The sequence below is a fragment of the Tripterygium wilfordii genome, chromosome 10 (assembly GCF_013401445.1).
Source record: "Tripterygium wilfordii isolate XIE 37 chromosome 10, ASM1340144v1, whole genome shotgun sequence".
Lineage (NCBI taxonomy): Eukaryota > Viridiplantae > Streptophyta > Magnoliopsida > Celastrales > Celastraceae > Tripterygium > Tripterygium wilfordii.
In genome coordinates, this window is record NC_052241.1 from 7902695 (window position 1) to 8148708 (window position 246014).

The following is a 246014-nucleotide window of genomic DNA, read 5'->3' on the forward strand; positions in this document are numbered from 1 at the left end:
AATTGCCCAATAGCCTCTGTCATTAGCTTGAAACTGTCACTTTGAATGGCATTCAAAGAAATACCATTCTCATTGGCCCACCATGCTATGTATCATTGCGTATCGATCACCTTCTTCTTGTCCATCAAGGCAACCAAACTAGCTTGCTTTGTAAACTTTGTAGAATCAGTGTTTGCTTGTGGATTAGTCTCCACAAATCCACCCATAGGCCCGTGAACAATTCTTCTCCTCCTTGATCCCATGACTTCCATATCCTTATCCATCTCTGTAGCACCACCAGATATCGAAACTTCATTTCTAAGTTCAGACTCTTCAATTTGCCTCTCTGTCTTTTTCTTCTTCTTATCATCTAGTGCCTCAACACATGCCTTTTCGCCTCTTTACTGGCCTTATGAGACAAGCCCTCACATTGCCTGACCTACTGACTACATGACATTTGAGCCAGTAGATGCCTCCGAACATAACTTGCATTTGATTCTATCTAATGCACTAGCATCAACAAGTTCGCCAAACTCCCAACCAGTATCATCGGATGCACGTTTCAATGCATTTTGAATGTTCACATCACTTGTGGCTTCACCAGCATTGGAATTAGAAGCGGCAGATGAACTAGCCATATCCCTAAAAATATACAACCAGAATAGCAGAATTTCAACTACCCGCAGGTCTCAACAAAAAAATGCACTATAACAGTCTAACATGAATTTCATAGTACAATTAAATGAATTAATAAGTAAAAACTCGTTTTGTTTTGCTAATCTCATAACACACACTATTACCAATACCATTTACCAATACAGTAATAGTAATATGTAGACAGACAGCAGCGAAGGGGTTAAGAAACAGCAGTTGTTAAGCCAAGAGGCTATAGTGAATGATCAAAATTTGAATGGAACAATGGTTGAAAATTGTGATTCTCACTCGGAGGATCTGCTTTTTCTGACCTCAGTGGAAATTGTAGAGGAAGGCCACAATATAGAAGCTAGAATGAGTAATTTGGATAAACCTTTTAATTTGTCATTAAAGAGGGATCTTGACTTACCTATGGTGGAAGGATGCAGTAAGGGTATTCAGTCGAGCATTCCTGTTTAGGCTAGATGTGGTCTTGTTGAAAGACTCAGAATTGATGATCAATCTGAGCCTTTCAAGTAATAGTTGGGGCTGGCCTCTTAAAGAATGTCAGGTTGTAGATTTTTTTAAAAAAAATCCATCCAAAATGATGTCTTTTTGGATGGAACTCTATAAAAAAACGACTAGGCCGACTAGTTGAGATTTAATCGGGTCATCGATTAAGTGACCCAATTACCCTCTAGTCGAAGCAGCAAGCCTCGACTAGCGACTAGTCGGCCAACTAGTCACTGGCTAGAGGGATTTTTTGCAACATTGACCCAACCTGTAAACAGATCACACAACAAAGAAACAACATATAACACTATCAAAAGTCAACCAACTCTCAATGTAACACCTACCCCTGGATTTCCATACTTTGCTAATTGAATCATAATTTATAAATGTAAAAGTACATTACAAATACCTTATAAATATCCTATTGGCTTCATGTGGACGGCTTGGCAAGTGGTGCTCCTTGAATTCCAGAAGTGTGGAATACTCTCAATCTACTAACCTATCTGGAAATATATTTTAAAACATAAAAGCGTGAGCTTGCTAGCCCGGTGAGAGACAATTTAAAAACAGATCTGAAATCTGAGATAAATATAAGTATAGCATATGAAATTTGTTATAGTGCTGCCACGTTGATTTTCAAACATAGAAACCTTTCATAGGCAACACGAAGTGAAAACTAATGAAACTGCATATTCCAATAAAAACCATGATATTGAATGTTCCATGAAAATCCATGAGATCAAATATCTCATATTTACCATATAAAGAATTGTCTGCAATCTCAAGTATTCCAACATACACTATACTTCAAAATACCATCTCTTGGCCATGGACAACTCATATTAATCTCTCGCATCTGGGTTAACGGATCAGAAACCAGAGCGATAACATTTCCATAAATCTCGTCATACACGCGTAGACAACATGAACGCTCACTAAACGCCCCAAAAGCTATATGTACAGTAAATGTGGTCCCAAAGACCTCTGTAACCCACTCTCCATCATAAAATGTCATACTTGAATACAAGTATCACATAGGCCAAAACATTTCATATTAAACCATTTCATAAAATGCTCAAATACCAAGTATAAACCAGCACGTAAAATATCAGTGTTTAAACTCTTCCAAACCATGTATTCAAGCAAATTTTTCCCATATAAGAAAGTATTCTTTAAATACTAGTAATAGCAATAAACTTCCATTGGAAACATTCATTCAGTGAAAAATAATAGTTTAGGTATCACTCACATTAAGCCAAATTGTGTCCAGCACCCCTAAATCTTGTCCGAGCTTGCTCACTATTCGTGCTCTTCATCTGAAATCCAAGTTCAGGAATACCTCAATGAAACCCCTCATGATCTATAAATCACGTACAGAGCATATACTTGAAAACTATTAAACTAACTTCCATAATTGTTAACCCAAATAAGGTTGTGTATACTTCACAATTTTATAACCGAATAAACCAAGAATACTCTTCAACTAAGATTCAATTTTTGAGACCAAAGATTTAAGAAAAACCTTGAAGGCACAAGCCATACTAGGCCTCCAAACTAGAGAGTAAAATCAAGTGAATACCTGTTGAGATAAGCTTAGACTTCCAACTATGCCGAATTCCCAAACCCTACCACTTTGTCGCACTTCTTCACCTCCCTTTTCCGTTTTCGTTTAACACCAAAAGCAAGAAGATTAAATCTTCTTCCTGCTTCTAATAAACTACCAAAGAGGCGGTGCTATTAAAATTATATACTTACCCTTACTTACTTTCTTCAATTACACATGTTATGTCTTAATAAAACATAAACTAAAATATGGGTGTTACATTCAGGGTCCACAGTCAAGCATAAATCCCATCACTGTCATCAAACACATAATAGTCATGGGACATCACTCTCAACCAACCAAACAAAACCATACATCAATCATAGTCATAACCCTAGTACATCAATGTACTCAAACAACTAAAATATGCAACCATCATGCCATACATAAATAACCATACACATGTGCCAAATAAACCCAAAAGAATAAACAAAAGTCCAATTCGCCACCGTCACGTGCCCTCCTGCTGATCTGCAGCTTGTGCACTAGATCCTGTCTCACCTATGGGGAGAAAAATAAATAGGGTGAGCAGAAGGCTCAGTAGGGACAAAACAGAATAGCACAAGTAAAGAATAATAAGGCTGAAGGAGAAACAATGTGTAATCGATGCAACAAAATGCAATACAATATAACAAATGTACCCGATCAACCCAACCGAACCTTCATATTCGCCTCCAATGACACCCAAGCAGGCGGATCAGATTCCCGCCCTACGACGATAAACCAACGAGAATCCACCCACGCTACCTCTCTCTCTAACATCCAACCAATACCAAGAAACAAACACTAGTCATCCATCAACATCAATCTCAAACCGCTAGAGAGAATGTTGGCACGTATGTGGTCGCAACCACTCACTGCTGGCCCCACAGTGACATTTCAACCTGCCACGCCTGGCCTAGCGTCGGATAACTAGCTAGTGTGCAATAATAAATACCGCTATGGGAATCCTATGAACTAGGACCATCACAAGACTCCTATCCATCATCCACGCACGTGCCCATATAACATCCAACACCTAATATAAGCCCCAAATCCATACTTGGAACCTACCATGCATCTATTATGCAATCTTTAAAAGAAACATGCCATAAGTGCAATAAATAAATAAATAAATATATATATATATATATATATACACACACACACACATACACAATCATCAAGATGCATGAAGAGTCATACAAGGCTCAGTTTTGACCAAGATTTTCAAGGATATTTGTACAATAGAATCACAACATGAACAATAATAGAAGAAGAGATAATGGTAAACTATCAAGGTTTGTTTCCCCTCAGAATAAATCAAGGCGGAAACCAAAGTTTACCATTCTAGCAATTCGGTGGCTTGAAAGTGTTTCGAAATAAAAATGATAAGAAATCTCTACCTCAAAGTGAACTCACAAGTCTCACCAAGAAAGCAACGTACACTCCACACCAATTCACTAACCTATTCAATGAAGAGTGTTTTTGGATTGAGGGATTTAGAGGGAAGGGAAGAGAAGGGAAATGAAGTTTCCTTCCAATTCCCTTGTTTGGATAGTTTATAAAAAAATAAAGGGAGGAATTTGAAAGGAATTCAAAAGGAAGATTTCATTAAATTTTTATCAAAATTCTTCCTCCCAAAATGGAGTCATTTGGAGGGAATGAGTAACTAATTAAGTTATTCATATGTCAAAAATCTATTTTACTCTTGTAACATAAAACTTTAACATAAAAATAATGATAAATTAGTAAATTAAACTAATTTTCTTTCCTTACTTTTTTTATCTATCCAAACATGGGGAGGGAAAAATATTATTTCTTCCATTCTCTTCCCTTCTCTCCCCTTCTCTTCTTTTCCTTTCCCTTCCTCCCAAATCCCTCAATCCAAACACACTCTAAGTTTCCATATTCACCAACCCATTCAAGTCTCACATTCCATACTCCACAATCTAACCTATTTCCTAGATATTCACATTCTACCTTAATTTTTCAAGGTTAAAAAATTAAAATTCTATCACAATATTATTTTCATCCCAACCGAACCTTAATTAGAACAATTTGAGTCAAGAAACCTTACCTTGAAACTTGTTAGTTCCACCAAATCAAGAAAACAAAGTCTCATCTTGAATTGGTTCAAGAACCACACTTGAACCTAGTAATATAAGAAGATTAAAACCTAATTTTGAGTTTTTGAACAAAGAAAACTTTCATTGAATCTAAATCCCCAAAACTCATTTAACCCACAAACCCTAGGTTCAAAAATTTACCTTAATCCTTCTCTTTTCTTGTAGGAAATTAAAGCATGTGTGTAGACTCCCTAAGAAGAAACCTTGTTGACCGGATGTTTGCTAGAAACTCGTCGGAATAGTGACTGCCGTGTGTGTGGTTTGAGGATAAAGCAAAGCCAATTTTTTTTCCTTTTTAAACGAACATGCTGTTCAGGTGAAGGCATTTGCGGCTTCACCCATTTTATTTTATTTTTAACTAAATCCCCATTTTCTTTTAATCTTTAACTTCTTTGTTTTTCTTTTTCTACTTTGACCCCAAAATTATTTCAAGTTTCCTTTTTAAGCCCTTATGACATTTCAATTTCATCCCACACCTTTTATTCTTTGCATAACTAAGTCTCATTAATTTATTTTTTTTATTTTTTTATTATTCTATATTTTTCTTTCCTTTTTAATAGGATGGGGTATTACACTATGAACTCTAGACAGGTACTTTATTGCCAATTTATATAGAAGAGTTGCCGCCAAATGCAGCTCTATTTTTTTATTCACACAAAACCAAACATCTACCACTATTCCAATTCTTATGATTTCCTATTTAATACCCTATACATTGAACACATGTTCATCTATTTCACATACTTATCTATTCATATAAAACTTCCTCAACTTTCAACCATTTAAATGTCTCAATCTCGTGACACTTATCATTCTTCTTCAAGTTTATCTAACTACTTATAACATTCTTGGCATATTCAATCATGAAATCAAGTCTTTTATAATTAACTGTGTAAATACACACCAATGACCTCTTTAGGTACATACAGAGATTGTAATTAAATCTTAACATGTTTCTAATATTTTTCAACCTACACAAAACATATTGCACTCATTATGCACCAATTTAGTGTACAATCGTTTATCTGGTAACCTGATTTTGTTAATTTAAGTTCATGCACACTTAGTTTAGCTCCGATACCACTTGTTAGTATCCTAGTTTAGATATAGATCATGTGGAAGTATGGTTGAATCTTTTATAGCATAGACATAAATTCAAAAACTAAACATAAATGCCATGCAACATAAACCTCAGAGAATCGGGTAAAAATAATTTCATCAAATTATTTTCTATTGAGGTCCAAGCATGAACATCTTAATCTATCCTTGAGCTCTTCATGAACATCTCTTCTACTTCCCAAAATACTTTCTTTGTATCCTCTAAGCTTCATTTCACGAGCAAAGAAAATATCTCCAACATTTGGTGAGACTAGATCACACGACCACAACCTAACTTCCAAAATCAGTGTTTTAGCTTTTGTTGATTTTTGGTTAATCTCTCTCTCTCCCCCCTTTGGCTACAAAATTCACAAAATAATGTCTCAAAAGACTCCGCCAAAACTAGAAGGGAATGAGTTATTTATAATAAAAAACAAAGTCTCATAGAAGGAGTAGAAGTACTATTCTTAAATCAAGTTGAACTCCTAACTTGATTCAAGCCCCCACTCCAATTCAGATTAGAACTCCCACTTCAATTAGGATGAGAACTCTTACTCTAATTCGGATTAGACATTTACTCTAATTTGGATGAGAACTCCTACTCCAATTCAACCAGAAATCATCTCCAATTCAGATTAGAATGCCCACTCCAATTAGGATTATGACTCCTACTTGGATTCAAGTTGCTAGGACCGATGTCCATCTTTCCCTCTTGTGATTACCAGTCTTTTTCTATTTTGGCCATAACAGTTCAGTCAAACTTGGACACCTAGAGTCGGCCCTAGGGTTTCCCTTCCAAACCCTAGGGACCAACAATCCCCTTTAGGGACAAGGGAGGCCCACAGCCAATAACAGACTTAGCATTTTGGGCTCTTTTTAGGGTTTTGGCCATAGGTTCATTCTTTCCTTCAAATTTAATTATGTAAAATTTTATTCTAAAAATCTAAATTGAAATACCGATTAACATAACAATAGGTTTCTATATGTCATTAACAATAAAAATATTTGTTATTGTCAAATTTATGAAAAGCGGGAGCCTAATGATATCACTTGTAGAATGATATCACGGTCTTGACTATCCAAAATGTTGAAATTATTTTTATGTGTGTATATTAGAACAATTTTAAATTTTTAGAGTTTCAACGTTGAAACGTTTGAAAATTTAGTTATTAAGTTGGAACTAGTCAACTATTTTAGTGACGTGAAGTTCCATTACCCAAAAAAACGAAGAAACCACACGACAAACACAATTTTATTTGACTTTCCTAACTGTAAAATTATTTGATTATGAGCATATAAAACAAGATATTTTATACAATAAGAAATAAATCCTTAGGGTATGAAGCATTGAAAATTTGAAACAGTAGAGGAAAGTGACTTATTTAATTAAAAAAAAAATTCTACTTACTATCTTTTTGGGTCAATTTTTTTGGATTTCTTCCTATTTATTTTATAAAGGGTTTAAACCTCAACACTTCATTCCATAGTAGCGAACATTGCATCTAACGCCACGTTAGCGGCCTAGGAATTTACAAACACTGACAAAGAAATTATAAAATCGAAGAACAAACATTAAACTAACACTGGGCAACACCGAGATGTACATGAATAGTATTGTCCCGAGCTAAACTCAGACAGACTAAACAAAAATAAAAAGCAAAGCAACACACATGGATTGGATCAACACTCTTGACTTCTCATCAAGAAAGACCATCTCCACCAAATCTAAGAGCCCTATCACTATGCACCAAATATGTGTCGCTGGAACACACCAGCGGAATCAGTGTTGTGAATAATCCACGACAGATGGATAAGAAGAATCAAATTTCATCTCCATAGGAGATGGTGTGGTGAAGAATCCTTGCGTATTCCTTATTGAACAGAACATAGATTATAGACTAGATTTACAAACCAACAACAAATCAGCAAAATTGAAAGGACATACTATAAAATGTTTATGGAGGAGTAGAAGGAGACCCAATTTGTACTACGAGAGAAATTTTGGTTGAAGGAAAATTTGACAGAGAAGAGGCGGCTAGGAAGAATGTGTTGATTAATAGGTTAACCTTAATAATATAATACCATATGATTTAGCAATGATTTCTTTCCTAATTGAAACCTTAATCAAAACTATGTAAATATGGGAAAGAATCATTCTTAATACAATAAAAAATTAATTAATTAATAATTAGGAAGGCCTTGATTGTATGACTTTACCTTGTTATGCTTTCCATGTTTCACTTACCTAATTTTACTAAAAATTCAAAAAAAGAAAAAAAAAAAGACTTGGAATTTTTTGTCAATTGTTCGTCATCAAAATTTACTTTCTTTAATGAAATAGTTAATTAAAACACCAATAAAAGGAAGCACAAAATACATCATTTGTTTTTTTTTTTTTAAATTTATCTGAAAAATTGTAAATTATGGAACAAAAAGACAAAAAGAAGAAAGGAAAAACATGATAATAGTAATACGACCGGAAGATTATCATTGTCCAGGCGAGACAGGCGGAAGCTGTCGGTAGTGTAATAAGTCAGAAAAACAAATAAAAAATAATAATATTAAGACCAAACAATCACCGGCCTCAGAGAGATACTGAGAGAGAGATTTCTGTCTTTGTAAACGTACACTCTGGCTAAGATTTCTACTTCACTGCAAAACCCATCAGAGTTTAAAGAGGAAAGAATGGGTGTGGATTTGAGGCAAGTGGTTGCAGGTGTCTTGACACTGACAATGTTTATCATGCTTGGCCAAATGATCAGGAGAGAACACTTTGACTCTGCTACCCAAGTACATTTTCTGTACATTTTTTGTTTTCTCAAGTTTATGTCTTCAGTTAATTTGTTGTTATATATTGTGGATCGGATCTTCGAAGTTCTTTCTACTCTTCCCTTCAATTTCAGGTTCATGTTTGATTTTGATCTGGGTTTTTTGGATATATTAGTATTGCTGAGGTTCTTAACTCTATGTGCTTCATCATGTTGATATGTTTATTTGGGTGTTTTTTTTGTGCTTTGCTTTAATTATGCTTAGTACTGATTTAATTGAAAGGTTATTTACTGTCTTGTTTGAGATTTGTAGTTAATAATAGAAGATATTATCGCTCCTACACTTAGTTGATTGCAAGAAAAATGATATCTCGCTGTGACGGCAACAATCTAGTAGAGCTTCTGGAGGTTTCCCATAAATTTAGTTCTTTCAACTTTATGGAAACAATCTTCTTGTGTATTGTCAGTTTACACAGCCGTATCCTTTAAAATGGGTTATGGATTATGTAATTAATTTTTACTGCTTTTTTCTTTCGTAGGAAAAGTTTCCAGAAGGAACTGGGGATGTTGAAAATGCCAAGGTAATGGAACAAAGCCTTGTGACACTTGCTAAGAAGAGTAATGGGCCATGGATGGCAGTTCACCAAGCTCTGAAACCATGTTGGGATGAATCCATTACTGGTAAGTTGACAAAATTACTTGAAATTTCGCCAAGGATTTGGTATATATTATGCTACAATGTACTTTTTTTTCTACTTCTTTCTGATTGCTAGTTGTTTAACAGATAAGTCGCAGGAGACTGAGGGTGAGGGATTCATCACTTTCTCATTGACAAATGGTCCTGAATACCATGTCTCGCAGGTACCTTTCCAATTTCAGTTTTGTTTATGCTATATTGCTATTACTTATCTCCCTGCTCTTGCCTAATAAGCTCGACCATCTCATTAGAATGGTTGGAAGTGCCTGCTGATATACTTTGCAAGTTTGTCCATCATGGCCACCAACCATGGTAGTTTACGGTTATCTATAGAGCTTGTAAGCAAAGAGAAGTTTATGTGAAGCCATCTTGTATGGGCAGAGTTTGAGAATTTTATTTTTGTCACTCTTAATATGGATTGCCAAAGAATGTCAAACAAGGATACTATGGAAATTTGGCTCATGGTGTTTCATGTCTTTTGTCTAAATATAAAACATATTTTGTTTGCTGGGTTTTCAAATGCACTATGTTGATTTTGATTAAAAAATTTGTTTTGTTTCTGAAATCTATATAACCAAATAGGTATAACAGTATTGAATGTTAATGTCTTTGATCAACAATTTGGGTCATGCTACCATCTTTGATCAACCGTCGATTTAAATTTAAAACTAAGAGCCCCTTACATGTGATTTGATCTTTTGTTCCAAACTCGAAATCAACCTAGTACCCTACCAAAACTCTCTTTTTTAATGCAAAAGAGAATTTTATTAGCACTGAGTGAGCGCAACCCAAAGAAGAAGAGTACATAGGGAAGTCAAAAGCTCAATTAAGTGAGTGTAACAAAAGTTCTGTTTATGTTGAATAGAAGCTCGACTTTTTTTTTGAGATTCATTCTAGTACAGCTAGATGCCTGCTGCTGTTCGGATATCTTTCAGGATAAGGGCTCAACATTTTCTTCTTAGTTTCTCTGTGATTCTTGGACGCTATTGTGATTTAAATTGTTTCTGTTTTGTATCTTTCTTGATTGCTTAATACGTTTTATCACCACACACAAAGATATCCTAGGGCTTGTTCCTTGTAAGTCAAATTCCTGCAAGCTTTTTCCCTTATTTTGTTTACTCTAAAGATTCTGCTCTCTGTATCCTTTTTTTTATCCCTCCTCTAAGTTGGCATACTACATGGTTTCGCACTTCTTAGGTTGCTGATGCAGTGGTTGTGGCTAAATATCTTCGAGCTACTCTTGTACTCCCAACCATCAGAGGAAGCAAACCAGGAGATGAGATGTTAGTGTTCATGTTACTCTCTAATACTGTTTTCATTAAAAAAATTTGTAATACCTTAAAGTTGAAACCATTTTCATGGTTAGTTGACCCAAAATTCTTTTGAAACAAACCTTTGATAAAGTATATATGTTTCATTTATGTTCTTATTTTACTCCCCTCTACTTGAATTGCTTTCCCCATGATCAGTTGGGTACCACTTGGGAGGGATTGGGAGGGTTTTAGTTGAACCACTTCACCTGTTGTGTTAACATGATATCTAGGTTATGATCGATTTCTCACATGTTCTCCCAGTGTTAATAGAATTTTTTTTTGGACAAAGGACCACAAGGGCAATAATCCATCACCCCACCCATCTAGGGGAATTGAACCCAGGACCTCATGGTCCTGGGTGGGTTATCCCACCACTTGGCTAACCCTTGATTCCACACAGTGTTGATAGATTAATCTCATCTCATGTGTGCTTACTCTTTCTGTGTGCTAGCATTTTATCTTAACAAGTTTAAATCTTAATTTGGTTGTTTCTCTGCAAATTAATTGATTCTTGGCATATCAGACCAATGTAAGATTTTGCTGAAAATCTTGTGCCTGTTTCTCTCTTTTCTGAAGAATGATTTTGTTGATTGTGTCTCCATCAATTTTAAAGGAACATGTTAAAGATTCGAACAAAAATATATTCCTTCCCTATTATATTTTCATGCTGCAATAGAATAGTGATCGACAGATTTTGACATTATAATTCTTTGGTGTGCAATGCAGAGCATTTAAACTTCATAATATCTAGCTCAGTTATAGAAGCTGTATTTTCTCTCCAAAATATTAATTCTTGGGGGCTTTACACTATGGTTAAGTCCAGCACAGATACACAAATCTGAAGTTGGCTTTTTCTGACTGCTGACCGTTTTTAATTTTTCCAGGATTTTTGATGATATATATGATGTTGATAAATTTATGAAAAGCCTTGGTGGAGTGGTCAAAGTAGCTAAAGATCTGCCTAATGATGTATCCATCAGAAATCTTGCTGTTGTTAAGGTCCCTAATCGAGTTACAGAAGATCAGATCGCAGAAGAAATAGAACCAATCTTTAGAAAAAAGGGCAATGTAAAGCTGGCTACTTATTTCCCGTTAGTGAACATGAGAAAAAATGAGCCAAAAAGCAACAGTGATTCAGTTGCATGTCTGGCTATGTTTGGAACTTTAGAGTTGCAGCCAGATGTAAATGAAGTTGTTGACTCAATGGTTGACCGGTTGAGAGCTTTGAGTCGTAAGTCTGATGGCAGGTTCATTGCAGTAGACTTGAGAGTAGAAATTCTGGATAAGGCGGCTTGCCGTGAAAGTGATGCTAATGGGCAGAAGAGTTGTTACAGTCCTCGTGAGATTGCCGTATTCTTGAGAAAGACTGGATTTGACAAGGATACCACTATTTATCTCACTCAGCCAAGATGGGACAGTAGCCTTAACATCTTGAAGGATATCTTCCCCAAGACTTATACAAAGGTTAGGCATTAAAATATTTACTGTTGTCCTCTTCCTTTTTTCGAAATTTTCGGTTACTCACTTACTTGCAGATGTTACTTTACCACCACGTAGATTTATCTTTTGAATCTTGACAATGTTGTCATTCTAACATCCTTTTTGGTTTAAAACCATTTGCAGGAAAGCATAATGGCTGCAGATAAGAAAAGCAAGTTCCTTGAATCTGAAGATTCAGAATTCGAAAAGGTTATTGACTTCAACATCTGTTCTCAGAGTGATGTCTTTGTGCCGGCCACCTCTGGCCTATTCTATGCTAACGTAGCTGGTAAAATAATAGCATCTGGTAAGAATCAGATAATTGTTCCAGCCAAGATTCCAGGTTCCTCTGCCCTTGTCACCGATTTTATTTCCCCGTATGTGTCAAAGAGAGAACATTTGGCATATTCATGTTTTTGCTAGTTCTGAATGTGAAGAATTGTGCTCATGACATGAGAAATATTTATTCAAGCCTTGAATAATAGTCTTGTTTTTTTGTTTGCCTTAAACAAGCTCCAACGTTAAGCAGCCGCACAAGTCAAACGACTCGTATCCATACCAAGTTTCTGGTTAAGGTGATTTTTTTCATTTCAAGGCATTTCGTCAAGCGGACAAAAAAAACACTCTCGGGCTTTAATGCCAGGCTATGTTCCTTCTTCTCTATAGGACAGTTTTTCTGTTCCAAAATGTTTGCAATGTTGATTGATGTTTTGTAAAACTTATAGGACATGTTCATTGTAAAAACTCTTTGGCAATGGTAAAGGCTTCCGTAATTTGTTGAAAAGTGGATTATCTCATCTCCATTCTAGGGCAGATTATTCTCCTCCTTTTATGTTTCTGTTATTGGATTTTCCCCTCGATTTCGGTGTGGAGTGTCATTTCTTTTGGAAGAATTTGTTGGTAATATGCAAATATACCACCTCTACCGATTAAAGAGAAGGTATATGGCCTAACATTTAAGAGAGATCTGCCAATAGGTCCCTCACTATGAAACTTTATACCATTCAATCCAAGGGCCCGTTTGGTAAAACAGTTATATTGATTTTCAATGCTAACAAAAAAATTGTGGGAAAAAACCTGAGCTTAAAGCTCTATTAAATGTTGTCAAGTGCTCGTTTGGTAAAGCAGTTATATTGATTTTCAATGCTAGCAGAAAAATTGTGGGAAAAAACCTGAGCTTAAAGCTCTGTTAAATATTATGGGGTGTTTGGAGAACTAAAAAACTGACGCTAGCAAAAAAACTATGGAATAAATTAATATTTTAGATTTTATAATATTATGAATTAAAATTTTATAATAATTTGTTTAAAAAAATTAGTCTGATAAGTATATAATAAAATAAATCTATTTAATATGAATAATATGTATAATATAAATATGCATTTATTAAATATATAAATATATTTAAATGACATCATTTGGCGTGGGTCCCACGCAAAAAGGCAGGCGACCCACAACAAAAATTTTAAAAAAATAAAAAAGTAACTCTTGACGTGGGTCCCATGCCTTTTGAATGGGACCCATGCCTTTTTGACAATCCGCCCCAGAATAAGCTCCCTTTCCTCCCCGTTTTACGGACTAAATCGCCCAGTGAATTGTGTTGTTTGGTGAAGCGGATCCGCTTCACCAAATGGGTTCACAATGTTAAAAAAATATACCAATAAGTCCTTTATAAATTTTTGGACACAATTACCCTTCTACACCTAATAAGATAATATTCATCAACTAAAAGATCAAAAATGTTAGGAATATCAATTATCCCAGTAGTGGATCTTATCCTTTTATTGATGTAAGTGTAGGGGCTCACAAAACTTGTGATTGAACCAAAGAGTGACACATCCACTACTAGGGGCTCACAAAAAAATATCAACAAGTTGTTTCTTTCTCCTCTCTCTCCCTCTTTCTTTGTGACTTTCGCTCCCTCTCTCATCTCGTTCTCTCTCTCTCATCTCGTTCTCATTTCGTTTCTTCAGATCTTATTGCCTACCAAGGTTTTCGGATTATGAGTCTCAAGTAGTGAGCACGAGAGGCAGCAGCAATAGAGATGATTTATGGTTCAAGGACAAAAGAAATGAGCATCTCGACTTCAAATCTAAACAGCGAAATGCGAGTGTAAGCAGAATCAATAGGGATTTGAATAACACTCGGAATGGCGATGGTGATGACACGGAGGAGAATTTGTTAGCTATGGTTAGAGTTGGTAAGGGAAGGAGTGTGTCTAGGAGAGAGAGACAAGTTACCAAGAGGTCGAGTCTGATCACGAAGCAAGTGATTTCGGTTCGATCTGCTATTATACATATTTTTGAGAATTTACTGAGATTTTTCAGTATAATTTAAGAATTATACTATAATTTAAGAAATATACTGAAATATTTTAGTATATTTGTCAAAATTATACTACTGTGATTTTTCGTATCTCCAAGAAAGGTAGTCATGCCACATACATTTTTTGGCCCTTTCGTGTTTAAACTTCTGGCCCTCTACACCTGTAACAGCAGCGAATATGAATTTGACCGGAACTGTCTTTTCTGAGCCACAAAAATGAAGAAGCACCGGAGAAGTAGTAGGAGGGGAAATGTAGTTGAAATCAAAATCAAATACGATTCCTACGAGGACCTCACATGTCCACCGAAGCTTTAGTGATTACAATTCTTAGAAGTAAGGATAAAAGTATCTTTAAATTTTAATTTTAAGTTGGTTTGAATTTAATGGTATACTAATATTTTAGTGAGGGACTTATTGAGCTATAACATTTAAGTGTGTCCTTAATGGACTACAAGATGGTTTTGATGGACCTATCAAGCATTAATCCAACATTTTAATTAATTTCATGGCGGATCAGCTTGGTTTGACCTAATACAAATGTTAATTAACAATTAGGATACATGTGGAATAATAAACAATAATCGAACACCACAATGTTTACGAGGAAACCTAAAAAGGAGAAAACCTCGAGTTTGTAAATCAATCAATCTAGAAACAATCCACTACGTATGAAAAAGGTTACAAAGAACAAAACTTGACTTCACTCACTCTATTTCTTTGAATCACAACCCACCTTTTATCTAGTGTATGTTTCACACAGCTAAAATCAACCTTAGCTTTAATGTACCTCATAATCCATCAAGGATTTACAATGAGACGATCTTGCTGGGAATCTACCGAGCTCAAACCAACCTTGGAGTCCACCAAAGGTCCTCGGGTGACTGCCTATGAATCTAAAATCCACCAGAAAATTTTCACAAAGGTTTTGGTGTTTTTTTCTCTCACACAAAAATGCTCTCTTAATCATCCATACATTTGATCTATTGCTCAATTTGATGAGAGAATAAACATAAAACATACACTCAAAGCTGAAACAACATCTCAGATTTTCTTCAATTGCTTCGATGCAGATCTTGGAGAATGACGCCATGCTTTATACACAACATGTCTCATAGATAAGATGAATATACAATGATACGATAATACTTAAATCCATCTAATCAATTAGTTTGTTAAATCTCTACAAGGATAAATGATTTTCAATTTCATAGTGATAATCATGTTTATCTAAGGTAGGTGAGTTTTATCCCTAGTTAACAAGTATTACAATTTATCCAAAGAAATTAGTAAACTCTATCTATCTTGTTCACATATGATAATTTTAAACAGCATGCATATGATAAAAATAGTTCAATTTCATTGTCTAAACAATCAGCAATGATTGTAGTGAACAAAAACTGATCACCACATTGGTTGAACACTCATTAGTGCTGCTAGGGGTTATTCGACTGACTGCTCCTCCGTGATCCAACTGCCCTTATCCTAAAAACAAAAGTTTTCAGTGAACTCAATGGCTATTGGATGACCGAGGGCACTCTGATGCTTAAGTTAGTCTCCAAGATAATCACCAGCCAAAGTAATCACAAATTAGAGCTTAAACTTTACCTTGGAGATTTCCCTTCTTTTTATAGTGGAGGAATTTCAATGCTTGTACAACTCGTTAGAATAATTTTAGGGATTCCTCTCAATCAATTACTTGATTCAATAGTAAATTAATCCCAAAAATTACGGACCACTATTAATGATTTGGTTAACCTATTGGAATGACCAATAGACTTATGCCACATGTCCTTCTTGGAATATTCTCCCACATTTCCTCCCAAAGGCCCGTTTGGAGATGTACGAACTAGGCTTTGTTGAGAGATCTCTGTTTGGCCTAGGTTGATTTCAATCCGTGTTTGTGTACTTGACTTCCTCTTTGAGTACTTAGTCAAGCCTTGCTTCTTTGACTATATATATTCTTGTCTTTCTCGTGTGGTGCACCTCTTCACAACTATTTCAACTAAAATCTTTGAGAGTGGAAGAGAAAAAGAAAAGGCTACTACTACAGTTGGTGCGTGCTTGCCTGGATGACAAGCTGGTGGCACCATGATTGTTCGCGATCGCCTCGCATGGATTGGCCCACCATACAAGTTGGCAGACAACCAAGACTGGCCTAACCCAGATCAGTTGTTCCTAGTTTGGCTCGTACCAACGTCTCAGGTTGGCCTCGCAGTAGCACTTCCAGATCGACCATACCAACACCTTAGATCGACCATGTCAATTCTCCTACTTAGTTCATCCGAACCTTTCCGTAACTACTCCAATCGAACGATACCAAGTCTGGCCTAAAACCCATATCGACCTGATTCCAAGGTTCGGCCGCCATACGCCAATACCCAAGTGGACCGCCATGACAGTTCGCATTCGCGTATGTCATCTTCCATTCAAACCACCTCCACGGATTCAGTCTACATCCTTGCTTCGGCTCGGTCCAAATTTCGCGTTGGACTCCTTCAAGAGGTTTGGTTTGCCTTTGCATCTTGTGGAACTATTTGGCATTTGTTAGAGCTCTTGGTTGCTGAATTTTCTCTTGGATCAAGCCTTTGCTGTAAGTTTCTTGTTCCTTACTCTCTTTGGTTGGTTTTGGGCTCTGCTCCCCATGGGGAAATATTCTAGTTTTGTTGGAGATTTAGTGAAGCTCCGTAGATGGGAAAATAGTTATGGCTTTCCTACTGACTGTGAATTTGGAATTGACCAAGAGGGTGATCCTCCTCCGGGATGGGTCAAGTTTCCCATAGTCGCCATAGTTGAGGGCGGCCTTCGATTTCCTCTTTCGAAATTCTTCAACTCCTATCATCATGAGATCCAGCCCAATCCGCATCAATAAATGCTTCAATCTTGAGTTGCTTATCTTTGATGGTATATACTTCAATTTTGAGGTGCTCATTTCTGGCAAACAATAGACCTTTTCTAGGATTTGATTTCAAATACCTCAAAATTCTATAAACAGCTTCCGTGTGAGGAGTTCTAGGAACAAGCATAAATAGACTTACTATACTAATAACATAAGTATCATTGGGTCTATTGTGAGTCAAGTAAATTAGTCTCCTGACAAGTCTTTGATATCTTTCTTTGTCAACCTTTTCTCCAACATTATTCTTCAGTTGATGATTGGTTAAAATGGGTATATCAGTAGGTTTACATCCTAGCATCCCTGTTTCTTTCAAGAGATCCAGGATATATTTTCTTTAGGATTTATGTTCTGTGGGATTTATGTTCTTTGGGATATAAGAATACCACTAGGTGACCAAGGTACCTCAATACCAAGGAAATATTTTAATTTTCCAAGGTCTTTGATTTCAAACTCCTTGGCTAAATATTTCTTCAGTCTGGATGCCTCATCAAGATCATTTCCTGTAAGAACAATGTCATCAATGTAAACTAGCAAAACAGTGAGTTTAGAATTGTGATGCCTGATGAACAATGTATGATCCCCATTGCTCTGATGATAACTTGTTGCCACCATAGCCTTTTTGAACCTATCAAACCATGCTCGAGATGACTGTTTGAGACCATAAAGAGCTTTCTTTAGCTTGCATACCTAACCTTCAGTAGTTTTACAAGCAAATTTTGGAAGGACTCCATCCATGTAGACTTCTTCCTCAAGATCTCCATGGAGAAAAACATTTTTTACATCCAACTACTCCAAATTCCAGTCTAGATTAGCAAATTCCAAGTTTCTTAGATGTAGGCCGATGGTCATGAACAAAAACAAACACATCCAAGAACCTTCGGAGTTATAAGAAAGGAGGAGGTACCTTGCTCTAAGGGAGTTTGAAAAACTAATTTCACAGTGGCATACGGTTAATAAGGTAGGTAACTGTTAAAACAGCATCACCCCACTGGGACTTCAGAGCATGCATACTAAACATAAGTGCCCGTGTGAAATTGAGTACGAACCATCAGGTGAAATTTTAAGAAAATAGTGAAAACCTCACTTTTGGAATACATCAAATATACCTAGGTGGTCTGACTATAGCAGTCAATGAAAGTGACAAACCATCGGTAGCCACGCAAAGAAAGTAGCAACACAATTCAAGGCTTTAGTTAGAGCATTAACATAAATCAAATTATTTGGAAAGGAAGGAGCATGAAAAACAGATTTCAGGTTTAGAGAGTTAGTACACTGAATGGAACTTTTTCCCACAATGGGGGGAAATGAACCAACAGCAATTCTAACTTTATCTTTACCCGAACTAGGAATATATGAAGAAAACGATAAAGAGCATCCAGTCATATGATCATAAGCTCCTAAATCAATGATCCAAGGATTTGATGAAGAGGAACTTAGACCATAGGGATACGAAACAATACCTAATTTTGCAAAATTAAAAGACGCAATAGATTTACCCCTAGTGGAAGTGGAATGATTCAGTCAGGCCATTTGGAACTCAAGATCCTACAGTTCCTTCTTTGCCCCCTCAGTCTTACTAGTCAAACTTCTCTCAGGACCTTCAATAGTTTCATATAAGTAAGATTGTGGTCTAGAACTACCACCTCTCTTACCACCACGTCCTCCAGGAGGGCGTCCATGTAGTTTCCAGCACTTCTCACGAGTATGGAAAGGATGACCATAATATTCACAGTAGATGGTCTCCTTTTCATTTGAAGATTGTCCACTCCCTTTACTGGTGGAAGAGTGCAGCCCTAGAGTCATAATCAAAGCTAAATTTTCATGAATAACAGTTTTCAACATCGTATGTCTACGACTCTCATCTTTTTGGACAACATTATAGGTGTGCTGGAAAGATGGGAAAGGATCCTTGCCAAGGATATGAACCCGAATTTGATCATATTCTGGAGGAAGACCAACAAAAAGCTCATACACATGCTCTATATCCATCATCTTCTTGAATTTCATTGCATCCTAGGGGCAAATAGCTTGAAAGTCTTGATAAAAATCAAGTTCATTCCATAAACATCAAATATACCTAAGTGGTCTGACTATAGCAGTCAATGAAAGTGACAAGCCATCAATAGCTATGTAGAGAAACAACAGGGCTAGGACCCCATAAATCAGAGTGAATAGTAGCAAAAGGTCTAGAACTTTTATTATTAGTAGACGAATAAGAGACACATTTGTGCTTGACATACTCACAAGCATCACATACCAAATCCTCAAAAACATATTGGTAAAATAACCTAGGATAAAGTTTTTTCAAAATAACAAAAGAGGGATGACCTAGTTGTCTATGTAGCTAATTATCTTAGTTGTAACAGAGACAGAACTAGTAGTAGCAATAGCAGGAGTGTTTGGAGTGAGATTTTGAGATTGATCTTCAACTAGATATCCAAATGGTACAAGTCTTCATGTTCCCTACCGTAGAAAATCGCTTTCCCCATGTCCAGTTCCTGAAAGACACAGTGAAATGGAAAGAAAGTAGCAACACAATTCAAGGCTTTAGTTAGAGCACTAACATAAATCAAATTATTTGGAAAGGAAGGAGCATGAAGAACATATTTCTGGTTTAGAGAGTTAGTACACTAAATGGAACCTTTTCCAGCAATGGGGGAAAGGAACCAGCAACAATTCTAACTTTATCTTTAACTGAACTAGGAATATATGAAGAAAATGATAAAGAGCGTTCAATCATATGATTAGAGGCTCCCAAATCAAGATACGAAAACCTAATTTGCAAAGTTGGAAGACGCAATAGATTTACCCCCAATGGAAGTGAAATGATTCATTCTGACCATTTGGAACTCAAGATCCTACAATTTCTTCTTTGCCCTCTCAAGATTATCAGCCAAACTTCTCTTAGGACCTTCAACAGTTTCAGATAAGTAAGATTGTGGCCTAGAACTACCACCTCTCTTACCACCAAGTCCTCTAGGAGGGAGCCATGTAGTTTCCAGCACTTCTCACTAGTATGGAAAGGATGGCCATAATATTCAAAGTGGGTGGTCTCCTTTTCATTTGAAGATTGTCCACTCCCTTTACTGGTAGAAGAATGCACCTCTGGAGTCACAATCAAAGCTAAATTTTCATGAACAACAGTTTTCAACTTCGTATGTCTATGACTCTCCTCTTGTTGGACAACATTATAGGCATGCAGACGGGAAAGGATCCTTGTCAAGGATCTAAACCCGAATTTGATCATATTATGGAGGAAGATCAACAAGAAGCTCATACACATGCTCTCTATCCGTCATCTTCTTGAATTTCATTGCATCCTACGGGCAGACAAGTTGAAAGTCTTGATAAGCATATGTCACAACCGGAATCGCGATGCAGGCGGACTTACAAAAAGCAATGAAGTCGCTACCAATTGTTTTGGAGGTGCAATTGGTCATCTCTTTAAATACTGATATGCTATTTTGAGAATTGGGTCTTGGGGTCTATTGAGCATAGGGAAGGTGTTAGCACCCTGCAACACTCGCTTGCGAGGTTACCAACACTTGAACAAGGGCCAATGAAAGTATTTTTGTGAATTTCATAAAAAAAATTTTTTGTAAGAGCTCCGTCTACACAAGGACAAGATCCCTCGAAGGAGTACACAAGCTTGCGATAAGAGATTTTTATTTTTGAAAGTGAGAGATTTTTTGAAAAAAACCCCTTCTGCACGGAGACAAAATCCCTCGAAGAAGGAGTACGCGAGATTAAGTAATTTTATTAAAAAAAGGGATTATCGTTTAGGAGAGGATAAAAAAATATTTACAAAGGAAAGAATTAATTTTAATAAATGAATTAAATGTCCCACTTTTGAATTTAACGATAACCATTTTTAGGATTAAAATCGTTTTTCACGAGTGAGTGGTAAAACCATTTTTGTTCAGTTGGCAACTATTATGATTTAAAGCAATTAAAAAAAATATATTTAATTGGTTCAAAGAAAAAAAAAAGGCTCAAAAACATTATTGATCTAACAAGGAACAAATCCAAAACAAAACCGACTCATAATAAAAAAATAGATCCAAAATAGTCTTAACCCACAAGAGTCCAAGATCTAAGGACACTTGCAATGGTTCAAGTGCTAAACACTTATTATAGCCACATCAGCAAACCACATCTTTCAATACAACCACATCAGCAAAACACAAATTTCTATACACTTTCTCTTTCCACCCAACATGGAGGCCAACAACATTTCATTCCTCCATATTATCCACAACAAAACTACACCAAAACACAAAATACCAATACATCCACATCAACAAAACACTTCTCCCAATACAGCCACATAAGCAAAACACGTTTCACAATACAGCCACATCAGCAAAAGACAACATATTTGTTGACCCAATACCACTTTACCATTGCAAGTGTCCTAAGCCCATATTAGATCCAACTTTTCTAAAGCAAAGGGACTCAAAAGCAATCGGTCCAATGAGAACTTAACATTCATAGTTTATCATGGATTTTCAGCCATATACAGTATCAAATTTAAATCAAATCCAACCATATCTTTTGGCTCTTTTTTTTGTTTGCAAAACCTTGCCATACACGCATGACTATATCTTGACAAATTTTATTTTTACTCATAACACAATGTTTCGTTTTTTTTTTTTCACCAAGAACTCTGAAGAATATCAAATGTCGAGCATGAAAAGAGAACGAAAAATGCCAAACAGAGAAAAGGGAAAGGGAAACTTCAAAGAAAATCCAATCAAAAATCCAAATCTATACCTTTTCTTAATCTCTCCTTTTGCTCTTTCTTGCTATGACTTTCCTACTCCCTCTACTCTCACTTTTCTTCTCTTTTTTTTTGTTCCCTGTAGTTGCTCCTCTTTTCTTTGTTTTCTACCGTAGCCAATTTCTCTCCCTTGTTTATTCTCACACCTTTTCTCTCTGTACCTTGTAGTTGTCGCCCCTCCCCTCTTTCTTCTACTGTAGCTGTCCAAAAGTACCCGGCCTCCCTTTTATTCTTTAACCTAAAGCCATTATAGGGTTTTCTTTGCTTTGAGATTATAGGCCCATAGGCTTGGGGGTTTTTATTTTGGATTTTTATGAGATGTCAAAATTTGGGCCCCTAACATTGGTTGGGTTGGGTTGGGTTGGGTTAAATTGGATTGGGTATTTTGTTTGGGAATTGAGCTTTGTTTAAGGATTGAGCTTTTAACATAGATTGGGTTGGGTTAAATTAAATTGAATTGGGTATTTTGCTTAGGAATTAGACTTTTATTTGGACTTTGAATTTTTTGATAGGTTTTTTTGAGAATTTGGTTGACCTAAAATTTAAATGGGCCTAGACTCTTCTTCCCTTTGTTTTTTTCGGTTGATTTTGAAATTTAATTAAAAGAAGTTTAAATGTACAAACTGAGGGTCCGTTTGGTGCATCATATATTGTACAATAACCATATATGGTTTTAGACAATCAAACAACAATTTTGTTGAATAAATTTTGAGATCATTTCAACATAATATATTGTGCATTCTCAAATGGTCCATAAATGGACAATTTTGAGACAATTTGATAACAAGATTATTGAAATACCCTCAAAAAGTCTTTCTTCTGTTTCACCCTCTCTCTTATTCTCTCTTCCTTCTTGACACATAATCGGCAACAACAACTTCAACCCATCTTCACAAAGACGTTGTCTCAAACCTTGATCACGAGTATCCTCACCATACATGATCTCGATCCTCAACTTCCAACCGTCGTCGCTCTTCCCTACTACCACCGGACTTTATTTTTTATTTCTGGTTTTATTTTCCCGATCAGATCTTGATTAGTTGAGCTTGGGGTTTGATTATGATCAACGATCGAGATGCTGTCAAGCATGATCCGAAAAGCGATTGGAGCCGTTAAGGACCATACCAGCATTGGCATAGCCAAAGTCGCAAGCAACATGGCACCGGATGCAGAGGAAAGAGGATGTGAGACGGTAGAAGATAAAGAGAATGCTAGGGATAATGAGATTTCTATTTTTATTGAAAATGAAAATTAATAATGAATTATGAAAATTAATAATAATTATTAAATTCAATAATGAATTATGAGATATTTTTTAGTTTGAATTGAATAATAAAGTGAACGAAATTTTCAAAAATTAAAAATCTTAAAATTAATTTCATATATTTTTATTAATATTAGATAAATTACAACTTAAATGCATGATACCCCTACATGTAATTTACACAACAATTTTAACACAATATATGCTACCAACAGAATCAACATCAAACACCTATCAACATTTCAGGAACCATATATGTCACCATTTATTGCCACCAAGGGCGGAACCAGGAATTTATGTTAGGGGGGGACTGTTAAAAGTTGGCGGGGGTGTTGCCCCCGTAAATTTTTTGTAGGCTATTTACATTACACCTATTTAATTGGCAGTATAAGTTACTGAAATTAGTTGATTAGGCATTTAGGCTTATTGTTAGTTGAGATTCTTAAGACGAACTTATGAAGAAACACGGTTACACACTTGCACCAACGAAGGAGAGTAGGTACAAAGTGTGTTTTTATTTAGGTGGCTAAGTGTATATTTAGGTATGAACATGTATATAATTGTATTTTTATTTATTTATGTAGTCCCCCCCTAAATCCGCCCTTGATTGCCACCATTTATTATCTACAATATATGCTACAATATATGTTACTGTCATAATTGTCTACCAAACACACCCTGAATCATATAAAATCAAATGGTAAGAAATTTTTTTTATTGAAAAGTTGATCTAGATAAAATTTAGGTATTACAGCATCAAGTTCATTCCATAAACTACTCATTTCAGTAAAAATATTGAGTGATTGTCAACTCGTAAAGTTTGAACCCATGAATCTTCCTCTTTATCTCATAAATTTGTGCATCACTACCCACACGTGTATAAGTCTAGGCAATCGCATTCCAAACATCCCAAGTTGTATCAAACATCACATATGGTTTAGCAATTCGACGTTCCATAGAGTTGTTCAACCAAGATAACATAAGAGAATTTGTGGCATCCCATTTTTCATACTAAGATCTTACTCATCCGGTTGATTCCTTGTCCTTGTGATGTAGTGGGACAACTGTCTGGCCTTGAGGAACAACATACAAGAGCGTGACCATGTCATATAATTCGTACCATCCAACTTATCTGGGCAGAGTTGTAGAAATGGGTTATCAAACAGAGTTGAGGTTTTGTCTACAGCTGTTTGTTTTTCCTCCACCAACAGTAGTATCCTCAATATCTGTAGTTTTTTACATTATAATAATCTCTACAAATTGACTTCAGAAGAAAAAAATAGATCATACAGTAGAGTATATACTTCATTTAGCACAAATCAGAGAACAACAAAGGGGAAACCTATAACAATAAATAATGAGACAGAGAATTCCGATAGGGACTATAAGTGCCGATGAGACTCGTCGATGCCAACCCCACGCACGTGGAAGAAAAACAGAGTTTGTAAGTGTCTACAACATAAAACGCCGAAACCCAGAAACATTGAAGTTGAGCACGGACTCAAGAAACGGTGACAACCTAGAGAAAAAAGGTCGAAACCCAGAAACGTCACGAAAGACACACACCAACAAAGATGACTGGTATGGCTGATAGGAAAACCAGCAGAATTGAAACCACCAAACTCATCGAAATCTCCAATAACAAGGTTGGAGCCAACAACCAGTACCACCATCGAATACAAGACAAAGTCGACAAACAGACTGTCATCATTGAAGGAGTGTCACTGCTCCGATGCCATGATGAGAACCATGGGGTGATATTTGTGCGGCTTAAACCCAAATGACAGTTGCCAGGAGTTTATATATCAACTTAATTCAACAAGGATAAATTTACAGTAATATCCCTCTACAATATAGACTATTTACAATAATTTCAATAAGAAATCAAATAATTGGGTTTGAATCCTAATCAGATACTCAGATCTCACATTACAGATGCGATCAACTATCAATATGTCTATGCAATTTGGGAGCCCATCCCAAAATAATTAGACAATGACCAGCGGCGCCATTCTATCAAACAACTTGATTAAATCAACGGTATTGTTGGCAAAAAAAAACAAACAACCTCAATAAAGGAAGTAGGTGAATTCTCCTATAAATACACAAAATAAGGACCTAAAATAAATATACATGTTTTCACCATTGATGTAAATATGTGGGACCCAACACAATGACCCCATTAGTCATTTCACTTAAATCAATGGTAAAAAAAAAATGTACTTATTTTAGGTTTTTATTTTGTGTAGTTATAGGAGAATTCCTATCCTAAGATATTACCATCATCCTTAATAACGAGATAATTCTCCATTAACACAACATCATTACATGGCATGCTGCCATTGGTCTGGATGACACAAAACTATAATCTGCATAAACGCATCGTGATATCCCACTACTACTAAAATATTTAAAATTGACTTTCAGGAGTTCAAGTTGTGCTCCAAACACAAACGAAGAAGAAACGACAACGCGTATGTCATTCAAACCTGCAAACAATCAAAGGATTAGCTTTTGTTGCAGGTAATGTTTCTAATATCGGGAAATCTATCGCTCGTTATCTCTCGCGGACATCCAAATATGGCATTGCGTTTTTCTTTTGTTTGAATTTTAATTTTCCAGAAATAAATTTCGGATCTTCTGAATTTTTGGGATTTATGGGCGTGCTGGGCTTTGTTGATTCGGTTGCGTGTTAAATCCAGACTTTTTCGGTTGGATCTTAGGGTTTTAAGCTTGGGGGATGGAATCATGTCATTTTTCGAGTTCTATTCCTTTTTGGCTTATTTTTTTTGTTTGGTTGCCGAGAAAATAAGGCGCAGAAGATTTGGGATTTTTTTTCTTGAATTTCAGCATTTCTGTAATCTGGTAGAATTTGAGATTAATTTGGCGAGTCTCTCTCTTCATTTATTTTTTTCTTCTTGGTTGACCGGTATTCTGTAGCGAGTTTTGAATTCACTGTCTATTTTCTTGATGTTTTTGTAGTTTTCCTTGGTTGTTACTTTAAGATGACTTATGGCAACAATGTATTGCTGTGGACTCTTAAACTTACTTATTTAATTGCTTGCTTGTGTCAGGAGCGATTGTTCTTTGTATTGAAGAACTACCAATAGGGAAACATTTGTTGCAACTTTTGATTTATTGAGAGGGAAAACGAGAACAGTTGTTGAAATTAGAAGACTCCGGCATATTATTAAGTAACCTTAATGAAGTAAAACTGCTGTCTTCTGCTGCATTAATCGGGGAGTTCAAAATTCAGCGACCAGTTTCAGGGGGTGACTTGCCCTGTAGGGTGAACTCCTCCAGCACCATGATGATGGGTGATGATATGGAGAGCGGCAATTTGGGGCCCTACCAAGATAGGCCAAGGACTTTCCCAAATCTGGGTAGTAAGCCTTATACACCATTGGTATGAAGCTAATGTTCCTCATCTGGTTTAGCTTATTTTTTGGCGTGGAAAAATGATTATATCACAGCGAAATGTGTCTATTTTACTTTCTTTCTCAGCAATTTGCTTCTATTTTTGTCTCATCAATGTAATTAATCTTTCTATGGCAATTTTAACGATTTAAACATCACCCCATTACATGAAATTACTATCCAAGCGTATATTTTAACTTCTCTTAAATTCTACATATCAGGCATTTGGAAGTTCGATTATGAGATAGTCATTTTTATTTATCTGACAGTAGCTAGAACCTATTCATTTACCAGGAATACATATTTTATTTGGACTTCTATTTTGTGATATGCATATTGGAGAGTTGAACAGGGAAGATTTTTTATGAAATCATTGAAGAGTTTATATTTTGAATATAATTAACATTCAGATTGTTTCTAGTTTAAACTTTTGTGATGATCTGTCTCTTATTCCCTTTCGGGAGTGTGAATTAAAGTTACTTTCAGTAGTTCGGAACTTCTCTGAATCATCACCTGGTATTTATATTCGGGTGTTGTGGCATAACCATTTGAATCGCCAGCTGGCATTATATGCACTTTGTTAATCTGTGGTCTGTTTCTATTAAGCATTTGCTGAAGGCAAATGAATAATGTTGAAAGTCCAACTCCAAATTACAGTGTGGATACTATTGAATGGGAAACATTTATTTGTTCAACAACAGTGGAGCTGCAAGCTTCATCTGTTTATATATATATATTTGTATCTTAATTAAATCTTCTTTCCCATAGTCTTACTTGCACTTGAATAATTTTCCCTCCCCTTTTCATGAATCGGATTTGTTATTTTGTGCAGATTTTTCGAGTTCTTATGCGGATAAACGGTCGTGCTCTTCTTGTTTTATTGCTATTGGGTTTTGGAACAATCTTTTACATTGGAGCCAGGACTTCTCCTGTCATTGTGTTTGTCTTCACAATTTGTATCTTCATCCTTTTTTTTTCAATGTATCTTACCAAGTGGGTACTTGCAAAGGATGAGGGGCCTCCTGAGATGGTTGAGGTATTTTCCACTTCTCTACCTCATAATGCTGATTCTGTTTTATATTTACATCTATAATATGCATATATACATATAGAAATGACTTAATTTTGTAATTGAAAGTAAAAATTCATATTTGGACAAGCTTAAATGCACTAAACAAAACTTAGATGCTCAAATATGCTTCAAATTCTCTCACAGCCAAATGGACTACAAATTAAACTAAGAATCTTGATTGCTAATTGCTACATTTTAGGAGTTGAACATCCATACAAACTACACCATTGAACTAGCAAAAACAATACAAACATATATGATAAATCTACTAAACAATGACGAGTTAATTTATCACTTGAGAGTGAGTTAATAACTATCAGGAAAATTGGTTTTTCTCGATCTAACTGCTATTGGATTGCCAAATAGTTCCCGAGATCGTTTATAGAACTCCAGCTCATCCATAATTTTACCCTCCTATTTCATTCATATTCTAAAGTTGCATAATTCTCTTTTATGTAATTTATCACAACATTTTGGACAACATAAATGCTAGAATTTTAAACGGCATTCTAAAACCAGCATATATGTTAAATCTCAAATTGTTTCCCAAACGAAGCCTAAGTGTATAAACCCCATACTTCCAAAAATAAGCTAGAAACACCACTTCAACAGCTCTTTGCCTTTGCATTCTTGGCCCATTTACTTTGCGCCCATTTACTTTGTCATGTTCAACTAGCTGTGGGCACGGTAATTGTCTTACCTAGAGTGGCAGATGTCGCTGGCTTTTGTTTGACTGCCAAGAAAATATGTTTTTTAGCTTACAAAAGAGTGTTTTCAATTAATGGAAATATTTTAGTTTTTTTCTCATCTTTTTTATCTTTTCAAAATAAACTGTATAAAGCTAAGAAACTGATTATTATAATGCTATAATGTCCTTTTCAATTTTGTTTTGAGCTCGCCATTTACTTTCTAGATATCAGATGCAATACGTGATGGAGCTGAAGGATACTTCAGGACTCAGTATGGCACCATCTCTAAGATGGCATTGCTGTTGGCATTGCTAATCCTTAGCATATATCTGTTTCGCAGAACAACTCCTCAACAAGAATCTTCTGGACTGGGCAGGTAATAATGTATTTCTCACATATGAAGAATTTCTCCCATCTCTTAATTTTTTTCTTACATATTCTATTTATTTTTACAATCATGCTTACAAAAATTCTATGTTGAACTTTCTGACGCAGGACAACTTCGGCATGTATCACTGTTGCTGCTTTCCTCTTGGGGGCTCTGTGTTCAGGAATTGCTGGTTATGTTGGAATGTGGGTTTCAGTTCGCGCAAATGTTAGAGTTTCCAGTGCTGCAAGACGGTCAGCAAGAGAAGCGTTGCAGGTTGTCTCTTTGATAATTTATTTTGTTTTTAACAGATGCAGATCTTATTTTAATTGGAAATATTTTATGCAGATTGCTGTTCGCGCTGGTGGCTTCTCTGCTCTAGTGGTTGTTGGTATGGCTGTAATGGGTATAGCCATCCTTTACGCCACATTTTATGTTTGGCTGGGTGTTGACTCACCAGGTTCTATGAAGGTTACTGATTGTATGTAACAGTCTCCCTTCTTCTCCAGTTACTTTTTCATTAATCCAAGTAGGGAAAATCGACTTGGTTTATGCTTTCTTCTTTCTGGAATTTGTTGCCTGTAGAAAGTAGACTTTGCTTCCGTGTCTTGACTTGTCAAGTTGAGAGTGCTGCAGAATGCAGACTCGATTATACCATGGTGTAGGATGGGGCATGTTATGTGGTTCTTATGTCAGAGAATTTCAAAGTTTGGCAGTGGTTTATATGTTATTTACATGTGCCTCTAAGTTTTTAATATTTTAATTTCGGTGATCTTGGTTGATAACTTTTAACTCATCTTTGTTTGCATACTATTGAAACTATTACTTGTACAAATGAAATTGTTACTACCTGGTATATCGTAATGTGGGAGTATGCCATGGATCTGTTCGTATATTATTGAAAGTCATTGAGAGGCAAATGAGACAACAATTGAAATTTTATGTGAACCATGATTGATGCAAAAAGAAACTCGAGTGAGGGTAGGTGATGATTTTGGTGGTAATGTTCTTTGAAAAAAGGTGCATCGAGTCTTTCACTGAACTTTTATTCTTATTGGTCAAGTTACTGCAACTCCTTGAGTTCTGCGAATGTACATTATCATATTTATATTACTGGATGTGTTAGTAACATGGTACATATTAAGTTATCCTTTATAATTATCGTGCGTAAAATTATTCTGATTTATTATCTTCTTGGAGCTTTTATAAATTTCTTTTCTATACAAAAGAAAAAAAAATAAACGAAGATAAAACTATTGTTTTGGCACTGACACTTCTTCCACTTGAGACAATTCATAAGGGCAAACCTTGGGTGCAATGACAAAGTTTCTTCATTGCAACCTAGACTTCGTACTTTCAAATGACAGTAACAGCTTATCCATGATATGGGGCTTAAGATTGCATGCATCTTTGCTTGCGGACCTCACCAGTCAATGCCACTGGAACCTTACACACTTGGTGTTTCCATTTTTTCATGTTTCTTTTTTGTTGGAAGCTAAATTACCTATTGTGCTTTGAGACTGAAGTAATTATATATTGTGGTCAATTAATAGTCTATCCCTTTTATGCTTAAGTGCGAGCATTCCTGCATCATGCATGTAGTTTTGAAGATTGCACTGCATTAATGGGTAAGATTTTGCTAGTAGCTGTTTAAATGTGTTCATACACTCTTTTCCTACCCATCTTTTCTTTTGGTTAAAAGTTGATGATGAACTAGCCAATGAATTTACTTCTATGGTGTGAGTCTTATCTTTGTAGTTATTTTTGATCTTTGGTTGACCTTATGTTCTCTTGCAGTGCCCCTTCTTCTGGTGGGCTATGGCTTTGGAGCTTCCTTCGTGGCCTTGTTTGCTCAGTTGGGTGGTGGCATATACACAAAAGCTGCTGATGTTGGTGCAGACCTGGTTGGAAAAGTAGAGCAGGGAATACCTGAAGACGATCCTCGTAACCCTGCTGTGATTGCGGATTTGGTATTCAACTTCTCATACTGTGGACTTTTATTGGAGTGTCATAATGTGGTTTTGGCTCACTTATTTGCAACCCTATGCATTAGCTGTGCACGAAGAGGTGTAACAGCATTTGAAGGAAATGCCTACACATAAATTAACGTTATACTTCTATCTAGACTTGTCAATAATGAAACTTTTCAGGACCTATGATGTTTGCTACATCTCAAAATTTATGGTCTCTGCCGGAGACAGGAAAGCAATGACTTTTCATGCCACAATCTAGAACTAACATGAATTATGATGTGGATATTATTGACCCACTTTATTAGTTGATCTAATTTGTTGTCACATTGAAGGTTGGAGACAATGTGGGTGATTGTGCTGCAAGAGGTGCAGATCTTTTTGAGAGTATATCGGCTGAAATAATTAGTGCTATGATTCTTGGTGGAACAATGGCTCAACAATGCAAAATTGAAGGTGACTACTGGTCCCTGCTACTTTTAGGGCAGTTTGAATTTTTTCTTTTTTCTTATTTATTGTTTTGGTCTGTAATCATCATTCTTGTTCAGGGGTAGCATTTGCATTGTTATGGAAATCTTAATTGCAGTGGCTTTTACAACTATAACATTAAGCCTATTGGCTGATGGTCTCAATATATTAAGTCATCATTTAATTTAATTAATGTCATAGTAACTGCTTGTAATGACTAATCAGTTATGTGACATGCACTCACCTTAAATTTATTAGTGATTTAGTGTATGGAGGAATCTTTAAGTCAACTCCCTCTACATCTCTCTGTCATGCAGATCCATCTGGCTTCATATTGTTTCCACTTGTAGTTCATTCTTTCGATCTGGTGGTATCATCGATAGGAATGCTTTCAATTAGGGGCACACGTGACGCTAGTGTGAAGTCGCCTATGGAGGATCCGATGGCTGTTCTTCAGAAAGGTTACACTGTTGCAATATTTTTTGCTGTTCTGGCATTTGGTGTGGTAATATTTCTTTCTCTAGAGTGAAACAGCATTAGAAATCTATTTATACTGTTTCACGTTTCTTTCCTATTCATCGTAAGACATTATCAATTCTTGCATGTCTAGTTTAGCATTGAAAAAGTGAAAGCCTGGACTATTTTCTTGTGGTTTATTTGGGTCTACCAATGATTTTGCTTTTCGATTATTTATTTATTTTACAGTCTACTCGCTGGATGCTTCATACAGAACAAGCACCTTCCGCATGGTTCAACTTTGCCCTATGCGGGTTGGTTGGTATCATCACAGCTTATCTTTTTGTCTGGATCACCCAGTACTACACTGACTACAAGCATGAGCCTGTACGCACATTAGCTCTTGCTAGCTCTACGGGTCATGGAACTAATATTATTGCTGGAGTTAGTTTAGGCCTGGAATCAACAGCTCTTCCAGTTATTGTGATCAGCATATCTATTATTTCGGCATACTGGTTGGGTCATACCTCAGGTCTAGTGGATGAAGGTGGAAACCCAACTGGTGGGTTATTTGGCACAGCTGTAGCAACAATGGGAATGCTTAGCACTGCTGCGTATGTTCTTACTATGGATATGTTTGGTCCCATAGCAGATAATGCTGGTGGAATTGTCGAGATGAGTCAACAGGTGACATTTGGATTGTTAGTTTTTGAAAATTTTGGTCAATGTATATAGCTAATTTGTGGGTTTTTCATCTGTCGATTAATAAGTGTAGTAATTTTTCTTGTACAGCCAGAAAGTGTTCGAGAGATCACTGATGTTCTTGATGCTGTGGGTAACACTACAAAAGCTACCACAAAAGGATTTGCCGTCGGGTCTGCAGCTCTTGCATCTTTCCTTCTATTCAGCGCTTATATGGATGAGGTAGCTGCATTCTCACGTGAAAATTTTAAACAGGTAGGTGCAACTGCTCTTCTGCTTTATTTATTTGGTCATCTTTCTAATTCTTTTATGCCCATTGTCATACATCTTTTGTTTCTGACTTTAAGGTTGACATTGCCATTCCGGAAGTTTTCATTGGTGGATTGTTGGGCTCAATGCTTATATTTTTATTTAGTGCATGGGCCTGCTCTGCTGTTGGCCGAACTGCTCAGGAGGTGGTTAATGAAGTCAGAAGACAATTTATTGAAAGGCCAGGCATTATGGTGAGTACATTTCTTTAATGTTTACTCTGCTGAATTTAAATTATGGAGTGAGAGATGCTTGCCCATGTTTTTCTCCGTGTTAACTTTTTTACCACAGGAGTACAAGGAGAAGCCAGATTATGGTCGCTGTGTTGCCATAGTAGCTTCTGCATCATTGAGGGAGATGATAAAACCTGGTGCTTTGGCTATTGTTTCGCCTATGGTGGTTGGTAGGTTAAGCATCTTTGGTTTCCTTACCTTTTGATCCAATTCTTAGATGTATTCTTGATGCCATTTTTCAGTGTTAACTGATGTGATGATAGATCTATCTGTTCCGACCTAGATAATATTTGTGCCATTTCTACCCTTTCTATTTCTTTGGTGGCAATAACTTGTTTTATCTCCCTTCTCTGTTTCATCTGTTATCTAACCATGATGTTGTTATTAAGGGTTTATTAAGTTTAGTTCTGTTGCTTGCAGGACTTGTGTTCCGGATTTTGGGATACTATACTGGACATCCTTTACTTGGGGCTAAAGTTGTCGCTGCCTTCCTGATGTTTGCAACGGTTTCAGGCATTCTGATGGCTCTTTTCCTGAACACAGCAGGTGGTGCATGGGATAATGCGAAGAAGTATATAGAGACGGGGGCTCTAGGAGGTAAAGGGAGTGATTCTCATAAAGCAGCAGTTACTGGAGACACGTAAGTCTTATTGTTCTTTGAAAACAAAAGTTGTTCTCATTGTTTTATGATACAAGTTATAGTATGTGTTAGTAATAACTTAGAACTAATCTAAAATTATTAATTTCATATCTGAGCCCCACTAGGTGAAGAGACATCAATAGCTTATGTCTTCTTTTATTTAGGACCTTATGCATTTGTTCTTATGCCTAGTTTTGAGTTTTAGCTGCGTCTAGAGAGACAAAAGGATAGAAAACAATATACAGTTTAATGCACTTGCAGTACTAGGATGTACTGCTGGTGCAATCCCATGCTAATTGGTTTTGTATCTTGTTCTACGTGAAGTTGTTCAGTACTAGTTGCTTTGATATATGCACCTCGTTTTTGAAGACTTTTAAGCCTCTACTTTCACATAATATGATGAGGGTAGGGGAATATAGTTTCCTCTACTTAAATATCTTTAAACTGACTCGGAACTTAGCTTTATGAGATATTATATAATTTGAAAATTACAAAGGCGTATGAAGGGCAAATGTTGAATTTGTTTATGCATATAGTTAAATCACAAATAAGTGCAAAGAATAAATATACGAGTGGATTAAGGTTGGATTACAATGTAATAGAATCACAAGTGATTTGAAACTGCTATGTCAATTCTCTGGATCCTAGCTTAGAGGAGTGAATTATTAGGTTATGGGCTTATGTGTTTACATATGCAAAACGATACCAAACATTCCGAGGGTTCTCAAATCTCGAGATTGTAAGCTAAACCAACCATTACCTTTGGTGATATAAATTTATTGTTACCAAGTACGGCTTGATTTTCTGTCTCACATCCCTTATTGGCAGTTTACTCTTTCCACTTGTTTTCTAATCTTGAAAGATGAACAAGTTTTTCGTTTGCTTCAATGTTTCTTAACAGATGTTTTAAATGGGCTTGTGTTATTTTCTGTGCAGTGTAGGAGATCCATTCAAAGATACAGCTGGACCTTCTCTGCACGTCCTCATAAAATTGCTTGCCACCATTACGCTCGTGATGGCTCCAGTGTTCCTGTGAGAGTTGTATATATCTGCTATGGCGAAAATAGAATATACAGCACCCATTACCGTCGAGTCATTAGATATTTTGCAGAGATAGAGATAGGGTATTTTGGTGTATGTATATCAAGGAGTGTTTCATCATTAGTCCTTACTGATTACATTCCTTTTTTTCCCCTTAATATGAATAAGAGATGTTAATAGTTTTTCGCTCATTTTAATGTCGGAGAAACTAACTACTTGACCCGATGCTGTCTGTATCTGGAATGTTGAGTTACTAACACTTATTAACGAGTGTTTTTAGGCCTTGAAATAAGCAGATGTTCGATGTCCCTTCCTCGGTGCTTGGCTAGACCGAGAGGCAATGAAAAGAACTTGAGGCCGACATGGTCTGGTTTGCAACTTTGCATCTCTTCAGAAGCGGGGGAACTGTTGCGTAAATTCGCAAGGTGGTTTGCAACTTTGCATCTCTTTACAAGTAGGGGAATTTGTGTAAATTCGCAAGCTTATGAATTGCACAATAGTAATAATGAAAAGCAAGATTGTTTTCCATGGGGATTTATTAAGTATCAATCGTATGACTCTAAATTCTATTTGAATGATTGAAAGTTGATGGTGTAATTAAACTATATTAATAAGTGAGAAAGCAAAACGTAAACAAGCAAATACCCTAAATTCTATTTGAATAATTGGATGGTGTAATTAAACTAAATTAATAAGCTAGAAAGCAAAACTTAAATAAGCAAATACGATAACTTAAATCAAGAGAAAATCACTAGGGTGTCTAATTTCACCATCACCAATCCAACTCTATTCATTTAGCATGTTAATTTTAATTATCATCCATGTTGACAGTCGATTTTTCTAACCTATTCAATACTGATAGTATAATAGAATATATGCTGTAAATAACTGTTAATATATGAGAGGTTATAGTTATTAGTAGCAAGCAATGATGGATAGAGATTGGAGCTGTTACTAGCATACAATAATGGTGATATATGGCATAAACGTTTGGGTCATCCCAATTCTCTTGTTCTGTCTGTCTCATGTATCAAACAGAGCCTAAGTTGGGTCAAAGCCTAACATGTGATCAAAAAATATTACTCCTGTGAAAAATTAAATATTCTTCCTTAAACGCTAAACTCTAGACTTTCTTGTAACTTGTTAAACTATAAATCTCTAAACCCGATACTTTTTTGGGGTAAGTTTCTAAATTCTAAATCCTAAACCCTAAATGTTGTAGAATATTGGTCCCATAATTTACAAAACAATAAGATTTAATTTGGATATATACTCAAAATGCTAAAATATATAAAATGGAAAGAATACGTGATTTGGATTGAAGATGCATAACAAGACGGCATTTGCAGCAGGGTAATCATGAAGTATCCCCCAAAAAGCAATAAAAACCCCTCATGATCAACAACATTCTTATGAGAGTTTATCTGCATTTTTTCTTCAAGGCTTGATAATTGATAATTGATAATTGATCACTTTGCAAAATCTCAAAAGTATAAGGGTCAAAACTCACTTAACTTTGATTCTTTAAAACTATAAGGTCAAAGCTTAACTCACTTTGTTCTCCTTGCAAAGTCTACAAAATCCAAAGGCTCAAACCCATTTTAACAACTTTGAGTTGTGATGGAGTGACGGTTGTGGTGGTGTAGTGCATTCGAATGATAATTTTCAGCTATGATTTTCTAAAAAGAACTATTATTTGACTGAGAGATTGATTAGATTAATCGTAACCCTTCATTTTTTCATGACGATTACAGAACAAGCATTTTTAGCTATGATTTTCTATAGTCATAAAAAAATTTCGGGGGCACCCCCACAAATATGCTTGCCCCCCTTTGTCTAAAATCTTGGCTCCGCCCCTGATTGTGATGGCATGTATGGCGCTTCACAATTTTATCCCGCTACATGTTGCTATTGACGTTGATTTTAATGAGATTGGCTCAACGTCTATGGTTGAAGATGAGTTCATGCTCGACTCCATTGCTCAAAATGCGGAAAATGAAGATGATGAATACTTGGTCATTGATGATGTCAATATGACTTAGTTTTGGGATATGTTTGCTGATCAACTATGGAGCACATGATGAACTATTATATATATATATATATATATTATTTTTTTTATAATATGTTAAAGAAAGTATGAATATAGTTGTATAATATTTTATCTTAAGCTTCATATTTCAAAAAATATCTAACTTTAATTTTTAGTTTATTAATTTAATTAAAATGTTTTTATTAATATTAAATATTTGTTTAGTATTTCTTTCAATTCGTTACAAGTTAAAAGCATAGGGCCCCTAGATATAATTTGCCATAGCATTTCAATAGCATAAATGCTACCAACAAAAGTATAATCAAACACTATCAACATTTCAATCACCATATCTACAATCATTTTTTACCAACATATAAACTATCAAAATTAATGCTAACATTAATGCTACTATCAAAATTGTTCATCAAATTGACCTATATTCAAGGGCGGAGCTAGGAAATGATATTGGGGTTGGTTAATAATAAAATAATACTCCCGCCGTCCCAATTTTTTTGTCATCCTTTGGAAAATCAAACTTTTTAAGGAGACATGATTTAATGCAATTCAAGTACACAAAATAACCATGTTATTCCAAATTTACCCTTATTTATGGTGGTACTTTTTTTTCCCTTGAACAAGGGTCATTAAAGTTACAAGGATAATTTTGAAATACAACAACAAAATTGTTAATTAATGAAAAAAAGTGACACTAGTTTTGATGTCCTTTTTATGTTCAATTGTAATATTGTTACACTTAAATGTCAAAACCCCAATTCATTTTCTTCAACTTAATTTGTTCCTTTAAAGAATTTCCATTTCTATTTATATATTTTGGAAAAAAACATATGAAAAGGAAATATGAAAAATATTGTTGTGTCTGATAATCTTTTTAAAGGATGGTTTGGTCAAATAAAGTTCACAAAAATTTTTCTAAGCAAAGTAGATATAACATGACATTGATGCTATGAGGCTCTCCTCAATACTTGGGAAGTCTTTAAAGAAAGAGCAATTACCAAGAAGTCCACAATTAGGAAGACTTGTTCTAATAAGTCACACATATTCTTTAGGAAAAATTCTAGGCAGGTAACCCTAAGAAGATTTTTAAATATCTAGATCCACTCAAAAAACACATGGACACATAAGTACCCATGAAAAAGTCTCAAATCTAGAAGATTTTGGCAATGGATCGCTACACCACCACCGTCATTGGACTCCCCTCACTTAGATGCACAATGCACATCCATATTCTGTCTAAAACGGCCACCAAAAAGGAAGACCCGAAGTTGACTTGTTTTGTTCGCGTAATGTTACAGTTTGAGACACTAAAAAGTCACTACCCTCGTTATATACCACTTCATGAAAGAAAAAGTCCTAAATTCAGACAATTTCGATGACGGTTCGCCACACTACCATCACCATTTGACTCCCATCATTGAGATGCACAATTCCCAGCTAGATTCCATCCAAAAAGACAATCGGAAAGGAAGATATGAAGTTGACACGTTTTGTTCGCGTAATGTTACTGTTTCAAACTGTAACATAGACATTAAAAAGTCCATCTACGTCATATAATGCTAATTTTTTGATTGTATATTTTTACAGTTTCAAAACATATATGATTAAGAAAATAAGTCAAATGATTTGATTGTATAATGTTATATTTTCAAAACAGTAACATTGTAACTGTACAATCTCATATTTGTACGATTTCATATCTGAACTCAGTACATCTCAAATTATGATCTTACATCTCATATTACATCTTAGATCTAAGAATATGAAGAAGAAGAAGAAGAATAATAAGAAAACAAAGAAGATGATGGTGGAGGAGCAACGGTGGAGATGGACAATGGCAGTGGTGGAGGCAGACGGTGACAGTGGTGGAGGTGGAGGTGGAGGTGGCAGTGGTGAAAATGGAGGGGAGATTTTACGTCTATGTTTATTGAAGAAGAAGGGACAAATATAAGAATATGAAATTATTAATTTTATAAAAGAGGCACCTATGTGAAAAATAAATTTTCAAGTGGACCTATGTGTTCATAAGTTGTCAAATTGGTACTTATATGACATTTGCCATATTATTTATAGGTAAATCATGCATGTTCTTTATTAAGCCGGATTTAAAAAGATACTCAAGTTTGAGTCGCTTATTAAAAGGGCACAGTTCTAGCCAAACACTCAAGGAAGTGTACCTTGAGCAGCTCAAGCCTCAAGAGCTGTCGAGTTCTCAGCTTTCAGATTATTATATGTATTGCTCAAGTAAACAACAACAGGAGATGAAAAATTACTCATCTGCTCATTCCCCTATTCAAAGCCAACTTGTACATTATCCCTCTTTCTCACCAATTTTTGTATAAGAATTCAAAATAATATATCTATATAGGGAACAGAAAGAAAGACAGAAACCTTTGAAGCACCAGAAAATGAAAATATTTTTTACCTGGAAAAAAAGGAAGAAGAAGAGTAGTAGCGTGAGTGACAGAAGTTTAGGATTTATTTCATGGAGTGTGAGAGATCTGCAGCATTGTTTATCTTTCCAAAAAGAAAAATAAAAAATAAAAATAAGTGGAGAAGGAAGTTTCTACGAAAATTTCCCGTCATGGCCGTGCAACAAACTTTCTTCTGCATGGATGGGGATATGATGAAAAAAGGCATTCGTCCTCTTGGTGGACCCCATATATATTCCAATTAATGTCAAACGTGTTATCAGTGGATACCCACTTCAACGTTTCCTTCACTCTTATCATTTAAAGTTGTTTTCATTTTTGTACCAAAGACACTGTCATTTGGTAATTCCGTAATTTGACTATAAAAGTAACCCTAAATAAATTAATCGGGGGATGATACCAAAATAACCTACCCTCAAAACCTGTCACGTGTCTTAACACCTAACACAAAACAAGCACATTCAAAGGCGAGCACCCAAGAAGGATGAGGAGGAGATTGTCCTTCTCGGTATACTATCGAGCACGGGTTCAATTATTATGTTATCAAGAAAATGTCCTTCAAATGCATATCCTGACAAACTGTGAGACTATTTCGAGTGTAGAAATTACTCAAAAATACTATCATACTAAGATGCTATAACGACCCTTCCCAGATGGGGGTCTACGGAATTACTAAAAAACCTCGACCACTAAAATTTTTACCAAATTTCTAAAAGTGCATTTATTAGTAAAATAAATATAAGAATAGTACAAAACAAACCAAACAAAGTCAAATATGCGAAAACTAAAACCAAAACCAAAACCAAAACAACCTAGCAAACACTATACATAACCTTCCAGAACCTAGTATCCATGTCACCACAATCACACTATTGAAAATTGGTCGCCCACAATTGACTCACAAGTGGGGAAACAAAGAAAGGGTGAGCTATCAAGCCCAGTAGGGGTAAGTACCCGACAAGAACCTAGATACATATGTGGTAGGTATCTAAATGGGCAAAATCAAACAAACGAAATGAACATCGAATGAATATCGAAACATCAAACAAGATATAGAATATAGATTAGATCTACATGAGCAGAGAGCAAATAAGAGAAACAACCACAATAAATATGACAGACGATAATGCATATGATCGTGCCACAATCAATACCAACAATGCACTATGTATGAGCATGCAATGCATTCATAAACATCTCAACCCCTCCAACACACAATAATCCATCCAACACAACTAGGGTTGTAACACCCCTCTTTTAAGGTGGTACATGGCACGGTAAATTGTCCAAAAGTCAATCTCGTGACCTTTGACCCAACCACCGTAAGCCTTATCGAGCATTAAATAAATAAATACAACCTTAATTATTAAACATATGTTTTATTCTTACCATATCCCAAATTTACACAAACTTAATAATAATAATATTCTAAAGTCACAATCATTGAGGCCACGTCCTCCTTATTCTTCTCTGAAAGTCTCGAATTATTTTTCTACACGATTAAAACGTGAAGGAGAGGTGAGCCCGGCTATATTATCAATTAAAAATATTAAAGATGAAATTTCTAAAATACACTTTAATTCAAGAAAATAAATATTCAAAACATCTGAAAACTTACTGTTCATGATCGTAGAGAATTCTTGTACACAGAGTAAAGGTTAGTCATAGACTAATCCTTTATTAGGCTTAGTTGTAACTAGCCTCCAATCACATTTCTGAGTATGGTTTAATCATAAACTAAATCCATACTAGGTCTAATCGAAACTAGCCTCGAATTCAATCAATCGCCTGAGTCGGTATAAAACCATCCATTTGGTGAAATCAATCCCACAACCGGGCCAGGGTTGACGGTAGCTATGTGCACATGCTAACTTCATAAATTTCACAAATCACTTCCCCAGATTCTCAACATAGAACAATAGGTACATGAATAGTTTTAAAAACATCAATATTCAGAAACAACTTTACCCTTTTTAAAATCAAAGGCCAACACTTTCCATACTTCAAACTCAACATCATTTCCCAATGCATGTTTCACTAAAAATTCAGCAATCATTTCCACTCTTGCGAGTAACGAAATCTCTTATAATACCACAAATCAACCATCAAGAATAATCTAAAATTTATATACATAACCCACAAAACGATTTTCTTGTTTTTCGTAAACATCTCGTATGTCATATCAAATTCACAAATAAAGATTCATAAAATGTTTCCACATACTTTTATAAAACATTTTATAAGAACTCATAAAATAATTTGTATGTTATAGCATAAGGGCGCCTAACCTTTTTCGTGTTTACTAAATTTTTAGGCGGGTAACTTTCCTTTACGTTTATCGAACACCAAATCGGGACATTCGTCCTCTTGTCCTATATAACCAAAACATAATACAAATATCACAAACAATCTTAAATCACTAATCAACACTAAACATATCCCATACCAATTGTACTAATCACCAAGAACCCATCTTACCAACCCATGCTCCTATCTGATATTCCACCTTGATCATAGTTAAACTTTTCCATCTTAAACCATCATCGAATAATCCGAAACAATAAAAATCATATAACATGTGTAATCCACCTCACCAGAACAAATCCCACACCCTATCACGTTACACCAAACCAAGAAATCAACACAGACTTACCACTTCTTCTTTTTCTATATATATATATATATATATATATATATATATATATATATATATATATATATATATAAGTAATATTATTACGTGCTATATCCACAAGTGAGCCAATCAAAAGCTATACACACACTACTTTTTGAACTACACACACAATACTATAACCCAGTTGATTAATATGAACTAGTACACTCAATTTGAATTAGAATGAACATCACGTACACACGACCAACACAGAACTATCTTTAAATACAAATCAATTCCCCGGTCAATCATCAAAATAGTCTAGAAAAGCTTACCAGAAATCAGTCCTCACACAAAAGCTTGATCCGAGTCGACTAGTACCTCAATACCGAACAAGTCTATACCAACAAGCTCTTAGACTCAGCCCTTGCGAAACAAATCCAAGTTCTTGACAGCAGCTACATACCAAACCAATTAGAGAATTCGTCGAATCTGAATACTATGCTAATCCACACAAAAACAAGTCTTCAAGAACCGTACCTTACCTCCTTAACCAAGTTACAAAGACCATGAAAACAAACAGGGAGGCTTTACCCCTCTATATTTATAGGCCAACCATTCATCACAGCTATTAACCTCTTGAAATGCCTGAACGTCTCTCATCCTCAAAACCACTACCATACCTATTAACTTTGTTCATAATCTCTCCAAAATAGCTTTGAATAGACCTCTTTAATTTGCAATCCAAAAGCCTAACAACCTTTGGTATTCCCTCATCCCATCACTCCTCAACCAAAACCACCAAAACCCCATAAGAATTTCGAATAATCTTAAACCCGTAATACTCCCATACTAAATTTTGATTAAATTCTCTCAAGTATCACATGTTCAGGATCCCACTTAAACTAATCAAACTCAATAACTTATATATATATATATATATATCCTCACATAAGGGTCTAAAGTAAGGGTGTAAAATAAGGGTTTATGTTTACATCATTGATTTGAAACATGTGGGACCCAAAACAATGGGCCCCACTTGTCATCTCACTCATCCACACCATTAAACATGAGCTCTTATTTTATACCATTACTTTTGACCCTTATGTGAGAATTCCTCTCTCTCTCTCTCTCTCTCTCTATATATATATATATATATATATATATATATATATCTTACCATAATAATTTATTTAAATTATTATTTTTATTATTAATATTTAGTCATAGTGTAGTACATGTGGGACCTCCTATTTACACGTGGTACTAGACCACTGGTCACCAAATTGTTGGAATGTTACAAGGGTTGTCCAAATTAACAGCTCAGACCGAATCGACCAATTGATCAGTTATTATCAAAGATATGTTAGTGAAGACCGACCGAAACTTTGAAAAAAACTGATCAAACCGCTAATAACCAATCGATTGGTTGATTATTTTATGTAAAAAAAACCGGGAAAAAAACCGATCGTTGGACACCCCTAAACACAGCAATTCAACTCAAAGGCAATACATGGCAAACCAAAACCACCATCGGAGGTCGTGACGCTCAAACCATACACAACTATCAAAGGAAGCACTCGATAGTCCGGAACAACCATTGAAGGTCGTGGCGCTCAAAACCATTCACAAATATCAAAGGCAGCACACGACAATTCAAAATAACCATAGGAGGCCGTGATGCTCAAAACCACCCACAACTATCAAAGGCAGCACACGACAGTGTTTTATCATTTTAGCTTCCATAGTAAAATTTTTGTAGATACGTATTTTGGGTTACTTATTGATTACTAGTTGACTTGATGTAGTTTTAGGGTTGAAATAGTTGAGGTTAGTTTAGTAATTTCACAGACCCCCTCGGGGATGGATCATTACAGATAAAAACCTTAGAAGGTTCAAAAGCCACAACTAGACTTTTTTTCTTCTTGTACTAAAATGTCCGAGCCTCATAACACTTATGATGGCATTTTAGAAAAAAAAAAAAAAAGGTTCAAAATGCTACACAATGATTTTAAATTTAAAAATAAATATTTTTGAAATAAAAAGTAAGAATAATACATCGGTCTTTTGAGCATGAATAACTTAGATCAAATGAGCTTCACATAAACCTCTATATAATTAACAAATTATGCATCTTTATTCTGCATAAGGAAAACAAGCGATCCAGATTGTGATACATTGAATGTTCACGTTTAGACCCTCTCCATCCCACTTAATGTGACTTCAACTCTGTTCACAATATATGCTTCAACGCCAAGGGGCAGTCCAATAGCCTCTGTATCAGCTATGTCTATATCGGACCACTTATGGTGTTTTATGGGTTTCGCATAGGATTGGAGTATCTCTTAACTTTGATGATTTGTTGCGGTTTCATTTGTTCTATGTTTAGCATCTTGTTGTGTTTGAATCTATTAATTAGGTTTATATGCCCCTTCTACGGGTGGCACGAGTGCCTTTGGCCTCAGTTTCTTCTACCTTTTGATATATGAAATCTATAAGGTCTTATGACCTTTCTGTCAAAAGAAATTTAAAACAAGCGATCATTATCAACCCTTCGTAAGCATGATATACATCCTGTATGGAAATTTATGGTAAGCTTATTCTTCTTCCCTTTTCCTAAACATTAAATGCGTGAGTGTGTTAACATATATAATTAATTGCAATTCCTAACCATCAACAATGCATTTTCTTAGAGGACAACATCCCATTAAAACTCTACAGTTAAACGTGTTTCTACGAGAGCAATATTGGGATAGGTAACCTCTTGGGAGGGCAAAGCCGTGCGGGCCCGTGTATCCTTCAGGAACCGAACAATATTATTCATATATATGGGTTGAAAATTATAATATGGTATCGAAGCTACCTCCACCCGTTTGGCTTTCAGATGTCCTTATGGAAAGACCATCCACAGGTGAGGGGTGCTTAATAGGCCTTTCTGATGTCCATTGGACGGACCACCTACAAGTGATCTTAACCCCTATACTCCACTTGTTGGGTCTGGCATAACCCAGCCCACAAGTGCGGGGAAGTGTCAAAACTACCATATCGGTAGTTGTTGGATTATAAATCCAACATATAAGGTGGGTCAATCACCTTAACACATACAACCGGTTTTCCAAGTGAACCTTGGAGGTCGGTTGGGCCGAACCTCCCTGACCTAACCTAAGGGGGACAAATCCGTGAGAGCCCAATTTTAATGGGTTCAGAGCGAACAAACTATTGTGTGTGGGTGAGGGTTGAAAATTATAATATTGTACAGGAGCCAACTCCGCCTGTTTCTGGACACTCGTTGAGCCTTCGGATGTTCTCATGGACAGACCACCCACAGGTGAGAGGTGCTTGTTGGGCCTTTCAGATGTCCAATGGATGGACCACCCACAAGTAACCCTAACCCGTACAATCCACTTGTTGGGTCAGGTATAACCTAGCCCACAAGTGCGGGGGAGTGTTAACATATATAATTAATTTCAGTTTCTAACCATCAACAACACATTTTCCTCGAGGACAACATCCCATAAAAACTCTGTAGTTAAACATGCTTCCATGAGAGCACTATTGGGATGGGTAACCTCCTGGGAAGACAAAGTCGTGCAGACCCGATGTATCCTTCGAGAATCAGACAACCCAAAGTGGACAATATTGTTGATGTGTATGAGCTGAAAATTATAATGGAGTGTGGTGTGATTTTGGTTAAATTCATTATATAATCAAATGGTTTATGTAGAGTTGTGATGCAGTGCATACATTGGATCTGGAATCATCACAATGAAAATTATGTGGTAGGTTGGGTTTAGTGTGCCTGCATATTTGAATTTGGTTTTTTTATTTATAAGTGCACATTTTTTGACATAGAGGAATTTTCTTAGGAGATCCTAAATTTTAGGGTTCAAAATATTTTTTAAAAATTTTGAAAAAAATGTATTCGTGTTTTGATCAATTTTATGAACTGAACAATATATTTTGGTGGGCGCTATTTGCACTCCACGTTTTCTCATTCACAGCCCAACAATACTTTTTTTTGTTTTATATTTAACGATCCAGAATTATCATGCAATTTTCATGTTAAATTTGATTTTTGTTTCGAACAAAAAAATATCGTTGAGTTAGTAAGACCGATCAAAATACACATATTTTTTCTAATTTTTGTTAAAAAAAAAGTTTTGAACCCTAAAAGTTAAGATCTCATTTTATGATCTCATAAGAGAATTTCTCTTTTGACATTTTAAGTAAACAATATGTCAATTAGTTTAAGCCGTGCAAGCCAAGATCAAGGGATTGATAAGAGCCGAGCTTCAAAGAGGTGCTATGGGTCAATTTTAATCCAGATATTATTGTTATCTTAATTACAATTAGTTTGCTTATGTTTATCAATAATTTATGGCATGATTAATTTTGTTAAAACCGCCATTTATCATAGATGATTAGCCTATTTATTAAGCCCTTTTGTAATGTTTGAGTAGTGCTAGACGTCTCAGCAATTGGGATCTCAATGGCTGAGATGTATGTACAGCATTTAAAATGCATGTGGAATCCATCACATGCACTTTAATTTAAGGTATCAAATTATTATCACAAAACACGAGATTCCTATATCAACTATGAGTTATTCTTATAGGCTTGTGTTTGTTAGATAACTAGAAATTCATCATTATCCTACAACAATACTCAAAATGAGAATATTATAACATCGAATAGTAGACCACCAAATACTTGTAACAAGATGTGATGTGTTACAATTGAATATGAATATTATTACAAAATAATGACATTCACAATTGCTTGTAAGTCAAAACAATCTAGTCCATTCTCAAGGATTGAAATTAATTTGCCCTCCTTTATGTTGCTATCTAAGATGTTTGATTTCTTAATCAAGACAATTTTTTAATACCATTCGTAGAATATAAGTAATACTAAGTTGTACTACTCTTTCAACTAGTTAATTTCTTTTTTCTATATGAATTTGTTCTTTAATTTTAAGTTAATATATGTATATACATTTTTGTATAATGAGCGGAACCATTCACGATTGTCCCATTTAACCTAATACTTGAATCACTTTATTCTTAGGATTCTAATGTGGAGAGTTCAACTTAGGTCGTTTGGTTAGAAAGATATTAATCTCCAACCATTTTGGTCACCACGAGTAATTTAATTAAATTTTTATTTAATTTCTTCATTTATGAGAGCCTTTCTAAAAAATTTAAATAAATATTTAACATGTTAAAATAAATTTCAGTTTCGGTAATTTTATGTTCTTTTATTCCATATTTTTTAATGTGAACTTCCTTTAATATTTACATAACTCAAGCTAAATTTTTTTGTACTGTTCGTATAATACTAAGTTGGACTACTCTTTCAACAAATTTTTTTTCTATATGGGTTTGTTCTTTAGTTTTAATTAATATTTTATTTTTTTAAGAATGAGTGAATCATTTCCTGTCGATCCATTTAACCCTGATACTTGAATAGCGTATTGCATAGTGTTAATGTGGAGATTTGAACTATGGTCGTGAAATTAGAAAGATTTGTTTGTTTATGAGTCGTTTTTAAAAATATTTGAATAAATATTAAAAATGCATTCTTATGTAAACAATTCTCGAACACAATTCTCGAACACAAATCTCCCACAATGTGAATTAGAAATTGAAAGCACGCCCCTAAGCCAGAAAGCAGTCAGTAGTCACTCTCCTTTAGCTTCACTCATAGGTATGAAGAGACGAAAAGCCTGCGAGCGGAGTTTTGAAGCCTAGCCACTATTGGATTCTATAAGACTAGCTGGCAGCAGTCAAGGGGAAGAGCCTGTTCCTGCGTTTTGCCTTTTCAATTGTTGTACCGATGGCTTTCTTTCCTGAGAGTGCTAACATGAAAGCTCGCTGGCTAAGAGTGGAGTCATCGCCCAGCTTAGGGTACGGGACTCAAAAAGAAATATAACAATTGATCGATCAGGAAAGCATCGGATAAGCAAGCTAAATCAGGATACCTAGGCACCCAGAGATGAAGAAGGGCGTAGTAAACGATGAAATGCTTCGGGGAATTGAAAATACACGTAGATCTGGATTTTTCACCTTTTTTCTTGGGTCAAAATAATAATGTCTATTAGTCAAAAGATTCTTACTCTTGATTTAGACTTTTTTCGGGTGTATTGAAACCCCTTTTTTCTATTTATTACGTATAATCTAAGTGGTGTCCAAAAAAAATAAGGAAGGGAAAATCGATTGATCAACTAGAACGTCTTCAAGGAAGTCATAGAAAATAACAAGCTAATTAATTATCTTCATTGTAATTAACTTAATCGAGCCGATTACATTACATGTCGTAAAATGAAGCTAATTTAAAATAGAGACTAAATAAGGAAAATATTATAAAAATAAAATATTTTTTCAAAAATAATTTTGTCCTGATTCGCCTTTTCAAAGTATATATATATATATATTCCAGCTAAACAAAACAAATCACGCGTCGATTTTGGTAGGTCCTTTTGTTTTTGATTGTGAATTTTGCCTTTTCTCACTGCGACTTTTACAGATCCTCTTCTTCACTTCACACTCTCTGGTTCTTGCACTGTTTTGCGACGACGTGACACAGCAACTCTAACCTAAATCCAGAATATGTAGCAATCTCGGTCCACTCAAAGTCACTCATTACAACACAGGTATGCGCTGTCATTTCTTTTCTATTTTGGGGGATTGTTTTTTCAGATCTGTCAACACTCAACAGTTTATTAGAAACACCGAAAATGGCATATCGGTGAAGTAGTTCGAATCTGAGATCCTGCAATTTATGCGTGATTGTACATTGTTTAATCTTGTTTTCCATCGTATGGATTTTTCTTGCGGTTGTGATTCATAATTTTTTTTTTTGTTATTGAATGTTAAATGTCTGAAAGATGAGAGGGAGATTTTTTATAAGATGCTATGATGGTACTTGCTGAGAGAACCCTTATCTTTGATATAAGTAATCTACTTACACTTCTGAATACCAGTACTGTTTCTTTCTTTTTTTCGTGTTTAAATGGTTTCGAAACTATCTTTTTTAAGTGTTCTTACTGCAATTTATGCTAAGTACGGTGTAAAAGACTTTTAATCTGACCATTTCATGTGGATCTAGGGGTTTTCAGCTGTTCAACATGTTTAAGTGTCCTGTTAAACACACATTATAATACACTTCAGAACTTATACAGATTTAGGTAATAATAGACTTAGAGGAAAATTCTTCACAGAAATTCGAATTTGTGCATGACATTGACATCCTTCTAATATAACATGAATTAAACTGTAAACATTTGCTTTTGTCTGAAAATTTACTAATTGAAGTTTGCTTGCTGGTACTGTTTGGAGAAAGCCAAATTTCAATATGACCTGGCGTGAAACAGTTATTTGATATTGACATATCGACTATGATCTTGACGTATTGCAAAGAAGCAGGAGATGTTTGATGATCTTGGAATCTTGTTTACAAAGGAAACATATATTTACCAATTGCCAACCTCTTTTATTCAAGTCGCCAATGGTGAGAATCTTTCCATAACCGTTTCCCGACCCAAGCAAAGAAGGCCACTGTTGCCTTCCACACAATGTTCCATGGGAACGCCTTTTTTTTACTAAAACTACCATTCACTTGAGCAATTTCTTTATAGAAGATTTTCGCCATGAACCCACCATCCTTGGGTACCCTCCAAATAAGAAAATCCTCTCTAATATCGTTGATTGAGATTCCATAAATAGCCTCCATAAACTTGCTGAAACTTACAAATTCCCAATTCTGGGCATTTGTACTTATCACAATGTTCCAAGATTGGTCACCACCACTAATAAAATGGCACATTCCTTAACTGCCGATGCCAAGCCATGGCATTTGTGGCTATTCCCAAAAAGATCTTAAAATTGTGGTTGAAGCTACTAAAGCTAATTATACTCCATTCCCTTTTGGAATCAACTCACTTCTGTTAGTTTTTGATCTTTTGGTCTGTAACAGCTTCGGAACAAAGGAATAGCAAAATAAGTCAATGCACTTGTTCCGTTTTTCGTTACTTCTTACTTGAGTGTTTTTTATTTTGCATTATGAGGATTAAACAGTGAAAAGGACTTGCAAAATGTGATAATGTGAATGTTTTCTTCTTTGTAACAACCGACTACTGCTAAAAGGAATTAATAATTTTAAACACTAATATGCTTTGTATGTCAAATGGTTTCAACTTATGGTGTCCACATTGTGAGAAAGCAAGAATAGCTTAAAAGCGAAATATTTAGAAAGTTCAGTTTTTAATATATTTTTTGTTTCAATTTTGATATGTGAGATTTGCTTCATTTTTTTTGTCCAACCTTCTTGGTGTGAGTGTGTGACACACGAAAGCACGGTCACTCTGTATTGTTGACCTTTCCCTTATTTAATGCACTGAAAAGAAAGAACCTGAAACCTGAATGTTAATTGGAGGTAGTTTGGAAATCAATGTGCTTGATGTCCTACCACTAATGTGACTGCAGCAACTATGTTTACATAAATGGTTTTTCGGTGTTGACTTTTCCACATGATCATACAAATTGGGACACAGGCATTAAATGAATTTTTCAATCATTTGTTTCTTAAACTATGTTTGAATAATTGGAATTGCAGGCTTGCAGCTGGTTTCTAAGGTTTTGATGTAATATAAGCAAAATCAACTTCCCCAACCCCCACAATTCTTTTCTTTAAAAAAAAAATTTTTCTGCTGAATTTGTACTCATATGAAAATATACTCTCTTAACCTATGTACTATTAGCAACCAGGTAGCAAGTTTGCTGCAAGTGAAGATGTTAAATTTCTTTTGGTGGTCAAATCATTGAGTTTGTGATTGCTTTGTTCTATTATTCCAACTATTTCTTGCTTCTGAATATCTTTTGTCGGGCGTCACCCTTGAATTATCCTTTTCTTTTTTTGGGTGCTTTGTGGTGGGGTTCCAAGTTATGTTCCTTGTGGGAAACACAAATTCTTGTGACTTCACCAGGAAAATTTGGCACATAATATGGAACTGGATAGCTATGAGCTGTGTCATGAGTGAGAATTTGTACTCAGAGCTGATTGCTTGGACCGCACTTTTGAAAAATAGGAGTAAAAGAGGAAGCTCTACAAAGTGTCCCCTAGTGACTTGCTGGTTAGCTTGGGTGGAAAGAAAAAAAGAAATAACTTATGCTTTTCTGCAAAGGAAACTAAGTTGAACCAGTTTGTAGAGAGTGCAACGACTTCTCTTGAAATCTCGTTTCTTGATATAACTTCAGCCTATCTCTGTTGTTTGATTTCTTGTACTATACTTTATCTTCTTTGTACTCTGTTCGAGGTTAACACTTTCTTAGTGCCATTTAATAAAATCTTTCTTTTGCAATTAAAAAAGAACAAAGATAAGATAGGCACACATTCTTAATTTTTGTGTTTGATTTCTTCAATTGCAATATCTTGAAAATCTCAAATTCCAAATGATAAATTTTATGAGTATTAGGCGTTTGAGAAAGTGTATATCCCTACTAAACCTGGTGTTACAGTGTGTGCTATTTTGAAAGGATAATTATTTCTTCTCAAGTTCTCATTCATGTTCTCCCGTCCCCCATTCCGTGTTGGGTGATTCTAATATTGTGTTTTAATATTTTAGTTTCCTTTATTATTTTTGTGGTTGGTTTACTCTTTTTTGTGGTCTGTGGGCAAGGCTTAAAAAGATGAAGTCGTAATGACCTTTGGTCCTGCTTTTTGAGTTAGAAGCATTTGTGATATCTGTCTTCTCTTTTCTGAATCCGCACTGTTTTATAGAAGAATATGCCTGGAATATGGAGACAACCTCTATCTTAGTCAGTTGTTGCTGGTTCTTTGTTGGTTGTTTCTTTTACTTTTGATTTCTGTTTAGCTGTTCGAAAGTTGGTTCCACTTGTATGTAATTCTGTTGGTGCCTGCTTTATTTATGTCCACATCTGCCATCGATTAATGATAAGCTTATTTTTGGTATGTTATAAGTTTTTCAAGTTGATTTGTCATCATTTTGAATGATCCTGTTTTGCACTTAATCTGTTTGCTTGTATTTTTGAAACAGTGGAGCTTTGTTAATCTCTTCCACCTACTGTGAGTGGTTGTTACTTGTTGGTTGTCGTGCCTCTTGTTTTTCTTAAAGAAATCTGATGGGTTCAAGATACCCATCCCATCAGCTCAGTAATGGCCTTTTTGTATCGGGCCGCCCTGAGCAGCCAAAAGAAAGGACTCCAACAATGAGCTCAACTGCTATGCCTTACACTGGTGGGGATATTAAGAAGTCTGGAGAACTGGGAAAAATGTTCGATATTCCCACTGATGGTTCTAAGTCTAGGAAATCTGGTCCTCTTACTGGTGCACCTTCAAGAAGTGGATCTTTTGGTGGCACTGGTTCACAGTCAGGGTCAATGATGCCTAATGCTGCTCCTCGTGCTGGCTATACGTCTGGTCCTTTATCATCTGGAGGCTTGTCAACTGCGTCATTGAAGAAGTCAAATTCTGGGCCGCTGAATAAACATGGGGAGCCCATAAAGAAGACATCTGGCCCTCAATCTGGTGGAGTGAGTCAGCAAAACTCTGGCAATATGCTTCGTGTTTTAGCTGGAACTGGTCTCATTACATCTGGGCCTGTTTCGTCAGGGCCTCTGAATTCATCTGGGGCCCCTCGAAAGATATCTGGTCCTTTAGATTCAACCACGTCGTTCAAAAATAAGGGGTCATCTATTGCTCAAAACGCAGCTGTGACTACTATTAGTCAAGACGATGACTATTCTTTCTGGAGAAACTTCCCAAAGCGAATATTGTGGTTTGTAATTCTGATATTTCTGATGGGGTTTGTTGCCAGTGTTTTTATTATTGGAGCTCTCCACAATGCTATTCTCCTCATTGTTGTTGTGGTTCTTTTCAGCACAGTTGCTTCAATATTCATGTGGAATGCATGTCGAGGGGAAAGGGCTAGAATAAATTCTATTGCTCGTTATTCTGATGTTGATCTCAGAACAACAAAAACTGGACAATTTGTGAAGGTCTCTGGGGTATGTGGAAAAAATAGTTCACCAGTATCTTTTGCTTGTACTTAAGTTACTTATGTTGAAAGGGTTCATTTTTATGTTTTTCTGTAACTGTTGAAGGTGGTCACGTGTGGTAACGTTCCCCTTGAATCATCCTTCCAAAGAGTTCCTAGATGCGTCTATACGTCTACAAGGTTGTTCGAGTATCGAGGATTGGGTTCAAAACCTGCCAATCCTTCACATGGTCATTTTACATGGGGGTTGAGATCATCAGAGGTAACTGAAATGATGGCTGCATTTTTCTGTTCGACAGTTTATTGTATCTACTTGGAGAAATTTTTTGTTCTCTTACAACCGGTGTTTCTCTAACTGCCCTATTTCTCTGGCCGTTTTTTTCATTTCAATTGTCCAGACCAGTAGTTGGAGGATTCACATGGGTACCAAATTAGCTTGTGCATCCCTTGGGAATGTGCAATACAATTCTCACTAGTCATTTTATTTATTTTATTTATTTCTTATTTTAAGGGTAAGCTAAATTTTTTTTTGTTTGTTTTGAGACTTGCAATTTCAAAAATCTGACTGCAATTTCCTACTTATTTGTTTGGCAGAGGCATGTCGCCGACTTCTACATTTCGGATTTCCAATCTGGATTGAGAGCATTGGTCAAGACTGGCAATGGGGCAACAGTTACTCCTTTTGTAGATGACTCCTTTGTTGTTGATCTCAACCCAGCGAACAAAGAATTGTCTCCTGAATTCATGAGGTGGTTGGGTGAGAAAAATCTTTCAAGTGATGATCGTGTAATGCGTTTAAAAGAAGGGTAAGAGACCAGCTCTTGCTTAGGGTTTCCCCTGCCATGTATGTACGTAGCCTTTGTGTGTATTATGAGTATATCAAATTGACAGCATTGCGTGAAATGGTTAATGCATTATAAATCATGGTTCTTCTGAAGTTATAGCACGATGAATTTTATGACAAGTTGGATCGGTAATATTGAACTGTGAATGCTGCCTTTCCAGGTACATTAAGGAAGGAAGTACAGTTAGTGTGATGGGAGTTATTCAGAGAAATGAAAATGTGCTAATGATTGTACCTCCACCTGAGCCGTTTGCGACTGGATGCCAATGGACCAAATGTATCCTTCCGACTAGGCTTGATGGAATTGTTTTGAGATGTGAAGATACATCAAATGAAGACGTCATACCTGTGTAGTAAGTGACAGGAAAATTGAGTACTGCTAATGGTGATAGAGGCTATGGCGGTGGTTTCTGTTAATTTTTTTTTATTTTTTTTATATTACGCTCTTTGTCTTAACTCAATTTGGTGTATAGTTTTCAAGAATGCTTAAGCATTATTATAAAAGCTTTTATAATGGGGTTGGTCTATACATGTATTGTAACTGAAGAATATTGATATTTGTGCAGTTTGAGGTTATGGAAGCAGAAAGTTTTCTTTACTTGGCCTTCGAAGCTTGATCGTTTATGCAACTTCAAATTCAACATAGAATGCTTCAATCAAGAATAGGTTATGCATTCAATCATAACCTATTAATTATATTGCCACTGCTACGAGATCGCCCGGTAAAGACATAAAATCCACCCCTGAATGGTGTCGAAATGGCGATTGAGGCGCCGGAAATAGCCAATGCGCTCTATGATTCCTCCCTCTTCCTTCTTCGCATTGGTTCCAAATTCAGGGAATATATTGCGAAATATATTAAAGTATAATTCTTAAAATATACTGAAAAATCACAGTATAATTCTCAAAATATACTAAAAAATCATAATATACTGCTTTGGTAAGATTTGCTATGTCAAGTGCATCATCCATTGATCGGTCTGCAAACAAACTTCAAGCACAACTCCATAGATATGTAAAGAGAGGTATGGAGTTGTGATAGTCGCGCGAGGAAGTGGTGTTGGTATATTGGATGGATTGAGCGATTGTCCCTCCCCCAACTCTGCAACACTTTTCCCCTCCAGAAATCAGTTTCATTATTTTTGTTAAAACGTCTACCAACTTTAATTTATGCAATAAACAATATATTATTGAATTTGGGTGTATGTACAGCTTGTTCTTTGACAAATTTCGATTGTAGGACTTGAGTGTTAGTGCATTTCTCAATCATTCACAATCACGAATCAGCTACTACAGCTACAGCTGGTGGATATGGGTGGACATCTTCTAGTTGGTGAATATTATTTTATTAGGTTTAGAAGGGTAATTTTGTTCAAAAATTTATAAAAGACTTATTGGTATATTTGTAAATTATTATTACTTTTTTAGTATTTTATTTTGCTCATTATTTATTTATTATTAAGTTTTGTGTACCATGTTTAATTATATATATATATATATATATATATATATATATATATATATATATATATATGAGGAATTCTCCAAGATCCTAAAATAAACTCTTAAAATGAGATCCGAAGGTTCAAAATGTTTTTAAAAAAATTTAGAAAAAATATATTTTGCATCTTGATTGGTCTTATGAACCCAACGATATATTTTTATTCAAAATAAAATAAAAAATACATTACGAAAAAGGAGTTGCAAGTTGAAAGTTCCTATGCTTGGAGGGTTGTTGCAAGTAATTTATAAATTCTTCTTATCTTGAATAAAAAGGAGTTCAGATTTTGAGTTACACAAAAATTTGAGTGAAGAAAACCTTCTTCTCTTATTTTGTATCTCTTGGGTGGATTTCCTAGAGGAGAGGAAATATCTTATCTTTATCCATACCGGCATCATCTAGTATTTTTTTTAGGGGACTTTTGGGAGTCTCTAACATTGTCCTTTTGTTTTTCGTTGGGTGTATGTGGGTTTGGTACAAATAATATATACAATGAGGGAAAAAAAAGAGATTACCGTTGGGACTTCTCCTCCCGACTACAAGTCAACCTACAAATGGTCGGTTGAAATTCATCAAATGATAACTCAAACTCATCATAAGTTCACCAAACACCATAAATTCACCAAACATAAGTTGTACTCATTTTACACCATATGTAAATATTCACTCACCCAAGCCCATTCATCCTCTTTAGCAAACCATCAAAGCAATTAAAACCAAAGTCAATTTTGCCTCTTCAGCTCTCTTTCAAACCCGAAAACACCAAAGTCTTTTCTTCCTCTTTAGCACTATTCTTTGTTTACGTCTAATAAATCCCCCTACAACATATCCTCTCGCAAGCTGGCAACGGAAGCTTCAAGATTATTGTTCCGCAAGCAGACAACAACGTTGTTCAAAGAAGGTCTCATGGAACAGCTAGGGCTTCTATTTTTATGGGTAATGAGCTACTATTAATTCGGTTGGGGTAAGAGTAATTGATAATTTGATACGGTTATCATGGGCTTAGCCCAAAAAAATATAGCACTCCATTCTAGCACATTGGGTTAGAATCAAAACATTATGTTACCAATTTATTAGGACTTCGTCATCAACTCTTCTAAGGTTTGATGAAACATTTAAATTTGTAATGGCTCTCCAAATAATGAATTATTTTCTAGAAAAAATTGCACCAATCAAGGAATCCCATTTTGCATGTTATGTTACCAATCTTGAATCACTCAACGTGTAACAGAGTATAAATATTTTGTGTCAACAGGCTTTGGGGATCTACAAACCAACATGATAAGTTATGCAGCAAAAATACCGGCAAAAGAAGGAAAATGCGAGTTAATTCGTGTGATAGGATACAACTCCGTTCATGTCATCTAGCCGGCTGTTCCCCCTTCATGACGGCAAGAACAAGCATTATTCATTTTGAAAACTTCTATTTTCATTTCTGCAAATTGTGTACTTGACCTTTTTTTATTAGTTTCCATAGAGCAACCTTTGCCTCATCTAGTGTTTCAGCAGCGTTACCTTCCTCAAATGACAACCTCTGTATATTGAACTGCAAACAAAAGAAGAAACCATACATCCACCAGCCCCTTTTTGAAAAAAAATAATAATTTGAGGGCATCTATTAGAATGATGGCTGCCTAAAAAGTACCTGGGCGCCTTGACGAACTCGAGCATCAGTTCCCTTGCTGTCTATTGATATGAGAGCGGCATCATCCACCACGGTTTCCGTGGACAAGAGCTCTTTAAGAGGCTTTGAGAATGTCACGTTGAGTTCCTGCCATAAAAAAAAAATCCCCTACAGTCGAAGGCTAAAAATTGACCATGAAGAACACAACAATTAGTGGGAAAGTAAAAGGATTACTAAAATCATTTTTTACGAATTGATATACTGAAGTGAGCCCTGAACCTCATATTCTCTGTGCATGGAGATAATTTCGTTGCATGATTTATAGGGGGAAGACAGACTCATGAAAAAGAAAACAACAATTTTCTTTGAGTAATGCAGAAAGATCAAAGTTCAGGAAGTTAGTTGCATTTGCTCTGGATAGCCAAAATCCACTATCAAGCGATTGAAACTTCCTGTGTATCTCCATTGCATATATCCCTTAATGAACAATAAATAAGAATAGAAAACTTCCACACATAAATCATATCGTGAAAATAAAGATAGTTCAAAGTTTTACCTTCAAATTTTGCTCTCCTCCATCAACCGCAATCTTATCAGGCTGAAGGGCTTCATACTCTTTCACATCAACCCAAGCAACAGTGCCAAAGCCTCCAATGAAATGCACGTCTCTGGAAACAAATTAAAAAAGATATCCACTTACATTTTCAGAAATCCTCACAGAATTTTCATAAAATATGTTTGACCAAAATATATAAATATTAAAGTGAATCAAACCAACACTTGTAAAACAGCCAAAGAACCAATATTCCAACCCAATGCACAAACACCTATTATGTAATTGTTTGGAAGATGGCTTCTAATTTTTTTTCCTTTTTTGATGGTAGGCAGAGAAAACAGATTTTCAATAAAGGAGCCAGGTAGGACTCGAGAAAAAAAATAAGGGACCAGGCCTTAAACTAAGGGTCTGCTCGGTACTGTAGAATTATGAAATAAAAGCATTTCATGATATATAAAAATACCCCAAAAGCTGTTTGTCAAATTTAAAGGCTAAACATGAAGCAAGGTTCATTGCTCATTGACCCAAAACACAATGGCCTCTTGTGTTCTCGAGTTCGGCAAAGACACCCCTTAAAAGTCGAGGAAAGGTTCCAATACACTTCTTCCGTGCATCCTCTACTAGAGATATAAGCTTTTCAAACCTATGCGCAATGGAGATCACAAAAAAAGTTCCAAGAGTCTCGAGGCCCCATCGCAATCAACCAACCCTAGCTACTAAAGAACATTATGCAATCCTTTGTTATCAAGTTCCCTCGGATAATATAACTCTTTTCTTTTGGCAGAAGGCTGAAGAAGGCTAGAGCGACTCAATTTGCAACGCCCAACCAAAAACATCTTTGAATATATTAACTCATTAATAGAGGATGGAGGAAAGGGGTCTGCTGGACCCTTTCCCAGACCATGGGGGTTTCTATGGTTTCTCCTTTCGAAAACTACAAACCTAGAGGTCTTTGTAATTTAGGGTCAAAGCACAGGGGGATCCGGCAGAAATTTAACCAAATATAAAATGCTCTTTAATAATAATATATAATAACACAGAAACTCTTGCACTGTAAGTTATAATATTCCTAGTTTTTGGAGGAAAAGAAAGATCACAACTATTATTTTTCAAGTTATTAACCAAAATATCTTCACAATATTTTCTAGGGAGCTATTCCTTCATGCCGCTTTCAACATTGATGTGTAAATAAGATATGACAGAATAAACAATTAATGAAACTTGAAAAAAAAAACAAAAAGCTCTACAAAAATAGTCTAGCCAAGCACAACTAATATGTTTATAAGATCTCCTCTTGCTAAAGTTTCTCTCCTAAGATGCTGCACTCAAAGTCACCCCTTGAAAAAAAATAACTATATTTAGCAAAAGTCAGCTCTAAGAATATTTTGTAACTGAATCTCTGCAGAAAAAATACAGATACAATAATACCAAAGCCCATAGGGTGGATAGCTCAAAAGCAAATACCAACTTTGTTCAAATGTAAAGAGAGGGAAGAAGAGGTTTTTGAATATCAACCTACATATTCATGGCCTCAGACTCACAGTTACTTGAATAAATATAATATTATCTTTCCAAACACAAACCCAAAGGCAATCAGGCTACAATTAACTGAATAAATATGATACTACCTAACCAAATACAAACCTAAAAACAAAATAGAAGGATATTTAAAAAAGAGTAGTCATTGATTGGACAACAGTAAATACAGTAGAGGTGCTCATGATCCATTACACACAATTTAAAGTGTATGAAGGTCGACAACTGGGAAAAGTCAAGATTACACTCTTAGGAAACCCAAATAAAAACGGGAGCTTTTCTTGTATTTGGCATTTCTATAGCAATTTATAGGGCATATAATGTCCGATTTCAATTATTTAAATATATAACACCATGCCGTTGTTTAGAACAACGGCACCCATTTGTCTTTAGCAAAGCCGCTGTTAAGAAAAGCGGCAACATTTTGTGTTTAGCGACAACTTTAATAATTTTCACATATGCCACTGTTAGTAACAGCGGTATATTAGATCGTAACAACGGCACAGTAGATCGTAATAGCGGCAACCTTTGTCTTTAGTTATGCCGCTTTTCATACCTGCGGTATTGCAATATCCAATGCAATGCCGCTATTCACAAAGAAAAACAAATTCTGACTTCATTAGTTTAATTGGTATATGAAAATTGTTTAAATTTGTTAATATTGAGTTGATTAGTTTAATTGGTATACGAAAATTGTTTAATATTGACATGTTTAGTTTAATATGTATATGAACATTATTTAAATTTTTTAATTAGGTGAACAAAATGATTAATTATTTCATTTTATTATTATAATACGAAAAAGATAATGACAACACGAAGAAATCAAGATTTTTCCTATGAATATGAGAACGATTATAATCAATCGGCTCCTTGGGCATACTCCTGGAAGTTCTTCTCAGCATCAACTAGCAAATGTTAATGTAACGTTGATCCCAGGAGTGTGCTAGAGAAGACGTCAACCATTTTGAGCAGGCGGTTGAGAATAACAATGTTGAGGTTGAAGATGATGAACATTACATAGATTCTAATGATAGTGAGTTTGAGGTTGATTCTGATGTTGATGTCAACATTGAACAAAACGTTGGTCTCCAACCTCTCGTGGTGCCACCAATATCGGAATTTGGAGATGTTAATTGAGCAGATAATGCAGTATGTATGGATTGGGGTCAGGTTAATCAGGGGACAGAAGGTGACTTAGCAATGAATTAGTTCTCCCTTATTCTCAAAGCACTGCTTCACTGCTAAGTTTCCTTCTATCCCCTAATTACCTTGACCCAATCCATACATACTGCATCATCCGCTAAACTAACATCTCCAAATTCTGATACTAGTGACACCACGAGAGTCTGAAGACCAATGTTTTGTTCAGTGTTGATATCAACATCAACCTCAAACTCACTATCATCATAATCTATGTAACGTTCATCATCTTCAACCTCAACATTGTTGTTCGCAACGCTTGCTCAAAATAGTCGTCGTCTTCTCTACCACACACTTCTGGAATCAACGTTAACATCTGCTAGTTGATGCTGAGAAGAATAACTTCCAAAAGAGTTGTTTGGGTATAATCTATCCAAGGAGATGATTGACTATAATCGTACTCATATTCATAGGAAAAATCTTGATTTCTTCGTGTCGTCATTATCACCTTCGTATTATAATAATAAAACGAAATAATTAATTTCTTCACCTAATTAAAAAATTTAAACCATGTCTATGTACATATTAAACTAATCAAGTCAATATTAAAAAATTTAAACAATTTTCGTATACCAATTAAATTAATCAAGTCAATATTAACAAATTTAAACAACTTTCGTATATAAACTAATCAAGTCAATAATCAAAGAAATAATATAATATTTAGAATCAGATATGAACATTATACAGGGGAAGTCACAAACCCAAACAACGAATGCAAGTAGAATTGGCAAGAAACTGGCAGAATTTGGTTTCTCAACGATGATACGAGCAACGTTTCACTCAAGATCTCTCAAACTCACTCTAATGTTTTTCTCTCTAACTCACTATGTTTTTCTCTATGCAGAAGAGGGCGATGTTCATTGGAAGAGGGTGATGTTCGCTGGTTTATAATACAATGAAGCTGCGTTTCACACGTGCAACATTGCATTGTCGATGCTCGCTGGTTTATAATACAATGAAGTCACGTTTCACACATGCGACATTGCGGAATCCAATGCATTTGTGAATAGCGGCATTGCAAGATCCAATGCAATGTCGTAGGTATGAAAAGCGGTATAACTAAAGACAAAGGTTGCAGCTGTTACGATCTATCATGCCGCTTACGATCTAATATGCCACTATTACTAACAGTGGCATATGTAAAAATTATCAACAGCGGCTTCGCTAGAGACAAAATGTTCCAGCTATTCATAACAACGGCTTAGTTAAAGACAAATGGGTGTCGTTGTTCAGAACAGTGACACGGTGCTATATATCTAAATAATTGAAATTGAAATTGAAACTGGGCGTTATATACCCAATAAATTGCTACAGAAATGCTAAATACAAAAAAAGAAAGAAAAAAAAAAGCTTTCTTTGAGGTCTAAGGCATTTAACCAAAATTCTGGATCCCTTAAAGCCTGATAGACCTGCTGTTATTAAAAAGTATGAAAAGAAGAAGCGTGGCAATAACTGAATGGTCCAGTTGTAGTAACTCTATTGGTCTGATGTCCTATTTTGTTTTGGCTGTGTCGCTTTTAGGTAGTGGCTACAGAGGAGAAAGGCGCGCTGGTATTTTGTGGGTTTTCTCTGGAAAGAGATTGGGAGGTCCTAGCCCTCGAAGCTAGGGTTTATCTTGTTTCCTTCTTATTTTTCTTAATCTGAGTTGTAATAGACAGATCTGAAAGCTAGTAATATAACTACGATCATTTAAATACACTTTGTTCATCTTAGTTCTTGTCAAATACATTGCCAGTCTATCAATTGGTATAAGAGGAACTGTTTCTGCCAATGGTCAAATCTAGAATGGAGGGACGAATCAAAGATTTAGAGAAGGATGTTGGAGCTTTGAAGGGTTCTGTAGGTGATTTGAAGGCAGATATGGAGACTATGAAGTTGTACATGACAGAGATGAGAGATATGTATCGTGGAGGAGCTATAGCAAACAAGGGGCAGGAGAAAGAGAACCTGGAAGGTGCTTCATCTCATGCCCAAGATGATGCCATTCCACCGGAAAGAAGGTCTTCTACTGATGGTGATATTTATAGAAGGCGATTGGAGATGCCAATTTTTTCTGGGGATGATCCTTTTGGGTGGTTGTTTCTTATGGAGCGCTATTTTGCCTTGAATCAGGTATCAGATACAGAGAAGGTTGCGGCGGCAATTGTATGCTTGGAAGGGAAGGCTCTAGGTTGGTATCAGTGGATGGAAGTCCGATCACCTGTCTCAACTTGGCCAGCTTTTCGTTCAACCCTCTTACGTTGATTTCGCAACTCACAAGTTGGAAGTGACCATGAACACCTTGTATCTCTGAAGCAAACGGGCAGTGTGGTTGAACTCAGTGAAATTTTTGAACAAGTTTCATCACCTCTCCATGATGTCAGTGAGGAGATGTTGCCGGCCACCTTCATGAATGCCCTCAAAGAGGACATTACGGCTGAAATCAAGTTGAGCCCACCTCTTACCCTATCAGGCTTAATGGAATTAGCCCAACGTGTAGAAGACATGAATGAGGCCTTGTACCAGGTCAAAAGCCCACCATCATCCACCCAAAACCTGCGTTCTTTCTCTTCAGTTTCACGTGGCACTCCCACCATTAGCACTCTGAATCTAGGACGACCACCGGACCATGGTCGTTCCCAATCTGAGTTTAAATCCTTCCATCATGACCCCAAAATAACTGCATCGACTCCGTTAGGTGTGAAGCGAGATTCTTTTAGGTGAATATCTGAGAAGGAAGCACTACAGAGACGTGAAAAGGACCTCTGTTTCCACTATGATGATAAATTCCACCCAGGTCATGTTTGTAAAAACAAGGTTTTGCAGGTTCTCATAGTGGCTGATGACTCTGATGTAACCGAAGATCATGGAACTCACGAACAGGGGGGCGATATCACAGCAGCGGTGGACACAGGAGAGCAGGTGGAAATTTCTATGAACTTTATAATAGGAATATCCACTACCAATAGTACCCTCAAGGTTAGAGGAGTTTTGGCGGAGCGTGAGGTGATTGTTTTGATTGATAGCGGAGCTTCGCACAATTTCATATCATCCGAGGTAGCCCAGTTATTACAACTTCGAGTGTATACCAGCCGTAGATTTACAGTTCAGGTGGGCGATGGAGTAAGTGTTAATGGAGTTGGCTTGTGTCATGATGTTTCACTAGTTATTCAAGGTGTAAGGCTTCAGGATTCCTTCCATGTAATCGATTTGGGGAGTGCAGATGTAGTGCTGGGAATAGCGTGGCTGCAAACATTGGGTGATATATCTACTAATTTTCAAACATTAATTATGGCATTTAGTTTGGCTGGTCAAAGAGTTGTGTGGCTGGGAGATCCCACTCTTTCTAAAAGAGTAGTTTCTCTTAAGACAATGTTGAAATTGTTGCGTCATGAGGAGATGGGTTACTTGGTGGAGTTCTGGAATTTTCAGCTTCAACAAACTGAGGTAATCACAGAACAATTATCAGCCGATTCTGTCCTGGAATTGCAGCAACTACTATCTGATTATGGTACTATCTTTTCACCTACTGTCGGTCTACCACCCCAGAGAGAACAAGACCATGCTGTATGTTTGGTCGAAGGAGTTGACCCCCCAAATATTCAGCCCTATCGCTACCCACACTACCAGAAAAATGAAATTGAGAAGTTAGTCAAGGAAATGTTAGTTGCGGGGATCATCAAACCAAGTATAAGTCCCTATTCCAGTCCCGTTCTTTTGGTGAAAAAGAAGGATGGAGGGTGGAGAATGTGTGTTGATTATAGAGCTTTGAACAAGCTCACAATACCTGATAAGTTCCCAATCCCCATTATAGATGAGCTATTGGATGAGTTGAATGGGGCTGCAAGTTTTTCCAAGCTCGATTTAAAATCGGGGTACCATCATATTCGGGTTTGTGAAAGACACAGCGAAAACTGCATTTCGCACGCACGAAGGCCATTATGAGTTCTTTGTAATGCCTTTTGGGTTGATGAATGCCCCATCAACTTTTCAGGCGTTGACAAACAACATATTCAAGCCATTTCTTCGTAAGTTTCTACTTTTTTTTTTATGATATTTTGATTTTCAGCAAAGATTGGGACTCACATTTGCAGCACCTGCGAAGCATTTTTCATGTACTCCAGCAACACTCACTGGTTCTTAACAGGAAGAAATGTGTTTTTACTCAAACGCGTATTGAATATTTGGGCCATATTATATCGGCTGCTTGAGGCGGATCCTTCTAAAGTCAAGAGCATGGTATCTGGGCCTATTCCTACTTCACTGAAATCGTTGCGAGGTTTTCTTGGTTTGACAGGTACTACCGTCGATTTGTCCGCAATAATGGTAAGATTGTAGCTCCAATAACTTCTTTGTTAAAGAAAGGTGCATTTCAATGGAATGAGTCTGCTACAGCAGCCTTTGAAGAACTCAAGCAAGCCATGGTGACAGTACCTGTGTTAGCGTTGCCTGATTTTTCAAAAAAAATTTGTTTTAGAGACAGATGCCTCTGGGACTGGTATAGGTGCTGTACTCATGCAAGATGGCCATCCTGTAGCTTATTTTAGCAAAACACTGTCACCCAGGTCACAAGCCAAGTCTATCTATGAAGGGAGCTCATGGCAATTGTTTTAGCTACCTTGAAATGGAGGCATTATCTTTTGGGGCGACGATTCTTGGTTCGCACGGATCAACGTAGCCTCAAATTTCTCTTAGAGCAAAGGTTGGTGCATGAGGGACAGCAGCATTGGATCACCAAGCTCTTGGGATTTGATTTCGAAGTTCAATATCGCCCTGGCCATAGCAACCTGGTTGCAGATGCTTTATCGCGTCGGGAAGAGACTTTACAATTTTCTTCCAATAACACTTCAGGTCAAGTTTCTTGTATATAGGACACTCCTTCATTATCAGCTCTCTCTGTGACCACTTGTTCAGTTCTTAATGACTTGCAAGAAGAGGTGATGCGCGACCAGACTTTAAAGGAAATTATCCAAGCCTTACTTGTGTCTCCAGCAAGCAAATACCCTTATACCTGGCAGGGTGGTTGTCTCTTGTACCATGGACGATTAGTGTTGCCCCGAAATTCACCTCGCATGCAAACTTTACTTCCAGAGTTCCATTCTACACCTCAGGGTGGTCACTCTGGCTATTTGAGAACTCTCAAAAGAGTCTCTCATGTATTGTATTGGGCTGGTATGAGAGAAGATATCAAGAACTTTGTGGCCAAGTGTGAAGTCTGCCAGAGACATAAATATTCAACACTCAGCCCCCAAGGACTTTTGCAGCCTTTACCCATTCCTAACACTTCTTGGGAGGCTATTTCCATGGATTTTGTGGGTGGACTTCTGCGGGCTCAAGGATTCGACACAGTGCTGGTTGTGGTTGATAGCCTCACCAAATATGCTCACTTTTTATTATTAGGACATCCATATTCAGCAAAAGAAGTTGCGGCAGTGTTTCTGAAGGAGGTGGTTCGACTTCATGGCTTTCCCTCTTCCATTGTTTCAGACCAGGATCGTATCTTTGTGAGTCACTTTTGGACTGCTTTGTTTAAAATGGCAAGAACCACTTTGAAAATGAGTACTGCATATCATCCGGAGACGGATGGGCAAACCGAAGTGGTAAATAGGTGTATGGAGGAGTATTTGCGATGTTTCGTTAGTGGCCATCCTAAACAATGGACTAAATGGATTCCATGGGTAGAATATTGGTATAACACTATGTTTCATCGTTCAGCCGGGATGACCCCTTTTCATGCTCTATATGGACATCCTGTTCCTTCCCTTTTGAAGTACTCTGGAGACCCTACTCTAGTGGAGGAAATACATGTTTTATTGAAAGATCGTGATGCCATTTTGGAGCAGCTGCATCTTAATCTGTCTAAGGCTCATCATCCTTACCCGAAACTCAATCCTCGTTTTTATGGGCCATTTACGATTGAGGAGAAAATTGGTGTTGTTACTTATGGATTGGCGTTACCAGCTCATTCATCTATACATCCAGTCTTTCATGTCTCTCAATTGAAGCAAGTCATGCCGAAGGTGTTACTAGTCACCCCCTCCCTCGCTCTCTCTCAGAGGACTTGGAATTGACTTATTTACCTGACTGTGTCAAGCAAGTTCGCACTTTGCTTAATGGTCATAAGGAAGTTATCATTAAGTGGGCAGGGGCTCCAGATTGTGACAGTACTTGGGAACAATTTGATGCTATTAAATCTCAATTTCCTTCTTTCAACCTTGAGGACAAGGTTGCTGCATTAGGGGGGAGTGATGATAGACCTACTGTTATTAAAAAGTATGAAAAGAAGAAGCGTGGTGATAACTGAATGGTCCAGTTGTAGTAACTCTATTGGTCTGATGTCCTATTTTGTTTTGGCTATGTTGCTTTTAGGTAGTGGCTGCAGAGGAGAAAGGCAAGCTGGTATTTTGTGGGTTTTCTCTGGAAAGAGATTGGGAGGTCCTAGCCCTCGAAGCTAGGGTTTATCTTGTTTCCTTCTCATTTTTTTTAATCTGAGTTATAATAGACAGATCTGGAAGTCAGTAATATAACTACGATCATTTAAATACACTTTGTTCATCATAGTTCTTGTCAAATACATTGCTAGTCTATCAAAGCCAAAAGGGCATATGACAACTATCTTAACTATAAGCATAACTTCTTCCCATATATAATGAATAAAGAGCCACAAGAAACTGGTGCAATCGATTAATACAGCATACGAAAGTGCTCACTAGCCCCACCTTCAAATACCAAATTCCTTAAGAGCAACTTAAAATTATTCCCTCTTCCAACAGCCATTTGATGTGAATGTAAAACTATCCATAGTTTTATGGTGTATTATCTTTGCTATCTATAACATAAACCTATCACTTGTTTTCTAAACCAAACCTCTTCGCTATAAGTTTTGCTACAATTAAATTTCTAGAATGATCAGAGTTCAAAAAATGTCAAAAAAATATATATAGTGAAGACATTGCTATCAATATATGGTAAAATTCAAATATCAATCCACCATACGAAGGCAACCATGACGAATGGTTCTGGAATAGGATCTACCCCACATTACGGCAAGCCACATGCACCTTATTATTCAGTTGAAGAGGAATGCACTAAGAACTTGTGAGTTGCTCAACAAGTTATTAGAGAGACAGAGAATCAAATGGTAGCATTTATTAGGCATATGATCTAACAACCATATATAAAGTCTCTTCTTTGGAAGCCAGAGTTGGAGTCATAAGCACTAAGGAACCTCTATAAGCACAATTTCCAAGCTAATTTGTTCGAGTCTTTAGTTCGTAAAAGGTTCCGATTTTGGCAAAAAAAGCTCAACTCCTGGGAGATTCCAATAAAGAGGAAGAGATGAGAAGGAATTGAAGATGTTAAAGCATATAGATAAACAACTCTCATGCATAAAGCTCTCACAGAGGGCGGGGGGACAGTCAGAATATATGCAAACCTTACCCCCTACATAATATGTGAAGAGACTGTTTTCAAGAATTGAACACGTGACCTCTAAATTGCACATGTAAATCAAAATATGTAGCAAGCCAACTAGCACTGAAAATTGACATTTGCATAATATGATTGTGATGTGTGTAGAATTCCATGCAGGTAACGTACAATTATATACCTAAGGTTCATTAAAATCACAAGGACCTCTTATTTTTTGAGACCACCACCATATTCATCATCAATGCCAAATTTTAAATGTTTAACAACTACACTTAGGCTATTCGTAAAACCTCACATGACAAAAGGCTAGGAAAAAATAGTAATACTAATGTAGTAGAGGGTTTCACTAAAGTTTTCGAAAAATATGGCAAGTAACCACAACTTACCCGAGCTTTAGAGCATGAAGAAATAATTAAGATTGAAACAGCAAGTTGCTTTTAATGTATTCAAACTACATAATTAAATATTGTTTCACAAACATATGTTTTCTTGAATAAAATGGAAAACAAATTCAGCTTTTGAATTCCAATGTCTCTAACATAAATTGTAGTCTCTTTATTCCAACCAATCAGAAAGTTACTCAAAGATGCAAGGCACCATCAAGGTACTGGACCCCCCCTAATTGCCCGAGGCAATAGGCACTACAAAGGTGTAAGAAACACGGGAAGCAAGCACTAAGCAGTGAGCACCTTTCACTAGATAGCGAGAAAGTAATGTTTCTTCTCGGCAAAGCCTATATGATTTGAATTTTGAATATGAGAGCAGTACAACACAAGAGGAGGAGGAGGAGGAGGAGGAGGAGGAGGATGAAAACCATAATGTTATTGACATAGCAAGCTTTGGCTCTTGGTGAACATTGGAAATCAAAGATATATTTAAAATTCATTATCACAAAAAAAAAATGATTCAAAGAAAGTGTTGGTGACACCAATGAAGGATAAGTTGAGCAAAGGGCCTTTGACATGGTTCAATCATGTGAAAAATTGGTGCATTCATGCACTTTAAATCAATAGTGAGATTGGATTTAAGTAGAAGGGATGGAAAGATAAAAGCATAGAATGGACATGGGTTGAAGGGTAAAAAGGGATAGGGCATAAAAATTTAAACAGTATACAGAGAATAGTTTAACAAAGCCTTAAACATAGGAAACATACTGTGCAGTGTGGACTTCATGCTACTCAGTGAAATGAATTTTGACAAGAAATATTTTAATTTCATTTTTTTCGCAAGAAACTATGATTTAGTAAACAAACATGTAAAAATAATTTACGATATCTTTTTCTCGTTCTTCTCTTAAACTGGAAGTCAATATGTGATCATAATTGTACTGTGAAGTGTCATGGAATGCAGATTTCATGTACAGTTCCAACTAATATTCACTAAAATTTATGCAATTAATGTGAATCATAATCATAGGTAATTCATTCATTTGCCAGTTAACAAAAACAAAAAAGGACGAAAAATCAACACAAAGGGCTTGTCTGAATGGATAGTAATCTTGAGTAGCACTTTCACCTCAGTAACTTAAACAAACCTTATGTTCTGCATTCGAAAATAGTAGAAATTTCCCCACTGCTGGGAAGGTCCTTGTTGATGTTTTGCTATATACTGCTTGTGAGCCCATTCCTGGAAACATGACAATACATTATAATAAACTGAAAACAAAAAAAGGGTGTATATTAACTGTATCTCCAAATATTTACTGAAAGACCACTGTGAGTTTTCTTAGGTCCCTAACAAGAATTCTATGCAAAAGCAGCTGGACCTACAAGACAACTGAATCTGCAACTAAATGTAAAAAATGGAGAATCTCTAATGTTTATTTAGAAAACAAACTGAAAAAATACAGAATGCCAAAAAAAGAAAAGAAAAAAAGTGAGTGTTGTTTTTGGACAATAGCGGAAAGATCTTGAACAAGCACCAATCAAAATATATAATTCACATAATTCAAAAATGGGACCTACATGTGTAGCCATCAGCAGGACTAAAAAAGTGAGGGGAATTGTTCAATTTTTTAAGCAAATAACAAAGTTTCATTCACCACAAAAGAATAAAGTGAGATAACCACCTGTTCATGTTCCGGAAGTGGATAGACATCGCCAAAAATGGTCACCCTTGCATTTGATAAGCCACTCCATCCAGGTATCTACCAAAGATAATGGTCAATAAATACATAAACCAAGAAGTCAAGAACAATTCGATATTCCAACAGAGTAACAGGTCCAGTAACTAACCTGCACAACAAGGGTGCACCTGGGATCAGCTAACAGATTCCGTGTGTGGATAGCCAATGGTGAAAACGAAAATATTGGATCTGTAAATCCAAAATTAGCAACTACGACATCATATTACACATGGAGACAAACATATTAACCAAAGATTTGATATTCAAGGACTTACGCCCCATCAAATCAGGCACAAAATCTACCAAAGAACCAAATGGATACCCTTCTCTTCTGTGGTGCATCCGAGACATAACAGTGCACAGGTGAGCAAATCTGGCCTTAAGTTAGATTGCAATAGAGATTTAGAACTTGTACAAACAACTACATGTACGTAAACGAACATCAGCACCTAGAGAAGATAGCAATCAAATAGCAGCCTTTACCTGCTCCATCAAATTGCGGACTGCTAAGGCTGGTCGAGGCAAGTCATGAGCTGAGGTTGCACTCTGCACTCCACCAGAAATTGGTGTTCTAAAAAGCCCAGCTCTTGTACCCCCACCAGATCCACTTCCATGAGAAACCATATGTGGTGTCTCATTGGCCAATATCTTGTCAGTTTCCATTTTGCTACTTTCACACTGATTTAGATTAGCCTGCAGAAAACCAGAATTGTAACCAATAATATATCAAAACAGCAATTCAACAAACATTAATTGAATATTAAAACAAAAGGATATTCCCCAAGTATCATATCAGTGTGGTGTACATACTAGATATATATAAGCCCTTTGAATAAAGTAGAACCCCACACCCTGAACAAATCTATTGGCTTCTACATATATATTTTTTCAAATACCAATATTTGCAGTTCCCCAATCATCTCGAGTTTCCGTGTACTTGTCCCAACTTTTGGAATTTGACTGATTAGCAGAGAAGGCAAACAACAACACAAAAAAAAAAATGTAGTTGCTTGACTTAAGCATAGATTCGTGTCCCATGGGCCAATAGTTTGAAGAGCTCCCTTGTATAAGATGATTGTACATGCCCAAGTGATATGGGGATTGTGAAAGGAGGCACTTGAAACACAATATGCTATGCAGAGGATGAATCAAATCATGCACACATTAGCATGCAACACGCCCAACAGAACAAGGGCCTCTAATAAGTACTCATAGCGTTCCAATTCGTCAAAGTTTCAAACAAAGAAAACTGAGCTGAACTAGTTCATGGAAAATTGGCTATCGACATTAGCTTCTGCCTAGCTAGAAATTGTTATAATATCTTTGAGTGCATCTGTTTAAAATCATGTCAAGTGCTCATCCTTTGGCCTTGCTATCTATTTGCTGCGTTCCTGTTCGGTTGATTCTGGTACTCTTTTCTCTTTCCATAGTGCCCATTAAAAAAGTCTGTTTCTGCAATCAAAAAAATAAAAAGAGAAGATGCACGAACTCAAAGACATCTAGGATTCTTGAAATAATTTGCACCTGAGTACTGTTAAGGGGGGAAGAAAGCTATGAAGTTCGTCTACAATGGTCCTATATTTTGAAAGTGAAAAACATTGCAGGAATAACCGAACATCTTTGGACACCCGATGAAACCTTGCTAGACCATAGACTAACTAAATCAATATCCTTGTAATTAGCATAGATGATTAATATAACTCTGGACATGAGAACTTCCTAATATTAATATTTTTTTAGCAGTACATTTTGACTTTAACCGATACAAGATAGGACATATGTTTTGTAATCTTTTGTGAATAATATCAACAATTGAATACCCTTCACAATTACTACGTCCATTTCCTTATGAATTCAAAATATCCAGGGAAAAGTGGCAAAAAAGGTTATAGCAAAAAAGAGAGAAGGATTCCCATTTTTTTTTATGAATAAAACACTTTCCTTGCATTGTCTAATATTCTGAGCAACTTCAAGGTTCCATATCCAAAGCAGCCGCAGGTAATGTTCACAATCACCATCACAATCTTAACATACAATCCAAGACTTTCCCTGCCCCCTATTCCCAATTACATATATCTCTCCCAATATATCATACAAACCCCTTTTCCCCAGCATGATGTAAAAAATAATCATAATTTCAAATCATAATTACCAAAACACACATGAACGACATCCATACATACATAATCGTATTGTTATAAGCAATAACCTGCGGCAGAAAGAGGGCCTGATTCTGATCAGGAACGAAGCCAAAGCCACTGTTAAGAGGCCTCTCTTCTTCAGCTTCACCAGGAACATGGTCAGGCGTCAAGGAGCGGACTCGGAGGCTAGCGTAATGAGGAGATTCGGCGAATTTGAGGGACGTGACTCTCTTATTAAGCGACTTTATTGAGTAAGATGAAAAAGAAGAGGAAGAAGAAGGGCTATTGAGAACTGGGAGAGTCTCTGAGAGGTTAGAGAAAAACACAGAACTCGAAAGAGACTCCATTGATACTTGATAGAATTAACAAAGCGCTAGAGAAGGTTTGTTTCAAGGGTTTATAGAAGGTTTTTTGGTCTCTAAGCGTCTGTGTTCTGAAAGGACACTTTCCGAAAGGATTTACATTTGTTATTTGCATGCTCATATTAATAATAATTATTAATTAATTTTATATTTTAAAAAATAATAATATCAATATGCTCTTGGTTAACTAGCCTAGTGTGGTTGATTGATGCTTATGTATTTAGCTGTGTGTGTAAGTTATCAAAAAAACTAAAAACAATAGTTTAAGTTGTGGTGTGTGTGTGGGTCATCTTGCTTGTCTTCGGTTGAGAACTAATACATTCTCCCACATCGCTTGTTTGTGTGTCTAGCATATAAGTAAAAACTAGGCCCATTTAAGTATAAAACCCATCGGATATCTTTGAAACAGTGGATTATAAAATCTTTGGCCCATTGGGCCATTAGGGACTGCAAAAAACGATGGATTATAAAATCTTAGGCCCATTGGGCAATTCGGGACTTCAAAAAAAATGAATCGCCGTTGCCGGGGATCGAACCCGGGTCACCCGCGTGACAGGCGGGAATACTCACCACTATACTACAACGACTTGATGGCCGCCAGGGTGTAGGGTTTAAATTAAATATAATACACAACGTGCTCGGTCACCGTTTCATTACAGTTGTCACTTGTGCATGATGATGCCCAATCACTTCTCTCAGTTCTCACACCGCGTAAGGCACAGACGCTCTTGAAGATGCTTGACCCAAAGCTGCGTTTTATTCTCTGGATTCTCACGTCTTTGATGCTATTTGAGCTCGGGTCTGTTTCTTTATATATTTTCTTATTTATATATGTATTCTTTTTGATAGTTCATCATTGTAAAATTGTAAATTATTTTTACGTGATGATCAGTCATCATGTCAATTTTTTACTTTTTACCCTAAACAAGTTTAAGCAATGCTGTTTTCTTAAGATTAAAGTTTTAATTTTTTTTTCTTCTTTTTTGGCTGCTAACTATCAACGTTCTTCTTTTTTTTTCTTTTTTTTTTCCCCTCTTCTCAATCTGTTGAACTTAACAGTGTGTTTGGATTAAGAGATTTAGGAGAACGAAAGGGAAGAGAAGGGAAAATATAATTTCCTTCTATTTGTCTTGTTTGGATAGTTTAGAAAAAAATGAAAGGAAGGGATTTGAAGAGAATTAGAGAAAGATTTCATTAAATTTTTGTCAAAATACTTTGTAGGGAATTAATCACTAATTAAATTATTTATAAGTTTAAAATATATTTTATCCTAGTACATAAAACTTTTAATATAAAAATAAGAATAAATTAATAAATTAAATCAAAAATTTTTCTCTATCCATGATAGAGGAAAAGTATTATACATTTTCTTCTTTTTCATTCTCTTCGCCCTTCTCTTTTGTTCCCCCAAATCTCTCATTCTAAACACATTTTAATTGTCCGCCCACAACGAGAGAACGCCTTGTTTACATGTTCAACTTAATTGTGTGATTTTATCCCAAATCACCCTCATGCAATACTAATGATAGAAAATGGATTTTGTATAGAGTGCCTGAAACCACTCTGAAAATCAACTCTACATCATTCTCCATAAGCTGAACATTATTCTTTCCTAGTACGAAAGATCACTTCTTGTCATCATATGTACTCATTATTGCACAGACTATTTTCTCCTGTTTCTTTGGCACAATGTCAAACTCATCCCCCTTGATGATTTTATTGTACACAATCTATGTTTCTTCTTCAAATGGATAGCCCTCAGTGGTGATCTTATCCCTAATAAGTTTGACTTGTACTGCAAAGCACTAGGCTTAGGCTTCTCAATTGATTTATCAACTTGTTTATGTTTTTTTGCTCTAACTTTTGCTATCCTGAAATGAAGATGTGAATATCAATGTAAACCACAATGTATTTGAACCATTTTGAACAGTGAAATGTAATTAGTTTTCTTAATTACATTGTCAATGTAATTAACCAAAATTGTAACCAGTTGATGATTGGAATTGTAACCAATACATAATTAAATTGACAATTTAATTAGTCAAAAAGTGAAACCAGTGGATGATAGAAATTGTAACCAGTGCCTAATTACATTGTTTACTAATTTATACTACATTTCTATTCAAAAAAAAATGATGACACAGAGTCTACCCACACTACAATGCTATCCACCCGCATCCAAATCAAATAAATTATTATCTTTGACAGAACAAAAAATAAAGTTATAAATCAAGATCACACAAATTTTTTCACCCCAACCCAAATCCTTAATACATTGTGCACTCTTATGGAAAAATCGAATAAAATGTGTTTTGAGTACGAATCTACTTACAACGTCAATGTTTTTGAAAATTGAAGGATTTTTTCATCTCTGAAGTGCTCTATTACTAGAACCCAAATCCTTTATCCAGAACTCAAATCCTTATTACATTGTGCAATCTTATGAAAAGATTCAAAGAAAATTGATGTTTTGAGTAGGAATCTACTTACAATGTCAGTGTTCTTAAAAATCGAAGATTTTGTTCATCTATGAGGTGCTCTTATCAGGCAAGCTCATACGAATGTCTCCTCCGCCTGGTATCACCAAGTTCCGCAGGCACTCTATGAGCCCCGACGATCTTCTCTCATGTTCGCCAATCTTCTAACAGTTTAGTCGTCGAAGATCTGAAAGGAGGTCTCTCACAAATATGAGAAATTAGGTTTTGCGTCTCTTTCCTCTTTTTCACTTGTTTGGGAGCCGCAAGTGCTTTTGCTCAAATATTAGGGTTTTGCTTTATTTAAATATGCCTAGTTGGACTCTCCTAGATGGCATGCCAACTAGTTATGGATCATTATGGGTGTATAACTTATGGATATGTAGTGCTTCTGAAAAATTAAGGCAACGAATGATGGGTGTATTGTTGATGTCTATATAAAGGAAAGTAGGAAATTGACTATTGTTAAAAATTGGTAATTTGGTATCAAAGTTTCCTCTTCTTCTTTTTTTCTCTCTTAATATATCGCAAATCCTCTTCATCCAAATCATTATTATTATGTCATCTACTAATGTCTAGTGTGCTATACTTTTCTGCTTTTCTCTCCAACAAAAACTGGTAATCACTATAAACCAACCATGTGTATGCAATATAGCCCACGTCGCCCACGGACCACGCATAAAAAAAGCTCACGTATAGGTCTTAATCCTGATAGGAGAGCATTACGAGCACACACCTAATTAATCAACCAGACCACCTTTTAGCATTTGACAATAATTAATGAGAAAATGATGGTCAGTAGTAGAATCTCCAAAATGAAAGAGTGACATCATGGTAAGCCCACCAGTAACTTGTAAGTAGTTGAGAAGCAGAAAAAGTTAAATTCAGCTTAAACATTGAAATTTTCTTTTTTTTTTTTATACACCCAACCGTGAAGAAAACTTTGCACCTTCACCCATCCCAGAGGATTTGATCTAGGCCCTTACGGGGCATTTGGTTTATAATTAAACTAGTTGCATGCCCGCGCTTCGCGCGTTACATATTTTGATTGGAAAATAGAGATGTATGAGAATTTTTCAATACTTTGTTAACGTGAAGAGCAGTAGAGTAGAGTTTTAATTGTAGAAAATAGAGATGATTGTGAGATGAAGATAAAATATGTACAATACCTTTTTTTTAGTTTGCTAAGAAAAAAAATTTCTAATAGGGTGTAAGAAATTTGATTCATAAGAAATAAGTATGTTAAGAGTTTATCAATTCTTATTTGCGTCGTTAGTATCTACAAAATGTTATAGGTCACCAAAACATGTTTATGAGACAATATTATATGGTTAGTACAACATTCTCTACAAAGTGACATTCAATATCGAGAAGTACAATGTAGCAAAAGTAATATTTTTGAAATTATATTTTTAGAATAAGATTTTTGAATTTATATTTTTAAAATGTTATGTATAATTGGTAGATTTATGTCTATAATCATTTTGACCTTCAACAACTCATTGAATTCTACCATGTTTTCCTGTCACCACTTACATGTTCCAATACTAAATGGACTGAATTTACTTACACATTAGAACAATATACTGATATAGCGTGAGAAAAACCTATCATGTTGTGTATGTTGCAATCCAAACAGACTACTAAACCTGACCAAACTCTAAACATGCACAATACATCAATTAAATACTATAAAAACACACAAAATACATCAAAAACACACAAAATGATAAAAACACACAAAAATAATGATTAAAACACACAAAAATTCCCACAAAATGATGATAATTAATGCCAAAAACATACAAAATGTTTTCAAACTAAATAATACAAAGGAATTTCATTAATTGAGTAATATCAAAAGACTCTCATAATTAACAATACATGACCTTAGTAAAACTGAAACAACATCAAACCACTTCCATGAAACATTAAATCCCCATTATGGGTCTTAAAGTTTTTCAATATATTTTAATTTTTTCTTTTGTCCGTTACATTTTGTTTTTTTAAATTAATTCTCATCACTCAAGTTGTCAATCATTCCTTTTTATCAAGCTTAATTAGAATGTGTAAGCTTTGTTGTGGAGGCGTCCACGTGGCACCAAGAATTAAGGAGAAGCCTTGTGGATCCTCAGTTATATATAAATTGATGAGTGTGAGGTGAGTTTGTTGTCATGTGCATGTAAAGTAGTTGTAGAAAATAAAACACGATGCAAAGAAACAATTTAATTTATTAAATACTATAGATCAATTACAAATGAAGATAATAATAAATATAATGTAAACAGATCCTATAGGTAATAACTCCTACCTATTATGGTGCTCAATAGATTTCGTGAGCTTTATCTCCCAAGATATAACACCTTTCAACCTAATCGGCATAGCACTACATGGATACAAGTATTTGTAGAACGGACTTGAAACGGCAGCACTCAAGAACTCAAAAAAAACATATAAGAAACGAATTTTGGAAGTGAGAGAGCTTTTCAGTGATGGGAAGAAGTCGATCTCATATGAGTTATATAGATATAGCATAACTCATAGTCATAAACGAGTTAGAATTCTTTTCTAACCCTAGTTTGACACGATTTTGAATTCCAACTCTTAATAAGATCAGAATTTAAACTGAGAAGACATTTTATCTCTCAATAAGAGATAAGATACTAAAATATAATAATATTTTTTATTTTAGGCCCGGCCCGCCTGACCAACCAGGCAGTGGCAGCAAGTGATAGATTCCAATGGCCCATGGTTTGAAGAGCCTCTACAGCACAAAAGTTTTGGTGCGGCCCAAATGCATAGTCCATCACTCCTCTTTATACACTAGCAATCATGTTGCTAACTATGCAAAAGGCTTTTGTAACACACATCACACACTAGTCTAATATGTGTCTTTTGAGCCATTCACACTTAATGGTTCCAACAATTGTGACAATTAGTATGGGTGAGTATGACCATATTTGGTATGAAATAAAAAGTAAGTACGAGTGTGACAATTATAATTTTTTTATTTTTTAAAATTAAAAATAATATTAAAATAAGGGTAAAATAGTCTTTTGCATATTATTCTTTGTGGAGAATAGTAATTATTACCATTTTAATGAATTTGACTATTCTCCATATTTGAGAATAGAGATGAGTAGAATGAGTTCGAAATTTCACGCGCTCAAAATCAATCAAACAAGGCATTAGGTGATTCTCACACATTCCACCCTCTAAATACTAACCAAATACCCCTAGTACCTCGTTTGAATTTTCAAATTCAAATATCATCCATATAATTTTCCCGTAGATTTTGAATGATTTGTTATTTATTACATTCGTAAGCTGTGATGATTTTTTTTAAAATTTAAATTATAAACTAACTATTTTCATTTCTAATCACACAAATTGGTATTACACTATTGGTCATAATACATGAGATCAAGGGAGGACCAATTCAATATGCACAGGTTTGCACCAACTTTTTTTTAACAATTTTGCAAAATCATAAAGGTAGTATTTAACATAACGAATCCAACAAGACTTTTTTTTTTATAAAATCATAAAGATGTGATGATCTGTTTAAATTGAATCTATCCAAGCCCATTACAAGTGCTAGAAGTTAATTTTGGATTTGATGCAAGATTAGTATTGTGGTTTAGTTGAAACTTGGGTCTAGCCTATTTAGAGGCCTTGCAATAGAGTATTGATCGAATCACATGCATGCCAAAGAAAGTACACAATCTCCATCAGCTTACTTCAACACTCTTGAAAGTCTTGTACTGTTGTAAAGACTACAGAGTATTGAGTAAACTATTACAACAACATTATTCAATTAATGAATGAGAGAAGTACCAGAAGTTGCCGGTTGGTTCGAAAGTTGAATCAAGTGAAAGATGGCTGCCATTCAAGCATTTCCCCAGCAAGCATTGGAATGATATCCCCAAATTGAAATGAGAAAGACTCTGGCACTCTCCATGGAGCTTTGCTCAATTTAATCTTTGATGTGTTTCTCGGGAGGCCATAGAAGTCCGATCCGTTAAAGCTTGTAAATGCCTCCAGCTTGTCAAGCGCACCAGCCTTAAATCCCATATTAAACAAACCCTTAATATAAAAAGTAAAAACTACCACAAACTACCATGAGACAATCTGAACTTGATAATGAAAACAGCCAAGGAAAAGGGTACCTCTTCAAAAACTTTAGCATAGAGAGATAATGCAACAGGAGCACTGTAAATTCCCGCACATCCACAAGAACATTCTTTTCTCCGTCTCTCGTGAGGAGCACTATCAGTTCCAAGGAAAAATCTTTTACTTCCACTAGTCACAGCAGAAACAATAGCCTGTCCTACATGAGAAAAACCCGTGGACAACGTCAGCCATGTCAAGTACGTCAAATGTCAACTACAGTATGTGGTTTCAATAAGCAAAAATATTTTGCAGACAGAGAAAGATATACACAAGAAGCGTCATGATGCTTGCTTGAACGATCCAAAAAATGATACTTATGAGACAGATGTCTCTCCAAACTACGAAGCTTTGTGGAAGATCTAGAAACAGAACATACTGTTAAGGCTGTAATTGTGCGGCTGTAAGCCTCCTTGAAAGAGAGAATTTCTGTTAAGAAGAAGATGTTGCGGAGTAACAGTTGCTGCCACAAAACCTGAGAGAAAATGAATCTGGAGTCGGTGTAGATATCTATATCTAAATGCAAACACTAAGATGATTAATCAAACAAAACATTTTACACTGCAAAAAAATTCAGGCACTAAGGTGAAAGCAGGTCTAGGACATAGGAGGAAAGCAAACCTTCTTTGCAAGATTCAACAAACCTAACAGCATCCATTGTAGTGATATGCTCCATCACAACCTTGAGCAGTGGAAGCCTTTCAATCAAAGGTCGTAACACAGTATCAATGAAGACCTTCTCACGATCAAAAACATCTACTTTAGTATCTGTAACTTCCCCATGAACCTGAAAACAAAGGAACAGATGCACATGAAATTTAATCCAAAAGCATATATTCCTCGGATGAACATTAGGCAACAATAAAGACGAAAATATTTTGTTAGGTCATATTGTCATAATAATCTACAGTTGCATTGAAAATGAAAAAGGCAAATGTCACAGACACCCCATGTGGTATAGGTCATTTCTATATGCACCACCTCATTTTGAATTTTCAAGATTCACACCCCCTGTGCTTTCTTTTTGTGTCATGACTGGTCCTTCCTTCTAGTTGACCGTTATTGACTAACGGTGAATAGAAAACGACACAGTTTTTAACTTAATAAAATTGAAAGAAAAAACCCAAATAAAACATTTTTTACGCAAAGCTCCCAAAATTACAACTTCTTCTCCCCTCTCACTTCAATTTCTCTTAAGCACTAACCGAACCTGAAGAGAGAGATATAGAGAGAGGGGGAAGTAATGTGAATTCCAGAACATGAAGTTATACCCGAGGAAACATATTAAAGGGTGATGTATTAGGAGCTCGAGAAACCAACGAAGTAGGGGTTGCACCTGTTTCGGTCACCTGACTAACAGCAATCTGCGAGCAAGATTAAGAAAAGCCTTCTCCAATCACCACCTAATTTCCAGATAACTTCATAAACTTGCCTTGAAAGCACAATGACCACACAACCTTTTGAATTCGCAGTCCAATAATCAATTGAAAGCTTAATCGTCCACAAACACAATGCTCTTGAATTGTGGTAAAATTGATAAAAACGGAACCACTTAACAAAGAAGAAGTGAAAATACAATTGAGTTCTTAAAGCTCTGGAGTTACCAAGAAAGTAAGAAAAGGCCCTTTTCTAGTAGACCATTTTGAGATTGACGCATCAATGGTAAATTCAGTCGCTGATTTCCTCTTTCCCCTTTTCAATAAAAAATAAATAATTAAAGCTAAAAAGTTACAAGAATCCTACAAGGCCAGATCTATGTAGAAGGATCTGCTGCAGACAAAATAACATTTTTTCAACGAGGATGCTTCAATGGTTGGGTAAATAGTATTTTCTAGTTTCACTATTGATTGAAGCACTAGCAGAGAAAATGAAGTGACGGAAAGAGGATGTAATTTTGGGAGATATGAGTAAATAGTGTTTTTTTTTTTCAATTTTATTAAGTTAAAACTATGTCGTTTTGTACTTCACTGTTAGCCAATGACAGTCAACTGGATGGAAGGACCAGCCATGACACAAACAGAAAGCACAGGGAGTGTGAATCTTGCAAACTCAAAACGAGGGGAGCCTGTAGAAATGACCATACCACATGGGATGTCCGTAACATTTGGCCAAAGAAATACAAAGTAGGAAGTATATATAATGAGCAACTAAACAATTCGCTTAATCGTGACTCACCAGTAAAGGCATATTCTGTTGAACCATCTCCTCAAGAGCAGGAAAACATTTTCCAAAAAGATCTGTAACACCATCTTGAGAATTTGTTGTAGCACCAGCTGGGTACAACTTGGCTGCAAAAATCGCTCCACTTTTTCCTGTAAATGCAACTAATGTCATCTCTTGAACTATAAATGCTATTTAACACTAATATGCACAATTTTCAAAAGTTAAAAAAAAAGTGCAAAAGGAAATCTGAATGTCTTTCTTTGCTAGAAGATTGAAGAACTATAATACAAAGCCTCGCCTTCCGAGAAAGAAAACACTATCCCACAAGCTTCATTCTCAAAACTAACAAAATGAATTGTCCATGGTTTAATTTGAAGGCAAGTCAAATATTTGATTCTAAGAATCTCATCAGCCAATTTGCAACAGATATACAACCATTTATCTATGTAGCATGGATATGGACACGGGACATGACACAACACGGACAAGCGAATACGTGATTTTTCAAAAAAGTAGGACAAGGATACGTTGTATAATTTTTATATTATATTATATATATACATATATATATTTCATTTCAATCAATAAAGTCCAAAACAATACATTAGAACCTAACATATTTGATATTTGTGGAATCCATTGCATAAAATCAAGCCTGCCATGTAACAATAAGCGTAAAATATCGAGAAAAAAAATATAGTAGGTCCAAGACTCTGAAATTACAATAATGAAGGGTCTAAGACTATGAAATTGTCAGCAAAGAGTGAAAGAGACAAAGAAAAGCCTGCCATATAACAATAAATGAAAGGTCTATTACTTGTTTCTCTATGTTTCAACTCTTATTAAAGGATAGGGAAAAGTATATTACTTGTTTCTCTCTGTTTGAACGCTGTTTGGACTCTTATTAGGTTTTTTTTTTTAAAGAGTCAAAATAGAGTGTCAAAACGTGTCCATAAAGTGTCAAGTACGTGTCCCTTAATTAAAAAAAAAATAAAAATCGGATACCCTAAATCACGTGTCCCAAACGTATTTCACACGTGTCGGAGTGTGTCCGTGTCCGACATGATACTCAGCCCAAAAAAAAGTGTCCGTGCTACTTAGCCATTTATAATAGGCTAATTTTGATTGCATATTTTTTAGATTGCTGTAAAGATATATATATATTATCATCTCTAATTTCCTTTCTCTTACGAAACTAAGAACAGAGCATCATAGCCATAGTGTTGAGATAGGAAGCAAATATAGAGGGAAAGAATAATGGAGAGAGGGGACAGGAGGAGGCAGACAATATCAAATTAGTTTAAACTGAGCAGGCTCGAAACATTTTGTGAAGAAAAGGTCTACATATCTTCTCAGCAACAAAATGACCAATAGGTTACCGATATTGCATATTGGGCACTCAACATAGGTCATCTTATCAATAATGCATTTATCATTCAACAAAAATAAAGGAATCAGACTTACTGGCAAGTTTGATTTCATCTGCACTAGTTGTATCTGTCAAACAAAGAGTCATAAGGGGATTGAATTTACTGTTGGAGGGCAAAGCCTTCAAGATCAATTCTCGATAATTTAAAGCAGCAACAGTTGTGGTAACTGGAGGTTTCAGGTTTGGCATAATAATTGCTCTCCCAAAATGAGTTGCACTGCAGCAAGAATAAATAGTAAAATGATGTCCATAAAAATTAAATATAATTCAGAATAAACACCGAGTACAAAAAAGGAAATATTGACAATTTGCAATCATACATCAAAATTCATTACGGACCCAATTATTCAACAACAAAGAAATTCTACTGTTGTAATAAAATAACCTGTGAGGGACAACAGCTTGAAGAAGGTCACCATCACGGAGATGAAGATGCCAATCGTCAGGCAGCGTTAGAGTAAAATTCATCTCGGATGCGCTGCACTTTTATCTGATTAGGCCAGTCAACCTTCAAAGCAATTCAGCAAGGTTACTGCCACAAACGTAGCAAATCAAATAACAATGGATTCAAGTATTCCAATAGCATAGTTCACAAATTCATCAGGTGCTGCCACCTGAGCGCCTGATGACCGACCGGCCAGTTTGTTTAAATTGATTAAAATTTTTGATAATTCATAAATAAATTTAAAAAATCACATTGTTACCCCACCCCTACCAGGCTAACAGCATCAAATTAGGCTTAACCGCTTTGTTATTTCAGTCTAATTAGCAGCAAAGTAACAATTTAATAACACTATAAATAATTACTAATTCGTGTTGCAGTATTGCTTACTAGATTCACACCGTGAGAATCAGCGCCTACTGGCCTATTGAGTGAGTCATTATCGGAGTTCAGAGCATCAGCATCACTGCCGTAGCTCACTATTCAAAATTGAGCGAGAGAGATCAGGTGGAGATCGTTGCGAGGCGATGGCGTGCTGCAGCAGAGTAGTGCTGGGCTGTCGCAGTGAGGAAAACCCTAATAGCCGAGTGAGGATTGAGGAAAACCACTGGGTTAGCGGGTTGTCGTTGTGCCAGTAAGGCGTGCGTGAGTGAGGGAGAATTGAGAAACATTTTTTAGGTTTCGTTGTTTGATTTTTTTTTTTTTACTTTTTACCTTTCTAATTTTTTAAGTTTTTAGTTAGGTTAAGTGACGAGTGTTACTGATGTAACATACGTGTTAAGTTTATATGATGAAAACCTTCAACTTTGCAAAAATAAGAACAAGGTTGGGTTGTGAGAAAAATCTTAATTTTGAGAATAAGTCTTGATTTTTATTTAATTTTTTTGATTGATGAAAATAAATATAACTCTATCGATTTATATAGCCAAAACAAACAACCCAAAATTTTCTCAAACTAGAAGATCAAAACTATATAGAAAATTATTTTATATTTTAAAGGAAAATCAACTACTAAGTTAGACTAATTAAAAACAAATATTAACAAGAATATAAATACTAAACAAATACTAATAATAGTTTCGTCTTTTCTTGGTTCTCATCATTCCACTGCATCAGTCTTCCATTGTTGGAGAAAACTCGACCTCGAATTTAAAGAGTAGTAATAAAAACCCTATCGATAATAGCATCATTGACCAATACTTCATTGAATCCTTAACTTCAATTATCAAAGAGACCGAAAGATTCTTGACCTTGCTAAACTAGTTGGGAATGACAAGATTGACATATTCAACCGACACCATAATATGGTTAAGATCTGCTTCTTGAATAATGTGGGATTTCTCCTCCATTATTTCTTCTTTGATCTCCTCTTTCAGCAATAGATCTTTTTCATCCGAATAGTCATCGAATATTGGGACTGTTAGTTCATCTATCTCCAAATCAATAGAAATTAAGTTCAAATCTTCCTCTTTTTCTTTATCGAAAAGAGATGTTGATAATTTATTCTGAGCATCTTTGCTCTTGACGAGTAAGTCGTCAAGCTTATCTAGCTATTGCCGAATTAGGGCAAACTACTGTTGAATCTCCATGCGAAACGCTTGAAGGTTGGCTTTGATACAATTCTTGTTAGAACCCATGACGAGTTCTCTCAATAAAAGCATCAATGATGAAAATCTTGATCTTAGCAAAAATAAGAATAAGGTTGGGTTGAGAGAAAACTCTTGATTTTGAGAACAAGTCTCGATTTTTATTTAATTTCTTTGATTGATGAAAATAAGTACAATTCTCGGCTTATATAGCCAAAGCAAACAACCCAAAACCTTCTCAAACTTGAAGACCAATACTATATAGAAAACTATTTTATACCTTAACAGAAACTCAACTCCTAAGTTTGACTAATTAAAAGCAAATACCAACAAGAATATAAATACTAAACAAGTACTAATTTGAAATAAATACTAATAATAGTTTTGTCTTTTCTTGGTTCTCATTATTATAAGTTAACAGTCATTAACAATTAAATTAAGCATTAACATTTAACATATTCATTTGTAACAATTGTACCGGACAACCAGTATTTAGGTCAGTTTACCGTCGACAAAATCGGTATTTAATCAAAATGAAAAATCAGTGGTATTTAATTGAATCAGATTGGTGGATTCTTCAATTTCTGATTCAACTGGTTCGACTGATTGGCACAATCAATTTTTTAAAATATTGGAAAAAGCGTTTGAAGAAATTCAAGAGATCCTAGAATGATCGGAAGACCTCTGTCAAGGAAATTGACTATTCAAGAGACCCTAAAAAGGGAAAATTATTGTAAATTATCTCTAAATTGTCCAATATTGGACCATTTGGAAATGGACAATATATTATCCAGAAAGTGTCTCTATTTTTGAGACGAAAAATTAATAGAGTCAATTTGAGACATAGTTAAAGCAAATTCACACCATGAGAGAGTAAGAGAGATAAAAAAATGTTTGTAAAAGGACACATGATCCTTTTTGTAGACAATTTTGACAATAGCATATATATACAGGTAAAAAATTGTAGCAAATATGGTTTTTGAAATGTTGATAGATGTTTGGTTATACTTTTACTAGTAGCATATATAATGTTAAAATTGTTGTGTAAATTAATATTTTAAAAACCGGATTTCGAATCGTGCAAGCAAGCCCCTAAACCCAGTTCAACCAATCAAACCGGTTGGCTGGTTCAATTTAATTAATTCAAAAATTCATAAAAAATTATAAAAATACAGGTAAATTATTAGAAAAATAAAAAAAACTACAAATTAAAATTCATCCAAATAAATTAATAAACACAAGTTTATCAATCTCAAATTAACAAACATCTTAATAAGAAAGTCCAACATAACCATTTAAATTTTAAAATCCAAGTCCAACATAATCACAAATTAACAAAAATCTCGCAATCCAAGTTCAACATAACCATTTCCAAATTAACAAACTAAAGTCCATAGAATTCAAACAAACTAACAAGTAACAATAATATAGTCATAAACACTTCACAAATTACAATTGATATTCTAAGTTAGTGAAATCAAGGTCATCTTCTCGACGTACTCGCATATCATCATCGTCATCACTACCAACACCAACACCGTTACCATGACCTCTACTACTGTCGTTACCACCACCATCGCTAGCAACTACAATTGCTCCTTCATCTATGTAAAAAAATATTATCAAAAGACTCGTAACTCAAGAGACATAATACAAAATGAAAATAATTAAATTCTTTAACTTACTCCCATGTGCTTGAGACGAGTTTGGTTCCGGCCGAGCAATTATTTTCTCTAAATCTTCCATGTTAAGCTTAGGTAAATCTTCTTCAGATATGACCCAACAATCTATTTTTTCAATATTTTCATAATCCAAGGGATCAAATAGCTTATTCTTGTTGTAAACCCTATAAAAAAAGGAAAAGCTACTCAGTCATTATTTATTTAGAAGAAGAAAATTAAATAAGAAAGATGAATAAATATTTCAATAAATCATCCCTCTTCTACAAACGAATATTGTAATGAACAAAGACAAGATCACTTAGTCTTTCATGGGCTAACCTGTTCCTCTTCTTTGTATGTACCCTCTCAAACACACTTCAATTCCTCTTATAACCAGAAGATGAGGCAATTTGGCTAGGAAGATGTACAACCAACTTTTGAAGATTTGAAACATCATATTCAAATGTTCTCCAACATTTATCTAATAATGAACATTAGAAAATAATTATATTAACAAAATTTCTATGAAACTACGTAATTATAAATAGAATATATATTAATTAATTACCAGATCGAGTAGTTTTGCTTATGTTAAAGGCAAGTCAAGAACTAAACCCCATTTACTGATTTCTAAATATACTATTCTCATTGACCATCTAATTTTGAGGATTCACACATTTGTGCTCAATGACCTTCATTAGCCCACACATAACTTTTGGGTTAGTGTAGAAATTCTTTTGATCATACTGCAAAGCATGGTTCAACCAATATGCAACAACGTGGATATCTTTACGCAATTGTTTATTCAATCTATTCTTAATGACACTAGTATAGGACTTATAGAGTGATTTCTTATTTTTGAATGTATCATTAATTCCCTTACAAGCCCTATACTTGCTCTCATAAACATATCCCAAAATTGGCTTGTCATCAAATCAACAATCCTCAACAAACGTAACAATGACTCCACAATCTTGCACACTACCAAGCAATCATTCCAGAACTTGCTATCAAGCACTACACCTTACATTTGTTTGGCTTTCACTGTCATAGACCCACTCTAATCACTGTACTCGTTAGCTGCCATCATATTTTACAAATCTAGTTTGTGTTCACTTATACTCTTCAAGGCAATAAAATGGTTACAAAATGAGTCTCACCGGGCCACCCATATCTCCTTCTCAACTAACCCACAATCCATTTGTGATTGTAAACAAATACAGTAACAGAGGATGCACGTTGTGCCAAAGTTTACATATTTCAGAATTTGACAATGTCTTTAAGAATTAAATTGAGACAATGAGCTGCACAAGGCGACCTACTAATGGTAGGATATTTCTCACAAAGCAAATCACTTGTAACTTTGTAATATCCACATAGAGACAGAGCTAAAAACATGAGAATGTAAGAAAATTTTTGACTTTGCAATTAAGATGTGGCAAGACAATAACTCAATATGTAAGAGAATTTATCAGTAGTTTTGACAAGCATAGCGTAATATAGACAAAAGTCAAGACAAATCAAACAAACACTCAAACAGATGGACAAAACAGAATCAACAGATATACAGAGCAGAATCAGCAGATACACAACAATCAAAAGTTCAAAACCTCAATGAATACAAGCAAAATTGGGCCTCAAATAGTAAGAGAGACTACATAATCTTCACTTTGACAAATATAATTGTAAACCATAAACAGAAAGTTGAAATAAAAGTATAAAAGCAAACATTTTATTCAATAAATCTGAAATACTAAGAAATCGGGAGAGACCTGAGTAAGCCAAGGTGGGAATAGAGATCATCGTGTCTGGAGTATGGGTCGGGCGACACGTCGGCATCGCTGCTGCGGCAGAGAGAGTGAGTCTCCCAGAGAAGATGGGTGGCATTGAGGGTTGTGACAGAGTCGGGGAAAAAGGTAGAGAGAACAAACAAAAGTCTAGGTTCGACTCTATACATATTTCTTTTGTTTTTGTTTTTTTTTAATCTTCAATAGTTCAATTTTCGTTTTCGATTTTGATTTTTGAGTCTTTAATCTTTATCACTTTATGTCTTTGAATTTTGTTATTTTTTAAATTTGTTTTTGTTTTATAGTTTTATTTTTTTATTTCAAATTTCATTATTTTCATATTTTGAGTATTTATTTTTAGATTTTGATTTTTGGGTTTAAATGAACTGGACACCCGGTAAGAAAATCGATATACCGCCGGTCAAACTGGTATTTGATAAGTATTTAATTGGTATTTGATCATATCATACCAGAGGGGAACCGGTATTTTAAAACATTGACTTGAACACTGAATACTTTTTGAAAACAAACGATATCCTAATGGTGTACGAGGATTAATGAAGATTTTTTTCAATGCAAACATTATGTAACCAAGGTGCATATTCACACCTAAATACCAATAACATCCCGTCAATATGCATATAGAATCACAACAACTAATCTTATTTTATTTTTTAAATAATATTTATTTTAATGTTATGTTTTTGTAGGTCTCTTCTATAACTGAGTAGAAGATCAACCTCTTTTGGCGTGTTGGGATAGAAGTGATGGATGGAATGAGTCTATAGGTTCGAGCATACCAAGACTTGTTGTCAGTCCAAAGAATTGATAGGAAGTTATGCACAAATCTAACTTAATACCAAACGAACTGTGTGCAATTTGAGAATACAAAGAAAGCTACGGGCGATCCAAAGAAAAATGAAAGCTATGGCCGGCTAAAACCCAATGGTTTAAATCAGAGTTTTTAAACCCGGATCGGCCCACCGGTCGGACCGCAAAACCCGTGAACCGGCGGCCTACCCGGTTTTTTACTGGAAAAAGACCGTTTACGCATCAACCCGTGTCAAACCGTGGGTTAACCCTTAAAACCGCGCAACCCGTGACCCGTTGAGTTAACTAAAAAACCGCATGTTTGTAAAATGACTTAAAAAACAAAGAATATTTTTTTTTGTTAATGAATTTTAAGGCCAAATATGTCATTTACCTTCAATGTGACAAAATTGCCCTAATCTCTCTCTCTGATTCACTCCCGTTCAGCTTCTTCTTTGTTTGCGAGTTGGCTTGCGAGCTTGTACCTCACCCTCACGTTGTGCCTCACTGAACTTGCGATGCGAGTTGCGCCGAGCCTCACTGAGTGACTACCGTCGTCTACCACGGCACCACCAGGCATCAACGCCGTGAGCCCATCTCCCTCAGGTACTCTTCCCTCTTGATTATTGCTTGATGCCTCGATCTATCCATTCTCCCGTAGCTATTAAATTGAAGGTTACCTCATGTAAATAAAGAAGTTTTACATATATTGGTTGGTTTTTCTTTTTGTTCGCTGCAATGAATTCAATTGGGCACTTCAATGGTATCTTGTAGTTTTAGGTTATTAGTTTTATGTATTTACGGTTTTTCTTTTTGCTGCTTAGAAAAAACGAAGTTTATACTTTATAGTTTATACTAGTGAAGAAGTTGAATTTTTCAATTGAGAAAACGAAAAAAAAAAAGTCAAAAAAATTGGATTTATGCAGTAAGAAGGGAAGGGATCAAAACTCTTTATGTGTTAGAATTGATACAAGGTTGTCTTGTATGTATTCATGTTGCATTGAAACCATCTTTTATTGTTACTTTCTTTTGTAAAGATTGATTATAATTACTTCCATAAATTTTTTGGAAGCAAGAATCTTGTTTGCTCTGGAGGTTTTATCATCAGGGCTTGACTTTTTCCTATTCTCTACTGTTTTACTTCCTTTCTGGAGGTTATTTTGTGCTTCATAGAGTTTTGGAACTGCTTAATGACTTGAAGTGGGGAAATAGAAGCGAGGACCTGATTTTGTCTAACTATTTATTTTGTTTTTCTTCTACAACTTTCTTTAGCCATTATATACATAGTTGTGGTCAATTTGTTGCATTAGTAGAATTCTTGAAATAAATTCTTAAACTCTATCTTTTTACTCTGTCTATGTACTCTGTCTTTATTCTCTTACACATGTCATATACTCTGTCCTTCTGTCTTATGCCCTGTCTATATCTTATACATTCTTGCAGGAAGGTCTGAAATAATATGGCATCTAATTCCAATCCTGAAGGTTCATCCCAAACCCCAAGTGCTAGTGACAGTAGCAAAAATGTAAGGGGGAAAAGTGATCCAGCATGGAGGTATTGTAAGCATGTGCAGGAAACCAATTCTGTTGGAAGACCAAAGAATACAATTATATGTATGTACTGCCTCAAAGAGATTAAAGGTGGTGGAATCAACCGTTTCAAAATTCATTTATCTGGAGTTAGTGGTCAAGGAGTTGAGAGATGCAAGAAGGTTCCTGCTGAGGTTCAAAATGAAATGTTGCAAAATGTTACATCTTACGAGAATAAAAAAAGGCTATCCCAAGATCGTTATGAGGATCAATATGGAGATGGTCCTGCAGTTGAAGATGATGAAGTTGAAGAAGTGATGTGCAAGAGAACTAAGTCAACTAACACTGTAAAAAAAGAGAAGAAGAAAAGTGTTGATAATCCAATAAATTCTTACTTCATGTCCAGGACGACTCCTGGATCTCAACCAACTATCAAAAGTGTCTTGCAATCTCAAGAGGCAAAAGAAAAGGTGGACCTTGCCATTGCCAAGTGGATGATAGATGCATCAATTCCATTCAACGCTACTAACTCAAAACTTTATCAACCGATGATTGATGCAATAGCAAGTATAGGACCAGGTTATAAAGGTCCTAGTATTCATGCTGTTCGAGGTAAATTGTTGGGTAAAAGTGTGGAAGAGGTGAAGATGTTTGTGAAAAATTTTCACAGCATTTGGAAAGTTACTGGCTGCACAATCATGTCTGACGGTTGGACAGATCAAAATAGCAGAACCTTAATCAATTTCTTAGTGTATTGTCCCAAGGGAACAATCTTTTTGAAGTCCGTTGATGCCTCAGAAGCTTCTAAGACCGGTCAGTTGTTGTTCAAATTGTTCAGGGAAGTTGTGCTAGATGTGGGGGTGGAAAATGTGGTGCAGGTGGTCACGGATAATGCCTCAAATTATGTCATGGCTGGTAGGTTATTAGAAGGTGAGTTTCCGACATTATCTTGGTCTCCTTGTGCCGCACATTGCCTTAATTTGATGTTTCAGGATATTGGAAAGCTTGAAGATGTGAGTAGTGCTGTGAAACATGCTGCTGGGATTACTAAGTACATTTACAATCATTGTTTTGTTTTGAATTTGATGAGGCAGCACACAGGTGGTAGAGAAATTATTCGTCCAGCTCCAACTAGGTTTGCTACAAATTTTGTTGCATTACAAAGTATATTGGCTCAAAAAGATGCATTGCGAGCTATGGTGACATGTAAGGAGTGGATACAATCATCATATTCAAAGGATGTGAATGGAAGAAGATTTGCTAATAATGTCTTGGATTCAAAGTTTTGGAGTGAATGTGGTATTATTGTGCAACTAACTGAACCACTTATGTGTGTGCTTCGTTTGGTTGATGGTGATGATAGGCCAGCTATGGGTTATCTGTATAAGAGCATCCATGTAGCAAAGGATGAGATGATCAGGAGGTTTCAGAGAAAGAAGAGAAGGGTCCAACCATTATTGTCAATTGTAGATTCTCGGTGGGATAGTCAATTGTACAAGAATCTCCATGCTGCTGGTTTCTGGTTGAATCCTAGTAACCAATACAACATTGAAGAGATGACAAAGCATAGAGACACAGGATCTGGTATCTTGGATGTGATTGAGAAATTCTCTTATGGAGATATGGATTTGAGTGGTAAGTTGACTTCTGAGATGAGGATTTTCGTAGATGCTGAAGGAGATTTTGGGAGAAAGACTGCCATAAATGACCGAGAAAAAATGCTTCCTGGTAAAGTTTATTAATCTATTACTATTTTGAAGTACTTATATTTTTGATAATTTTATTAACTTTGTTCACAAATGTGCAGCTGAGTGGTGGAGATACTATGGAAACTCTGCTCCTAATCTTCAAAAGTTGGCTATGCGTGTGTTGAGCCAAACTTGTAGTTCCTCAGGGTGCGAGAGGAATTGGAGTATTTTTGAGCACATCCACTCAAAAAAAAGGAACAGGTTGGAGCATCAGCGGCTAAATGATTTGGTTTATGTTCACTATAATTTGAGGCTACAACAGAGGTAATCGGTTAATTTGTAATCTTTATAGATTAATAATTCAACTATCTAATTTATATTTTTGTATCTAATTTACATGTGTGGTAGGAATTATTGGAAAGGTCGGAACTATGATCCAATTAATTTTGAAGATTTCACCTCCTATGGTTCATGGATCTTAGAAGAGGAACCTCCTCTCTTGACCATTGATGAAGTTCAAGCATTTAGAGAATTGGATGCATCTTCAAGCATCCAAGGTAATTGTTCTAAACTTTTAAAATACATATTATAAGTTTGTAAGATTATCTTGTAGTGATGAATTTATAATGATTTTCTAGATAACAATGTGGAGATAAATTTGGATGAGGCTTTCATTGAGGATGAGGAGGAAGATGATGATGATGATGATGTGTCACCACAACAAAACCGATTGAATGTTGAGATGAATATCCCATTTTTCACTGAGAATATTGGTGGAGAAACTCAAGTCAATGAACAAAATAATTAGTCCTTGGAGTTTATTTGGAACTTTGTATTTGGAATTTCAGATTTAGACTTTAGAACTTTGAGTTTGAACTTTTAAGTTTGGATTTGAACTTTGTGTATGGACTTTGGTATTCTTGATTGTTTATTTGCAACTTTGTGTTTGGAACTTTTAAGTTTGAATTTGAACTTTGTGTATGTACTTTGATCATTGTTGATTGTTTATTTGTAACTTTGTGTTTGGAATTTGGATTTTATGTTTGAAATTAGTATATAGTTATATAGTATATAACTATTAAATTATAATTATTTATTATTTTAATATTTATTAAAAACCCGCGGTTCAACCTCCCTCATAACGGTTGAACCTTGAAACCCTTGACCCTTCAGCCTTGACGGTTCGATGCGCGGGTCGGGTTTAAAAACTATGGTTTAAATGCCTAAATGGTGGAAACGGCCACGCGTAAATGGAAATTAGAGTTGTGGGAAACGTCACCGTTTTTAACAAGTAAGACGATTGGTGGCGTCAAATTCAATGCCGGAGTTGAGATCTATGAATGCGCTTGACCTTAACATTGACTCGTACCAGGTTACACAATCAACCACGAAACAGTGCTTGCTTTGAATTCCCTTTGAATCTAATATTCTTCGTCTTCTTCCTCTTCTCGTTTCACCCGAAACGCCTTCTCTTCTTACAAAACGGGGCTTTGTGTAAGATCGTCTCTTTGTCCTCGAATTTCTGTTTTCTTGCTTCAAATTTCGAAACCACAGAAAATGGATAGGTGAATTGTGTTGTAGTTCTTTGGTGTTTTTTTTTTGTTGGGATCGTTTGGAGATCGGATTAATTATGGCGAGGAGTAGATCTTCTTCATCGGCGAGCAAATTGAGGTTCTGTAACCCATCGTATTATCTCAAGAGACCGAAACGGTTGGCTTTGCTCTTCATTGCGTTTGTTTGTGCTAGTTTGTTTGTGTGGGATCGCCAGACTACTGTTAGAGAACACGAGGTACTTCCATCTTTTTGGCATGTGGTTTACTCATTTGTTTGTGTTTATGCATCTGTTCTGTGTTTGGGAGATTGGAAATTGTAGGAAAGAAGTTTTTTACTTCCTAGTTCATTCAAATATGCTATTGAGCTTATTATGAGATGTCAAATATGCAAAACCTGTGTGCATTTTTTGATGATTACTTCAATTAAGCAATCAAGCTGAATTTGAATTCACCATTGCTGTCTTTGGGTTTGCTTGGCTGAGGAAATGATTTTCTTTGTTCTCTGCTTGAATTTTTGCATAATCATGTTGTGCGTCAAGAATTATATGATTCCAATTGTTATATTGAGTTAATCAATTTGGTTATTTTATCATGAAGAAAGAGAATAGGATGTTAGGGATGTTGAGAACAATACGCAAGAATTGTAAATTGATGATCCAGGACTTGACGCCAAATTGTCAATACGGAAGAGGATAGACTACCAGTTTGAATGATTAGGAGTTTTTGCAACAAATAATGACAGACGTCACTGTAATGAGCTCTGAGAGATATAGTAGGAGACCTATTAAGATTCTGTTAGAATATATATAAATCGTGTCAAACGCTCCAACCCAACAAGTTAACTTATTGGGTTAAATGACAAAATAACTAATCTTAACATGGTATTAGAGCGAGAGCTCTTGTGTTCAAACCTTAGCCTTCACAATTTAAACCCCCATTTGTTGTTGCCCAAAGTGTGTGTGAGTAGCCTAGTGTTGGGCCTCGTTTGTTGTGCATGTGTTGAAACATCGTAGTTGCCTAGCTCACACGTGGGGGGGGGCTTAAAGTTGGAGGAAAGTCATCACATGTACCACAACCATACATTATAAGTTTTAATCTGGAGACAGTCCAAGTACTAATATATTAATATATATGAAGGGTGATAAAAGTAGGAAGAAACTTTGATCCTTTCTGAATATCAGTTAAAACTAGTAAGAGCAGAAAATATGGGTGGAGGGAGATGAGATCAAAACTGTAACTTGTAATTATTTTAGTACGTTGAAAATTACGCTTTTAATGCTCAAAATTCATCAATTAAGTTGCCAAGTATTTTACTCTGAGTTTCTTATTCATGGAAGTATAAAAAGGACATTTATCACCTCATTTGAGAATGTCCACTTTGAGGTAGGTAATCGTGCACAAGAGCTGATTTATCATGCGTTTATGTTTTGTATGTGAAGTTCTTTGGTTCCAATAGTGAATGGACGTAACAAATATATTACTTGCAGCTGGAAGTTTCCAAGTTAAATGAAGAGCTGAACAGATTACAAAATATGGTAAGAATTCCCTCATCTGTGCTCAAATGTTAATCATTCAAGATTTTTTTTTTTACTGTCATCTTAAACATTTTGATTCTGCTGCTTCACCAAGGGGTAGGTTTCAGGGGCTAGGTACTGGTTAATACTTAATAGTAGTTGATTATTTACATTTCTTCTCTGATGTCGTCTGGACGTTGAAGAACCTAGAAATGCTTTCCATGTAGAACAGTCAAGATTTATTAAAAAGTCAATGCCACTAGTCTTTATTGAATTTTTGTGAAATAGTAATCTTCCCCAAAACTTACCCAAAAAAAAGTAATCTTCCCCAAATTTACTGCTAACAACAATCCCCCAAAATTGTTTTCAGTCTCGTTTGGTAATCTATGATTGTCCTTTCCAAATGTGAACCATGGTTCTTTTATGTGCATATTGTAGCCGGTTTTCTAGGAGTTAATTGTGTCCGGAGTAACTTCTTGTTTTGGCTCTTACAGTTGGAAGAGTTCAAGACTGTTCATGGGGATGAAGTTGGAAGGGTCAACATAGGTGAACAATCTGGTAAGCTTTCCAAGAAGGTTGTTCCAGAAGATCCTATTGATGTTCAGCGCAGAGAAAAAGTAAAAGAGGCCATGATTCATGCTTGGAGTTCTTATGAGAAGTATGCGTGGGGCCAAGATGAACTTCAGGTACGAAAAATATTTCCTTTATAGAGTTATATATTGCAGTATCAGTGGTCCTATCTAGTTTTTCTGTCTTGCTGATGAGACAGGATGCAGTTTGTCATGGACATCTATACCTCGTACACGATGACTTCTTATGCCAACTTATGCATTGTGCTTAATTTGAGAATGCCCGTAGCAAATGTTTGACTACTTGGGAATTATGGTTTGTGGAAGTTTGAAATTGAAGTGTTGAATTGTGAAAGTTTAAAATCAAAGCGTCATTTGTAAAAAAAACTTGTAAACAACTTCTGTGCATAAGGATCCCACAGTGGGCGGGGTTGGGGACAGACAGGATGTACATTTCAAGCCCGTGATCTCTAGGTTGCGTCTCTTCAACTCTATCATTAGGTCACATGCTCGCCTGTATAATAATTGTTTACAAAATAAATTCAACAAACTTATTAAACCTTATAAACGCAACCTTAAGGTTGTCTCAAACACACTGGCATCATAGTCCTTGTTAAAATCCAATGAATTTGCAACCCTTGAACCCAAACACAGAGATGACAAAAATCAGTTAAACCCAGTCTCTAGCTCTTTGGAACTGCTCCTCGAGACCCATCATATATAATGTATCAAGAGCGTCTACAAGAGTTGCTCCAAGCCCACCAAAGCTATTCACGCCACTCCTTGACCGTGGCTGACGTTCATCTTGGCCCCTTGCATACTTCTCATAAGAACTCCAAGCATGAAGCATGGCCTCGTTTTACTTTTCCTCTTTGCTGAACATCAATGGGATCATCTGGAACAACCTTCTTGCGTTGGAAGGCGTACCAGATTGGTCCACCTATGTTGACCCTTCCAACTTCATCCCCAGGAATAGTCTTCTCTCTTCCAACATGTTTTGTTATCTGTTAGTTTTTATTGTTTACTCTTCATTTAACTTGAAAACTTCCAGCTTGTGTTCTCTAACAAAATCATTGGAAGCTTAAAAATTATCAGAAGCTTTTCTCTGATTTGAAGAGCACTATGATTGAATTTACATCTTGAAGATTAGCATTCAATTTTGTGGATCTAAGTTCAACATCTTGAAGTTATCAATTTCTCAAAGGTTCAGAGTAATGATGCTTTACTTATTTGCGTTCATGTGCTTGATGGATGCTCCCATGAATTTCAGTTACCTTATTTTTAATCACCAAAAGATGGACGTGGTTTTATAATCTTGACATTGTGTTCATGCATGGTTTCATGATCTTGACATCGTGTTCATGCATGGTTTCATGATCTTGACATTGTGTTCATGCATGGTTTCCCATTCCTTTGCATGGGGTAAATAACTAAATATGCTCTCAAGATTATTCTAGCTTGCTGGATTGTGTGACAATGCTGAAAAGTGCTTTCCTCATTCTCGTTCAATTAATTATATTTCACTACTTAAAGAAAAGAAGCATGCTCATGCAGTCAAAAAGCTAGGAGCAGGACTGGGTGATAGGCACAGCCAAGATGAAAACGGGTTGAGTCATATTTTAGTTACTCATTTATAGCCACTTAATTTGGATAAACCTGTAGCATCCTCTATTTATGAAATATTACTTCAAAACTTTCTCCCATTATCTCTTCTTTTCTTCCAATTATTTTAAGCAACAAATTATGTCTTTTCTTTAATAATAATATACTAATCTCTTTGGGGGACTTTTACATGAACGTGAGTGTAAGTCAATTGATTGATGTTAGAGGTAGTGTGAGAAGTGGATTATGCACTTCAGTATCATTCTTTGAAATATGTTTCTTAATATTCTGGAATCTGGACTAGATAATTATGAGCAGTTTCTAGAGCCATGTTATTCGGCTCTATTTGTGTACAAATTATTTATATATTTTTCCTCCTCTCTCTGCATGGTATACAGTGAGTCAATATGCTAATATATTTTCTTTTTGGTTTCCAGCCACAATCAAGGAGTGGTGTGAATAGCTTTGGTGGTCTTGGAGCAACTCTCGTAGACGCTCTTGATACATTATATATAATGGGTCTCAAGGAGCAGTTTCAAAGAGCTAGAGAGTGAGTTTAACGGATTTTTTTCGTCTCTGTATTTGTGTTCCTGAGTTCTCTCTTTGTTTGTTTTTGTAAATGGGCCTCTCGTTTTTCATGCTGCATCCATCTCTTGATTCTGTTCATCAGTAGCCCATTCAAAAGTTGTGAGAGTAGACTTATGTTATGGTTCAAGGATGAAATAGCTGCCGAATTCATTTGAATATGGTAAAATACCAGGAAAAGAACTGATTGGTATTGCCATAATTTTATTGTTCCCATGGCAACCCTTTCTCCATTGAACATCTAGCTTATACCACTTCTATTCTGAATCCACATCATTATTGAGAAGTCTCTAGTGTCCGCTCTTTTTGGTTCTTTATGTTAACCACTAATATCCTTCAAGTGTTCTAATCTTTATTTCCATTTGTCCACTTTGCTTTCTCCCTAAGTTATCAAATATAGTATTAGGTTTGAAATGTTTCTTTACTCCATATTTATGATTGTATTCTGTGTGATATTGCTATGCTATTCTTTTGCAGGTGGGTTGCAAATTCATTGGATTTTAACAAGGACTATGATGCTAGTGTTTTTGAGACAACCATAAGGTTGCGTTATAAGGTTTAATATGTTTGTTGAATTTATTTTGTATACAAGTATTATGGAGTCTACAGGCGAGCATGTGACCTAGTGGTAGAGTTGCATTGGTGCAAACTAGAGGTCGCATGTTCAATTATTGGAAACAGCCTCTCCACATATTATGTGGGGGTAAGGTCTGTATAATCAAACCCCGACCACTATGGGAGGTTTGTGCACGGAAGTTGTTTACAAGTATTATGGACGGACTCTGACTTGTTGGAAGTTTCATGGATTAATATAGGGTGAGAAATAGAAGAGTTTCTTTTACTGATATTTCCTGCCCTTTTTAATGACTTCCAGAGTTGTAGGTGGACTTCTCAGTACATATGACCTTTCAGGCGACAAAGTGTTTCTTGAAAAGGCTAGAGACATTGCTGATAGATTGTTGCCTGCATGGGATACTCCAACAGGAATTCCTTTTAATGTTATTAACTTGGCACATGGAAATGCACGTAATCCTAGCTGGACTGGGGTAGGTTGTTGACTTTCAGTTTTTGTTTTCACTATCTTGCATACATGAAGTAATGATATACTGAGTTTGTTTGATATCATTGCAATTTCTTGGTTATTTAACAAATTACATTATAATCTAGGGAAGTTTTTTACTCAAACTCTGCTCCTTACCCTGATAAACCATCTTTTTCTGGCACAATTAAAGGCATTTAAACTACGAGCATTGAAGGTTTTCTGGAGGTAAGGACAAGGAACCTCTTTTAAGGGTTCTATATATACCCAATCTGTCTGGAATGCAATTGAAAGGTTGTTATCATCAAGAACTATATTATTACAAATAAGAATTCCATTGCTTGAGGATTTAGGGTCTTCAATAGTTTCTCTTGAATAGGCTCTGAGAAAAAAATCAAGGATGAAGGCCTATCTGGTGGCATATGTTTTGGTGTTACTGTGTTAGTAATATGTCAATGTCCACTTGTTTAAAAATACATTCTGCTTCCTTATGTGAATGGTTTACTTTTCTATTACCGTTTGCTTGCTTCTTGAATTCCCTTTCCCCTCGATAATCAGGGTGTCCAAATGACTAAAAACATGAGTTGAAGATTGTTACACTGAGATGATGTTGAGAAGGAAGAATTGCAGAATGATTGTTGCATCTATTACTGCAAAAGGAATATGAAACACATTTATGCTTGACATATTCTTGAGCTACACAAAAAATAATGTCACGGCTTTATTGACTTGCTAAGCTAGGAGGTTGTTTCAGTTTCTCTAGTGCACTAACACTAGGGAGACCTAACAGACGATGGCTTATATGAAGCTCATTGAGGTCATATTTATTTCAAGCCTGAATGTCTCTCCAGCTCATAACTTCTTATTAGGGAGATCAATTGATATTGAAAAGCATTTACTATCTTTTTTTTGGATTCTTCATCAATGTATTGTTTTCCTATCCTTCAAATTCTTGAAAACATGATGGTAGGGAAGATAATCACAGGATAACTCATAGAAACAGTGCTACGACCAATTCGTATATTAGCGGAGTATTTTGGCTACTGTTCTCCTCTTCCACTAAATTCTGGAGAAAACTTGAGGGGTAGGGTAGAAAATAGGAGAATCCCTAGATTCGGTGATACGAGCAATGAATAGTATATTAATGGAAAATTTTGTAAAATGCAAAACGAAAGTCAGCAATAAAGACAATAAACTAGAAAATATAACTTTTTCTTTCACCATATAGATGATAATGTACCTACTGCTACTCAAAATTGATCTTTCCCTGACTTTGAATTATAAACATATTTATGTTTGAGGTTCCTGTCATGTGATCATTAGCTTCCTAGTCAATGCGGCCAGGACAGTAATCTAGGAAGCGTGAAAAGCATTTGTATTTGCTAGAGAAAAGTTGGAAGTAAATTTGAATGAGATATTGTTGCTAGAAGAAATTAAATCTAGCCATGAGACATTTGAAATTTTACTTCTAAATAATTAACTTAAACTAGTCCAAGTCACTCAACATATTAATAAAACACATTCATGTTTTTGGTAGTCCAAACCATTTCTTTTTGAACCCTATCAACATCATATATAAGAGTAGCTTATGCTGCTGGTACAGCAATATATCAATTTTTAGCATGGTCTATTGTTTGGCCTCATTGTCGAATTGTCACATGAAAAGTCAATGAAATTGATTTTTTTGGTTTCCATATTTTCCTTGGTCCCAGGGTGACAGTATTCTCGCAGACTCTGGTACAGAGCAGCTAGAGTTTATTGCTCTTTCTCAACGGACAGGAGACCCACGGTACCAGCAAAAGGTATGTTTGTATCATTCTTATATGTGTGTATATCATGGAATAGGAGTTGCATTACATGTGTGAGGAAGAACCAATTAACCTCCTTTGTTTCATATGATAATAAATTGAATAACAATCACCTTTTACATGTGGAAAGTTTAATAACTTATTCTTTGGCATAACAGAATACAGAATACTTTGTCATTTTATCTTCCATCAGTTCATTGATTGGCTTACAAACTGATATCCCAGGTGGAGAAGGTTATATTGGAGCTTAATAAAACCTTCCCTGCTGATGGTTTGCTTCCCATCTATATTAGTCCTTATAGAGGATCTGGATCGTACTCAACCATAACCTTTGGTGCCATGGGTGACAGGTATATACATCTAAAAGGTTGTATAATATGTTGGATTTTCATTATAGTAGTAACCTTTCGCTTGGTCTTGATTCACTGCCCATAAATTTTGTTGCTGTTGATGCCATTGTTTGACTGCAGCTTTTATGAATATTTGCTTAAAGTTTGGATACAAGGGAACCAAACTTCAGCCGTAAAACTTTATAGGTGAGTGTTATATGATAATACTTATCCTTTCTCTCTCTATCTTGTGCGTGTGCATGTATGCACTAGATAACCTCCATACATTACCTTTTTAGATATTTTTTTGGCTAATTATTCATCGCCTCCCCATATGTTGTGTTAACCGTACATTACTGTGATTTTTGAAATATGAAAATTCAATTTTAAAATGCTTGAAGCAGAGAAATGTGGGAGACTTCGATGAAAGGTCTTTTAAGCTTGGTTAGGAGAACAACACCATCATCTTTTACATACCTTTGTGAGAGAAACGGGGATGTGTTGACTGACAAGGTTAGATATATAGCACTAATGCTACTTTTCCAAGGATGATGTGATACTCGAAGCACTTGTCTCATTTCTTCTTTACATGCAGATGGATGAATTGGCATGCTTTGCTCCAGGAATGCTGGCTTTAGGATCATCTGGCTACGGGCCTGCTGACTCTAAGAAGTTCATTTCTCTTGCTGAAGAGGTAATCTATCTTATCACAAAACTGTCTCGAATTTAATTTGTGCTTTTGGATTCGTTACATTGTGAAGTCCAGATTTCAGGCACAGGCATGGTTTAAATACAGAGATTTTTCTAGAATTAATGTCTGAGTTGCTCAAAGTGTAAATGTTGGAGATAGAATTCTCTAGCCTATACTTGGGTGTGGTGTGCATGTACATTTGTGTTTTGGTTTTTTTCAGGCATGCACATGGTTCTTTAGTGGATCTAGGTTCATGAAAAAGAAAAACTACAATTGTCTGCCTTTTTCTCTGACTTGATACTTTAGTGAATCTGGATGGATGCTTGCACCATTGATTTTATCTTCTACATCTGACCCCTCTAACTACCAGCAATTCTGGGAATCACAATTAATCTCTTGTTCTGGTGCTGCGTTCAAAATGCGCCTGACTTCTTCCGTGTGCTTCCTTTTCCATAATGACTTTCAAGTTTCAAGTAGAATATAATATTTTAAGCCGCATGGAATATTTTTTTGTTGGAAGTGCTTTCTGGTGGAGTTTTGCAGCTCGTGTGATATGGAAGCAGTTATGTATTTATTTTTATCTTGAATGCGAAAAATATTTTATTAGCTACGGGCACCAAGGGGGTGCCACCACATTACGTCAAGTAGTTGTGATGCCAGTAAGGACTTCTAAAGGGTAGAGCATCAAAATGTCGACCTTTCTGTTTTCAGCGAAAAAAGACTAATATTATTACCCACAAAAATTGAAATAATTTTATTTTCAAATGAGTTAGTGTCATCGAAAGCTCTTTTGTTTCTTTTCTTCCAAATTTTCAAACTAGTTGGCAAGGGATGGATGCAAGAACTTTCCTTATCTCCTTATGGGTGTAGAGGAAATGAAAGTTCTGCACTAAAGTTTCTTCTGTTAAACAGGAAACCTTCAGGAATTTGAACACAACTTCCCGTATTGCACTAGTCCACTTACAAGGAGTAAAATGTGGTTTACCGCTTCTTCCATTTCCTCACAAATAAAGTTATGATTGAACAAATTTCGTCCTTTTATTATTTGTTGCTTGGGAGAATTCATTTGAGTTACTTCCCAGGTGGAAAAAAAACCAATCTGTTATGAAATATATATGGATTTTAATGTTTGTTAATTTAGCGTGTGGGAGGATTCGAACTTTCAACCTATTCGAAATCCTAAAGAGTGGCTACTACTAGGCCAAGAACTTGAAAAAAGCCACTCTTGAAGAGTGACTTGTCTTTCACATGCTCTTCTAAGGGAAGTCTTCCTTTCCACTACAGATGGTGTCTTTCAAAAGCTCACTATAAGAATATCTAACTTCAAATCCTTTGTTGCTTCCCTTCTGAAAAATGCAGTCTTTCTAGAAGGGTTTATATTAAAACCATAGGTGGTCTACCAAAAGATCAAGCATAGGTGAATCTCCCAATCAAATGCATTTCTAGTGATATTAAGATGCCTATTGCCTAGCACACCTTCTGCTACCTATATCTACTCAATCTTTGGCCTTTGTGCCTCCCTATTGCAAGCAATCCTGTAAAGTTGTAAATTTCATTGCCAATCAGATGCTTCATCTAGAAGATTGATGCTTTCCCTACTACAACTTTGAAAGAAGCATTCAACAACAAAATATCCCAGGTTTTCATGATGGATCTCCAAACCGTAGGGTTCTTATTAATTTTGAGTCTTTGACGTCCAACTCCCCATTGATGCATATCTAGCCACCACCTGGGGCCTCCAGATATGTTTCATCTCTAGAAAATCTTCAATGCCATTTTCCTGGTGTAGTAGTGTTATAGAGAGAGAGATTTGATTCTTAAATTCGATCCTCCTTTTTGTCTTGGTAGCTTCATCAGTTTCCTTTGCCCAAAAAAAAAAAAAACTTCACCATTTTCCAATCCCATTTTTTCCCTTCCCACCCAAAGCTATTTTGTATGCTTTCGTTTGGGAACTCTAGCTACCCCAGGTCTTGTGTTTGGAGACTAAAAGATCTTCCCATGGTGGCTTTCTTTTGCTAGGAAGTGGTCTGGGGCAAAATACTCACTTTAGATAACTTGCAGACGGGTTTATTATATCTTCAATAGGATTCTCTTCATGGCTAATTCTAAATTTATTGATCATCTGCTTCAGCATTGTCCTTGGTCCAGCAAGATATGGAGGATCTTCTGCAATTTTGTTTGTCAGTTTGGTTCCTCATTGCACTGTTGAAGCTCAATTAATGGCTTGGTGTAATCTGATCAACAACAAAACAAAAAGGAAGAATCTACGGCTTGGTCCCTATGGCCATTCTTCAGTGCTTATTGAAACGGAGGAATAGGAGAATCTTTGACGAGAAGGAATCTTCTATAGATGTTCCTGCTGATAATATTTGTTCTACATAAAAGCTTCACTGTTCTAGTAGCAACTTCTTGCCTTTTGTGCAACTCCTTGGTGCGTTATGACTGAAATTCTTTTCCATTAGAAAAATATTAATTTTTCCTTTCCTCTGAAAGGCTTCTCCTTTCTACCCAGCTAGTCCTTTTTTTGAACCTCTCAATGATGGAATTCCTCTATCATTGTATCCTTATGCTTACTTCTAAGGGAAGACTAAAATATTGAATAGGAATGATGTTATTCTGCAACCCCAAGATCTCTTCCATTAATTACATTGAAACCTTAACCAATAGGGGATCAGATTGCTTTTTGCAAGATTCACCTTAAGCCCTGTAACCACCACAAGGCAGAGAATTAAACACCTCAAATTAAAGATTTATTCCAGTTCTGCGACACATAAAATAAAGGTGTCAATGTCATCAGTAAAAGATGATAAATCATTAGTCCTTCTGCATTGAACCCTTCAATTAAACACCTAAATTAAAGGTTTGTTCCAGTTCTGCAACACATAATCAATTTGTCATGAGTAAAAGATGATAAATCATTATTCATTGATAGGATTATCCCACATCGAAAGATATGGGAGCTAAGGTGTTGTTTATAGGGGGGAGGTATGGGCCTCCCTTAGTACCCAAGGTTTTCTAGTATGGGCTAGGAGGCCTTGGGTACAGCCGGCCCATATGGGTGGGTGTCGGTTGGGCCTTGGGTGCTGAGCGTGTATGGGCGCGACTCTATCATTCATTAGTCCTTCTACATTGAAAACCCTTTGATAAAACCTCCTTCAAGCTGTCATCACCAAGCCTCTAGATGAATCCTTTTGTCCATCTTACCAAATGATTTGATCTTTTGCTCATACTAGTACTACACTATAATTATGTAATAAATGCTTTCAATGTCCTGATTTGTTTACAGTATCTTTGTTGTTTATGCCTTAATTGAGGGGAGTATTGCTAAAAATGATGTGTTCTGAGTTTGCTTATTGCCTTCGAGTTGATGTCAAGGTACCCAGTCTCAAGGTATTGCAATTTAAATCACATATGTTTACTAATGATGGGATATTTGCTAGCATTGATGCTTTCATTTGTGACATATTTTTGTATAATTCTGTTGAGATTATGTTTATTTTGATATTTCATATGCATCCTTTTTTAATTACTCATAGCAAGTACAGCGAACTATACTTAAAAGTGTTTCTGTCATTTGCTTGATTGTTGTCAAGTTGTAGGAATTGCTACTTTTATTTTTAGCAATTTCTCGGTATTTTTTATTTTATAACGTTGACAGGCTCCTTTCCCCTACATTTGCAGCTTGCTTGGACTTGTTACAACTTCTACCAGTCAACACCAACAAAATTGGCTGGAGAGAATTATTTTTTTCATGCTGGGCAGGTCAGGTATCCCCAATTGTAGTGATTTTCCATGCATGTCTGGTTGCCTGAGTCTGGTTTTACACAACTTTTCCAGGACATGAATGTGGGTACATCATGGAACATATTGAGACCAGAGACGGTTGAATCACTCTTTTACCTGTGGCGTTTCACTGGCAACAAGACGTATCAAGAGTGGGGTTGGAATATATTCCAAGCATTTGAAAAGAACTCCCGTATAGAGTCGGGATATGTTGGACTGAAAGACGTAAGCACTTCTTAAACCCTCACAAGACCATCATCACTTTTTTTTCATGTTAACAATAGGAATTTCTTGCATTCCTGTTGGCTTACCTCATATTGTTGGATTATCTTGTGTGTCATTCTGAGATGTGAATGTTGAAAGCAAAGAAAATGTAATGGTTATTGAAATTTTATCTTGGATATCATTTTTGTCGCTTCTACTTTGTTAGTTGGGAATGACACATTTGGGTTTATGCATTCTGATCGTCATCCTTCCATCTAACCCAACCGACTCTGTTTTGAATTTTTCTGTGTTAATTTCTCTGAAAGAAGGTAGCAACTTTTACTTCCCGTGTGATATTGTCTTTAAATTGTTCTGAATGTTGCTTTTGCCAAGTGCTGACTATTGGTTTTCCTTTCAGGTTAATAGTGGTGTCAAAGACAATATGATGCAGAGTTTCTTTCTTGCTGAGACTTTAAAATATCTCTATCTTCTATTCTCACCGCCTTCAGTCATTTCCTTGGATGAGTGGGTTTTCAACACAGAGGCCCACCCTCTAAGAATTGTGGCTCGACATGATGGAGAAAGTTTGGAAAGATCTGATGGGCAACATAAAGAAACGATTAAGACACGTGGCAGGAAGGAAGGTCGGTCTGGTGACCATTAAGATTTTTACTTGGCTTCTGACTTGATCACTTCTATGATTCCAGGCTCTAGTCGGCAAATAGAGGAACCTGCTGTTCTGTTATAGAACAATGCAGCTCTAGAAATTTTCTTCCTTCTGGGTTAGGGTAAATTGTTTTACAACATAGGAAACTTATGCGCTAGACGTTTTTTGTATGTAACATAAAACATAGTTCATCTTCTATACTTATTTGTCTTATAGGAAAGAAACTCTCTCCAATTAGTTCATGGCCCTCTTATGAGATTGACCATACGTACATTTTTGGATGGATATGTATTGTTCAATTGATTTCTCTGCTTTCTAGAATTCTCACTGTGAGTATGTGTGGTATCAGAAAGTATTTTAATTCTATGCTTCAGGGTTGTTAAATTCATACTTTTATGATAAGTTGGGAGTTCTGCAGTTTGTTGAATCCTTGGTTCTGGAAATACGTAGGGCACTTTGGTTGTATTGTTTCATGTGATTTTCTCTCTTTCTTTTTTACTAATTTGATTTCGTGCAAAGTAGTATATAATGTAAATTGTGTATTTTTTTTTGAGAAAATAGTTTCAAAATCGTACGGCTCGGTTTTCCCCAGTTTATTGCGTCCAAAGACTTTGTATAGAGTGAAGGATATCAAATCAAATGGATTGTAGAGGGAATGATATCATCTTGAGCATATGCAAGGGACTTGGATAAGTGTAGCAGTGGGAGTGCCCACCGCTCGTATAGAGAAGCAAATTTTACGGCTCATAATCTTGCTCCTTGGGCTTATAAGCCCAAATGGTCTGGTTATCTTCCTTTGGATGAAGTGGTTTCTTGGTTTGAAGGCATCTATGAAACTGTAGTGCTAAATTGACAAATACCCACAACAATACCATCAAATGATTGACTAAATCAATATCCAAAAGCTAAACATACAGATAATCAAAGCAAATAGTAAAGAGAGACGACAACATTTACGTGGTTCAACGTAAAACCTACGGTACGCGCACGTCCGCGGACGGTAGATGAGCGATTCACTATGTTGGTTTATTGGTTTGAAGGCAGCTATGAACTGTTGTGTTATCTTCCTTTGGATTACATGGGCGGTAGAGGAGCGATTCACTATGTTGGAGAAGGAATGCAAAGTGGAGAATCTACCAAATACAACAAGATCAAGCCCTTGATAGCTTTCACTCACTCACAAATGTGTATTCTCTCACAAAGTGTGGCTCCCACAAATTATAACAAAGTTAGGGAAAAACCCTTGCAAAATCTATTTATACAAAGCCGGGCGGCTCACAGATCTGCGATAAGTGTTCAGACGACTTGGGGAGCTGTCCAGACACTTCCTCCTTCATACTCTCCTGTGTAACTGAATTTGTCTGGACATCACATGGGCCTGTCTGGACAAAAATGCCTTTGTCAAGAAATGGTCCAAATTGTTTGAACGGCTCTTGGGCTAGTCTGAACAGTACCAGTAGATAGACAACAGATGCAGATAGAAAAGTGCATAACGAGCTAAACCTTGAATTAGGGTTTATTCTCTTTCCTATGTCTAAAATCACGTAACTAACCTTACAAAAACGTTCCCCATTAGTTACATTTTAGAAATATTCAAAAACCCAACTTAAAAATCTGTTCTCGGAATGTAGATATCAGACAACTGTTTGGGCGGCTCCAGATGTTGTTTGGACAGACGTGCTTCAAGAGTGGTTTCTGCACAAATTGTCCAGACGACTACAACAAGTGTTCAGACAGTTAGTGAATTCTTCAGGTTTTACTGTGCAACTTCATGATCTTTGACCATTTTGCCCCTCCAATTAATTGTCCAAACATCCCATGAAGGTGTTCGGACAGATGTTCATTTGTGAACATTTTTCTTCAGCTCCAAAAGTTTCCAACTAAGCCCAATTAATCTTGTTTTTTGCAAAACCAATGAGAAATGCCTATAAGGGTAAAACTAACTAAGATAAGCATAATACATCAACTAAGTGTTAGAACATCCTAATTAAAGGACATTGGGACCTCAATTTAGATGTCCAATTAGTGAACTATTGTTGAGCATTTCGTATGTTCTTATGGATAGAACACCCTTACACCCACAAGATAACGAGTACCACATAGACTCCAACTCGAATAGTTCACTTGTTGGACCTTGCATAATCAAGCCTACAAGTGTGAGGAAAAGTTAGAAATACAAAATGTCCCACATCGGCTATATGAGAGCCAACCATGTGGTTTATAAATTTGAGCCCAACTACTCTCACTTGTAGAGAGACTGTTCTAAGTCCCACCCCCATCATGTCCCACACCCTTTATTACCATCGATTTCAACACTGATCATTGGATGTTAACACATAAATAACCTTGTACTACATAAGAGAAGAGGGGAGGAGGGATCCTATCCCATCTTTTTGGGGTGGGATTTGGAAATTTTCCAATTGTAAATGGCCTCATTCTGATATGAAGGCCCACAATAGACAATTCCTATACAAGTGGATTAGGCCAAATCTTCCCATCATATCCTCTATTTCTTCTCATCCCCTCTCAATTTATTCAAATTATAACAGGAGCTCCTCTAGCGGTCTCTTCATGAGGTGATTTTTTGAACCTCCTATGGAAGTGGATCTTGGGTGGTTGGGGTAGCGGCCCAGCGATGGTCTTCGGATCCAATCACGTTTAAGTTGCTGAAGTCATGATGTTTTTGGATATAATTACAATCCTTTTGTTTGGATTGCTCTCTTGTGCTATTTTATCATCTGATATATGATTTTGGACTTTATTGTGTTTTTCATGTCTCAATCACAGAGTTCCACCTAATGGGTTGAAACTTAATTTTAGGACCTAGATCTAAGCCAGATCGGCCGTGCTACGTTTTCAATGTGCGTGTGTTGAATTGGATTTTAGATCTAAATTGGTATGTTCTATTTGCCAAAGCTTATAAGCTGAGGCAATTCTACCAAACACTTCAGATAAACTAATTTATAAGCTCTAATTTATTTTAGAATTTTTTTTTGTTTCTTCTTTTTTATTAAGATAATAATATTATGGACCTTTTTATTTTATCTTTCAAACTTAACTGTAATATATTTTTTCAGAACCTATAAACTAGTGTCAGTCATAAGTTTTGCCAAACACATAGCTTATAAACTATCTTATTTTGTCATAGCTTATAAGCTTGTTTATTTTGACAACAAATAAGTTATGTCAAACAATTTATTATTTTGTTGTGTATCTAATTTGATAAGATTAATTAAGTTTACCAACAAGAGTTGGCTCGGCTCGTAATCCACTGGGTTTGTTATATGTGTGTTCAATATTCGATTCCAACAGTAAATGTAATTCTCTATGGTATTTCAAAAAAAAAAAAGATTGATTAATTTTGTTTACAACTAAAATTATCATATTGATTCTTCTAAAAAAAAAATATCATATTGATAAAATTTGATAAAAACTTAAAAAAAAAAACTTATATACATAAAAATTATAAATAAAACTCAAATAAAGAGATTAGATATTAAAAAAAAGTCACTGTTAAAAGGATAATAAGCGTTTTTAAAAAATATGAATATTTTTTCACAATTATAACAAGCATTTTAGTCATTTAGTATAACATTTCAATTAAATAGGTTACTTATAGATTTCAAAATGAAATATACCCATTTACGTCATTTTGCTGTTATGAATAGTGTAATTGTATTCCTTTCAGTCTCTTTTTTTCTTCTTCTTGTTCTTAGTAGTGATTGTCCTTGGTGATAGTTGACACGGTAATTTTCTATTGTTGTTGGATGCTGTATTGAGTACATATATTGAAGCGATGATTGCGAACTGATTGTTCCTTATTGCTTTTTTTTTTATACCTTGATTTCGTGGTCTGTTCGCTTGTTTGCAGGAGGAGCGCCCACCAAATGTTCGACAAAAGTCCCCAACCATAAGTTTGCACCATTCTTGTGTCCAAAGGCTACTATTTCACAAGATCTTATTTTATTGAATCATTTATTCATAGTTTTTTGCATTGCCAGAACAAATTACGCGAAAAAAGCTCCATGGAATTAGAAAGTCGTTTCCCCACAAGCCTGAATTGATGCTGCAGCCATTTGGTCCACACTCACACCAGCATTACACATATTTGCAAAAGCTCTCGTATACCTCAACCCATATGTTGATAATGGTCCACAATGTTTCTTGAAAGTTTTCACCTGCATAATCATACAAGCATCATATTCAGTTTCTCAATAATTGTATTGTTTGGTGTGTTTGTGTGTGTGTGTGTGTGTGTGTGTGTATATATGTGCATAGATATACTTACCAGCATCTTTAAGCAATCCCAATCATCCACCAGAGTTTGTCCTGCAGCTCTAACTAACTTCACCATCTCCATGCCATTTTCATTCCCAAATACAGACATTACAATTTGGTTTATACTTTGATCAACATGTCTTCTATGTGAAATGTGTTCATCTAGCTTCTTTTGTGCTTCAATCTTCTTTGCAGACCCTTCAGGGGATCTTAGAAACTGTAGATATACATACCCACATGAAGATTAAATATCATAATCATGTTCTAGTACAGATAAACAATGGAATGGATCAACAATGACCTTGTGCCAGAAATGAAGCAAATCCGCGTCGCGTTGATTAGGAGCAGCATTTGTACTGACTGATGTTGCCTCTGGAGCATAATAATTGTTATTGAAAGTGAAGTTTTCGTTCACCGGGTTCGTTCCGATGTATTTGAAGAGTGAGTCCTTCTGTATCTTCTTACTTCCATATTGCATAACATGAGAGCGATAATCCAAACTATCTGTAGCTGTTCTTCTTTTCACCTGTAATATAATTAACACCTCAAATAATTCTTAAATAGATCAAAAGCATGTATATTTAAGAATTTAGTTACTTCTGAATGCAGAATTTGAAAGCAACTGGATTAATTTACCACTTGATATTGCTTCCCCAGAGTTTCTTTGCGCATGTCATGTATGTCACTGCTTGCATATATTAATATAATTAAAGTATATTATCATGAAATAAAGAGAAATTTTGGATATAATTTCTGAAAGCTATACATACAATATTATATATATATATAAGAATGAACCTGTCCTCGAGCCAAGAAATGCTGAACAAATCACCCAAACAAGTGCCATAATTGTAAGGAGGATTAGGGAAATCTCCAGGACAATAGACTGCATAACTGCTTTCTTCGGCATTGGAAGCAGTCATTGCGTATATATTCATGTTCTCCGGAAGTAATCCTTCAAACATGCTCCCTGATTCACATGCCTCCATATAGAATACCTACATATTCACAAAATAAATAAATAAATTATAGTCTTGACCCGGCCCAGCTATCTCTTTTTTTTGGTAACTGAGAATTCTCTAGCTCAACATATCCACTAGAAATCCGAGTCAACTCTAAACTCGGGCTGCCAACCTAGTCTTCTTCACGTTGGAAACAAGGTAAGACTGAGCTGGAGTACGTTTCGAAAAAAGAGGCCGAAACCCACAAAGGAGAGTTAGCTTCACAAAAGCCTCCCATGACCCGGCCATCTCTCTCTTAAGAAAAATGAATTAATATGTGTAATTACCATGGTTTTGTATGTATTAGCAGCATGTTTCCTCTTCAATACATCTATCAAGTCTTTCGCATATAGATCCTCACCTTGTGGCATTTCTACCAAAACAAGTAATTAATTACATGTTATTTTCCTGGAAATTGAATGAATCAAAAATTTGATCTAAATTATGAAAGTATTCTTGGATTGAATTAATTAATTAATTAATTAAAAAAAAAAAAAAAAACTCACCAATGATTCCAGGACCACCATGGTCACTATAAAAAACGAAGATGTGGTCATGAGGTCCACTATTTACGACTTTGCCACTACCTCCATTGAGTGCACTTTTGTTCCCCAAAATGACTGCAAATAGGTTCTCAATAGTGGCATGCTTACCTGTATAGTCCTACACAAATTAAGCAAAAAATCATATTAATTTTAGTTAGAGACCAACGTCTTAGGGCTAACATGAGGTCTGCTCAAGGACCTATAGGTTTAGGTACTATCTAATACGTTCTCCGGCTAGATAAGTTATTTTTGGAGGTGAAACCATGCGTTTCTGAGATTTGCGTGCTCCTTGGTTAGAACCTCTAAAGGGGTCCCAATGGTTTGGACGAGTGGGCTCAAAAAAGACTGGTTGACAAGAACCACATTCTGCGTTATAAAGAAAAATTAAGAAATTAAAAAACTAAGTACCTTGGGAACCCCAGCGTAAACATCTTCTCCATGTGGATGGTTAACAATGATGCCAGGCCTGGGATTATCATGATTGAAAGCAATATCATCATACATGAACACTATTATGTTTTCATCTTTAACTCCTCCCTTCTTCAACACTTGATAGGCATGACATACATCTGCCTGCATTGATATATATATATATATATAACAGCAAAAAACATCAGACAATTGATATATAAAACGAAACTAGCTAATTAATTAATATCATTAGAAGATAGAATGCACCTGGTGTCTGTAATTCCAATAGCCACTTGATCCAGCAACCAAAACTGCCCATCTTCTTCCTTTGATTTTCCCATCTTTATGATCGATTTCCGACTGCGAAGAATCCGATTTAATGCTCCTCGCATTGCCAAAACCATTGACAACAAAAGAGCTCAACAATAATGTTGTGAGTAAGACAAGTACCACTGCATAATTCCTCGTCATTTTTGTAATCTGGGTACAAAAAAGATTAGGAAATTAGGTTTAGATACTATCAATATGCACTTATCTATATATATATATATAAGGAGAAGGAAAAGGAGAAACAAAGACAATGATGATGGAACTAAGAATGCTCACTAGCTTGTTGATTTGCTTGTTAATCTTGCTCTTCTGGGTGTCATGCATCTTCTGCCTTGACATAATGTGTATGTATATATAGACATATATACTTAACCTACTCAATTAAGTCCAAAAATGCATTGATTAGGTTGTAACTAAAACTAAAATGGACGGTTGAGATTGAATGATGTTTATTCCATTTTGAGACAACATAAACATTGAGAAATCCGTCATTTTGAACTCTTGTCAGATGAATGAAGAGGAGGTGTGGGGATGTGCTTTCTCATGTGATTGATTTTAATTTCTTCTGCCACAAGTAACAACTTATATACCAGGTGGTGAAAACTCTTGTTTTGACCTAATTAATTAATGATAATGTAAGATTTTGGATTCCATATGTAACTCCCATAAAAGCTCAAAGTACGTAGTAGTAGGGCTGTTATTGGTATGGTAAATTATCCATTGGTATACCATTACCGATCAATTGGTTACCGAAAATAACAGAAGATTGGTATACCGTTACCAATTGTTCGGTACGGTAAATTTACCGATGATTTCGGTAACGGTAACGGTAAGCAAAGTTCAAAACCGGTAAATTTCCCGATTACCGACATATATATTAAATATATATTAATATTATTTTTAGTTTTAGTTTTATTTAATTATGACCATTAGATTGATCTAATTTAATCTAGACCATTTATTATTTTTAGGGTTATCATTTATATATCACTCGTAGCAATTTCATTAACTTTAAAGCAGCGTTTGCTACATAACAAAATGCTTTGTTGGTATTGATTACATGCTTTTCTTCTCCATTTCCATTATGGTCTTTTATCTTTATTTATCTTGTTTCTTCTAGCTTTCATGCTATGGAGTTTAAAACACTTCGGATACTAAAAATATTAGAAATTAATGAAATGAAAGATTTTCCGTTATAGATTGTTGGAATAATGTTATGTGAATTCTCCTTTCTTTTTTTCTCCGATTGATAGGTATTTTCTCTTATTCACATGTAGCACAATGATCCTTCTCATTAATCTATTACTTTTATTATTGGTATTGTAGGCAAGATGAAAGTGTTGTACTTTCATACAATGACTATTAAACACAATACTACTTGATGTATTTTTTTTTCTTTCTCTTTTTTAAATAAGTTTAAGAATTGGTAAATTTACCAATTACCGACTTACCATTACCGATCGATCGGTATACCGACCATCGGTATACCGACTCTTCCGGTAACGGTAACGGTAACATTTTTTGAGTTACCGAAAGAATTGGTATGGTAACGGTATTCTGTGTTTGGTAACGGTAACCGTACCAATAACAGCCCTACGTAGTAGTCAGTTAGAAAAATTAAACGTAACTGAAAGTCAAAGTTACACTACTTTTCAACCATAAAAGAAATAATATACTTTTACTCATCATGTCATTATCATGATCCCATCACGATCTTTAAGGGGATATTATAATTAGTAAAGAGCGTACCAAAGATTGTGTCAGCATTGAGAATGGTTTGAACCGTGGCTATACAAGCATGCTGGTATTCCTTGAAAGGAACATCCAGAAGAGCAAGGCGAGAAGTGACTGGCAGACCCCTATAATACAAAAATTTGTTGTAAATCCGCATCCCCATACATGTCAATGAGTAAGTATATTATTTCTTGAGGGTATATTACGGAAGCCACGTAGGCTTAAAGGTAGAGATAAATAACCATTTTTAGGATTTAGGTGATGTTTGGTTCTCGAAATCTAGTTTTCCAACCCTAAAAAAAGTAATATACTTTTTCATTGTCATTGTCATCCCATCACCTTGTAATGCATCGACCAAAAGTTTCCAAGTGTTTGGATCTTCTCACTCTCTCAAAATTTAAGTTATATCCATCCAACTTGAGTCATTCTGGTAAAAGAATTTATCTACAATCAATTTGACTCGCATTCGCCTTTGGATGGTCGAGTTGAACATATCATGCCATTGATTTATGACTGCATAATTGTTGTTCAGTCAATGTGATCCTCCAAAACACCATATGCTAACACATATAGATAAATCCTCCTTTTTTTTTTTTTTTTTGCGTAATTAGAGAAATACAGTTTCTTACCATCAACAATGTTGTAAATTCACACTCTATACACACCAATAATATTTTCCGTTTTAGATTGTCCGATTCCGGACTTTGCCTTCCCAATTTTTTGACATGAATTTTTTTTAATTAAACTGATCGATAACCAAAATAATCATCAATAACCGACCGATCAATCGATTAAATTCATGTCAGTAAATTGATTAAAAAATGATCGTAACTGACCGTTTCACCCATACTTTGGGTCATGGAAAGATTGATTTTTCAACAACCGAGTCACCGGAGGGGAAAAAATTTACCACTTGGTCACTTATGGTGTAAAACCTGCTGTCAATTTTGTAATTTGGTTAGCTTAAACGATAATTTTGACATATTTTCATATATTTTGTAGCTTTTCTTTTTTGGTAACTGACCAAAAATGTTATTTATCCTTTATTTTGCAGTTTAGACTTCAGAGCATGTCGATTGTCGAGTGTAACAAGCCCAAATAGTACATCTGATGAAAGAAGCCCAAGACAAAAGCCCACATAACGGCCCACCATTTTCCGTTCAAATTCGTTGCCGTTGATAACCGTTCCTCATTTCCTCTCTGGCCTCTCTGGAACGAATATGGAGTACTGCTTTCTGTTCGCTTCACTTGTGTGATGATGGTCAGATCTCAGGTTGTGGTTTGTTTTTCTTTGATTTATTTTCTATCATCTTTAGACTCCGTAGTGTTTTTCTTTCAAGAACGAAAAGAAAAAAAAAATGCCACAAATCTCTGTTGGGGTGTCAATGGCGATTAATAGTCATTTTTTTACACAAGAAATTCAATGTGTTTGTGTATGCATATATGGAGGCTTGTATACCAGAAATAATCAGGCACGGTGATATGAATCGCAATTTTTTTTTTTTTGGTTTAAGAGGGATCAGAGCGAACAAAATTATGTCTAACCATGAATACGAAGAGAGCATGCTCTAAGGGTTTAATTTTGCAAGTTCATTTCCATAAATTAATTTCAAAACTCTCAATTATTAATATCTTTTTTAACCTTTTGTGTTTCCTCGTGTCAGTGCGAGCACGATGGAGAGTAGGAATTTGTGAGGGAATCGATGTAAGGACAGTGTTGAAGCAGTAGACTTGGGTTTGTGTATCAATGGGGACTGTAATCAGTAAAGCTGCTAATGGAATTGGAGGTGTTCTTGGAAATGCTTTTGTCGCTCCTTTCAAGACTATTTTCGGTGGATCATGCGAGTAAGAATTTCTGGTTTCTTTAATTGTGCAAATAGATTAGAATGTTGGGTGTTCAATAAATGTATGACATAGTAAAAGCAGTCTTTCATTCACTAGATTAATGTTTTTCTTAAGTCAATGAGCTTTCCTCGTCTCATACTCTAGACTTAGTGCAATTTTGCAATTTGTTCAACATTTAAGCTGAGATGATAATTAAATGAGCAATTTGAAGGAGGTGAATCAGGAGAAGGCAGAGTTTCCTTGAAGTGCCTTTTAAGATTTCATTAAATAATGTTTTTATAAGCTTGGACCAAAATATTTTTTCGTTAAACTTGGCTGGTATATATGTGTACTATTTATATATAATTTTATGAAAAATTGGTGGGCGAATAGAAATTTTTTATGAATTATCAGAAGTAACCACAATAAGTCAACAAGGGTGCCGTGCTATGTCCTTATGGTTATGGGATCTTCAACTAAAAATTTTGAATGTTTTTGGTTTCATCCAGAAATTATTGATATGATACTTCCATTCAAAATTCCTGCCAATAAGTTGGGCTCTGATATTTTCATACTAGTTAACTCTATTTATAACTCGGAATTCACCGAGGATTGTACTCGTTTTTTAGATTTTGGAGCGGAAGTTTGGATTTGCTGTGATTAGTTTGACTCCAAACCCCATGCCTAAGATATGTTATTTGGAGTTTGATCTAACATATGCACCGTTCAACATTATCACTGAGGCAGTATATCTGAAAAGTAAATACTCTAGCTTTGCAGTGGACTCGCCTGTTCCTTTGTAGACAGTAGAATAACTTGTATGCTGTCAAATTTTGCTTAAGTACAATATAATGACCTTTCAACATTGAGGAGGTCAACATTTGCGGGTGATCTCATAAAGCTTAATTTCTTAAGTACCATTGGGTGGTCATGCCACTCTTATGGACTCGGAGGAGTAAATGAAAATTAATATTCAGATAATTAGTTTATAGTTATTGTTTGTACGTATAATCACCCCAAACATTATGTGATTTATATGATGGGGAGGTTCTTCTCTTTTCCGACAGCATTGTTGGCGTGTTTTTCGTGCGTAGAAATGTTGTTTTCATGTCTTTGTTTTGGATTCTTTTATTCTTTCATTCCAGTTTCTGGACAGTACAATCCTGATGTTCTTGATTCTGCAGGGGCGTTTGTGCAGGACCATGGGACGTGATCTGTTTCATTGAGCATTTATGCGTCTCCAATCTGGTTAAACTGTTGATGATATTAGTCCTTTGCTACTTAAGTAAGTTTTAATTATTACCTGGTGGTGCTCTCATTTAAGGTCTGCCTGGTAGCAATGTTCGGAGGTGTTCACCAACTACTATGAACGCAGGGAACTGTGCTATTTTTTATAAACTGTGATTATAGTTCACTTTTCAACTGCATCATTTCTTTCCCCCATATGTTCACTTTGAAATTGCTATACTTTGTGAACAATGAAATGTTTTTTTGCATATTAACTTCTATATTGTTTCGGCGAAAAGAAAAACCTATGATGCAAAGCAACTATGTTTCAATAAAGGCCATTTTTTTTGGATTATTTTTAAAGCAGCACTTTCTCCATTATATTTGAATTTCTCTCCCTTCAAATTAGAAGTATCATTGGCATTTCTGAGGGTAGCTTTCGCTATAAAGGGATCAAAAGAACTATGGAGCACGTCTTTTAGATTCTGTAATGCATCGTACATACATTTGAGCTTCTGTAAACATGCCTGTTGAATCTCATTCTTTTGTCTGATTTTACGGAATGTGATGACGAGGCCTTTCTGGATTTGAACATGATAAGCAGATCAATATACATGAAATCAACATAAACATACTAGTTACTTGTTGTATTTGTCTATATGTGTGTATTTTTGTGAAGATAGACATTGATCAACTTCTCCATTATTTTGCGTTTTCAGCGTTGTTGTTCTTCTACTTATTATTCAAGGTGGGGATTTGCCAATGCATAGTAAGAAGCCTATGTAGGATGTGTTGGGCAGCTTGTGAGACATATTGGTTTGCATTAGAAGATATGACCTGCTTCTTGTGGCACAAGTTAATGAACACTAAGCGTGTCAACCGCCGGCGGCGGCGCCGTTTTCAAGACATCGAAAGAGGGTATAACAGTTCAAGCTCTGAAAGTGACTTTTCAGATAAATATCACCAGTTAAGTATCAGTAGAAAGCGAAAGTCAGTGAGGGGTCTTGACAATAATCGTCGACTCCACAACCACCACCACCACCACCATGTAAGGTTGAAAACCAGAGAAGTGTCTGTTCATGTTAAGGGCGGATCTCGAAGACGAAGAAATTCCAAACGACTTCAAATAATCAAAGCAAGAAATCCTCGAAGGGACGTTGGACTTGTCAAGAGGAGGCGGCTTAGGTGATTTTTGTGCAAGAACTTTCTGAATAGGTTTGTGTGGATATAGTCTGACAATTTGTCGATGGAGATGTTGATTGAAGTAATAGTGTAATTTGGGTAGATTTTCTGGTGTAAATAGTGCAAAACTAGAGGCATGTCAGTCCTAAATGGAAACTCCCCAGATTTTTTTATTCGAAACTCCCCAACACACAAGCTCTCCATTGATCAAAAAACTCACTCACAGAGTTTGGAATCACCCGAGATACACTCCAGTACTTTGCACCAGAGGCCCCATGCTCCTTTGCAATGCAGTAATAGATGGTTAACTGACTCATCATGACCATCACAGAGAGAGGGCATACATGTTCTGCTGGTTGGATCACCTTCCAACTCTTTTACTATTATTTTTTTTTAGTAATCGATAATTCTCCAGCCCAACATGACGATCGAATAGCTGGGCCGGCTCTAAACTTGGACCGACAACCCATCTTGCTCTACGCTAACGATAGGCAAGATCGGGAAATAACACCGAAACTACTTGGTGTGGGGGTTTAAACTTACGACGTCCCGCATTTGTAATGGGTTATCATAGTCAACTTCACAATCCCAACAAAAACTTCTTTATTTATCACTTTTCAACTCAGCAGCACCTCACACGTATTAATTCTACCACAAATAATTCGCAATCCACCATCTTATTTTATAGCTGCCATCTCCATACACGTAGAACCTAAATCATGTAAAGAAGCTGTAAAAGATAATAATTTGTGCAATGCTATGAATCTAGACCTCCAAGCACTAGTTCAAAATAACACTTGGACATTAACAACACTTTCTCAAGGAAGGAAAGTCATAGGATGTAAATGGATTTACAAAATTAAATACAACTTTGATGGTACTTTAGAAAGACATAGAGCAAGATTAGTAGCACAAGGTTTCAATCAAAGTGAAGGCTTTGATTATAAAGAAACCTTTGTACCAATGGTTAAAATAACTATTGTAAGACTATTTCTTGCTCTAGCTAGTTCACAAAAATGGCATATGCATCACTTAGATGTTCATAGGGCTTTCTTAAATGGTGACCTAAAAGAAGAAGTAAACATGAAAATAGTCCCTGGTTACAAGAATATGGTTTGAAAATAGTCCCTGGTTACAATGTAAAAAACAAGAATATGGTTTGTAAATTAAACAAATCAATATATGGTTTGAAACAAGCTTCAAGACAACGGAATATGGTTTGTTTACTTCTTTTTATATTAATTTCTTTGTAGTCTTTTCAGCCTGTAGGCCCTGTACTGACTGTTGGTATAGTGATTGTCTTGTATTCAAATAGGCCTGATGCCACTGTAATTCCTCAAGTAATTCAAGGGCTAGTTTGGTAGAGCATTTGTAAAGTAGCAGATATGCTAGCAAAAATGGTGGTAGCAGAAATGCTGGACAATTTTAGTAGCAGAAATGCTAGCTGAATGCTGAGTAGGTGTTTGGTTGTCCTTTTGTTGTTAACATTTGAGTTGTGTAGCATTTTCTGATAAATTACGTGTAGGGGTATAATGTATATTAGTTGTATATGCTGTTCCGAACAAACAATATAATTATTAAAAATAATATAATGACTTTTAAATTAATTAAAGATAATAATAACATATAAATTACTTAATTATCAATTTGTTAGCATTTAATTTATTTATTATTTTAATTATTTAATGAGAATGATTTTAATATCCTGTTCGTGCATCCTATCCCAATAAATCAAGGGTAATGGTGGAATAACATGAACTTACCAGGGACAAAAATGAGAACAAATTACAAATGCTCCAAAAAAGCTCCTCTAAAGTAGCATGTGAAAGTTCAACGAAAATGCTGGTTAAAAATCTCTCTTTTTTGTGTTTTTCAATTGTTGTTTGGTTGAAACTAGTTTTTCTACTCAAAAGTAGTAGAAATGCTCCTCCAAATTGTGTACCAAACAGGGCCTCAATACCATTAGATGCTTCTTTTTAACCTCAAGTTCTCTTCTCTCTCTAATATTCTGCAACTAAGCAAACTCAATTGTCACTACATTGAAATTATATCAAGTCATGCTCCCTAATTATCATTACTCCAAATCGTTATTATATATATATATATGTGTTGTCATTTTCCCCCTTAAAAACAGTACTTGAAACTTCACATTTCTCACATTTGCCTCTCCAGCTTAAATGATTCGCTAAAAGCAATTCATAAATGATTTAACAACCAAAAGTCATCAATTATTCATGACAATATGATAGATGTTGTATCGGCTGATATTATATAAATGTCCTCACTATCTCAATTATTGCCCATAACAATATGATATATGTTTTATTATATACTCTTCTAACCCTTTAAGATATTGGAGAAAATTAAATAGTAAATTCATATGTTTTCTTTTTCTCACTTCAAAATATATACGATCGATTGTACCAAAATTTAATACTATTTTCTTCGTACTCTTTTATCAATTAGTTTCTTCATATTCATTTATCAACTCTTTTGCACATTTTTCAATACCTAATTACTAGATATTTCATGACATTACAGCGAAAAATTTATTTTCTGTTATATACCGGCCTTTGAAGATCACTCAGTCGTTACTTAATTTAATGATAATGAATGTGATTTTATCATGAAATTTTTAGTTGAATTTTTTGATTCCTACTCTCATATTCCTAACTAGTTTTTGTTATATAATTCTCAACGGTTTGTTGATCTTTGATGCAAGAACAGAGTAATGAAAGAGAGTTTTATTAATTTTACATATCATATGCTATCGGCCGGTTGTAGAAAATAGTGTAGATATTTAATTATTCTATAATAATGACTTAATTAAAACCAATAAGGGTTCAAGATGTTAGAATTGTAATTGAAAAACGAATCAAAGCATATAGACCAGTCTATTTTTGGCTAATATTATTCAACTAATGTACTGAACCGAGCTTGAGTATGTGAATTTCATCCACAACCAACTCAATTACACCTCTTGATCTTTGTACAAACAAGACCACCTTTTTTTAACCACGGTTAAGTTCGAATGAATGAACTTGAGGTGTCAAACCTAAATCCTTTTTTCATACTTTTGTTTTATTATTCTTTTGCCGATTATGATAAACTGTCGATTTATTAATAACATAATTAGGGAATTACTTCATATATATATGCACTCCTAATATTTTTGTGATTTTGGGCAAATACCATGAAGGTTGTAGGATTAGAACCTAATCAAGCCTAATGAATTATTACCTTAAATGATTTAATTACCACAATTCATAGATGATTTAACAATCACAAGTCATAAGTTCTTAGTGATTTTTTTTTCTTTTTTAACAGATGATTATGTTGTTTGATTTTTGTTATGAATTAACGAACAAAACTCAAATATAGAAAGTATGCGGAAATTATAAATGAAAGAAAGAAGACACAAAGATTTAAAGAGGTTTGGCGCAACTTGTCTACTTCATCGGACGAAAAACAACGAATAATTCCACTAATATGAAGAATATTACAAAAGATATGAACTTTGTGTTGGACCAAATGTCCTACATTTTAATTTTGATGATCCAATATCATTGTGCTATTTGATTACATGTTTGATTGATAAATTTATATGCAACATAATGAATTTGACTTGCACATTTCTAAATGATTTAAATAAATTTTTTATTGAATTTACATTGACTAACCTACGTTCAAAGCATGAACCTTACAAGTATATTGTGGTGTAGTACATCATTTATATTTTTCAAGTTAAGTCAAAGGAATGTCAAAGTTGCCTAAAATATATGATAACTCAAGAATGACTTAGGAAGGTCTAGGGCTAGCTAAAAATCCCGGTGGCACCTGTGTGAATCAAGTATGAGAAAGTTGAGCTAAATTTGGAAATTGCCTATATGGCAACTGGGGTGGACATTTGTGTGACATGTGAAGCTGATGTGGCATCTCAATATGGCTGGAACTTAGTTAGGAGTCGTTTTGGAAAGCGAAGAAACAAGATCTTAAATACTTTTCTTGGTACAAGACTAGAAGAAAATCAAAGGCAAAATCATGTGAAGATTATGGAGTTGACTTGTGAGAAGATTATGGAGATAATTTTTTGAGGAACTAGTGGACGTAGAAAGACTTGGGGAAGTATCCAAACCACTCTAAACATTTTTTACATCTCTCCTTCACTCTTTAATTTATAGCTTCACATATTTGCTTTAATTCAAAGTTTGCTGCTGTCATATTTGGAAATCAATCTTTACTAAGCTTATGACAAATTCATTTATTTTTCAAAATCACAATTCGAATTTTCACTCTCTTAAGGTTCCATCGTTGTACTTGTGATTGAGATTGATCTTTGTTTTTATACATATATCATTGCCTTGCTCTATATTATATCCGATTAATATATTCCTGTTTTTTGTCCATCTATATATTGTTCATATGCCATATTGATTATAAGCTTTCTTGATAAAAAACTGGTTTATATATATTTTCATTGTACAAATTTGATCTTGTACATTTTGTGATCTTATATGGTTATCTCCACTTGATTTGTGTGAGCGTAATTGAAACAAACTTGAAATAGTATTTACTTGAAATTGAATTGGACACATGGTTGGAGACCGAATATTGTTTGTATTGTGTTGTGTGTGATGATTTTGTTAAAGATTATTCCTAATAGGAATTTGGGCGCACAATTCACCTTCTCCGCCCTAAGTTATTCACTTTGAACTCAAAAACTAATCCACAAACCCCTTTCTTTGGACTCTCGCATCTCAAATCCCTCTCTAGGACTCCCTGCACACTAGGACTTCCTAGGACACCTTAGAAAGTTGCACAAACCTGAACTTTTATAGGCTACCCAAAACACAAGAGAAAGAAACCCAAATTTTAACTCAAAACCTAATAGAATTTTTATTTTACAAATTTAAAAAAAAAAAAAAAAAGTCAGGCCCATGGCTTCCTCGAGGAAGGGCAAGGTGGTCTAAAAGAAAAATTCAACTTTTAGCCAACTTCACAAATCTCCACTTGGATTCAAGTTTAGTGTCACAAACGACAGAAAACAAAGTACTCCATCCAAAAATCTTCATTCTTTCTTGTGAACATCATTCCTCATGTTACATTTTCTAACAAAATCTCAAACTTTAGAGATTAAATCCAAACAAGTTCAAACGCTCTTTGAACTTATCTGTCGATTCCGCAACATCTACTGATACACTAGAAATCTATCGACCAGTCTCACTTGATTTGACAACTCTGGAACATGGAACCTCCATATTATTTGTCTTAGTAAGTGCTTCCGAAACTAGCTTCTCATCCGAGATGACCAACCTATATTTTATAAGAATACTTTGCCACAAATTGAATCGGAGTACCAACTTGTAGTCCACCTAATTGTCCCATTCGAAGCTTCACCTGCTTCTGAGATCTTGAATCCATCTTGAAGGCATACAATCATTGCTTCAAATAAAACCGGTTCGTGAGAGATTCATCATATACAAGCTTTCTAGCTTGTCCTATAGCCCCTTGACTCTTTCTTCGTCAACGACCTCTATGGGCATCGCATTCGCAAGAAATAATTGAATCACAGTATGCGCCTTCTCGTTCATCTCTGCTGCCATCTCTTTGGATAATTTGGTGCCTCTTCTACAACCAAAATCTTCGCCAAACCTTACTGTTGCAAAAGTGTGCATATTTTGACACACCACAAACTAAAACTATTCTCTCCATCAAACTTTTTTATCTCGAATTTTGCAAGAGTCATTAAAGCTCCAATACCAGTTTGTTGTCAATTAATGAACAAAACTCGAATATAGAAAGTATGTGGGAACAAAATATAAAAATAAGAGATTCGGCATAACTTGCCAATATCCTCAGGCAAAAAACAACGAAGAATTCCACTAATATGAAGAAGATTAAAAAAGAGATGAGCTCTTGAACTCAAGAACTAATACACAAATCCCTTTGGATTCTCACGCCTCAAATCCCTCTCTAGGATTCTTTGGACACCAAGACTTCCTGGGACCCCTTACAAAGTCGCACAAACTTGAACTTTTATAGGCTATCCAAAATACAAGAGAAGGAAACACTAATCCTAGTTAAAATCTAATAGAATTCTGATTTTACAACTAGAAAAACATCAGGCTTGTGGCTTTCTCAAAGAAGGGCAGTCGGGTATGCACGAAAAATTCAATTTTGAGCCAAATTTCACAATTTATTTCTTCTTTTTCTTTATATATTTTCATTGTCCTTTTGCCCTCCTGTATATAAAATATATTGTATATATATCTTTGATATTATTCAAATGCTCTACGATATTATTCAATTGAGTAATCACTTTGGTCTCTATCTTTATCTAGAAAATCTCACAATAGTTTTTCTTCTTCACAACTGTGTGTTTGTTTTTAGTGAAAAATAGTTAGTTTATCAATATATATTTTATAAAAATTTCAAAGAGATACGATAACCATTACCATTTTAGGTGTTAAAACAAATTTTCCTAAACTTGGAATTTTTTATTAATACAAACGGAATATTAATTACTTGTAGATGAGCACTATATGCACTCCATTTTTTACTATGTACACCTCATTAACCCTTTAAAAATACACTAGAGTGGGGTGTACTTAGTAAAAAAAGGGGTGCATATAGTGCTCATCTAGTTTTATAGTAGGTTTTTTGAGGTGAAAGGAATTGTATGATATCAAAAAATGATAGAATCCTCTGTTTTCTTCTTTTATTTGTTATTTTATATTCTTTTTATATTTTATATTTTACCTTTTCCCAGATATCAATGGCTATTCATAACTATTACCTTAACACCAAAGAAGAGTTCAACCCAATACTTTATTTTTGTCCTAGTCGACCCTGATTCGACGTTAGAAGTGTATTGATTTTTCCCCAATAACCAAATACTTTTGTCTATAAATACTGCATATTTGTTTCCATCCACAAATCTCTTTCTTCCCTATGAATTCTAGTTTGAATAAAAATGCTAGTTCTTACTATTCATATTTTATAATATGAATATTTTATATGAGTTGGTTATCCTTCTATTCACTCTATGAATAATGGAGTCAAATTAATTCAAATACTCATTGTGTCAAAGCTAAACGAGTGTCAAAGCTAAACGAAACTAAAAGTCTTTTTACTTATTTATTCTTTTGATGCCCAAATATGATCACCCTGGTGATGAGGATTCAAATTCCCCTCCCCCATTTTTAAAAAAAAATAAAAATTTGTTATGATTTTGGCAAAGATAATGAAGTTCTTAGGAATATTACCAAAACTAGTGTTGTTTTCTTGTGTAATATATATTTGTCACAAAGTCCATGCAATAAAAGATATGGTAATCTCTTAGATGTGATATATCATATTGAAAGATTATAATGGGGTTTCTCTATTAACCATCTTTAGTTAGACATCATGACGTGCATACCTAACTCTTTCATTTGGATTATGCCACAATAATTATGAAATCAAATCGATATTGAGAATTAATGTAAATAAGACAAGCTAATTATTTATGCATCAATTAGGAATTTGACCTCATTAAGCAAGTTCAGTTTGTCGATGAATTCCCTCTATAGAAGGAGTCAAGTTAATTATACAGCTCAAATGAACTGTCTAGGGTTGTGAAGTGCATGGAGAGTTCTGGACAATATAGCAAATATTCTATGTAACAATCGGAAGATTCTTGAGTTCAATTCTCACTGAGAACAATATCATTGTAACCATGAGTTGGAATTTGGGCAAATTTACCATGTCGTCATGTGAGACATTTCTACATGTGGGCCTAACGGTCGAAGTTTAGGTACATATCAAATGTATAAAGAGCAAATTTGTATGGGGTCATTAATGATTATAAAAAATAAAATAAATAATGTATCAAATGTAAGCCATCACTATTTTCTTATTTTGTTCCTATTCAGGAGAGAAATGAATTTCCTTAAATGGTTGCAAACAAATAAAAAAAAAGTAGTTTATATTTAATTATTTCTTTTAGCGTAATATCAATTTTTCTACTCTTGGCACATAAAAAAGACAAATAAGTCTCTATTTCTATTTTTTTTTGGGTAAACATTAGGTGATGAGTTCTTCCTTATACATATACTACAATTAGGACACTTTTATTTCATTACACAACTTTTAGGAAAACACCAAATCAATTATATAAAATTGTTGCTCAAAAATCACAGAAGGGAATGAGGGAGGGGGTGGTATGCTGTAATCATAAATTGTTTGAAACCTAAAGAGGTATCATATCCAAAACGAGAATTGCATTCTCATTTTTCTTTATGAAGTATAATAAATGTATTAAGATAAAAGTAGACATGAATTATCATGAGGTTTATGCAGTTTAATGATTAAATTTATATAATTATCTGTAACCATCATTAAATATGTCCTGATTAAAAAAAACATCTTTGGTTGGACTATATATATGCATAATGACTGCATTATATCTTAACTCTTTCATTTGAGAACCACGAGTAGTTTAGATGACACAAATGTGTGTGATATTTTATAGAGATCCCGAGTTTAAACCTCCTCATCCCCTTTCCCTGTATTCAAAAAAAAAAAAGAAGCTCTTTCATTTGGAGTTTGTCATTAAAAATGAGCAGTTATTTGGAGGATGTCCTAAAACCTAAATCTTAAACCAATAAATCCTACGTTAATGTTAATCTCAGTCATTTAATCGGATTGAGAGCATAAAAATAGAGGTACTTATGTAAACTCCAATAAGGACGTCTTTACTGAATATATATATATATATATATATATAAACACATGTACGGCTACATATACTGGGCAAAAGCGTACATACGTATACTGTATAAATAATTGAAATTTAAATGTTAGATCATTTAGAATTTATTCATTTCTACGTAGGGGAACTTTTGGAAAACAGTCTACAATGCATGGTAATTTAGTTTTGCTAACCAAACCTACTAATAGAATTACCTTCTAATGAAATTACTGGTAATTCGACTATGGGATCCACATTACCATTGCAACACAATGAACCAAAAGTGGCCTAAAATTATCTCGAAATGGAATAAATATTACTCAATCTCAACCGTCCATTTTAGTTTTAATAAACGCATATTGGGACTTGATGGTAATTGTCTATTTACACAGCATAATTGAGTAGCCTAAGTATCTCTATATAAACATCGCCAAAGCAGAACATGAATGGCACCCAGAAAAAAGAAAAGACTGACAAGGAAATCAACAAGTCAGGCATTCTTAGTTCCATCAAATTTCTCTTAGTTTCTCTCCATATAATTCTTTTTTTTTATTTTCTTTGAAAATATTTTTGTCAATATATGTGATAGTATATATCTAGAATTAAACCCCTACTTTTTTTTGTACAGGTCACAAAAATGAGTAGGATTTCTGTACTTCTTCTCTTGCTCACAACATTGTTGAGCACTTTCTTTGTCAATGGTTTTGGCAATGTGACAAGCCTCGAATCAGGGTCGTCGCGGCCGAAAATCGATCATGAAAATGGAAAAACCAAAGGGAAAAGATGGGCAGTTTTGGTTGCCGGATCAACTGAATATTGGAATTACAGACACCAGGTGCATTTTTATCTTCTTATAATATTAATTAATTAGCCAGTTTTATTTACATATCAATAATTTGATTTTTTTTCTCGCTGTTATATATATTATGTCAATGCAGGCAGATATATGCCACGCATATCAAGTGTTGAAGAAGGGAGGAATTGAAGATGAAAACATAATAGTGTTCATGTATGATGATATTGCTTTTGATCCTGAAAATCCCAGGCCTGGCATTATTGTTAACCATCCATATGGGGAGGATGTTTATGCTGGAGTTCCCAAGGTACTTTTTTTTTTTTTAAATTTCTTAATTTTTCTTAATATAATTAATCTTTAATTAATTAATTAATCTGAATGTTGGTTTAATTTGTGTAGGATTATACAGGTAAGCATGCCACAGCTGAGAACCTATTTGCTGTCATTTTGGGAAACAAAAGTGCACTCACAGGAGGCAGTGGCAAAGTTGTAGATAGTGGACCTCATGACCACATCTTCATATACTATGCTGACCATGGTGGTCCTGGAATCGTTGGTGAGGTTTTTTTTTTTCTATTTTTGAGAAAAAATCTAATTAATTAATTCAATTTAACATGTAATTACTTCTTTTTTTTTTTGATAGAAATGCCATACGGTGATCTCCTATATGCAAAAGACCTGATAGATGTGTTGATAAGGAAATATGCAGCCGGAACATACAAAACCATGGTAATTAATTAAGTCACTAATTTTCATGATTAAGAGAGAAATGGTCGGGCCGGCCGAGACTATAATTAATTAATTTATTTATTTTGTGAATATGAAGGTGTTCTATCTGGAGGCATGTGAATCAGGGAGTATGTTTGAAGGATTACTTCCAGAGAACATGAATATATATGCAATGACTGCTTCCAATGCTGAAGAAAGCAGTTTTGCATTTTATTGCCCTGGAGATTTTCCTGATCCACCTTACAATTATGATACTTGTTTGGGTGATTTGTTCAGCATTTCTTGGTTGGAGGATAGGTTTGTACATATCATTATATATATATCCTAATTCTCACCTACGGACGCCTGTAATACGGGTGTCCGGTTTGTACACCTAGTCAGGACATTGGAATTTGTGTCTTGCTGTGTGCCCCACTGGTTTGGTCCCACACCAAGACACAAAAAGCATGCCAACTTTGTAAGTTACTGGCGTGCATATACGAGCATCACACACACTCTCTCTATTATATATATATATATATATTATATATATAATTTCTCTTAATTTCATGATGATACAATTCAATTATATATGCAAGCAGTGACATTCATGACATGCGCAAGGAAACTGTGGGGAAGCAATATCAAGTGGTAAATTCATTTGCTTCAATTATATAACCCTAATTGAATCTTAAGTTACTGTTTTGATATGTTTATATGAAACTTGAAGTGTTAATCACAGGTGAAAAGAAGAACTGCTATAGACAGTTTGGAATACAGTTCTCATGTTATGCAATATGGAACTAAAAAGCTACAAAGGGACTCACTCTTCAAATACATCGGAACCAATCCGGTGAACGACAACTTCACTTTCATTGATTATAATTATCCTTCAGCAGCAAGATCAGGCAAAACTAGTGTTGCTCCTAATCAGCGCGATGCGGACTTGCTTCACTTCTGGCACAAGGTTATGATCGATCCATTGTTTATTTGTACTAGCTAAAACATGATTATGATAACTAATCTTATGTGGGTGTATGTACATTTACAGTTCCAGAGAGCCCCTGAAGGTTCTGCAAAGAAGATTGAAGCACAAAAGAAGCTACATGAACAAATTTCACATAGAAGACATGTTGATGAGAGTATAAACCAAATTGCAATGTCTGTATTTGGGAATGAAAATGGTAGGGAGATGGTGAAGTTAGTGAGACCTGCAGGACAAGCTCTGGTGGATGATTGGGATTGCTTAAAGATGCTGGTAAGTATATCTATATATGTGTGTGTGTGTGTGTGTGTATACAGTCAAAAAATAATTATTGAGATGTTGAATGTGATGCTTGTATGATTATATTTGCAGGTGAAAACTTACAAGAAATACTGTGGAGCATTATCAACTTATGGATTGAAGTATACAAGAGCTCTTGCTAATATGTGTAATGCTGGTGTGAGTGTTGAACAAATGGCTGCAGCATCAATTCAAGCTTGTGGGGAAAAGACTGTCTAATTCCATGGGAGGGAGCTTCTTTCACATAATTTGTACTGGAATGGAAAAGCTTTTGAATAATTGATTGAATAAATAAGATGTTATGTGTTTATAAGAACTTTGTGGTTGTTTTGAGTATTGAGTTTGATTGAGCGTTTTTGAATGGATCAACAACGTACCTTTGAATCCAGGCAAATTTTTGTCTTCAAAATGCAAAGAAACTTGTGCTTTCAAAATTTCAATGTCATTCCACAGTTCCATGTATGAACTTGGAGATGGAAGAAAGAAATTAACACCCTTCATAGAATGAAAGTGAAAGATCCGAAGGAAAAAAAAGTGTCGGGAGAAAAATATCAATTCAAATATATCAAGCAGTAAGCGGAATAAATTATTCTTTCTTAGTGTGAATCTGTGAGAAACTAACTCAATGTGCAACAATATATCCTAGAAAAATAGGATAATAACATTGATTTTTAACATGGAAAACTTTCCTAGTGTAAAATAGAAAAACCACGGGATCATAGTCCACCCTTTAAGGGTCCACTATAATCAAATAATGGGTGTTGAAAATCCCAAGTCTCCCACTCACATCATAGATATTGTCTATTTTGGGTTTCCCCATCACAACAGCTTGCTACTGGGGCTTCAAGCGTTGCACTACTGCTCGGGCCTGGCGCACCCCTCCAAGTATCGGTCTTAACGTTGAACTTTTAATGGGCCATCGGAAGACCGGCTTGATTTCGTACAATGGGCTTGGGTTTTCTTATTGCAGTGTTAGGTTTCCTTCCCTTGGAGCCCGGAGCGATGTTGGGCCTAGGGTGTAACCCAAAGATTGGGAAACAAAAGTTGCAAAATTGGGAACGATTCCACCCAACCAAACATGTGGTAAAAGAAATTGGATGTTAAACAGGAAAAAGGCATTAATTAGATAGATCACAAACCACATATATTATATTAATAGAGCAGAACGATTACACTTGCACACTGTCATATGGAATGAAAATTCCAAGTGATTATTCCAAGTCACACAAATATAAGACTTAACATATATAAACAGTAAGAAACACCAGCCTTGATAGATATATTTACAACAGTTATGCATCAAGGTTTTATTCAGAAAAACGATGCGCGCGCACACATACACACATATTCACATAAATAGACGATGACATATCCATGATCGGGAAATGGCAACACCACCGTATATACGCAGCAACTACTCCATCCATCGATCTTACAAATTTTCAAATAAAGTAAAAAGAAGTGCATGTTAATTATATTGTCCGCTTTGAGATATGGAGAGGAAACGAAAAATACTATGAAATTTGTCTAAAAGAAGAGCATTCCAATTTTCAAATAGACCATAATATTGTGTCAGAATTGCCGTATAATTAACTCCGAAGTATGGTTGTTGCTTACCAAACAGCCCTAAAACAAATCCATATTTGCTACTGATTTCCCATCGGGACATGATGAAAATGGAAAAGTGCTGTCAAATTGAGTGAACGCCAGCTCACTCAACACTCGTTTAAATAAGGCAATAATCCCATTTTTCTCTTTTCATAAAAGTAAAAACAGCCCGAGCCTAAAGAGCTGGGCTAAGCCCAAAAGACACATATGGGTAGTTATAACCATTATCCAAGTATCCAACCAGCAGTGAACTCACGAGGCTAGATGCAGCCCATTTCGCCAACAATTTTTGGGTCTTGTTTATCTTGCTGCAAATCCAGCCCGCATAGCCTGGAGTCCCAATTTTTGCCAACCAACACCTATGTCTAACAATAAAAGATCCCTGAGTTTTACGGGAAATTCCAAGTGCACATCCAACACTCCACATTAATTGAGGGTCTCGAGCATTTTCCAACAAATAAATTGAGAGAATTTTTTTCTTCATAAATAAAAAGATTTGATCAACTGTTAACTGTGTTCCGGCAAAATAAGTTTTGTTACTTTAGGGAAGTTAAGATATAAACCCTTAATGGACCCACGTAATTGCATCAGCCCTACTTTTCCTATTGGACTCCTTAATGGGCCCATGTAATTGCGCCCACCCTACTTTTCCTATTGGGCTAAACCTAAATTTCAGTTGGATCATATGTGAATATTGAATAATAGAAGTCTAAAACGATAACTGATGCAACGGTGCCGTTCTGAAAGTGTCTCACATGGTGCGAGACTGCGAGCGAGCATGACGTGATAGTGGCAAAATGGACTCGCCACAAACAGACAGGTCCCCAACAAAACGATTCGCTGCGCCCGCAATAGAAGAACACCAGATGATCTTCGAAAGGATGTGAAATTCCGACAATTAACGCAAAATTGATCATTTCCCCTTTACTCTGTTTTGTTCTATTTTATTTTTCAATCTGAAAAAGTGTCGGCAGAAAATACCAATTCTAATATATCAAGCAATAAGTGGAATAAATTATTCTTTCTTAGTGTGAATCTATGATGAATTAACTTAATGTGCAACAATATATCCTAGAAAAATAGGATAATAACATTGATTTTTAACGTGGAAAACTTTCCTAGTGTAAAATAGAAAAACCACGGGATCATAGTCCACCCTAAAAGGGTCCACTATAATCAAATAATGAGTGTTGAAAATCCCAAACCTCCCATTCACATCGTAGATACCCATTCACATGATCACATCATAGATATTATCTATTTTGGGTTATCCGGTTCTCATGAATGGATACATCGAGTCAACACGATTTTATTTTTCCCAAGCTAGAAAGTGGGCCAAAGCCCAACCCATTTCCCTAGCTAGCAAGTGGGCCAAAGTCCAACTCACTTAACTAGGAAAAATGGCTCTTATATGTGATAGGGACTTGGCAAGCTTATATACCACATGATTGAATATCACTCAACCAATGTGGTATTCTAACACTCCCCGCACTTGTGGGTTGGGTTATGTCATACCCAACAAGTGAAAAAGTAGAGTTTAGACCCGTTTTAACTGGACCAAGACATACTCCGATACCATGTTGAAAATCCTAAGCCCCCACTCACATCATAGATATTATCCGTTTTAACGGTACAACCAGTTCTCTCTAGCTATTACTAGAGACATACATCAATATAAATCATGAACAACTTTATCATTGGCAATCAACAACAAATCAAAGAAAGAAGTTAATTAGGAAAGATCCCACAACTAGCAGTGACGTTTCAGCAAAGACTGACAATGATCAACAACTCCAAATGCCAATCGCACTGTTCAGATAGAAAACTCACTTTTTACCAATGCACTGCCAAAATCTCAAGTTGATCGGACGACTGAACAATTCATGATCATCGTTTAAAGAATGTTGCGTCTGTAGCAAAACCCTAAAGTTTTGACAACTCCTCATGTTTTCACCGAGTTCTATTCCACCAATACACTTCCATGTATATACTTGAGATATGGGTTGAACTACTAAATAAAGATTGGACCAAAAATAATTTAAATAACCCCCAGCATAGAAGGGACAACCCAACAGAAAGAGATGAGTGAAGAATACGAACAACATTTAATAAGATAATTGAAGTTTTGATTCCTAAAAGAGTTTCAACATCAGAACTACACTGCTATTTTTTTCTCAAAAAAGATAAAAAATAAAAAAAAAATAAAAAAGGAGAGGACTTCAATGGTGAATATATATTGTTGGACCTAATGACCTATGGTCCTACATGCCTAATTTTGATGGTATTAAATCATTTGTAAATGATATTGAAACATTAAAGTAATATTTGATTTATGTGAATTGAATTTAAATGAATACATCTTATTGATTAACTTACATGATCACATGCTCTAAGTGAGGCTTTTGCCTAATACTATGTGAATTTGACATGTAGACATGCTTGAATATATACTGGAAATTCAGTTTTGCAAAAATGAAGTAACTTTGAACATCAATTCTTCAATTATCATATTTTAATCCACTTAGATCCAAATGATTTGAAACTTGAATCACATGCACGTGAGGATCTAATATATGTTCTAGGACTATAATCATGAGAAATTAAGTGCATCACATATATATTTGGTTGTGTGTCTAAATTCCGCCAAAACTAGGAACATATATGACTAAGAAATTTCAAGAGAAAATGTCATTTATAGTGAGTTTGCAAAATGGTATTGAGTTTAGACTTAGAATATATAGGTTTTCACTATTAATGACCTATTTTTTTGGTTGAGTGACCAAAATTTTTTTTATTATTATGAAATTTTATATGGACATTCTAATATTATAAAATAATTTATCATGCAGTAATTTGAATTTTCTAGGTTTTTTTGAAATATAATTAACCTATGCGCTCTATATAAAGCTCTTTGAACTTACATGTAATTGGGAAGTTTTATCTCCTATTTCTTTGTAGGTTAATCATCATGAGGATGTTATATCACTCAGAATTCAGTTTTTCTCAAGTCAATTGAAGTATGGTTTTCAAGAATGAGCTCGGAACTCTAGGAAACCAAAAAAATCTAAGTTCATCAACCTTCAACTAAGGTACATTGAGAGGTGATTGGAACAAGCCTTGGGACTATATTTTTTGAAAATAATGCTTGAGACCCCCAAAAAGTGACCCCCAAAAGACCCCCATTGAATGTGGAGTGTTGGATGTGAAGTGGACCCTACATGTGTGTTTTTAATCAATGATTATTTTAATGTCACATAGATTTGGGGACTTTCAGGGATGATATTTTGAGGGTCTCTAGCATTGTCCATTTTCTGGAGCTATGGAGCTGCATATTTAGTCTATAATGTGAAGAAATCAGTTCATGCTTGCTGGGATGTCATATGGATCCGATTGTGCTAAGTGTTCAACATTGGTGTATTATTATTATGCGCATGATTTATGTGGACCAAGTACGGAGTATATAATCAGCTGTAATTTAATTGTCAATACTTCTAGAAGACTTCTCAAAGTCATGGAGAGATGTCTACGGGTCCATTTGGTAAAGCAAAAATATTGATTTTTAATGATAGGGGAAAAACTGAGTTTAAAACTATCTAATATGCTATGAGGTGTTTGTTAAACTAAAAGCTGACATTAACGAAAGCCGTTGAATTAAAGTATTATAATATTATATTTTATTATTTTTATATTGAAATTAATATTAAATTAATCTAATAAATATAATTTTTATTAAAATTATTTTTGTAAGTATAAATTATTAAATTTTTTATATCAAAATTAAAATAATAATCTTAAAATATTAATAAAAGTTATCTATTTATAAAACATTAATAAATTTTAAGAAAATATTAATGATTTATTAATAAAATGACTTATTTTGTTGTTAAGTATAATAATAATAATATATTAGTTTTGAATTATATATTATAATGCTTATATTAGTAAAGAAAATATTAATTAGTTAAAGAATTAAAAAAATTACAATGAAAGAAATTAAATCTGAAAATAATTCTGTGGGTGGTCCCACATTTTGAAAAACAATAAAAAACAAATCTCATCATTAATTCAATGGACCCCACAGAATTAATGAAAAAAAAAAGGGCAGCAATGCTGTTGTCGCTGCAAAAGAAACTCATTTTTGGTCAGTGGAGCCGCTGCAACACCGTTTATGGTGTCGCTCCACCAAACACACGGTGCAAGTTTGGCTTAAAGATGAAAATAAGAGAGGGAAAAAGCTTGTTGGAGGATGAGTCAACAAGGCTTTCTCTTCAAAACAGAAACTTGTGGGGCCTACTTTGTTCTTTGTTTGACTTTCTTAGTTAAGACTTGAGCTTCATTTAAGATCTATTTGATGCAACCAAACAAGACCCTAAACAAGACCCTTGTTTGGGGTTTGCTTTTGAAGTCTTGGAATCAAAATGGAAGGACAAGATTGGATAGTACTTTTGTATCATATGGCTGAGAATTAAAGTTTAAATGGTCCAAATTTGGAGATTTTTGATCTAATGGTTGTCATGAAGAGTTGCTAAGTTTGCACATTTTCTCACATGCTTCCAACGACAATATTATGGATGGGTAGGATTTGTTTATTCAAAAGTATCAAATGTCAAGATTGAGTATTGGGAGATTGAATATTGATTCAATGGTGGAGAATGTGTAGAGACAAATGAAATTAGGGTTCTCTTACATTTGGAAAACTTAGAGAAGCAAATTGAAAACTATCTTTGAGAGAAATTCTTACTATCAAGTTCATCAATTATCAAGCTTTCCAAATACATATATATACACACATACATATATATACACTCTAATATATATATATATATAGAGAGAGAGAGGATTTCTCACATAATGGTGTGAATGAATGAGATGACAAGTGAGGTCCACTGCTTTGGGTCCCACATATTTCAAATCAATTGTGTAAACATAAACCCTTATTTTACCCCCTTACATTAAACTCTTATGTGATAATTCTTCTATATATATATAGACACCTGCAATCATCATACAAATATATATATATATACACACACACAAACCCTTATTTTACACCCTTACATTAAACCCTTATGTGATAATTCCTCTATATATACATATATAGACACATGCAATCATCATACAAATATATAAATATATATATATATTTGCGTCTCTTGGAGGAAGGCTGAATTTTCTGTTGTTTTAGTTGAAAAGTCCTTCCTAGTGGTGGTGTAGCCTTTTTTCCCCTCCAGATCACCACTAGTAGTATATTGTTAGGGATTGAGTAGTATATGAGTAGTTTTTTTCTGCTATTTTAGTCAGAAAGTCCTAGTGATGGTGTAGCATTTTTTCTCCTCTAGACCACCACCAGTAGTATATTATTGTTATGGGCTGAGTAGTATATATATTGTCAGGTAGCCGAGTTAGTATATTGTCAAGGGTATTACATTTAAGAGACAATTTAAGGTAAATGAATTTATTTGGTAGTGTGGATGCGTATTTTAGCACTTAGGTGTTATCCACTATGAGGTACGATGTGGGTTTTCTTACCCTCCTCTCACAGTTTTATCTAGAAAATATTCTCATTTTCTCGTCTGTCTCAAAGTTAGAACTCATAACCTCTTAGTTATTGAAAATCAACACCAATCTTACCAAGGTCGGCCTCCCGCTCCATGGTCGGCCAATAGCTCCAAGGTTAGTCTCACTCCATGCGTTAGAGCATCCCGCTCCATATGCTAGACCATGACCACTACATGCATAATCCTAAGGGAGTAGATAGCTAGACTCAACTGAAAGAGGTTGTTGAAAACTCTTCCCTTGGTTAACAAATTTTACTTAGAGTTTTTTAGATCTAGGAACACTTCATATAACCTTATTCACTAGTTTTCTTTACTTCTTCTACATAGCAATTATTCTACATAGTCACTCATAAGGTATGATATCTTTCTCTTCTCGTTGATTTTGATAGGTCCTCCGTGATACTCTCATATTTCCTTATCAGTCTAACTATTCTCATTCTTAGATTTATTGTATCAATCTAAATATATATTCTCATTCTCACATGTTTGCTGCCGCTGCCTTAAGAATGGTTAAGGTTAAGCCAGAGTCAGGTTCAGGGGATTCCATGTCCGTGTTCGTATCCCTTACACCTCCCCAACCCCTCCCCCTCCCCTCCACCTCCACTCTGATGGGAAGGATACGTGTATTGGAGAAATCTCATTCCAAGATTATTGATGAATTTTTCCGATTGAATTTCAAGATTAGTGATCAATATCCCAAATTGTCGGGAAGAATCAGCATGTTAGAAAATTCTATTGAGAATTTGAAAAAGATGGTGGCTAACAACGAAACTGATGAAGAAGTTGATAAGGAAATTGATAAGATCATGACGTGGATTAATTTCATTAGATACCTATGGAAAAACCACCGGGAGGATATACTTGGGTATTTTATAGTAATCTAGGGTATGGGGGTTGTGTTGTAGTATTTGTTAAAGGGAAGGTTGGAGAAAATTCAAGACTGTGAAAATAGAAGAAAATCATATCATGTTGTTGAAGTTTTTGAACGATATTCAGGTTTGGTGCTTTACGTTGATTTTATTTGTTTTAATTTTGTTATGGCATAATTATCTTTCTTTGTTTTTTTAGGTTTCATATGAAGGTATTTGACATTTTGCGTCTCCAAGGTCGGCCATCTGCTCTAGAAGGTCAACCACCCAATCCAAGGTTAGTCCCGCTCCATGTGTTAGACCATCTCATTCTATATGTTAGACCATGCCCGCTACATGCATAATCTTGATGGAGTAGATACCTAGACTCAATCGAATGAGGAAACACTTCATAGAATAGTTTTTAAACCCGACTCGTGTATCAAACCGTCAAGACTGAAGGTTCGAGGTTCAACCGTTATGATAGAGGTTGAACCGCATGTTTTTAATAAATAATAAAATAATATATATTTAAATATATAATATATTTATATATTATATATCCAAATGAATATAAATTATTTATTCATATAGTATACATACAAAATGAATATAAATATATGGTATAAATATATAGTATGAAAATATGAAATAGAATACTATAAATATAATATACTAGTATATGTACAAAATGAATATAAATATAAACGTGCTTTGTGGTTTTTTTTTTTATTATTTTCAAAAACCTCATTTATATTTATATTAATTTTATTCATGTTAAAAAAAAGGTACATTGTGATTGTAACACTGTAAAATAAATGCTAAAGTTAATTTATATTTGCATTTGTTAAGCACATCTATGCTTTCTAAAGAAAGGAAAACACAAAGTAAAGGTTGGGGTAGGTATTTGTGGATAAATAAAATAGCTCAAGCCAAGTCAACATGGCAGGTGGGGTCATACCATGTCAGCCTGACACATAACTAGACTCATCCGAGGTATGCTCTCACGACCGAGACATTTCATTTCCACTTTGATTCTCTGAATAAGATTACAAACTTGAGCGTCGGAGTGTCCCCGGCCACAAAAGGCCACCCTCTCCTTTGTTCTTGCAAGATTCATGGAGGCTTGCCGCTGCGTCAGCCTTCTCAATAGTTGACGTGTGGATCATCTAGATTTTTGTATCCACATGTAGTAAAGCATGCATATATATATATATAAGCTCAAAATTTTGAGATGACGTTGCATTTAATTCTTACAAAACCATACAATCATGTCATCTCCGGTAATAGACACAAATACAAGCTTAAAAGCCCGTGAATCCATATGTACAGAAATTGATAATTAACATTAGACCCACATCTTTCTTTATCTACATAAGCACCCACTTTCGGCTACTAAAATTTGGGTCTAATTTTTATTATAACATAATTTATTCACAATTTACTTCAAAGGTAAGGTAAGGATTAAAGAACATATAATTTTAATTACGAAGACTAAAATAAATTATATGATAAAGAAAGAAAAAAATAGATCCCGAATGAAGGATGTAATCTTATCCATCCAAGCATTATAGGTTAATCATTACCAGCAAGGAATTACAATGCACCCGAATGAAGGATGTAATCTTATCCATCCAAGCATTATAAATAGATCATTACCAGCAAGCAATAACAATGCAGGCCCATGATATAAGAAAAATATAGCATAGATAAGTAGATATTTATGTTAATCCATCCAAGCATTATAAATAGATCATTACCAGCAAGCAATAACAATGCAGGCCCATGATATAAGAAAAATATAGCATAGATAAGTAGATATTTATGTTAATCGGTAGAATTTTTAGAACAAAGGTCATTATATGATTCTCAATTTTAAGTTTGCCACCACCCATTTGTAGGAGCTATTTGGATTTAGAGTTAGAATGGTTTGTCAATGGTAAATAACACAATGGCCATTAACGATTATGGGGCTTATGACATGAGATGAAAGCGTGGTATAATCAGAGAGAAATCTACCTTTGAATCCACAACCCTCTACACAAGAAAAATATTTTCTAATAATATCATAAATCTTGTCCTTTTTTCCCATGATAGATCCAAAGAAAAATGCATAGACCATCCATTATCCATATACTTGGTAAAATAGCAAATCCAACAGACAGAAGATCTAAGTTAGTTGCCATTGGAATCCAAACACCTACACTGAACCCTCCCATAATTACATTCAACGACATGGAATGAGATAATTACATTCAAAGTTGATTAGGAGATAATATAAAGCAGTTTGCTTCACTTTCCAGCTGCAACCCCCTAGAAGTAGCGTCCAACTAAAAGCATGACAATGGCACCAACTGCCACACAGCTACGGGTTACATTACGGCGTTCATAAAGGACTTGATATCTTAATTTTTTCTGTAGACAAATCAGAAAATGCGACATCAGACCTGTTTAGTCAACATTTAGTCAAACAGTCGAATCACTTAGCACTTACCGAATAAGCATCCTCAATCAATTTGGCTGCCACAACACGGAATTCCTCTACCAGAGGTTCCAACTCCTGCACTTGTGCATTTGCTTTCTTAATTTCCTCCATGCTAAGGTCCAACTTTGCCAAAAAATCCTTTTGCATGATACACAATACAATAAGTAAAACTATAATTCATGTTAATATTAAGAATTTGTTGTCCAAAGTCATCATCAAACACACATGCGTTAATAGCCAGCCCTCTAAATACAACCAAAAAAAAAAAGTTCAAATGAAATTGTTAAGGGTAGGCATAAAAGAAAGAATACCAAATGGAACCTGAAATAGATACACACTTTTCCAAATATATTATTTTCTTCCTGCTCTCTCTATTTTACAATCTGTTATGCAGTAGCCTTCAGCTATGATCCACAATAAGCACCCCAAAACAATATTTTCAATCCCCTAATCCTTCTCAAGCCTAGAAGTGAAAAAAAAACCCTCAAAAATAGGCCCCAAAACACTGTTTATGGTAACATTTACAGACCATGTATTTCAACTTCTAAACACAACAGTCAAACCCAGTTCACAAAGCTACCACTGCTAACTCTGGGAGAGCAGGCATATGCATACACCTTAAAAGTTAAAACAGAAGAAACTACTTATAAGGATTGAACATGGGCAGCAATGAAACGACTTTACTCTGTTTCCAGATTCACTTTCCATATCAAAATCTAATGTTCCCAAATAAACTACAAAACCATAATGTCTTTTTTGACGACTTGTTATTTTTCCGAAGGCAAAGATAACTTTAATCAGGACCACCAAGAAGGTGAAACCCTAGGGGGAAAAAAAAAGAAATAACGAGAAATACACAAAAACAGGAAATGAAGACAAAAACACACTACAGAGCATGTGGGAAAACAAAATTAGGAGCCAACAAGGCTGATAGATATCCCGAAATTGTTACAATATCTAGAAAATAAGAACTTCAGATTACTATGTGAATTGTCTATGAAATGGTCTAAGTCTGTTTCCTTGTCCAAGAAGACCATGTTATTTCTCTCTCACCAAATTAATCAGTACGTAGCTAGACGAACACATTGTAGAATTTTGGACTGTCTTTGCAAATACAGATAAAAGTTATCAACTCGAAAGTTGGGTTTTGATTCACCGCCAAACTGAAAACAACCAAGTTCCAAATCACAGACCGAATTTTCCTAGTCCAATTACAGTGGCTGATTGATTCTTCTTCAGTATTGCACAGAGAGTACCTGTTGGTCAGACTAAAACCTCTCTTTTGAATTTTGAAGGTTATCTACAATAAGAATTATATTCCAAACTGAAGACTGAAGAAGTGTACTTTACTTTAATAAGGATTTTCGCTTTTCAAATCCTAAGCCGAAGACAATTGGGTTGTTCCTTATTATCTTACGGATTTAGTCGAAAAATATAACCCGATAACCCTAACTATGAACTATCAAATACCAAATGCACCAGGAAAGGGGAAAAGTATGCAAAGTGGAAAGAAAAGGGTTATGTTCAAGGAAACATAATAACTCTGAACATAAAGAAATTACCATGACAAACCATTGAAATTGGTCAAAACTAAATTCGAAAAAAATATCTAACATCATAAATCATAATAAAAGAGAAGAAAAGAATCACCTCCAATTCCTTTTTCTCTGTTGCGTTGGGTACAGATTTGACTTGTGAGTGTGGTGGCCGTGTCAGCGGGGATGAGCGGTTGCAGAGAAAGTCTTGAGATCCGTAGTGCTGCAGTAGGAATGGCTGAGACCTAGAAACCCTTTTAGCTACCGAAACAATCCTAGCTGCCATCCTCTTCCCAACCTTGCCTTTCTTCCGCGATCGATATAGAGTGTTCACTAGTATATATGGGGGTTTACTGGTTTAGGACCCATTGGATTTTAAAAATATTAAAAACCCACAAACCTTCGCACCCCAAGACTATGGCCCATATGATGGATACTCCCTTTCCGAGCCCAATGAACGGAAAATAAGACCTGGCTCAATTAAGATGACATGTGCCGCTGATATAAAGATCTGCAAGGATGAACTGATGAGATGCAAGGATGAACTGATGAGAGAGCGTATATATGGTTTTTTTGGCAGGCTTGGATCTGATCTGCAAGGATGAACTGATGTTTTTTTGACAAAATTGGTAGCGATTTCTTGTGGACTAAACCTCTTCCTGGACTAGAGGAAGCTTTTGCTTATGTTCGTCGAGAAGCTCAATGTCAGACTATTAAGCTTGGTTCTGTGCCAACATGGGGGCATGCAAAAGTCCATGCCCCCATGTTGTTTCCAAGAAAATGGGGCCATTAAAATGGTCTTGTCATAACCTAAAATTCATCAATGACCTAACAAAAACATGTCCATGCCCAAGCAAAATTACACCATTGTGAGTGCTCGTGGTAATTTAATGGTGTGCAAATAAAATTTCTCTATTATTATGTTTAAGTGAGGTTTGTTTAGTTTGGGGTATAAGAGCATTCACACTGATTACTCTAAAAGTGGATTTGTCTATAAAATATGTGATGATCATAAAAATCTATGTTACAGTGGTATCTGTTAACTATCGATATAATCCAAATATACGGTCTTGGTATAATAACTCTAGCGATAGCCAAATGCAATATGAACTTTAAAAACAAATTTAATATTGCTTTTCTATATGCAACCACTTTTCGGCTACTTTTTGTTATTGTTTTTCTTTTATGGTGATATCGTCTACCTTTTGTTATTGTGTTTGGACTACTTTGTAATACGAAAATATCAAATAAAATATTCAACCTCTATTACAAATATTATTTAAATTATTAAAACTTAGAAACTCCATATTAAAAGATATTACTAAGTATTGCTATGAATATTCCACAAGACATCTAATATAGACTTAATAAAGCCACGATCGATGTACAATCGTGGAGCACGTGATGCTAAGATCTTCATCCTCTCTAACCTCCGCTACTCTACTTTGAATATGAGCATCTCTTCTAACTCTTCATTGGATGAAGAGTCGAAAACATATTCTTGAAATCATTTTTTAAAAATGAACCTATTTGATTGTGAGAATGATGATAGCCAATGCAATAGAGTTGACATTAAAGAGTAAACAATTGTTGTAAGGAACAAAATGAGATTGCTTCTATTTATAAATTTTGGAAATATAACTGTTATAAATCTTTATTTTTCAAATATAACCGTTGGAAATATTTGTTTTTCAAACATAGCCATTGAGAGTATTTACTTTTCAAATATAACCGTCAAAAATCTTTACTTTTAAAATATAACCGTTGGAAATATTTGTTTTTAATTTATTATAAATTAATAAATATTTAAAATTTATTATTAATTATTAATGTATTATTTTTTATTAATATTAATTATTTTATCTAAAATTAATATATAAACTGAAAATATTATTTCATAAACATTTTAATTCTTACTTAAAATAAGAAGAAACTGTCAAAAAAATGATATCAATGAATAAAGAATTTATAAACTGTCAAAAAATTATATTTTGTAGATAAAATAGATAATATATTAAGAGATATCAATGTGTGAATGCAAGAAGGAAAAAAAAGGTCAAAATAGTGTTCAATGTATGTAATACGTATTTTATAATCTGGTCCATCTGGACTGGGGTAACACCCGTCTGTCGATCAGGGGAGGAGAAGATTGATCGGACGGTGGAGGAAGCAACGTGGTGCTTGGACTAGACCTCATCTCTTATCAACGTTGAAACGAAAATTCCAGAGCGAGTGCTCCAATCCTGCTAAGTTGAACTGAATTTCAAAAGCTTGTGCAATTCGACTACTGAAGAACAAGCGCAGATTCATTCATAACATTACCTATCCTTCATCGTAGGCATGTCAATCACAGCAATAGCAACAGTAAAGGCGCCGGCAATAGATAGAGATGTGATTTTCATGTTCCGAGGAGTACGATGCTCTGATTCTCAGCCGAGAAAACGAGGTTTCGGTTCCAAAAATGACAAGGTATACTTATGCATGAAAATGTGCCTTGTGTTATGATATGCGATGTTTTGAATTGCAACATTTTGTTTGTTCCTAACATTACTTGGTTGTATTTCTTGAAATGTTGGGGTTGTCGAACTGCAGTTCGGTAATTTTGAAAGAACTGAACGATATTTGGTGTTTCAGTTAAGAATTTTGAAGAATATGATCTATGAAACAATTTGTTTAATAATTGTGTGTGAACCTTGGCGAACTGGTAAAACTTGTTTTACTACAATACCAGATTTAACAGTTACAAACCACAAAATAGCTTGTGGGTAAAGCATACATCAGTTCTTCTGAGGCTTTCCCATCACTGCGGGTGGGTGCCCCTACTTGCGCATGATAATTGAGTGGTTTATTGTCTGTTCTTTGAAAACTTAAATTGTTTTAGTGAATTCCTGTCAAATATTTTGAACAGCGAGTGCTTCCTGGTCCCTCGCATTTTTTTTGTCCAAAACACATTCTTCATGGGCATTTGATTTCTAGGTGGACTTCTTGATTCATGATAAGCTTGCAATCTGAGGCTGCAAATTTGATTGTTGGGTTCATAATTAAAAGTCCGAATGTTTAAAGCTGAAATTTTTTATTGCTTTGCAAATTTTTTAAAAGGTGACAATTTTGCTAACTGGTTAGATTCTATACTTTTTAATATACAAAAGTGGTTAACTTTCATTCTTATACAAAGCATTAAGCTTAGGTGAACTTATGGACCGCATTTTCCTTTGTTTTTGTTGAGGAAAACAATCATTGTCAAATTACCGTTAGTATCGTTTATGCCAATGCTAATCCATGTTCGGCCTGCAGGGTCTGATTAGATGCCAATGCATTGATTTGAATCTTAAGAATCCTAGAGGTTGTATTGTCATTGAGTGTTAAAGTGGCCCTGAGTAAAATGGGTTTAGCCTTAAAAATACTTTGCTTCATCATTTGTGGGCAGAGATGGTTTTGATATGTGACGTAAGGCTTGCCAAGAAGTTTTTTTATGGTCTAATATGGAACCTTAACAAATGATCTTTAGAAAGTGGTGTAAGTGTTTGATGTGTGGCTTTTAAGTTTTTAGGGGACTGATGTTTCTCATTAAACCAACACGGCAGTTCCTAATTTCTAATGTCTTCATCTTTGTATTGTACTTCTGCTTTTCGTCAAACAAGCATGGTATTTTTGTTGTTCTGTTCAATTGCAAGATAAAATATTCGTCTTGTTCAAAATCAAGTCTGCATCATAGTTAGTCAATGCCAAAAGCTTTACTATCTTACCATCCAAGCAACAATGTTGTTTTACCATCCAAGCAACGATGCTGCTATCAGATTAGCATGAAATTTTCGATCTCATATGTCACTTTCATTGCTACTTTTTACTCACTCAGACAAACAAAGTTAACACGTCAAGGGAGCAGAAGGGTATGGTCTCACAACAAAGGTATCCTTAGGCAATTTAAGGGCATTTTCCTTAGGATTTTAACTTTGGACATCAATAATTGTCAGCTTGGATAATATTGTTGAAGTTTCTTTGCCTTATGGCCTTTTTCTTTGTTTTTGTAATGGCTTGATTTTGCTGCTTCATGCCATCTTGAGTTCGCTCCCATTCCATGTTGTTGGCTAATTGATTCTTTATTGAATGTTTGAACATATGTAGCCATCATGATTAAACTAGGATGAATCATGTGGAAAAGTGCATCTATGGGTCTGTGTGCGTAGAGGATACCTTCGTTCTATAAGCAATAATATGATGCATGCTAAAAATGTCAGCCTTTAAGACAGAACATGCCCAAAGAATAAATGCACTAGAAAGAGACTATGCGCTAGATGTGTGACAATGCAAATAGAAAATTGGATATGGCATGTCAAACTAGACATTTGATCGAAATTAGGGGAGTGTCGATAGAAGATGTTTTGAAAATCATTTAAGGTGGTTTGGGTAATTTGGCTTGTATAACATAGAGATATTAGTGCATTAGTTCGAAAAAACTAGAAAATCCAAGGAGGTACGAAACAGAGAGTGAGACCAAAAACAATATGGGTATAATTGATAAGCAAGAACGTGGAATCTATAGGAATAAGGGAGAGCATAGCTTTAGAGGAGAAAGAATGGGGGCTGAGAATTCATTCTGTGGACTCCAATTATATTCCCTACTGGACTCGTGGCTCAAGACTTCAATTTTTTTTAAAGGCTTTGACAATAATGATGATGCTGCACGCTCTGCAAGTTGGCAAGAACAAATGTTTTAATGAATAGTTATTTGTAGATATGGAAGGAATATATTCTAATGAGTTTAGTTTACCCTTTTGAATAAGTCTTTCACCTCCAAATTGGCTGTTCGAAAATTCTTTTCCAGTCACATCATACAAGACCTTAATAGCATAACCATTGTTATTGTCTGACGCAGGAAATCAACAATTCAACAATCTGGCCCTATGCCTGTCCGTAAGTTTATCATACTATTTTTGAGAATATGTATTTTCTTGTTTAATATATTCATATTTTCATCTTTGCTATATTAATTACTTGTTTGTTTGAATCATTTCCACCTTTGCTACAGTTATTAGTAGATTGTACTTCTGTAAGGCTTGCTTTGCATCTGTTAGTGGGATGACTTGTAATTGGCTAAATGCTGATACAGTATTTTTTATTATGTTAGTTGATGGCGTAGGTGGAGGGTGATATAGCCTGTGTGTGATAGACAACAAAACCAAAATGGAAAACACTACCCTCTTACCAACTCTTCTGTAAATGATATTGGAATTCACATATAAGGCCTTTTTACAGTTGTAAGTAATGAGCATAATAAATGACAGAAATGAGGCCTGCTGTTTCTTTTTTGTTTGTGTCAACTAAAATGAATTTTTTTCCTTGCAGGTGCCCCTGGTTTAAGTTCTCAATTTAATTCAAGTTCAAAAAATATGCCCATGGACACTGAATTTGAGGGAAAGCTGGAAGCAGTTAGAAGGTTTTATACTTTTTCAGTTACCTACTGTGCATGCATCCTCTTCTTGCCTCCAGACCCTACACAAAAAATGCACCTCCCATTAAACTTTTTTCCCGTGGCAGGGTGGTCGAATATGTCATTATTTTATGCCACTATGGCATTCTTAGCTGTAAAGCATCCTTTTATAAAATTGTTGGTAATTTGTTTCAAGCAATCTGCCAATCTTAACTTAAAAGTTAAAACTGTTATGTCAAGGTGCTGATATCTGTTAATTTTTTCCTTCCGTGAATGTTTATTAGGTGAAACTGTATAAAGAACCACTGGTTGATGAATAGAAGAGAAGAGAGAGACTTTTTTCTTTTGTGCTTTGAGTATTTGTGTTAACTTTTATTCATGGAATATTGTCGTGTAAAGATCTGTTACCATAGTGGTGACAAGTACCTTGCGCTGGGTTTTACCACTTTCCCGGATATTGTGGCATGGATGTCATGAGCCAATTTGAGTTTATGGTAGTATTTTGTTGTCAACTACATGTTATATCTAATAATTGGAATTCTGTGTTCTTGGCAAACTTTTGACAATTTTGAATGACCAGCACCTTGATAATGGCTTTTGCTGCGTTGACATGAGCACTACGTAAAGGGTCTAGATAACTGAGGACATATCAATAAGTTGTTATAACCATGCTAATACTTGTAATTTTCCAATCTGATGTAATTTGGTTTCTAGGAGTGTTCTATCTTCAGTGGAGTGGCTGCTGTGCAGTCTTTTTTCTTTGGGTTCTTATTTAGTGTGATCTCAAAGCCTGATCTACATTTTTGTTTATATCCATCGGGATTTGTTTGAATTTATCTAATGCATTACAAGTCAGGTTCTGATAGATGGAGGTTCTATGTTGTTTGACCATAAAGTTTCAATTGTTCCCTAGTATTTAGCAACGTTGTCGGAAATATTTGTTTTAAATTCTATTTGTGTCTTAACAGTTGATTTGATGAGTTCTACCTATTTATAATACATAGGATTCCTTTTCCCTGGAGATTATTCCTTCTCTTTACTCTGCAGGTCAGCTCTTGAGCAGAAAAAGGAAGAAGAAAAGCAAACATTTGGAGCAATAGACTATGATGCACCAGTTGAGTCAGAGGAGAAGGCAGTCAGTCTTGGTGCTAAGGTTGAACATCTCTAGTTATTTTGAGGGTCTATTTTTGGAAATTTATTATCTTCAAGGACCATGGATCTGTAATTTGGAACTTTTGGTATTGAATAGATTGGAGTAGGAGTAGCTGTTGTGGTCTTTGGTTTGGTTTTTGCCCTTGGAGACTTTCTCCCCTCTGGAAGGTATGCGTTCTACGTTAATAATTCTCTCTTCTTTTATCTTTTCTTGAAAGTTGAAACTACTTGATTTAGCAATTGCAACTCTTTGTTTTGATGTTAAAAGAAAAGGTGCACATTTAGTTTTCTCTCCGTCTCTTCCTTTCATAAGTGACATATGAAAATTACTGGCCTTTGGTTCCACAGTAAGCATATGTTTTATACACTTTTTGCTAACTAAATGTATAAAACATGAGAAGCAGCAAAATAAAGAAGAGTTATGGGGAAAGGTGATGGATGTGGTACCCATTTTTGTTTGCATTTGGTCATATTTTGGTTCGAAAGTAGATATCTGTTTAGGAAATCTTTTTGCTAACCAAATGCGTGAAACATGAGCAACAAAATAAAGAAGAGTTTTGGGGCTGGTGATTGTCTGATCATTTACATGTTCACAAGAAGTATGTTTTAATAGGTTACAAAGTTTAACATTTCATCTACAAAACCAATATGTCTGAAGTACTTATATATTTTGTTACCACGTTGTTAGAATCTTTATATGAGTATGGCCAACTTCTATCAAGTTTTGAAAAATGCTTGTAGTTGGAGTTTTTTAATGATAAAAACATGAAGTCCACGCTTTCTAAGCAGGCTGTCTTATCATGGGAGCTGAAGTAATTGACTTTTCAGTAGTAGTTTCTTTTATTTGTTCTCCAATATAAATTATTTGTTGCATTCCCGGACGAAAAGTCAGATATTCATTTGCTCCTTTATTGTCCAGTGATAGTCCCACTGAAGAAACTGCAGAGGTCAATAAAAAATTGTCCAAAGAAGAGAAAGATACTCTTCAGGTGATTTAACTTTCTTTCTTTTTTTAATGTTTATAGATGCACTGACTAGCATGGTCACTAAGCTTGTAATATGCAATGAAGCTGGGTGGTTCCTAGAACATTCATTTTTCTGTTTTCTACCTCTTAACAAAAATTATTGTTTCAGATCTTATTTATATGAAAATTATGAGACTGGTAGCAAATATTATAGGTGAATTTCTTCTTTGATTTTTCTTTGTTTTCAGAAAAAAAAGTTTGGGGGGGGGGGGTGGCGTATACTAGATAGAACGACATGGGTTTCTTCTGAGAGTTCGTGTGGGTGCTAACAGTTGGCAAACATTTGAACAGAGCAGACCTTCAGGGTTTGGACGTCGTGAATTAGTTTTCAAAATTTATACCAATTTGCCTGTGCCACCAGACTGCCAAGTTACACATCTGGTCCCAAGCTAAAGGAGGAGGGTTGCGGAATGTTGCCTAGTCAAATCTCATGACATGAATGTCAACATGCCTGAAATGAATTTTGTAGAAATGATAATGTTCTGTTGGATGTGTGGCAACACAAGGAATGTTGGAAGGACCAAAACCAGTAAATATTGCAACCTCAGGGACTATATCTGCTCTATCAAGAAATCAAAGAGACCAAAAATTATTTATGTCAAACCACAGGGACCATTTTTGTATGGAAGCCTTAAATCAATGGAGGTTGATTGAAGCTTAAAGAGCCAAAATTGTACTTAGTCTGAAATTTTATTGCTTCATTTGGTATTACCGATGTTGATCATAGTGTCATACTCTTCTTTTCACTCTACACAACGAAGGGACAATATTCAGTTCTCACCTTTGTATGTTTCTACTTATTTTCATTTGGGTTGTTATCTGTTTCCATACAAGGGGTTAATCGAAAGAATTTTGAGTGCTTCCCTTAATTTGTACTTGGCAAGGAAATGACTTATTGTTCCCATCTAAATTATGTTTTAAAATTCTTTTCATTGTAAGTTCTTTTCAGTATGATCAATAACATACTCATTACTGCGTACTAGGTGTTTTCAGGAATCATACTAAGATTCTAACTACTTTCCTCTCTAATTTGTTGCAGATAAGGCTGACACAATATGAACAAATGCTTACTGCTTCTCCAAAGGATGCAACGGCCTTGGAGGTTAGTAAGGAGCGCTGAACATGATACAGCCAAAGACGCACGAATAAGAACTGACAAACTTATAAATATGTGCTTTTGCTGCTAAATATAGGTAGAGTTGTAGGAGTGCAAACTAGGGGTCACATGTTCAATTCCTGGAAACAGCCTCTCCACATATTATGTGGGGTTAAGGTCTGCTTACATCCTGTCTATCCTCGACCCCGCCCACTGTGGGAGCCTTGTGCATGGGAGTTGTTTACTTTTTTCTATTGAGGTTTGGATTAGATCTTTTAGCTATATTTTATGTGCCTTGGATTTGGATGTTAAATCTAATGGGGTCAATAACAAGAACCAATCATACGAAGGAATATAGTTTATTGTAGTACTTGTTTTGTTCAATTTCTATGGTTGATACTTGTACTAATGAAGGATGCTCTCTGAATAAGCGTGTGAGTTAAGCTACCCCTTTTTATCTTTGAATCTTGATCAAATCACTGAGCCTGCAAGGTTTAGAAACTTTTAATCCTGCAAAGTAAACCACTCCCGTGCACAGGGCTCCCCCAGTGGGCGGGGTCGGGGACAAGTTGGATGTACACAGCCCTTACCCCACATAATATGTGGAGTTCTTTCTAGAAATTGAACATGTGATCCCTAGGTTGCACTACTACAACTCTACCACTTGAATTCTTGAGAAACAAACTGAATCTTGTGTTTGTAGTTCTTGTAGATTTGAATTGCGTAAAACCCCATCAATAGATTACTAAACTGGGAGTAGTTAGAAATTTCGTTACTTGTGTTTTTCTTTGTGGGATTTTGACTCAATGACATATCTTAACCCCCAAAAGACCTTTGCTGCTTGAGCCAAAGTCAGAGACATGAGCCAAACATTTTGGTTTGGTTGGTAGACTTGATTATGTCATCGTCTGCTTGAGTCTATAGATGTAGTTCTATAGAATGTGCAAAAGAAATAGGATAAGGTTGACAAACAACAGCTGCTGAGGGCTTTATTTATTATTTTATTTATTTGGTTTTTAATATCTAAGATTGTTTGGGCATGTAGAATATGGAGATAATGGTGTTGTGTGGTATCAATTGTCTAAAGTTCATCCACGGTTGATGTTTCTGTTGAGCCTCTGATATATGATGTATCTTTCACTATCTGAAGATGCCATTGTTTTTGTTAATATCAAAATGGATTTTGTCTTTGCAACCAAGACAAAGGCCTTATTTTTAACCTTAGAATATCCCAGCAATCGGAATTCGTTCAATTTGGTCTTGCAGGGAGCTGCAGTAACATTGGCCGAACTAGGAGAGTATTCTCGGGCTGCCTCTCTGCTTCAGGACTTGACAAAGGTTGGTTCTTTTGGTTTCAATGACAAATATACTTTGAATGTGATGCCCTTTTGGCCTTTATTGTTCTATTGACTTATTGAGAGATGATCTGGTTTTTTTCCAGGAGAAACCAAGCGACCCTAACGTTTTCCGTTTGCTTGGAGAAGTTAAATATGAACTCAAGGATTATGAAGGAAGTGCTGCTGCTTTTAGGAGTTCTTCTATGGTCAGTTTCCCAAGATGTAAGACATTTATATACTAATGGTGGTTTATTAGATTATTGTCCTGACTAGTTTTTGTTGACTTTAGCTTGAATGTTTATACATAAGAGTTGAATTTGACAAATGGAAGGTGTATGGTTTGAAATAGATAGGTGATGCAGGAGGACCATTAATATAGTTTTTTATACGTTAGTCTATTATCGGGTCTATTTTAACTAAGTTTCTTTTAGTTTTCACAGTAAGGGTATTGTCGGAATTTCCAAGTGTGCTGGAATTTCGAATTTAGTATTAGTTATTTGTTTTGAGAGTCTTTTATTAGGTTATTTTGTTAAGTCAAGTTCTACTTATAATTGGAGTCATATTAGTTTACTTTTAGGAATCCTAGTTTTATTTGAAGGAAGTTTCTTATGTAATTAGGATTACTAGGAGTCTATATATATGGATGCAAGTCAAGAATAAATAAGAATGAGAATTTTTATACAAAATTTGTTATAGGAGAGATTCCTTAGACACGCTCGGTGAGAGGCTGAGAGGGGAAGGTGAGTTTATCCGACCCTACCTAAGAGATTCAGGATTCCAACTTAGAAGTTCAAGTTTCTTTTCTTCTTGTTTGCTGAAAGTCTGTTTCAATTTCAAGAAATCAAGGAATTGGGAATTTTTGTTCTAGGGTTCTTATATTTTGGGTTTAAATTTTGGGTTAGGGTTTTGGTTGCTCAATCCTAAACAAATTCTACATCGGTAGTCCAAAAACTACATCAATAGGTATGGAAGAAGAGAAGAGAAGAGGAGAAGAGAATTATCTTGGCTTTAGTGTATTATTTTTCATACTACCATAGAAAAATATGTTATTTAAATTATTCATATTATAATTGCCGAAGGAATGAGGATATGAGGTGTTAATTCGTAGTGCATAGAGCTGAGAAGGAAAATCTAGCAGAGATGCTAAAAAGAGGAGAGGGGGACTCAAAATGACATGGACTCATAATGCAGTGCATTTTCATTAACTTCTTGTATGAACTCATGTAACGAACCCTAACTTTGTTTGGGATAAAAGCATTGATCCTGATTATGATGATGACTGTTTTTCAATACTTGCAGCGATGTCGTTGGTCTAGAATATTATGTACACCAAGATGCTTACAATAGGATAGAAACTTTATTCTTAAGGGCATTATTGAATATATCACCCTACTGATTGGCAAATTCATGAAAGCTATGTAGACCACACCTTGACAGTGTCTATAATATCACTTTCCTTCTTTTCATCATGTTTAACTGTTTTATGGGCAATGTTAGCTTCACTTTCGAAAGGGAGCTGCATTGATATTTAATAGAACAAGAAGTGGGGTGAAGAGAAGGTGTGGATGCAGTGTGTTATCTCTGTTATTACCCCTTTATGATATATTACACCCATTATAACAAGGCCCATGGTCTATGTAATACCTTAATTCTTAAAGTCAAACAGTCCGTCCAAATCCACTTAATGAAATTCAGGTAGAAAATTAGGAAGTGTAGATCTATTTAATTCACTGTAAATGGAGCCCAGTATGTGTTTCTACTCTCTGAGCAGGCGTGTGATGCATACAAGAGAGTATCAGTACAAAATCTCACATGCATGCAGATATGCATTCTAACTTCTAGGGTTTTCCGTACACACACACATGTGTAACGTGTATTTGGTTCCTTTGTGGCATATGTAGTTGATTTAGTTTACAAGTTCATTCTTGATGTTATAGGAAAGCAAATTAAACCAAGTACATTTGATTTCTAAGTTGAAATCAACTCTGGACCATCGGGCAAATCAAACAAATTTTTTTTGTTTGGTTCATTAGATCAAGTTAATTTGCAATACTTAACAGTCCTATCTTATCCCACTCTTCTAATTTTCTTCTTTCTCTACTTAGAGTTTGTTTTCGTGCAATTAAGATATGGTAAGTTGCAACTTATTGAATGGGTGAAGATGCATCATAGATGACCATAACTCGTGCATTGCTCAATAGACAATAAGGGCAATATGTATGAGTAACTTAAGATTCATTTAATCTTGTAGTTAGTTCATTATCTAATGGATTTTTCCGTTCTACTACTCTATCCGAGATCAGTATTTATCAAATCTGTTCCTATCTAACGGAACGCTATTGGATCAAATGACAAAGACAATGTTGAGAAAAAGATGGTTTTTCCCGGATGAAATGAAAATTGGATTCATGTAACAGGGGAAAGGTTTCCTATTCCTTAGGCAGAAAGATATGTGGCCATGAAATAGGGATTAAGTGGAGCATAATTGACTGGGTGGTAGAGTCGTGTAAACACCTGTTTTTTTTTCCATATTTTGGACCTTAGCTACATGGAACAATAGGCTACTGCTGAAACATGGAAGAATTGAAATCTTAGATCAAAACACCATGTATGAATGGTATGAACTGCCTAAAAGAATTCTTGAACGGCGAACAACCAGAGCTATTACTTACTACATCAAAAAATTTCGATTAATGAAAGATGTAGATCCATTGGAAAATAAAAAATACGCATGTTGGATGAAAGTTGTTACATATATGAGACGTAGAAATCACACCGGTCACTGAAGAACAATACCAATCCAAATAGTGTTTTGTTGGCCCTGATTTCTAGCAATACCCATTCTTATTCCTATATCAAAGGATTTATTTTCTGACTTGGACAGAGATGCATAAACTTCTAAATAAGGAATACTTTTTCTTCTGATACTTCATAAATAATATCTGCTTTTGAGTTAGTACTATTTCCATTTTTAATTTGGATGATTTGTATGAACAAGTCACCCAAAATTTTGTGATGCGTTTGATGTAAACTTCATAGATTTTAGTTTGAGTTGATAGAATGCATTTCTATGTGATTAATCTTTACCTTATTATTACTGGACATGGATGTCATTTTGTTGCTTCTAGGTATCTGAAAACATCAATTTTGAAGTTTTGCGTGGCCTTACAAATGCTTTACTTGCTGCTAAGAAACCAGATGAGGTATGTATTTAGTCAGTGGTTTGAGATACACGTTATATGCTACATTATTTCGTTGTCTTAAAATTGTATCATGTTATTGATTTCCTTCAATATATTTTGAGTTATTTTTCTTTTGCTATATTATCTTCCATGGAATTTGTTGTTTCTTCCAGCACTTGGATGGAGTCTCAGATATGTTATTTAAGATGTGGATTCCTGATCTTGTTTCCACGGTTACTCTTTATCATGAGCAGCTCCTTATAGAAACTGATCACATGTTTTTTTTTGTAGCATGCACTTTTTCTTTTCTGTTTTTCCCCCATGCATACCTCATGCTATCCCCTATCTCCAAATCATCTCGACAGTGTTCTTGGTGCTTTAAAAAGTCTCCATATGGAAGCTTTTGTATTGCTTATTGGAGGAAACCTATAATTTTTAAAATTTTTAAACGATTGAAGAAATCCTACAGTAGATGGAATGGATAAATGAACATTTTCCTGGGAAGTTAGGTGAGTGGAACAGCCTTCTGATGACTAGAAATGAGGTTACCCAGATGCCCTTCTCCTCTTGTTATATTTTATCTTGGGGAAAGGTTTATTATTGCCTATTAGACTGAAAAAAAATAGGATTTGTGCCTTCATTTCTCGTTCTTCTTGTTCTTTTGTTTTCTCCTAAACTCCTCGTCATGCAGGCTGTTCAAGTTCTCCTTGCAACTCGTGAAAGTCTGAGAACAGAAATGTCTAATGGGGACAAAGAGGCGGACAGTGAGAGAGAAAAAACTGTATCACAGGTGGACCCAATCCAAGTGAGTGGACTTCCATGTCATGGAATAGAAATTTGGACATCACCAAAATGGCAATTTGTAGTGATTAATGTTTGTAGGTTACAGGATTCTAGAGTTTTATGTGCCACTGCATTGCTATGAACAAATAGAGATGGTCAGAACAAAAGCATAGAAGTACTTTTAGGCTATGGTTTACTGTGTATTATACCCAATGCTTTGTTTTTTTTGTCCATTCTTTTTGTTTCTTCCTTTATCAATCGCTCTTTGTTTTCTTTGTTAGACATGTGGCCCTTTTTGAAAATAAGCAGGAGTCCTCAAATGTACCTAGGAAGATTTGGGTATTTAAAAGTCAAAACAAAAACTCTTTGAACTGCTTTAAGGGCTTCCTACCGCTATATGGAATCTTAATGCTTCGATATATGGTATCTGTTTGTATTTTAATTTCAGTTTTGTATACTATTTTTTAGCTCAGTTTTCTTTCATTATCTTATTTCTTTCATGAGCCTTTTCAGGTTGAATACTATATATTACTTTTAATTCTTTTTCTGGGCTGCATACAGGTTGAATTACTTCTTGGAAAAGCCTATTCTGACTGGGGCCATGTCAGCGATGCGGTGTCTGTCTATGATGGTTTAATATCAAGTCACCCTGAAGACTTCCGGGGTTATTTAGCAAAGGTTTGTTGGTTCCCTTCTTTGATTCCCTGAATTGCATGATGATGGTGTATATATAATAGATGATTCCCTAAGCTATGATAGTTGACAAACAAGTACATTCAATAACTCTCTTTGGAACTTCCGCGAATTTTCTTTTAATGATGCATACTCTGTTTAGCAGTAAATTAATTTTGATCTGATTTTTAAATGAATAGGTAGCCCACTAGGGATCATAGGGAAGCTAGGGTGTCAAGCCGTCTTCTCATAAATAAAGCTTTATGTGCAAAAATAGTAGACCACAGATAGAGTTTCGTGGATATTATCATGGGAATCCAACACATACTTTGCTTCCACAGTGAATGCTTGTCTAACTTTTCTGCAAACCAAATACATGACTTTATTGGTATCACTTCCCTTTTCTGGACTTCAACTTGTTTATTAAATTCTAGGAGTCATTTAATTAGGATGCAACTGTGACACCTGTATTGTAGCGTAGGTTTCTTTCAATGTGATACTGCAAGAGGCAGCAAACTTTATTTCCTGTACTATTTTCTTAAGACCTTTTGGATGCCAATTAAATTGCATACATTACATGATAGGAACATTTTTTTCAGTTCTGAATGTTATGCTTCATGATTTGGTCGTCAGACAGGATCGTCCACAGTACTAGCAGACACCATGGAGGCAGTTGCACCCCAACTTATATGATGACTAGTAAACCTATAAGATTGTAGATTTGAGTTGACTATAATTAAGCGAAGGAACTCATTCTAGGATAGGGGCAAGATGGATTTCCATACTGCCATTTGTAAAAACTGTATAGTTGTTTTTATGAAGTTTCTCCTGGTTACCCCCCTTATCACGTGTCTGCACTAATTCATTGTGTTGTTATAGATCCTTTTTGTGATGTATTTACTACCTTCAAGAGGGCATAAATATGAATTGAAATAATTTAATATTTTGCAGGGGATCATTTTGAAAGAAAATGGTAAAGTTGGAGATGCCGAGAGAATGTTTATTCAAGTGAGTATAAAAATGCTGTGCTGATCAGGCACATGCAAATGCATGCATGTGCTAAGATTTACAATTGTGCATCTATTTTCTTTTAAATGTACATACTTATAGCCGGCAGTTTACTCAATTCCGACATACCCTCTGCATTTGAGCATTATGAATGATATACTGGCAAGTTTTCTCTGCATTCACTGTTATAAGACATTTAATGTCACAGACCACAGTGTCCATCATGCCAACACGTTGAAGAGCTGAATAAGAAGCATGCATTCTCTGTTATACCAGATATGATTTCCATTGACAGTGAGAAATTTGAAATCCTGTTACACCTGTTATAACTTTGCATCATGCTGAGTATGTAAACAGCTATTATATACACTTCCTCCATCTTCCATATATACTTCTCCTCCTTGTCCTTACTCCTTTTATGTGCCATCATGACAAACCACTCTCAATATTTAAAATCTCTCTCGAGGCGATGAGTTTCATCTAGCACCTGTTATACAGCGACTGTCAAAATTGACTAGGGCAATGTATCTTCAACAACTTCCTTCCCGTTCAGAGGAGGGGAGGTTAATTTTAGACCAGAATAATTGAGAAGAAATTCAGTTGTAAGCATCACTAACTTGCGAATCGATTGATCTGGATCACCCTAACTATGAGCCTAATTACTACTTTTATAAATGTGATTGCAATATTTTTTTTGTTGTAGTTGGTAATGTTACTCTCTTTGCTACGAGTTGAAGATGTTTGCTGAGTTTGGCCTAAGCTTGTCATGGTTTTATGCAGGCACGGTTTTTTGCACCAGAAAAGGCCAAGGCACTTGTCGACCGTTATTCAAAACGTTGACCATTGATTTTACTGCTGGTGTGTTTGCCAACATGTGACATATTCAAGTCATCTGAAATTATTTCACTTTCCAATTTCATAAATGCTGTTGAAGCCTAGAAAGATGTAAAGAACTCCTTGGCCACCTGACTGATATCCAGATATAATTTCAGCAGCATCAGGAGAAAGGAGGCAAACTTCCCGGGTCCAAGAAAAAGTTGGTACCTCAGTCGGGATGGATATGGGGGCTTGTAATGACTTCTACACTATACTAAATGTTGTATGCACGCTCTTCTTAGACCCACCTTTACTGCAGAAGCTTTGCATATCAGGTGCTGTTTTCTTGTTTGTATGCATATATAGAGTGAATAGTGAACGCTTTAAGTTAGGGATCCGTGTACCAAGCTTTTACATTGAAATTCTAGCTGAAACTCCAACAGTTCTATGATACCTGAACTCTTCAACATACCCTGCCATACCTGTGTCGACACTATATGATTATGGGTAACGTATCCGTGTTGGGTTCTCTAAAAATTTTTTGGGTACTTAATTGTTTTTTTTTTTTTTTTTGCCTTTATGAAGACTCAATCAGTGAGACAATTTTATGCCTTTATCTCAATTGTTTCATAGATAGCATTTAGTTTATACTCATATAAGAAAACTATGTTGATAAGATTACTGAACTTCATTTGATAAAAAAATGTATCAAAAATAATAAATATTATTACAAAATTACATTGAACGGAACATAACATTAATATTTCTATATAATGTTAATATTTCTATATAATAATCCTGATACATATTAAGATGACATACCCATGTACCTACTCGTATTCTAGTTTTGGATGATGTCCACATATTTGTATCCTAGTTTTTGGACGGTGTTCATGTACTCATCAATTCACATTCCCATACCTGAGTCTAGGTATTTCATAGACTATAATTCATTTTCTTGTCTTGATTAATCGATGACTCTTACACTCCTTCAGGCGTATACTCTCAAGTAAAAAATATATATAATGCATGGTTTGAATTTTATACCTTGTGTTTGCTACATTGTTAGCTCTTTTATTATTTTAACCCATTATCATCCATCATTATGACAAGTAGTATTTAAGACAAATCATTGTCTTCTCTGGGCCTCAAACAATGGTGTATGCCAAATATAAAAGTTTCATATACTTTGTATACACATCATTTTCCAGCTCAGGAACCTCTCACCAGGAGAAGCTAGAACACCAAATTGAATCAATCTTGTAAAATCCATCCATGTTATCTCCATTTATAAATTGATGATTTGTTTCTCTCCAGTGCCCTAAATGGGTTTTACCAATAGCAAGAAGTGCTTCTCATTCATCCCTCTCAATTTCATGACCAGAATGATGAAGATTATTTCATGGCCGTCGCTTTTGTTAGCTCGATCAGATCCCCTCCGGTTACCTCACGGTCTATGTCGAATTGAACCGGGACTGATTCTTGATTCCTACTAGGTTTCTAAGTCTACCTATCTTCATTGCCTTACTTGAAGTGGCAGAAGAGGAATATGGATTCAAGTTCAATGGAGGTATTGTTTTGCCATGTGAAGTTGGCTTCTTTAAACAATTGTTGCACTTTCTTTAGCAGAATGAGAACAAGTGTGGTAGTAGATCAGAGATGAATGAGTACATGAAGTTGATTTACAATGTGGGTTTTTGATTCATGTTCATGCAACTTGCAAGGAAAGGAAGGATAATTGTTGTTATGGCTTCATGCCTTGAGCACACAAAGCAAGGCCTACCTAGATTCTTCGGGTTAGGTTGTGTGTTGTGTTATTTGATTTTTAGGGTCTAATATAATCTGGGGCGGAGTCAGGAATTGGTCATGGGGTGGGCTGACACATTTTGGTTTGTTCAGAAAATTTTTGCGGGGGTTCGGGGGCAGAACTCCAGAAATTTTTTTTAAGGGTATTTTACAACAATACAACTTATTAAAATGATATTATAGATAAAAATTCATCTCAATATTTGGTATCATAAAGTAACCCAATAGTTTAACATAAATAGATACCAAATATTGATGAAAATTAATTAAAGACCATGTAAGATACAACTAGAACACGTAAGTATTGTTATGTATTATTGTTTAATATAAATAATAATAGAATGAAAGTTACTATTGTTATGTATCATTCATTACTACTAGGTAATAAAGCATCATATTCTAAAGATACAACCATATATATATATATATATATATAGGTAATAAAACATCATAGTCTAAAGATACAAACATATATATATATATATAGTGTATATATAAGTATATATGTAGTATATATATGTATATATATGTTGTAGGAATTAGGATATATATATATATATATATATATATATATGTGTGTGTATATATATATGCTGTATATATATGTTGTAGGATATATATATATATAGTATATATATGTGTACATATGTATGATGTATATATATATATGGTATTGGGGTGTGGGGGTTGGAGGGGACGACAGCCTAGTGTAGTCCCCCCTCCCTTTGCCCCTGAATATAATGAATCGGTCAAATTAGCTTCCTTCCTAACCTAAAGTGGGGAACTACGGCTACCAGACCAACAATGGTGGTGGAAATTCATACTGAGATTTATTCCAATAAAATAACTATGATTTCTTTGAGTTATCTTTGTCAAAGACTTATAAAAATCCCGTATCATTTGGGTTAAAGCAATGTGGTTTATAAATAAAGTATCACTCGGTGGGGATTATTTGCACTTCATGTTTTCCTATTCATACCCCATTTTTCAAAACCACCAAACACACCCTTACCCCATTTGTCCCCTCACTGGCATCTTCTTGTTCACCATCAATCATTTTGCGTACAGAAAAGCATGGAGCTCCAGACTCCAACCAACCAAACCTCAACCCAAGACCTTGGAAACTCTAAAAATGGCAGAACCCACTCCGTCCCTGAACAATACATTGACAGTACTTGCTCCACTCCTTATGTCAGTGCTCCATCAAGCCCTGGTCATGTTCATGGACCTGGGTCTGGACCTTTCAGTGGTGGTGTTCTACAATGCACCGACTAGTCCAATGCACGAGACCCCATCGATCGATCATTTCGTAAAGTGCAAGCGGAGGCGTGAGTGTGTGAGGCTTCGACGTCCGATCTCAAACTGTGAGCTATCGATAAAGGTTACAGACTTTGAAATTGGGCTCAGAGACGTGAGTATACTGCCATTAACGGGGAAGCGATGTTGCCATTAACCGAGAAGCGTTTTGAGAGTGGTGGTGCAAGGGTGCGTTTGCACTTTGGGGGAAATGGGGTGTGAATGAGAAAATGTGGAGTGCAAATAGTCCCTATCGTATCACTCTCTCTCCATTAACAAGGTCTTTTCTTTGGGCAAAAATATAAATTTGGTCCCTCAACTATACTCTTGATTTTAATTTTGTCCTTAAACTTTTTTTGCTCTTAAAATCATCCCTCAACTATTCAAATGTACCTCATTTGTTTCTCAAATGATTCTAACATCAGAAAAATCATACATGACATCCCAATTGACTAAATTTTTACGCCTGTCACCCCACTTGACTTAAATTTTACACCTGTCATCTCACAAAATCCCTAAAATACTCAACTCTTCAAAATCTCTAAAATACCTAACTCTTCAAAATCCCCAGACTATTTTATTGTATAGTTTAAGCACTAAAAATGTCAGACATTAATAGTTTAGAGATAATATCATTCACGTTTGTCAAAGTTTGTCAACTAGGATTACTCCGATATGTCAAATAGATGTCACGCTGGATTTTTTCGGCTACTCTTTCATTTGAATGACGAAATGGATACATTTCAATAGTTGAAGGACGAAATTAAGAGCAAAAAAGTTTAAGGCCGAAAGTGAAACTAGGGGAATAGTTGAGCGAGCAAATGCTATATTTTGTCTTTTTCCTTAGGCCTAAGTATCAAAGAGTGATGTCCCATGAAGAACAAAGTTGTGCGCCTGATATCTTATTGAATGGGTCTCTATCTGACCACATATTGGTTGATCAACCCAAAGCGAATAATATGAGGGAAAAGATTGTTTTAGCATGTACTACACAAAAAAAGTGAAAATAAAATTGATTGAAAGTTTAACTAGTCAATGGCACATAGACCCGCTTTGACCCTCAACAAATTTTCCAATAATAGAGCACCATCTTCCAATTATATAGTAGATTGGATATATATAGATTCATCAATTGATCACCAGAAATACAAATTATTGCTAAATATTCCTTGAATCCCTGGTCTATATATACCTAAAACCACACAATTTGATCTTCCTTTGCATAGAAAGACTTATCCTTTTCCATGCAAGGAAAAAAAAAAGGATTTCCTTCTAGCCCACTAGCTAACTTTGCATTGTATACAAATTTTCTTTTATGCTCAAAATCAAAACTTGAATTCCATATTCAAATGTCTTTAGGCATTCCCATTGAACTCTAGAATATTGTTTTTAACATGCACACAATACAACAAGTATGCCACGTCATCCCGCCGCCGAGAAAGATTATCCAGCAATGTTTGTCGTGGGCTCCATATCAACAAAAATTGAAGATCCAAAAGAATGGTGGTCATCAAAAATTTCTCGAATCCAATGAGAATAACTCGAGGGAATCTTTGGTTGTTGGAGAGTTTTCAGATGGGAGATGGGCCCCGCAGGTTCCGAAAGGATTTTTAGTTGTGTATGTCGGATCGGAGATGAAGCGATTTGTGATTCCAATGAGCTATTTGTCGATGCCGGAATTTAGGGTTTTGATGGATGAAGTGGAAGAAGAATTTGGGTTTGAGCAAGAAGGTGCACTTCAATTCCCATGTGATGAACAAGATTTCGAGGAAATATTAGTTAAAATGCGCAAGATGATGTCTAAGAAAAAGAAAAATAGAAATAAGAAGAATTGAAGGTATCAAATTAATTATATGAACATATATATATATATATATAATAAGTATATGAATAGAGTGGAATTGGTAAAAGAACTCTCTCAACTTCTCCAAACTTCTCCAAACTCTCTAAATTAAATTGGCAGGTATGATTGAAGGGGGTGGAGATCCTTTTTCTCCATCTCCTCCCCCTTTGTTTTCTTTATTTCTCGTGGGGCAGCTTTAGTATGCTTGCAGAATAATTTGAGTTCTCTGCATGTTCTACCTGTGAGTTTGGCGATTGACAACATTAGTGCGACAATGAAGAAGATGATGATGACGATGGCCGATCTCTTTCGATCTACACCTGAATCTGCTTTGATGCTGCCTCAAATTGCTAGATTTGTCTTGGATGCGGTTTCAAATTGATAGATCTGATTCTACAGATAAAGATTGTTGTTTCAATCCTATCTCAGTATGAAGGTAATAGTTCTCTGTTTGTTTTGTATTGTGTTTTCATTTTTTTCCCAGTGTCGGGTTTTCTACCTGGTGTAGTACCTTCGGTGTCCGTTGTACCAATAGGATTTAGTTTGTTTCGTTTGTTGATAGGTCTTGTTTTTATGAGTTTCGTCTATCATTGGGTAGAGAAAATTATGACATGATGTGATACTCTGTATTGGTTCTTGACTAATGTAATTAGGTCTTTTGACTTTTCCTTCAAAAAAAAGAGTAGAATCGATTAGACGGTTTCTTCCTCATAAATGTATATATACACATATACACAAACACATATTTATACATATATATATATACGTATGTATATATAGAGGAATTATCCTATAAAGTCCTAAAATGAGGTCCTAACTTTTAGTGTTCAAATATTTTTTTTAAAAAATATGTTTGTATTTTGATTGGTTTTGTGAACCCAACGATATAATTTTTGTTCGAAACAAAAATCAAATGCAAGCTGAAAAGTGTATGAAATGTCTTTTGTTCTATATTCAACAATTCAGAATTATCATGCACCTTTCATTTTGAATTTAATTTTTGTTTCGAAGAAAAAATATATTGTTGGGTTCATAAGACGATCAAGATACAAATATATTTATTCTAAATTTTTAAAAAAATATTTTGAACCCTAAAAGTTAGAACCCTATTTTAGGATCTCTTTTTAGAACCTCATAGGAGAATTCCTATGTGTGTGTGTGTGTATATATATATATATTGGAAGATAAATAGATTATTATCCATACATACATCTAGCAAATAAAGGGGAAAAATAATGAAATTTTCTTGTAATTTATGTTTTATTTGAATATGTGTGTGTATTGTTGAAGAAAGAAAATGACAATAGTAGTCGGAAATCAATAGTGAAATTTAGAAGGAATAAACAAATATTTAGCCATAAGATTAGAGATTTTTAAATAATTATCAGAAAAAAATAGTGATTCTTGAATTTAGAAGGTTCTAAACAAATTGAAAACACCAAGTTAATTATCGAATTAATTACAACTAAGATGTTTTTAAGAAATTCCGTTCTTATGTACCTCACTTAAACTGGAATGTTATAGAAACATCTACATGTACATATATAAACATGTATAAATTATAATTGTTAAAATATTATGTATTATAGTTACAACAAATTTTGTATAGTTGGTTGATCTATATACTTAACGTATACATAATTTGTATATTCTTTTTACCAAACGTGATGGATCAATTGATTTAGTAGTTTGGGGTTTGCGTACTTAATTCTCCTCTTCTCAAAGGCCAACGACACCTCAACCGAGATGGTTAAGGCATATATTCGAGTTGAGTGGTATCCAAGTTCGAGCTCTCACTATCATTTAGCTACCCAAAAACGTAAGGGGATTCCTAATTGTACGCCTTGATGGAGCTTCTATTGGTGTTTTAAAATGCTCACAGAGATTCTATCAGCTTCTCTAGCTAATTATACGCCTTGATCGAGCTATGGTGATAGATATGCCCTTAAACATAGTTATGACTCAAACTAAATATTTCGTAGTGGATAAGTACTTTACAATGTAAACACTTGAAAAACTCATTTCTTCCATTATTCAAATTTCAAATATAATGACATATACGACATCCACATCCTTAAATGTGAGATTGAAACAATTGGAGGGGTTACATATAAAAGTAGTGTGGCAGTGACAACAAATATAAATATATATCATTATCTAGTGACTAAAAATCACATATAATAGATCCACAATTAAGAAGATTTGTTCTAATCAGGACAGTTAAAAAAAAATTATAAGGATATAGTTGATTAAATGGTATAGATATCCCTTTTCTTTTAATAAAATTACCTAACTCTATGCATGCACCATGCACGCCTTTCTCTCCCACATTTTCTCTACACGCATAACATCATCAATTTTGCCTTTTTTTTAAACAAAACTTTAAAACGATTTCTCTCTCAAAATACATGACCAAAATTGAAAAAAATTACATATTCTCAATCAGCATAAAAAACTCTTCCAAACAAGATCACTCATCGATATATTCTGAGATGAAAAAATATTGCATGTAAATTTAATTTATCTGCATTGAAATAAATTTATCTGCACACCGCATATGAATTTATCTGCACTACAGCTTATTTATCTACACTACATGTATATTTATTAGCAATGCATGTTTTTTATTTGCTATGCATGTTTATTTATCTGCATTACATATATGCACTGCATATTTAAAATTCTACAAATTAGAGACAAACAAAACTAAATTATTCCTAGATGAGAAAAAAACACAACAAAGAAGAAAATATTAACAAAGATTTATCTTTAGTGTAAATTTTGATCCTTGATTTGACCTATAAAATGTTCGAATCTCCAAATATGTATTACACAAATATGTGGGCATTTGAGTTTTCGTTTGAACACCATAACAATCATCTCAACCAGAGTTCAAACAAGTGAGTTATGACTGTCCAAATACACTAATGTCGAACACACTAATGTCAGAAAATATAACGCCGATTAAACTTTGAACCTATATTTGCCCCCTAAATGTTCGAATCTCTAAATTAATATTCGACACAAATCTGTGAGTTTTCGAGTCTTCTTTCGAATGCCACAAAAGTTGTCTCAATCGAAGTTCAAACGAGTGAGTTATGCTTGTCCGAACACACTAATGTTAGAAATATAGCTCCAATTCGTAAACTTTGAGCCTAGATTTGACCCGTAAAATATTTGAATCTCCAAATGAATATTAGACACAAACATGTGACTTTTCGAGTCTTCTTTTGAATGCCACAAAAATATTCTCAATCGAAACTCAAACGAGCGAGTTATGACTATTCGACCACATTGATGTTGAACACACTAATTTCACAAACATAGTTTCAATGTACAAACTTTGAGTCTCAATTTGACCTTTAAAATGTGCAAATTTAGACAAATATTTTAGATACAAATATATGGATATTCGAGTATTCTTTCCATCACAAAAAAATTGTCTCAATCAGAGTTCAAACGAGTGAGTTATGGCTATTCAAACACACTAATATCAAATAAATATTTGATTGTTGAAATTTAGAAGTAAAACAATAGTTGAGGGTAGTATGATCAATAAGAAATAAATTTTAAATATTTTGTCCTTAGTGAAATAAATCTTATTCACTTATGGACCTTATGGGTTGAGAAAAAATTAGAATGGACCTATTTGAATAAAAGTTTGATTTGAGGGACATATTGCTAATTAACTCTATTATAAACACACAAACAAATGACATTTTTTTTATTAGATTAACTTAAAACTACTTAAAAGTTACACTTATCTAATAAGATAGTTAAAATAAAATACCAATAGTACAAACTACGATTCACTATAAATATTCCACAAATGCTCGATAAGATCACTTTGGAGTTGAGAATGTACTTCTCCATCTCTGATTTGAAAATGTTAATCTATGAAATCTTGAAGTTCATATGCATGGTCATCTCACACTTCTATTGGTGGAGGACTTTCATCGATTTGATCATATATGAGGGACATATTTGATTGAAGGTGTAGATGTCGCTCATCTTCAACGATCATGCTGTGCAATATGACACATGCAAGCATAATCTATTTAAGTGTTTCAGTCTCAAAATAACAAGTATGTCCACGAACAATTGGGAATTGTGATCGTAGAACTCCAAATGCGCATTCCACATCTTTTCTTGCACCTTCTTTACACCTTGCAAAATGTTTGGTCTTCATAGTTATACAAGATATTTAGTATTTGTTATTTAATATTTTATGATATTATTTTATTTAAAAATGATTTTTTCAAAAATATATTCATTTGTCTAAAATATAGTCAGTAAAAATTAAAGCAGAAAAGATATTAAAAGTGATTGGAGAAATGAATATTTTAAGTTATAGATGATGGTTTAGAGAAATTGTTGTGTAATATTGTTGAATTGTGATTCTGTAAAATATTAAAATGACTCATTTTATTGTATTTTAGAAAATATGTTTGAAGTAGCTGTTGGAGTTGCTTAAGTTTTTTTGATACACATGGAACTTTGTCTTATAGTCTCTCAAGTTCTTTTGTTTTCTCTCTTGTTTTTTTTAATTTTTTCTCATATTTTTTACTTTTAATATGTTGAAAAATATTAAAATATTAAATTTGATGTTAAAATAAGGATTTGGCTAGATTGGCGTTAGAATAGAAATTTTCAAAAATAAGAATTTTTTTATTAAAATAGGAGAAAACATATATTCTATTTTGGGCAGATGGTTGGTAATGCTCTAATATATAAAACGACGTCCCAAAAAGGCCAAAACCCCCAAATTTTCGAGCTCCACGACTTCATTTCACCGCTAGCCTGCCGTTCTAGTGTGGGTCTCCATTTTTGGGAGGAATCATGGCGAAGGGTCCCGGTCTCTACTCCGACATCGGCAAGAAAGCCAGGGGTTTGTCGCGCTCTCTCTTTCTAAATTCGTAGATGTAGACGAGATTGAGTGGTTATACACTTATGCTGATATTTGGACTGTTTTTGTGTTATTATTGGTCGTTTTTTGTCTGCGTGTGATAGATCTTCTCTACAAAGACTACCAGACCGACCAGAAGCTCACTATCACCACCTACTCTTCCACTGGAGTTGTAAGTTTTTCTACTTTCGGATTCGTTCTTGCTAGATCTTCCTCCTCCTTTTATGCTAGCGTTTATCAGGATTTCTATCTGTATTTATGTGTTTTTATTTATTGCTTGGACACTGGTAATGGAATTGCGCTTGCAAGGAATGTCTCTAACTATTGCAGTCTTCTAAGCGAGAGTCTAGTGTTTTCTTTTTCATTTGATGTAAATTTCTTTTGAATTATGCGAGTTTATTTAAATTCATGGTTGCGGTTGTTTACTATACTTGAATAGAATTAATGATGAAATTAATTTTTCTATATGACGAGTTTCTAGAAGTTTGTGCATTTTTTAATTGATTGAATCTTGCAAGTGCAACTTATTAATTCAAGCCTTTTTTTTTCGTGAATCCAATTTATTACTTTTTTTCTATTCCTTTTTCCTTAATGGCAATTTCACTGATTTGGTGGGATGGTTATGCAAATAAGAAATGTTGAACCACCTGTGTCACAATACCCTTGGCCTTTCTGACTTTTCATGGGATACTCAGTTATTTTAAAATGATTTCACAATGGCATCTCATGAAATCTCAATTGGATTGCCTAAATTGCACTTTGTAGTAAATTCGGGTAGGAATAAGATTTACGACCGTTGGCACTTGATACTTGGGGTTAATGCCAGTTCTTAGATTTTGGGTCGTTACTTGTTAGTCTTATGATATTGTCTGCATGCTCATATCCTTACATGTCTGGGTTAATTCTAATTCTAATTCTAAGTTTTTTTGCAAGCTCATCACTCATTGGGATTTGGGACATTTTTTAGAATTGTTGATACTAGTGTGTTAATACCAAAAGGTTTTTGGCTGCTAGTCTTATGATATTGTTTGCATTCTCACTGCGACATTTTTTGGATGAACATTTCATTTGATATTTGACTACTATTACCACAATGTTTGCAGCCACAGACTAAGCCTGGTTTGTCTTTGGGAAGTTATGATTAGAGTTTAATCATATTGGTTTGAGCCAAATTAAGCTTTTTGATCGACGGGTTGACCAACCCCTACCCAAAAAACCAGAAGAAAAAGAAGAACACAACCCCTGAAAATCACTAAATGAAAACCCGACATGGACTCTGTTTTTCATTACTGCAGGCTATAACTTCATCAGGAGTAAAGAAAGGAGAGCTGTTTGTTGCTGACGTCAATACCCAGCTGAAGAACAAGAATGTAACCACTGATATTAAAGTGGACACAAGCTCCAATGTGAGTGCCTTGTATATTCCTGCTTGTTTGCATGATATTTTTTACCTCTTGATCTATATTCTTTATGTAGATATGTTAATACATAAAACTTGTTAGTGGTTGATTCATGTAGTCATTTATTAATATTTATTTTTCCTCTTACACCACACAACTTAATATTCTGTCATAAAGATGTCGATCACCATTATGTTATTTAATGGAACTTGATAATTGTTTGTTGGCACATTTTTAGTACAGTGGTTTTGCAACATAATAGCCATAGATTCAAACAATATAAACCTCTCTGACATGCGGGGGGATAAAAATACACATGTTAATATTTCCTAAACCTTGCATTCATTGCTTTCAATGGCTCAATGATAGCTGCTCCATTGCTTCCCCAGGCATGTCAGTTTTAGACCACAAAATTATGACTTTAAATGTTGGGTAATGCTACGAACATCTACCTTTATATAAACCACACCTATGCAGCAGTTGGTGTCACTTTTTACTCACTCATTTATTTTCTTTTATGAGGATCAGTTTGGTGTTGGAGCGCACTTATGAAGTGTAGGTGGTTGCCTGAACAATCTACACTGCATTTTTATTATACACATTCAAGATAGCATTTTTATGGATCATGGATGCTTGTGTTCCCATAAATGCATTACCAGCATCACGATACTATATGTACTGAGTTTTTCTTGGATTCATGTGTACAAGGAATTGTAGTGATTAAAAAGACATTTCAAGCTTAGTACCGATACTGAATTCCTTGTCACGTTGTCGCAGAGGTTTACTCGTCATTTGATATGAATGTGTTACTTGATTTGGTTTCATTTTAACATGTCTCCACTTTTCATTCCATTGTTAGGAACTGTAACTGTTTCAATCTTGAGTGTGGATTATCTTTAAGTGATGCCCATGAATGTGTCTTTTCTAGTTTGTTTTTTCATTTGTTTCTTTGCCTCTAAATGAGAGCTTCAACAGTGTTCTTTGCGTCATTTTTTGTCCTTTAATATTATTTTCTGACTTTGATCGATATATTCTGTATCCGCGTGGTTGTCAGCTGCTTACAACCATCACAGTTGATGAACCTGCTCCTGGGCTGAAGACAATTTTTTCCTTCAGAGTTCCTGATCAAAGGTCAGGAAAGGTAAGCAATGTTACAATTGCTTTTCTATGAGATTGAGATAAGGATGATCTTCCTCTTTTGCTTGAAAATTTAAATTTGCTCCCAAAAAGGCAAGTGTGAAGGTTGTCTGATTGTCCATGATTTTGTGACAGGTGGAACTTCAATATCGGCATGACTATGTGGGGATAAGCTCAAGCATTGGGTTGACAGCAAACCCTGTAGTTAACTTCTCTGGTGTTATTGGTACTAATGTTGTTGGACTTGGTACTGATCTCTCATTTGACACCAAAACTGGCAATTTCACCAAATGCAATACTGGTTTGAGCTTTTCAAATGAAGATCTGATTGCTTCGTTGACTCTGTGAGTGATTACTTTTATTCTTTTGATGATCCTGGAATCTTTGTTCAGTTGATACATATGTGTTTGTGGGGTGGGGCCAAGGTTGTCAAAATCGGGATCTTACATAAGATCAGTGGAAGGCATGCAAAATCGGATCGTAAAATCGAATTGTGAAATCGTAAGATTTTATAAAATTTAAAAAATAAATGTAAAATAATATAGTTACTTATTTCTAAATAAATAATTAACATGATATACTATACTATAGTTTATAGGTAATAAAAAATTCAAAAATGTGATTATTATTTATTTATAGACATGTTAATATTTCACAAAATTGTAATTTTTTAAGACCTCCAAAGAACTATGAAAAGCAAGCACAATAATTGTGTAAGATTATATCATGTTAATAGATTAGAACCAATTTTCCAACAAAAACTAGGATTAGAAACATAAGCACATGATTAGTAGACCACAACCCATAAGCCCATGACTCCATAAGTCTATTAAGGTTAAGATCGTAAAATCGGTAAGATCGATAGATCTTATCAATTTTGGGATTTTACGTCCATTCGAATCGTTTTGGTTACCTAAGATCGTAAGATCGTATGATCAAAATTGGGATTTTGACAACCATGGGTGGGGCTGCTCTGAAGTTCATGTCAACCTCTTTTTTATTGAACAGGGATATATTTTCTTCTTGATGGAGTCTACTCCTTTGCATCTGCTTTTGTTTCATATGTTTGACATGTCATCATCATCATTATTAATTTTTTTCGAATTTCTGCGTCTCTACTCTTCTGTGAGTAGTATTGCAGTATGTGGTTCATTTATGCATTCTTGTTTTAAATTTCCTTCTGGTGATGGGGAGGTATATTTCACGGTTTTCACCCCTTATCCACAATGACTTTGATTGGCATCTTCCTTCTTTATTTTCTAATTCTAGAAAGTTGAATGGGTTTAAAATAACATAGCTTGTGTATAGTAACTAAAAATCCTTGCTCATTGAATTGAAGCTTTAGACTCGTATCTTTCTTTACTGAATTCTCTTCATCTCTTGTTTATGGAGTGCCCCCGCGCGCCTTGTGACAACACTGTTCTCTTGTTTATGGAGTGTGCATTGCCATGCTGAGTTCAATACGATTTTCGGTTTAAATGATGAATGTTTCTTGTTGGAACATTGTATTGATGAGTATATATTGGTACAGAAATTTTGACTGGAATCTCTATGGTAGAAGCTTGAACGTCAAGTTTAGCTCTATACTGGCTTTAGTGCTCCTCTTCTGGACTGTATTGGTGTATCATATTATGCCTATGCCTTGATTTATAATTGATGACTGGAAGTTCTGCATAGAATATTTGCTGGCTTGACTGCTGTTTGTTCTGGATAAAATGATGGAAGTTTCCCCGGCTTATCTAATGATTTGCATATGTGATACAGGAATGACAAGGGCGACTCAATTAATGCCTCCTACTACCATATTGTGAGCCCATTGACTAGCACGGCTGTTGGTGCTGAGATTTCCCATAGCTTCTAAACCAACGAGAATACTATCACTCTTGGCACTCAACATGCTTTGGATCCATTGACCACTGTGAAGGCACGTGTTAACAATTTTGGGAAGGCAAGTGCTCTCATCCAGCATGAATGGAAACCAAAATCATTCTTCACTTTGTCTGGAGAGGTAGACACAAAGGCTATCGAGAAGAGTGCCAAGGTTGGATTGGCCCTGGCTCTTAAGCCATGAGTATTTACTAATATTGGTGGAGAGCTGTATGGGATGGCTTGGGAGCGCAATATATTTTTCCATTCAACTTTCTTATCTTAATGGTTGGTAGTTACCTTTTGGACGGGTAGCTATGAAATATTTCTATTTTAGCTATTTTTGTGCTGTAGAACAGTAGAAATAAAGTTTTCTGGGGATACATTTGGTTACTTTTTTGGCTCCCCACAATCTCTAGTCACCACTTCTTAAACTGAAGTTGAATATGGTATTTTGAGAGGCTCAACTTGAGGATTTTGTTCGAGTTTCTTATGGCATTTTTGTCAGTTCCATTTTGTTATTGCCATTATTATGTTTCTGGCAGGTTTTGTGGTCATGTTGATGCCTAACTGATTTTGATGTGCTTTACTTGTTTGTCACAAGTCTCGTATGGAAGTGGAAGCTGGTTTGTCTAATGGTAATGCTTGGGGATGTAGTTCATCCTGTGGGAGTTAGAGTACAAGCATCAGATACTGTAGCACTATCCATTTAGAGTTTTAGGTTGAGTTTTGGGTAAAATGGGTCATATTTAGTGTTGGTCCCAGTCATTTTGGTACCCGAAGTGGCATGATATATTAGTGCCTTATTGCCAAAAAAAATTTCACAAAATGAGATGGTACTCCTACATTCATCTACATTTTCGGTCACAAAATTCAAAAACAATCTCATTCAAACATCAAGTATCTAATACTATTAGTTGGGCTATTGGACTAATGTTGGGAGAAAAAAATTTAAAACTATGGTATACTTTTGGCTCTGAAGGACAATCAATTAAGTTTTGTTTCCTAAAATTTATTAAGTTTAAAATAATATTATAAAAGACAAAAAGTTAGAATAGCTTATTTTATTATCTAAAATATCATCATCTTTCCCAAACAAAACTAACATAAAGAGAGAATGAGATCTGAGTTATACCTCTACAGTGAGGTACTCAAGAACGACGACGACATAGATCGGTGGCATCGTTTTAAAGATTGAAAATGGAGTCAGCTATGATGAAAGGAGTGGGTGGTAGGCGAGGAGGAGAAAGGAAGAAAGCGGTGTTAAAAAAGATGAAAGTGTGAACTGTTTTTGACAATGAAAGGACATTTTGATAAGTTTGTAACTTTTGTCCTTAACTCTAAATTTTTTTTTGAGTTGTCCTTATTGGAACAAACCATTCATATTTTTTCATTTCAGTGTAAATTGCCCTATTAAATATTAAATATAAATGTATAAATATTACATTACACAAAATAAAAAATATAAATCTTGAATATTGAATAAAATACTTATTATAATAATTAATCTGATATATTTAGGTTTAAGAAAATATTAATGTCAATTTATATATTATTAATATGGTGGTATTTTATGTTCTGATAGTTGTAAAATGAATTGAGTTTAAATGAATAAATAATGGTTTATACTATTTGGTTAGTGATAGTACTGTTAAGCAAACTGTAAATTTGTAGAAAGTGAACTTTTACTGTAAATATAGATAATATGTTAAGAAGAGTTAATGCAGATGGTCTTCGAACATAGAGAGACCGAGCGCCAAAATGTAATGTTATGAATAAGATGAGCGATGATTTCTCGCCTTTGTCCAAGTAATGAATTTATGAATATAGATCATAAACACAAAAATATATTAATAATAGTTAAAATTAATAATAAAATACATTATAATTTATTCTCTACGAGTTTTAATATTTTGAAAACGCGATATTACAAAATTATTAGTAATAGTTCTAAGCAACTTTTTACTATATGACATACAAGACAATCATTAAAAAATTGATTACTTATTTGGTTGCGCAAATCTATCTTGACAATATTCATTCCAGAAAATAATCTTTCAACACTTGATGTTGCTTTAGACAAAAGTAATGCTAATTTCATAAGTCGATGCACCAAAGGATACGAAAGATGCTTCCTTGTATACACTAGTGGTCTAGAAAGATCACCAAGCCCTTTTAACTAGCCAAATATTTTATTTGTTCGTAAATCTACAATGTGTATCTCTAATTGATGCTCAAGAGTCATGCAATCAATGAGAGAGAAGTCATCGGGATAAAATTAAGTCAACCTTATCAATTTTGTTGAATCAAAATTATGAAATGAATTACTAGAGTTGGGTGAAGGGGCTATGATATAGGAGAGTTGGGTCAAAGTTACTTAGTGAGCTAAAGTACACTTTAGTGGACTGGAAACCTTTTTTGGATGGGGGTCTATGCATCAAGTTGTCAAGGACACATTATATTTAGTGAAAATTTTTGTGGGTCACTAGGGGCCATGCCCCCAGGGGCCTAGGTTTACGTCGGCTCTACATGTATGTGTGTCTATACATATAAAAGCATTTGCATCTGTATCTATAAACTCATCCAAGTAGTTAAAATGGAGATCCAAAAAAATCAAATTTTGAGACATAATGCTCTGCATCAAAATCTGTTACGGATTTGAAAAATAGAGATTTTCTACTTCTAGATATTCACTATTTCAATCTTTAAACATAAAATATAATATAATATTATAATATACTCTCTCATCTTCCCTATCTCTCTCCTTTCTTCAAACGATAGGGTTGGACATGGGTTAGTTTACCCGACAACCGACAAGGGTAGATCTAGGATTTTTTCGAGGGGGGCGAAAAGTTGGCGGGGGTTTGGGGGCAGCGCCTTCGAAATTTTTTTTAGAGCTGTTTACTGAAAAATTAATTAATTTCTCATTGATTATATAACAAAAACATCACGGAATATATAAAATAACAATCTTTAGACGAATAAATTGAATAAGTAACAACTTTGTTAGTTTCTTAGTATATTCAATGAAATACCTTGAATACGGAACCCCTTTGTCAATTTTTTATTGGATGATACATAAATGAAGACAAGCAAAATTGAAAAAAAAAATTAGGTTATGGGGCCAATATAGTATATATATGGGAAAATCTTATTTTTTCATATACCTATTCTACTAGAATTCCCAGGCCCAATGGGGGCATGCACCCCCCACTGAGCCCATGGTAGATCCGTCCATGACAATTGACCCATTATCAATTCATTTTTCATGACTGATATTCAACCATCAACTAACTCATGGTGTCCGGTCGATAATTACAATCGAATCATGTAGAGATGGAGACACGACATGAGATGGATCATTAATGTTGTTAAAATATTCAAAAATCGGTTGGCCGGTAATTACCCGACCAACCGACTTTTAAAAAGGTAGGGCCATAAGCCTAAATCCACAGTCCACCCTCCTCTCTTTCTCAATCTCACTCTCTCTGTCTCTCAGACGGGAAATGAGTATATACCAGTTTACGACGCAAATCATAGAAGGCTAGAACTCTCTCAGTCTCAGTCACCATCATAGTCTCACTCTGAGTGCTTTTATCAGGTCTCTGCACGCTCCGACGGCGCTATTGCTCTCCATTTTCTTCGTTTTGGGTCAGGTATCCTCAAATTAGGTGGTGTTAGTCTGTTAGTCACTTAGACCTAGGGATTTGGGATTTCGCTTCTGCTTGGTGTTGGTAGTGATGGGTCCTTTCGATTGTGTTTGTGGGTGTCTGGGTTGGGGTAATTGGTTCCTACTCAAACGGTCACTACTAATTTTCGTGAAAGGGGCTTGAGAATTTTACTTCTTTCAGAAAATTTTCTTGTATAGTTATCTTCTTTCAGCTGTTTTTGGCTGAAATGTGCTGTCTTTTTTGTATAAAATCATTAGCTTTTTTTTTTTTGTTGGTATTATGTTAATTTTAGTTCCTGCCTTCCTAGTTAGCCTTATCCTGTGGAAATTAGGAGTCCCCTTGCACCTGGGTCTTGCTCCTCCACCATCTATTGACAGCTCCTCAGAATCTCAGGTATGGATTCATATACCTCATGTACATGAAACATCAAACAGGGACCAGGTGTTTGAACTCTCTGTTTTCCCATTATCTATAATTCTATGTCTGAGACAGAAGACAAAAACTAGTTGCTTTAATGTTATTATGTTAGTTCTATGATATCTCTATGTGTTTTGTAACTTATGTGTTAATACTTTGTACTCTCTACTTGTATCATATCTCTATGTGTTTTATAATTTAATTCTATGATCTATCTCTATCTGAAACACTAATTTGTTTTTTTTTTTTAAAAGGCTAATTTAGAGCCTCGATGCTTCATGCTTTCACTTCAAAAAAAAAAAAATTCTCTAGACTTTATTTTATTAGTGTTTGTTGTTTGGGTTATTTATGGGCAGCATAGAATCATAGATAGTTCCTGCAAATGGCGTATGTTATGAAATAGAGTAAAGTCTACCTATCATATAGAGAAAAACATAAAAGCAAAGACATATTAACTTCTCAATACATACAGATTTTTATCCTTTTAGCACTTTCCTAGTTTCCTTTACTTTTATTTGCAAAACCAAGCTTTTCTATGACATCTCTTTTTCTTTTTCTTTTTCTTTTTACATTCATGAAAATTTGAAAGTGTGTATTAATTTATACACTACTATTGCCAATTTTGCATATTTGTTTTCTGGAATGTTTTTTTACAGTAATGATGTTGTAGTTCTCTGGAATGCTTATTATTAGTTCTACTCTACAAACTTAGTTCAAGCCAACTACGATCCCCCATTTTGACCATAAACAGTAATGATGTTCATTTTTTTTTTCTGAATTATAGAATGACGAAGCGACGATCTACTTCTGTCTCAAGGTCCTCATCCTTACAACCTCAACCTCAAGGTCCTCAGCAGTCTCAAGTTAATGTGACTTAACCAACACAACAAACAAGTTTTAAGCCAGGAAAGAATAAGTCTAAAGTGTTGAATCACTTTCATTACAAGATGAATGAAGATGGCACATATTTCTTGTCCATGATGGCAGTTTCCAATTATTGCAAGAAGGAGTTTCCCTGTGGGTCAAAGAGTTATGGCACAACTAATATGAGATATCACGTGTTCAATGCTTGCTTGGAATCTCCGGTTAAGAAGGACAAGGGTGATCCCAAGCAACCCTTGTTGACAAATAACCCCAAAGGTGAACTTGTTCCTTTGCACTATGACAAAGACTATGCTAGGAGGAAGTTGATAGAGATGATAACTATAGATGAACTCTCATTCAATGTGACAAAGTTAAGAGTATTTTGTGTGGTGGTACAAGTGTCTCTCACCACAAACACTTGGACCTCCATTCAAAATATTAGTTACATAGTGCTCACTGCCCACTTTATGGATGATGATTGGAATTTGCATAGACGAATCCTCTCCTTTTGTCAAATAGTCAACCTAAGAGTGACACCATATCCAAAGTTTTGGAGAAGTGTTTGTTCAGAGATTGGGGGATTGAGAAGGTTTTTACAATTGTCGTGGATGATGCCTCGGCCAATGACAAGGCCATTGAAATTTTCAAGGGAAGGCTTGCTAGAAGTAAGGGGCTTGTGTTAGCTGAAGCTCATTTGTACGTGAGGTGTTGCTGTCATGTGCTAAATTTGATTGTACAAGATGGGATGGAAGCTTTAACTGAATCAATTGAAGGAATTAGGTTAGGGGTTAAGTCGCTAAGGTCATCATCACAAAGGTTAGAGAAATTTAGGGAATTTGCTCATAATGAAGGTATAGGAGAGATGTCGATTGTATGCTGATGTGCCAAATATATACATACATTTGCATATTGTAGGTATCAAGGCAAGAAAGGAAGGAAAAGAGTGCAAAATGAAGATTTTTACTCCAGAACCGATTTCCGATCGATCGGAGACATTACCGATCGATCGGACCTGCCAAAACAGCATTGAATTCATGGAGACAGATTGTATTTCCGATCGATCGGAACAGTGTTCCGATCGATCGAAGGTACTATTCACAGCGCGCGCAGTTTCGCGAAAAAAGTTCTGAATTCACTTGTTTTTAAGCCAAAACGACCCCAACTTGTTTTGAAAACGACATAAGAGTTTGGGGAAGTATAAAAGGGCAAAAAAATAGGGTTTTGGGGGGTTCTTGGAGGGTTTTTCATTCTACCACCATTGGAGAGCTTGGAGCCACCATTGGAGCTTGGAGAAGAAGAGGGTCTACAAGGGGGTTTTCTCTCTCCTTTTCTATCCTAGTTTCTATGGTTGATTTCCTTTGTTTAATGATGTATTTTGCTTTCATGAGTGGCTAGATTTCTTACTAGGGACTTAATGTAACCAAACCTTGAAGATTCAATAAACTTGGTTTCCTTATTTCTTGATTTCTCTCTCTCTCTTGATTGTCTATGGGTGTGATTAACGCTTTTGAATGTTTGGCCATCATTCAATTGATTTGTTGCCTAGATTGAGACCGGAAGGAGATATCTAGGGTTTGCCTCAAGCCATAGATGACATAGGGTGCATGAACCATAGGAATATAGGTTTGTGACTTATGCAATTGCTAAATGATTTCCATAGTTCTTAATGGGTTTTTGATATATTAATCCGATTGTTAGGAATAACAGGGATTTATGTTGAAAATATGTTTGATGTATCTAGGAATAGAACATTGAATAGGTTGGGAAATCGATTGTCATTATAGAGAGAGAAATTAGGGATTAAGGGACCAAGGGAATTGAATTGGATAGGTGAGGTGACGTTAAGTACCTCAGTGCTTTACATCATTGATTTCATACTTGTGTTTGATTTGTCTTTGTTCTTTTGCTTTAGTTTAGTTTAAAAACAAAATCAATCTCGAATCCGTTTCCCCAATTTGCATAGTTGTTACTAGTTTGACATTGATCTTGATTGCCAACACATCCCTAGTGGAAACGATAATTTACTCATCTCTTTATTACTTGTGCGATTTGTGCGCTTGCAATTAAATCCATATCAAGTTTTTGGCGCCGTTGCCGGGGATTGAGGCAATTGTTTTTTGTGTCAAATTAGGTTTTCAATTGTGTTAATTGGTTTTTATTTGTCTGCAGAAATTCTTTCTCTTGTATGAGCTTGGGAAGACGTTCTATTAATCCGGAATTAATTGCTATTGATTTGGAGATTGAAAGGACTTTTCACAATCTTAGACGGGAGCTTATTAATAATCAAATGGAAGGCATGGGAGACAATCAAGGAAGGGGGAATGTTGGTGATCTTGGTGGAGCTTTAAATGTGAATGATGGTAATGGTAATGGTGAAGGTGCTAATGGAAGAAATGGTGGTGAAGCGGTTGAAAACCGTCCTAGGCAATTTGATCCTCGCTCTCTTGAGGATTGTGCTAAGCCTACTTGCGATACAAATCCTTCAAGCATCTGCTATCCTCCTATCAATGCTACTAATTTTGAGATCAAGCCGGCTATCATCAACATTATCTCTAATTCGGTGGTTTTCTATGGTCTTCCTAATGAACAGCCCAATGTACATCTTCGCTCTTTCTTGCATGTGTGCACTACTTTTGGGATTAACGGAGCTTCTAAGGATGCTATATTGTTGAGGCTATTCCCATTTTCTTTGAGGGACAAGGCTAAGGGATGGTTGATGTCCTTGCCTCCCAATTCTATCACCACTTGGGATGAGATGGCGGAACAATTCTTGACGAAATTCTTTCCTCCGGGCAAAGCGGTGCAAATTAGGGTGGATATCATGTCCTTTGCCCAAAAGGATTTTGAATCATTTTATGAGGCTTGGGAGCGTTTTAAAGGCATTATTCGAAGTTGCCCAAATCATGGTCTTCCGGAATGGGTGGTGTACCAAGCTTTCTATAATGGGTTGTGCATGCATACTAAAGAGACTATTGATGCGGCTGCGGGAGGTTCTTTTATGACCAAAAATCAAGAGGAGGCTCGGGAATTACTTGATAAAGTGGCCAAGACCACTAACTCTTGGTCCTCGGTGAAGGGGAATCCAAAGCAAGGAGGAAGTTGTAGAGATGATGAAGTTATGTCTACCTTGGCTATTATGGCAAAGAAGATTGAGGCATTGACGCTAAATCAAGCTCAAGGGGTACATGCTATGCAAAACACACATTCTCATATGTCTTGTGCTTATTGTTGTGGACGCCATCCTACGGGGGAGTGTCTCATTGCTTCTTCCTCTAATTCTAGTGAGCAAGTGAATGCCATTGGTGGAGGTAATTTCAATCAACCTCGCAATGATCTTTATTCCAACTTCTACAATCCGGGATTTAGGAATCACCCCAACTTCTCTTGGAGCAATACTCAAAATGTGCAAAATCCTCAACATCTAGTGCAGCCCCAAGAGAAGAAGAGGGATATTGATGAGATGTTTTCAAAGCTAGCCGGAGGCCTAGATACACTTACAACTCATACCTCCCAATTTATGACGAGGACGGAGCAATACATGAGTAAAACCGATGCCACTCTACAAGCTCAAGCAACTTTGATGCAAAGCTATGGAACTTCCATCCGGAATCTTGAGGTACAAATGGGGCAAATAGCTAACACTTTGTCATATAGAGAAAGAGGTACATTGCCAAGCCAATCGGAGGTGAATCCAAAAGGGAAGGAGAAAGAACAATGCATGGCAATCACTCTCCGGACTGGTAAGGTGGTTAAAAATGCTTCTGATCTAGATGCCGAAAAGGCAAAAATTTTGCAGGAGGAGGAGAAGTGCAGGAAAACAGGGGAGAACGAAGCTGAAAAATGTCCAGAGACAATTTTCGATCGATCGGAGGGGGTTCCCGATCGATCGGGCCTCCTTGGTAAAACTTTACCCGAGGCTATTTCCAATCGATCGGAGCCCCACCCGATCGATCGACTTGTTCCAGCTCCTGTGAAAACGAAAGATGTGCAGCCACGATATGCAATTGAGCCCGATTGGCCCGATAATTCTCTCCCTGCACCTCCAATCAAACCTTATGTGCCTCCAATTCCATTTCCTCAAAGGTTGAAGAGCACTAAGAAGAATGATGATCAATTTCTAAATTTTTGGAGGTATTCAAGAAGCTTCAAGTGAACATCCCCTTTGCCGAAGCTTTAGAGCAAATTCCTTGCTATGCCAAATTCATGAAAGAGATCTTATCCAAGAAGCGGAGGTTGCAGGAGCATGAAAAGATACAATTGACCGAAGAGTGTAGTGCCATTGTGCAACGGAAGCTCCCAATTAAGCAAGATGATCCGGGAAGTTTCACAATCCCGTGCACCATTGGAAACACCTTGATTGAAAGATCTTTATGTGATCTTGGAGCTAGCATCAATTTGATGCCATTATCGGTAGCTAAGCAAATTGGGATGAAGGAGATTAGTCCAACCACGGTGTCTTTGCAAATGGCGGATAGATCTATTAAGTATCCTATTGGCATGGTGGAGGATGTTTTAGTGAAGGTGGGTGATCTTATGTTCCCGGTGGATTTTCTTATCTTGGATATGGAAGCCAATCCCACCACTCCCATAATCTTGGGAAGGCCATTCTTGAGCACCGGGAAAGCTTTGATAGATGTTGAAAAAGGGAAGCTTTCTTTGAGAGGTGCGGGAGGTGATCAAATCACTTTTAAAGTATTTGGCAATAGAAGGCAAGAGGAGGTTTCTCAACAATGCCTCCAAGTGGAGCATATTGACATGGTCATCCTTGATACTCTTGAGAAAGAAGCTCCATATATTCCGGTGGAAGTTCTTCTAGGCAAAAAATTCCAAGGTTGAGCATGAAGTTCTCAAGGCAGCCTCCCAAGCTGAAAATGATGTATCAAAGTCTCAAGTTGAAGATCCCAAGGAGAAGAAAAAGAAGAGCAAGAAAAAGAAGAAGAGGAAGACCAAGAAAATGAAGAAACATGCCTTTCATAAAGAAACGGTGGTGATGAAAGCTTATGCTCCTTGCATGGAACCTAAGCAATCAAATGTCAATCTCAAGAAGCCATCAAGGGGAGTATACACCATAACCCTCAAGGATCCCGGTTGAATTCACAAAGGGGAGTCGGGCTGAAGACTTTAAACCAAGCGCTTTCGGGAGGCAACCCAGGTTTTATTGTTCTATCTCTATCTTTTTATTTCTATATTCACCTATTCCATGCATTGAGGACATTGCATATTTTAAGTGTGGGGGTGGGAATTTAGGTTTCTAGTTTTTGTAAAACAAATAAAATTTTTGACTTCAAATGCCTTATGCCATGCCACTCTTGAGTGTATTTGGATGAATTTTGTGATTTTTGAAGCATTGATGGATCTTGCTATGGACATTCTTTCCAATTGAGTTGTTCCTATCTTGAAAATTGTTTTGTCCATTGTGCCTTTGTGAATATGGAACACTTGATTGTGGGGTATGAAATATGACTTGACTTTGGCATTTGTGGTTGTTTGAGATCAATTTGATTCTAAGTAGCACTACTTGAGCAATGAAAAAGAGAAAAAATATATATAGAAAAGAAAAAAAAATAGAAAAAAATTTATGTTTATGAATAAGTGGTTTCTTTCATAAGTTTTCTACTGAGTAACCGGGCCTCTTGCCTAGCAAGCAATGAGTTTCGCGTAAAAAGGTAGGAAATGAATGTTAGAGTACCTTGGTGACTAGTTTAACCTCGTAGCCTTTTTGACTCGGGTAATTAGATCCGTTGGGGTGTCTTAACACCTAGTGCCCTAAGCCAACTGGATTGGGAGTCATTGGTCGAAAGCTCGTTACATGAGTCATTTAGAAAGCTTAAGGAGGTTGAACATTGCACAAATCACCTTTGAGAAGAAAAAGAAAGAAAAAAAAAAGTGAATATAATGAAGTTTGAATAAATGCTCATTGTATTTGTTTTTTTGATTCTTATTGTTCTTGGAAGACTTCATGGCCATTGTTTATGTCACTTTGAAGCCGAATATCAAGTGAAATCCATTATGTGCATCATTTCTTGAATTTATAAGCAAAGTGGATGAGATAAGATTCTTAAAGTAATGCTTTTATTGGTTTGAATGCCCTAATGCTTGATTTGTTAGTGTGGATAGAGTTGCAATTGAGAATCCATTTTATACTCTTGTTGATGACATGATTTTTGGCATTGAAGTTGTTTAATGTTTGTGGGTATCATTCTGGTAAACCCTCAGGAGACACAACTCCTCCTACTAGGGGCACCTAGGGGTTTAAAGGCTTGTGGCACATGCTAAGTGTAATCGTGAGCCCTACGAAAGTGGCATACATTAGTTACTTATTTAGAGTAGGTCTTAGTTATTTTATTTTTCATTTGAGCTTAACGGAAAATACTCTTTGCTTCTTTTATTCATTCTCAATTTGCTCGAGGATGAGCAACGATTAAGTGTGGGGGTGTTTGATGTGCCAAATATATACATACATTTGCACATCCTTTACATATAAGTTCATCCCATTTTGAGTTGATTAAGAGTTGATATTGCCTAAGAAAGTTATATTTGCATAATGTAGGTATCAAGGCAAGAAAGGAAGGAAAAGAGTGCAAAATGAAGATTTTTACTCCAGAACCGATTTCCGATCGATCGGATCCATTCCCGATCGATCGGACCTGCCAAAACAGCATTGAATTCATGGAGACAGATTGTATTTCCGATCGATCGGAGGTACTATTCACAGCGCGCGCAGTTTCGCGAAAAAGTTCCGAATTCACTTGTTTTTAAGCCAAAACGACCCCAACTTGTTTTGAAAACGACATAAGAGTTTGGGGAAGTATAAAAGGGCAAAAAAAATAGGGTTTTGGGGGGTTCTTGGAGGGTTTTTCATTCTACCACCATTGGAGAGCTTGGAGCCACCATTGGAGCTTGGAGAAGAAAAGGGTCTACAATGGGGTTTTCTCTCTCCTTTTCTATTCTAGTTTCTATGGTTGATTTCCTTTGTTTAATGATGTATTTTGCTTTCATGAGTAGCTAGATTTCTTACTAGGGACTTAATGTAACCAAACCTTGAAGATTCAATAAACTTGGTTTCCTTATTTCTTGATTTCTCTCTCTCTCTCTTGATTGTCTATGGGTGTGATTAACGCTTTTGAATGTTTGGCCATCATTCAATTGATTTGTTGCCTAGATTGAGACCGGAAGGAGATATCTAGGGTTTGCCTCAAGCCATAGATGACATAGGGTGCATGAACCATAGGAATATAGGTTTGTGACTTATGCAATTGCTAAATGATTTCCATAGTTCTTAATGGGTTTTTGATATATTAATCCGATTGTTAGGAATAACAGGGATTTATGTTGAAAATATGTTTGATGTATCTAGGAATAGAACATTGAATAGGTTGGGAAATCGATTGTCATTATAGAGAGAGAAATTAGGGATTAAGGGACCAAGGGAATTGAATTGGATAGGTGAGGTGACGTTAAGTACCTCAGTGCTTTACATCCTTGATTTCATACTTGTGTTTGATTTGTCTTTGTTCTTTTGCTTTAGTTTAGTTTAAAAACAAAATCAATCTCGAATCCGTTTCCCCAATTTGCATAGTTGTTACTAGTTTGACATTGATCTTGATTGCCAACACATCCCTAGTGGAAACGATAATTTACTCATCTCTTTATTACTTGTGCGATTTGTGCGCTTGCAATTAAATCCATATCATATGCTCGGATGTCTGTACTAGGTGGGACTCCACTTATCTTATGTTGGAACAAGCTTTAACGTTTTCTAAAGTGTTTGATAAGTTAAGTCTCTTAGAATCGGAGTTTCAAGACTACTTCAAGGATCGTAAGAACACTCGGCGCTTGGATACTATGGATTGGGAGAATGCCAAGAATTTTGTCCCATATTTGAAGGTGTTTTATGAAGCAACCCTCAAACTAAATGCTTCTAGAACACCCGCCGCACACTTGGTATGCAAGCAATTTTTGAATATCCAAGTGTCGTTGGATAAGGAGATGAAGAAGCCAATGAATGATCCATTGCATAAGGTTGCAACAAGGATGAAAAAGAAATTTAAAAAATATTGGGGAAATTGGGAGAATGTAAACTGCTTTCTTTATCTTGCGGTTGTTCTTGATCCAAGGTGCAAATTGCCTTATTTGAGTTTCCAACTTAATAAAATAGGGATGGATAAAGATATGGTGCAAAGGCTACAAGGGGAGGTAAAACAAATGCTCCATGATATGTTTAGAGAGTATGGAGAGATGATGCCTAATGATGATGGTGGTTACTCGGATGAGAAGGGTGATAGTGATGATGGAGAGGAAGATGAGAATGATATGTTAATGTTATATCAAAAATTTCTAAGGGAAAACCAAGTTGTTGTCTTAAGTGATGAGGTTGATAGATACTTGTATGAACTTCTAATGAAGAAGAAAAAGTCTAAAATTTTGGCTTATTAGAAAGCTGAGTCGGTTAGATTCCCAATTTGGCTAAGATTGCCAAAGATATCTTTGCAATGCCAATTTCTAGTGTGGCCTCCAAATGTGCATTTAGTTTGGGGTCAAGGGTTGTGGATCCTTTTAGGAGTTGTTTAACTCCTAATACGGTGGAGGCATTGATATGCACAAGTGATTGGCTCAAGGCAGATGGGTTTCGTTATTGCAATGATCTAACAGAAGATGAATTGGAGCTTTATTCAAATTTGAAAGAAGCTGAACAATGTACTCTCTTAATACTTTTATCCTTTTACTTGTTTTTTGAGTTTTGTGGAATTAGAGCTTTGATTTATGGTTTGGTTTATGAAATTGCAGAGGTTTTATCAACTCAAAATCTTAAAGGCATGTCTCTACCAAGTTCTTCAGCTACCTAATCATCCATCCAAGGTTTCCACCACCACCACCTAAACAACTGCAATCTATTCATCTGGTAGAATTTCAGCTTTGTTGCCTTCTAGTTAAACTTTGTATTTGTGAATGTGCTGTAGGCTATAGTTTTGTGGGAGGAATTTCTCTGACCTCTTTAGAATTTAGATGCTTCATTAGTAGTTTTTGTTGTTTGAGGGTTGGTTGCTAGTGAAAGTGCTTTACTGGGTGTATTCTGGTTTTTTTTTTTTATTTAAATTTTTGGTGCCTTATCACACCAGATGGCAATTTACTATGCCTTTCTTGCTGCTTATGATCTTGTAAAATCTCATCAGATGCAAACATTAGCTTGGCCACATTTGACATCATTAGGTATTTAGGTTGCACATCCACTAGGGACAATTAGTGGGTTTTTTTTTTTATGTTCCCTGTCATTTTGATTTTTGACAGTGGCGAAGAGCATTGTGGAACATGTAACGAACTGTAATGCTGGTTGCTGGAGTGCTGGGGCATAACCAATTGGCCATGCACAAATCTTGGCTGCTGAAGAAACACTGGCAAAGTTTGTGTCTTTGTGAGGATGAGAAGCAATATTTGTCTGCATTGTAATTTGTAATTAGAGGCTGCAATCTACATAGGTCTAGTAATGTTGTTTTTAATATCTTGGATTCTTGATGATTTGGAAGCATAAACTATACCATTGTAACTAGAGATTTGCTCATGTATGCTTAGATTGCCTTCCGTTTTTCATTTCACGTTTAAATTTTTTAATAAGCTCTAAAAGTCGGTTGTTATCGTTTATCCAATGCAATGTCGGTTGGTCAGGTGGGTCAGTTGTTCGGTCATAATCAACCAACCCAACTTATGCTCCGCCCTAACAAAAAGTGGTAGGCATGTTATTTTAGGAATTTTTAAGTTGAGAACTAATGCAATTGTTGTTAATAGAAATGTTGTAAATTGTCAAAATGTGGTTGTTGAGAGGTAAAATAGAGAAGATTATGATGCGGGTTCTGCAATTATGAACTCGTGTCGCCTAAACAACTAGAAAGGTGAAGCCCATTACTTTTAGATGGGCCGGACTTGATACATTTAGATGGGCCAAAGTGGTCATTCTTTGAGTAGATGCATTTGTATAACTGAAAAACATTTTAATATTTTTTTTTGTAATGCAGGATGACAATATACAAGTTTATATTTTGAATATCCGAAATGGATCTTAACTCAAGCCGTCATATCGCACGTACATAAATATCTCATGACAGGATAAATTGAACCAATATCTAGCACACACTCTTTTCTCTATATATTCTTTGTGCAAACTCTTTTATCCTACCTCTAAATCTCTTCGACTGTTGGGAGACACTCGACACTAGAATGAATCAAAACCGTTAAATCTAGATCCAAGTAGGTCTAGTGCGTACCACCACCACCATGTTTATCGAGTTCATGGGTTCAGGGTTCCTTCTCAATCTAGTCCATCCTCATTCTAGCATATACCTAAGAGTTGAAATAATCACCATCACACCAATTCATATTACGACTGAACATAATTACTCCATTTACTACCAAATGTAATGTGTAAGAAGCCCTAAAATACATTAAAAAGTTAAAAAGTCCACATCAATGTCAATCAAGTTCTACAGAAATATTACCATCTTACACTAAATAAGATGACATGAGATTCCAACTAATTTTCATGTGGGAAGGCATTGGTGCCACAAATCGGAAGAGATCCGGCTTTTCACTGATTGCAGGGTGCAGATTTTCTGATTTTTGATTGAATACAGTAAGGAACTTTGCAATGTTTGGAAGTACAGCCTCTCTGCAATGTAGATGCAACAAGGGAACCTTTGACAAAACACTTCCCTTCTGAACATCTAGACCTGCTGGCCTCCTCAGCTTGTACGGCTTCCCTGATGTCGGCTCATTGTCAATTCGAGGAGTTTGCTTCCATTTCCGGTGCACAAACCAGCCGTACTTGTAGTCACCAACAATAGGAGTTCCAAGAGCTTCAGCACAATGGACACGAAGCTGTAAGAAACAATTCAATTAAACTGACTGTCCACGCACAAGACTCCATCCTGATCCGATATTTAAGAAATTTAAACAAGGAATGTAAATTTTCATTATGTTGTTTTCAAATGCTTAGGACACAAAACAATGTGCTACTAGATCATAGTCGAATACCTGTACTGTTTAATAGTTGGTTAACAATATTACAAATCAAAAGTCCAAGACTAAATGGCAATCCAGTAGTTGCTTCATAATGCATACGCGAGAATCTTTTACCATGGTCCATGTCATTCTTGGATAGTTGCAAACACAAGTGTCAGTAAAAAAACATATACAGACAGATACCATCGTAAGTTAAATACTTGGGGAAATACAGTAGTGTAAATCTAAACCCTTTCCTGCCAGTGCATCCAGTGAGTTGTAGGTACTTATTGCCAATCAAAAGTACTTGAGCAAGTGTTTGATGACAACCCTAAATCAATTCAAGGTTAAAGTAGAGGTTTACCACAGGAATTATACTAGCTGTCTATACAATGGGCAAAGGCAGTACGGATCTTCTACTTATGATAAACCAAAAGCTCCCACTGAGATGATTTTTTTTCCTGCTCGGTAAGTAGATGGGGCAGAATTCTTTACAAGGGACAGACAACCTCAAAAAGGAGAAATATAATTTGGCCATCAGATGCACTCTATGCAAAACCAATGAGGAGTCCATTCCCTGTATCTCGCTTCACTGCTCCTGGTCTAGGCATTTATGGGGTACCATATTTGGAATCTCCTAGGGATCGACTGGGTGATTAGCAGAACAGTGGAAGGTGAACTTCAAGCTTGGAGTATTATCAGCTCAAGCAGATAAAAAGTAAAATTATTCAAGCTGTTCCCATGGTCACAATCTGGTTGATACAAGGAAAAAAAAAACCTCGGTGATTAGCGGAACGGTGGAAGGTGAACTTCACGCTTGGAGTCTTATCAGTTGCACCCAGAGAACGTTTTGATAAAATATTGTTGATACCACTGATGCAATCAAAGACGATATGATGCTCTAAGAATTATTAAAACCCTTGAAAAAGTAAGCCGCAAAAGCCTTCAAAGAGTTTGAGAACAAGAATAACACCAGAGAAAAGCCTAGGAAAAATTTTGAGAAATTAAAAGTAAAGGTAACCATCTCCAGTGCAAAATAGCGGAGGCTGAGACAGGAAAGGGCAAGATGTACAATGATTTACCCTCGCACAGCACAGAGTCTAAACGAATTGAACCCATGACCTCTTGGTTGTGGGGAAGTAACTTTTCCACTCGGCCAAGGGTTTACCTCTTCGGAGAAATTAACATAAAAACTAATAAATGAACATTGCTGGTGATGATTACAAATTGAATTACTGGGCCGATAAGTAAGCAAGGGTACCGCAGGTAAAGGGTAAGGAAGAACAAGGTCAGGAGGATTTTAAAGGAAAAAGTCTAGCCTAAGCTAAGTAAGAACAGCAGCTGCTGCTCTCATTTTAGCGAGAAAAGATGGGATTCTTTCAGCGGAATCAACCAACGTGGATGCATAATATAATAAAGTGCTGTCTTCTAAGTTGGTTTACTATTGAGCTTAGCTAAAGCTTTCAACCAGCCCACTTTCTAACTAATTGACTCCGGAATATCCTTTGAAGGAAAAAGAATCGTATTCTATCCCAGGAACCTCTCCTCTCTCCTTCTTTCGATCTGAAAGACTTTTCTGGAGCATAGTATAAAATTGAAAAGAGCAAGAAGCCCTCTTCAGAATAGGAGCCCATCCATCCCGAGCTCTGTAGTGATGACCCTCTTCTATTAAGTCATTTTTCAAGTCAGATTCTTTCGTAGCAGATGACATAGCTGCCTATTCTTTGAGCAAGTAGGCGACTTGAATCGGATCTTTGAAACTAGGAGTACAGAGAATCCGCCATTGCAAGCCAGTATCCGTCCCTACTGTCCAAGGAGCCAACTGCTGTTAGCACGACTTCTGCTTTATAGAATGTATTTCCTGTCTCCGTTCTAGCAATCTATCTTATATACTCCATTGGCTTTTTAAGAAATAAGGCTTGGTAGCAGTCACTTTAGCCAGATCGTAGAGCACCCTTTCCTTTAGTGAGAGGGAGTTAGTTTTCACTCTTATTCAACCATTTCTTTCGAGATGGGAATTAATTGAATAAGAATTAAGCCACTACATGCTAATTATAAGGATCATATGAGAAGATGTCATCGAATTGGCTCTTAGAGATTGAAAGCAAGCACCTGACTCGAGAGGGAAGCAACTTTTCCACTAGGCCAAGGCCCAAGGGTTTACCTCTTCGGAGAAATTGAAATAAGAACTAATAAATGAATGTGGCTGGTGATGTTTACAAATTGAAAGGCAGGCCAACAATGATGAGAGAATATGGTGCTTTCAAGGTGTGCGGAAGTGAATAATGAAATAGTAAATCCCAACAATGAAAAGGAGGAAAGGGACTTGCATGTGGATGTTTTTCAGGTTGGAATACCAAGCACCTTTGATACTCCCAATATGAAGCATTGACAATCTTAATTTTTCCACCAATCTGCATGTGATGGAAGCTCTAATTCCTAAATTATCCTAGTCGAGCTACAACTTCAAACTGTATTTTCATTCTATTCACAACTTCTACACTTCAAAGATCTAATAGCAACATAACATCATATGTCTTCATCAATTAAACCAGGCACAGGCATAGCAACCCACACAGAGAGAGAGAGACAGCACCTGATGCTTCCGACTGGTAAGTGGACGCAATTCCATCCATGAGCATCCGTTTATCATAGGTCCTAGCAATCGATATTCAGTTATAGCCTCCTGGGAAGGTTCTAAACATGAGTTCTTAGCTAAAATGACCCTTTCAGTTTTCCCATCATCAAGAAGCACCTGCAATGGATAAGAAAAAGATAAATGATCTAACATTAGTAATCTATTCTACAATTTTATAGTCCAGGATGTGCATTCATTATTTTCTTTGGGAGATGGAAAAGGGAGTTCTTTTTGTACCCATTGTGGGAGGAGTAGGGAGCAGCAGAGAGAAGGAACAAAAAGAGAAACAGAACCTTCGAAAGAGGAGCACGGATAATGCCTTCCTTCTCTTTGGGAGAGCCTATGACCAATGCCCAATACCGTTGATATGTTGCTTCACACGCATCATTCCACGCCTACTTTCCCATAAGCACATTAACTTCAAAGTTAAAATCATCAAATATCTTTTCTCATACTAAGAAAAATTGAAATCACTCCCCCATCATTCCATTAAGGAACCAGCAACATGTTTGTAAGTACCTTACATGAAGACTTTACATTTTTCAGGTCACTAAATAGCCACTGAAGATGAGCTACACTTTCTTTTGTTCTCCCCATTAAGAGAAGACCACTGCTCTCTCTGTCTAGACGATGAACCTGGTTATTATTTATGGGAGAGCACCAAAATGTAGATACAAGTTAATAATGTCACCATTGGAAGAAGCTTCTGCTAGGGGAAATTTTTCAAAACAACATATGGGGTGATATATAGAATAAATGTTACCTGCTCCTGTTCACAGTAGGGAAATTACAGCAAGCAACAATTGTTTCAGTATTACTAAAAGTTACCCCTTCACTCCATGTCCAAGAAGGCTTTCCATAGATAAAGAAATTTATACAGTAGAATAAATGTTGGCATGTATGTTTTAATCTTGCACTATGGGGTGATATATGCCCTATTTAGTTCATTTCTCATTTTCATGTACTTTTAATGGTACCATAACCAAGCTTTGCCTAATTTAAGCCTATGTTAACTGTTTTATTTAATGCAGAACACATATGCACCCATGAATGCATTGAACCAAACATGACTTCTACTTTCAACAAAAGACGTTCACGTGCAAAGCCTTCAATCATCAATAACCATTAGAAAATAATTTTTCAATCACGTACAAATTTCATTACATAGCGAAACTAAACAACAGAGTTATAATGTTGAAAATATAGATAACAATTCATGCCCAACTGATGAGAATGATATATTCTTAGAAGTCAAGCACCAATGCGATGTTCATTAAATCAGATTAATTACTTTGATTTGTTTATGCTAATAAATTTAAGTAATAAAAAGGTCAAATGAAAAGAGAATGGCACAACATTTTGTCTGCATGTGAATGTTTTTGTTGATAATAATATAGAGCTATAAGCTTACCAATTTAGGACCCTCGTCATAATCATAAGACAAAGCAGCAGCTGCTAATGCATCCATACTATTGTGAACTGGAAGATTCCCCTAAAGAAATCATTATACAAAAACATATCAAAAGCTTGGCACAATATGCTTAAGAAAGAACCAGAAAGTGCATGCATAAGGGATAATAAAGATTTTAACCTTAACAGGTAATTTTGGAGGCTTATTTAGCACGATTATAGCAGAGTCCTGACAAGTTGATACAGAAAAAGTCAGTATTGGAGATGGCAGTACTATTCATAGAAGCCCTATGAGAGGAAAACGAGTAAGAGTCCAACTAAGAACATGCCTTATACTTGACACGCCTTTGCAAATACTCTATCTCATCAGCATTTGGATATAGAGTTCCACTTGGTATAGTCTCAAACCTCCTGGAAATCCTAGTCTCTGCAACTGATACAGGTACATGAAGTCTCGCCCCTACTTCCATGACCTCATTTGGTTTAATCTGTAGGCAAACTGAATAATTGTAGAAGAATTAAACCGGCAGTAAAACACACCCAATTTCAAAATCAAAATAAAAGACGTCAAAAGCAGAGATAGTCATAAAGGAGACACTTCAGGCATTAAATTACAACAATACATCAAAGTTCTTGACCTAAAACAACTAAGGTAGCATTCATGGGTTTCACTTGACGTTAGTACCTTTCTCATGGGTTTCATTTGTGGTTCCTGTTCACTGTACGAGCCCTTCCAATCTGGGCATTCCATTTGAACCTTAAAAGACACAATAAACGAACAAATTACCACTAAGCACGCTTTCAAGTGGCGAGAGAAATTCATCAACAAATACTCGGATTGATCAATTAACATGATAAACAGACACTTACAAGGCCCTTATTGAAATGGGACTGAATAGCAGAATCTGATACTTCATTGAAGTAATACTTGACCCAGCTTATAGCGGTGACATGATCAGCCGAATTCTTTCCGGGCAGAGGAAGGCCAGGGAAGGGAGGCAAGGACATGAGCTGCCGAGGTTTTGGGCCCTCTTTTGGAGAACCCAGATGCGTTACATTGTTTGACACCCGGATGACTGGTTCTGCATAGGCTGGTGGCGGCGGAGCGATTCTTGAATAGTATCTCGACGCCGCAACCAGCAAGAAGCTTCGCCGGATGTGGTTGCTCTTCTTCCACATCAATACGAAAGAAGAAACTGCAGGTTATTCGGACTTCTTCTTCATGCTGTTGTGGATGAGACAAGAGACTGTATCAGAGAGGGTTTTTGCTCTCTAGGCTTGAGTTTTGGTTTCCCAACTCAAATTGGGCTTGCTTTTATTATTGCAGATTTAAATATAAAAATATACTCAGAGCCCTCGTGCAGTGGTGTCTGTAAAGTGAACATAGTAGCTAAATTACAGACTTAAATATTCAGATTTGCACAAAATACCAACACCATTAGAATCTCTTAGTAATCTGAAAATTACATATTTACCTCCCCATACTTCCCACCGCTCGATACGACGGCAGCACTAGTTGAAGCTGTGGCCGCAGAAGGAGGACATCAACAAGCGGAGAGAGTCGACAAGAGGAAGAAGAGGAAAATTGCGGCTGCTGAGAGCACCAGTGCTGGTCTTGTTAGCTACGCCTTTTTGTGATGGGGTGATGACGAGAGAGCCATGTGTGTTGAGTCATAAGTGTTGCTGGTTGATCAATGTCTTGGACTGTTTTGGTACGTAACGACACCGTTTCTGGAGCAACAGCCAAAGCCAATGGAGGGTTCCTTGGCTCCTTGCCATGACCAATTTAACAAACAAAATTTACTCAATATAGATAGGTTTTTTTATTATTATTATTTTCAGTGATAAATGTAAATAATATTTTTGTTAAGTAATATTATTATTATAAATATTACTAATTATTTTTGGAGAGTAATATATAAACTATAATGTATTTATAACACAATTTAATTTACTGGAAATCAAATAATATAAATAAGTAATAATAAAATTAGAGAAAACTAATATTTTAATGGTGTAGAGATTTGAAAGCATGAACTGTCTAGACAGAGCTTTCCTTGACACTGAATGATTTGATTTTTTTCCTAAATACACCCGTCCTATTTACTTGATATGCCCACCCTATATCCCAATTAAGGCTTCTCACACTGTCCAAGACTAAAGTTCCCCTGATGAATGCTAGGATTTGACAGAGATAAGCAAATACATCAAGGATGATTCATTGAAATTATCAATAAAGTTCTAAAATTATGCTTTAACAACTCTTTGCCACGTGGAGAGTCTTAATTAGGTCATTCTTGGTTCCTAGCAAATGCCTTCACACATGATATATGATTATTGACCAAATAATTTTTTTTATACACCCACAATATATCACCACTTGTTATAGCACGAATTAATTAATTAATAATTGTTAATTAGCAAAAAAAACTCCACTTTTAGGCATAATTATCTGCGAAGTTTTTTAAAAAAAGATTTTTGTATTGTTAACTATTTAAATGATTATAATGTTAAAATGTAATTAATTAAGTCAAAAATAATCTTAAATTTTAAACCTTATATTTTAAACTCTGTATTAAATTATAAAACACTGGATTATAACTACTAAATACTAATAACACAAAAGTCTTGGATATTTAAAACAAATTTATTCAAACATATTAACACATCATACATTCCTAATCTTCCAACACAATGGTTTCAGAAGGAAACCTAAGACGCATAAAACATAATTGGAATTGAGTTAAATATCATACCATGTCGGTGGAAAATTCGTTTGTAATATTTTCATCCACATTTTCGTCTTCTTGTTTTATTTCGTTTCTAAGAATATCATCATGACAATATACATTCACTTGAGCATATGCAATTAATAAAAAATATTTTTTGAAATAATTAAAGAATTGTATATTTACCTGATCACTTGAACTACTTGACAATCGTAGATCATTGGTCCAAATCCTCAGTTGATCCAAATTCATATATTCTGTTGGTATGTATATTGCCAAGAAGAATCATATCTATGTATATATAGACTAATACATAATGCACACAGGTCTGATGGAACTAAAGAGACATACTTTAACAGAGAATATATTCCTTGAAAACAGAGAATATATTCCCCAAAACTAAAATTGACACTTGAGTTAACGACTCCCTGTAGGTGTAAACGTTAACAAATTAAGACACGTATTTACGTCGTACAATGGGTCCCTTTCTTCTAAGTGAAAGAAATATGTCATGAGCATGTAAAGCTTCAACAAAAAGCTTAAAAGATATGTCATGCGCATGTAAAGCTTAGAAGAGTCCAATATATATATATATATATATATATATCCATGAGCATGTAAAGCTTCTACAAAAAAATTTAAAAGATATGTCATGCGCATGTAAAGCTTAAAAGAGTCCAATTTAGACAAAACAAGATAAGACAACACATGAGTTCATTGCATGTGTATGATTAGATTACATAGGCATAGCCATATAGGCTGGGTGTAAACGTTAACACCTTATTTTTTTCACAGAGTTTAAGTAGAGGAGTTTCATACCACTACCCTACCCTCCTCTTCTCTTTCTCATGCTGCATAATTGGGGCCCTTGTCCTTTCAAAATTCTAAATTGTTGGTGGGAGCATCCAAATTTTCATGAGTTCATCTGCTCCACCTGGGATGATCTTAATTCTTCTGTCTTATGCCACTACAATATAGTTATAAAGCAGAAGGTTTTGAAGACTTTTTAAATCATTGAATTCTCACACTGATAGTCAGTTTGTTGACATTCTAGGTTTGTATTTTAAGAAATTGAGTTCAGAGCTAGCTAAGACCCTCGAGATGTCGTTTACTTTAGAAGAGATCAAAGATATATGTTGGTGCAAATTCGCAAGTACACAGAATCGCGCAAGTAATAAAGAGAAATTAGAGTATCGTCCCACATAAATTTTAGCAATTTAATTCAATATCAATCAAAACTACAATTATGCTAAAATGGAGAAGCGAATTGGGTTGGATTTGGTTTGTTCTAAACTAAAGCAAGTATTAAAAAGTGATTAACAAATAAATTAAGCGAGTAAGTAAGAACAAAATTGAACTCAAGAATGAAAAGTACTAGGGTACCTAATTTCACCGTCCCTTATCCGATTCAACTCCCTTGGCTCTTTAATCTCCTAAATAACTACCTCATTATTGACAATCGGTCTCCCTATCCTATTCGATGCTCCATTCCTGGTTACACCAAAAGTGTCTCTACCCCTAACCCCTGTTAGTCCTAACAATCGGGTTCAAGAGACAAAGACCCATTAAAATTTGTGGATTAACCGTGTAGCGATTGCTTAGGTCATGCCTTATATTCCTATGGTTCATGCACCCTATGATGTCTATGGTAAGAGGCAAATCCTAGATATCTCTTTCCAATCTCAATCTAGGCAACGAATCAATTGAATGATGGCCAAACATCTAAAAGCATAAGCACACCCATAAACAATCAACAATAAATAGCAGTCAAGAGAAATCAAAGCAAGTTTATTGAATCATCAAAAACCAGGATAAAAGAGGAGCGAAGAAACCCCCTTTTTCTCCAAGCTTCAATGGCTTCCTCCTTGAGAGCTCCAAAAACCTAGCCTCCAAGATCAATCCAAGTGGGAGAGAATCCCCCTAAAACCCTTAAAACTACCTTTTTATACCTCCTTAAACTCCTACGTCTTTTCTCTAATAAGTTGGGCTTGCTTTGACTCAAACCCACTTGAATTTGGGATTTTTTTACGAAATTTGTTGTGTTGTGAATAGTAACTCCAGTCGATTGGAAATACAATCTGGAAATTGAGCTTTACAAGGCCCGATCGATCAAAAAGTGACTGATTCTGGCTCGATTTTGCTTCGTTTCTTCAATGCATGCCTTGAATACCTGAAATGTGCACAAATGAAATACTTAGGCAATATCAATCCTCAACTCACTCAAAATGACAAGAAAATACATGTAAAGGGGTACCTAATATATGTAAATTCTAGGTGCAACAATACCCTACAGAGTTGTGATAGTAATAGGGCTCCTGCCCTGGATGTGTTCAATTTAGGCTTCTTCAAAAAGGCTTGACACAACCTTTCTACGGACATTTTTAATATGTTAAGCATGTTTCATAGCGCTGAGGAACTTCCAAAGGGTATCAACTCCACCTTCATTACCCTGCAGATTCCCAAGATTTCTGATCTTAAAAGCCTGAAAGATTACATACCTATTATCCTAATCAGCAGCCTTTACAAGATCATTAAAAAAAACCTTAGCAAACAGGTTGAAGCACGTTGTAGGCAACATAATAAGTGAGTCTCAATATTGGTTCAATAAAGGCAGGCAGATCATGGACTCAGTCTTGATGACAAATGAAGTAATTGGCTCTCTCAAAAAAATATAGGAGACAAGGGTCATGCTAAAAACAGACTTACAAACTAGATAACTAGTTGCATGGAAACAACCAAAATTTCTATCCTAGTTAACGGCCTCTCACAGACCAAGTGAAAATGCAGTGTGGCATCAGATAAGGGGATCCCTTGTCCCCCCTTAACTTCATCATGGCTGTAGAAGGTCTCCACCAACTCATCAGTAATGCCAAGGAGAATGGATACACTGAAGGCATCTCTATCTGGCTTGGTGGTACTGACAACATCCACATTCAGTATGCAGATGATACTCTCTTCTTCTGCTCCAATAAAGAGTCTAACCTCTTGAACCTCAAATGGACTCTTTGCTACTTTGAGTTGATCTCAGGGCTCAAGGTCAACTATCATAAATCCTCCTTAGTGGGTATTGATATTGTAGAAGATAAAGTTAAGAAAATGACTGAAGGCATATAATGCAAATTGATACCCTCCCTTTCAACTACTTAGGGATGCCTCTTGGAGTAAATATGAGGAAAACTAAAATTGAGAGACTTAAAATAAGGAGGGAAGCTAAGTACGATTCGTGAAAAGCTTTATCATCCTTCAATCCTTAATGGATTGGAATGTCAATTTGGTAGGTTTTTATCGAGCATGCTTGTGTTTGAATATTCAGACTAACTTTTATCTTCGTGTGTAAACCAAATTCAGGTGTAAGCTTGGTTTGACGAGGTAATTAATTATCTAGTAACATTATATTGAGGATATGCAATGTCTTGAGACTTCTAATTCATGAAATGAACCTAAGAAACTGTATCCAATGATCAAACAAAAAAGTTAATTGGTTGTGGATTATGATGCTACTTGCACTTGGTAATTGTTGCTTTATCACGCTGGCAGATGTGCAGGCACATCACCTTGCCAGATTTTTTTTTCTACACCACATCACTTCTGCAGAGCTACCTCCATCCATTTGGCTTAGCCCCTTAAACGTCAACCTGATGGGGATTATAGAGAAGCTTGTGCGGTTACAGACAGATGGTGGTCAGTGAAAATGTTCAGCCATATTGGTTGTTTCCAAGGTAGGTTTTTAAGGGTTTGGAACTGTATTTAAAGCTGGTTGATAACTGGTCATGTATTTGTGAGTTTTCATGGTAATTATGAATAGATCCTGCCTTGAGCTCTAAATTTAGTTACTCCATTTGATAAGAATTGATGGGCATTTAATTGCCATTTTTTTCCCTTGTTCATTGGTCCATTTGCAAAGGCAAAGGCTTTTGTAGCTGAGAATGAATTGAGCAAAGCATGCAATATAGGTTTATTCAAGAACTAGAATTTGGAGTTGCTTAGCCATGGATTCCACCAGCTCAAGAGACCATGATGCCTCCTTTACATCAAAGAGACCCCATTTCTTCAAGATTATTCTTGAAGACACTGTCCGAGAAGGAAGGATTGTAAGCATTCGTTTTTCCTTGCTCTCTAACTTTACTTTTATCAAGTTTAATTGCTCTCCTTCATGTGAATTCTTACCAAACCTTTTCTTATGATGGTGTTCATTGTTTTGCTAGGCAATACCTAGAAAGTTTGTGAGTAAATATGGGAGTAGCCTGTCAAAGTCATTGTTACTCAGGGTTCGAAGAGGAGGAGCTTAGGAGATAGGCGTATCAAGAGATCACGAAGATGTTTGGTTACAGGAAGGTTGGCGAGAATTTGCAACCTTTCATTCTCTCGAGTATGGCCACTTGTTAGTATTCGAACATAAAGGATGTAGCCAATTTAGTGTACTTGTGTTTGATAAGAGTGCTACGAAGATCAAGTATCCAAGCTACAATACTATGGAGCCTAAAGAGCCTGGAACTTCGTTGTTGGTTCCACATTCTAAACAAAAGGGTGCTCAATGTAGTGGGTTAAATCTGGGAACTCTACGTTGTTTTGGCCAAGGGTTCACAGGTAAGGAACTTTAGTCATGTTTTCTCTTATTGTCTGATAATTTTTCTGTCTTTTCTGAAACTTAATTAATTGTAAACCTGGTTTATGATAGCAATTCGTAAAGGAGGACGGAAATTCATGCACGTATCTCAATAACATAAACAACGGTCACATAAGGTAATTAATTGGTGCGGAAATCAAGGGCGGTGCATATGATGTACTCACTTTATCTCCTAAAAAGTAGCCTAGTGGGGTAGGGGTTTAAACTAGAGTGAGTTCAAATATGCTAATCCTGATTAAAGTGTAGCAAAAAAAAAAAATTTGGGTGACTAACTTGGAACGTTTAATCTTTCGGTGATCAAAATGAAATCTAGGATATATTTTAGCAATCAAAAGTTTACTTAACCCTAATATTGATAGAAATAACTATTAAATAGACAATACACAAGAAGGGTACTTTGGTAAAGGCGCATCACCACCTTATAAAAGCATATTCCTAACAAAAGTAAAAGGCCTAACAAAGCAAATGGGCGACAAACTAAAATACAGTACGACAATTGAAAGGACAATAATATAACATGATTAACTTCCCAAATGACTTTTGAAGTCAGCTGTAACATCATCTCCATCGTCTGCATAAGGGTCATGGGATTCTTGATAAAGAGCATCGATGGGAGAAGGAGTTGATTGGACCTCGTCTTCATTGAAAACTTCCAAAAAAGTTTGCTTTATAATATCCTTAGATGAGGAGGATAGATCTGGTTCGAGTGGTGAAGAATCCACTTTGTAGGATGAAATTTAAATTATCAATTTTATGCAAGTAAAGTTGTTCCTCAAGTTTCAAAAGGAGATGAAGATTCAACCTACCCTCGCCTCGCAGCAGCGGCCTAGGGTTTCAAAGCAGAAAAATTCTAAGGCCAACTTCAATTCACCAAACCAAGATTCATCTCATCCAAGGCTTTCTATGCCAATTTCATTAAAAATTTATCAATTCTTGTCTCAGTTGTGATTGTTGAGAAGCTTGCTCTTGTTGCTGTTAATATTGGCTGCAAAAGAGAGAATGCGTGAGAGCTATGAGAGAAGGAATTTGGGGCAAACTATATGGATTGTTGGATTAGATTTATAAAATCCAACAATCAGGCATTACTACCGGATGCTAACGGCCCTCAGTCCTACTTCACCCAATAGTAAACCCACACACTTGGCAAACAAGTAATACATGAATTCCACTAACATTCTTGAACACTAATAGGCCCATTCTTAATGAAGAAAATATTGTTAAGCTTCTTTATATCAGTTTCATCTATGTTCATAATTTTTTTTGAACGGGAAAGGGGGATTCGAACCCTATCAACAAGGTGATACATACCATCTTTACCATTTCAACTAGTGACTCGATGTATCTATGTTCATAATTTTTAATAATAAATGAATTGTTGTTAGAAGTGAGGAAATAGGATTACAACCCACCACCTCTCCTGAGAAAATTCAGATAAGCAGTCAAATTCCCCTTGTTCATGAAAAATTAGGGGCAAAGAACATTGCTACAAGTATTATTAAAATAAATATAGATTATGCATAAGAAAATAGAAATCAAAAACAAGATGAAGATCCCTTATTACATTCACTTTCTTTAATTATTTACAATATGCAAACCATGTAGAGATGAATATACAATATTCCTTTCTTAATTTCCTTTTCCTTCACTAAACTCTTGTTTATGGTAATGTACAAGGTCTTCTACATCACAACATATTACACTTTACTTAATTTGATCACATTGTTTATTTGTTCAATCACATCAAGGCCGTTGTTATTCAACCCATCAACGATCTCATTATCACCCAATGCAATGTTTCATTAGTATCCATTATATCGTAACTGAAATACATGAAAAATATAATATATCAACACTCAAAATCAATAAAATGAAAATAAAAATAAAGGAATAACTAAATCATTATTTAAATAAATGGAATAACCAAATATCTGACACCAAGATCAATGGAATGATGGTATTAAAATCAATGAAATAACTAGAGGTCTCATACAAAAGCCAATGGAATGAAAGTATTAAAATCTATGAAATTATTGTATCATTGTTTTAAAATCAATAGAATAACCAGAGGCTTAACACCAAAAATAATATAATGACAATATTCAACAAAATGAATAATAAAAGCATTGATTTAAATAAATGAAATAGTCAGAGGTCTAAAATTAGAAATAATGGAATATGAAATGAACCCATTCGACTAAACAACAGCAACAAGATCAACAAAACATAAACCATAAACATTAACAAAGTGATTTACCTATTCCAGAATCCAAACAAACAAAGTCCGAATACAAAACAAATTACAATCTATATAACTTTTCACACTAAAAACATCCATAATACACTCTTAACAAAAACTTTAAACAATCAGTTTTTGCACAATTTTCACAAATTTTCAGTTTCCTAAAAGGTATATCCACCCATCAAACACTCTAAATTACACTCTAAACCGTTTAAATATTATTTTATACAATCATTTTTAAACCAACTTCTGTGTTTGCTTTTATCTATTAAATAATAAAAAAGACATTAAGTTAACAAATTCCATTATTAAACTAATCGAAACCATAAGGTATAGTATTTCATAAGTTATACAATCCATAGACTTAATAAATAAATAAAAAAGTAAACCAATCAGCTTTGACGTCTAGCAAGGATGTCGGATTGTAATGTTTCACGTATTCACGTTGCATCTTAGTCAACGTACTCAGATCAGCCATCATTATCTGAAATTCCTTCTCTCTTTTATGTTGCTCCACTTCTCCAGCTTTGAAAAAGCATTCTGCCTCTCAGCTTTTGCTCTATACCTCTCAGCTGTTACTCTATGCATCCCAACCACTGTTATGATTTTCTCAACTTGAAACTTCTCGTTTTCAATGGATAAATGGTCTTGTCACTCTTTTCTCAGTGGTCACCCTTTCAACTTTACCCAATGTCATTTCTTTTTGTGCTTATGCTTCTTATCGATCGTCAATTCCCCTAGGATCTCCGTTAGGTCTTTATGATTGGTCTTCCCTTTCTTTCGTTCCTCTTTTTTAGCTTTTCGACCAATTGATCTCTCTATGTCAGTTGAAAATGATCTTAAGATGTTATCATCATCCAAATTTATTTTATCTTGGATTTTGTTTAAGTTGCAACAAGTTTGCTTTCTTTTTGATGAAGCTTGTCCCATATGCAAGTTCCACTTTGGTGGGTGATATGATATATGATTTTCAACTAGTTCACGACTTTCAACCAAGGTGGCCCAAGACTTGCACACGACTCTCAACCATAGTAGCGCTGCCACAGGGAGTTTTACGAAAACGTTCAACCAAATCTCTTTGGGAAAGTAAGGTTTCTCTACTTCCAACTCTTGATGAGGGGTTGCAATTTCCAAAGATGTTGCAGGTTTTGTGATTCTTCTTCTTAATACACAACTCAATACATTATCCATTCTTCATGATTTTCAAGAAAGTCTGCATATTTTAGAAACATTGTATATCACGAACAATGATTAAGACTCTACAACTAATTTAAAAATATTCAATCCTAATAACAATAAAGAGAAACTAATAATCAAACAAGAAGTGTGTCTTTGTCATCTCATTGTATATTTCTTTAGCCATTTGTATCTATAAAGAACATAAAAATTCAAATATTACTCAAAAACAGATGAAAGTATCTTAAAAAAGTTTCACTTAGCATGACAAGTATTGAAACAAATAATCTATGCCTCATAAACATAATGGGTCCGTTTGAGAGTACATTAGATTTTGGTGCTGTGAGGTAAGTAATGTTAACAAAAAGTGTTTGGCAAGATACAAAAAAAATTGTGGTGAGATAAGTTGACGTACAGTTTAGTGTTTGGATGAATCAAACTGCGGTGAGTTTAAATAATATTTATTTGTCAAATATTATTGTAAAATGTAATAAAGGATTTTGTAAAGTCATTTTAGTTAACTAACATAATTAATTTTTGGATGAATTAGTTTTTTGAAAATAAAGTAACAATTTTGTTAACAATACTAATTTATATCATACATATTGATACCAAATGTAACAAATTTATATTATATGTTTCCTTACAAAAAGCTAAATAACTCCACGATAATCATATCACGTAAAGCAGTCATCTCAATATCTTCATTCAAGATTGAAGGCTCCCCAATGTCAGTTCCATTACCAATGCCATAGTCATTTTGTATGTTCACAGTTTTGTTAGCAAATGTGAGGAAATCTTCATCCTCAATGACTTGCCTTCGTATGAAATTATGCAATGCCATGCACGCCACAACAATCTTCGCTTGATCCTTATATTAATATGACAACATTGTTGATAGGATCAACCATTTCTTCTTTAATACACCAAAAGTACGCTCAATGACACTTCATAGAGAAGAATGAGCATGGTTGAATGCTTCCCGAGGACCCGAGGGTTGTGGACCATTGCGAAATACCTCTAAATAGTATCTCTACCCTTTTTAGGGCGCAAGGTATCCCTTTTGATTTGTATATCCGGCATCGACTAAGTAATATTTTCCTACATTAAATGATAGATATATTTATTAATTGTTTATAAAATTCAAAAAAAAAAGTGTATGACTGAATTGAAACTCACCAATGGGAGGGTGAGGAAAATTGCTATGATAATTTCCAATAACATGATTGAATACTCGAAAGTCATGAGCTGACTCATCTAACCCGCATAAACAAACGTGAACATGTCAAAATCACATACTACCATAACATTCTGGGTCATCACTCCTTTCCTGCCAATGTATGGAATACGTTCATCAGGTGGCACTACTGTCTATGACTGTCATCAATTGCCCCAATGAAATCCTTGAAAAAAGGATAATACTCATCACTATCTACGATTTTACATGGCGTTGCGATAAATTCAGGATCTCTTGGCCTTATAATATTAATAGACATACGTATTAGGCTCTCTAACACTTTGTGAAATTGATGTGAGATTGTTTCACCTGAATATTGAAATCGATCCTGAACTACTCTAGTACTAACACCTTGTGCAACGATATATACGAAAATGGCTACCGTCTCTCTCAATCCAACTTTACGTGATGCCACCAAGCCATACTTTGTTGACAATTCATTGTAGAAATCAATGAATACGCTTTGGTCCATCCTCAATATTGACAATGATTTGTTTGGATTACCTCTAAGCAAATCTACTATGTATTTATGCTCCGACAACGGTGAAGTCTAACATCTTTGCGGTGGTGCAGCATATGTCAGTTCACTAAATGCCACCACTGCTCCTAAAATGGTTGCATTTGTAATAAACTCTTCATCATCCCAATTTTTATCGTTCGTCATTACCTATTAACATATTCAAAAGGTACATAGAAAGAGCAAGGCAAGACAAGACATAATACTTTGGATATATATGCATATAATACTATACAATTAGTGTTCATCATATGACAGATTTGAAATTAACACAGAAGAATGAGGAAGACATTACATTAACTTAGCACATTGCCTATACATGTATGAAATTATCTCGCATAGATTTTCATATACATATCTCTCTATACATGTATTTCATTATCTCACATAACTTGAATTCTAATAGAAACCATAATAACATATCAAAATCACAAAAAAAAAAGAAAAACCACATATATAATACTATATGGGACATTCAGTTGGGGCAAAACATATTGCAACCATGATAAAACAACATAGCACAATCACAAATTTACGTTGATTTTTCTCTCCCACCATTCGTTGTCTACAAGCATCGTCTGACGAATAGGATCCCATCCAAGCCCCAACTCTCCAATCAATAACTTCTCCCACAAACGTCATTCTTTTCTCAAATTATCCCGTTTATTCTTCAATTGAGTTTGATCATATGATCTACTCGTTTTTTCTTTAAAAGTTGCACTTATATTCTTCCAACCTTCTTGACTAAAGTGAGTGTTAGGCCTATCACCAGCCTTTTGGTGATCGACACATATGTTGATAAATGCCTTTGTCAATGAGGCATCCCAATTTGCCTTGTCAGTTTGAGAATTTTCTTTAGTCACATTAGTATTTTGTTGACTCATTCTACAATATTTACATCACCAATGATATGTGTAAAATTAACAAGTAATATACATGTTATGTTTATAACCTAAATGCATCACACTGATGTGTTCATACCATGAAATTGATCCAATGAGAATGACTAAAGAATACAGATATTTCCATATAGAAAAGGAGTAGTCATATGTTACTGAGAATAAAAGGGCTAAGGGTGATGAAGTTACCTCAAATTTCAACAGATTTTTTCCCTCTTCAACAAAGCTTTTAAATCGAATCACAACTTCATTTATGCCTGAACATTTAGCATATTTTGGTGAAGAAGATAAATAATTGATAACAGAAGGGTGAAGAAGATAGATAATTGACAGAAGAGGAGAGCTCTGTGAAGAAGACGTATTACCTGCAGAGTAAAACTTATTAGACATGGCGCAGAGGGGAGAAGTAGATGAGAGAAATTGTGTAAAGGTTAGGATGGTCAAAATATGTTAAAATAATGAGGGTAAGCGAGTAAATTGTAGCGTGTTTTTTTTCCGAAACGAAGTCTTATGAAACGCATTCACACGTTAAAGCAACTGAGAGCTGCTTTCACTCTCACCTAGATCGAAAATCACAGCCAAACGCATTAAAGTCGAACGCGTTGTTAATTGTTGACACGCAATAACGTTTTTTTGTGTATGTCGTGGACCCAAACGAGCCCAATAATAGTGATTTACGTAGTTTTGTACCTTGTCAATCTCGATGGTATTGGATGATCGAGAATCCTGTACTTATGTTAGGAATCCATAGAACTTGTTGACAGCAAGTTGGATGGCTGCCTATAAGCTACTTATGGATCTCTCCATACACTTGTTATGATTAGCGCCTTTTGTCGCATTTTATGTTGCTAAAATTCTTTGCCAAACGTCTTGGCCTTTTGATTTGTACCTTGTACTACGTCTATACTTGTATTTAGGCAAGCTGAGACTACATTTTGGTCCTCCTCAATTGAGAAGTTACCGCCATGATTGGTGGTAGTTTGCCATCTCTTTTTGAGAGCTATTACTTCTTCACAGGAACTAAGATTTTGAATATTACTCTGGGTATTGTATGATGCTCCATCAAGGAATGACTCAAAATTCTTCTGAAATTGGGCTTCCATTCCTGTTTCATCATAAGAACATCAAGTTGCATTTGCCATTTTACATAATCCAGATTCCATAACAAATTTAGTAGAACAACAATAGTGAAACAATACTAAAACAACTGAATTTGATAGTTAGTTAAAAACCCAAATAAAAAATAAGATACAACCAAAAGGAATGTCAATAATTTCAATACATACACCACATAGCTACAATCTCCAATTCTCAAAATTCAAGTTTTAACACAATGGGTGGAACAAACTCAAAAGAACTCATTCTTAAAATTTAATCAAGAAAGAAATTGAGAATTTACAAAGAAATTACCTCCAAGAAGAAGAATTAAAGCAGCAAACCCCCAACAAACACTATCTAACAAAAATGCTAAACTTATATCAATGTCTCAAAACACAAAGAAGACCAAATTAAAGGCAAAAATAAGACTTGCCTAAATTTCTTAATCTGTGATTGTGAAAATTGGAGTCTCGTAGATGGCTTGAACACTATAAAAATGAAGATCAAAGAAGGTGGCTTCATCTTTCGCATTTTGGTGAGGAGTTTTGTCTTTCGAGCAAGTTCCCTTCTATTCAGCGGCAAGGGAAATAGTAAGGTGTAGATAAAGATGCAAGGAGTCGAGCTGCAATTTTTTAATCAAAAAATTCTTGAGTTTGCTATAGTGCTACAACCAAAGACCAATCTCATTGTAGCAAATTTGGCATATGAGATGCTGTCTCTGATGTGATACAATTTTCCACAAAAAAACAAAATTGGGGATGAGTCATGACATTACGGTGCTTCAGTTTAGTAGGTCGATGGCCCTTATCAATGGTCGAACAATCGACCTTGAGTTCCGACAATGGTGGGGCGCAAGGAAGAGAGGGATAGAAGAGAGAGATAGTGAGCGGGAGAGAGGGTAAATATAAGATAAAAAATAATGAAATTGAAGTTTCCAACTTAATTGTTGACATGGACATGTCACAAAAAAGCCATGTTACATGTGTATGGAGCTCATTTATCATTTTCGTTCGTGAAATTAAAGCCCAGGTGGCCAGGACCTGATATCACATTAGTATCTTGCACCGTGGACGGATGCGCGGTAAAAATGATGAAAATGAATCTCAGATCAATCACGTGCCAATGAAGTCAAAATTAAATACGTGGCTAGATCAAGCGAAGGCGACCATCGTAGTATCATACAGATGCGTGCACAAGATGTATCACCCACACCGGTAATTTCCCAGACAGGTGCCCCTCCAGTATGTACACTAGTACATAATGATCTCTTATGATAAGTTGATCCCTCAATTTATTCATCGAGACCTCTCGCTCTGGTCTGTGTTCTCTCTCTTCTTTGCATCTTTGGGTTACGTACTTCGATCGAAACCCTAGGGTTTGAATCGATACTTCTCTCAATCGAAATTCACGTGCAAACTGATATTTCACTCATTTGTTTGTCGATCAGATCGTGAATTTTCGGTTGAATTGTTCTCTATCTGGTGAAAATGCCGTCAGTCTACGGAGCTCGATTGACCACATTCGAGGACGCTGAAAAGGAGAGCGAGTATGGTTATGTTCGCAAGGTATTTTGATTCTTACATATGAGTAATTAGATTAGTTTCGTGGATCTGTTCAGGTGAATTTTGTGCTTCGTAAGTTCATTTTGGAGCGGAGTGATCGTTATCTGGAGTTTTTGATGGTTAAACATGGACTGATCAGATCAGGATCGTATAGTTTCTTATTTGAAATTGATTCATGTTGAATTTGGGTGATGGATCCGTTTTTTGGATTTTGAGTGGCTATAACAGTTTGAATTAGGAGGAATTGGTCGATTTATTGTCTTCGGCACTGTGGGTTGGATGCTTAACTAGAAGTATTGAATATGCTCTAGTGGATATTTTTAGATGATTTACCATGCTTTTGCTCTAAGATATGTTTCTGTTTTCTATACTGAATACCAAGTGATTGGATGGATTTGATTAAAATTGTTGGTGATATGATTGTTCTTAGTTGACGTCTATGGTTTTGGGAGTCTGGAAATCTTTGTATAGTGGTTAATGATTTGCTTTTTAGTGTCATTTTCAAGTGAGGTTTGTCGACTGAAATATAGCAGTCACTTGGTAGTATTTTCATGATATCATTGTCAACAAGTGTCTGAGATACCCTGGTATTTTTTTTTTTATTTTTGGATTGTAAAATGAGTGTAGACAAGCTCCTGTTAAAGATTCATATACATTTTTGGAGATTTATTGATCTGGCCTTTGGCTAAGTACCTCATCTATTCTTACCTTTCCTTTTCTCCTCAGCTCTTCGCCTAGTTCCCATCAGGCAACAACGGTTCTGCCTGACCCGACTATTTGGCCTTTGGCTAAGTGCCTATTTTACTCTGCTGTCAATACTTAGACTTGGTTTTAATATGCCATTTGCTCTATCATGGTAGAATTCTGTGCGCTATTGCATGAGTAGCAAATCATGAATGAAAAAGAATTCTATTGTTACATTTGTTTGTGTTGGGTAAATTCCGTTCAGTCTCCTTCAATGGTTGTTCTTTGAGTTAATATATTATTAGATTTGCTCACTGATACTGATTTTGAAACTTGGACATTTTTCTGAGAGCTCTAAACTGTAATTACTCATTAAGATAGAGAAGGGACCTTAAATGCATTTTATTTTCACCCATATTTGCACTTATCAGATGTGGTTTGCCAGGTGTCTGGACCAGTCGTCATTGCAGATGGCATGGCTGGAGCTGCAATGTATGAACTAGTCCGAGTTGGGCATGATAACCTGATTGGTGAAATTATTCGTCTGGAGGGGGATTCTGCCACAATCCAAGGTCAGATTACTACTATTGACCTTCCACAATCGTTTTTGGGGTCTTAGATCCTGTCTTTCTTGCATAGTTCTTTTGTCTTTGGTTGTGAGTAGTCTCTACTATACCTCATTTTAGGGCAGAGGAGATGCCATAAAGCTGCAGGACCATCGGTCCATTGCATGTCTGTTCTGGCTCCCCACTACAGACATCTCTACCATAGATAGAAAGAAAGATATTGAGCTTTTAGAATAATAAACCACTTCCATTGCATCAAGTGCTGTTAAATTGATGGAAAGAGAGGAACAAAAGAGCTTTGAAAATCTAGACATTCATTTTGATGTTTTAAAGGATTGGTGGATATGCATATTTTGTTCTTGGTTTAGTGAATCTAGCATAATAGCTGACACTCTGTTTAAAGTAATAGAACACATCTCTTGTAACGTATAAGTGATTGTATATGGGTCACCCCCCTGGGAAGTGACAGTGATTTAACATCAAAATATTTTTCCTGTTTTGTTTCAGTGTATGAGGAAACAGCTGGTTTAATGGTCAACGATCCTGTTTTACGAACGCACAAGGTTACCATACTATTTTCCCATTCTTGCTCCTACAAATGACATGTTGACTGTGCCTGCTAAACAGTTTTGTGTTCCGTTGCAGCCTTTGTCAGTGGAGTTGGGACCAGGAATACTGGGGACTATTTTTGATGGCATACAGGTTCGCTTGAACTTCCAAGAGGAATGTTGTCCTTTTGATATATTTAAGCTTTATATTGTTTCATGAATGTTAGAACTGAAATCTAATGGCTGTCCCTTTTTTTGTTGCTACTTTGTGCACATGCAAAAATAGAGGCCTTTGAAAACTATTGCAAGAATATCTGGTGATGTTTACATCCCTCGTGGTGTCTCAGTGCCAGCCCTTGACAAAGATGTGCTCTGGGAGTTTCAGCCTAAGAAATTAGGTAATTGGTGGAAAGTTAGAGACAATTTTGTAGCAACAACTCTTTATTTTTTGTTTTGATTCCAAGTCTATTATTTTTGGTTGCAGGTGAAGGAGATCTTGTGACTGGTGGTGATTTGTATGCTGTAAGTTTATTGGCTGATCTTTTTTTATATGGATTGTCTGAAAATGGTAGCATGGGTTGAATCTGCTCATTCTGAGACTCTGGAACTCATCGAAACTGTTGAATGGATTTCTATGCAGACCGTATTTGAAAACAGTCTAATGGAACACCATGTTGCCCTCCCACCTGATTCGATGGGAAAAATCACTTACATTGCTCCTCCTGGTCAATATTCATTGAAGGTTTGTCATTCTAACAAACATTAATTCCATTTGAATGATCCTGAGATGTACATGTTCTCTTTGTTGTGACTTGTTATGTGAAATATGCGTAGTGCAAAAAGTAATGTCTGAAACTGGAGATGTTGTCATTGGCGTGATGCTTATAGATGATCTTTCATTGTAATTGTTTTACTTTTGAATTGAGTAGGAATTTTGTAGGAGCTCATGCATTCATGTTTTTCATAATTTCAGGATACTGTGTTAGAGCTTGAGTTTCAAGGCGTCACAAAAAAGTTTACGATGCTTCAGGTTTGTATTTTTCACATGCATATCATTTTGGGCATTTCAGTATGTACTTGGTGGCAATAACTGTTGGGTTCTAATTTTCCATTGTATTGTGTACTTGCAGACTTGGCCTGTCCGTACACCCAGGCCTGTTGCGGCCAAACTTGCTGCTGATACCCCACTGCTTACTGGGCAGGTATTCACAGTATCTTTTTTTGAGTATTGAGAAGAAGAGAATGTCAAACTAAAAGTACAGTTATCTACATGAAAGAAGCTCTGACATGAGACACACATTAATACTTATACTACCAATACAAATTCTCTTACATTGTGAGTTGTTTATGTCTTCATCTTGACTCAGCGTGTTCTTGATGCTCTTTTCCCCTCTGTTCTTGGTGGGACTTGTGCCATACCTGGTGCATTTGGTTGTGGAAAAACTGTCATTAGTCAAGCTCTTTCCAAGGTAGATCTGTCTTCCTTGCTGGTTTTCTTGAATTACTTTCTTCTGCTTGTGTTATAAATAATTAATTATGTTATGTTTTGCTTGTGCAGTACTCTAATTCAGACACTGTTGTTTATGTTGGCTGTGGGGAGCGAGGAAATGAAATGGCAGAGGTTTGCATTTCTCTATGTTCGTGTTGCCTGCAATTTCTATTAAATGCAAAATTTTCATTTTCAATAATAAACTATTCAGGTGCTTATGGATTTTCCTCAACTGACAATGACACTACCTGATGGTCGTGAAGAATCTGTCATGAAGCGCACGACACTTGTTGCAAACACCTCTAATATGCCCGTGGCTGCTCGGGAGGCATCAATTTATACAGGTGAATCATATAGCACTGTTTTTTTTTATTTGTTATTGAATAAAGGGTTGAAGAGTAATTTTATAATGAAGGTTTATTGTCTCCTTGGCTTGATTTTTCTTGTTGGTAATTTGGTTTGCTGATGCTAATATCTAAAAAGGTCTCATTTGTGTAACAGCTTTAATAGTTCAGTTTCGAAATAAATAAAATTTGATATTAACGTGTTGTTGCATAGTTATTATGTATGTTGAAAAAGGGGTTACTTGTTGACGACTATTCATGTTTACTACTGTTATGTAGAGTTCAATGCAATAACGAACTATTATCAATAATTATATGAACGGCGTATTTTTCGTGAGAAAATTGAAAATGAGAAAATTTTCAGCGGAATCCTTGGTGCTTGTCAGTACAATTAACTTAAAGAAGTGCATATTAAAAACTTAATTTTTTGATTTCTTTGATTCTAAGATCTATGTTATACACTTAAATGTTTTTAAAAACCTATTAATTTGATAATTTTCTTTAAATGAGTCAAATAAATCATTATTCCTTACTGCCTATCAAAGATGATTTGGTCAGCTAGGAGTTTGTGATATATAGGAATTTAAATGAGAACAACATCATGGATTCATTGAGAAGTGCTTTAAAATGTATTTTACAATATTTTTATTAAACAAATCATCCCATTAGATGTATTAATTGTACTGTCAAATACAAAGGAGGATTGCTCTGAAGATTTTCTGTTTTTCATATGCACAGCAAAATATGCAGTTGACGAGATTTAAAGAAATAGGTTTTTTTCAGAAGTTCATTTAGGTTTCAGGTTGTGAAAGGAATTAATGTCCCATTCGTACTTATATTCTTATGAAACATCAATTGGCTCCTTTTGCATGGGGATTAAGATCATATTGTGGAAGTAATTTATAGGCATTTAACATTTATCTTGTGAAGAATTTTTTTTATATTCAATTTTATGTGGCTCGTATATTTTCACTCATATTGTGAACTGTGAAGTGAGTTATGCTCTTGTGAAGTCCTTGTACTCATGTTCTTCAATTTATTTGATGTGTATATTCAGGAATCACTATTGCTGAATACTTTAGAGATATGGGCTACAATGTGAGCATGATGGCAGATTCAACATCCCGTTGGGCTGAAGCTCTGCGTGAAATTTCTGGACGGCTGGTTAGTACATCTCCTAGTTTTAGTTTGTGTAACACAGAAAATTTAGTTTGACATTTCGAATGCTGAATATGTTACTTAGTTAAGTTATTACATCAATTTTTTCTCGGGATGGTTCCATATCAGCCCCTTGTTGTTCCGTCTGTTACTCTGTTATTTGCTGATATTAGTGAACAGAGAAAAATATCAAGATATTATCATTGTTTATAGGTTAGAACAATGCCAATGTGTTTAAGGTGATAGATTATGCATTGTTAAAACTTAAAATCTGTGAGCAAGTGGGTGTTGATGTGTCTGTTGAAAGATGGTTGTCTCATGGGGATAATTGGTTGAATTGTTTTCTTAACTAATTTTCCTTGATACAAGATGGTAAAATTTTGTTGCACTTTATTGTTTTTTTGTGCAAACTTTCTTTGTCTGAGAATGTCTAGATCGTAGAAAATGAGTCAGCAGCAGAAGGGATTAATTTGTTGGTGCCCTAATTAAGAATATTCTTCATCACTGTTGAAGCATATATATATGGAAACTGTCAATTTTTTTGCTTATGCCTTATAGTGGCTCATACACTCTCTAAAAGGACCTATTCGAGAGAGGAGAGGGTACCACATATATCATATATGTATATACAATTCACCCAAACTAGACGTTGTGGGACGTTTATCTTTTAACACTCCCCTCACTTGTGGGCTGGACAATCTGAAGGCCCAACAAGTGTAACAAAGGGCAAACCATGGCCCAAGAAACGGGTGGAGGTAAGGCCGTCCAAGAACACATCGCTGGAGGCTCGCTTGATACCTCGTTAAATTTTTGCTTATAAGTGGCCCATACACACTCCCTAATAGGTCCTTTTAGGTGAGATGTTGGTTTGTGTTGATACTAATTATTTCACATCATATGTGTAAGTTTGCCACACTGTAACCTCCCTTGACCTTTTTTGGGTGTTGGTGGAAATTTAGTGTTTCTATATACAAGATTTTGAACTTTTTAATGTCTAATTAAATCTTTTTTTTACTCCATGATCCATTGTTCACATGGAATGCCACAGGATTTTTATATCAACTATTAGCTACTCCACATATCATGTGAGGATATAGTCAGTATATCTCTTGGCTGTCTCTGACCTACCCACTACGGGAGCCGTGTCCACGGGTGTTGTTTACTACATTAGCTACTGCTTCCATTTTTTCTTAATGATAAACTATTGTGGTACGCTTGATTGGGTTTGCCACCCTCAAGCGTACCACACTGTTGATGACTACTCTGCTAATGACTAGAATGCTTGTATCCTATTGTTGATGACTTTATAGTTGTAGGCTGAATTCTGAGGTGGTTCAGTCTCAATTATTAACTGAAGATTATCTTACAGTGATTGTCACCACTTTTCATGCTTTTGATTGTGTAAAAATACATTTAACTATGTCGAAATGCATTTCATAAAAATTGCTGCTTCTGTTAGAAAGTTTCATCAAATAGTTGAGTTGAAAGGTATGATTGTACGACTCTGATGCCATTTTTCTTTTTTTCTTTTTTGCAGGCAGAAATGCCTGCTGATAGTGGGTACCCTGCTTATTTGGCAGCACGTTTAGCCTCATTTTATGAACGTGCTGGTAAAGTAAAATGTCTTGGTGGACCAGAACGTAGTGGTAGTGTCACAATTGTTGGCGCTGTATCTCCTCCTGGAGGAGACTTTTCCGATCCTGTGACATCTGCCACCCTCAGCATTGTTCAGGTAAATATGGATTATTTTTTATGTATCATTTCCATTGCTGAAGCCAGTCAGAAGGTTTTTATTTCCCCTAATGCTTTAGAGCTGCTGATTGGATCTCTTTCATATCTAGTTTCGTTTCTCTCTTCTATGTTTTGCCCTAGTCAAGGTTGGTCTATTTGACGAGCTCACTAATATATCTCTTGAAGGAAAAAAAGGAAAGATAGAAGCTCACTTACCAAATACTGGTTCTTTTTTAATGCTTGTGTATTGAATATTATTTTGATAATACTGCAGGTCTTCTGGGGTTTGGATAAGAAACTTGCTCAAAGAAAACATTTTCCTTCTGTGAACTGGCTCATTTCCTACTCAAAGTACTCGGGGGTATGTTCTTAATCTGTTAATTCTTGTCATCTGCCCCCAAATAGTTCCATATTGTAAAAAATTAGCCTAGTACTGTCAAAGACTCCATGATCCCAAGCCTTCAAGCCTGGTTATCATGGAACAAGATAAAGTTAGCACAAACATGACTCATTTATCAAGCTTCAAGCTCAAATAGCAGTATGAAAAGCATGAAAAACGGTTCAAACTGTCAAATTCATGATACAAGTGATGCCACACAAACTAAATGTATGTGTATGAGGGTCAGTGCATCCACTATTTTCACAGTAGAAATGACCAATTTGGATTTAAATTTCATACAACAATATGATTTAGTAGAGAGCCTGCTGTGGCTGCTATGGTTGAAGCTTAATGTTTTGTGTTTGATATTCTTCTGTTTGCAGGCTTTGGAATCTTTCTATGAGCAATTTGATCCAGATTTTATTAACATCAGGACAAAGGCCCGTGAGGTGCTGCAGAGAGAGGATGACCTGAATGAAATTGTCCAAGTATGCCTCCTTGGTTTAATTTTTCCTCACCCTGGCTTGATGTTTATAAACAATTAGCTATGTTAAATTTGTAAGGGAAATGAAGAAACTGTTGAATGTTTTTTCAATGCTCTGCTGCTTCAATGACTTGGGGTCAGTGAATTTTTTTTTTTGAGAGGCAATATATATGAAGTTTGTTATGTCTCCTTCTCATTGATTTTGTGCTACAAATCACAGCAATTAGTATAGGAGGGGGTTTCTGGTACTTAAATTTGGGCAGACTATATCTGGCTTCTACTTTATTTTATCTTTTGACAATATCACGATGAAATTTTAATTCAAATGGTTAACTTTATCTGCTGTTTGGATACTGCAGCTTGTCGGAAAGGACGCTTTAGCTGAACAAGATAAAATCACACTGGAAACAGCTAAACTTTTAAGGGAGGACTATCTTGCTCAGAATGCATTTACTCCGTGAGTTCCAGTTTCAGTTTTAGTCTCTTTAGAAGTTATCATTATGCAAATTGCCAATCAATTTATTGGGTTTTGGGTTATATTTTCCTCTTGGTTGTGGTTGCATGGGTGCACAGATATGACAAGTTCTGCCCCTTCTACAAGTCTGTCTGGATGATGCGCAACATAATCCATTTTTATAATTTGGCCAACCAGGTATGTCATAAATTTCCCGCCCTTCATTTTTTACCCTTTTCAATCTTTTATTGATCTGCATTTTCTTGTGAGTTTGAGGTACTCACCATGACTTGGATGTCATGCCTGAGACGATAAAATTCCTTTGCCCTGCATTTGTTTGTTTTCTTGAGAACCAAGAAGAGGATAGAGTTTATTTGATCCATTCTTGCCACTTCAAGCCTGTGTTTCAAGTGGATATGTGGATCACTAAATATCAACCTGGTTATGTTATCACTAAATGTCCTTGTAATGCATTGGCGCTGCTGTTCGTTCCTTGAAAGATGTTGAAACTAATTTCCTTTCATTCATTTTTTTCGTTTGATTTTTATTACTTGAGAATGATAATTAATAGATAACTCTTTGAAATTTCTCTCTCATGATGAATTATGAGAAGTTACAACATTGGTAAACCCCCCTGGGTTTATCATTCATTTCAAAGAGCCTATTTTATGGTTCACTGGGAACTGGGAAGAGACGACAAAGAATCACTATGGGTTTTCATGACTATGTACTGATAATCAGACAACAGTAATATTTTCTAGTAGATTACGTTTGCATCATCTCTGTTAAAGTAAGTTACACACATTGATATGCTATTGTAGTATTGTTTTGTGGGTGCATAGGTCCTACGCTTGTAGGCTTGAAAAGAACATCTTGTCATTATCAGTAAAATGGTCATGCATATTGTTGATTTAATAAGTTATGCTATGTAATGGGCAGGCAACTGAGAGAGCTCCTGGTATGGATGGTCAGAAGATAACTTACACTCTTATTAAGCATCGTCTGGGAGATCTCTTTTATCGTCTAGTGTAAGTAAAAATAATGGTGTTAATGTATAGTGTACTTCCCAAATGGCATTATATATGCAATGCACGGGCACATGTGCGTTCACAATGTAATGCATTTGATGAATAGTGACAACTCTTCTGCTTCCCTGGTATTGCAGGTCTCAGAAATTCGAGGATCCAGCAGAAGGGGAAGAAGCTCTTGTGGAAAAATTCAAGAAGCTGCACGAGGACTTGACTGCTGGTTTCCGTGCCCTGGAGGATGAGACTCGATGATTTGAAGTTGTGATGCTTATTTCATAGTAATTTTCACAGTTATGAGCCTTCAGGTGGTGGCACTTGGTTTCCATCTTTCAGTGTATGTACCAAAAAAAAAGTATGTAGAACCGGAATTTGGCGGTAGATGTCCCGCCACATGGGTCATTATTTGGGCCTTGATATCAGATGAGGTGTGTTAGCTATATTTCTATATCTTCCGTCCCATGAGCTGCCATAGCAACAGACTGGATCGATGCTATTTTATGTATTTATTATGCAATAAAGCTTGTCTTGTTTGGTTCCCATTTGTATGATCATATTCATTAGTTAAAGAAACTTTTCTCGACACTCTGTGTTGCGTAGTAGAGAATTGTATCAAGCTTACATCCTAAATATGCACAAATCCTCGTTTCACACTTCGTTCTTAAATTTGTTTGGCTGTATGTATTGGTATTGGTCTCTCTGTTATAACGTTGCTTGCATTTGCAAGTGACAAAAAACGTGTGGTTGTTGAAATTTAATGTGTTGTGTGGTGCTGATTCTAATAGGAATACCTGTAAAATTCGAAACCTATTGTGTTCTTTCCGTTGTCATTTTCCATGAAAATCGTTTTATAGTTAATGGGCCCAGTACTTTCATCAATCTGTAGGCCATGTTTGGAAGTAAATGGACAAAGAAAATAACTTTTGCTTCTGAAACGATGTCAACATTTCGTCTTCTTCATGGTACATTACCTGGTTCTTTGAAGTATGTCAACATTTAGAGGATGTGAACTCGATGCTAAAGGATGGTTTTGAGGATTAAACCTGTAGTGCCTTGGTTGTATTGTATTGGAACATTAGTTTACAACTAACACTTCCATAGAACACATCTCAAGGAAGAATGAAACATAAACTGGCCACACCCTTTTGTCTTCTCATGCTTTCTGCAGAAGAGTCGTCTGCATCATAATTGAACGTAAAAGTACCAGTGTTCCAAAGACGCAAATTATTTTAAGCATTGGAAACCTGGTGTTTTATGTATGTAGAAACATCCATCATCAAAGAAGAGGAGGAAGGTAACAGGGACCCTCAAATCGACAAAAGGAAATTAAGCCTCATGACACACTTTTGTCTTTGAACATTCATAAGCATCAATTGTCATCAAAGGGATAAGAAATGTTGAAAAAGCAAGACAGTATAAATACATCTTGTACGCACTCCAGTAATGTATCATAGAGAGAAATCCAGGTAGACATGGACAAGAACAAGAGCGGGTACTTCATACACCTCTTAACTAAAACATCGAATGATGAGAAAACATAAGAAGAAATATCGTTACGGCTTCACACTCGGGATTTGGCACATATTAACCTGGGCCAACTTTAGGAATGTCATAATGCTCGCTCATATTTGCCAGATACTGGTTGAAATCTTGAATCCTATCACGATGGGATTTATCAGCTTCCTTGGCCAATCGATGGACATCAAGTTGCTCCCTCTGTTCAATGTACCGTCTCTCTGCAGGTGTGAGATAGTCATCATAATGAGCAGGTTTCTCTTTTCCACTAGACTCATTTACATCACCAGTATCTTCCTCATGATGATCATTTGACACTTCAATGCTACCACCTAAAACACATATCAGATGACTGTAAGATACCCACCATCTACTCTAACATTTACCTCACAATAGTATCATGACATAAAGAGGTCAAGAGCAGCATTCACAACGGCAGTAACAGGGCTGTCAACACCATGCAACAACTATGACATTATCCCAGTTCTCATATTTTTTGTTTTGTTTATGTTGAGGAAAAGAGAAACAGAAAAACAAATTATCTGTTCATTCATAGTAGAATTATCCCAATTTTATGATCCCAAAGGTAACAATTTCAAGGAAGGTGAGCAGTCTGTCCCAACCAAAATATTAAGAGACCCACATCACAAAAATAAGGATCCAAACACAAATCCTTTTAAATGATGATTTGAAAATTTTTGACTCAGTTTATCCAAGGGGAGAGACTTCAAGGATGATATTATAAATTAATCAAAGTAGGGGATAACAATATAAAATTTTAGTCAATGGAAAGAAAATGCAAAAAGTACCAGTAGCATTCAATGTTGTAAAAATCGCTAGTCGGCCGCTAGACAGTTCGCGGGGATTGGGGATTAATTGGATTAATCGGGGACCAGTCGGGGATTAATCGGATTAATCGTTTTGAGTTTTTTTAATTAAAAAATAAATAAATAAATATATATATATATATGTAAAAACACAATATAAATGAAAATAATACCTTGAACACATACAGAGTGCTGTGAAGGCAACATATTTAGTAATAATAAGAATTTATAAATATCGAATAAATTATTATGTTATTATTGTCAACATATTAAAGCATATATTATTATATTATCACCACTAACTCAGTCTCTGTAAAGTATTGTATCACCACAGCACCAGTGCACCACTTACTTGCTGACTGATCACTGATCACAACATATAAAAGCAGATATAATATCCCACTATGTCAATGACAGCACAACTGAGAAATCGACAAGTGTAGTTTTTGGTCAGGTGAACTGTGAACAAGTAACTCAATATAATAATAATATCTTACAAACAAAATAATAATAAATATATAATAAATCGAGAACTTCAAGTTTCAAGTTGCAATCGCGACAGATGCAGTCGCAATCGGTGAAGGAAGAGGAAGGAGACAACACCGCGGCAGTCGCAATCGACGGAGAAGGGCAGTTGTGACAGTTGCGACTCGGGAGAAGGAAGAAGCAGTGTGACACAGTGACAGTCGCGAGAGGGTGAGAACGAAGAAGAAAACACTGGGCCGATTAACTCCGACTATGCCGATTAATCCCGACTAATTGGTATAATCGGTGACCCGATTACCCTCTAGTCGAAGCGGCGAGCCTCGACTAGCGACTAGTCGGCCAACTAGAGGGATTTTTGCAACATTGGACTAGCATTAAACAACTATATAGACCAAATTCACGCTTTAGTAAGAACAAGGTTGACTAACCTGCTGAAAGCTCATCCTCTGTTACTCGAGAGATTTGATCAAGAATCTTCTTATGTTTCTTTTTCTTCTTCATCCCACCTGCCTTCACATCCAAGGCTTTTCCCTTAAGCTTTAACTTCCCACCAACAACATTATCATATGCCGACATATTTCCTGCAAAGAAAACTTGATGAATAAACATCTTAGTGGTAAACAACACCCGAGGACAAGGCTCCCGCAGTGGGTAGGGTTGAAGACAGACAAGATGTACGCAGACTTTACTCCCACATAATATGTGGAGAGACTATTTTAGGAATTAAACTTGTCACCTTTAGGTTGCATCCTTGCAACTCTATCACTGGCTCGCACGTTTGCCCATAAATAAACATCATTTAATGGATGTGGAAAAACAAATAAAACAATATAAGCAAAAGCATCAAGGAGTACATATTTTTTCCCCCACAAACTTTACTCCCACATAATATGTGGCGAGACTATTTTAGGAATTAAACTTTTCACCTTTAGGTTGTATCCTTGCAACTCTATCACTGGCCCGCATGTTTGCCCATAAATAAACATCATTTAATGGATGTGGAAAAACAAATAAAACAATATGAGCAAAAGCATCAAGGAGTACATATTTTTTCCCCCACAGGGGTAAGAGGGTTGAAGGGTCCTGAAGTTCCTTAATGATAATAAAATCAGTACGTCATAATTCTCCAGCCACCCATTTACAATGATGACATTTTCCGTCACTGAAAGATTTCTTTTTCCAGATATTGGAAAAGGCAATGAGAAAAGAAAACGGTGGGAGTAGTCATGAAGTTGCAAGACAATTTTAAAAATCAAGAGATCACTTTGTCCACATATTATGCACTTCTTAGAGCTATGACTGCATCCGTAATATATGTCCATGAAGACAACAAACCACAATTCAACTACTACATACTCCCAAACGGTGACAACTCCATCAAGAAAAACTTCGTAAACAAATACAAGGTTGTATGGCTAACTGAAGGTTGCATGGCAAGGGTTTACAACAAATATTTTCAACCAACACAAAATCTACTTTGCAGTAACTTTCTTGAGTTTTCATACCAAACAAAATCAACATAGTTACTGAAGGCTGAGAAATAAGTGGACTCATGTTCTGTAAAAGCAGATGATACAACGAGGTGGAGAGACTAAAAGCACTGATACCTTGTTCCACATTACTATGAAGTTAAGCAAATATAGCATATGAAATAAAAAGCAGCAGGCAATATTAACTCACTATTGAGCATATAGAAATATGTTGTAACCTAGAATCCAGAATTGAGGCACCCCATGATGAGAACAACTTAATGTTCATTCAATTGAAGATGACATACAAAAAGTCAAAAACCACAAGCGGATATGATTATTTAAGAATAATGATGCATCATTCTTCTTCTTTTTCTTCCTTTTCTAAGCACACTGAATCATCATTCGCTCAATTCAATTCAAAATATCATATGCTACAATAGAGTCACAGAAAATTAAACACAACAGCTTCCAAGTGTTAGACAGAATCTACATAAATCCCCCTACCCTCTCCATCTGCGAATGTAATAGCATTCGCTCACAGACCTAAAGCCAGAGAACAATGTACAAACCACAAATCAACCTAATTTTGAGTGACGTTCTGAATTCACAATCGCATACATGAAGATTTAGCTAACACTACCCCATATTAATACTAGGGCACACGGATTATCATCCGATTCTGTAGCATCACAAAAAATCACAATAATATCTTAACGGAGAATTTCAAGGCATACGGGCACATCATAGCCAGTCCATCAGAACTAATATAATTTTCAACTTGCAGGAATAATCAAAACAGCATAAACAATGGAAGAAAGAGAAACCCACAAAAACGCAGATCAGAGACTAGGTGTTGAGTGGAAAACCTACCGGCGGCCACGACTACGATGAACCGCAGGGACGCTGGTGGAGGAAGAGTAGGTGGAGAGAGAGGAAGAAGGTGGAGAGGAGGAGGAAGAGGGCACGATCTGTCGATGCTATGGATATCAAGAAAAAACAGGGGTAGAATCGGAAGAATGTGTAGGTTCTCGAAAACTAAACCGGGACATGATTTTCATTTCCTTTATAGTGCCTGCCAAGTCCGTAACTGGATAGGAATTGGTTCTCAGGACAGGACAGGACACGACAGGATAGGACTCAAAAGTTCCTTTGTGAGTTCGCAAACATATTTTGTCAATAGAAAATTTCAATCAAATGGTTCCCAATGAATTTTCATCTTCTAACCAATTTGAAAAATTCATTCCTAACCAACTCAACCACTCTTAGCATAATTATAATGAGTTAAATCTAAAATTGATTCCTCTTTCATTGCCATGAAGCTTTCTTGAGATGCTTATTACAAAGAAGAGTTTATATAATGAGCCACTAAACAAACAAAATAAGTTCTTATCAGATTTCCACTTCCTCATACATGTCAATAATATTGTCCATTTTAAATTATTCGATTTCCGTAAATATATTGAGCTCGCACTGCTCTGTTGCTTTTTAGCCTAATTACTATAGGCCAAAGTCCATGAGTCAGGGGATGAGCTTTGCCTATATATATTACTAGTCGGAATCCCGCGCGATGCGCGGGTTTTTTTTTATATTGAAATTGATATTTTTTTAGGTGTAATTATTGATCAAGTATTTTTTTTTTTAGTTTATACATTTCTACTTCTATATTGCACTTTATACATTTTATTTTTTGCTCCATATTTCTTCTAATATATTTTTCTGAACCATTCCAATGTCGGCTTCCTTGTTCAGTACATAGTAGATCTACCGGAATTTTCTTGTGAGATGTTTTTGTCAGCATTTCTGTTAATGCTCTACTACATTGTAATGTCTTGCTTCCTTTTTCTTTCTCTTTAAGCATAAATGATAAAATCTCATATCCATTTTTATTTTCTTCCATAATTTGTGCTATTGCCAAAACATATAGCGATCTTGGTTGATAAGTTGAAGCAGATTCCATAATATAAACAATCCCCGAACGTCTTGCATTTATACGGAAGAACAATCTTTTTCCTATTAGAAGTTTTGCGTCTATGTTTCCTTGTTGTTCAAGATCCATAAGAAAACGCAACCCTTCATTTGTCAATTGCAATATTTTTTTCTCATCTTTCACACGTTGATGTGTTGTGTAACTTTTTTGTCTTTTGACAATAGCAAAAATTCTGCACAACTGTTGACACCAAAAATAATTTGTATTATTGTTGTTATTTATTTTGGAATTGCTATTTTTTATAAAAAAAAAATGTATGAAAGCAATAAAAAATGTATAATACTTGCACCTTTGCCTTATTAATCCGTAATCATTTGGTTGTTGTTTGACCACTATTTCCATGATTTGCAAGGTAAGATCTTCTGTGATTTTGTTGAAGTAGTTCATTTTCCCCTTGCCTTCTTGTAGGATTCTTTTGATCTTCTTTATAATGTTATATGTTTTTGTTTGTTATTTTATATAGCCATGTTTACTTTCTTATTAAATGTGTTATTATTTTAAAAAAAAATACTATTAATTGCCTGTGTAGATGTAGAGTCTAAATTGTAATCAATATAATTGTTTTGATTTGATTGTCCGTTACAGAATTTTTTTTTTGAACAAATTGTATTTTTTATTCACCGACTATTATGTATATCAAGTTGAATATTTCTTTATATAAACCTATCTTGTCACAACAAACAAATACATGCAATTACTTCTCAAATGTGTTCACATATGTTCTAGGAAATCTATTTTTTTTAACGCATGGAATCATGTGCTAGGTGTAGTACCAAAATCATATATATACAAAAGTTATATCTAATCCGTTTTTAAAAATTTTATATTAGAGATATATATATATTTTTTTTAATATTGTCATGTGTTTTTTTATATATCAAATATTCAATTAATTATCATGAGTTAAATAGTTTATTAGTTTGAATTATTTATGTTTATATGATAAAACTATTACCGGTTGAGATTATTTTTTGTAAAAGTACTCTAATTTTTATTTAAATTTTGTTTTAACATTTTTTTGGGGTGTTTTTTATTTTGAAGTTTGTAGGTTTATATTATAACACATTTTTTTGAAGTATTAATTTTTCTTTGTTTATTATTTCATTGCGAATAACATTTTGTTTCCCTAATATATTATTTCTTTTTTTTAATGGAATAACTTTTTTTAGAAAATAATTTGCAAATAGTAAAATACAGAAATGTTATGTTTTTCTTTCCAATATCAGACATGTATACAATTTGAAAGACTCGATGTCAATTACACAATCGACACAATTATATTTGAGTTCTTTTTCTCCTTAAATGTTTGTCCAATCTCCATCCCAATGCATGGCTCCTGATGTCATACACTCGTTTGTAAAAATGACTCAGAAAACAATTGATAGACATGAGTTTTGCAATGTAGCAAGCAATCTTGAATTAAAACATTGAATTTGTACCTGTATTTTTCTGCAAACTTACAAATTTAGGAGGTATAAAAGAATCACATATGCCAATGTTGAGTTTTCGCAGTCAAAAATCACAACCTTGAGTTTTGTCATCTTCAATGTACATTGGAAGAACATCACTGGCAATCTGGCATTATTAAGCACAAGAGTCTCCAGAAAGTATTCCAGGGCATGACCTTCGTCCCAATCTATCACAAGTCTCACTTCCATAACCTTTACATGAATAGAGAAATATATGGCAATCTTATAATATGGTAGATCAATAGAGGATTACATAACATAATATGGCATATGTATAGTGAATCCTTAAGATCCATACCTTTATGCCCCAACTCATCTTCTAGTGTTTTAAATCCTGCTTGACACCAATTCATACATTGCGTTAAAATAGAATGCAATATAATTATGATTCCTCAATGGAAGATGAAATTAAAATTTACCCGTTGTTTGACCTGTCGACAACCTTCTCCCTTGCTCCTGTTAACTTCCTTGTTTCTTCCTCCATTCAGTGAAAATATGTTAAGGAGAGATAAAAACAATTTTGTTAGTACACAAATATATGCCAATATAAAAGAGGAAAATACTGAGGATTACAGTCATGAGCAAAGCCAGCTAAACCTTTTGAATTACAGGCAAATACTTCTTGGCAAATTGAAAAAGGACTTCATTTCCCTTAACAGATATCAATTTAAGTTTTTTATCAGTCAAAGAGAGAATCACGGTGGGGCAACTATAATGCTTATGATTGAGCCTTAAACAATTGAAAGAATACCTTCTTTGAAATGTGTCAATTTCTTAATTGAAAAGGCCCTGGTTCATAATTCAACATATCATAACACTATAATTAGCAGGAAAAGTCACTGTGTTCACTAATTGATAGCCTACACTCACCTTCCAAACCATAAAGATAGTTAAAAAGCGAAATGGAAGAAGGAAGCTGCACCCAACCTAAAAATGGCTGGTGATAAACCTATCATTGTGTATAGTTGCCTTAAATCCACTAAAATTCACCAATCAAAAGGGAAACCCTCCTTAATTATCAAGAAGGTTATCCCAAATTTCCCAAGCAGACCTGTACAACAGGATTATACATCAGTGAAAATGTTGATCTATCATTCCCCCTTTTGTTACTTATCAAGAAACCTCATATTGAAATTCCCTATAAATGATGAAATCAAGGTTTTGATATGCCAGAACTTCACTGTAAAGGTGAAAGGCAATTTTAAAGAATTTATGGAATGGGTTTAATTTAGGTATTCATCAAATTGCATATGTTATGCTATTTTCTTAATATATCTCATACTTGTGCGTGGATGATTATAATTCCAGTGCTCAAGATTTCAGTATTTGGAGTTAAAAAATCGATGAGTTAGTTAAAGATTTTCAAGTTTACCTGGTAATTGAAAATAAAGGTTGCTCTTCTATGTAACTCTACGTCTCCGTCTCCTTCATGATCCTGTCCTGAATGTCCGCGTCTAATGCTTTCTTCAGAACCACTCAAAAAATCAATTGTACTACTCACATCCAAAGCTTCAACGACCATTTCCTGGTTCCCCTTGAATGCAATGCCCAGCTCTTTTTTTTTTTTCACAGGAATGATGATTAATTTCTGCAATTATACACCATTAGTCAGAACCAAATGCAATGAAATTAAGAATTCAAATCCCTAATGTGAAAAGTGATGGTTAATAGTGTTACCTCCACATACCTATGTTTAGAAAACTTTTCATGCGCCACAATAGAAACACTACTTTTATCATGTCGAAAGAGATGAACAAAAGTTCCATGTGTATGTAATGCATCATTGTATAATAAAATAGATATCCGTGGAGCTCTCTTCCATGGCATTCATTACATACTAAACATTTTTTACCGCTTAATAGTATGAAAAAAAATAATTCAACCAATTACTTAAGACCATATCAAACATGTAAATATGTAATAGAGAAGCCTCCATATATTTTTTTAACGATTCAAAAGATATACCACTACCTTCTTGAGCTTTCCCAAACATGGAATGAGATGGATTAGCTTACCCTGCACGTGTTTTTTAGACCAGGGAATGAGGAAAAAACCATATTAAAAAGCAAAAAAAAAAAAACTATCGAGGGAAATAGGCTGGTCATTGACCTGCATGCCCAAAAGAACCATATCAGGGCTTATTAGCTCGCCAGACTTCAGATTAATTGATTCCCAGTGCTGGTATATAAGTTTAGAAATAAAGTGACAAATTGTGCCTCTAACAGTGATAAATTGTGCTGCTTTTGAACAGATTGAGGTCATGATATCAAACCATAAACATTTTCGAGTTTACCTGGTAATTGAAAATAAAGGTTGCTTTTCTATGTAACTCTGCATCTCCCTCTCCTTCTCCTTCATGATCCTGTCCACCACTGCCTTTATTCGCAGTGACATCTTGACCGTCGATTCCCAAGACGATATCAGATATCCGTCCACCACTAATACAAGCCACAACTACTCTGATTCTCAAACTCAATTCCTTCTTACAACTCAGGGTTGTTAGAGAAAGAAGAAATTGCTTGGTGAGGGAGAATCTATTCCAGTTCTAGAAGTTTCGTCAAGAATTGGTTCAGGATGCGAATATACAGAGGATTGGAGAAAGAGCGGAGAAAGAGCGGAGCAGAGAAAGACGAAGGAGCCTGTGGTTCAAATAACGAAAGTTTGTGATGGAGGAATGCGTGCATCGCATTAATACCGATTCATGAATGAGGAGAAGAGGAGTTCAAGAGCAGAATTGATTGCGTCTTGGGGTTTTGTTTTGCTTTTTTTCTTGGTTTTTTGGGCAATTTAGTTTAGAAATAACGTGAGCGCTTGAAAGGGTGATAAAGAAAGAGTGGAGAGTCCACGTCAATACAAAGTGAGAATTTTAGCAGACCACGTGTCCAAATAATAGCAATAGTAAAATAATAGCAATAGTTGAGAGAGCCTCTGCTTTATATATAAAGTATAGATTTAGTTGGATAAGTCTCAACCGATGTGGGACTTTTTGCTACTAATGCTTTCTTTTAGATTAGGTAATAAGTTACGCGTCAAATCGTAAAATGACTCGTTACTAGTAGAATGAATGCCTTTTAACTTCCTATTTTTTTTATAAGCTATTGCATACTAAGTTAATAAAAACGCAAGATGCATTACAAATATGCAAATCCAAAATCATGGTTATATAATTTCCAGACAACCAAATTTTCTTAGGATAATGTCGGACCTGGACTAGGACTGTCAAAAATTTCCGAAAAGACCGACCGAACCGACTGTTTGACCCTAATATTAGTACATTGAATAACTGACCATTCACACCCCTAACCTAGACGTCCCAAGTAAATCAAAATGTAAAACCCGACTATGACCAACAAATGGAGGCACGACACATCCATTGGTAGCCTCCACGATTTGAACTAGCCACGCGGCCCACCCCCCATGAAGCAAAACTTAGAAAGACCACCAAGTTATCATCCTCCCTAGCTCACAAAAACTCAACACCCAGTATCATATATAATGCAGAAAAGTTGATGAGATAGTTTTAAGTTACAATGCCTTAGAGGTGCCTGCCAAGACTTTAGCAATAAATAGCTTCAAGGGAGCTAATTTTACAAAGCGCCCTTGGGTAACCCATAAAGTAAATCAAGTGAGAGCACATTCAAGGGTTGGTCACAGCTTCATCAATAAAAAGCTCTTTTAGTAGATTCCGGGGATGATGCGATAGGGAACCTTCTCACAATATAGTTTCCAAAATTTCCCGTACCTACAACAAGTTGTTACATCAAAGAAGAAAAAGAAAAATTTTCAGCCTTCATCGCATGCGCAAGGAAAATCACAAAATCAAATGGCCTTTAATTCTGGGAGGATAAGTTTGTAAGCACTTACTTGGATCCACATCGGTCATCATCCCTTTTGGCACGGTCAAAAAGGAGTATGGTGAGAAATATCACATAGAAGTACGGTATGAACTGCAGAACCATTGCAAAAAACAAGAGCAGCACCAGAACACTCGTTAACTCTTTCTAAGAGGTGAAAAATGACGTCAAAACTACAAATACTTACATGATTAAAAAGGGCTGGGACAGTCCAGAAAAAAGCAGCTGATATTTCAGGTACATAATGAAAATGACGAGATAATCCCCACCTGCAAAATCCCCAATCGATTAATTGGTTTTTGTTCCCTCGAGAAAAATCAGTGGTTGATAGATCCCAACCTCCCATAGAGGAACATAAAGCAACCAATTATTGCTACAAGGTCACAACTGGAGCTACTTTTAAAACATAGTAAGATATTTCAGGATTACATCATCAGCATTGAAGTGGCCCCAATAGCTCACTCAGACATCTTCATTATTTGTTTAGATCAGAGACGGGGAACCCTGACCAAAGGTACCGGGCAAAATACTGAAGGAGTAACCTACCTTAAACGGAGACAAGCAACAAGGACAGAAAGACACTAGAATGTTCTCACGGGAATCACTTAAAAGTAAAACTTTTTTGGGTTTTCACTCTAAACAGTTCGTGAGACCAAGATTGCAGTGATCTCACACTTAATCCCTTCTGACTGGAAGATAAACAAAAGCCAATGTACGAAAAAAAATAACTACTCAATGAATAAGTAGAACAAAAAATTTTCAGCAACAAGATATAAAACTCACCATCCTGAGGTTAATAGAAGGCTTGTTTTCTTTTCGCCAGATGTTGTAGTGTACGAGGCTACTATCTGTGGAAAAAAGTGAGACTATATCATGCCTTTCTTCAACAGAGAACAATGTAAAGCATCAATGACAGAAAAAATAGATTTATATGTTTCCTTTAGTGAAGAGGGATTTCTCCAAGACGGTCATATTTTGGAACCACTCTTGTACATCCCAGATATTGGCAATCATCAACAAATTACCAGTATCTATCAAGAGTGGAATTGAACCAAGACCTTTAAATTTGTTGCTGGCCCCATAGCTCAATCCCACTCCACCGTGCTGTCTGATGAGGGTTTACAAATTGTAAAAAGAAAATGGAAGCAAAAGTATTAGCCCTACTCAATCAATCACCTTTGATGGAGCTTTCCCCCAAACCAGACATTTCCCATTCGTTCGTCGAAATTCTTGCCTCTGCCTGTCGCAGTCATAGTTGATGAATATGCAAAGAATGCCAGCCAATAAAATATAAGTTGCAAGCTGGAAAATGGAAATGAGATGGTTATAGTAAAGAATACGATGAAAATACCAAAAAAAAAGACAGAAAGAAACTAAAAGAGGGAAACTATACATATACATATACATATATATATATATACATAAATTCTCCTATGCCCATTTAAAGTGCGCACCACTTTTTAAGGGTGTGGATGAGTTAAATGACAAGTGGGGCCCATTGCTTTGAGTCCCACATGTTCCAAATCAATGGTGAAACCAGTGGTGCGCACCACCATAGGAGAATTTTTGTATACACACAAATTTACGACTGTAAATAATCAATCAGTTCTGCTCATCAATTTAATTCTTGATATTGGCCAATGCATTATACTTAATATTGATTAGTGGATAGCACCCTGTTTTTACCCTCAAACCCAGTTCTACATACACTCGAGTTCCAATAACCCAAAATTATCAGTATTCAGTAATACATTATTTGGCTAAATTTTATATTCTAAGAACATGCTCCACTGATATCTGATTAATTCAATATGACCAACAATTTGTTGTTTTGTCATCTCTTATACGGTAACGTATTTTCATAGCCAACCTTTTACAATCAAAACCTACTCAATTGACTCAACAACAAGAACTTGCTCAAAAGTCAACAGGAAAGAGACCTGCTAGTGAAAAGCATTTCATAAGCGCCAAGTCATGAACCATGTATACAAAAGTAGACAGCTAGTACCTGAGCTCCAAGGTTCACAGGATGGTTGACCAGGTACAGGCCAGGAGAGGTATAAATAGATGGAACCCAAACTAAGCATCCCCAGCAAATATAGAAGCCAGCTGCCAAAGACCACACGGCAATAAACCAACACAAAATCAAGTGTCACTTACGGTAGAATCAGAGTCAGAATGAAAACTTAAATCCATGCAATAAATGAATAATATGTAAGCGTGAAAAAGGGCTCCACTTATTAGCGTTTGAGATTAGATTATGGTTGTAATCAGTATAAATAAGTCAGTTTCCATTAACTAATTTATTTTCCATACTAGAATAAGTTATATAAATCCATGGCCTTTAACAAAGACCTACCTTTATTATTTTCTTGATTCAAAGCACTTGTCATTCACTCTTCAAAAGGTATGCTTTTATGTATATTGTTAACAAAATGATGCCATTTTGTCACAAGACATACCTTCAAGAAACACTCATTATAGATGAATTGAATAATTTGTGTTGTATATTCATGTTGTGAGGTCGAACATTATATAGTTACATTGAGAGCCCTAAATTAGGGAAACTGAATCAATCAAATCAACCTAAGAAACTAAATCAAAGTAATTACAGGAAATATTTACAACCCATAATTACAGGAAACGTAATATTCTCTCCTAATTCCAACAATTATCTCAGCTGGGTTTTATTATTATACAGGTCATTCGACAAAGTTAGGTTTTATACATAATGCCTACCAGCCACCATGAAAGCGCAAATAGCTAAAGTTATGAGCACCTTTTCCAATTAATATTTGGGCTCAAATCAATGAGTAGTGTCTTGTTATTATTAACGGGGAGCAGTTCAAGATATGAACCTCGATCATGTGCAATGTCCATTGTGCTCCAGTATCCAGCTTCCCACCAAAAAAACTTTGTGACATACACCAGCATCAACACGGTATTTACAAGCATTGAGTCAGCTACTTTTCCATATTCTTCATACTGATCAGATAGATAAGGTATATATTAGAGACAATCAACATTCTGAATCTGAATTTTTCAACACCTAAAATTATTCAATATTAATGACTGTTGAAGGGCACAAATTCCAAACGGAAGATAATATTAGTTAAAATAGCGAAGTTCAAGGGTAATGAGGCAAATAAAGTACCAGTACTCATATCAAAAAAAGGTACCAATATTGTTAAACACTAATTCCCACGGTTGATAGGAATTTTTAATTCTACAAAGTTATGATCTTCCATCCATGTATTAGAATATTTTCTTTTGAGCCAAAAAGAAATTCATAATCATTGAAGAGAGCACTAGGGTGATACCACTCAAATGAAAATGCAGAAGTAGGAACAATCCAAAACATCAACAAAAAAGAATATCAAGATACGAAGTTTGAAATTCCAAACAATAAGGTAGTAATCCAATAGTCCAAAACTACTCCAATTGGAGACTACACCCTCAAAAAATATCTAAGGCAAACCTAAAAAATAATATTTTGTCCCCTTTTATGCATATAGAAAACATTCTGTGCATCAGGATATTCATAAATTTGAGAGTGCAATGTTATAGCCTCATCTGAAAAGGAATACATAGATAGACCATAGACATGAGATTTGGAGCTGGCTTGATTGCCAGATCTATAAAAAAATTATTAAAAAAAAAAAAAAAACTATTATCAATGAAGGTCGATGATGAACTTGAACATGGAACATTATAAGCCTAGTCCAAGAAAGAACCTCTCTGAAAGCGATCTCATTCTAATAAAATTTTCAAGCTCCCCAATCAAATGAGAACTAAATAATGAGATTGACAACCCTGGATAACACATTGTGAGCCGAAAAACCAAAAGAAAAGAGTCAACCCCATCGCCTAAAATTTTGACACAGTTTAACGTAAGGTAACAAAGTAATTTATTCGGAATCACCTGCTTTATGCAGTATGTCACTGCAAGAACTGCCCATGACATCATTCCAAATCTGCAGTTGGTAAAAACTTTGATATCAAAATTTTTACCAATTCGAGGATAAAGCTCCATCCCCTGAAACAGCAAAGGAACCGTTACACGAGAGTATCGCTTAAGCTATAATAATGGGTATCGTCCGCTAAATTATGTATTCTTGTCTTTCTCACTCGTGTTTGTCTGTTGTTATTTTATTCTTTTCACACATATACTCCTATACTCCCATACTCCACATACGATACACATGTGTATATGTGCATGAGTCTGTGTGTGTGCTGGCATCCTTGTCCTTTTAATTTTTACCAAAATATTTATGCATGTTATATACATGCAGAGTTGAGTTTAAACAGAAAAAAGATATGCTGCACCTGTGTACATATAAGTTCTATTTGAGCATATAGAACACCTTATTAAATATTCAAACTCCGAGAAGTGGATAAAATTCATTAGGATAAGCTTTCACACAACATATTTGAACAAAGATTTTCAACTTGACACATCCAGAGATCCAAGAGTGTAGCATTACACTGCCTACCCGATTGACATGATTTCTCAAGATCCAGTAGCATGTAAACCTACAACTTAGACCATTAAAGACCCCCTATACTCAATCTAAATTAGCCCAATTCAACTCACTATACAACTCATGTGAGACTGACCACATGCCTATCTATACAAAATACAACCTTGGGGCATTACAGTCAACTACAACTTCTATAAGATGTTGCACTGTGTAACTAGTGAAGCAAGGCAGGACCATAGCCAAGCTGAGGCTTAATATTTTGAGGATGACAAATCAAATGTTATCCTATGGTTTCAGTGAGGCTCTATATACAACCAGCCGTATAAAGAAACGAAGCCAATGCTGACAGCAACCACAAACTCTCCTAAGAACAGCCTCCACATATCTAGACAGATGGGATATATCCTGTGCATCATAGAGTTTCAACCTAAGCATATTCCCTCCCTATGTTGTTTTCTATTATTCCGACTTTCTTTTGCATATCCTTTTGCGATGAAAAGGCAATAAAATTACATAAGCATGTGAGGATACCATATATGTCACGAAATGCTTACCCAGTAGAAATCAATAATTATGTTCCCGCATGAACCTGAATCAGTGGAAGAAGGCGCCAGATGACCCTTGCGAAAACAAACTAATTGTATTAGAGATAGCAATGAAACCTCAGCTATTCAGATAATATAAATCATAATCCTCACTTTTATGTACAACAAAATACAAAAGAAGAAGCTCCCAAAAATTAGGGCCGAAAATATTTCTCCCAGATGATCATAAACAATTGAGGGATTGAATACTCCAAACCTGAAGAACAAAATTTCGTATGAATCAGAATATGTGCTTGACTATCTGCGGCACTCGCATGAGTTAAACCATAAGATGCATAAATATATTACTCCCACAACATTTTAGGCTTCACTAAAAACTCAAAACTGGATATTCTGACAAAAAGTTACTAGATTCCATGAGCTGACTGTTAAAGGCATCACAAAAGTTCACAATCAATTTCCATCATGTGCGCTACATTCTACAAGCAATTACTAGTAGGAATGTAAAGTAGGCACAGAAGAGAAATATGAGAATGACAGGTTCCTAAGGTAAAAAAATGCAATTTCTATCTATATATATATGTGCGTATTGTATTTCAATCATATAAGTGTGAAGAAATCACATAAAAGATAACTTAGTGCAAGAAAACCATTCATAGAGTTTCCTTACCTAAAATATGGCCAAAATGAAATTGATAATAGTATGGCTCCACTAATACAGAATAGTACAACAAATATGGGTTAACGTTTTAGAAGTTAATCCTCTATTAGTACCAAGAGGAACCTTTGGTATAGAAAGAACAAGCAAAGATGAAAGAAATCAAAATTAAAATTGAAAAGTCACCCTGAAGGCATCATGAAATCCTTCACAGAGTGCAGTGCATGAAGCATCTAGGGAAGAGTCACTTTAGTCTTTCTCTGACTAAAAGGATGAAAGTTCCACTTGATACAACTAAGAGAAAAATCTCTTAAAAATAAATCGTCAGAATATAAAAAAGCAGCCTCTAGGCCAATTAATAGCTTTTTTTTTCTTACAAAAAAAGAGGAGACTTTGCAGAGAAAGTCCTCACCACCAAAGGCTAAGATAGGTAACTAGTGTTATTATATAAGCTGCCATGCCATTTGCCTGCACAACAGAGAAAGCAGAGCTTAAGATTTTAACCATACGAAATCTTTGCACAATCGTGACAGAGTAAGCAGCAGATATTCCTCTCATTTGCTGTGAAAAACGTAAATACTTAAAAAACCTATGTATTTTTTGAATAGAAAGGAGCACATGCAAAATGCCTCAGCATATTGAGCGAAAACATATGGACCAACTAGTACCTTGTAAACGGGTCGGTTCCCAGAAGGAGATATTGGACCCTCAACCCTTTTCCCAGGTAGAAAAAGTAAAAGCAAAGCCTCAAATGCTGCATAACAAGCAATAATTTTCCAAGCTGTAACCGTAGGTCTTGGCCATATGCTTATCAATTCCTGCAACCCATGTTCCTTTAAGTACTCCCAAGTTTGACAAACAGATCCATCAGCATGCACCATTGTATACCATCTGCATGCAGCAGCAGAATAGGACTGATACCAACCCAACGAATAGCACTAATTCATACCCAAAAAAAAAAAAAGAACAAAAAACGCCAAGCTACAGGACCACATAGAGTGTCTCAATATTCCACAAGAAATCAAAACACATCACTTCGACAAAGCATTTGGAACCATCCAGTTCCACACACCACACTATTAAAAATTATAAAAACCGACATCTGTTCTCAACAACCACAGAAAATAAGCATTTTATGCTCTTATGTGTCAATAATTAAGCTATATTTATAAAAAGTAGAGAATGCTCTAACTCTGCATCAATCTCAAAAGTTATCACATCAAATTAATTCAACTAATTTCATCCATAGAACAAAAGATTATAATCTTGTGATCCTTCAAAAGTACAGACAAGCAAAAAGAAATTGATAGTTCGTGATCAGACTTGAAAATTACTTAAGATTCACTAAGATCCCATCACTCTCAATTAAATTCAGATAGAACGAAAAACACAGACAATAAAATTCATTAATTTCCGAGTTTAAGCATACAAGTATCAAACAAACCCAGCATTTGAAAATCAGACTAAAGAAAATATTAATCCTAAAATGACTTGAGATCCGAACGATTGAATATAACATGATCCTATGTACGCAAGGTCCAATACGCCTTTCATCTTCAATGGAAAACAGAGAAAAAAAAATCGGAAAGAAAGATCTAATTTTAGCTTACAGTAAAATGACGAATGGGGGGCACATAGAGAGAAGTGAAAGCATGGAAACGTAAGTCACCAATGGTGAATGAACAGTCTTTGCTTCTGCCATCTCTTGCTCTCTCTCCTGTGAAAATCGGACTATATCACTTTGGGGAGACTCGAGTGAGGCCGCGCTTGACTTGGCTAATAATATGAGGTTATGGCACGTGCTCCTGATGTTGCTGGCCACGTGAGAACCCATCCTTTGACGTGGGAGAATCTAAATGCATACTCGTTTTTTTAAAACCTATAATAATATGCCTTAATAGGTATGCAGAGACATACTAATCTTCTTAGAGCATCTTCAATTACGTTTGTGCTTCAAATACTCTATATTGTCTTGGTGTTTGCGCATCACCAAATCCTCAAGTGTTCAAACAATAGTAGGAAACTAGAAACGCTTAAAAGACACTTGAAAAAAGTGCATTGAAATTTGAAAAAGATATGTATTATAAATCGTTAAAATTAGGTGTTCTACATGTTTTATGTTTTATGAGAATCCCTAATTGTAAGAGATGTCTATAGTGTGAGTATGAAGAAACTGCAAAAGATGAAATCGATTTTTTCAAGAGGCTTTAGTCGTTTTTGGTATGAGATTTCTCTGCAGCTTTCTGACCGGGAACAAGCAGTTTTGGCTATCACTATGCGTTTAATATAGCTACGACGAAATAAATATATACATGAGGGAATACTCATGCACCTGACTCAGACAACTAAGCAACGAATGCTCACTGCAAATGATTTTATGACTGCTAAAGTGCATGTTGATATAGCTGTAGAAGCTCCAACTTTATCAAGGATGATGTCGGATAAGCAATTTTGGAAGTTGTCGACTCATGGTTATATAAAGGTGAATTAGGATTGTAGACGTGAGTTGTGTATATTGTATCCAGCTGTAATTAGTCAAGTGTTACGGCTGTAATTAGTCTGTAATTAGTCAAGTGTTACGGCACAAATTAGTCAAGTATTACGGCTGTAATTAGTCTGTAATTAGTCAAGTGTTACGGCACAAATTAGTCAAGTATTACGGCTGTAATTAGTCAAGTGTTATGGCACAATTTAAGGAGTAAATTTAGTCTATGTCCAGCTGGTAAGTGGTTGATTAGGTCTGTATAACACTATATATACGTGAGTCAATGAATGAAAAAATACTTTTGTCCACTATCTGACACTATCTGACATGGTATCGGAGCAAGTACGATCGAAAACCATAAAATTTCCTGCTGTCTCTTAAAACTTCTTCTCTACAACTTTGGTTGTCTACTACTTCACGTAAAACTGCTTCTTAACTAATTCTTTTCCTTCACATAAACTTGCACTGTCTTGTCTTCCACTGCTTATTGTTCTCAACTTCCGCTGCTACCTACTACCTACCACCTCTAGATACTTCATCATGTCTGGTAATACAACTGACAACTTCAAGATCTCTCATGAGAAATTAACTGGGAGATCCAATTATGATTCTTGGTCCCGTGCTGCTCGTATGTCCATTGCTAGCAAGAAAAAACTTGGCTATATAACTGGAACAAAGAAGGCTCCTGCTACAACTGATGCTATAGCTTTTGAAACTTGGGAAGAAGAAAACTGTACGGTTCAAACATGGCTTCTTAATGCCATGGAAAATCATGTCCGAGCCCTCTTTGATCGTCTCCCTACTGCTGGCGCTATTTGGAGTGCTGTAGAGAAGACTTATTCTGTAGGTAATAATTCTTCCAAGATCTATGACACAGATGACTTGATTGGTAAGAAACAAGGGAGTCGAGCTTCTCTTGTGACCACCACAACAACTGATGATGACACTGAACTTGAGAAAAAGGACATGTCAGGTAACTTTAGTTTTGCTCTATGTACTTCTGTGTCTGCTTGTAATAATGCATGGATAGTTGATACTGGAGCGACTGATCATATGACTAATGACTCTAGAAAATTTACTACCTTCACTAAAAATCACTCCAAGTTTTTTGTCACCACAGCCAATGGCCAAACTGCTCCTGTCACTGGTACAGGAACCATCCAACTTACCCCTACCATTGTCTTATCTAATGTGCTTCTTGTTCCATCTTTAGACCGTGATTTGTTATCTGTGTCTAAACTTATGACTGCCTATTCTTGTCATTTTTTTCCAAAACATTGTATTTTTCAGGATCTTTACACTCAGGAGGAGATTGGGCGTGGTTCTAAGAGAGGGGACTTATGGTACTTCAGTGGCATTGGTTCTGATGTTGTGGCAAATCACACTAGTACCCACCTGTTGAGGAATGAAAAGTTGATTCGTTTATGGCATCAACGTTTAGGACATCCATCTTTAGGCTATCTAAAACATTTGTTTCCTTCATTATTTAAATCTGACGTGTTTCGTAACTTCAATTGTTGTGAGACCTGTGTTTTTGCTAAAAGTCACCGCAATATTTTTCCCTTAAGTGATTCTGCATCGATAAAACCTTTTGCTTTGATTCATTCTGATGTCTGGGGTCCATCCCAAAATCCTACCTCTGGTGGTATGCGATGGTTCATTTCATTTATTGATGATTGCTCTCGTACTACATGGATTTATTTGTTTAAAAACAAGAGTGACGTCCCTCGTATTGTTAAACAATTTTGTACTATGGTTCAAACTCAGTTTGATACACCTGTTAGGGTTCTTCGCTCAGACAATGGAAGGGAATATGTCAATGAAACTCTTACCACCTTTTTTCAGTCACGTGGAATACTTCACCAGACTTCTTGTCCCTATACTCCACAACAAAACGGTGTGGCTGAGAGACGCAATCGTCAACTTTTGGAGGTTACCCGAGCTCTACTAATAGATAAACATGTTCCAAAATACCTATGGGGGGATGCCTTATTATCTGCCATGTATGTCATCAACAGGGTACCTTCTCGCATCCTTCAATACAAAAATCCACTACAAGTCCTTACTACTCATATGACAATTGCGCCTCCCATTCCTAATCTTCCTCCCAAAGTTTTTGGTTGTGTGGCTTATGTTCATGTTCACCCTCATCAAAGGAGTAAACTTGATCCCTGTGCCATTAAGTGTGTCTTTGTGGGGTACGCTCCTTACAAAAAGGGCTATCGGTGTTATTGATATGCCAATTATATTCATATAATTGTGCATCCTTTTATATGAAATCTTGCATTATTTAAGAGTTAATTCGAATTATATGCTGCTTAAAGAGTGTTATTTGCACATTTCAGGTTCCGGAGCATAAATGGAAGAAAAGCAGCTTAATGGATAGGAATAAGCAAGAAATTGGACCCGGAAAGAAAAAATCCGATCGATCGGACCAAATGCCCGATCGATCGGATTCTAATTTAACTGAATTGGACAGTGGAGAATTCCGATCGATCGGGCCAAAAACCGATCGATCGGCCAGAGTAGTCTCGCGAATTTTTAGGCCTTTAGATGTCCGAAATCAACCTAAAGTCAAGAAAGATCAGCTCAAAACGACATCATCCTGTGAGATAAACGACTCTGGGTCATGGGGAGTATAAAAGGAATAAGTTGCTAGGTTTTGGGGGGTTGGAACGTTTTGGAGAAATTCTCTCAAGCTTGGACGGCAACCCTTGGGAGCTCAAGCTGGAATTTCAGGGGTTTCATCTAATTTCTTCTCATTTCTTGTATTAAATGACTGCTAGTATGGATTTCAAGTTGTATTTCGTGATTATGAGGAACTAATCCTCTAACTAGGGGTCCTAATGGAACCCCTCTTTGAATGTTGAATGAACTTGATTTTTAGCCTTTAATCTCTCTTATGGTTGTTGATTTTCTATGGATACACTTATTGCTTTCAAATGCTTGATCACCATTTGAATGATTTTTAGCTTGAGTTGAGTCCGGAAGGATAGGCCTAAGGTTGCAAGAATCCGTAGAAAACATAAGTTGAATGAACCATAGAAATATAGGTTTATGACTTATGCAATTGTTAAGTGATTTCCATTGATCTTAATGGGTTTACAATGTACTAATCCGAGTGTTAGGAATAACCCGGATTTATGTTGAAAACACATTCGATGTATCTAGGAATAGAACATTGAATAGAGTGGGAAATTGATTGTCAACAACTAATTTGAGAATTGAGAGTTAAAGAATCAATGGAGTTCAATTGGATGAGAGGTGGTGAAATTAGGAACCCTAGTGTTTAACTTTCTTGGAAATCAAATTGTCGTTTGTTGTTAGTTAATTGTTCAATTTGTTACTTACTTAGTGATTTTGCAGTTGCTTGTTAGCTTTGAATGACCACAATCACAATTCGCATTGCCAATTAGTGTAAAAATTGTTCGAATTGACTTTGAATTTGAATTTGCTAAAATATCCTCGTGGGAACGATACTCTACTCATTCTTTATTACTTGTGCGACTTGTCCGCTTGCGAATAATTACACAACAGTTATCATCCTCCCACTCAAAAGTTCTATGTAACTATGGATGTTACCTTCAATGAAGATTTGTCCTATTTTTTCCCAAATGCTTCTTCTCCTCAGGGGGAGAGTATGAATATGGATATGGATGATAATAGTCATTGGGATCCACTTACAGTCACTCCACCAGAAACTTCCACTCCTCCACCAGATATTCCACCTCCACCATCGACTACTCTTGATGTTGTACCTGAACCGACTACCCATACTTTACCCAGAAATACCACTTCAGCTACTGTGCCCGACTGTCAAGGAACTAGTGATTGGATGCCAACATCTGAAATCAGTCCTGAAACTACCGAGAAACCACAAGAAGACCACGTCCAGAGTCCAAATGAGGTAATTTCTGAAATAAATGATGTTTTATCTAATTCTTCCAATATGCCTGAATTTGAGTCTACTATCCCAGCGTATCAGTTACCTGCTCGGACAAACCGAGGCAAATCAAAACTTCAATATTCTGTCGACTTGAATGCTAAAGCCAAATATCCTATAGGCAATCATGTGTCAACCCATAGAGTACCCAAGTCATATGAGTCGTTTTTATATCAAATATCTACTGTATCTATTCCAAGACAGGTAAAAGAAGCATTAGCAGACACTAAGTGGACTGAAGCTATGGCTGAAGAAATGAGAGCATTACAAAAGAATGATACTTGGGACATAGTTCAGTTACCTCCGGGGAAGAAAACTATTGGGTGTAGATGGATTTTTACTATCAAATATAATGCTGATGGATCGATAGAAAGATACAAAGCAAGACTGGTGGCCAAAGGTTACAATCAGAGATTTGGGGTGGATTATAATGAGACTTTTGCACCGGTAGCAAAGATCAACACTGTAAGAGTATTGTTATCTGTAGCCGCAAATAATGATTGGCCTTTGTTACAATATGACGTAAAGAATGCCTTTTTACATGGTCAGTTAAAGGAAGATGTATACATGGATCTACCACCTGGAGTTTCAGAACAACCTAAAATGGTGTGCAAGTTAAAGAGAGCGTTATATGGCTTAAAACAGTCTCCCCGAGCTTGGTTTGGTAAATTTGCTTTGTCAATGAAAAAGTTTGGATACAGACAAAGTAACTCAGACCATACCTTATTTCTGAAGCACAAGAAAGACAAGGTAACTGCTTTAATTATTTATGTGGATGATATGATTTTGACAGGGAATGATAGTGTTGAGATAGAAAATTTAAAAAAACTTCTGTCAAATGAATTTGAGATGAAAGGACTTGGAGAATTGAAGTACTTTCTTGGCATAGAGGTGATACGGTCAAATCAAGGAATATTTCTTTCCCAGAGAAAATATATCCTAGACTTATTGACTGATACAGGGATGCTTGCTTGCAAACCAGTTGACACACCAATTGAACAAAATCATAAGCTACATGAAGACCCGGGAGAGGTTCCTACCAACAAGGAGAGGTATCAACGTCTAGTAGGCAGATTAATTTATCTATCTCATACTAGACCTGATATTGCTTATGCTGTTAGTGTGGTAAGTCAATTCATGCATACACCTAGTGAGAGACATATGGATGCAGTCATTCGAATTCTTCGATACTTGAAGAGTGCACCTGGAAAAGGTGTCATGTTCACAAAGAATGGTCACTTAGATGTTGAGGGTTATACTGATGCTGATTGGGCAGGTGATAATACAAATAGACGTTCTACTTCAGGTTACTTCACTTTTGTCGGAGGTAACCTTGTTACGTGGAGAAGTAAGAAACAAAAGGTTGTCTCTCGATCAAGTGCAGAGGCTGAGTATAGAGCAATGTCCTATGGAATATGTGAATTATTGTGGATTAAATATTTGTTGAGAGATCTCGGGTATAAGCCGAGTTCTGCTATGTCCTTGTACTGTGACAATAAGGCTGCGATTGCTATTGCACATAACCCGGTACAACATGACCGCACCAAACATGTGGAGGTAGATAGGAACTTTATCAAAGAAAAACTAGAAGCACAGATTATTGATGTACCATTTGTGAAGTCTGAAGATCAGTTAGCTGATGTCTTGACAAAGGCGGTTTCTAGTGTTGTGTTTTCTAACTCACTTGACAAGTTGGGCATGGTAGATCTTTACGCACCAACTTGAGGGGGAGTGTAGACGTGAGTTGTGTATATTGTATCCAGCTGTAATTAGTCAAGTGTTACGGCTGTAATTAGTCTGTAATTAGTCAAGTGTTACGGCACAAATTAGTCAAGTATTACGGCTGTAATTAGTCTGTAATTAGTCAAGTGTTACGGCACAAATTAGTCAAGTATTACGGCTGTAATTAGTCAAGTGTTATGGCACAATTTAAGGAGTAAATTTAGTCTATGTCCAGCTGGTAAGTGGTTGATTAGGTCTGTATAACACTATATATACGTGAGTCAATGAATGAAAAAATACTTTTGTCCACTATCTGACACTATCTGACAAGGATGCTGCCATTACCCATCAGCTGCAAATGACAGGTTTTGGTGTTATATTTCGAGATGAATGTGATAATGTGAGGGCAAGCAGTACACTGGTGCGTAATACTTTAGTGGATCCAACATTAGCAGAGGGAATGACTGCTCTACATGCTACTAAGTTAGTACTAGATTTGGGTTTCCGTGGAATAATATTGGAAGGGGATTCATCCATTATTGTTGAAGCAATAAGGGCTGGTGAATGCAGTCGGGGTCTGGATGGAGGTCGGTGATATCGGAGATGAAACGTTTATTACAATTTCTTTCCTCTTGGTCGGTTAATCATGTACGGAGGACTGCTAATTCTGTGGTCCACAATGTCAAGATTTACTGGACAAGGCTTCATTTGGACATTTTGTCGAGCAAGTCGTGGGTTAGTATGATAATAAGCGGTGTTTACAGAGAACAAATGTATACAGAGATCGCCTACAGAATGTGAAGGAGGCGTTGAACTATTGAAGAAAATACGATCTTCAATATAATATGGGCTTTCTTTGAGTGTATAATTATAGTGTGGGTGAGAATACAGGCGTGGGTTAACTTTGGGTTTGTTGTGGGTGTGTGTGCTTCCTGCAATTTTGCAACTTATGGGGTTTATTATGGGAGGGTAACACATCTGGTGGGAAACACTTTTAGAGGGGTAGTGTTCTTCTAGGGTCTCTTGGGAGCTTTGTAAGAGTCGAGTTTGAGTGTGAGGAAAGTCATGGGTGAAGACGAAGATTAGTGGGGGTGTCACCAGTTGTAAAATTGCATGGATATGATCCATCCAATGTGAATGCTATCCTTATACTTGGAATTATCTCGTTTGGTGCTGTGTGAGGATATGGGTTTTGAGATTTTGGATTTTTTCAATTTGATTTGGTTAAAAGGTGGATCTGATGTTGCTTTCTTGCCACTATTCAGAGGCTTGCCTACAATTTTCTTATCAACTTCCTCCACGTAGTGTCCCTATAATACCCCAAACATCTTTTTCGTTTATAAACTAAGTAGGATCAACATGTGTTGAGTATATATATATATATATATATATATATGTATAAAATCATTAAAAATTAATACCGAATGATTTGGGGGTGTACGAGTGGTTTTAAAACTAAAATTTTTTACTACAGAGGTAACCGTCTGGACAGTTTTTAAAAGCCGTCCGGATAGTTATAGAAGAAACTGGAACAATGTGATTTTAGGCATAAGTGTCCGGACACCTCCCTAAAATCTGCACCCTGAGGATTGTTTTAAACACCCATTTCACAAATCCTCTTAACATACCCGATCTAAACAAGCCCTAAACCCCATTTTCTCTCAAATTTCCTTCCTCCCATCAACCTAAGATCATCAATCAAGGTAAGATTGTCCTCTTTCAAGTTGGATTCATGACTTCTCTCTCTAGCTTACATATTCTTAAATTCTTCTCTTTGTTCTAATCTTTCAAGGTTTGAACCCAAACTCCAACCCATGAGTTCCTATATCATTTGAGGCATAAAGGAAGCTTGAATCCCTTCCTTCTACTTGTTTGTACAACCTTGGTAAGTTTCTTAAACCTAAAAGCTAGTATTTAGAGATTGGGTGATTTGGGTTCTAGGATTTTGTGGGTTTTGTAGATTTGGGGGAAAATCTTTAAATTAGATGAAATTAGTGATTTAATAGGTTGATTTAGACTTGTTTATGGTTGTATTGCTAGATTTTATTGTTGATTGGAGTAGCAAGCTTGAGTAGGTGAAGTTCAAGAACTTGGAAAGTTTTGGGTAAGAGAAGGTAAGGGTTTCTTGATTTATTAGGTTAATTTGTGTTAGATATGTGAAATTGAAGTTGTTTGTATATTGATTGGAGGATGGGCTTATCGAATAATAGGTTGATTGAGGCCGAAGAATTCAAGGTTGAGTATTGGTTTACATAACTAGTTTTTGAAATGCGAGGTAGGGAAATTCCACCTTTGTTATTCTCTTGAATATGTTATCCTATTACGAATGTTTCTCTTTCCCAACGTTCATTAAAATTGGTTTTCGTCTTAATTGCACCGAAGGGAGAACAACCCCACTTTGTGATATCCTTATTGTATGATTTGAATAATTATATTGCATACCCTACTTATATTGAATTATATTGCATACCC

General features: G+C 35.5%; 15 protein-coding genes, 3 long non-coding RNA genes, 2 other non-coding genes and 1 pseudogene across 32 annotated transcripts; 12 read left to right on the forward strand and 9 right to left on the reverse strand.

The window, feature by feature from the left end:
- The first annotated feature begins 8518 nt into the window (after nucleotides 1–8518).
- On the forward strand, nucleotides 8519–12964 carry LOC120006800 (protein MANNAN SYNTHESIS-RELATED 2-like). Its single transcript, XM_038856889.1, has 6 exons — nucleotides 8519–8724; nucleotides 9242–9383; nucleotides 9487–9563; nucleotides 10597–10682; nucleotides 11597–12176; nucleotides 12336–12964. The coding sequence occupies exons 1-6, from the start codon at nucleotides 8620–8622 to the stop codon at nucleotides 12612–12614; spliced, it is 1269 nt and encodes a 422-aa protein (XP_038712817.1). The 5' UTR covers nucleotides 8519–8619; the 3' UTR covers nucleotides 12615–12964.
- Nucleotides 12965–25819: 12855 nt separating this feature from the next.
- Nucleotides 25820–35046, forward strand: LOC120007657 (pyrophosphate-energized membrane proton pump 2). Its single transcript, XM_038858040.1, has 15 exons — nucleotides 25820–25979; nucleotides 26531–26862; nucleotides 27706–27909; nucleotides 28859–29010; nucleotides 29130–29277; nucleotides 29350–29482; nucleotides 30799–30971; nucleotides 31307–31427; nucleotides 31757–31944; nucleotides 32145–32582; nucleotides 32688–32852; nucleotides 32945–33100; nucleotides 33198–33309; nucleotides 33560–33779; nucleotides 34716–35046. Exons 2-15 carry the CDS (start codon nucleotides 26764–26766, stop codon nucleotides 34813–34815), a joined length of 2409 nt encoding a protein of 802 aa, XP_038713968.1. The 5' UTR covers nucleotides 25820–25979; nucleotides 26531–26763; the 3' UTR covers nucleotides 34816–35046.
- A 13325-nt stretch (nucleotides 35047–48371) lies between these two features.
- On the forward strand, nucleotides 48372–54372 carry LOC120007693 (uncharacterized membrane protein At1g16860). Of its 2 annotated transcripts, XM_038858087.1 has the most exons (6): nucleotides 48372–48568; nucleotides 51971–52711; nucleotides 52814–52940; nucleotides 53037–53192; nucleotides 53525–53736; nucleotides 53936–54372. In XM_038858087.1, the coding sequence occupies exons 2-6, from the start codon at nucleotides 52056–52058 to the stop codon at nucleotides 54126–54128; spliced, it is 1344 nt and encodes a 447-aa protein (XP_038714015.1). In that variant the 5' UTR covers nucleotides 48372–48568; nucleotides 51971–52055; the 3' UTR covers nucleotides 54129–54372. The 2 variants fall into 2 exon arrangements, with proteins under 2 accessions (XP_038714015.1, XP_038714014.1); XM_038858086.1 differs by having other exon boundaries at nucleotides 51971–52940.
- Nucleotides 54373–55936: 1564 nt separating this feature from the next.
- On the forward strand, nucleotides 55937–56777 carry LOC120007084. Its single transcript, XR_005470135.1, has 2 exons — nucleotides 55937–56211; nucleotides 56531–56777. It is a non-coding gene; the product is annotated as an uncharacterized LOC120007084 (long non-coding RNA).
- LOC120007083 lies at nucleotides 56445–72310 on the reverse strand. 3 transcript variants are annotated; one of them, XR_005470134.1, is made up of 10 exons: nucleotides 71942–72310; nucleotides 70216–70425; nucleotides 70008–70110; nucleotides 69842–69921; nucleotides 69676–69753; nucleotides 69142–69233; nucleotides 57456–57567; nucleotides 57059–57087; nucleotides 56921–57024; nucleotides 56796–56821 (listed from the first exon to the last, which is right to left on the reverse strand). XR_005470134.1 is itself a non-coding variant. In XM_038857251.1 (9 exons), exons 1-9 carry the CDS (start codon nucleotides 72218–72220, stop codon nucleotides 56705–56707), a joined length of 1197 nt encoding a protein of 398 aa, XP_038713179.1. In that variant the 5' UTR covers nucleotides 72221–72310; the 3' UTR covers nucleotides 56445–56704. The 3 variants fall into 3 exon arrangements, 1 of the variants encoding a protein (XP_038713179.1); XM_038857251.1 differs by lacking the exon at nucleotides 57059–57087 and having other exon boundaries at nucleotides 56445–56821; nucleotides 56921–57046; XR_005470133.1 differs by having other exon boundaries at nucleotides 56777–56821; nucleotides 56921–57087.
- Nucleotides 72311–72750: 440 nt separating this feature from the next.
- On the reverse strand, nucleotides 72751–72822 carry TRNAD-GUC. Its single transcript has one exon. It is a non-coding gene; the product is annotated as a tRNA-Asp (tRNA).
- A 5568-nt stretch (nucleotides 72823–78390) lies between these two features.
- Nucleotides 78391–82955, reverse strand: LOC120008081 (dihydroorotase, mitochondrial-like). The gene is made up of 7 exons (XM_038858590.1): nucleotides 82857–82955; nucleotides 82507–82688; nucleotides 81055–81191; nucleotides 79501–79666; nucleotides 79259–79354; nucleotides 78879–79039; nucleotides 78391–78771 (listed from the first exon to the last, which is right to left on the reverse strand). The coding sequence occupies exons 1-7, from the start codon at nucleotides 82937–82939 to the stop codon at nucleotides 78577–78579; spliced, it is 1020 nt and encodes a 339-aa protein (XP_038714518.1). The 5' UTR covers nucleotides 82940–82955; the 3' UTR covers nucleotides 78391–78576.
- Nucleotides 82956–90216: 7261 nt separating this feature from the next.
- Nucleotides 90217–92782, forward strand: LOC120007338. The gene is made up of 4 exons (XM_038857536.1): nucleotides 90217–92014; nucleotides 92094–92298; nucleotides 92383–92531; nucleotides 92613–92782. The coding sequence occupies exons 1-4, from the start codon at nucleotides 90217–90219 to the stop codon at nucleotides 92780–92782; spliced, it is 2322 nt and encodes a 773-aa protein (XP_038713464.1).
- Nucleotides 92783–93342: 560 nt separating this feature from the next.
- LOC120007687 (mannosyl-oligosaccharide 1,2-alpha-mannosidase MNS1-like) lies at nucleotides 93343–106745 on the forward strand. Its single transcript, XM_038858082.1, has 14 exons — nucleotides 93343–93763; nucleotides 95015–95062; nucleotides 95536–95727; nucleotides 97650–97762; nucleotides 98275–98340; nucleotides 98672–98843; nucleotides 100549–100638; nucleotides 100870–100994; nucleotides 101115–101180; nucleotides 101378–101486; nucleotides 101569–101667; nucleotides 105346–105426; nucleotides 105502–105672; nucleotides 106070–106745. Exons 1-14 carry the CDS (start codon nucleotides 93605–93607, stop codon nucleotides 106313–106315), a joined length of 1737 nt encoding a protein of 578 aa, XP_038714010.1. The 5' UTR covers nucleotides 93343–93604; the 3' UTR covers nucleotides 106316–106745.
- Nucleotides 106746–109968: 3223 nt separating this feature from the next.
- Nucleotides 109969–110458, forward strand: LOC120007809. Its single transcript, XR_005470255.1, has 3 exons — nucleotides 109969–110064; nucleotides 110190–110232; nucleotides 110320–110458. It is a non-coding gene; the product is annotated as an uncharacterized LOC120007809 (long non-coding RNA).
- On the reverse strand, nucleotides 110144–113024 carry LOC120007808 (vacuolar-processing enzyme-like). Its single transcript, XM_038858263.1, has 9 exons — nucleotides 112821–113024; nucleotides 112551–112715; nucleotides 112104–112260; nucleotides 111885–111970; nucleotides 111395–111594; nucleotides 111233–111281; nucleotides 110898–111122; nucleotides 110607–110813; nucleotides 110144–110496 (listed from the first exon to the last, which is right to left on the reverse strand). Exons 1-9 carry the CDS (start codon nucleotides 113022–113024, stop codon nucleotides 110350–110352), a joined length of 1440 nt encoding a protein of 479 aa, XP_038714191.1. The 3' UTR covers nucleotides 110144–110349.
- A 2798-nt stretch (nucleotides 113025–115822) lies between these two features.
- LOC120007851 lies at nucleotides 115823–119023 on the forward strand. The gene is made up of 4 exons (XM_038858315.1): nucleotides 115823–115890; nucleotides 116282–116462; nucleotides 117626–117726; nucleotides 118388–119023. Exons 2-4 carry the CDS (start codon nucleotides 116365–116367, stop codon nucleotides 118855–118857), a joined length of 669 nt encoding a protein of 222 aa, XP_038714243.1. The 5' UTR covers nucleotides 115823–115890; nucleotides 116282–116364; the 3' UTR covers nucleotides 118858–119023.
- An 8986-nt stretch (nucleotides 119024–128009) lies between these two features.
- On the forward strand, nucleotides 128010–130731 carry LOC120007499 (vacuolar-processing enzyme-like). The gene is made up of 10 exons (XM_038857760.1): nucleotides 128010–128070; nucleotides 128210–128416; nucleotides 128520–128684; nucleotides 128777–128933; nucleotides 129021–129106; nucleotides 129204–129403; nucleotides 129688–129736; nucleotides 129828–130052; nucleotides 130137–130343; nucleotides 130443–130731. Exons 2-10 carry the CDS (start codon nucleotides 128219–128221, stop codon nucleotides 130587–130589), a joined length of 1434 nt encoding a protein of 477 aa, XP_038713688.1. The 5' UTR covers nucleotides 128010–128070; nucleotides 128210–128218; the 3' UTR covers nucleotides 130590–130731.
- Nucleotides 130732–140437: 9706 nt separating this feature from the next.
- Nucleotides 140438–142959, reverse strand: LOC120007501. Its single transcript, XM_038857765.1, has 3 exons — nucleotides 142520–142959; nucleotides 140879–141007; nucleotides 140438–140799 (listed from the first exon to the last, which is right to left on the reverse strand). The coding sequence occupies exons 1-3, from the start codon at nucleotides 142688–142690 to the stop codon at nucleotides 140698–140700; spliced, it is 402 nt and encodes a 133-aa protein (XP_038713693.1). The 5' UTR covers nucleotides 142691–142959; the 3' UTR covers nucleotides 140438–140697.
- A 1556-nt stretch (nucleotides 142960–144515) lies between these two features.
- Nucleotides 144516–159459, forward strand: LOC120007500. Of its 4 annotated transcripts, XM_038857762.1 has the most exons (16): nucleotides 144516–144873; nucleotides 146261–146313; nucleotides 147281–147318; nucleotides 147751–147841; nucleotides 148883–148988; nucleotides 149085–149155; nucleotides 149907–149976; nucleotides 151052–151114; nucleotides 152375–152446; nucleotides 152550–152651; nucleotides 155574–155648; nucleotides 156319–156432; nucleotides 156972–157088; nucleotides 158034–158090; nucleotides 158871–158948; nucleotides 159083–159459. In XM_038857762.1, the coding sequence occupies exons 1-15, from the start codon at nucleotides 144745–144747 to the stop codon at nucleotides 158928–158930; spliced, it is 1218 nt and encodes a 405-aa protein (XP_038713690.1). In that variant the 5' UTR covers nucleotides 144516–144744; the 3' UTR covers nucleotides 158931–158948; nucleotides 159083–159459. The 4 variants fall into 4 exon arrangements, with proteins under 4 accessions (XP_038713690.1, XP_038713689.1, XP_038713691.1 ...); XM_038857761.1 differs by having other exon boundaries at nucleotides 158871–159459; XM_038857763.1 differs by lacking the exon at nucleotides 146261–146313 and having other exon boundaries at nucleotides 144735–144873; nucleotides 158871–159459.
- Nucleotides 159460–168567: 9108 nt separating this feature from the next.
- On the forward strand, nucleotides 168568–173670 carry LOC120006817 (annotated as a pseudogene).
- Nucleotides 173671–180916: 7246 nt separating this feature from the next.
- Nucleotides 180917–181022, reverse strand: LOC120008314. The gene has a single exon (XR_005470438.1). It is a non-coding gene; the product is annotated as a small nucleolar RNA R71 (small nucleolar RNA).
- Nucleotides 181023–188522: 7500 nt separating this feature from the next.
- Nucleotides 188523–194822, reverse strand: LOC120006830 (RNA pseudouridine synthase 3, mitochondrial). 3 transcript variants are annotated; one of them, XM_038856929.1, is made up of 10 exons: nucleotides 194628–194820; nucleotides 194023–194377; nucleotides 193838–193909; nucleotides 193482–193640; nucleotides 193334–193381; nucleotides 193154–193234; nucleotides 192262–192378; nucleotides 192036–192137; nucleotides 191701–191859; nucleotides 188523–188981 (listed from the first exon to the last, which is right to left on the reverse strand). In XM_038856929.1, exons 2-10 carry the CDS (start codon nucleotides 194329–194331, stop codon nucleotides 188607–188609), a joined length of 1422 nt encoding a protein of 473 aa, XP_038712857.1. In that variant the 5' UTR covers nucleotides 194332–194377; nucleotides 194628–194820; the 3' UTR covers nucleotides 188523–188606. The 3 variants fall into 3 exon arrangements, with proteins under 3 accessions (XP_038712857.1, XP_038712856.1, XP_038712859.1); XM_038856928.1 differs by having other exon boundaries at nucleotides 194023–194522; XM_038856931.1 differs by having other exon boundaries at nucleotides 188704–188959; nucleotides 194023–194522; nucleotides 194628–194822.
- A 14062-nt stretch (nucleotides 194823–208884) lies between these two features.
- On the forward strand, nucleotides 208885–218678 carry LOC120007750 (V-type proton ATPase catalytic subunit A). Of its 2 annotated transcripts, XM_038858162.1 has the most exons (21): nucleotides 208885–208990; nucleotides 209122–209239; nucleotides 210366–210492; nucleotides 210994–211049; nucleotides 211132–211188; nucleotides 211321–211432; nucleotides 211519–211556; nucleotides 211675–211776; nucleotides 212008–212064; nucleotides 212165–212236; nucleotides 212402–212503; nucleotides 212593–212655; nucleotides 212735–212867; nucleotides 213925–214031; nucleotides 215563–215757; nucleotides 216031–216117; nucleotides 216519–216623; nucleotides 216979–217076; nucleotides 217193–217271; nucleotides 218013–218101; nucleotides 218239–218678. In XM_038858162.1, exons 2-21 carry the CDS (start codon nucleotides 209162–209164, stop codon nucleotides 218351–218353), a joined length of 1872 nt encoding a protein of 623 aa, XP_038714090.1. In that variant the 5' UTR covers nucleotides 208885–208990; nucleotides 209122–209161; the 3' UTR covers nucleotides 218354–218678. The 2 variants fall into 2 exon arrangements, with proteins under 2 accessions (XP_038714090.1, XP_038714089.1); XM_038858161.1 differs by having other exon boundaries at nucleotides 208964–209239.
- Nucleotides 218679–219412: 734 nt separating this feature from the next.
- On the reverse strand, nucleotides 219413–237157 carry LOC120007478 (7-dehydrocholesterol reductase-like). Of its 3 annotated transcripts, XM_038857728.1 has the most exons (15): nucleotides 237003–237157; nucleotides 236061–236283; nucleotides 235805–235860; nucleotides 234888–234990; nucleotides 234744–234809; nucleotides 233631–233744; nucleotides 232567–232693; nucleotides 231717–231817; nucleotides 230885–231010; nucleotides 230492–230556; nucleotides 229896–229977; nucleotides 229719–229801; nucleotides 229563–229596; nucleotides 221355–221502; nucleotides 219413–219945 (listed from the first exon to the last, which is right to left on the reverse strand). In XM_038857728.1, the coding sequence occupies exons 1-15, from the start codon at nucleotides 237092–237094 to the stop codon at nucleotides 219683–219685; spliced, it is 1683 nt and encodes a 560-aa protein (XP_038713656.1). In that variant the 5' UTR covers nucleotides 237095–237157; the 3' UTR covers nucleotides 219413–219682. The 3 variants fall into 3 exon arrangements, with proteins under 3 accessions (XP_038713656.1, XP_038713654.1, XP_038713655.1); XM_038857726.1 differs by lacking the exons at nucleotides 229563–229596; nucleotides 229719–229801; nucleotides 229896–229977; ... (8 more) ...; nucleotides 236061–236283; nucleotides 237003–237157 and adding an exon at nucleotides 223269–223432 and having other exon boundaries at nucleotides 221355–221507; XM_038857727.1 differs by lacking the exons at nucleotides 229563–229596; nucleotides 229719–229801; nucleotides 229896–229977; ... (8 more) ...; nucleotides 236061–236283; nucleotides 237003–237157 and adding an exon at nucleotides 223269–223430 and having other exon boundaries at nucleotides 221355–221519.
- LOC120007479 lies at nucleotides 225778–228716 on the reverse strand. Of its 2 annotated transcripts, XR_005470177.1 has the most exons (6): nucleotides 228148–228716; nucleotides 227227–227442; nucleotides 226725–226905; nucleotides 226274–226643; nucleotides 226153–226188; nucleotides 225778–226046 (listed from the first exon to the last, which is right to left on the reverse strand). It is a non-coding gene; the product is annotated as an uncharacterized LOC120007479 (long non-coding RNA). The 2 variants fall into 2 exon arrangements; XR_005470176.1 differs by having other exon boundaries at nucleotides 226274–226905.
- Nucleotides 237158–246014: the final 8857 nt, after the last annotated feature.

What these genes read in the sequence shown, in the direction of transcription:
- LOC120007499 (XM_038857760.1), top strand. Translation starts at nt 128,219, where the DNA reads ATGAGTAGGATTTCTGTACTTCTTCTCTTGCTCACAACATTGTTGAGC. An exon ending in TGGTGGTCCTGGAATCGTTG is followed by an intron (nt 128,934 to 129,020) that starts GTGAGGTTTTTT and finishes TTTTTTTGATAG; the next exon opens with AAATGCCATACGGTGATCTC. An exon ending in ATTTCTTGGTTGGAGGATAG is followed by an intron (nt 129,404 to 129,687) that starts GTTTGTACATAT and finishes ATATGCAAGCAG; the next exon opens with TGACATTCATGACATGCGCA.
- LOC120008081 (XM_038858590.1), bottom strand. Translation starts at nt 82,939, where the DNA reads ATGAATTTTACTCTAACGCTGCCTGACGATTGGCATCTTCATCTCCGT. An exon ending in TGTTGAATCTTGCAAAGAAG is followed by an intron (nt 79,355 to 79,500) that starts GTTTGCTTTCCT and finishes ATTTTCTCTCAG; the next exon opens with GTTTTGTGGCAGCAACTGTT. An exon ending in GCACAATTACAGCCTTAACA is followed by an intron (nt 79,040 to 79,258) that starts GTATGTTCTGTT and finishes TTTCTCATGTAG; the next exon opens with GACAGGCTATTGTTTCTGCT.
- LOC120007657 (XM_038858040.1), top strand. Translation starts at nt 26,764, where the DNA reads ATGATGATGGGTGATGATATGGAGAGCGGCAATTTGGGGCCCTACCAA. An exon ending in CAGCAAGAGAAGCGTTGCAG is followed by an intron (nt 29,278 to 29,349) that starts GTTGTCTCTTTG and finishes TATTTTATGCAG; the next exon opens with ATTGCTGTTCGCGCTGGTGG. An exon ending in TTGTCGAGATGAGTCAACAG is followed by an intron (nt 32,583 to 32,687) that starts GTGACATTTGGA and finishes TTTCTTGTACAG; the next exon opens with CCAGAAAGTGTTCGAGAGAT.
- LOC120007338 (XM_038857536.1), top strand. Translation starts at nt 90,217, where the DNA reads ATGGCATCTAATTCCAATCCTGAAGGTTCATCCCAAACCCCAAGTGCT. An exon ending in CCGAGAAAAAATGCTTCCTG is followed by an intron (nt 92,015 to 92,093) that starts GTAAAGTTTATT and finishes ACAAATGTGCAG; the next exon opens with CTGAGTGGTGGAGATACTAT. An exon ending in TGCATCTTCAAGCATCCAAG is followed by an intron (nt 92,532 to 92,612) that starts GTAATTGTTCTA and finishes ATGATTTTCTAG; the next exon opens with ATAACAATGTGGAGATAAAT.
- LOC120007750 (XM_038858162.1), top strand. Translation starts at nt 209,162, where the DNA reads ATGCCGTCAGTCTACGGAGCTCGATTGACCACATTCGAGGACGCTGAA. An exon ending in CTGGTCAATATTCATTGAAG is followed by an intron (nt 211,777 to 212,007) that starts GTTTGTCATTCT and finishes TCATAATTTCAG; the next exon opens with GATACTGTGTTAGAGCTTGA. An exon ending in CCACCCTCAGCATTGTTCAG is followed by an intron (nt 215,758 to 216,030) that starts GTAAATATGGAT and finishes ATAATACTGCAG; the next exon opens with GTCTTCTGGGGTTTGGATAA.
- LOC120007687 (XM_038858082.1), top strand. Translation starts at nt 93,605, where the DNA reads ATGGCGAGGAGTAGATCTTCTTCATCGGCGAGCAAATTGAGGTTCTGT. An exon ending in CTACTGTTAGAGAACACGAG is followed by an intron (nt 93,764 to 95,014) that starts GTACTTCCATCT and finishes TATTACTTGCAG; the next exon opens with CTGGAAGTTTCCAAGTTAAA. An exon ending in TCAGCCGTAAAACTTTATAG is followed by an intron (nt 101,181 to 101,377) that starts GTGAGTGTTATA and finishes TGCTTGAAGCAG; the next exon opens with AGAAATGTGGGAGACTTCGA.
- LOC120006800 (XM_038856889.1), top strand. Translation starts at nt 8,620, where the DNA reads ATGGGTGTGGATTTGAGGCAAGTGGTTGCAGGTGTCTTGACACTGACA. An exon ending in TTGGGATGAATCCATTACTG is followed by an intron (nt 9,384 to 9,486) that starts GTAAGTTGACAA and finishes GTTGTTTAACAG; the next exon opens with ATAAGTCGCAGGAGACTGAG. An exon ending in CTGAATACCATGTCTCGCAG is followed by an intron (nt 9,564 to 10,596) that starts GTACCTTTCCAA and finishes CGCACTTCTTAG; the next exon opens with GTTGCTGATGCAGTGGTTGT.
- LOC120007083 (XM_038857251.1), bottom strand. Translation starts at nt 72,220, where the DNA reads ATGGAGTCTCTTTCGAGTTCTGTGTTTTTCTCTAACCTCTCAGAGACT. An exon ending in GGTGCACCCTTGTTGTGCAG is followed by an intron (nt 69,754 to 69,841) that starts GTTAGTTACTGG and finishes TATCTTTGGTAG; the next exon opens with ATACCTGGATGGAGTGGCTT. An exon ending in CACTTCCGGAACATGAACAG is followed by an intron (nt 69,234 to 69,675) that starts GTGGTTATCTCA and finishes TCATGTTTCCAG; the next exon opens with GAATGGGCTCACAAGCAGTA.
- LOC120007501 (XM_038857765.1), bottom strand. Translation starts at nt 142,690, where the DNA reads ATGGCAGCTAGGATTGTTTCGGTAGCTAAAAGGGTTTCTAGGTCTCAG. An exon ending in CAGAGAAAAAGGAATTGGAG is followed by an intron (nt 141,008 to 142,519) that starts GTGATTCTTTTC and finishes ATCATGCAAAAG; the next exon opens with GATTTTTTGGCAAAGTTGGA. An exon ending in TGATTGAGGATGCTTATTCG is followed by an intron (nt 140,800 to 140,878) that starts GTAAGTGCTAAG and finishes ATTTGTCTACAG; the next exon opens with AAAAAATTAAGATATCAAGT.
- LOC120007693 (XM_038858086.1), top strand. Translation starts at nt 52,056, where the DNA reads ATGGGTTCAAGATACCCATCCCATCAGCTCAGTAATGGCCTTTTTGTA. An exon ending in GGGGGTTGAGATCATCAGAG is followed by an intron (nt 53,193 to 53,524) that starts GTAACTGAAATG and finishes TTTGTTTGGCAG; the next exon opens with AGGCATGTCGCCGACTTCTA. An exon ending in GTAATGCGTTTAAAAGAAGG is followed by an intron (nt 53,737 to 53,935) that starts GTAAGAGACCAG and finishes CTGCCTTTCCAG; the next exon opens with GTACATTAAGGAAGGAAGTA.
- LOC120007808 (XM_038858263.1), bottom strand. Translation starts at nt 113,024, where the DNA reads ATGACGAGGAATTATGCAGTGGTACTTGTCTTACTCACAACATTATTG. An exon ending in TGGTGGTCCTGGAATCATTG is followed by an intron (nt 111,971 to 112,103) that starts GTGAGTTTTTTT and finishes TTGTTTTGGTAG; the next exon opens with AAATGCCACAAGGTGAGGAT. An exon ending in TGCTTCATTTCTGGCACAAG is followed by an intron (nt 110,814 to 110,897) that starts GTCATTGTTGAT and finishes GTATATCTACAG; the next exon opens with TTTCTAAGATCCCCTGAAGG.
- LOC120007851 (XM_038858315.1), top strand. Translation starts at nt 116,365, where the DNA reads ATGGGGACTGTAATCAGTAAAGCTGCTAATGGAATTGGAGGTGTTCTT. An exon ending in ATTTTCGGTGGATCATGCGA is followed by an intron (nt 116,463 to 117,625) that starts GTAAGAATTTCT and finishes TTGATTCTGCAG; the next exon opens with GGGCGTTTGTGCAGGACCAT. An exon ending in ATTAGTCCTTTGCTACTTAA is followed by an intron (nt 117,727 to 118,387) that starts GTAAGTTTTAAT and finishes TTGCGTTTTCAG; the next exon opens with CGTTGTTGTTCTTCTACTTA.
- LOC120007478 (XM_038857728.1), bottom strand. Translation starts at nt 237,094, where the DNA reads ATGGCAGAAGCAAAGACTGTTCATTCACCATTGGTGACTTACGTTTCC. An exon ending in TAATTATTGATTTCTACTGG is followed by an intron (nt 233,745 to 234,743) that starts GTAAGCATTTCG and finishes TTGCTGTTTCAG; the next exon opens with GGGATGGAGCTTTATCCTCG. An exon ending in GATGACCGATGTGGATCCAA is followed by an intron (nt 229,597 to 229,718) that starts GTAAGTGCTTAC and finishes AACTTGTTGTAG; the next exon opens with GTACGGGAAATTTTGGAAAC.
- LOC120007500 (XM_038857761.1), top strand. Translation starts at nt 144,745, where the DNA reads ATGTCAATCACAGCAATAGCAACAGTAAAGGCGCCGGCAATAGATAGA. An exon ending in CAGTCAGTCTTGGTGCTAAG is followed by an intron (nt 148,989 to 149,084) that starts GTTGAACATCTC and finishes GGTATTGAATAG; the next exon opens with ATTGGAGTAGGAGTAGCTGT. An exon ending in GACTTTCTCCCCTCTGGAAG is followed by an intron (nt 149,156 to 149,906) that starts GTATGCGTTCTA and finishes TTTATTGTCCAG; the next exon opens with TGATAGTCCCACTGAAGAAA.
- LOC120006830 (XM_038856929.1), bottom strand. Translation starts at nt 194,331, where the DNA reads ATGTGGAAGAAGAGCAACCACATCCGGCGAAGCTTCTTGCTGGTTGCG. An exon ending in CTCCAAAATTACCTGTTAAG is followed by an intron (nt 193,235 to 193,333) that starts GTTAAAATCTTT and finishes TGATTTCTTTAG; the next exon opens with GGGAATCTTCCAGTTCACAA. An exon ending in TCCGTGCTCCTCTTTCGAAG is followed by an intron (nt 191,860 to 192,035) that starts GTTCTGTTTCTC and finishes TATCCATTGCAG; the next exon opens with GTGCTTCTTGATGATGGGAA.